We start from the raw sequence: 285,724 nt of genomic DNA, 5'->3' as shown, positions 1-285,724 counted from the left end.
TCAAAGCAAAGACATGAACACTACACAGGATGCCTGGGTGGCTCAGTGGTTGAGCGCCTGCCTTCAGCTCAGGGCGTGATCCCGGGGTCCTGGGATCAAGTCGCACATCCAGCTCCCTTCAGGGAGTCTGCTTCTCCCCTCTGCCTGTGTCTCCACCTTTCTCTCTGTGTTTCTCGTGAATAAATAAATAAAATCTTAAAAAAAAAAAAAAGAACATGGAACTCTACAGTACCCCTGTAGCACCTCATGCTGGTTCCACGCTCTCGCCTTTTCATTGTTGGGAAAACTGAGGCTCAGAGCTAACCTAGTAGAGTCAGAATGGACTGCTTAGTCAATGGGGAGAGATGACAGACAGGGAACATTTACTGAGATCCTATTGAGGGTCAGACTCTGGGATGAATGCTTGTCCAACCCTCAGCAGAGGGGGCTAAGCTGTTTCTCCTCACAAAACTCAAGGTAAGTGTTATCATCCCCATTTTACAGATGTGGAAACTGAGGCTTGGACAGGCCAAGCAACTTATCCAAGGATTCTCATTCTGCTAGACCACATTGCCTCCCCCGATGTTACGAGGCCAGATGGTGTCCCAACAGTCATCTTTAAATCATGGGAGCACTCTTGTTTAAAAACATCAAAGGGGGATCCCTGGGTGGTTCAGTGGTTTAGCACCTGCCTTTGGCCCAGGGTGCGATCCTGGAGTCCTGAGATCGAGTCCCACGTCGGGCTCCCAGCATGGGGCCTGCTTCTCCCTCTGCCTGTGTCTCTGCTTCTCTCTCTCTCTATGTCTATCATAAATAAAAATAAATAAATCTTTAAAAATATAAAAAATAAAAATAAAAACATCAAAGCAACAAGCCAGCCAGGAGGAGACCAATCTAACTTTGCCCCTCTGTCTCCCATTCCTCACTACCCTCTGCCTGTGCTAATCCTAGCCTCCCTCTTAAATTTCTCGGGCTGATGTCCTCGGGGTGTTACCAACAGGTCCATTCCCTGCTCTCTCTCCTGTTGTCACCCTCTCTTCTCAACAAAATCTTCTCCATCATAGCTCAGCTTAGATCCACATGACAACCTCTCTCCTCTCTGCCATGTACTCACCCTTTAAAGAGGCTCTCTCATGCCCAGGATAATATCTCCCTCTCCTATGATCTCACAGATCCTCATCCAAAGACTGGGCACAAAGCAAGTATTCCAAAACCTTAAAGAAAGCCCTGGGGCAAGATGAAATGGAATGGGGCAAAATGAGAATAAATCTCTCGGAATGGAGCAAGTGGAATGAACTGGAACAGAATGTCATAGAATAGAACCAAGAATAGTATGGCATGGATAGAAAGAAGTAGAAAGGGAGAAAAAAAAAACAGAATAGACTAGAACAACATGGAAGAGAATAAAAGAGGATGGAGACAAAACAGGTTGAATTAGACCAGGACAGGTTGGAAGAGAATTGACCAGGATGGAACGGATTGGAACAAGGTAGAAAAGACTAGACTAGAATAGGATAGAACAGGGTTTACCAGACTAAAGTGGAGTAGAACAGAGTCGAACGGGTCTGAAGAGAATAGAGCGCAGTAGGATAACAGGGCTGTAGCCCACTGCTACACAACTAGATGAAACAAAGTTCATTCCATTCATTCAACACCTATTTATCAAGAGCTAATCCATGCTAGGTAATAGCAAAGCAGACGTGGTACCTACCCTCACGTACTGTCTGGTGAAAAGGACAAAAAAAAAAAAAAAAGATGTAAGCAAACATTAATGACTACACAATTATAAATTATGAGCTTCCATGAAATACCAGATGAGAGACAGTGAACATTTTTTACATTTGCTTCAAGTCCATGGGTATTTCTGAAAAATGGACTGGTGGCCATGATGAAGAAGAACAGGATGAAAGTAATAATATTAATAAGAAGGAGGTCACGAAAACTGAGACCTGAAAATGAAGAGGAGCCAGGCACACTTGAAGAACCAGGGAAAAGCATTCTGGGCGGAGGGAACAGTATGTACAGAAGCCCGGAGGCAGGAAAGTGTTTGGCCCATTCTGGGAACTGAATGTTCAGGATGAACAGAGTTCAAGGTGCAAGGCCCAGGATGAGAGAAGAGCCAGGGCAGAGACAAGGAAGGGCTGATGTCGCAGGGCCTTGGTGGGGGGTGGGGGTGGGGAGTTTCATCCTAAGTACAATGAGAAGCCTCTCTGAAGGGAGTTCCATACTTCCTTCTGGGCTGGTGTCAAAGAATGACTTAGGGCAGGGAGGGGGACCATGTAGGCATCTCGTGAGGTCGTCCAGGTAGTGATGCTGGTGGCTCAGAGCAGAGGGACAGTGGACCAGGGTGGGAGAGACACAGGCAACTGGAGAAATAGTCTGAAGGTAAACCCGGATGCCAGGTTTGTGGATGTTTTGGACGTGGGGTAGGCAGGAAGGGGGATCTGAAGGAGCCACTGGGGGTTGGCTTCTATTGCGTGAGATGAAGCTAAGAAGAGATGTTCTGGGGAGGAAAATCAAGTTTCCTTTTGGGAATCCTGAGTTCAAATGCCTGGGTCATGTCCAAATAGAGATATCAAGTAGATTTGGACACACAGGGCCAGACTGAGGAGGGTCTGAGCTGGAAATATCAATTGAGGAGTTGTCAGCATATAAATACTGTGCTCCGCCTTGGGATCAGGTAAGATCATACGTGCGGTAGTACAATGCAGAACTTCGTCAAAGCACGTCCACGTAGTCCGTGGACTACCAGCATTGGAATCCCTCAGGATGCTTGTCGAACACACAAAGTTTTGGGCCCCCCGGGCCACTGAGATCTGTAGGGGTGCGGCTCGGGAGTCGGCCTGTTTAGCAGTCACCCCGGCGTGTTTGCCTGCTGTCTGATGTGTGGGAAACGCTGGCCTAGAACAGGACAGGGCCTCTATCACTGAGAAACGTGGACATCTGCACATCAAGATGGAGAAGCCAGCAAAGCGACAGAGAAGGAGCAGCCCTACAGGAACAGGAGGAAATCAGGAGAGGTTGGTGTCCCAGAGGCCAAGCGATGCAGGGGTATCAGGACCGGGTGGTCAACTGAGCCCGCCTCTGCTAAGCAGGATGACCCGGACAGGCCCACAAGAGGTGGCAAGATGCATGCCTCCAGGCCATGCTGGGGCCAGCCACCCAGGGAGAGGCGGGAACCGAGGGGGCCAGAGGAGGACACTTGGACACTGCTGGTGGTCAGGGGTTTCTCTCCAGGCTCCAGGATGGCTTCTTTTTCCCACTTCCTCCCAGTGGAGTCAGTATCCCTCTGCTATCCCTGAGAAACCACCCTGATGCCCCAACTCCCTCCCCTGGGCATGTCCCAGCTGGTGTCTCTCCCTGTCCTCCCAGAGCGGTTATCAGGCTGCAACCAACTGGTGTCCAGGTGCTAGAAGGCCCACTGCCACCTGTGCCCCCGGCCTCACCTCTAGGACTGAATTTATGGAGGCTGCAATTTCTTACACATACCTAGCAAGTGGGAAAGGCAGCGACTTCCTGGCATCTCACAGGTCATCCTGAGCACCCGCCAAGCAGCTGGCTGGTGGACCCAGAGCCCTGTTCTCAATAGGTGATGCAAGGGGCACCTTTTGAAAGACACATTCAACTTTCATATTCATCAAACAGAAACTGAAAACCTATTGCTTTCATAACGCAAACCTCAAAAAGCAAGCCAGCTACATTTCCTTGTTGGTGAGGCTCCTAAAAACAGAGATTTTCAACTGGGGGCAAACCGCTGGGGGATCTTTCAGAATCCAAATTGGTGTGATGGTTATGTTTTTCAAAAGGTCACATACCACGGGAAGGCAGGGCAGGGAGAGGAGTGCGGCCCACCCTTGGCTTCCCCCAGTCAGAATCTGATTCTGTTGCAAGCTGACTCCTTAGGCCCAAGCCTGTGAGGGGCCACACACCTCGGAAGACCAGAGGAGTCCCTGTCATCCATCTGGAGGCAAATTCCTGGCGAGGAGCAGCCGGGAGAGACTTCACAGAAGTCCCTGAACCTCTCAAGAAGAATCTGCGGCAGCAGAGGGATTTTCCCCAGGAGAGCAAATGACAACAGAGCGCCTGTTTGTTTTCGATGCAGGAAGGAGCTGGAACATCTGCTCCTAGAAGCCACTTGAAAGATAATCAGGCAGCAATGTTGGCAAAACAGCTGTGTGGCAGGCAGGGAACGGGCGGCCAGGAGTTGGGAGGGTGGGGGGTGCGGGAGGAGGGAAGCTAATCCCTGAGCTAGGGAGCAGCAGCTGGCCTGGAACCCTGCTGCTGGCTGGGAAAAACCCTGCGCCCCCCATCTCCCGCCCCCGCCCCGCCCACCAGAGCGAGGACCTTCCTCCTGGCCCAGAGCAGCTCACATGCTGAAAGCCCCATTGTCCTCCTGGAGAAATTCTGGGTTTGTACCAGGTTTCCTGCAGGATTCAAGTCAATTTCTAGGACCTGACTGACAATGTTGAATGTTTCCTACACCTGTGATCCTGGGAAGCAGCCAGGGTTAACCCCACCCTCACCCCTTTTTGTCCAGAAAAGGCCATTGCAGTTCACTATGGTCCTTTCCCAGGTGACTTAGATGGGACTCCTTCTGCCCTCTTGTTAACCTGTGACAGAACACACATGCAGATCCTCCAAATTCCCATCCTTTGTCTTACAAAGCTGTATTGTTTTGTCCCCACCAGTCAATGGAACACAACGTCTATCAACTAAACAATTTAAGCTTCTCTCCTTTGCCTAGGCCTGGGAGATTTGAAGCCCCTGCAGCCAGAATACAGGCCTTCCTTAACCACCCCTCTGGGGACTCAGGGAAAAGGGTTCTCATGTCTACAGTGCCCTTGAGTCAAGTCCCTCCTGACAGAAGTCCGCCTTTGCTCTTTGCTGACAGGACATGAAGATCCTCTGGATCTCCTCCACCTCGTCCAATGCCTGAAGCACCACCTCAAGTCACTCCTTGGGACTAAGAGCTAAGGTGAAACCTCAGAAGACTCAGAATTCCCGTCTGTCACTCACCTAGAGGACAAAGAAGCCGATCACTACTTCATAAGCTCATACTGGGAGTCGAGCTCTGCAGGGTTTGGTTTGACAACCACTATGCCCAGGGCCAGGGAGGGTGGAGTCCCCCAGCCCCCAGTGCTTGCTCACTTTTCTTCCCCCCAAAATGTCCAAGTAACCCACCGAAAGGCAATGAAAAGAGAACAAAGAAACAAAAGACAGAGCAAGAAAGAGAAAACAAAAACAAAATTACAAACTTAAACTTTGACAAGTCAATAATTAAATTAAGTGTAAATGGTCTAAATACATCAGCTAAAGGACAATGATTAGCAGAATGAACTAAAAAGCATCACCCGACTAAATGCTGCTACAACACATTCACTTCAAATGTGACATAGGCAGGTTGAAAGCAAAAGAAAGGAAAAAGATATATCATGCAAATGCTAATCAAAGGAAAGCTAGGGTGGCTATATTAATAATCAGCTAAAGTAGGCTTCAGAGTAAAGAAAATTATCAGAGATGGAGATGGACATTAAACAATGATGAAAAGATTAGTCCCCCAAGAAGATCTAGAAATCCTAAATGTGAATTCATCAAGCAACAATGATGCAAAATATGTGAAGCAAACACTGCCAGAACTAAAAGGAGAAATAGCCATCTCCACAATTATAATTAGCGACTTAAATACCCCTGTCTCAACAATTTATACACAACTGGACAGAAAATAAGCAAAGATGTAAAAAAACTCAGCACCATCAACCATCAGGTTCCCATCAACTTTTATAGACCATTCCACCCAACAAGAGTAAATTATACATAATTTTCAAGAGCCCACAGTACATACATCAAGACAGATGATATTCTAGGCTATAGAAAAATCCTCAAATCTAAAATAATTGAAATCATACAGAGTGTGTTCTCCAACCACAATAGAAATTAGCAACAGAAAGATAACAGAAAAATCTCCAAACACTCTAAACTAAAGAACACACTTTAAATAACCCACGGGTCAAAGTGGAAATCTCCAGGGAAACTTAGAAACACATTGGACTGAATGAAAATGAAAATATAACACATCGCAATTTGTGGAACACAGCTAAAGCCATGCTGAAGGGGAAATTTATAGCACTAAGTGCACACATTAGAAAAGAGGAAAAATCTCAACTCACTAATCTAAACTCCCATTTCAGAACATCAAAAAAAAAAGAGTAAAATAAACCCAAAGAAGCAGAATGAAGGAAGTAACAAAGATAGGAGTAAATCTGATGAAAATGAAAACAGAAAAATAGAGAAAAATGAATGAAACACAGACCTGGCTCTTTAAAAAGATCAGTAGAATTGACGAATTTCTAGAAAAATTTACAAAGAAGAGAATAAAACATAAATTAGCAATATCAGAAATGAAACAGGAGATATCACTACAGACCCTGAAGACATCAAAAGCACAGTAAGGAAACTACAAGTCTACACACATAAATTTGACAACTTAGATGGAATGGACTAACTCCTCTAAAAATACAAACTACCATAAATCACTAAATATCAAATAGATCATTTGTATAGTCCCATAATCTGTAATTATTTGAGAAAACTGAATTCATGATTTTAAAAAAAAGTCCCCAAAAAGAAATCTCCAGACCCAGATCTGTTTACGGGAGAATTTTACTAAATGTTTAAAGAAGAACTGACACAAATTCTACACAATTTCTTCCAGAAAAATGGAAGAAGAGGGCAAATCTTTTATGAAACTAGTGGTGCCCATTACCAAACTAGGCAAAGATACAATTATCCTTTATGAATATAGATGTAAAAATCCTAAATAAAATATTAGTAAATGAAATTCAGCAATATATAAAAGGAATTATACATCATTACCAAATGCAGTTTATTCCAGAGATGTACACTGGTTACATATTTGAAAATTAATCAATGTAATCAACCCTATTGACTGATTAATAAGAAAAATTTCATTATTGGGATGCCTGGGTGGCTCAGTGGTTGAGCATCTGCCTACGCCTCAAGGCATGATCCCAGAGTCCTAGAATTGAGTTCCACATCGGGTTCCCCACAGGGAGCCTGCTTCTCCCTCTGCCCATGTCTCTGCCTCTTTCTGCGTGTTTCCCATGAATAAATCAATAAATAAATCTTTAAAAAAAGAAAAAAAGAAAAATTTAATTATCATATAAGTTGGTGCGGTAAAAGCAGTTGATGAAATTCAACAAAAATGAAAAAAGAATAGAGCAGTAACTTCCTCAATCTGATGAAAACCCTCTACAAAAAACCTTCAGCTAACATACTTAATAGTGAAAGATTGAATCCTTTCCCTGTAACACTGAGAACTGACAAGGCTATCTGTGCTCACCACTCTTGGTAAGAATAGCTCTGGAAGTTGTGGCCAGTGCAATAAAGCAAGAAAAAGGAAATAAAAAGCAAGCAAATATAAGAAAAGTTGCCTCTATATGCAGATAGATGACTGTCTACATAGAAAATCCAAAGCAATCTATAAAATAAAAACTCCTATAACTGATCACAGGATACAAGATAAATGTATAAAATCTATTATATTTCTGTATCCTGGCAATGAACATATAAACACCAAAATTAGAAATACTATGCCACTTATAATTGCTCCCCCCAAAAAAGGGATATTTAGAGTGTAAACATAATAGGAGTTACATGCTGAAACTATACAATGTGGATGAAAGAAACCAAAGATCTAAATAAATAGAGAATCATGCTGTATTCACGGATAGGAAGACTCCCCATAGTACAGTTGTCAATTCTTCCCAAGTGATTACAGATTTAACACAACTTCTATTGAAATCATAGCAAGAGTTTTTTGTAGACAATACTATTCTAAAATTTATATGGGGATCCCTGGGTGGTGCAGCGGTTTAGCACCTGCCTTTGGCCCAGGGCGCGATCCTGGAGACCCGGGATCGAATCCCACATGGGGCTCCCGGTGCATGGAGCCTGCTTCTCTCTCTGCCTGTGTCTCTGCCTCTCTCTGTGTGTGACTATCATAAATAAATTTTTTAAAAAATTTAAAATAAATAAATAAATAAATAAAATTTATATGGAAAGATGAAAAATGAAAATTAGCTAAGACAATTTTTAAAAAGAAGATAAAATGGGAGGAATCAAATTTCAGCCTTAGATGGCCACTGTCATCAAGACTGAATAGTAATGGCAGAGGAATAACCAGCCAGATCAATAGAACAGGTCAGAGAACCCAGAAACAGAGCCGTGCCGGTATGCTCAATTGATTTTGAGGAAGGGGCAAAGCCTTAATGACCCATAGGCTGGCTGGGCCAGCTTCCAGACTCTCCTGTGTTTTTAGAGAATCCAAATAATGCATGAAGCAAAAAAGAATGTAAGAAATCCAAGGGGATTAAGTTGTTCCATGTAATTAAGGGGCTGAGGGAAGGAGCAGAGGAAACAGACACAAAAAAGTCTGGTATTGAAAGGAGTGTTGGTGGGACACCATGAAGTGTGTTTAAGTCCAGAGAGGTCATGGAGCAGCTACGGGGGTTGTAAGAGGATGGAAGGAGAGACAGTGGGATTTTAAGGAGGGTCATAAAGTAGATCTCCTTTAAGTGGATCTCCAAAAGATCCAGTGAAGATTGAAATGGGCTTTTTTTGTGTTTTCTAGATTATGTTTTAATGGGATGGCATGGTGAGACTGGGCACTGTGGGGCCCAACATCATATTAGAGATACTCATTCTTCACACCTCCTCCTCCTTCAGCTCTACAGGGAAGCCAAGCCGAGGAGCTATGGAAAGCATGGGTGCCCCCACTCCGGGCTGGACCTAGACCCGCAGACCCACTGACCTGCAAATCATGCTCCCATTCAGCTCTTCACAGTCTACAAGGGAGGTACGGAGACTTCCGATTGGCAGCGGGGAGCCCTTTCTTTGAAATGTTAAGGATTAAAAAGTGACAAGATTGAAGGAGGCTTTAGGGAGGACAATTGGGCCGTGATGTGCAGAACAGGTTGATGGGGGGAGAGTTGGAGCACTGGCACGAGCTGCCTCCCCCGCAGAGTGTCTGGCGCAGCCCATGTTCCTAGTAGGTATTTGATCGATGGCCGGCCCAAGAGTTGACTGATGTGGGCTAGAATTAAATCAACAGAAATGGGAAAGAACTGACAGAACTGAATGGGGGGCCCTTGGAGAGGGCACGACCATGAGATCTCAGGCACGAGAGCCTGGGGAGACCACGAAGGGAGGGAGACCGGGGTGGACAGATGACCACAGCGTGGGGTCCTCTGATGTGCGGTACTGTTGGGCTATCTGAATAAAGCTAGCTGGTGGGTAGGCGGACACGAGGTGCTGGGGTCTAAGATGCAGGATTGGGGATCCTTCCCGCCAAGGTGACTTCTAGAGCAATGGAGGCAGAATGAGAAAGGTCCTGGCAGGCCATGCAGCCCCCTTTACTCTCTGTGAAGGGAGCAGGAGAAGTTTCCACTCCTGGAACCCATGTCCTCCCAGCACCCATACTGCCTCCTTCCACCCCTCCAGTCCCCAGGGGAACGAGGCCTCCAAGAAGCCAAATACAAATGTTCCTCACAACAACATCCGGGCCCAACTGCAAAGCTGGCACCTCTGCACTACTTCCCAACCCTCCTGCTTCGCCTGGACACCCCACCCTTCCCCAATCCCTGCTCCCACCCTGTGTTCTCTCCCTCCTCCATTTCCTTATCTCCTCTCTGCAACCTGCACTCTCCTCCCCCCTGGCCATCTCTGCTCTCGCCTTTCTGCTTCTGCCCCCTTCTCTTCTGCTCTCTCTAGGCTCACACAAATTCCACAGGCACACGTGATTTTTTAAGAGACCAAGAACTAACTCAGGGAGCCTCCTGGAAAGGGCTCGAGCTGCCTGGTGCCCACAGGCCTCCTCGGCCACCTTCAGTGAGTGATGTATTAGGGGAATACATTAAGGGGCCGTCCCGCTGACAGCAAGCTAAGGTACTATGTCAAGGTACCAGCCCTGGGATGATGTACGGCCCCCATAGATCAGGACACCATCACTCTGATTACACTCCAGCACTGCGTGTCAGAGCGCCCGTGGGGGCGTGATGGACGGTGGGGATCCATCACCAGCCGACGGCCCATTCCCAGCACAACGCTCATATCCAGAGGTGATTTAGGGGCAGCGCCGGGATACCTCCCAAGATGCACACACAGCAAAAGTGGACTCTCTTTTCTCCTCAAAGAAGTTTAGGGAGAGAAACACCTGCAGAGTACAGCGTCAAGGTCAAGGGTTTAAGGGATTAGACAGCTATAGGTTCAAATCCTGGCTCCTCCACAATGTGACCCTGGGACACATTCTCCTTCCTCCCGGAGGTCATCGCCTTGCATATCCAATGGGAGTGGTAACACTGTGTTCTCAGGATTCCAGTGAAGCTCAAATAACATGATCTGAGCAAAACATGCAGCACAGAGCCAGTGTGAGGGCCCTGGGGCCAGCCCCACCGCAACCCTCAACCCAGGCTCCGCCAAGCTGCAGCCCCTGCACATACTCTTCACGGGCATCGCCTTTACCTTCTTCACCTCCCTCCTTCCTGCCCTGCTGGCTCCATGGCCACTGGGGGAGATCCCACGGACCCCGGTCCCAGGTCTGTCACCCACCCTGGCTTTCACGATTGCCCCTCAATGCTCTCCCCACTCACTCTCCACTCAGTCGGCAGGTGTTGGGCACCTACTAGGTGCCAGGTCTTGTTCTAGGCACTGAGGACACAGAAGTGAATGAAGCAAATAAAAACGCCTGCTATCACCTGTCAACAGCCTTGCATCCATCAGGCAATCTGTCCATCTGGGGGCAGTGGCTCTGCCCGAAGGCCCTGGGAGCCCAGACGTGACCCAGGCCGAACAGGAGGTGACAGTGACATTTAGCCGCGCAAGGAGAATGGCATCATGACAGCTTCCACGGGGACCATGGCTATGCCCTCATCTGATCCTGAGCTGCAAAGCCCAGAGGGGGATGGTGAGTTACCTAAGGGCACACAGGGACAGGAAGGTCATGTCAGGGTGGGACCTACCATCTCAGAACACTGACGCGTACCTGTAGGCCTTAACGCTCACATCCCCGGTCCTAGTCTTGCAGGTAAGGGAGACAGCGGGTGTCCAGCCTTGGGAAAATTCTGCCTCCCCGGAGAGAGGAGCTGCAGCTGCAAGAAGAATTAGAACTTGCAGGAGGTTTACAGGAGAGACGTCAGTCACCGTCACACAGCCAGCGGCGGGCGGGCATGATGAGCCCATTTTACAGCGGGGAGGACCGAGGCCAGGAAATCAAGTAACAAATCGGGTCCAAGTCTTCCCCTTCTCCACATTGCACACAGTGGAGGAGAAAACTGAGAGTTGCTGAGCGCGCGCACACAAACACACACATACGCACACGCGCACACACATGCACACACACATGCACACAGCTTCATTTTTAAAGTTTAACATTCCATGGTAAGCATATTCTCATATTATTGAATATTTTTTTAAAGATTTTATTTATAGGGGCGCCTGGCTGGCTCAGGGGTTGAGCATCTGCCTTCAGCTCAGGGCGTGATCCCGGGGTCCTGGGATCGAGTCCCGCATCGGGCTCCCTACATGGAGCCTGCTTCTCCCTCTGCCTGTGTCTCTGCCTCTCTCTGTGTGTGTGTCTCATAAATAAATAAATAAATAAAATCTCTTTAAAAAAAAGATTTCATTTATTTATTTGAGAGAAAGAGAACACGAGACGGGAGAGGCAGAGGGACAAGCAGACTCCCTGCTGGGATCCGGAGTCAAAGTCAGACTCAACCTCTTGAGCCACCCAGGCGCCCCTTAAGTATTTTTTGATACATGCTTTTAAAACTGTATCCTACAGGGACAACTGGGGGGTTGAGCATCTGCCTTTGGCCCAGGGCGTGATCCTGGGGTCCCAGGATCGAGTCCCACGTCGGGCTCCCTGCATGGAGCCTGCTTCTCCCTTTGCCTGTGTCTCTGCCTCTCTCTCTGTGTCTCTCATGAATAAATAGATAAATTCTTTAAAAAAAAAACCTGTATCCTACAACATAAATACACACTATTGTATCAACCCTTTCTTGTCCTATGTCTTATTGATTTCTAATATTCAGGTCTGATAAATAATGTTGTGATGAAGATGCTGATACTGTCACCAGGGTTTTCGTTCAATGGATTCCTAGAAGTAGAACTGTTTGATCAAAACTATGAAGAAAACTGTTGAAATTCTTCCGGAAAGATTGTGCCAATTTATGTTCCAGTTTCGTCACATGGTCACCAACATTTACGCAGTCAGTAGAAGCAGCAGCATCAATCACTACAATTGGACAGGTGAAAAGGGAATCTTGTTTCATGTTGCATTTCTTCGGCAAATAGTGAAACTAAACATTTTTTCATACATTAGCCATTTGTATGTCTTATTTTGTGAATATTCCTTGCCCATTTGTCGACCGAGATGTTAACACTTTTTTTAAAAAAAGCTTTGTAAAGCCTCTTGATTCATTAAGGCCACTAACCTTTAGCCATATCTGTTGCAAATATTTTTGTCGATTTGTCATTTCCTTTTTTATTTTTATTTTTGTAGTTTCTTTTCAAATACATATTTGGGGGTTTGGGGTGGGCGATTGCTTTTGTCATTTCTTCGATTGTTTTTAAGCCTAAATAGATGTTATCTACTGTGATTTAAATGTTCACTTGTGTTTCCTTCTATTGTTATGGGGTTTCTTTTGTTTCATGCTATAATTATCTGAAATTTCCTCTAGAAAAAGGTAAAGATCTAAAATGACTGTCTCCCAAGTAGTCAATTTTCTCAACACCAATCATTAACCCAAGCCTTTCCTGTTGATTTGTAATATTTTCTTTGATTTCATGTTGCTTTTGTGCCCATAGTAAAGTTGGTTTTACAGATAATCAGTTATGTCCTCTGGACGCCACCTGCTCCTGCAGCCAGTACCAGGCTGTACAGTTGCTGTACCTTTAAAATATAATTTAATATTGTTAAAGCAAGTCACGTCTCTTGTTCTTAAAAACTCTTGAGCTATTTTTAGTTTGTTATTCTTCCAGATTCATTTTAGAGTTGTCTTGTCAAATTACCCAAAGTTTCCATTGAGATTTTTATTGTATTTTTGCCAGATCGACATATTAATTCAGGAAAAACAAATGTCTTCTCATTGTTCCTTTCTCCCCAACCAAAAGCCCAGTTACGTTCTTCACTTATTCAAAAATTTTCTTACCCAAAACTAATAAAGTTTTTTGTGGCTTTCTTCATGAAAGTTCCACACAATTCTCGGGGACAATCATTCAGAGGCAGATTATGTTTTTTGTTTGCTTTTTATCTTCAGAGTGGTTATTGTGGATAGATAAGAATTATTGATTTTTGTATATTTTATCTGGAGGAGAATATATTTGTATATTATTGGGGAGGAGAATATACTCACCAGCAATGTTCCCAGTGATTAGTCACAGGAAACTGGGTGACGAGAGAAGAGCCGTGCTCCCCAGAGACTCAGCCCTTCCCTCACTGTGGGTAGAGGGACACCCAGCAGGAGCAGCGATTTCCAGTGCCCCGGCATACTCTGAAGTGCTGTGCACACACCTCGTTGTGCCTTTAGTCCAGTCTGAGGCCAAAGGAAGCTGTTGGTGGATCGGGCTGTGTCTATGTGTGAGTGGAGACTAGGGCCACGCTGCTAGCCAGGAGAGCCTAAATCCATGCTGGTGCCTCCTGTGTCTCCCCTGTGTCTCCCACCCTGGGGCCCTCGAACCACACGCATTAATCTAAGAACAAGGAGAAAAGCTCAAGGATCATGGTGAGTATGGGCTGCTCAGAGAATTGCTCCTGGGAGAGGCTTTTACTCCTGTGTACTGCCCACGGTGGAAATATTGGGGTGCCCACCTGGGCCTGGCCCTCCACTCCCGCCCACACCCCCTTTGGACTATGGAACTTTTGCATCTGTGTTTTGCCGACCCACAAATTTATATGCTTTCATGAAAGAGCATATCAGGCAGAGGAAATGGAAAACGTGGGGCCTGATTCACACTTGCCAATACTCAGAAAGTCCCCAAAACAGCCCCCATGATGGGGATCTACCCACCCACCCAGCTGCCCCAGCTGCCTCCTGATGGATGTCCCAATTTGCTGATGGTGGCCATGTGGAAGGCAGGGCCATACAGAGCCCTGTGGCAAGCCCCCACCCCTTACTGCGGCCATGAAGGCTCATATTTCAAGAGTCTTGGACTCCAGATGTCAGCTACACACAGGTTTGCAAGTGCTTTTTAAGCAATGGAAATCTTTTTTTTTTTATTAGAAGCCCTTATGAAACCATAGTCATTAGAACAGATACAAATGGAGCTGCCTTCAGTCGGATTGGGGTAAAAAGCCATGAATCCCCCTACACACACACGCACACACACATTTGGAGTCAAGTGTGCCTACTTGTGAAGGCACCTGAGACATTTCCCCAAATTGCCAGCCACAGTCCTCTTTTGAAGGGTAGGTAAACTGAGGCACAAAAGGATGACAACTCTAGGTTAAGAACAAGCAGCAACTTAATGGTGGTTATAGGGCCAGAATCCTGGCTCTGTCTGCCAGCCCAAGACCAGTACAGAGACAAAAGGGCCATTCTCATGGAATTTAACTTGGGAGTCCAGGAGTGATGAAGAAGCACCACTAAGGAAGAGGTTGTTGGGCAGTCCACCTGGACAACGCGATCTTGCCTCAAAACCTGCTCCTAATCACGACACTTGTAAGAGTGCATTCGAGTCCTGAGTTACTCATGGAATCAATTAATCCATGGCAGCTTGAGAGCCAGGGGTCGAGTTCCAGCTTCTGCCCTTTGTCTCACTCTGCCAGGGACCTTGGGCCAATGACTGTCTGGCTTGAGTTTGACTCATGATCTCCGGGATCCCTTCCAGCTTCTGTACTCCACCTCTAGGCAATGCACGAAGCTTTATTACTTACAGCTGATGCCAGAACTCCTCTAAGAAGCCAAAGGTCTCTATCTGGGGAGGGACCTCAAGGAGCAGAAGGGGAGGTCAGAAAGCCTGGGTGTGTGCCAGAGCCAAGGCCTCTAAGGCCCGGGGTGGGGGGGCGGGGGGGAGGGTCAAGGCCATCCTGCTCTGCAGGAAATGAGGAAAGAAACTGGGACTTGCTCAAAATGAGGAAAAGGAGAAAGAGAATCAGAGAAGGGGCGGTTGGGGAGCAGAAGAGGCTACAAAGCTGTAGCTACTTGGAGTAGCGGGCCAGCCAGAGGGGCATTTTAAGAATGGAAACACCCAATGTCCAACTCAAAGTTGTTTGCAATATGATGTCAATCCTTCCTTCATTGCCACCTCCGCCCCCCACCCTGGATCTTCAGATCAATCTACCTCACCCAGAAATGCTTCGTGCCTGAGAGTCTTTCCCTGGAAAATGAGAAGAGGCCACTGGCCGTTGGGGCCCATGCGGCTGAGATGAAGACAGTAGGTGTGAAGAGCCTGAGGCAGCAGGAGCCAGTAGGCTGTGTGTCCCCTAAAAAGTCTCAGAAAACTCAGGTCCCTGGGTCTCCACAGAGAAGGAAATTGGAGGGGGGGTCTAAGCCAATCTCACCTGGATTCAAGAGGCAGAGAAGCCCCCATGTAACATGTAACCTGATTTCAATCTTACAATATACTTATCCTGTATGTGTTACGTGTCCACCGTGAGCTCTGGGTTGTGGGAACTCCAAGAAGCAAGAGGAAGTGGTGGTGACATTTCACTGTGTCTGATCAGGGTCAGGATCTTGGGAGATTGCTAAAGATGGAGGTTCCTAGGTCTAGTGCCATACACTTTGATTCAGTAGGGCTTTGACAGACCCTGGGATGTGGTGGCGACAGGTCCCAGCCCTCGAGGAGCTTATAGTGTCACAGACAACTTTACAACAGGATTCTCTGCCAACACTAGCTCTCAGGAACGCTGTCCCTTCTAGATGGAAAAGCACAGACTTGAGCTCTAGAACCTGTAGTGCACACTTGGTCTCACATCCCCAGTGTCCCAGCCTATTTTCAGGATCTGACTATTTTCCTACCTGGGCCCATGATCACCTGTCCTTCTCTGCATCAGCTGGTCCCTCTGAAATACCCTCAGCTAGCTTGCTTTATGGCCCTTCTAGAACTTCCCAGTTTAGTTGCAGGCAATAAGACGGAGGGTTGGAAGATAGCAAGAAGGATTTCTTCAGCATAGCCAAGTGTAGCTGGGGATGCTAGAGCCAAAGAGGGATCAAAATGTCAAGAGGTATACCAGGAAGTCAGCACAATGAAAGGGAGAGGGTTCCATAGGCTGGGGTGGGGGTATGCTTCAGAGAAGGATGTGAAATGGAATCACAATGGAAAAAAAAATAAAAGTTTAATTTGTTCTTTTATTCATTCATTCATTTGTGCAACAGACATGTGCTGAGGCCCTTCTAGCTACGGATATGAGCCTAAGTGAGCTCCTTTTTCTTAAGGAGAGCACCAAGTAGGGGATGGGATTGGTCCTTGGAGGTTGACAAGACTCTGAGTATCAAAAGTTGGTAGAAAGGCATTTTGCTCAAGCTGTTCACCAAGCTTGAGCAAAAGCTTGAAAGCAAGGCTCAAGAGCCAGTGGGCTGGGCAACCTGGGTAGACTAGAAGTACATGGAAATCTGTTCTTTATTTTTTAAGATTTTTATTTATTTATTCATGAAAGACACAGAGAGAGAGAGGCAGAGACACAGGCAGAGGGAGAAGCAGGTCCCATGCAGGGACCCCAACGTGGGTCTCGATCCCGGGACTCCAGGATCACACCCTGGGCCAAAGGCAGGCACTAAACCGCTGAGCCACCCAGGGATCCCTGGAAATCTGTTCTAATCTGACAGCTCTCCAGAGGCAGATTTACATGGTGAAGCCTTCTCAAGTCAGGGCTGGGGAATCCTGGATGGTTTTATTTCTTTCTGGCTTTTTTTGCCTTCTCTTTTTTTGTTGTTGTTGTTGGGTGTTTTTGTTTTTGTTTTTGTTCTCACTGAGGTCTGAGAAATCAAGGGAGTTCTTGCTGGTGATGCTTTCTGCCAAGAAGGAAGCCAGGAACAGGCCAGCTTGTTGGTGGGCCCTGGAGTTTTGGAGGAAAATGCTCTCACCTGGCAGTCAGGAAGTCTGGCCCCAGCTGGGCTCCCACAAACTGTGTGACCTTGGACAAGTCCCTTCTCCCCCTCTCCGGGCCCACTTGTCAGTTCACCACTTTCTTCTCCATATGGGGCCAGGCTCCATAACTATAAGAATAAGAAGTTACTCCTTTTAAAGAAGCAGCAGTGGAGGGAGTGGGGTGAGAGCCGGGGCTGCAGGCAGAGGTATTTCCAGGAGCAGACTCTGCTCTTTTGCCAGTGTAAGCAGAGGCTGTTAGCAAATGGCCCGATGGCAGGAGGAAGTGCCAAGGGTGGTTCTGGAAACAAACCGTGTGGGGAGGTCTGTGTGCATTTCCTTTGGTCTGGGGGTAGGGCTGGCTTTCTACGGCCCACCAACATAGCCTGAGGCTGACGTACACCCTTTGTGTGAGCCGGGAGCCTCCGAAGAGCTCTGGGAGAGGCTGAAGGGAAAATCAGAGCAGGACCAGTACACACAGCTTGCCTTCAGTTTAGGGAGGGAAGAGAGAGGATCCCAGGACTTTTGCTCCACCTCTTTGCCAGTCTATGGCTTAAATAAAACTCCGGTGGGTGGGTGGGTGGATGGGTGGGTGGGGGAGCTCCCCAGGGTCGTTTACAGCTGGTAGAGCAGAGCCCTCCCCATAGGCTCACCTCGCCCTGCCCAACATTCAGGGCTCACTGACATTTACTGAGCCTGTCGAGCTGCCTTCTCAGCCCCAAACCCATCGTGTGAATTAGATTTTTCTGAAAATAAAAACGTTCCCAGAGTCTGGACAAAGGTCAGGAATGCTTGCTTTTGAAACCTCTTCCCATTGTTTCTCTCCATTGCCTTGTTTTATGTCCTTGCCACAGCCCGGAGCCTTGACCTCCTGCTCAGAGGGGGTCTGGGTGATGGCCAAGCCTGGTGGCGACCAACTGTTGAACCAGTGGGGCCAGCCTCCACAAGTGACTTATTGCAAGATCTCTTCCCTGCGATAAGTGTATATAGAGCTTGGGATTAGAGGTCCAGAGGTTGCAGGGAATCAGCTGGCTGTGAGCATGGAAGGTCTAGGGGAGAGAGGAGAGGGAGGGGAATGAAAGAGGAGAGGCAGATAGAAAGAGGCAGGGGGAGGGGGAGGAGAGGGAGAACCATTTACTTCCCAAGGGCTCAGTTTCTTCACCTATAAAATAGGAATACTCTCACCCTACATAAGGCTTGTGAGAGTTAGAGAGCATCACTTGGGTGAAAACCCCAATACAAAGCTAGTATTCCAGAATATCAAAGAAGGAGGGAACTGGTGGGGACCGGGGTCCACAGCTCATGACTGGCAGAGCCAAGATTGGAGCCCAGGGAAGTCTGAGTCCAGAGTCAGTACAGGCCACAAGAAACAGCTGCACCCCAACCTTCCTGGAGATAATGTCACTAAGTCTAAGACTTACTCATGGCCTTCCAGATAACTCGGTGACTTCCACCTCGGGTCTCCCCCACAGACCCCAAATAATAACCCAGGGAAAAACCAGCTCATGCTGGGATTCACCAGAGGAAATGACCTGGGGACAGACCAGAGGAAGAAGCCGGGAGACCCGTGAACCCCAGGTCTCTCTTTAGCATGATGTCACCTCATAACCTCAGGCCCTGGAGACTGCCTGGTCTTCCTCACCTGCCCCACCCCAGGTACACTTAGAGTCCTCACATGGTTTTCTTTCTTCTTGAAATCTCAGTGCCAGCGTGGGAGCTCCCAGGCCTCGCTGTTACTGGCAGCTGGTGGCTGGCAAGGGGACCCTACAGTGACCTGCTAGGCAGGGAGGCAGGGAGGCAGGGAGCCCAGGGCCCAGCTCTCAGGATGCTGGGAAGTAGAACCTGGCTTTAGTCTGTCCTTCTGCAGTTCTAGTTTCTCTGAATATATGCATGAGGTGACAAGAGATTTCCCAATCAAGGTAGAAATCTACATAATTTGTAGAACTCCCAAGACACAACTGGAGATGTGTTTAAAGTGTGCAGTCCAGAAGATAAGGGTCCCTTTCCCTTCACTAAAGAAAGAGATCAGAGTGGCCCAGAAGCTTCCTGGGGTGGGGCTGAGGGTATGTCTGCTGAAGCCATCCGTGTCCCAGGCACTGGGTCTTCGGACCCATTCAATCTCAAACCCCCCACAGCAGAGACAGGACTCGGTCTTTTGCCAGGGAGCAAACTGGAATTCCCAGAGCACAAATGACTTGCCCAAGGACACACCAGATTCCAGCTTAAGGTTGCTTACTTGGTAGAAAGCCAGGCATAGTCCTATTACTCTCTTTCTGGGTTTTCCCCCATGAAAAGAACCAACCTCTTTCGTCTCTGCCCAAGGTCATGGTGCTCCTAAAATCTTCCGGATCCAAAGTCCTTGGCCAGCTCTGCCCTTAATTAAACACAGAGATTGAACGCTCCTGGATTCGAGTTCAAAGGATCTCATTGAGGAACAAATGTTAAAAGCAATAACTAAAGGTGGAGACATTTTCAATGTATTTATTAAAGCTGATCAAAATTGAGGTGCCAGTTAGCAGCCACGCATCAGCCTGGGCCCATGTCAGGCCCCTGGCCTGGGTGTTTGGACAAGATATAGGAAATAGCAGAGCACAGTGTGTGACAGCTTCTTCTTCTTTTTTTTTTTTTTTAATTAAGATTTTTTTTGAATTTATTTACTCATGAGAGACACACAGAGAGAGAGAGGCAGAGACATAGGCAGAGGGAGAAGCAGGCTCCATGCAGGGAGCCCGACGTGGGACTCGATCCCGGTCTCCAGGATCAGGCCCTGGGCTGAAGGTGGCACTAAACCCCCAAGCCACGCGGGCTGCCCCGGCTTCTAATCAAGTATACAGCAACATGGCTCTACCGCTACCTGACAGCGGGCATGTGTTTTAATCTCTCTGGGGCTTCATTTCCTCATTTGCAAAATGGGAACAATAATGGTGCTTCTTACAGTTACAGTGAGAATTCCACGAGGCGATCACAATCAACTGTTGAGGGCAGTGCCCGCACGCAGCACAGGCTCTTAGCAAACACGACTTAGTATCACCGTTGTTGCAAGGGAGGCTGGGAACTGATATTTATCAAGCAGCTCCTGTGCATCGATGACCACTCCGGACAACTTTCAATCCCCAGCAGTTAGTCCTCTCTTACTATCCTCATTTTTCGGATGAGACAAGGTTTGGGAACTCAGCATACAATTATTCCCTGGCAAAGTGAAGATGTGGCGCTAGGTCTGTTTGATATTGGGACAGGTAAGAACCGGTCGGGTCAAACAGGTGCTTTCGTTAGCACTGTCGGGACCCCAAAATCTCTAGGATGTTCTGGGCCAGGTGGTACAATCAAACATTCTGTGATGATGGAAACGTTCTAACTTGCGCTGGTCTCAACACGGTAGGTGACCTGAAAGGTGGCTGCGGTGACCAAGGAACAGAATTTTTCATTTCGTTCAATTTTAGTTAACTTAGCTGCCCATGGCTAGTGGCTACCCTATCGGAAGCATAAGTCTACACTATAGCTCTGGCACCCTCTTTAACCTTGCATCTAAGCCCCCTCCCTGCCCATCCCAATATCCGTCTGATGGTGACTCGCTAGTTCAGGTCCCCCTGGCCCTGCATTCCTCAGTCATATCCCATGTCAATCCCTATCTCTGGTCCCTTGGTTTTGGTGACCCTCCCTGCCCCCCTACCCTAGCTCCTACTCCTGAGTGTGATGTCAGCTTCTCTCTGCTAACTCCTATGCTTATGTGTCTCCCGTTGCATTTGCTGAAAACTCCCCAAGCCAGCCCCAGGACCCTCAGAATCTTCACGCTTACCTTAATATTCACCTCGCCCCGCCCCCCTCCGCTAAAAAAAAAAAAAAAAATCTACCAATACCCTAGGTCCAAATCCAGGTGCCCTGGCCTGGGGCAGTGTGGGTGGGAGGAGAGCAAAAGGGACAGACTGTTCAAAACAGACACAACCAAGGAACCCCAGGATATTTGGTTGTTTCCATATGGGAAATACAAAGAGAATAAGTGAAGGCACCTGGTTCAGAGAGCTTACCCACCACGTCGGAGGACAGGATACACGGAAAAGACCAGAGAGAGGGCCATGTCCTGGTAGCACAATGCTAAGAACATTCCAGATTCTCAAGGTCAGCTGTGCTCCCGGGGCTCAAAGAGAGAGGCCCCTCTGGGCTGCACTCCCCACGGGGACTCCCAGACCAAGGTGCAGGGCTTCCCACCCTCTCCAAGACTGTAGCCCCTCCACCCAACTTGGAACTCGGAGCACTGCATGAAGGACATCTTTCCTCCAACTGCAGGTTGGGACTGGCCAAAGTGGGGCGGCAGGGGATGGACAGCAGGAGGAGAGAGCGGGGCCTCTGTGTTCCTCTGGCTCCGCCAATGCCAGGTGCAGGGTTAGCAGTGATCAGGGTTCTTGACTAAAGGCCATGGCTCCTGCCGGGCCGTCTACACTGGCAGCCGTGATTGCCTCGTGGTTCTCTCACCATTCTGGAGATGCCTCGCCAGGCCAAGCCCAGCCACTCCCTTAAACAGTCCCACCATCACCCATTCCAACGAACCACCCTCTGCTTCTTGCCAGGGCCCCGCTGATCCATGGTCCCTGCGGACTCTTACAGGATGAGCGGGATTGATGCAGGTGGAGAACAGAAGGACCCCAGGGCAGAGAAGCAGAACAGAAGCACCAAAGCCCTGCTCAGTACGGAGACACCAGTAGGCTGAAGAGGGGCTCTGGGTGGGTAGGTGGGGGTAGACAGGCCAGACTGCAGGTGCCTCCATCACCAGGAGCTGGGACTGTTCTCATGGGAAACCAAAGGACCCGTCAAACTGGGACGATGCGTAGTTTCAGGGGGGCCCTCGTGCACTGAACATTCCGATGGCACCGACTGTGGCTATCACATAAGCAATTGGTTTTTAAGAGTCTCATGAGCTAGGGGCACCCAGTTGGTTCAGTTGGTTAAGTGTCTGCCTTCAGCTCAAGTCATGATCTCAGGGTCCTGGGATAGAGCCCTGCATCCCTGAGCAGGGAGCCTGCTTCTCTCTCTCCCTCCGCCCCTCCCCCTGCTCATGTGCTCTCTCTCTCTCAAATAAATAAATAAAATCCTAAAAAAAAAAAAAAAAAAAAAAGAGTCTCACAAACTAGCTGGTGACCACACAACTGAGTTTTTTTTTAATTTTTATTTATGATAATCACACAGAGAGAGAGAGAGAGAGGCAGAGACACAGGCAGAGAGAGAAGCAGGCCCCATGCACCAGAAGCCCGACGTGGGATTCGATCCCAGGTCTCCAGGATCGCGCCCTGGGCCAAAGGCAGGTGCTAAACCGCTGCACCACCCAGGGATCCCCACACAACTGACTTTTAAGCACACATGACATTATTGGTGAATAAACAAAGCTGCCCTTGAATAGACTTCCACTCTGACTTTCATGACAATCAAGTGAGTAAAATTTCATTCATATTCAAGTATATCTATCCTGTACCCAATGACTAGGGAGTCATAAATACATATTTCTGTCCGTTAGACAGGAACATTTCAAATCCTACCTCTTCATATCTTATTGGCTAAGCAAACGCAAGGACATGGTACACGGTGTAGATATATCGCAGTGATCACTGCACTTGTCAATTTTCCCCTTCATAATTCAGATCTACTTTAGTTTGAGGGGGAAAATGTTTCTAATACATATTTTATGCCAGATGCCATTTGAACAGAGTATGGCATGCCTCAAATGCTATCTGCAATGAGACTGGGGCTATTCTTTGACAATACTTGGCAGCTCCTAGGAAAGTATGTTGACCTCTGCTGCCTTCAGAGCTGAGAGAATGTGGGCACCTTGCTGGCTCCTTTACAAAGATAGAGCTGTCAGAGAGGCTGTGGCTCCCTTAGCTGAAGGGTTACAGAATTCTTGAATGGAGCCATGTATTTAGAACTATGCTAATGCTTTAAAAGATGGGTGGAAAAATTCTGACTATATTTCCCATGAAAAGAAGGAAGGGAGGGAGGAAGGGAGGGAGGGAGGGAAGGAGGAAATACTTTGTCTGAAATTTGTCCAAGATGCCCCAATAACAAAAAGACCCTGGTATCATTTGCTCGCACTTGTGTATTTTCTGAGTGTCAGGACGACAGTAATTTGATCTTTGACAATCTTTTTTAGAAAAGGATTTTGTACCGTTTACCCTTTTTTCATAGGTCATTGATAAATAACATTAATTACCCAAATAGACCTGAAGTTTCAGGGTTAAGTGCCCTTGCTGACTTGTTTGCATTTTTCCCCACCATCCTTAATGAATTCTTGGGGATGGCAAGTCCACTGTCTAAGAACACACAGAAGGTTCCGGTGACCCATTAGAAGCATTACCAACTAAACTTCTGCTTTGTGAAAATCATCAACAAGTGACATTGAAAAAATTCAAAGTGTCCGTGTATTGGCACGGAATGGTATATGTCTGCAATGTTTTTCTGCAGCCCGTTGTTGTCTGTTGATTTTATTTTTGACCATTTCTGCCCCAGTATCTTAAGCAGAACCTTCTTCCTCCAAATTAAAACCAATTAAAAACTATTTAAGGAACACTCCGTGACAACAACGTTTAGCAGGATTAACACCACTCACTGCAGAAACAAAGGCAGCAAAAGTCCAAAAGCGGGTCGATGATTTCCCTAACGCCAGAGCACAATGGAGACACTGGAAGATTGCTCCTAATTTCCAAATTTGTCTGTGTTGACTGAGTATGTCTTGGCACTGACATGTTTTAGAGTATAAGTTTTGAAAGTGTATGGGGATCTCTGGGCGGCTCAGCGGTTTGGCGCCTGCCTTTGGCCCAGGGCGGGATCCTGGAGTCCCGGGATCAAGTCCCACGTGGGGCTCCCTGCATGGAGCCTGCTTCTCCCTCCTCCTGTGTCTCTGCCTCTCTCTTTCTCTATCATAAATAAATAAATAAATAAATAAATAAATAAATAAATAAATAAATATCTGAAAGTGTATTTATATAGTTTTTTATTATATCAGGAAAGAATGATATTTAGTAATTCATATAGTTTCTTCTAGTATTGTCTATTGGGAAGGCACCGCACTACATTTCCACCGTGAACCCATTTGTACAAATGACGCCATCGCATTGGAGGACAATCCAAACTGGTTACATCTGTGTGGCGCGCAGCAAAAACTCAACCATTACGGTTGCTCAGGAGGGTAAAAGGGAGAAATTGAGTGCTGCATCTGTTCTACGCACCGGACTATGGATTTTCTTACGTTATTAATTTTTATCTTCCTAACAACTTTGAAAGGCAAGAATGTTTACCATCCTCTTTTTATAAGTGAGGGGGCCTTCACTCGAGGAGGTGAAGTAACTTACTCAAGGTCATGTCATGTGGCCAGACTCCAGCCTGGGTCTGTCCAGCTCCAAAACACTCATAAGGTCAAAGAGGGCTCTTTCCCACGAAGCCAGCATCACGGGATGTTGCCTGCCTACCTAACAACCGTCTGAAATGGTGGAGCCAGAGATCACCGAGGCAGAACTTGGCCTTCTGATGTGATCCAAGGACACATCTGGCATCAGTCCAATCCCCTGGCCCAGCTCCAAGTGCTGCCCCATTTGAGTTGAGGGCACTCACAACATTAACTCTCCTGTGAGGCTTACGACTTAGGTGCGCAAAGGGCCAGGCTGGTGCAGGGGAGAGACTCGCCTTGGGTGTCCATCTCGCCTCTGCCATATACAGACCTGGGGCTGGGCACCAAAACCCACTGCCCTTGCAGAAAAACATTTTTTAAACTGGGTGGCAGGCGTTGGAAATAATCTATCGGCTGTCTAGAGGAATAAATTAAATGATCCGCGAAAAATCCTTGGAAAAAAAGCATATACACAGAAGGTGCTTGATGAATGGTGGTTGCCCTGCAATTAAGCCTAGAGTGAAGGGACACTGCCTGGGTTCAGAGTGCCGCCTGCGATCCTGGCCGTTCACAGTGTGGTTCATAGACCAACAGCATTGGCATCACCAGGGAGACCGTCAGAAGTACAGAATATGGGCTCTACCCCAGGCCTCCTGACTCAGAATTTTCCACAAAATTCCAAGTGTGCACATTCAAGTGTGTGAAGTTATCGCCTTAAGCGTCCCGGTCTGGCTTTCTAGGTCTCAACAGTCAGAGAAGGAAGTCGGCGTGACTCGCTTCTCCATTATTCCTTATCAAAAAAAATAGAATTGAAGGGCCTTTGAAGGTCATCCGATCCCAAAATGATCAATGTACCACACAGATGCAGCCGTTCTCTCCCCAGTGACCGGGACAGACGTCGATAATCAATCATAATCACCGATAATCACTCATAATCAATCAAGGAACCTCTCCACTGAGCTCAGGGGTAGCAGCCTTATGCTTCACAAGGCACTCCAGGAGTGCACTCTTTCTCTTAGGGTTCATATTGGATAGGAAGCCTACGTATCACCGGCACTGCTTGCCATGTGGTCTAACCCTTCTTTAAAAAATAAATTAATTAATTAATTAATTAATTAATTAAAAAAATTTTATTTATTTATTCATGAGAGACACAGAGAGAGAGACGCAGGCACACAGGCAGAGGGAGAAGCAAGCTCCATGCAGGGAGCTCGATGTGGGACTTGATCCCAGGACCCCAGGATCATGACCTGAGCCAAAGGCAGATGCTCAACCCCTGAGCCACCCAGGTGCCCCTCTCTTTTCATAAAGGGATCCTATGTCCAGTGTAAGCCTGTTTTCCCAACGTCCCATTCCATTTCATATTTTTTTATATTTTACTTAAATTCAATTTGTCAGCATATAGTATAACACCCAGTGCTCATCTCATCACATGCCCTCCTTAATGCCCATCACCCAGTTACCTCATCCCCCCACCCACCTCCCCTTCTGCAGCCTTTTGTTTGTTTCCCAGATTTAGGAGTCTCTATGGTTTGCCATCCCATTTCACATTATCCCCTACAAAAAGTGTTGAATAAGATCACACACGGCCACCCTGATAAACGGAAGCCGAATCCCATCAAGTTTAAATGACGTCCCCTAGAGTGGAGAATCCTATTCCTCTGGCTCAACTCTTCTTTCTGTCATGGTGGTCCCCCTCCATCCCACCACCATCAGTGTCATAGGCCAAGGAAGGAAAGACTTGAAGCCTCACAAAGAGCCCAGGACACTGCCCTGATGTGTTCCCAAGTCAAGGTAGAAAGACCTGAGGATGTTTTTACAAAGTTCTGAGACTTTAAATCACACCCCTGTGTGTCCCGGCCACCCCACCCTGTCTCCCAAAGGGAGCCGGAGCCAGCATCTTTGGAAAGGCTGGCGGGCCAGGGCCAGCCCTTCCTCCTGTGGCCATCACCCAGTTTGCCAGCTGCCTGCCTCAAATACAGCGCGCAAAGAGTTCCAAAATAGGAGTGATGTTCTGAACTCAATTTTTGTTCACATGTAATAGGAGACGGAGGCCCCCCTAAGCTCTTGTGCCAATTAGCCAGCGGGAAGCGGCCCATGTTTCTGGAAGGCAAATCATTAAGAACTGTAGTACAGTGTAGGCTCCTAGACCGGCTGGACCCAATTTTAAGTGAAAATTAATGGCAAATTCTTGTAACCACATTAAGGGCCATTGTCGTTCATTTGAAATCAGTTAAACATGAAAACAGTATGAAAACCATCTTGAGTTTATGACATATAAATATTTGTCCATACTTTTTGCCGGTGCCCCTGGAGAGGGACTTGGAGACTTTGGCAGATGTGGTGTTCTATAAACATGCTCACGAGGTGGGGGGGTGGGGGGCGGTGGGATAAGGAACCCGCTCTTGTTGGGTCAAGCTACTTGTCAACTTTTCCATTTCCTCAGTCAGAAGATAATTAAACAGTAAGCAGATGTCAGGATCTAATTGGTTCAAGGAACGATCGCTTGATGACTTATGGTGCTTGTGATTTTTATGTACTGTCTGCACACAGCCGTTGGGTCGGTACAAAAAGCAGAAAGTCACCCAGTTAGTTGCTCTCACGGAGAGACAGAGGTTCTCCCAGCAAATCCGTCTATTTTGCAGACACGCTCCATATCAAGAAGCAGGCAAGAAAGTTCCTGAAACCATGCTTTGAGACTCTCAGAGCAGAGAGAAGCTTTGGCTTTTTAGAAGAGAAGGGAAAAAGGAGAGAGAGAAAGACAGAGAAGAGAGGATGGGGAGTCAGGGGAGGAAGAAGGGCAGATGAAGATGAGGAAAGGTGAGCTGATGACGGGGAGAGAAAGGGGCACCTGGGTGACTCAGTGTTTGAGCACCTGCCTTCGGCTCAGGGCGTGATCCCAGAGTCCGGGCATCGAGTCCCGCATCGGGCTCCCCGCAGGGAGCCTGCTTCTCCCTCTGCCTGTGTCTCTGCCCCTCTCTGTGTCTCTCGTGAATAAATAAATAAAATCTTTTTAGAAAAGAAAAAGAAAGAAGGGGAGAGAAAGAAGCAAAGATTCAGAGGAAGGTGGTGTCCGGGCCGGTGGGGTGGAGCACCCAATATGCTGCAGCCCAAAGGGTGAAGCCTTCAGAGCCAGGCCCTATAGTTGCATCACTTTCTCCCTGTGGGACCCTGGAATTTGGGGACCTCCTTGAATTCATTCCCTTATTGACATTTGGATACCGTGGTCCTTGCCCTGGCTGTGTCACAGGCTTGTCGGGAGAGCCAGTGAGAAACGTGAAGGTCCCCGAATCATAAACCGCCGTACAACTGCTTTAACTTTTCACAAAGGAGCAGAGGGAAATGGAACCAGAGAGAGTGGAGACGAGTGAGGTCTGAGGTGGGGCGAGGGAGGACCCTTCTCTGGTTTTTTTTTTTGTGCCACCATCTGTTATGGGGGTCCCACCGCAGTGCCGTTGCAGTTTATTCAAGCACCTCTTTCAGATTCTACTATCGGACACCTCACAAAGAGCCCAGGACACTGCCCTGATGTGTTCCCAAGTCAAGGTAGAAAGACCTGAGGATGTTTTTACAAAGTTCTGAGTTCCGGTGTGCCCCGGCCACCCCTCCCGGTCTCCCAACGGGAGCCGGAGCCAGCATCTTTGGAAAGGCTGGCGGGCCTCCAAAGGCGCACATGCGTACACACACGTGTGCACACACATGCACACACACGTGCACACACATGCACTGCTTTCTGTGGGACTCCAGCAGGTGTCCAGGGAGCCAGGTGAAGAACAGGCTTGAAAAACTCACAGCACTGTGTCCCGAACTTCAGGTCTCTCACACCCGTGTAAATGCATGGGTAGCAACCTCGCCTTCAGGATGAATCTCTTTCCTGGAGGATTGTCAACCCCCCCCCTTGCAAACTGACCCCCATTAGGGGACAAGAGTGCCAGCACGGCCAGTACGCCCTAAACTCACCCTTCTTGGGTAATAATGTGTGAGGCAACCTGCTCCAGAGAACTCATTTACTGATGCGCTCTGGGCTCCACACTTCCCTGCTCTCCTGTCCTCCTATCGAGGCCTCCTTACTGTGTGGCCTCAGACCAGCATGCAGCCGCTCTGGGCTTTCGTCTTCTTATCTGTGAAATGAGGTTGAACCGCTTGATTCTAAGAATGTTCCTACTTGTGACTTTGGAAGTTCTCACTGTTTCCCCACTGGAAATCTAGGGTATGAGGTGTAAATCTCTCTCTCTTCCCTCCACCCTCCCTCACTCAGCTGCCCACCCTGGGGAGGGACTTGCAGGGAATGTGGCGAGGGCTCCTTTGCCCTGTGGCTTCTGCACAAGGTCAAGGTCAAGCCGCAGCCGCAGATCAGAAAGGGGAGGCTGAGGTCTGGGCATGTTCTCCTGACTCTTCCCTGGGAGCTCTCAGCACGCTGACCATGTCCCCTCCGGAAGGTCACGGCGCCTGGGTCTTCTCTCTGGACTCTCTCCTTGCAGGTCTCCTGACACTTCCCTCCACTCATTTCTTCAGGACCCGGGGTGGTAACAGCTCTCCTGAGACTAGGCTGGAAACCGTGTCATGTCTTGTGGTCCCCCCTCCCAGACAATACTTTAACAAGTGGTCCTTTGCACACAGACCCTCTTGGGAGCGGGGTCAGTCATGGGAGAGTGAACGGGTGGTCCAAGGGGGCTGGAGTGAATGAGTGGAAGGATCCAGAAGATCGGGGAAGAGGCAGGCCTTTGCAAGGTTGGGCTGAAGCCTGTCTGGAAGTGTAGAAGAAGTTTGGGTAGGCAACAAAGGAGCGGGAGAGGACGTTCTAGCCAAGAGCGTGGTGGGGAGGCCGCCAGGATGCCCGTGTGTCTGGAGGGCAGGACTCGGCAGAGAAGGAACGAGGGTCACGGTTGGAAAAGCCAACACAGCATCAGTCGCGGGGACTTGAAGGTGGCACTGAAGCCTGAGACCTTGTTCTAGAGGAAATGAGAGACTTTGGATGGTTCCAGAGCAGAGGGATGGCCCAGTCCACAGAGTCGTTTTAGGAATGTTAATCTAGCAGCGGGGAGCAGTGCCGCCAGCAGTGTAGCCCCGTGTGAAGGGCACAGAGGGCGATGCCAAGTGGGACTCCCCACCCCTCCTTCCCCTAGGAGGGGTGGGGGAGGGGCCGAGGCAGGGCAGGCGTCACCCCCAAAGCAATGGCTCACACCCATGCCAGCCTCAAAAGAGCAGAGAGTGAAGTACACCGCATCCTGAAGATGTAAGAGAAAACACATTCTTGGAAGAGATCTCCTCTCCAAGCCGTCCGCCCACAACCCCCAGAATAAGGGGTAGGCAATCTGCTTCTCCTGGCATCTGATTCAAAATGCTCCTGAGGCCAAGAGGACCTAAAAGAATACCTCTGCTCGTGTGTGCAAGAACAGCCCAACGGGGGACCATCTGTTTCAGGATGGGCCCAATGTGGGGGCAGAAACAGTAGCCCCCAAAGGGGTGCTATTTTGGTTTCCAGGAAAGCATCCTGTGAATATCCCCAGCCACCAACTGGAGATCTCTCTTTAGCTCCCTGCTTTGTTCTTTGCTAAACAGACGCCCCCCCCCCCCAGGGAGTGGGGGTCACTCTCTAAGCGGTTCTCTGTCACTGACATCTCAGTGTGCACATGTTTGGGGGTGAAAGAAGTCCGGGGGTTCTGATCACCTGAGACAGTGTGGACCTGTAAGCAACAGGAAGGTTTAAAGAGAGACAGATTCAAGAGACAGAAACCACTCAAACTACTAGCAAAACTTCTGCTCAGGATTGGGCCTATATCTCCCCCTTAGAAAAATAGCTTTGAGTCCCAGATGGGCCCAGAAAGGGACCCTCCTTCCCCGGGGGCCACAGAGCCTGCCCTAAGGTCCACTTCCCTGACAGCCTCCTGGTGATGTCAGGGTTATCACAGTCCTCAGAGGGAGGCACGGTGGTTGCATGGATGAAGAGAGGAGGGGGCTACATCCAAGCTCTGGAACATTCTAAGGTTTAGAGGTCCAATAAAAGAGACGGAGCCAGCAAAGGAGGAGGGATTTATGAGTTAGAAGGAAAACCAGAAAGTGAGTGTCACCAAAGTCGGGGCGGGGGGGGGGGGGGGAAGAAAGGCAGAGGAAGTGGGCAGATGCCTCAGATGCTCTTGGGCGGGGGAGGGAGTGGGGGGAGCGAGTATCAAAATGACAATCACGGAGGTCATCAATGATCTGGACAAGACTAGTTTCGGTGAGTGGTTTCGGCATCTCACCCACCTTCTGAGATAGATGTTTCTCTTTTGTAGATAAGGAAGCTGAAGCTGAGAGAGAGAATCTGACTCACCTGAAGCCTAATTACCTGCCAGACTGTTATCCTACTGCCTGTGATCATGGGGTTATGAAGGATGTTGGGGACGCGGCTGACGGTGACCCTGGCGGCGTTGACGATGATGTCAAAGGTGATGCTGGTGTGGATGCTGTTGGTAACGTAGATGATGTTGGGAGGGCGACAGTGGTGTTGTTGGCTGTTAAGATGAGGGAGTTGATAATGGCTGTGATGTAAAAATTGGTCTGTGGAATCCGACAGATCCAGATCTATATCCCAGCTGGTCGGCGACACATAAGCTTTTCGACCTTTGAGCTCGTGTCCCCAGCTGTAAAATGGAGCTAATACTGCCTAACTTCAGAGGGCAGTTCTAAGAATGACATGGATGGGGGGCATCTTGAAGCTCCAGCTCCTAATAGGCCCTCAGGAAACGCTGGTTTCATTCATTTGTCCTCTGGGCAAATTTAGGGAGTGCAGTGGACCTCGTGGCATGAGCTTAGCGTCTCTGGCTGGACTCTTCCGACCTAGTCTAACTGCGCTCCCCAACCAGAGTCAACTCTATTCTCAAGATGGGTCATGGTCGTCTTGGGGGCCTTGGTGCCTATGCCCTACTCTGAAAAGGCTGCCCTACCAGCAGCCTCACTCTCGTGTGTCTGCCCCCACCCCAACCCTGAGTAGATGAATGCCCAAGAGACTGTAAAAGGAAGAGGGTAGGAGACTATTACCTGCTCAGCTCTCTGGTCTCATTCAGCTGAGAAAGAGGGAGTGTAGGCTTCAGTCGGACTTTGGAATCAGTGGTGCCTGGAATGAAGCTCCTCCTTTCCTTGAAGTCTGCTCAGACAGCACCTTCTCCACAAGCCTACCCTGACCACCCATCTATACTGCACCCCTACGCATGAGACCATCACCCTTTCCTGCAATATTTTTTTCCATCCCCTTTCTAGCTGGCTACAGTTTTTCTGTGTATTAGGTTTGTCTGTTTTCCACTGAAATGTAACTTCCAAAGGGCAGGGACTTATGACCTCCTTTGTTCCCTGATGCATCCCCAATACCTGAAACAGTGCTGGAGGAGGCGCTCACTACACGTTTGCAGAATGAAGCACCAGCTCAACCCTTGGTACCACAGACAGCAGGAGGTGCCCATCAAAGATGGGGAAGCAGCTCGGTCTGGCTCCTAAACTGCCAGGCCCCTTGCAGACGACAAATTCAAATTTCATCCCGGGGTCCCAGCCCCTCACGACTCACCCTTACCCATCATCTCCAGGAAACTTCCATTTCAAAGTCTCCCTCTGCGATCAAATTCATGAAAGCATTACAGGGCTGGGCTGCTATTTGAGGGGGAGAGAATGTTTCCTGGACTCCAGACGGTGCCAGGCCCAGCTCCGGCACCTCGTCCGATGAAGAGGAGCACAGGCTGTGAGGGAAGGCAAGCAGAGAGGCTGGCCTGGCCCACTCCGGCCTAGACTGCTCCTCGGTCAACATCAGGTCCAAGGGGCAGAAGGCAGGTCTACCCCGTGTTTGCTCCGAGGGGTCCACCTACTGGGAAAACGCAGGTAAGTCAAACAAGGCTATTTGTTCTCCCAATTCAGCAAACAAAAAAACAGGATGAATCCTCCTCCAAGGCCTCCCCACTGGACCCGAGAGGCATAATTCAAGTAATGGGAAGACAAATATTTTCCTGGCGAGAATGATAAAACTTGAAGCAGGGAAAGCAAACAGCATCTTCAAAAGGGCAGCTGGGGAGTTGGTGCGGAGCTGCCCCAGGAGCAGTTAGGGAAGATTCCAGAAGTGGGAAGCACTTGGTCTGTGGGCTCCTGGTTTAGAGGGACGGGCTGAGGGAAGTGGGCACTTTGCTCAAAGCCATTGGCACATCAGGCTCAGAAATGCTGCTGCTCGCCGCCCCACCCCCTTAGGATTATGAAGGTAGATAGATTAGGTAGGTAGAAGGATTATCACTAGGAAGGTAGAGAGAATTCAGAAGACATGGTCCTGGCCAGGCCAGAGTGTGAGCTGAGAGCCAGACGTGTTTGGGCTTGAATTCTATTATTCATTCAGCCATTCATTCGTTTGGCCAGTCAGCCCTTTCACACACGGGTGCTGAGCACCTACTGTGCACCAGACCCTGGCTGGTGCTATGTGGTTTGAGTAAGCCCTTGATCCCATCAGAGCCTCCACGTTCTCATCTGTAAAATGGGCTAGTGTGGATTGCCGGGGAGGTAAAAATGATGCACGAAGCACTACACAGGGTCTAGCTCATGACTGACGTCCCCTTTCCCAAACCCCAGCCAGGCATCCTCTTTGTCCCGCCTGCCTATACCCCGTTCACTCTGGCCTCTTGGCTTTATCCGAGCTGTTCCCCCCAGTTCCCATGCCCTTCCCACCAAGCAATTTCCATGCAGTGGCATGCGCCAGCTGCTGACCAACCCTCTTCACCCCCTGACCCCCCAAGCCCAATCCTCTGTGAAAGCGACTCCACCCCAGTAGTGCTTTTGGAGAAGTCTGGGGTAGGGGGTGACCTCAAGGTCCTCTTTTCCGCTCACCCAGCTGGTCAGCTGTCTGCAAGGTCAAACCAGTCTCAGCTCAGCCCTGCTGCAAGAACCAGCTTACTCGGCTCATTCCAGACTCTAGCCAGGCATTCACTTCCCTCCTTCCCTTTCTGGCCTCATATAGTCTACTGAGACCTTAAAACTCCACCTCAGCACTTCTTCCTCCAGAAGTCCCCCCTCATCCCCTCAGGAGGGGTTACCCTCCTCCCTCTCTGCTCCTTCCCAGAGCACCTGGGCTTGACTTGGTCACACATGGTCCCATCTGGCCTGGACCTGCCTTCTCCTCATGGTGAGATCCCCCAGGCCCAGGAACATGGCACACTTCCCTCCGTCCTCGGATCTGGCCAAGGATTTGGCACTTGGAAAACTCAAGGAAGGCTGTGGTGGGTGGCTCAGGTCTAGGCCCAAGAGCTGAGACAAGAGGTGGAGGCTCTGACAACATGGGATAAGTGAACTCACCTCCATCAGTGGAGGTGAGGATGGAGAAGGGGGTGTCAAGGACAGTTGCCAAAAGGAGGAAATGTACAAGCCGAGATGGGAAGGAGAAAAAAATTAGCTAGACAGAAAAGGTGGAGAAAGTCTTCCCAAGCCAAGGAGAAAACATGTGCAAAGTCCCAGGGGGAGGTTTTGATGGGTCCTGAGGAATTGTGGACAAATGTAGCTAAGAGACATTTTCTGGGTCTTTTCTTACAGGGATGGACGGGCCCCAGGGAGTCCCAGGGAGTGGGCATGATCCCACTGTGTCAGAAAGACCCCGTGGAGTGCCATGTGGATGGACATGGGGGCCAGGAAATGCCACACTCTTGGTTAGATGGCTAAGGCCTTGGTCCACGGGAGAGATGCAGGAAGAGGTAGTAGCAATGAGAATGGGGAGAAGTAGAAGAAGGCTGAGGGCACTTGAGGTGGAGTCAACACGATTTGGTGGCAGATTGCATGTGGGGGCCAAGGGAGAGAGAGAGAGAGAGAGAGGTCAAGAACCGCCCTGTGAATGAGTGAATCCTTTCACCGAGGTCCAAGGGCTCCCAGCCAAGCCTCCCGTGGTGCTCTCAGTCCCCTGAACCGAGACAGGACTTCGACCCTACCCACTGACCAGCTAGGCTCTGTCTTCCTCTGCCAAGAGTGAACATTAATACCAGGGGTCCCAACTGCCAGAGAGTTGGAGTGACAGCCAATCTTCTGCTTTCACCCACTGGCCGTAGTCCTGCCCCAAAGCAGAGGAATTGCAGGAGGAGAAAGAGCAGGGGGGGAGGACGGGCACCTACTGAGCACCCCCCAACAGATGCGTGTGCCAGGCACGGTGAGGGGCACCGTACCTCTGAGCCTTCATTCTCTCTTGCCATCATCTGTGAAGTAACAGGGTTATCGTGCCCCACGGCTGAGGGCAGGACAGGCTGCGTGGTTTCCAACGCGCTCTCTAGACCCTGATCTAGTGATTCCGAGCTAATTACTTAACTATTCTGAGTTGCAGTTTTTTTTTCCACCTGAAAAATGATGGCTTCATTATCCTGAATGCACTGGGGTTGATAGTACGCCGCGTATGGTACAGGCTCAACACACACAACTATTTGTGTTGTTCTGTTTTACAGGTGAGGAAGCGGCGCGTGACCAGGGGCAGGGGTTGGGATTCAGACCCAGATCCCTTGGCACCAGACCCACATCCAAGGGCCAGCTCCACCACTTCCTGAGTCTGGGACTGCTGCCGGCTATGAACCCTCCCCAGCGACTCGGGAATAGGGGAGCGGATGTCAAAATCACACGAGTGCAGAGCTGGACACAGGGCGGTGCTCAGTCATGCTTACTCCTTCCTTCTCTAAGGCACTGAAGGTCTGCTCTGAAATGCAAGGGCATGACCCGGGGTGGGGGGGTAGGGAAAGTGGGGAGCCACAGGCACCCAGGAGCACAGAGTCCCCAGGAAATGGCCCACCGGGATTCAAGGATCCCAAAAGGAGGTTCTGCAGAAGGGACTCAGGAAACCTAGGGTCATCATATGAGAGCTAGAATGGACACTGCAAATGCAGAAGGGTGCACCAGGGGGACCCCGGGTATCACCGAGGACGATACCCCCTGCTCCGGTGCTCCTCTGAGGGCGCATCACTGCTCCCGCATGGCCCTTGGCTCCTCCTCATGGTTCCATCCAAACAGAAGCAGAGTGTGAACGAGGACATGGGTACATATAGTAAAACTAGGAGGTGATCCCAAGAAGTGAGGATGGGGCGGGGGCTGGCAGGAAGGCAGACAGGGAAGGGCGAAAAGATGTCCCAGTGCAGCTATTGAACAGGTCGCCACTGTGGGCAACTGAGATCCACCTGTCAGGGCCACCTCAGAGCTCCCCGAGGCTGGGAGCCCGGGGCACTGATCCTACAACTTGCATCCCCCACCAATGAGGGTTGGCCCCGGGGCTATTTCCAGGTTGTACCTGCCTGCAGCCCGGGTGAACTGGGGAAAGCTCTCAGGCAGGGAAGCAGAGACAAGAAGGGGCTGTCAGTTGTGTTCCGGGGACAGTCTGCGGGTGCAGGACAACTCAGGTGAACCCAGAGAGTGTGCAGCAGGAAGTCCACGAATTTGCTAGAGTCCCTGTTGACCCCACATTGCCAGTCAGTGGTCTCCTCCCTGTGGGCCTCTTTCAGCTTCTCATTGTGGGGTCAGACCTACAAACCAGAGTCTCTAGGAACGGAGCCCACGGATGCGCCTTTTAAGCAGCTCTGAGGATAGCGTGCGGACATAAAAACGTAGATGCCCAGAGGTACGCCGTATTTGGGACATACTAAAATACTACCAGTTTACCCCAGGGTGATTCTACTGTGCCATACCATTCAAGAATTTTTTTAAAAAATTTATTTGAGGAGGGGGAGGTTGGAGAGAGGGACAAGCAGACTCCGTGCTGAGTGAGGAGCCTGACACAGGGTTCGATCCCACGACCTGAGATCAGGACCTGAGCCAAAATCAAGAGTTGGCCGCTTCACCAACTGAGCCACCCGGGCGCCCCAAGAACATGTTTGTGTCCTCTCCCCGAGTTACCTTGTCCATGCCCCCAACTTTAATTACCAACTATACATTAGTGCCTCCGATTTCTTTCTCACCCAGACCTTTCCCCTGAGTCCCGGAAATGACGACCCCCTGGGCACATGTCAAATTTGATGTGTTTAAAATAGAGCCCACTGTTTGCCACTTTTTTCCACTCTGGTGCCCAGATCTGCTCTTCTTTCTCTATGTCAGTTGGCAGCCCCACCAACCCCTTGTTGCCCGGAGGGGTTATCTCAACACTCCATCCTCCCCGTCAGCCCTTAATCAGTCCCCAGATTGTGCCGGCTACATCTCCCGAAGCCCCTGGCATCCATGCGGTAGGCTGAATGATAGCCTTCCAGACGTGTTCACGTCCGAGTCCCTGGAACCGGTGAATGTTAACTTATAGGGTGAAGGGAATTTGCAAATATGATTAAATTAAGGGTTTTGAGATAGGAGAATATCCTGGGTTATCCCGGTGGACCTTGGACCTCCACAACTATCCCTCCGAGAGGGACGCAGCAGGTTCAGAGTGAGACAAAAGGAGCAGTAATGATGGAAGCAGAGACTGGAGTGATGCATATTAAAGACGAAGGAAGGGGGGCACCCAGGTGGCTCAGTCGATTGTGTCCGACTCTTGATTTCAGCTCAGATCATGACCTCAGAGGGGTGAGATCCAGCCCCACTTCACACTCCATGCTTAGCGTAGAGTCTGCTTATTATCCCTCTCGCTCCGCTCTTCCCACGCTCCCCCCGCCACCCCATAAAATAAATAAAATATTTTAAAAATAATTTTAAAAAATACAGATGAAGGAAGGGGCCTTAAGCCAAGGACCAGACGCAGCCTCTAGAATCTGGAAAGGGCAGCTTGGAAACAGATTCTCCCTGGAGCCTCCAGAAGGAACCAGCCCTGCCAACGCCTCGACTATCCCACAGTGAGGCTAATCTTGGACTTCTGGCCAACAGCACAGTAAGAAGATGAATGTGTGTTGCGTTAAGCCACGACATCTATAGCAATTTGTTACAGCAGCAAAAAGAAACTAATACAACCCATCAACTCTTCTCCTTTGGGGTTGCCCCGCCTCGCTTCTTTTCCCTATCCACTGCAGTCTCCTCATGAGGGTCTCCTGCTTTCAGCCTTGCACCCCCCACAGCACCACCAAAGTGGTCATTCCTCTGCTTGATCCCCTTAAATACCCACCCCCATCCCTGAGGAAGAGTCCAGACTCGTCATCTTCAGCTCAGCTTTTAGGGTTGACCCCCTTCCCACCTTACTCATCTCATCTCCCTCCACTCTATTCCCTCACACCACTGGTTTATGGTTTAATAAGTCCTTCTTCTTTCTAACAAGAATGCCTTTCCTGAACTTTTTTTTGGGGGCGGGGGGGGGCAAACTTCTATCCATGCAGCAAAACCCAATTCAGGGATAACTTCCTCCAGAAAGCCCTCCCTGGTTCTCTCCCCACCCCAAAAGAGTTAACCAGAGCCCACTCTAACCTCATACAACCGTTATTCATTGGCCAAGTTCTCATCATTGCTGTGGAGTGGGGACTGAGCCCCTGAAGACTGGAACAGTGTGCTTTTGAATCCCCAAGACCTAGGAGATCCCCCATACGTGTTTATTAACTTGGAGCAAATAAAGGTTTCTCCCCCAGTTCCAGCATTCTATGACTTTATGCTGCTGGTTCTTAGGGCTTTCTCCAAATCTGCTGTGCTCTACAAAGAAGCAGAAAGACAATTATTTTTCTTTTCCATTGCTCATTCCTGTTAATTCAGTCAAGATAAATAAAAATTAATAGGCACTCATTTGTCATGTGGATTTAATAATCCAAAATTACATTTGTCTTGGCCCCGACTGTTAATACATCTCATAATATTTGCAATTTACTGAGAAAAATTTAGGATCCAGTGGCGTCTCTCTCACTTGAACGAATACACACACCACACACACACACACACACACACACACACACAAATATTGGCCTGGGGAAGGAAGACTGAACAAAACTGTGGACTCTGAGACTCCCTAACGAAGCCTCCCTCAGACCAGGACCCTGCTCCTTGTCCACAGAGTGTCCCCCATCCTCCCGACCAAAGCTACTCGGGGAAAAGATGATGAGGCCCATAGAAAATTGTCTATGGGATGTAAAATTGAAGGGATGTAACTTTCTCTTTAGCTCCATTCCTAGATAGTAAACCTCAGGATCCCACTCCCTCCTAAGGAAGTCCGGTCATCGCCCTATGAAGCCCCCAACACGAGTGGAAGGAAAAAGATAAAGGTCCTTTGCTTAGCACGTCACTGTCACAATCCCGCACAGCCCTCCACATCACTGATGCTTGAAGGGATCTCTGTGCATCCTAGAGAGGGACGGGGGCAGGAAGGACAAATGTCCTTTACAAGGAAGTGTGACAGGAGTCAGCATGGTTTGGGAAACGGAGCAGAGGGTTGGAAAGTCTGCATATGTGAGCTCGGACCCCAGCTTTGCCCCGAAGCAGCCAGCTGGACTAGTCGTGGGTCCGCCCGACACCCCCACCTTGGCACCCCACCGACCTCTTCCACAGACCCCTCTAAGACCTGGGTTCCCAGGTCCCCCTTCTGCACGGGGTCCCAGGCTAGATTCTCCCAGGAGCCACCCCTGTGATATCTGGAAGGCTAAGGAGCAGAGACCACTCTCCGAAGGCAGCTGGAGGCAGCCCCGGGGGCAGGGGGGAGCTTTGCAGCCGCTGCCAGGCTGGCACCTGCCCTCACCTGCTCACAGCGGCGGGCTTCCTGGAGGTGCCGCTCCACTTCCAGGGGAGTTTGCGAGAACCATCCATTCTGGAATCTGCAGGCTGACCTTCAGCCGTGATTTCCTGACCCTCACTCACCCTCCACCCTTCCAGCAGCTACTAAGGTGCTAATTCCCTGAATTAACACCCTTTGTACTTGGAAAACACGGAATCCGGTTCTGACCAGCATAGCAGTTCTGCAACCTTAGGCCAACCACCTGACCTCCCAAAGACGAAAGGGGGCGATTACACCTGTCCCCTGGGGTCCTTGTGGGGGCTCAACAGGAGAACTCCTGGCAAGCGCCCGGCCCACCCCCCCTTTCTCTGCCCTCTCATATGCCACCCCCCACCTTCAATGGGCCATTTTATTTTATGGCCTATTCTTTGTAAGTCATCCTGCCAGTGAGACCTACCGGCATGAAGCTCAGCGAACTGTTAATATTACTCCTGGTAATAAAAGGGAAGACGTGGACCTGGAATGACGAGCAATACAGAAAAAAGAGGTGAACATGTGGGAGTGGGTCCCCGACGTCCCTCTGGTCCCCAGAGGCCAGGCTGCCTGCTGGCAAAGGGGCAAGGGAACCAGTGGCCGTGGCTACTGTAGGCGTGCGTGCATGTGGAGCAGGGGCCAGGTGTCCAAGGCAGGCATCCCCACCCAGGGGCTTCATTTTCCCCGCGGGGCAGGTGGCCCGACCTCACCCCTGGCCTTCCTCAGGAATGCTGGTGAGGACTGCTGTCTGTTTCCCAGGTGCAGCTGTGCACCTGTCTGGCTCGCTCAGCAGATAGAAGGTGCCCCAGGTGGTGGGTGCTGGGCAGCGGGGGAGCACTGAGGACACAGGGGAAGTTGAGATGGTTGTGGCGTGGATGGGAGACGAGGCTGCTAGCTCGCCAGAGGGGGACCCGGCATCCCCACCAGCTCCCGGGGGTGTGGGTTCCCTGCATGTGGCAGCAATGTCGGGGGGTAGCGGGGACCACCGGGTGGCAGGAGCGAAGAAGGCAGACCTCTGGTTTTATCAGAAGGGGCAGTTGGCAGCAAGCAGAGGCCAGGGATGAGGGTAGGGGCGTGAGCATCGAAGTGTGGCTCCTGCGTCTAGACTGAGACAGGAGGAAGCTGGTGGGCAGGAGGGAGACAGAGGCCTGGGACCTCCGTGACTTGATGAGGACACTCAGGGACAGTGAGGCAGGGGCCTGGAGGTGGCAGGCTGTGGCCCGGGGAGGCTACTGTCAGGCTGAATTCCAAAGAGAACCACAACAGAGGATGACAAGTTCCAGAGGTCCCCAACCTGGCCAACCACCAGGAAGCCAGACCCAGTTCTGGGCTCTCATTTCTAGAGCCTCTGGGACCTGGGAATCCGTGCTTGGAAGCTCTCCAGATGGCACTGATGGTCAGCCGGCTCGGGGAATCCTTAACATTTGGGATAAAAGTGAGGGTCGGAGTGCAGCATGGAGCAGCAGTGATGGCCGTTGGCTCTGAAAAGCCGTGGGACGCACACGAGGGGTGGGTGAGGATTGTATCACTCACGAGGATGCCGACGTCCCCCCGGGACATGCAGGCGTTTGGGAGAAGGAAGACTGCGATCGGGTGCCAAGGCCCTGGGTGGCTCCGGCAGTGTGATCTCATAGGGGTGGTGGCCATGAGGAGGTGTCCTGGCTGTCCGTCCTCGGGCGTCCCCGGGCAGCACGACTTGTGCAAAATGACGGGGCTGAGGAAAGAGCAAACACCAGGCTCCAGACCAGCCTCCAGAGCCTCCTCCGAGCTACCCACCGGCCCACCAGCACGCACAGGGTTTGGACCCTACGCCCGGCCCTGTGCCGGACGCCACGGGACTGGAAATCGGGGAGAACCGTGCCTGCTGCGTCAGGCCCCCAGCAGCTTGTGCAGAGGGGCTGGCATCTGTCCCCCACCCAGGCCTGGGACTGTTTTCTGCTCCAGTAAGAATCAGGGTTTGGCCAGAGGCCTTGAGGAGCTTTTAGCATAAGGCACTTGGTAGTACTTTGCACGGTGCGCTCGAGCAGCCTCGGGAGCGAAGGGCAGGGACAGGTGGGGAACAGGGCAGGACGGTCAGAACCGGACAGGCACTACACGGTGACTTGGCCCTCTGGGGGGACTCGCAGAAGTACCCGAGAAAACTTTGCCCGTGCTCCTGCCCGAGTAGCTGGAGAGAAGAGTGCGTGCATGCCGCGTGGTGCCCGCCCCCTCCACTTCACGCCGTCTGGTTCACACTAGGATCGCACACGCGGTCCACACGTCACCATCACCTGCCCACTTATCTGAAATGCAGATTCTTGGCCCCCCCCCCACCCAGACCAACTGTATCAGAAGCTCTGGGTAGTACTGCCAAGAAATTTGTGCTTTTTTTTTTTTTTTTTTTAAGTAGGCTCCACAGCCAGCATGGGCCTTGAACTCTGCACCCCTGAGATCAAGAGTCACATGCTCTACTGACTGAGCCAGCCAGGCAACCCAGAAATTTGCACTTTAAATTTCAAAGGGGGCCTGGTCACTATACCAACATTTCCCACCCACCACTGAATCTTGCCTTCCTGTCACCTCTGAAGAAAGTATCAGCAGGCCCATTATACAGACGAGGAAACCAAAACTCAGTGAGGTTAAGTCACTGGCCTGACGTCTTATGGTGGAATTCAAAGCCAGGTCTCTTGATTCCACCACCACTGATGTTCTTTCGATTACTCTCCTCCCTCCAAAAGGGACGATGTGATTGGCAGCTGGAGGAGGGGGGAGTCATCAGAGACTCCCTGGTGGGGGTGCTTTTAGGCTGGGCCGTGAGCCAGCCAGGACGGGGCAGGGGAGAGGTGAAGAGCCTTGAAGATGGCCATTTCTGGAGCATCTCTGACACCTGTGCAGAGCTGCTGCCACATGTCCAATCTGTGTCACTTAATCCCCATGACGGCCCTATGGGCTCAGTGCTACTCTTCTCCGGTTGCAGCCCGGACAACCAGAGCTCACGAAGGCTGGGCCATCTCAAGGGAATGTGGCCAGTAAGTGGGAAGGGGGGTGGACTTTGGACTAGAATTCCCTTGTCCCTGGCTTGAGAGTCAAATCCTTTTCCACTACAGCTGCAACTTGTCTTTTTTAAACAGCAAAAGCCTCTCTTCTAATGAAGTCTGACACAGACTCTCAAGAGGCAAGAGAGAGATGAGTGAGAGCCTCTGGCTGAAGCCAGTGCACGGGACCCAGAGCCACACACCACCCCCTGCCCTGACCCCACAGCTGCCCCCGAGGCTTCTCCATCACCAGCCACAGCCCCAGGTGAGGCCCACCTCCTCCCCACCCCCTGTGGGGAGCCGGGCAGGGGGCAGTCAGGAGAAGGCTGTGTCAGCAGCTCTGGGTGGAGGCTCTGACCGGGGTGAGCCATGCCCCAAGACCCCTCCCCAGGTTCTCCAAATTCAGATCCCATTTCCCCATCTGACTCCACATATGGGGTGGCTTCGTAAGGAACGTCTCCCACCTTTGGGCCGTTGAACCTCGGGTCGAATCATACAATGCAGCCTCCAGCCAAGTCTCCAAAGAAATCGGGCAGCAGGTCTGGAGAGCTTTGAAAGACTTCCATTGCTCTGTGTGACATTAGCAAGCAAGTGCCTTTGGGAAGGAGCACATATGGCAGGCCTCTCCAATACCTCCTTTCATCCCTGCCTAAGGGACAGAGGTGTGAGGGAGGAGAAAGGGGGTGGGGGAGAGGCCAAATGATGTGGGGCAGGGAGAAGTGTCTGTTACCTCTCGACAAAGAAAAACAAAAACAAAAACTTGGTGCCTTTCTGCAGCTGCTTAAACATACCCGAGCTGCCCACCTCCACCTGCCTGTGTGTCTGTGTGTCCCTCTTTCCTGACAATAAACACATTTCCTTCCTTCTCAGCATCTGAGCACACAGGGGCCTTCCCTCCTCCGAAGATGCTACCTCCTGGGGCCAAAGCCGATGGACCCCACATCATCACGGGGACGGCTCCGCTTCTGGTCCCATCACAGTAAAAAGGGATCAACATGCAGGAAGGGAGATGCACTTAAAGCCCATTTGTTCTCAGTGGCATCATTTTAATTGCTCAGCCACCCCAGCCAGGGCATCCTGAGAGCCCAGACTGGAGAGGAAGGCTCCAGGCCCCAGGATGTGGCCAGAACTGTTCCGTACGGGCTCTCTGGCCATCGTCCCGTCCCAGCTTTAGGCCCGGCAGTGCAGACACAGTTAGGACACGGAAAGCCCCTGCTACGAGCTGTGCCTGCCGCAGGCTTTAAGCACTTTCTCTCCAGCACTTCTGAGGGAGGACCCAAAGGGAGCCTGGATGTGACCCTGCCAAGCTGGGGGTGGCTCAGCCTGTCCCCAGAGAGGCCTCTGTGGCCGGCACACCCTGCCGTCCTCCCTGGAACATGCCCTCCCAGGGGGCCCAGCCTTGGCCGACTACAGGATTTGAGAGAGCACAAGACAAGCCTGGGTGACAAAGAGGAGGACGGAGAGCCAGGGACAGATTGTTATAAATAGGCATGTGTGACTGAGAAGGTCACCAGCCAGAGTGAAACATGCCAGAAATCCTACAAGAGAGGGACGGATGAAAATCATCTGAGCATCTCACAAACCTCTCTGTCTCGGGATGGAGAACAGGAGCGGGTTCCAAGACAAAGCAGGGGTGAGAAGGTGCCCACAGCACCCCGCGCCCGCCCGCCCCGGCCAGCAGCTGGAAAGGCTCTTCAATTAAAGAGGCACTTTTCCATCTTTCCATCGCAGTGATTTCTTCAAGGGGCTGGCTTTTCTTGACACTCCTGGACTGGCCGAGGGATCAGGAGAACAAGAGGGTCAGGAGGCACGAGGAGGCTCCTGGGACCCTTCACCCCTCTCACCCCTTCACACCCTCCTGCTCCCCGACCTGACCCAGAGCTGAGCTAGTGCGGGGCAGCCGAGGGAGGTAGGGAGATGCCCCCCCACCCCCACCCTCCCGTCCCCGGGGAATATCTGGCGATGGCGAGGGATGTCTTTGTTTATCAGGCCTGGCGAGGGGGTGCCGCTGGCATCTCGTGGGTGGAGGCCGGAGGATGCCGCTCATCACTCGGCCATGCACCGAACAGCTGGCCGCGACAAGACATCATCGGGCCCCGACTATTGATAGTGCCGAGGTGAGAAACCCTGGCCAGGCCCTTTCGCGTGTCCCCTCCACCTCCAGACACCACCTCCTTTCCCCTTCATTTCCAAGGGCCCTGTCGAGGCAGCCAGAGCACACAAGTACTCATAGCTACGCAAATAGCAACTCCTTATTTGCCGTGTTTGCTCAGCCAATATTGACTCTGCAGCCTAACACTGGTGCTATTGAGCCGGGGTTATTCTCAATATTGTTTGAGCAGCATTAGAACAGCCTGTGATAACCGGCAGCAGAGCAGGAAACTGCGCGTCCCTCGTAGGCACCCCCTGCCCCCTCGGCCGCACCCCCTCCGTGGGCCGCTCGGGGCGGGGGGAAGACACAGGAAGCCATGTGCCCATGGAGTCAAGCGGACCTAATGCCCGCTCCTCTGCTGAGCAAACATGCCCAGGTTAGAGAGGGAGCCTGCTCTCTAAGTCAACACTCCAGGGAAGCCGGAGTAACTGAAAAAGGTTACATAGGGAGGCCGTCCCCTGGGTGGGCCCAGTGAATAATGCTGGCGAGGCCGCCCCAGCCTATAAGCCAAACCCCCTGCACTGGGAGCTGCAGGGAAAGGCCTACAGGGACTAGGGTTCACTGGCTCTGGGTGACCGAGCAGTGAATCCATACCCGAGCACCCCGGAGGGGAGGGCCTAATATAGGCGCCAGAGGTTGCACCCTTCAGGACCAGAAGGTTGGGGTGGGAGGGCCTCTGTGGGCCAGCTCGTGGAGCCACCATGCTGTAATGATGAAGACCTAGAAAAACAGCCTCCATCTTGGGGCTGGGCCTTGCTGTAAGGGAGCACAGCCCACCCCCACCACCACCCCCCACCAACCCCGGGCACCAGTTCAGAACTAACAACCCGCTCCTCAGAAAAGCACTCTCCCTGCCAGCTGGGCTCAAGTCCCTTTCACGGAAGCCAACATTGAACATGCCACAGTGAAAGGCTTTCAAATGTAGTCCCGGAGAGGGACAGTGACCTCCATTCACGTCTAGGGCAAGCAGGGATGTCAGGTCCTTCCTGAGAGCCAGCCCGCAGGAGGGGCTGGAGGGAACGAGGGAGAGAAACCATGAGCCATGCCTGCACAGGCCATGGGGGTGATGGGAGAGGAAGGCCGTATCTCCGCATTCCGGAAGGGGGATCCCAGAGGCACAGAAACACACCGGTGAAGCCGGTGTGGATTGGAGGCTCCCGAGGGGCCCCGGTGAGGGTCGTGATGAGTGCGGTCTGCTCCCACGGCTGCGCACCACCTGCCCGACCCCGGCTGGCAGCTCCACCCTGAGACTAGACAAGCCACAGAGTGTTCAGAGGCCAGAGATCCGCACGGAGTACTTGGGCCAGCTTCTCCTTGCCCACAGTAAAGCAAATCCAGGCTTAGCTGTACATTTGGATCTGGGCCCATCCTCTGTCTCTAGGTCAACATTAAACAAGTTGCCAGAATCATCGAGGGGGCATTCTAAAAATTAGCTCTGGCCAGCCCTAGTGGCCTGGGAGCACCAAAATGGTCATTTGCTGAAATTGGTCATTAACATTTTCTACTAACTGCTCTCCCAAAGGCTGGAAAATGAGGGGAGAACTCCTCAGAAATCAGCAATTATGTAGACCCTCATGACCTGGACTCTAAGCTTCAGAAGCTGTTCATTTTTAAAAGTACATGGTGGGCATTTTCTACACGTGGTTGAATGCTTTTATTCAACGCCAAATCATTCCGGTCTTCCCCTACAGCAGACATGTTAGCCCACGTGCCTGCCCAGTCTGTGGCCCCCTCCCTGTGGAAGGTCTTCCCACCCATGGGAGGGGTCCTGGAGCTATGTTTATGCACCTGAATGCACCCTGTTGGAACAGAGATGGACACCTGACTGAGGAGAGGCACCCCCTTGGCTGCTCATTGGCCAATGAGACTCCCTCCTCTGGGAATTTAGCTTTAGATTCTTGGTTGTTGGGTCAATGACCTGAGAGATGACGTCTCCCTCCAGGTGAACATTTTTGGACCTGGAGAGGGCCAGTCTTCATGGAGAAGATGGAAACAGACCTACCGAGAGAGACTGAGATCTAAAAAAAAAAAAAAACAAAAAAAAAAAACAAAAAAACAAAAACATAACACACAAATAAGATCCCAGAGAAAGAGGGACACGGAGAGCCCAGGCAAGCAGCTGTCTGGGTCTCTGATAACTTTCCAGTAGTGTCACCTTGAGCCTCTCGTGGACATCCCTGCCATTGGAGTCAATGAGACTCCTCATAGCCATCCCATAAATTCATTATTATTATTATCAAGAGCTAAATTTATAGTTTATAGTTCTGTTTCTTGTACCAAACAGTCCTTGACCAAGACACCTATTAAGAAATCACCTGTTTTCTGGACTGGATATCTCACCTCTGCTTCCCCACCCTTAGATCGAACCTGACTCCTTCCTTCCCTGGTACTTCCATGTCTTCCAATTTCACTGCTTCCTTTTAGTGCTTCCCGTAATAACAGCTAGCAGGGTGGCTCGGCGATCAGCAGACGAGTGCCCTGTGTAGCCTAGACTCCACATTGTACCCAGTGGTTTGCTTGCTCAGCCTACTTCAATGGAGACTATTTGCCGATCAGTCAATAATTAGTCATTCGACTAACATCCATCAAGCTATGCCCCAACCCCAGCGAAGATATGTCAAAAAAAAAAAAAAAAAAAAAACTTCAAAAGACGACAGAGGAAAATGTAAGCACATTTTTCTAGGTTCCTGTCACAATAGAGGGACAATTCTTATGTGCCACCAGCCCTAATGCAGCTAGCAGCCACCGGTTACACCAACGACCCAGTCAGAAGAAGTGCTGAGACGTGTAAAGCTTTTACTTTGCTGACTGTGGAGGGGTAGTAACTAATTGCTGCTCATGAAGGGAAATAACCACCCCTAGTTGATCTCCAACAGAAATGGAAGCATAGGGGATCCCTGGGTGACTCAGCAGTTTAGTGCCTGCCTTCGGCCTGGGGCGTGACCCTGGAGTCCTGGGATCGAGACCCACATCAGGCTCCCTGCATGGAGCCTGCTTCTCCCTCTGCCTGTGTCTCTGCCTGTGTGTGTGTGTGTGTGTGTGTGTGTGTGATGAATAAATAAATAAAATCTTAAAAAAAATAAAAAGGAAAAAAGAAAAAAAAAAAGAAATGGAAGCATAGCTGGACCACCTATAGCATCAGAGCTTCCCTGAAGGGCTCGCAGCTGCCCTGACTGCAGGCACAGGAGACCTGGAGGGCATGCATCCCATCCTATTTTTTTTTTAAACTTATTATGCTGAGGATGCAGTTCTTGAATTTTCTTTTTTATTTATTTATGATAGAGAGAGAAGGAGAGGGGCAGAGACACAGGCAGAGGGAGAAGCAGGCTCCATGCACCGGGAGCCCGACGTGGGATTCGATCCCGGGTCTCCAGGATCGCACCCCGGGCCAAAGGCAGGCGCCAAACCGCTGCGCCACCCAGGGATCCCCCATCCTATTTTTATTGGGTGCCCTTCTACCATGCGATCAGGAATTTCAGGGAAACATCTGCCATCCCCATAGATTGTTGCCCTATTTCTCAATTTGATTATTGCTGTAATTATAATAATAACAATACAACCACTAACTTAGTAAGATTAACTTTGTAAAACCATCTAACAAATCCCTCTGCCTTACCATTAAAGCAATCAACAGTTCTCATATAGATATAGATATAGGTATCTATCCATCTTCACGGGTATTTTCTCATTTGCATTTTACCTTCCACGGGTAGTACTGTTACAGTGACGTGGCCCATGACCCTAGCGTACACACCAGGTTGTAATTTACCGTCTGAGCTTTATCTGCCACTTTTCCATGTGTAAGCAATGTCTCCCAGGCTTCCCCATGCATGACCTCTGACCCCACTCAAAGCTCTACCCAGTTCTTCTGGCACGGAATGCCCGCTTGCCCCTGCTCTTGGTGACCCTGCAGCAAAGGCCTCTGCCCTTGCAGAGGGGCCTTGCTGCTGCTCACAGGGCCCAGCAACTGCTAGGAACGACCTCCACCAGGTGTGGCCACCCCAACAGCACACTGCCACTCCCGCCAGGGTGCCCCCCACAGTCCATCACCCACTCTGCCTTCCTAGATATTGATGTTCCCCTTGTACGCTACAGGCTTTCCTGGGGCCATGGATCTCTTTTCCATCCTCGAATATCAGACCTAACCCAAAACAGAACACATGGCGGATGTTGAAAATATTGGGTGAAAGAATGAGCAAGGTAATGAACTAATGCTTTGTGATGAACAGGAGGGCCATAAGGTCTTCTTCCTTCTGCACCTGTTTCCCCTCCACCCATAGCTCTCCACCAAGGCCCTGCAACCTGCTCATGCAAGAAGGACCGGGCTGCAGGGATTTGGGGCTGGCTCAGTGAATGTTGCCTTGGCAGAGAAAACCAGCCCAGGACTTAACCCACAGTTTCCTGTTCCCTCCCACTCATTCCCATCCCAGCCCTGGCTTCCTTTCCCATCTTCTCCAGAATTCTTCCCACCACATTTGGGCATTTCCGTTCTCTTGTTCACTTAAAATGGTATTGGGAAAAAAAAAATGGTATTGGACACCCATCGTGACCCAGATGCAGAGATGAATCAGAGGGACGCCCTGCCCTCGAGGAGCTCAGAGTGTGGTGGGGCACAGAATGAATATATACACAATATCACAATCTGGAGCAGAGGCCAGGGACCCTCATTACAGAGCACCAGTTGTCCTTCTGGTGGGTCATTCCCATTAGTGACTAACGATATGCACTGTGTTCGCATCCCTTGGGAGCTGGAAACAGGATCTGATGTTCTGGTCCAGAGGTGTTCCTTCAGGTTAAGCATTGCCCTCTTCCTACATCTGCCTTCAAAGGTGAATCCTCAGCCCCACAAGAGACCACATACATGCAGGCCCTCAGGCTCTCCTCCCTTTCTGGTACAGTTAGGGTTACAATAAAGTATAAGCTTTCTGGGAGTTGAGGAATTAGTGTGCAGGCAAGGGAGACACAGAAAGGGGGTCTACAGGCTCCAAGGACTCACTTCCACAGGCAGGATCCCCTCCAGGGAGAGGGGCAGGGACCAAGGTACTGGCTGACATATCCAGGTCTCTGTGCTCCTCCCTGAGCTCATGACCTCCCGCCCCAAAGGATGTCCGAGGCCTCATTCCCAGCCATCAGCAGAACTTCCGATCTGTAAGGGCCTAGAGCCCCTCTACTCTGACCTGCTCGGTTTACAGCTAGAGAAACTGAGCCCAGAGAAAGTACAAGGACCGAGTCTCTCTTTCCTTTTAATTTTTCATTGACTCCTGTCTTGCAAAATGACATGGGGGTACATTGATCTTCTGTGATCAAATAACTCCATTTCTGAGAAGCTCCTCGAAGGAAATAACCCTTAGGACAGGAAGAGCTTTGGGGACAAAGGTCCTCATTACAGCATCACTCCAACTAAGAACACCAGAAAACAGGGCAGGCTAAGTAATTCCCCTCGTTGGAAAACAGGTGGCCGTATGTCCACTGAAAAACTGTAATTCCGTCCGGCCTTTAAGACGTGGGAAAATCCTATTATGATATTGGAGGGGAGGAAAGGACACAAATTTTTATATGAGCTTAACTATGTGAGAAAAGCAGCTGAATAAAACCAAGACCAAAAAGAAAATATTGGTTTGCTTGTATGCTTGGTTTTTGTTCCTGGTGTATTTTTTTAGTAGCTATAACAGGCGGTGAGATGTAGGGGAAGCTTCTCAAAGAGACTTTCAGATTGGAAAAAAAAATTAGGTTATACTTTTAAATGATGATATTGGGGAGCCAGTTTATAGGGAAAGGAAAAGTAGTTCCTTAGCAGCCTGGGCAGCTGAAGTTGCTTCTCATAATCATTATGAAGGCCATTGTCGGAGCCACCCTTTCCCTTAATGATCCTGTAAGACCCCTGCTGGACACCAGGTACTCATTGGGATGTATTCATTCATTCCAAAATATTTACTAATACAGGCACTGTACCGGTTGCTAAATATACACGAGCGAACAAGGCAGATGGGCTCCCTGCCTTCATCAAGCACACTGTTTTGTGAGGGAGGCATTAAAAGGGTCCGCATACAGCTAGCGCCAACTATGAAAAGAGCCACACACACACACACAAAAAAAAAAAAAAAAGAAAAGAAAAAGAAAAGAGCCACAAAGAAGGTTCTATCAACTGGGATTGAGTTTGCCTGCCAGGAGTAGAAATCCAACTACAGCAATGAAAACAAATGAGGGTTCTATCTCTTACCTAAAACAAGTCCAGATGTGGGCAGCCCAGCCTGGAGCAATGGCTCCCACAAGGCCTTCAGGGGCCCAGACTCTTGCTATGCTTCTGCTCTAAAAGCATCCTCGATATCCTGAACCGAAAGGTCTAACGCCGCTGCTGGGGTTCCAGCCATCACATCTGGGTTCCAGGTGAAATGAAGGAAAGGTGCAAAGAGAAAAAATAGTCACCTCCCAACTCAGTGTCTCAGAGGTTTTACTCAGCAGCTTGCTAGCTGTCAGGAAGGCTTAAGAGATACTCTTAACTGCACACGTTGCTTCCGTATTATATCAGGGTTTGATCAGAGAGGAAGGTAATCATGTATATCAGCAGGGACCCAGGGGTCTCTGCCCCAGATGATGTTACGAGAGCAGAACACAGAGGGATCCAACCAGGGCACAGGAGGGGCTCGAGGCCATAACATCTAAGCCGGGCCTCGAGGATACCAGAAGCCTGATAAGCAGGGGGGTTGGGGAAGAATCTGGAGGCTTCGGAGGAGCTCACATCCATGGACCCTGGGACACTCGGTTGCAGAGCTACAGGCCAAGGCCTCCACTTGGGTGCGATCCTTGATGGCGGGATGGGGAGAGTCACCACGTGCGTAGCATGCCAGGTGGGGCCAGCTTCACACGTGGCATCGGGGCGGTCCTCGCGACCACCCCATCGGACCCGTTACTCATTATTCCTACGTCGCAGATGAGAAAGCTCAGGCTCAGAGAGCTGATGCACCTTGTCCACGTGAGGATGTGCAGTGACTGTCACCGCCTGTCACCCGGCACTGAGAGTCCTCTGAAAATCCCCAGTCTCTGCTGGAGGCCGTGTGACATGGGTCAGCCACCCCCCACCCATCAGCACTCCCGCCCTGATGGGTGGCTCAGGTTCCTTATCTGCACAGTGAGGTCGGGTGGCCCTGCCACCATCAGCGCTCCCGCCCCCACGTCCTGTGTCCACCATGTCCAGGCGCCTCCCCGTGCTGACTTATGTCATCTCCGTGACAGCCCGGCCATGTGCCCCCTTAGCTCCAGGTTGGGGACAGGGCTTTGACCCAGGTCCCTCTCAGCCCCCGCCACCCCCGCTTCACCTTTGTCCTCGCTTGTGGAGCAGGGCGGGGAGTGGGGAGCCGGGCCACCAGCTGGTGGGCTGGCTGCGGGGAGACACCAGAGGAGGCCCTTCGCGTGATTGCTATGCAGGTCAAAACACCTCCCTGTGTTTAAACAATTACAATCCATAATTAGTTGCCATCACAGTGGAACAAACCCGCTGTGGTTTCAAAATCACAGTGACTGCTTTATTTAGCTAAAACGACCTCAGCTGGGACCACTGGATTCTTCGTCAGACAGCACATCTCAGCTCCGGTTTCCCAACGTTCTCCTAGCCCACCTCCCCCCCAGCCCTGCCTGCACCCACCCACCTCACCCACTGCCCCCAGGTCTCCACCCTGGCTCCCCGCACCCACCCCTGAACTCTTCTGTAGCTCATCCTTCCTCCCCTGGGCTTCTCCAAACCCTGCCCATCCTTCAAAGCCCCGCTGGGGCCACCTCCTCCAGGAAGGCTGCCCTGACTACTGCAGCCCCAGCAGCGACTCCCGCCTCTCCACTCCCGTTGCTTCTCCATGCGATTGGCTCCCTAGTCTCTCTGTGTGGGAGCTGAAAAGAGAGAAGGAAGGGAAAGGAGATTGTGGAATAGGAGGGAGAAAGAGGGGCCACAACACAGGCCCCGGTTTCTGCTCTTGCGCTCTAGAGAAAAGGGAGGATGAGGGGGAGGGAGAGGCAGATGGATGCAGGTCAGAGGGTCCTTCCTGCTTGGGTTCAGAGGGTCTCGGCAGGATGAACACTCTCTATTCCTAAGGACTGGGGAGGAGAGGCTGGAGGTGAACCCCGGAACACAGCGAGGTTCTCTCTTAGTGTGGGGACCTGAGACCGTGCTCTCCTATTGGCTCTGAAGGGCCGGGGCTCCCAGGGCAGGAGGGTCCCAAGGTGCTGAGACACATCCACTGGCCCCCTCACCAAATGCCAGAGGAAATGCTGCGGTTTTCTTAAAAAAGCACATCTCAGTGTCTTTCCACCCAATAGGCTTTTATTTTTTTTAAGATTTTATTTCTTTATTCATGAGAGGCACAGAGAGAGAGGCAGAGACACAGGCAGAGGGAGAAGCAGGCTCCACGCAGGGACCCCGACGTGGGACTCGATCCCGGGTCTCCAGGATCACGCCCTGGGCCGAAGGCAGGCCCTCAACTGCTGAGCCCCCCCAGGGATCCCCACGCAACAGGTTTTTTAAAGAAAAATTTAGTGATGAAGTTGGGCATTCGGGGGCCAGAATCCTTGTTCCTCCGGGCGGCCGGCAGCCTGACCTAGGGAGGCTGGGGACAGGTGGCCCATCAGAAAGGGGCCCGAGATGTCTCTCCCCTCTGTCTAGGAAGTAGTCTAGAGCTTCCCCTTACTTCCAGCCCAGGCTCCAACACAGACACACCCCTCAAATTCCGGGTGACTTCAGAAATCAAGAATGCTGACTTCTTGGCCCCCACAAAACCCCTCACAGCCTCCCTGGTGAGCAACAGTCCAGGGACAAGGGGCAGGCATCATGGGAGGTGTCCTCCCAGCTCTTGGGGTCAGTGCTGTCCCATGGTTGGCTGCTGTGTTCCCACCCCATGCCCACGGGGCCCGGTCTCAGCTGTTGGTCCGCTGACACCCCCACCCAAGTCTGGCACCTCCCCATGGCTTAAGGCAATGAGCGCCCAGCAATCTGGACCGAAGGCACGTGCCACTGACTGACGTGCGGCCTGCGGCCCGGGGCCTCCATCCACCCGCCTCCCCTCAGACAAAAGTCAGGTTGAACTAGCTTCCCCTCACCTCCATAAAGGTGGTTTCATAAAGCATTTTTAATATGGGGCTGGGCTGGGGGGGGACACAATTCCATACCTTGTCCATCTACTTTTCTATAGGCTTTGTTTTCTTATATTTTTAGGTCCAGTGACGTAGAGGTGGGAAGGAGGGGTTGGTGCCGAACTGGCTCACCACCCCCTGAAGAAGCTTCAGGCCAGGAAGGGTGCTAAAGGGGTGGGGTGCCCGTGAGAAACCAGAGGACTAGGGCTTGCCCACCCCAGCCAGCCCAGAGGGCTGCGAGGGCCCCAGCCCACCCCGTCCACTCGCCCTGGGCAAGCCTGAGAAAGAAGGCACTGGCAGGAGCTTGCCCAGGCTCGAGCGGTCCTCCCCCCGAGGGGCCAGGCTACCTCGGGGGCCCTGCCAGGACAAGGGGGCTTGCTCACCCAGGGTGCCCACTCCTGAGCCAGCACGTGGAGCCGGCTGAGGTCCTCCCAGGGTGCCAACAGCCGGCCAGGCCTCCTGCCAACCTTCATTGGCTTGGGCTGTAAATTCCACCTTTTCCATGCAGCCCCCCCACCTGCCCCCCTCCCCAGAGCCATTACTGTCCTCGGGGAGCCTGCACACCTGACGCTCTGGGTCACCCAGGCTGTCTCACCTCACGGGATGTTTGCCGACCGATGGACTCCAGCCCAGAGCAGAGGCAAATACCTGAATTGCCGACAGACCCAGGAGGAAAGCGAATCCGGCTCTACTGAGGAGCGCCAGGAGGAGTCAAGAAGCGAGGAGCCCAGCAGACATTCATGCTTCCCTACCTGCTGCCCCACTTGCATTCATTCATTCATCCCCTCAGTGTTTACCCAGCACCAGCTAGGTGCCAGGCACGGTGCAAAATGCTGCCCCGCAGCAGTGAACGCGACACAATCTCTGACTGCACAGTGTTTATAGACCAGTCAAAAGGGCAGGCATTGAACAAATAATTACACAATGAATTCATTAACTGCTATTATAGCCGATGCTGTGGAAAATTAATAAGCGCAGGTGTTAAGAGAGAACAATTTCCAGGAGGAGCTTACCTGTGGGAAAGTCACAGGAAGTTCACAGAAGTGATAATTCAGCTACGACCTAAAGATGGTCTGTAGTGGGAAGGTAGGAAAAGGCAAACGGCCTGTGCCAAGGTCCTGAGGCAGGAAGGCTCATAGAATGTTCCAGAACTCTAAAGAGTCAGGGTGGTCGGGGAGCTCAGAGCATCCAGAGAAGAGGCGACTTAAGGAGGCTGGAGCAGCAGGAGAACTTCCCAGGCCAGGAAAGAATCTAGCCTGGGCAGGTGGGGGAGCCCGTGAAAAACCTCAGCAAAGACAGAGCTCTGTGCTTTTTACCTTGACCGTGGCGATTTCTTTCCTGCCGTCTCTCTTCTAAAGGAGCGCAAACATTGGGACTTGCTTTTCCCATCCAGAATTCATGCCATATTAACATCCTCCATCTGCACAACCCCAAGAATGATCGCGGCATCCTCCCGCCCACTGTCTCTTTTCATACTCATGGCAGCCTCATCAGCTAGGTGTTTTTAGTCCTGCTTTGCAAAATGAAGTCATTAAGACTCCGGGAAATTAATTAACCTGCCCAGAGGTCACCTGCACAGTGTTCTGCTCGGGATACTACGGCAGCCTGATGAGAAGGTGAAGAAGAAGAAGAAGAAAAAGAAACATTAGCATTCACTAGGTGCAGGTATGCAAATAGGTGCAAGTATAAGTGAAGCCTCCTAAGAAGGAGAATCCAGCAAGAAAGAGTGTCACGCGTGCCAAAGCATATGAAAATATTTGGGATGAATCCGCTTTTTAAAACTGCCTACTGATGGATATAGGGATAGGTACAGGTGTAAGGCCAGAGTCAGATAACAGATACAGAAAAATAAGAGTTGGAATAACTGATTTTTTTCCCCCATAACTGCTAGTTTGGCGTAATTGGCAAATTTTACGGTCATATGCACCGGCGGCGAGATGGTTCTAATCTATAATTCAGATTCTACAATTTCATAAATAAGTAAGTAAAAGGTTAGTTCTTTCACTTACAAAAGCTATTTCCAGGTCTGTTACTACTCCAATTAAAAGGGTAAATAGCAATAACAAGGGCATGAATCTGAGATACCAAACTCAGGTTTGGAAAAAAATCTCACTTCCTTCCATTTCTCCAATAACCCCACTGGGGAGTCTGGAGCCTGCTGTGGAGGTGGGCGGGGGGGGGGGGGGGGGGACCGCAGCAGGGATCCACCCTCACTGCGCACACCTGGGGCAGACACGGGTTAAGCTTGCACCGACGGAGTAGACAAAAGCCTATGCAGGACGAGAAAGCCCACCTAGAAAGCAGAGCAGAGGTAGATTGGGGGGGGGGGGGTTTGACCAGGGGGGCTGGGCAAGCCTAGACTTTCCATATAAAATATTGAGCGCCAGAGTCAGGCTCCGCATTAGAAATCTGACACTCGGGCCCAGCTCTGCTGCCAGAACTGCAGTGCAAAGCCACAGGGAAAGCGAAATTTAAAAAACGAATCCTCCGTCCTACGGCAAATTAGTCATTCAGCGAATTGATCATTTGGCAAATTGGCTTTTAGCAAATTGATTCTGGGTGTCTAGGCCCGCTCCCAGAAGGCTGTCCAGCAGCCAGCGGGGTGTGTGGATGAGAACACAGCTCCCAGAGGGCAGGCCTCTCCCTCCGCCTCCCAGGAGAGCCCCGGGCACGGCGAAGGCCCAGCAAGGAGCTGCCCTGGGAGGGGATGCGGGGAAGGCGGACTTTGGGCAGCCTTAGGTCTGCGTCGGTGGGAGGCCCCTCTCACCCAAGCCAGCTGTGCATGAAGACCTTGGGGGGGGCGGGGCAGGGAAGGGAGCAAACGCATGCTCTGTTCCAGGGGCTGCAGTGAGAGACCCTCACCTCTGAGCCTACCAGCAGAGTGGCGCCCAAGACCCTCCAGACTCCGAAGGCCTCCTTGCCTCCCCAGCCTCACCTTGAACAAACTGCTACTGTTCCCATGAGGGTCTGGGGCTGGCACAAGGCTGGCTTCTCAGAGGGTGATCCACAGGATCCTTCGCAGAGGGTGATCCCAGATCCACAGGAGCTACCCTCGCATCCCAGGGTATGACATTATAAGGTCCCCGTCCAGATGGGGAAAGTGAGACCCAGGGAGTTGATGTGAGGTTTCCATAAGGTAACCCTCATCAGTTTCCAGAAAAACAAGGTCTCTCCTGGGATATCAATGCATAGGCTTTTTCTTTTTTTTTTTTTTTTTTTTTATGCATAGGCTTTTTAAAAAACTGACATAAAAAATAAAAATAAAAATAAAATAAATAAAATTAAAAACTGACATAAATGGATTCATACGGTCCTCCCCACGCCTGGCTTTTTTCACCTATTAAACTGTTCCTTCCTCCCGTTTTTTTTTCCTTCCTCCTTTTTTAACAACCTCACTACATCCCATTGCACGAAGGCCCCATAATAGATGTGGCCAGTCTCCTCCTGAGGGGTGCAGTGGCTGGCTCCCAGGTTCTGCTGCTGTGTCCAGCACTCCATACCATTCTCCAAGAATATATCCCAAGGGCTTTGTAAATCCCTCAGCTTGCTAATATTAGGACAGCGCCTAACGTTTCCCATAGGATAAAATAAAATAATAACTTGAAATGTTAAGTTACCTTAAGTTTCTATTTTCTGGCTCTAAATCCTCGCTTTCTTAAACCCCATGACCTCCTCCTCACCGCACCTCAGACCCTGGTAGGTGGCTTTCTTTGTCATCACTTCCCTGGTTCGAGAGTTTGATGACGGGTGGAGAACAGCCAATCCACACTGAGATGAGAGGCTGGGCGGTGGGCAGGACCGTCCCCAGACCAAATCTCTTTCTCTCCCACGAGCCTTGAGAGCCAACGATTCACATTCAGCCTCAGCCAACTGACGAATGGTGGCACGCAGTAGACCTCCAAGTCATTTATAGGCAGTTAAATCTCAAAGCTTAACCTGTAAAACCCAACAATCCCTTGCACCTTTGTAATCTGCCAAACTGCCCAAATCTGAACATCCACGGGGATGCCCGCTGAGGGATGAAGTGCACCTGCGTGGGTCCCTGCATGGAACCATACCCCCCCCCTTGGCCCTCCAGATTCATTATAGGGCAGGGGGCAGGCAGGGTTGCCAAAAAAGACACTCGTCCTTGAGGGGCATCACCCAATCAACTTCTTATCTGCCTATTTTTTTCAGCCAGAGCACACGCTCTCCAACGCTTCCTCCTACACTCATGCTTCGTGGTTCTGACGCCCAGAGTCCTTTGGGTTTGGGTTTGACCTCCATAAGTTGTAGCAGAAGAGAGTCATGACAAGAGATCGGCCAACCCTGATTAGCAAGCCAGACATTCAGCGGTCACGTGGATCCACAGAAGGGTGAGTTGGGGATCCACGTCTCTGGCTGTCACGCTCAGTAGACACGGCACAGAGGGGTCCATGAGAAGAATCGGGGAGCAAGAAGAAACCCAGAAAGGTGGTCTGATCATTTTGATGATGATCATTTTGATTGGTGTCTGGGGAAGAGGAGGAGAAGGAGGAGCTGGAGTCTTTACAGCATTTTAAAGTTCACTGCTACACTTCATCTCCACAAAGCACAGAGGGCAGGTGTCAAAAAAGCACCCACGTTGCAGGTGGGGAAATAGAGTCTCATTAAGATTAAACACCTCATCCAGGGGGATCCCTGGGTGGCTCAGCGGATGAGCGTCTGCCTTCGGCCCAGGGCGCAATCCTGGAGTCCCCCGGGATCGAGTCCCGCGTCGGGCTCTCTGCACGGAGCCTGCTTCTCCCTCTGCCTGTGTCTCTGCCTCTCTCTCTCTCTCCCTCTTCCTCTCTCTCTCTCTGTCTCTCATGAATGAATAAATAAAATCTTTAAAAAATAAACGCCTCATCCCAGTTCACTCGCCCGATTTGAACACCGATCTTGCATATCCAGGAGCCAGCTGGTGACCATGTGCTGCCCTGGGACTCTCTCCTGTGCACGTCTTTGCACCCTGTCAATGGCCACCAAATAACCAGTGAGGCAGCTTCTGGGGTCCCGAGGACAAAAACAAGCCTTGACCCTACTCAGTATAAACCTCCCCGCCAGAACAGAGAGAGGGGAATTCCCAGCAGCACCGAACCTGTGCTGCGAGTGCGAGTGCGTCGTCACGACTGGTGGCGGCCCTCCCAGCCTGGGCCCTGATGCCCACCGACTCATCGGGCCCACCCCTCCCTTTCCCTTGCAGGCAGTGCAGAGGCAGGGATCCGCAGGCTCAGAGGCAGGCTCTTCTCGCAACGTCTGCCCACTTGCCCTGCCCAGAGCGCTTCGTATTTGGTCATCACCACATCTGGGGAGTGCTTTGTCACTTTGTGCTGAATTAATTCAAGTATGCACGAATGAGTGAATGATTGAAGGAAACTCTAACGCATTCCTTTTCACGTCACCTCTGTATCCCCTATTCCATCGTATCCTTGGGATATCCCAGTGAAGGCAGTATTGGAACTCTTCCTTCACAGATGGAGAAACTGAGGCCCAGAGAGATGACTGCCCCACATGCAATAATGGCAGAGCTTAGACCCTAATCCTAGCCCCGGGCTCCTACTTGAGTGCTCCCGCTGGCCTGGGTAGGCTCTCCAGTAGCCCAGCCCTCCAAGGAGAGGCACTTGGCCCCCAGAGCCCAGCAAGTTGGAGGTTCCTTGATTGCCCAGCTCACCACCAGAGGTGCCAACAAGGCTGGCGCCCCAGGAAAGCCCCCGGGGGAAAGAGTTCTCACCCCTCAGGCAGGGAGCACTCATGACTTTCCAAAGGGGCCTCCACCTTTCTCCTGGGTTAGCTCATCATTTCCAGATCTGGATAAGGCCTGGAAACCCCCGTCCGGTACCTTTCTGACTGTGACTCACTCTGGGGGCAGGGAAGGGGGGAGAGGTAGAGGCACTCCAATCTCAAATCTCACCGGTCTTGACAAACAAGCGTCTCCTTCGACCCCACGATCATTCATCCGACAAACTTCCCCAACCACGTGTTACGCGGAGCACCCGGTACCCAGTGCCACACTCAGAGCCGTGCAGGCAGGACAGGACACAGCAGCCTGCCTCCCGTGGGTCAGCACTGCAGCCCATCACCTCCCCCCACGCTCCACCGTCATCCCTTGGGCCAAAGGTGCCAATGACCTTCCTGGGACGCCCAGCTCGAGGCCTGTGTGCCTCTTCTGGGCAGCCCTTGGAAATGTCAACCACTGGTTCTTCTCCGATGTGCCCTTGACGTCCACCAGACCTCTCCTACCCCGCTGTCCACTCCTTTCCCTGCCCCCTCCCCACCGACTCCTGAAATGTAGGGGTTCCTGGGCATTCTCTCTTTGGCCTTTTTCTCTGTCTTCGTCTAGTCACACCTTTTTAATTACCCCATCTACAACACAGGGGTGCAAATATTACCCAACTGTGGAGGATGCCCAGGTTACTTCTCCAACCTACCTGAATTGCTTATTGGACACCTTCTCCTGGAGTGGCCATGGGCCTCCGACACCCAGCATATCCACCCCTGACTCACCCTCACAGCACACACCTACCCTGCTCCTCCTCTCCCCCAGGGGTGAGCGGCTGTAAGCAGGCAGGACCCTGGGGGATCAGCCTCAACTCCTCCCTCTCCTTGCCTCCTCCCTCTCCTCATGTCTTCATCCAAATGGTCATCCAATGGATCGCTCCTACCTACTCTGGCCACCACCCACCTTAATCAGCCTCCTCCTCTTCGCTCTTGAACTGCAGCAATGACCTGTGGCTTGCACCCCAAGGCCCTCTGTGACCCTCTCCCCAGCCTCCTCTCTACTCACCTGCCATCTCTACTCCAGCAGCAGTGAATGCTTCCAGTCCCACAGGGGGCCCTGCACTCTCCCCTGGCAGCTTCTGTGTGTTTTTCTTCCCTAGAAAATTCTCTCCAGCCACTCTGCCCTGACCTAGGGAACTTTTACAGCCTCTCCTTCAACACCTAACTCAAACCTCACCTTCCCAGAGAGCCCATTCCCCTCTCACCTCCCCAAGCTGGGCCAGGCTCATGACCCACCCCCAGCTCCTCCAGAAACACCCACGAGGGCCACCGCAGGCCATTGTCACAGTGCTCACCACCCTGAATTACAACTATATTTATAAGTCTCGCATCCCACTAAACTCAGACTCTTCCGGGACTGTCTTCTGCTGCTCTACCTCTACATGTCCCACCCCTGGTGACATCCTGCCCCTGCCCGACCTTGATGAATGACTTAATGAAGGGATAGTGCAGGTTGGTGGGCTTGACAGGAGATGGGGGGGGGGTGGGTCCTGACAGTGCCAACAAGTCATGAGGAGGAGAAACAAAGCCCCTAAGGTGCTTACAACCAGCTCCAGAGAGACCGGACTCTCTAAACGTGTAACACACAGGAATGGGCTTACAGCGAGCTCTGCGGTGCCCTCATCTCCTCTGGAGCTCAGGGGGACGGGGGCAGTGGGTGGAGCCGAAGAAGGGTTCCCAAGTGGCCCGCCTCCTTGCTCCCACCCAACCTCCCAGGATCCGATGGATCCGAGCAGAAGGAAGGTCGAAGGGTTGAGAGCGACCCTGTTTCTCCAGTGAGACCCCACCTTCCTGAGCTCCTGGGCTCCTGCTGGGGAAAACTTGGTGCCACCTTTTTGTCAAGAAGCCTGGCTCACTGACGAGGGTGAGAGAAGGGGCGGCAAAGCATGCCAAGCAGAATGTGGACATCCCCACTCCACTGCCCCCAAGGCGACAGCTTGGAGTCCATCTGTTAGATGAACGTTCTGGAAGACTTTCTGCCTAGGGATCCAGACGCCAGGCCAGACCCCCCGCCCACATGGAAGGACCAGCACCCAGAGGCCAGGAGCAGCACCTAGAGGAGGCGGGGAAGGCGGGCGGGCGGGAGCCTCAGGCACCATTACCTCTTCTGTTTGACTCTGGGCCAACTGAGGTTATGCGGACAGTGTTGACCTGACCTTGGTCTTTATATGATCCAGAGAAGTGTAAATACTGCGGCGTATGCCAACGCTAGGGGAAAGCAAGCACATGCAGACAGTCCAGTCTCTCCTGGCAAAACTGCGCATCCAGTTCGTGACTCCCGGTGGCCCCTGCCCCGGGGCCAGACCGCCTCCCGGGTCCTGAGCAGTGAAACCTGCTCCCCAAAGCACAGACTCTGGAGGGGTCTCCGAGCTCAGCCCGCCCCGACTCCCCCTCGACAGAAGCTGAGGCTGAAGGGGATCACACAGCCGCCCCGACTCCAGACTCCCCACTCCCAGGACAGAGCTGAAGTGCTCAGACCCTCCCCCTGCACTGTCCTGTCAATCTAGGAAACCTGGCTGTTGGCCCCGCTCCCCCCAACCTGCACCTCACCCCCTCTCCCCGGCCCAAGAGAGAAACAAGGCTGCAAGCCTCAGATCCAGGAGGCCTGAGTGGCCAAAGTATAATGGCGGGACTTGAGGCCTCAGCAGCCAAAGGCTTGGGGAAGGCCTGAGATCCCACAGCTCTGGGCCTGGGGGCAGGGGGGGCAGGGGTGTAGCGGTGCCCAGGACATTCTGTGCTGGCCCTTGGCTGCTCCTCTCGGCCTTACTCAGGGTCTGACCCTGACACCTAACACGGAGCCAGGCCTAGAGGGAAAGTGCGAGAGGAAGGCCTGCTCTTTAGAGGCCCCCGTGGGGCCCTGGCTTAGGGCCCAGTCCCTCTGAAGCCCCCAGAGGGGTGCGTCTGCATCCTACAAACCCTTGCTCACAACCGCAGCGACTCCCCGAGGGGCAGGCCCTGAGCTCTCTCCCTGCTGCAGGCCCCAGGGCCCCTCTGGCCACGCCAGCGCCTCCAACTAGGACACCATGATGGGGAGAGAGGCGACAGGCCTCTGGTGCCCTCTGCTGTTCTGCACTCCTGTCCCGCAGCCTCGGGGATGGCACTGAGGCTGGTGGGAGAGACCCAAGCCGTGTCACCGGTGCCTGGGTCCGGGCCCCACGGTGTCAGAGCCTCCGGCTACTTTCCAGAAGGATCTAGAACAACCCTAGGAAAGGCAGTCAGAAAACACTAGGGCGTGTCGTGGTAACCAACAACCGCCAGAGTGAGATGGCTCAATCAGTGAAGGTTTATCCATCCGGGACTCGGGTGCTGCGTGTTCCCTCTCCCCAGGGTCCAGGCCTTGAATGTGGCTACGTCGAGGCAAGAGCCAGAAGGGCCTCAGACAGGCCGCCAGCACTCGCACTCACCGCTGCCTGTCCCCAGCACGAGGGCCCGGCCTGTGCCATCCTGCTGGGGCCCGGTGCTCAGGGCACGAGAACTAACTGGACAACAGCATTCAGGATCGCTGATGCTGTTTGCCCTTGGGGTCGCCGGATATGTGGCTCGGTCCCCCTCCTGCAAGCAAAGTTACACTCAGCCCCCCCCAAGGAGTACAGCCCCCGGGGCCCCCCACTCGGGGTCTCAGGCAGCGTGCTGGGCTCTCCATACCGGCAGCGAGGTCCAGGACACCTTCATCATGCACAGATGGGGCGCCTCTTGGTCCCAACACCTATAAGCTGGGGACGAAAGTTATCCCCCGCCACCCCGGTCATTCAGTATCTGACGCTCTGACAAGCACAAGACAACATCAGGGACACGCCGAGTCAGAAAGAGGAGGAAAGGGAGACGCGGCCCGGGGGGCACTGCTCCAAGGCCATCCTCACGTCCCCGAGGGAGGCGTGCTAAGGGGCTGCCCGGAGCGAGGCGTTGTCCCCGCAGGTGGACTAGAGCGCTCCTGGGCGCCCCTGCCCCTCGGTCCCCGGCTGGCCGGCTCCCTTACTCCGAACCCTGGAGTGTTTGCAGCCCTGTGCTGGGCCCCCCACTTCCCAGCTCCAGCATGACACCAACTGTGGCACCCCCTGGTCTCGGTTCAAATTCCAGAGACAGGGGCGCCTGGGCGGCTCAGCGGTTGAGCATCTGCTTTCGGGTCAGGGCGTGACCCCAGGGTCCTGGGATCGAGTCCCGCATCGGGCTCCCCGCAGGGAGCCTGCTTCTCCCTCTGCCTGTGTCTCTGCCTCTTTCTGTGTCATTCATTCATTCATTCATGATCATGATGAATGAATGAATGAATGAATGAATGAATGAATGAATGAATGAATAAACTCTTACAAAAACTGCAGAGACAGAGCGCAGGCGAGGAGAGAGCGGAGGACGAAGTGTCCCATCGACGACAGGGCCCTACCATCCAGGGCACACAAGTCATTGCTAGGGTCCAGCTCACCAACGGCCCACTGAGGAAGGGAGCCCGGGGGGGCCAGACGGGAAGGGAACAAAGGCGTGTTTTCTCTGAAACGAATTTCATGGGGTTGCTTCTGAACAACTCTGAAGAAGACACACAATTTGGGGCGAGAAAGTGAGGTTTGGCCAGCTCCTGCCACAGACGAATTGCTGTCTTTATTTGCCTAAGTCTGTTTCCTCATCTATAAAGTGCGGCTGATAATCGCGGCCCCTACGCCGTCTCTTTGACTCACCCCTTTTGATCCCTCAGGTCCCCCCGATGAAACCAATCCCCAGGATCTGAGTTACCTGAGCTGGATCCCAGTCCACACTCCAGGCTTACCTGTTGCCTCTCCCGGGCACTGTTGCATTTGTATGAAGAGCTCTCGGAGACAGAATAACCAAAGGAATAAATTTCTAATGGTAAAATGTAAGGCAGTAAGAGGGATCAAAGGGGGGAATATTTCACTGGAAGGAAGGAAAGAGGCTCAGGGCACTCGGGATCCACCTAGGTATGAATCCCGCTCTCTGTTGTTCACTTTTTCTTTCCTGCTTCATGAGAGGAATGACTCAAGGCCTATCTTGAATGACAACTCCGGTTACCAGAATCCCCAGATCATTTTTAGTGGTAAACTCGCTTTTGAGAGATGTGTGTGGGTGTGGTGCCCGCTTCGGTACGCACCCCGGTCCCCGTGCCCCGCGCTCTCTCACTTCTGCCCAAAAGTGACTCAGGCATAGTTTTGATGATGGCAAAACTAGTGCGGCCCACGTTTCTGGACCCGAGAGAATGAGAGTGCTGGGTTTTCCCTTGGAAAGCTCTGCCCTCCTCCCCATCCTGTGATCCTCTGAAGGTGACCTGGGCCGGGTGTGTGTTTCACCCCGTTTCTGAAACAGAAGTCACACGCCAGGAGGGACCTGCGCCATCCGTGTGTCCTTGCGCTGGCGGCCCCTGTGTAGGCTTTTGGCAAACAGAGCTGGCATTCGCCTCGAGTGACAGCACCGAGTCTGCAGCCCAGCACTGGAGCCCCTGTCCACCTGGCCTCCCTCCAACCTTGCTGCCCGCTGCCCCTAGCACCCTCCTCCTGGGACCCTCGTCTGTCCCATCAAGGTCCCGTACAACACCCCTTGTTCCCACCCGTCCTCACTGCCCAACCCTAATCCTGCCTCCTCACCCTCTGCGACTTGGGGCGGCCTGCTTGAACTCTCTGGACTGTGACCTCCCTGTAACATGAGGTCAGAGAAGGCTAAATTCCCCAATTCTAGATCCTTCCTTACCCCATCCATTAGGGCACATCAAAAATGACAGTAGCTGGGCACTGAGCCTGGGTGGCTCAGTCGGTTGAGTGCTTGACTCTTGACCCCGCTCAGCGCATGATCTCGGGCTTGTGAGATTGAGCCCCACATCAGGTTCGGTGCTGGGCATGGGGTCTGCTTAAGATTCTGCCTCTACCCCTCCTCCCACTCCTATGCACTCTCTCTTTTTCCCTCTCAAATAAATCAAATCTTATTTTAAAAAAAAAATAGCTAATTTAGGTACAGTGCTTTACAGTCTTTACAACATGGCTACAATTATTATTTCATTAAAAACCACTGATAGGGGCAGCCCCAGTGTCTCAGCAGTTTAGCTCCACCTTCAGTCCAGGGCGTGATCCTGGAGACCCGGGATCGAGTCCCACGTGGGGCTCCCTGCATGGAGCCTGCTTCTCCCTCTGCCTGTGTCTCTGCCTCTCTCTCTCTCTCTCTCTCTCATGAATAAATAAATAAAATCTTTAAAAAAAAACACTGATAGCCTCTTAGATAGCAGTTATTTTACAGAGGCAGAAACCAAGGCTCAGAGGGCTCAAGTGACTTGTCTAAGGTCACACAGCTAGTTTAAAAAGGGGAGGCATTAAAATCCAGGTATCCAGACCATGTGTTCCTTCCACTTCATCAAACAACATCTCTCTCTCTCTCTCTCTCTCTCTCTCTCTCCCTCTGGCCGATGGCTATAACCTTACTCCCCAGGCAGAGTGCTTTTCATGCCAGAGTCAACAAGAATAGACTGAGGGTACAAGTGTTTCCTGGGCAAGGGAAGAGGGAGGCACAGAGCATCAGCACAAAGTGGGCTGCCGAGGATCTGAGTGACCCATAAGAAAAAAAAAAATTATGATTTTAAAGCAGGTCCACATGCTCCCCTGGTCTGCAGGTCTGCTCTTTGGAGCAGCAGGGCTGGCTCCAATTTGCAAGGCCGGGCTAAGTGGGGCCTGTGCTTCCCCGGGGACAGGTGAGGGCTTCCCAGGGGGGCCAGCGCCTGCGAGTCTCCTCCAAGCGCTCCGTCTCAGGCTTGCCCCAGGTGGCACCTGGGATCCCAAGCCAGTGGCATCCCTTCTTCACCTCAGTTTCTCTTTCTGTAAAGTGGGAATGATCTCCATCACCCTGCCACCACTCTCGGCAGGGGGGGGTGGGGAGGACAAGAGGGCATGAGCCAGTCTCTTGACAGAGGTGATATCTGAATAAAGGGCACCTGGGTGGCTCAGTCGGGTAAGGATCTAACTCTTGGTTTCTGCTCAGGTCATGATCTCAGGGTCGTGGGATGGAGCCTGTGTCAGGCTCCGTGCTCAGCGGAGAGTTTGCTTCAGATTCTCCTCTCCTTCTGCCCTTCCCTTGGCTCTCTCTCTCTCTCTCATTCTCTCTCTCTCTCTCTCTCTCTCTCAAATAAAATAAATAACTCTTAAAAAAAAAAAAAAGATAAGAGTCAGAGTGGCCTCAATGCTACCTGACGTAAGGACTCCAGAGAAGAAGTCAATTCCCTGGCAATTCTGGAGAACTGAATTTTCTCGATCATTAGAATCCCCTTTGATTTCAAGTCTTGGGGCCACAGACCCACGTACTGTTCCTGAGAGAAAGCCTCACTGGGACCGAGTCTGGAGATGACTTGGCTGGTATGTGTCAGGTCAGGCTGCGAAGCCACACTGCCCGGGGCCTGAACCAGGGGTGACAGCCGCAGGCAGCGTCAGGTGGATCTGGAGCCCAGATGGGCTCAGAAATGGCATCTTCAAACAAATCCCTGAGAGTTTGCTTTCATTTCTTTGGTTCTTTCTCTAGGGATCAAGTATGTAAAAATCCCAGTTATGTAGATGCTGTAATTCATTTTATCACGACGTAGAAAGGTGCACTGAAATAAAGTGAATATGAATAACAGCTTGTGTGTTAGTGTGTGTGTGTGTGTGTGTGTGTATGGAGAGAGAGATTTTTTTTTTAATTTTTTTAAATTTGTTCATGACAGAGGCAGAGACACAGGCAGAGGGAGAAGCAGGCTCCCTGCAGGGAGCCCGATGCGGGACTTGATCCCGGGACCCCAGGATCACGACCTGACCCGAAGGCAGATGCTCAACCACTGAGCCACGTGGATGCCCTGAAAGAGAGAGAGATTTTTAAGGGATTGCTGGTGACTCCAAAATGTGTAGGATCCGCTAGCAGCCTGGAAATTTATTTAAGAGTTACTGTGGCCGTCTTAAGTTCAAACTCCACAGGGCAGCAGGATGGAAATTCAGGCAGCATCCTATGGGATAGTCCTGACGAGGATTCTTTTTTCTTTCGGAAACAATCTCTTGGGATCCCTGGGTGGCGCAGTGGTTTAGTGCCTGCCTTTGGCCCAGGGCGCGATCCTGGAGACCCGGGATCGAATCCCATGTAGGGCTCCCGGTGCATGGAGCCTGCTTCTCCCTCTGCCTGTGTCTCTGCCTCTCTCTCTCTGTGTGTGTGTGTGACTATCATAAATAAATAAAAATTAAAAAAAAAAAATAAGGAAACAATCTTTTGCTTTTACGGCCTTCACCTGATTGGATGAGGCCCACCGACATTATAAAGACTAATCTGCTCTCCTTAAAGTCTACAGATTTAAATGTTCATCACATCTGATAAATACTTTCACAGCAACATCTAGACCGGTGTCTGACCAGACCACTGGCCGTAGCCTGGCCAAGTTGACATATAAATTAACCATCGTGCCACACACGCGCACCTTTGTGTCCCCGCCTGGGTGGCCAATCCCCAGCAAATAAGCAAGGAGTCCTGCCTGTCACTTGATGTGACTTGATTTCTCTCTTCTTTTTCTTACCTTCCCTTTTTTACTAAGCCCCATCCTCTGGGCGAAGACTCAGCCTCATTCAGTACCACCCACACTCGCACCTCGACCACGTTTGGTGAGTGTTACAGAAAGAGGTGACAAGCCTGAGCTTGAGTCCTGGCTCCGCCACTCCCACCCGCTGGTCCAGGTGCCCTGGGGGAGGAGTTGAATTCCTTGGAGAGTGATTTCTGTCCGTGAAGGAGGAGCACATGGGCCACCCACCCCCCACCGATGTAGGGTTTTATCAGGCTGAATGAGACAACGCCCAGCTCAGTGTCTGCCATAAAAGAAGCACCCATCATCTTAGTAATGATTATTTTATTGCTTCTCTGCACACAATTAAAACTCACTAATTCAGACCTATCAGAGAGGGCAGTCAATGGCTGGAAAGTCCACATTAAAAAATAATTTAAAAATAATGTCGTTTTATTACTTTAAAATATATTACTCAATCCAGGCTAATAAAGTGTTGCACAGCGAGCCCCTGGGGGCCTTATGTTAATGAACAAATAAGAACAATTTGAGGTTAGTCTATCAATTATTGGTGTGGAAAAGGGAGTTTTCAAAAGTACTTGAAAATGCCTCCAAAGAGTGTATTATCCTCTGTAGATTAAGTGTTTCCCCTGCAATCATCTTAATGCATTTTATTAATTCAACAGCTTCTCGCCACCTTGAGAGTGCTCCAGGCAACGTGGGCGCAGCGCTGACCAGACGTCCTACAAATTCCGACGTGCTGGTAACTGAACGCAAGACATTCCACTGAGTTAGGACGAGGTTTTGATGAAATCTCTCTCTCTCTTAGGAGCCTGTTTCAGGGCGGCCGTCTCGGCCTGCAGCTCCCAGAGGAGGGACTATTTCTGTCAAATAGCAGAGGCTGGATTTAAGAGCTTGGGCTCTGAACTGAGACAGAACTGGGTTCAAATCCCACCCCTGATTCTTATAAGCCGCATGAGCAAGCTTGGGCAAGCCATTGACCTCCTCTGAGGCCCCAAAAAGATAAAGTGATCTTCATCACAAGGTAGCTGTGAGATTAAATTAGTAACACACCAAATATGTGACCAATCAGTGACAAAATATGTGACCTAGGTAGGACGCCTGGGTGGCTCAGGCACTGAGTGTCTGACTTTGGCTCAGATTGTGATCCCGGGGTCCTGGGTTCAAATCCCGCATCAAGCTCCCCGCAGGGAGCCTGCTTCTCCCTCTGCCTGTGTCTCTGCCTCTCTCACTGTGTCTCTCGTGAATAAATAAATCTTTAAAATATTTTTTAAAAAAATGTGACCTGGTACACCTGAGCACGTCCTTGTACAAGGTAATGAATCTAGAGATGAGTCAGGAGGTCACGGGCACAGTCCCAGAGAGGCTCCGGGGTAGGGAGTGCTGGAAGCATTATTCTGGGTACTGGGCCAGTCCTTGGGAGAGTGATGAAAGTTGCCTGCAGACAGATGATGATCTCAGGACGCAAGCCCAGGAATTGTCATTACTATTATTAGCAACAAAAATGACAATTTATATTTTACAAGAGCTCTCCAGCTTCTCTCAAAAGCTCCGCTGAGACAATTTATATTTGAAGGAGGCTGTGCAAGGGCACAGTATTTGTCTGTTCCTTCTAGGCCTTCCGAGTCTGGATTGGGTTCACTCACCACAATCCCATGTGCCAAATGAGCTCAGCCTCTGCTGACGGGACTTCCCTGAGTGTGGGTGCAAGTTAAACCTGAGATTCTGCTGTGATTTGGGTGGACAACCCCCGAGAAAGGAGGGGGGGTTTCACAGGAGCTCCATCTACCATCTATTAAGCACTTCGTGGGAGGGCCCAGAGCTTCTCAGTGGCCTAACTGCCTTCAGCGACATCTGCCGGTGAGGCTGGACTGTCGCCCCCATCCCAGTTTCTCAGAGGAGGGAGCCAAATCCCAGGAGGCCAGAAGGGAGAACTTGCTGGAAGTCTTAGAGCCAATGAGAGTTGGTGCTAGGATACGGTCACAGCATGCCAGCCTCTGAAGACGCCCTCTGTGAGCGCAGCTCAGATTCCACAGAGCTTCCTGCCACCCCAAGACACCTCTAGGGTAAATTTTGTCACCCTGCTTTGAACAACCCTGACAACTCCCCTCTGCCTCTTGGAGCTGCCTCCACCACACTCCCTTGAATTCCAGCCACAGGAGGCCCACACCGCTCCCCCAGAGGACAGACGCTGGGACTTATCGGATTCCGGTGACCCCATGGTGGCCGGCACAAGGCCCATCCCTAAAGAGTGCATTTAACACACAGCCGTGTTGATGGAATTAGTAAGAATTTCCCAGGGGGCTGCTGGAGAAACTTAGTACCTATCTCTCTGTTTTAGATGACCCCACTCTAAACACGGCTGCTTTAAAGTAGATGGAGGGGGCTGCTACCAGCTGGGGCAACCCCAGAAACTGGTGGCATTGCCCCAGGCTCCCTCCAGGCTTGGCGTCATGCTTCAGGAAAGGATGAGACGTGGCTGTGGGACAGGAGCCGAGCTGCCCAACATGGGGGACTTGAGGCAGCCCAAGTGGGCATCGGCTCCCAACAACAAAAGAGCCCAAATACAGGCCCCTCCCCAAGGGAGTGGGAGCTGGTTAAGAAAGAGGGTGTGATGGTAACTGACTTTGCCACACCTCTGCCCCTGACCACGACCCCCACCCCCGGACGGGGGCACCCAGCCCATGCCCCCAACCAGAGACAGCACATCAGTGGCATAAGGAGAGAGCCTGACACACATGAACTCAGCCCTCCTCCAAGCAACAAACTTATTTTCTGTACAAATCCTGAAATGCAATGCGTGGCAATATTACAGGTGCACTAGATATGCCAGTTGTCCTCTCTCCAGATTTCTCAGTCATTATCCATGATTTTGAAAGCATCACGTATTTTTAACATATGCAGACGTTGTTTCAGTTGCTGCCTCTCTTGCTCTTCTCCTGTTTCTTTGTCAAGTTCCACTGGATCCATGTCATTTCAGGTTGATACAGGTGCCCCACTTGGAAGTTCTTTAAAGTCTCAGAACAATTACGAACCAGTTGCCAGTTTCACAATACGACAAGACACTGCAAGTCACTCCAAGTTCCAACAATTATTTATACAATGGTGTTTATACATGCCCAGCAGCTTGAACTTTGATCCTTTGGTTACAGTCTGATATAATAATAATTTATGTAAATAATTATCCAGTAACTCACAAGAGGGTTTTACTAAGATTAAAATGTCAGCCAAAGATACCATTTATTGATAAAACCATTTTCTGGATTTTTTTTTCTTTTTAAAACCATTAAAAAAAATATGGGATGCCTCGGTGGCTCAATTGGTTAAGTGTCTGCCTTCGGCTCAGGTCGTGATCTCAGGGTCCTGGGATCGAGTCCCGCATCAGGCTCTCCACTCAGCAAGGAGTCTACTTCCCCCTCTCACTCTCTCTCCCCCTCTCTCAAATAAATAAATAAAATATTTTTTAATGTCAAAAATAAAACAATTAAAAAATAAGAAAATAAGTTTCCATTCAAAACACATCATTCAAATTCAGTCAACTATTTCAAGCATGAACTAAAATACGCACTCACTAAACAAAAACGTTACATCTCCCAGTTCATACTCTTTGGTCCTTTCAAATTTTATTTTTTTTTAAGATTTTATTTATTTATTCATGAGAGACACAGAGAGAGAGAGAGAGAGAGGCAAAGACATAAGCAGAGGGAGAAGCAGACTCCATGCAGGGAGTCTGATATGGGACTCGATCCCAGAACTCCAGGATCACGCCCTGGGCCAAAGGCAGGCGCTAAACCATTGAGCCACCCAGGGATCCCGGTCCTTTCAAATTTTATTTTTTTTATTTTTATTTATTTTTTTTTCCTTTCAAATTTTAAATAAATCTCAACTCCAGTGGTTGCTCAGCATGGCTGCACTCCAGAAGTCAGGTTACGTGTTGCATCTTTATAATCGCTACGCTATATGGCTATATGGTTGCTCGTGTCAAACCTCCTTCTTTAAGCTCAAGAATGTGTGCTACCACAGGGGGTGTGAGAACACAAACCATGCTCACAGGGAAAGTAAACAATCCTGCCGCCTGACAAAACAACTCTCAAAACGAATGCACATGGGTGGGTCCGCCTTTGGGGAGCCAAATCTGCAACTGGAAGTTCTCCAAATGAACATCGTTGTACAACAAAATGTGCATTGAAGGATAGGTCATAAATCTGTCCTCGTGGGAAGCCTATTCTCGCAGACTGGTTATGACTGTCATGAAGCCCCTCTTGCTTACACCTTAAGCCAAGGAAAGATTTTTCACGGAGGAGAATTTTATCACTGACATTGTTTATAATTGCCGGCGCACAGGGGCGATAAAAGCAGACCAAATTTCAGCCAAACAGGTTGTTTTCTTGAACTCCTCTGCACCTGCTTATTCCCTGGGCTAGAGGCCTGTGCCCATCAGCCCACCCTGCATACACAGGCCAAGATACCCTAGCCGTCCCCAGGGGTGTCTTTCAGAGCTGGCTCCCAGGACATGCTATCCGCTTCTCCTGCACGGACAGTGAGAAGCATGGGACTGTGATGCCCTCGTTGCTTTGGCACCCGGAGCCCCATTTATAGCTTACCATGCAAGACCTTGCAGCGTTTTGTTTTCCCCTTGGCGTCACTATAATTTTCAACTTATTGTATAAAAGTTCTCAAAACTTTTGAGAACTCCCTCCCTCACTGCCTAATGAACTGGCAGCAGCCTTCCGTTTCAATTTGGTCTTTGGATTCAGTGGGGTTAGGTAGGGCACGAGACCACCGGGTTACCACAGTCCCTACCACTCCCTATGCCTTGCCTCTGGGGCCTGTCTCCTTCATATCTACTTTCCACTTAGACTCTGAAAGCATCCGAGGTTTCAATCCATGTTTTCCCGTTAGCCAACTCAAGTCCAACTGAGAAGGAGCTCAGCCCCGCTCAGTCGGGAGAAGAGGTGCTAGGATCTGGGAAGAGGGTTGCTGTGTATCCAGCATCGTGCCAGGCCCTTTGGCATCCTCTCATTTTTTTTTAAGCTTGTATTTTTAAATAATCTCTATACCCAACATGGGGCTCACATTCACAAGATCAAGAGTCGTATGCTCTACCGACAGGGCTAGCCAAGCACCCTGGCATCCTCTCATGGAACCCCTCAATAACCTGATGAGAAAAGTAGCCCCACCATTTTATAACTGAGGAGCCAGCAGCTCTGAGGGGTTCAGTGCTCTATCCCACAACACAAGGACTCCAGGTAGCAGAGCCAGGGTAGAAACCCAGGCGGGTCTGGAGGCTGCTCTGATCTTGGAGTGAGCGGGGAAGCATACTGGAGTTCTCCCCAGGAGAAAGGGAGACGCCCTAGAAAAGAGATGGCTTCTCCTCCTCCTGTCCCCCCCCCCCCCCACTTCTCGACTCCATACACGACCCCTCACAAATGCTCACCGGAGGCCAAGTGATGGTCTCAGGATCACCTGCCTCAGGCCCACATCACTGAGAGCTGCTCAGCCTCTCCAACCCTGACCTCAGAGCAACACGTGCTGGGTGTCATGCTCAGCCATCACTGTCTTGAAATTCTTCATAATTTTTGAACGACAGGCCATCCCACCGCCACCTAGGCCAACAAGTGACAGTGGTAAGATGGCCCAACCACAACCCAGGCTCCCCTACGCACGGTACCATTGGTGTACAGAGAGGGCACCTTGCACCCAGCAAAGGCTTCTGGGAGTCGCCACCCAGAGACCCCAGCTCCTCCTTCTAGATACTCAGCGGCCTAGAGTCCTTTGGCTTCACTGATACCCTAATCTGCCCAAGCTTTGCTCTGGACAGTCACCACAGCAACCAGAGGCTGATCTCTGCAGCTGAGTGAATCAGCAAATATTTATCAAGCACTGTGCTAGGAACTTTGACAGAGAAGGAGTGGCTTTGCTGGATGGTCCAGTTTTTAAATATTTTTGGTAATAAATACCCTAAAAGAAGAGGGATGTAATATTTGCAAGAATCTGTTTCTCTCCCGTCCTGGCACTCATGAGGTCGACACAACAATGAGGCTGTACAAGCACAGACTCTGAAGCCAGAGGTTTTTGGGTTTGAATCCCAGCACCACCTCTCCCAGCTGTGCGACATCATGCAAACCACTCCCCTCTCTCGGCCTCAGTTTCTCCTTTGTGACACAAGAATACTTACCCTGCCCATCTCCTAGGGCTCTTTGAGGATGAAATGAGCTAATGTATAACAAAGAGCTTTGTTGACTGTGCAAATGTTAGATTGTTCTTTCAATAAACATTTATTAAGCATTTACTCTGAGCCAAAGCCTGAGTTAGGCATTAGAGTCTCTCAAATGTAAATGTCCTGGGCTCACTGGGATTCTTTTTTTTTTTTTTTTTTTCCAACTGAGGTGATATCCACATAACACAGAATTAACCATTTGAAAGAGAACAATTGAGTGGCACTTAGTGCATTCAGAATATTGTGAACCGACACCCCTACCACGTCCGAAACTATTAAAAGGCTGTAGCCACTAACATCAGCCTCCTTTTAGGGTATGTTTTCTCTTGTTATCATTTCGTCCTTCTTCAGAGCTGATTTCCTGGGTTTGATAATGACCCGATGGCCCTCCGATCACCGGTGATGCCAAGCCAAACCCAGGATCCGACCTCAAGCTTCTCCAAGTTGGGATCCACTTTCCTTTGCCAGCGCTGGGGAGACCAGAGCCCTGAGCCTGCCATGTCTAATGACGCCAGAGCTGGATGAGCAGGTAATCACTGTGTATTTCAGTAAATTACCTCTCATAAAGGAGCTATCATGTTTGTTCGTGCACCCTTCTTTCCTGGAATCAGCTCCCTGTTTGCCAGCATCGCCTCTTCCCAGCAGCCTGTGCGCTTGGCGAATGTCCACCTTGTCAAGCTGGGGGAGAGTCAGGTGCAGGGGGAGGGGGGCGGTGTTTGGGCAAATATTGGACTTGGCCACGCTCGCTGTCCATATCAGGAACCCGATTGGCGTTATTGATTGACAGATGTGGGGACCAACTGTTTGGAGAGCTGAGCCCCCTCGGATTGGGGTAGGTGTTTCGGCAAACAGCCCTAATACTGGGCAAACAGGCCTGTTGGAAGAAGTGCCTGGCATGTTAGCAGAGCAAACCAAGCGCTGAGCAAACAGCTTAAAAGAATGTGGCCACCTCCGTGTAACCTCAACCGAGGTATTGATCCCACCGGAGGCGGGAGAGGGGCTGAGCAGGGAACAGAGAGATACAGACCCCGGCAGAATGTAAATGTTATCTTTAAGCTGCGGCTGTCAGGGCCCTAATGGGCATCTGTTTGGAATTTGTCTTCTTGCAAATCTTTAAATCCAGGTCAGGGCCACGCACAGAATTCAATAACAACTTTTCAGAGAGATCGGGGCCTGGGACTGATTTCATTTTTCCTAAGTCCGATGGGGACTTTCTGTTCCTCCTGGAGGCAGCAGCCTCGGACGGAAACTTGCTTAGGTGCAAGGCCCAAGCTCGAAAGAGGCAACTCTTCTGCACGTGAGTCAGAAGGCTACAGAGAGGAGAAGAGAACCCGAAAATCAAGGTGCTTTCATCCATCCGGAGCCGTCTGCACGGGAGAGCTGGTCGGTGGAAAGAATCCCGGAACCGGGGCCAAGAAACCTGGTCCTGCTGCAGCTGCTAGCTCCACTTGGCTGGCCTTCCGTCCCTCACCTCCCCAGGCCTCGGCTCCTGCCTCTTCCAAGTGGAGCACACAGACCCCGCTGGGCATGTGCAAAGGCTCAGGCCAGCCAAGCTCACTCGGGACGGGAGCACGCTCTGCAGCCAGAAAACACGGCCCCCGGGTCAGCAGTTGGGCAGATTGCTGGGATGCCCCTCCTGGGCCCGAGCGCCTCCGACATCACCATGTGGCAGTAGAGGGCACCGCGGCCGGGGCTACCCCCTGCTGCTCCGGGCAGTGACCGGACGGAAGATGGAGAGGGCAGGGAATACGTGATGTTTGCAAATTCTTTGGAAAGTCTAAAGAGCATGCATGCTTGCCTTTCTGTAAAAGAACAGAGTGGACCGTACTTGCTCCTCAGCCTTCCAAATGAGGTAAGAGGGCTGTGATCCGATGTCACCCCCGGTCTGCAAACTCTCCCGGAGAAGAACCACAGGCAAACTAAGGCCTTCTCCCTCGCCCTCCTGCCCCCTTCCCCAGCCTGGCTGGGTCCCTGGTTGTGCGGAAGAGGCCCGGCACAGGAAGTGGGTAACTGGGCCAGGCACCCGCCCCCGAAACAAGAAGGAGGCGAACTCGTGCTGAGTGCTGCCCATTCGGAAGACGGTGTCCTGTCCTCACCAGAGGCCCTGGGCCGCGGGCATAACCCCAGCGATTACTTGGCGCTGCATCGCAGAAGGATAGAGAGAGCGTTAAACCATTTTGGTCATCTCTGACCTATGGTGTCTGGTTTCTCGGTGATAAGGAGAATCAAAGCAGGCCATGGCTCAGAGAAGGAGCGTCCCCAATTTTAACGGATCTTTAAACAGGCGCCGAATGGAAGGATGCAGGCGAGTGGCTGAGAGCGTGGGCTGTAGTCAAGTGTGGCTCTGCCCCTTGCTAGCTGTCTGGGCGTGGGTGAGCTCCCGGAGTCCTTTGAGCTTCAACAGCCCTCCCGGGAAAATGGAAATGGTAGTGCAAGGGACTGTCCTAAGGATTAAATGGGCTACTACTGCGTCTTGGCCCCTCGGTGCTGTCCTCACCCACCGTAAGGCCTCCTGTAAACAGTAAGGGCTCATCTCTATCTCTGTGACATGGGCTGTCATTGCCAGCATGAGGCTGTGGGAGAGGCGAGAGGCTTCCTTTCCCAGTGAGGAAGTCCACCAGCCTGGCCTAGAAAACCTACCCTCAGACTGGTGTCAGCTTGGAAGTTTTACCTCGAAGTAGAGAAATGCCCTACGTTTCAAAGAGCGTGGCCCCTGAGAGCTTCCCAGGCTGACCTCACAGACACTCCAAGGCTTTCTGCTCCCGCAGGCTCAACTCCGGGTCAATGAGATGGCTGTGAGGACAACGCTCCCCATCACAGAGATGGTCTTTTGCCCTCTGCACACAGTTCGGGCAAAGGAAGCCCCAGGAAAGGGAGGGACTGGCCCGAGGTTGCACGGTAGGTCAGAGAGGGAGCGAGCAAGCCACTTGTGAGCCTAAAGAAATGGGCAGAGGAGGCTGGGCCTTCCGAGGCAGAGCCACTGCCAGGCTATCAGGAACAAGTGAGAGCTGACCTTCAAAGAGAAGGGGTAGTGACCTACTTCATCCCCACTCCCCAGAAAGTTATTACTTCATTAGGGTTCCTCTGCTGCAATTAGAAACAAATATTTAGGGGCACCTGGCGGCTCAGGGGTTGAGCATCTCTCTTGGGCCCAGGGAGTGATCCCGGGGTCCTGGGATGGAGTCCTGCATAGGGCTCCCCGCGGGGAGCCTGCTTCTCCCTCTGCCTGTGTCTCTGTCTCTCTCGCTCTGTGTCTCATGAATAAATAAATAATCTTTTTTTTAAAAAAAAAAAAAAGGAAACAAATAGGTAGATCGAACGTGTTGACACGCTCGCTCTCAACCCCCTGATTAACATGCCCTCGATGAAATGGCTAGCTCAACAAAGGGCGTCTCAAACCCGTTTGCTCTGGGGACAGAAGAGAAACACAAGGACACACTGACATGGGGGCAATCTACGAGGGCGGTTAAGGAGCGAGAACTGTATTTCCCCAATCCGCGTGGCCTAACATCTGGACAAATACTGAATATGCATCCCTTAAGGAAGAGGCTCTTAGTCACGGTCATGCATTTGGCCTGAGTCCCCTGAGGCTGTCCTGGCTCCTGGGCTGGCCTCGGGTACCCCACAGAGCACAGAGCGCCCCCCAACCCCCGCTCTCCCCTCAGCAACAAAGGACAGTGACGCAGAGGCTCACTGTCATGAACCAAAAAGATTAAAAAGTGAAAAAGGAGGAAACTTGCTCAATAAAACCACTGCTGTTTTCAAGGGTCAGGAGAGGACACCATCCCTCACTGGCCTGAAGGCAAGAAAACAGGGCACGTGCGCACCACCACCGCCTTCCCTGGTCCACCACCGCCGCCTTCCCTGGTCGCTCTTGGGTTCCAGACCCGGCTCCCATGGCTTTCGGACAACACCCTCCTCTCCGGCAAGAGAAGATGGGGTCGCTCTGCAGACCTGGGGGAGAGCCAGTCTGGGGACAGGAGTGGGTGCTGCACCTGCTACTGAAACAGGCATCCCAGGTAGAAAGCATGGGAGGGAGGAGCCCAGTGAACATGAACTTGCTAAAGGGGTTTCTGGGGGCCTCAGCTCAGAGCGGCTTAGGGTGCACCGCTAACCCTTCCTTAATCTGCAGTGGGGCACAGGAGCCCAGAAACCCCTTATCAAAAGCACCTGCTTTGCCTTATCTGCTGAGACCACACACACACACACACACACACACACACACACACACTTGAAATCCCAAGTCACGAGGCAGTGAAAGGACTGGACCTCATCCTGCTGCTGTTACCTCTCCCCACACACCCCGCACTCCCGCGGCTGCTGGAAATGCAGGTCCTCAGAACAGGGGAAGCTGTTCCCCTCTTGGGTTCCCACTTTCTCACCCCATTGCTACACTCATAATCACCAACCACTTACAGGAAAGACAATTAGACTGAGTCCCCTGGTAGAAGAGTTAATTATTACAAGCCAGGGAAAGAGAGAGTTGTTGTATGCCGACCCCATCCACCTGGCCCCGTGGTAACAACACTGTTGTGGAAACACCCAGGTTAGAGTAGTGTGTTTACTGGAGAAGCACCAGCTAATTACAGTGAGAAGGTGAACAAAACAGCCTTGATGATGAATCACTGAAGATGCCGGGTGACACGAAGAAAGCTTCATACAGATCCACCCCCCAAAGGCTCCTCCTCGCGGGGCCCAGATGTGGCCCATTATGTGAAGATCACGGTCCTCTCCTAAAGTGCTGGGTCTTCCATACAGACTTTACACGTCTGCAGAACTTTGAACTTTGAAATGAGCAAAGGAGTAAACACAAATACACACCAGACCAGGACCGGCCTCATGGACAGTGTCTGAGGATCCAGCTCAGATGGGGTTTAATGCTCTGCCCACATGGTTTAACGCTCAGCTGTCACTCTCTTGACATAATTTCTAAACAGGGGCCCCCAGCATTTTCATTTTGTACAGGGACCTGAAATTATGTCACCAGTCTTGCACTGAACTCAAAGAAAAAACAAAAAAACAAAAAAACAAAAAAACAAAAACAAAAAACAAGACGATGCTAATAGAAAGTGAGACTTGGGAATCCATATGTCAACCCCCTTTGCCCTCAATTGAGTCAAAATGCCCCATTCTTTTAAAATTCTGAGGAAGAGAAAGTGTGAGCTGCAGAACTTTCTTTTTTTTTTTTTTTTTAAGGAAAGGATTTTATTACATAAGAAACCCCTTATGAGTAGGTCTGACCCTGACCTCGTCTCTCAACCAGCCCCTGCTGGAGAAGCACCTTTCTGACCTGCTGTGTCTGCAGTCCCAGGTTGGGGAGAGTCCCAGCTCAGCCCTGAGACAGCAGAAGGGTTGGAGCCCTTGCCCCATTTGGCTACTTCATAAAAGGAAATGGGATTGGGGAGGGATGAGGAGAGGAGGGGAGCTTTTCAAGCTTCTCAGTTGCTTGAAAACATTTGTCCAGAGAGGGTCTCTGTGGCAAAAACAAGTTTTAAAAACTCTGGATCCAGTAATATTCTGAACTGCAGGACTTATCAGAATCTTAACAACTGTCCAATCCTGCTCTGACAGTGCTTCCCAAGTGTTTTTGTGTGTGTGTGTGTGTGTATTTTTTTTATTTTTTTTTTTTTTTTTTTTTTTACTCCATTGATCTAACAACCCAGTCACTCAGGGGAATGTTCACTTTCAGGCCCATGGAACTGAAACTTGAGGGCCTCCCACCTGCCTAGGTCATTGCAAAACTCTGGAAATACCCTAACAAAATGTCCACCTGGTCCACTGATCCACCCCGCAACGCAACGTTTGCAAAACATTTGTGTAATGTTTGCAGAAGGTCCTGCCCTATACCCATATTCTTAAAGGCATCCCCTAAAACTCTATGACTTTTGGATCCCACAAAACGTGCGTCCTCCTCTGCACCCATCTGGAGGTCCCACCCCTACATCAGGCCAAACATCTTAAAATGCACTCGGATCCTTGTTTAGTATGATTTATAAAATAACTCTAGGAGCTGAGTCGGAGATGGCACAGTGTCATTTGTTTAGGAGACTTTTAATTAAACATTCTTTCGTGTTGGTTTTGCTCTGTTGCGAGGAATGTTAATCTTGGAGGCTACGTTTAAACTTCCCACGTCGTGATCACTTCCTTCGACCCTGGGGACGCTTGCGGTCCCCGAACACCGGGTCTAGACTGCATAATGCACAGAATGGTGCTGCCCTTGCCAGCCTCTACCGTTCCAGAAACGCTACACCAGGTTGTTTGCACGGTTGTCTCCTGACGTCTATCTGACGTCTGATTCAGACTAAAGAGAGATCGGTGTGGTGGGGAGAGACAGAGGCTGGGTTATGGAAATTGAACTTTTATTATTGTCGAGAAACAGCGGGTTTCCTTGAACTAGGTTAACAAGGTGTTATCTAACGAGACCTGAGGGGCTGCTTTAATTTAGGACAAGATTGTTGTGCAATTAGCTTATCAACTCTGTGTATGTAAATGAAGGCTTTTAAAGTCCTTGAAAACGGCTCCTGCTCTTAAGTAATTGAACTGTTTCCCTGGATGCTCTTCACTCTCTCCTGCTTGGACACCTCTTCTTTTAATTAAGCATTAGTGTGCAAAGCGCTGTGCCTAAGGGTTGAAATACCAGGAAGAGCCGGTCCCTGCCCTCCATCCGCCTGTTGTCTAATTAGGAGTCGGCCCCCTTTCCCTGCAAAGGGCCGGACAGTAAATATTCTCGGCTTTGCAGACCATTTCCGTTCCAAGAACCCAACTCTGCCCTTCTGGCACCAAAGGAGCCGGAGACCGTGTGCAAATGAATGGGTGCAGCCGTGTCCTAATAAACCTCACTTACGAGAACCACCTGAGCTATAGGGTACCGACCCCGGGTCTAATGAGAGAGACAAATGTATAATTTACTGTGCGAAGGCATAAACCTAGTTCTGTGCTGGCCAAGGGCTGTGGGGTGCGGAGGGAAGGAAGAAGCAATCGGTTGCCAAGGGGAAGACAGAGGCTTCCCGGATGAGGTGTCTGTGCCTATGAAGCCACTGCCTTCTGCTTTAGCCCATCACGCTTCCCCGGCTGCTTTGTTCTTACCTGATTTTCCTCCCCAGCAAGACTGGAGTTCCTGAGGCCTGGACTTTTCTTGTCTCATTCGCGGGGCTGAGCTAAAATGGGTGCCTAGGCCCTGCCTACAAACTCTGAGTCAGCATCCTTGGCAAATTAGGTTAAATGTTGTAAGAGTGAAACCCTGACACCAGGCTCCCTGTCGGCCCTCCCACCCCCACCCCTAGGCTTCACATAACCATTTCTTGTTTGGGAAACCACCTTGCCTTTGAGGGGAATTAAACAATGTAATCTCCTGCACACACCCGTACCCTCTGCTCTAACTCCTTTATTGTTCTTCCAGACACTTTCTCTTTGCATTTCCAATATCCAAATGCCGCGTTAGTTTATTGTGACTTGTTTGCTCAAGGCTGGGCAAATACAAGAACAAAGGAGGCTGCGAGCATCAGCAGGGCCTTTGCTATCACCTGCTCTCATCCTGAGCTTAGCAGCCTTCAGCGCCCCATCCCCTAAACAGGCTGTGGGCCAAGGTTACTTGAGATGCGGGGCTATAAAGATTGGACAGGAGACAAGGCTCTTTCTGAAAGGACTCCTGATAGCTTATCTCGAACTCCACCAGGAACTGGGTAATGATGACACGCTGGCAATTGCAGCAGGTAAATGAATTACTCACCCCGTAAAATGGATGGAGCTGATAAGAAGACCTAGGGATTTTCGAGTCAGAGGTCTCACCAAGAGATAGGTCTTGGGGGGGTGGTTAGCCCCTAGAGCATCTCCATCAGCCCCTCTCCAAAGCCTCTCCAAATTAACGTGTAATCTACCCGTGAGGGCATCATGCTGGCCGTGCCACTGGATCACTACCACCCCGAAGGCCCTGCTCTAGAGGACGCTCTGAATCCCCCACTGCCTGTTAATGCCTGGTATCTGCCCAGCAGGAGGCAATGCTCCTGAGTCCCATCCCACCCCTGCGGGACTCTCCAGGAAGCTAGAGGAAGTCAAACCAGAGAACGCTAGATCCAAAATGTAACTCCTCTCAGTATATCCACTGCAGCGAGCACCTGCAAGCACCCTGCTCCTCCTCTAACCAGTTAGAGACCCCAGCTGCAGTTTTCTCATCTGCAAATGAGAAACTATCTCTGGGCCGCCACCCCCCACCCCCACCTTCTCACCCAGCACAGCTCCCGACTGAAGGGGAGTCCCTCTGCGGGTCTAACCCTGGGGAGGGCAATCAGGACTCTGCAGAGAAGTCTCCCTGCCTGGTTCACCCTCCTGCTTCCTCTTCCCCTGCCCAGGGTTTACTCAGCCTTCAAGATCTGGCTCCAGGCTGCCTCTTCCAGGAAGCCTTCCCCCATCACCCGAGCTCTGCTAGCACCCCCTCTTAGAGCCTCCGCCCTGCTTTCAGGCAGGCTCACACAAAGTCAGACTTAATAACACCCTGTCCAATCTCACAGTCTCAGTACTCCACATGTGTTCATTATCTTCCCAGAGTGTGTAAGCTCGTCGGCTGGAAACCATGCCTTCACTTTTAACCCCCTACACTCATTGCACAAGGCTAGACAAACAGCAGGTGATATACAATGCTGTTGCTGATATAAATTCCAAGGATATAAACGGGTGCAAGCCCAGATGCCTCCTCTTTTAAAAGGAGACAGAAAAAAATAAAATTATAAAAATTAAAAAATTAAAAATTAAAAAATAAAAGGAGACATAGCCATAGTAGCAACCAATACCTGTGAGTCATTGCTTATCTGAAAAAGACTTGCCACATTCACCATCTCAATTAATTAGCAACCCAAGGTGGTGGGGGAGCTACTCTCACAAGGCATATATGGACCCCGAGGGCCAGTGAGAGTCTTTGATTTGCCTGAGAGCACAACCAGTAAGAGGCAAGTCGTGGTTGGAACCCAGCCCTTAGGACACCAAGGCCCCCCCACCCTCTTTTTTCCATCACATGGCCCATCTGCCTTAAAAGCCAAAAGTAGGTACAAGGGGTGGCTGGCAGTTTTGCTACAAAGAAAAACTGCAACCATCAGAAAATAGGTAACTTGTTTATACCGAGATGCAGGGACCAGAGGGAAGGGAAGTTTCTACCAGGCCTCAAAGAAGCCATGGAATTTGGACAAGAGAGGCAAGAGAAAAGGGGAGCATGGGAAGGGGAGCAAGGAAAAGGCACCCGAGGCGGATGGGGTGGGTGGGATAACCACGTGGAGGTGTAAGCAGAAGGCAGAGTCTGAGGAGTGTGATGTCAGGCCAAACTAGAAGGGAGTCCTGAGCCTCAAGTGGGAGATTATAAAGCCAGTGTAAGCAGAGATGGGGGGGGGGGGAGGTGAGACCCCCCCCCCCCCCTGCAGGACTCCAGGAGAGACCAGACGGGGATGGAGAACAAATAAGAATAAGTCAAGGTCGTTCCAAGCTCCAGAGCCACAGAGACTGCTAAAATGTAGGTGTCATTAATCGACGTGGGGGTGGCGGAAATTGCCACTGATTTAAACTGGGAAGGAAACAGACAGTATCACACAATGTCAAATTTAATAATATCCTGTCGCTGCGCACTATCTCATTATTCCACACATGTTCATTATCTCCCCAGATTGTGTGCTAGCTGGCTTTTGGAAACTATGTCTTCTTTTTTAGCCTCTGCAGCTCCTCACGCAGGGCTTGAGCAGAGAGCAGGGGACCCTGAAACACCAGTGGCTGTAAACATCGATGCCATAAACTGGGCCTGAACCCCAGGGTCAGGGCAGAGGCATTTCAGAGAGACAGACCTCAATGCAATATTTTCTTAAAAGTATTTTGCCGTAGCAGCTAGATGTGCCCAACGATGCCCAACAACAAAATGCTGCCCCTTGGAGCACCTGGGTGGCTCAGATGGTTGAGCATCTGCCTTTGGCTCAGGTCATGATCCCGGGGTCCCGGGATCGAGTCCTGCATCGGGCTCCCTGCTCAGCAGCGGAGCCTGCTTCTCCCTCTCTCTGCCTCCCTCTCAGCTCATGCACTCTCTCTCAAATAAATACAAATCTTACAAAACCCAAAAAACAAAAAAACTGCCTCTCGAGGTAGAGAGCCTCCTGTCACTCGAGGTATCCAAGCAGAAACCAGACACTCGTCAGAGGCTCCATGGAAGGAATCCCTGCACCGGGAGGGAAATGCAGACAGAACAGCTCATACCGCCCGGCTCCATCTCTCAGACGCGATGGTTCTAAAACGCTGTGAATTCGATCTCCCGTTTCCTTGGCATGTCCCATTCAGAAATAGCCAGACTGACAAAAAAAGAAATCTCCATGCCTCTTTCTATTTCTTTCAAACTCTTTAAATGTCAAGTTCCAGACCACTGTTCTGTCTTGCCGGGCGTTTGGATACCAAACCCATGAGTGCCGGGTTTAGAATAGCATGCCTGGCGTGGCCGGAGGAGGGGTCTGACTTCATGCATTCCTAATGCACGTCTATTTTTACAGCCATGAGACACATCGCCTCCCCTCGCTGTTCACATCAATATCACACAGGGACGCTGACACAGGGCCATCTGTCCCCGCAGACGTGTTCTTTTGGGAGGGAAGGCAGAGAGAACCGGGGAGAAATAGATATGCATTTTGGTTCTAAGTCTGAACATTGATTTGGGATATGAGAGCTCTCAGGCTTGAGCTGGCCAGAGATGCCTTTTGCCAATCCGTGTTGGGAATAGAGCATCTGATTTTTTTCGCCTCCTTCTGAAGTTTAGCACAGTCTGTCAGTCCACCCACACACTCATTCATTCATTCACTCCCTCATTCATTTGCCCAAGGCGTGCCAGTTCTGGGCCACACATCCTTCCACCATGCTTGACTCTTCTGGAAGCCACAGATGCAAGAGGGCACGGAGGTGGGGAGGAATCGTGACTGGGAGGGTAAGCAGGTGAGGCAGGATCCTTTCTGAGCTCCTCTACTACATCCAGGGCCATGCCCAACCTGGAGTCGGGCCAGGGGGAGCATCACCACCCCCCACACACACCCACCCCACCCACCCCGGAGCAAGAGTCCCTGCACTGAGGCAGAACGTGAGGCCAGATCTGGGAGCCAAAGAAGGAAAGATGTCTTGTGTGCTGGAGCAAAACCAAACTAGTCGCCAGTGAAGTAAGAGTTTGAGATCAGTGCGACTATAAACCCCAAAGCCTAGCCTGAGTCAGCTCTTCTGGAAGAGCCCCACACTCTAGGGGAGGAGGTACAGGAATTAATCCAAAGAGCCAGGGAACCTGGGTGGCTCCTTTGATTGAGCATCCCACACTTGATTCCAGCTCAGGTCAGGATCTTGGCCAGGGGTTGGGGATCGAACCCCATGTCAGGCTCTGCCCTCAGCAGGAGCTCTGGTGGAGATTCTCTCTCTCCCCCTCTCCCTCCCCCTCTTTATTTTTCTCTCTCTCTCAAATAAATTAATAAATCTTTAAAAAATATGTATATTTAAAAAATAAAAATAAAAATATGTATATTAAAGAGCCACACTGGAAGTCCACCCATCTGGGGCTGTTGTGGACTCTGGTTCCCAAAGTCTTTGAGGGCTCCTTGTGCTTTCCTACCTCCCTCCTCTGGTAACGCATCCACATTTCCTGCCCGCCCCCATTCCTGTCCATCCTGATGCTTGACCCGTCCGTCATGCACTCACCTTCCCCAGGCCCCGCCAGTCAGATCACCCCTCTGAAGCTCTGTGCAGTGATTTCTTTCCGGGAGGCACAAAGGATGCTGGCATGGCCAACAGGCGGTCCCGGGACCTTTCCGCCAGAGCCAATAAGGAAGATGACCTCTCTCAATTGCCATTGCCACTTGGAGGGAATAGGAGTCTGAAACCGCCAGTTGCCATTTGCCTGCTCCATGGAAAGGACCCACATCAAGGATAGAGCCAGTCGGAGACCACACAAGCCAAGAAGCAAAGAGAGACAGTCATGACACCTTCAGATGACCCCTGCTTCTACCATGCAGAAGCCAACCCCTGGGCTTCCCATGTATGAGAGCCAATAATTCCTTCTTTCCCCTCTTCCTCAAACTAATTTTGACTTGAACTTGGAACCAACCTTTTCCTCACTGATTCGCACTTACAACTTCCTTTGCCAAGTGGGGCTTAACTTTGTTTTAATTTTATTTATTGGAGAGAGAAAGAGCTTGAGTGGGAGAGGAAGTGGGAGGAGCAGAGGCAGAGGGAGCAGCTGACTCCCTGCTGAGTGGGGAGCCCAACATGGGACTTGATCCCAGGACCCCCAGGATCACGACCGGAACTGAAGGCAGACGCTCAACCACTGAGCCACCCAGGCACCCCTGCCAGGGGAGGGGCTTTAAAGAATGGGCCCACCTTCGTGGGATTGCTTGTGCTCACCCTCTGAGAATCTCCAAACCTGAACTAGAAAGTGTACTGGCACAGGAGGCAGCCCTCCTCCCCCCACCCCGGGCCCTGGTGGAGGCCCAGGAGGCCCATTTCAGACCTGGCGTGAGTTGCCTCCTCAGTGCTAGCAGCTACAGGAACATCTTTTGGGGCCCCCACCCAAACTTCAGCTGTCTCTGACTTGGAGAGAGCTGGTGCCAAACTACGGCACTCCAATTTCTAGACCAGTGAAGCACCTTCTGGCCTCAGGAGGCTGCCACTCTGTTCCAGCTCTGGGAACAGATGGGACTGGCCTCTTGTAAAGTCGGGGGAGTCCTGGACATTTGGCAGAAGGGTACCTGAGAGAGAGAGAGAGAGAGAGAGAGAGAGAGAGCTCAGGACTCCTGGAGAATTTGAGGATGTGAGGGCTTCCACCCTGCCCCTGGCCATTACTGGAAGGAGCACTGTTTGTGCTCAGACTATGAGCTAGTCACCCCAGCTATGTCTGCAATACTGCAATGAAGAGGCTCAGGCCCCAGGCTATTAGGTGAGCCCCTGCTCCTCCAACACAGGGCAAATTTGGGAGGTGGGGAGGTGATTCAAAGCCCCAAGACACACACAGATGAAGACAACATAAGATGGTCTTGCCCTGGAAGAGCCCCTGCCTCCATTAGGAGACCCCCACCTAAACAGAAAGCTACAATGCAGTGTGAACTGAGGCACATTTCTTATTTAAAAAATTTTTGTAGTAAACATAAAATGTACTATTTTAACCATTTTTAGGTGTACAATTAATTGGCATTCAGCACACTGTTGTGCTATCTATTTCCAGAAGTTTTTCCATCATGCCATACTGAAACTCTGTACCCATTAAGCAATAACTCCCCCTTCCTCTAGCCCCTGGTGACTACCATTTGGCTTTCTATCTCTGTGTGCGTGACTACTCTAAGTACTGCACACAAGTGGAATCATAAAAAGATTTGTCCTTTTATTGTCTGCTTTATTTCGCTTAGCATAATGTTTTCAGGGCTCATCCATGTTGTAGCATATGTCAGAATTTCCTTCCTTCTAAGGGATGAATAATATTCCGATGTGTGTATCTCCCACATTTTGTGTATCCATCCATTTGTTGATGACCGCTTGGATTGTTTTCACCTTTGGCTATTGTGAATGATGCTTATATGAACAACATTGGACCATTATCTGGACGAGTCCCTGCTTTCAGGGCCTTTGGATATATATCTAGAAGTGGCATTTTTAGATCACTTTATGTTTGACTTTTTGATGACATGCTGAAGCCTATCTGAGACACATGGATGACAGGGTGAGCAGAGGGCATAAGGGGAGGGAAGGAAGAGCAGAAACTTTAGGTTCAGAGAGACCTCAGCTGGAGTCCCCACTTGGCCGCTTCCTGTGGTTTTGGACCTACAATTACCCTTTTATTTCTTTTTTTTTAAAGATTTTTAAGAGAGACACAGAGAGAGAGAGGCAGAGGCATAGGCAGAGGGAGAAGCAGGCTCCCCCAGGGAGCCCAATGCAGGACTCGAAGCCAGGATCCTGAGATCAGGACCTGAGCCAAAGGCAGACGCCCAATCACTGAGCCACCCAGACGTCCCTGCCCTTCTATGTCTGTTCATTCATCTATAAAGTGAAGATAACACTTCCACCTCATGGGGTGTGGTGAGGATAAGGTAGAGGAAAGTCAGTGCCATCAGACTTTCAGCAGGTATCAGAATCTCACTTAGAGGAAAACCATTCTTGCTTTGAGGTAATACCTTAATAAGTTGCTTCTGATAGAAGCAGGGACATCACCTATGGCCATGTAGGTTATTCACTAGACGGGGCACCTGTCCAAAGTGGGGAAAGGACCTAAAATCTAGCCTGCTCCAAACTCACCACACCAGGTACCAGACAGACACCCGTATCATCCCTGATCTGTTCCCACTCAGTGGTAAAAGTGAGGTTTCTCAATTTGAATCTGATCTCCACTCCAGCATTCTGTGGCTCGCCATCAAACTAGGATGAAGTCCAAACTCTACCCAGGGGCTTACAAGGCCTGCAGATCCAAACCCTACCTGCCTCCTTAGCCCCCATTCTAGCCACCTGTTCCTTAAACCCAATCCTCCAGCTGTCCTGAATTTCTGGATTTTTTATGTGTCAATAAATTGGAAAACCCAAAAGAAATGGATAAATTCTTAGAAACATACAATCTTCTAACACGGAATCAGGAAGAAATGGATAATCCAAACAGGCCAATTACTAATAATAAAATTGAATCAGTAATTAAAACACTCCCAACATACAAAAGTCCAGGACCAGATGGCTGCACAGGTGAATTCCTCCAAACATTAAAGAGTTAATGCCTATCGTTCTCACAATATTCCAAAAAACTGAAGAAGAAGAAGAAATGCTTCCAAGTTCATTCCACAAGGCCAGCATTACCCTGATACCTAAACCAGACAAAGATACTACTTAAAAAGAAAAAATTATAAGCCAATATCCCTAATAAACATAGGTGCAAAAATCCTTAACAAGATATTAGCTAACCAAGTTCAAAAATACATGAAAAGGATATATACCATGATTAAGTGGAATTTATCCTAGGGATACAAGGATGGCTCAATATCTGTAAATAAACATGATACATCACATTAAAAAAATTAAGGATTAAAATCATATGATCATCTCAATAAGTGTAGAAAAAGCAATTGACAAAATTCATTATCCATGAAAGTAGGTATGGAGGGATGTACCTTAATACAATAAAGGCCATGTATAACAGACTCACAGCTAATTTCATCCTCAGTGATGAAAAGCTGAAAGCTTTTCCCCTCAGGTCAGGAACAAGACAAGAATGCCCACTCCTGCCATTTTATTCAACATAATACTGGAAGCCCAGCCATAGCAATCAGACAAGAAAAAGAAATAAAAGTCATCCAAATTGGAAAGAAAGAAGTAAAACTGCCACTATTCAAGATGACATGATACCCTATATAGAAAACCATAAAACCACCACCCAAAAACTATTAGAATTAATTAAATTAATTCAGTAAAGTTTTGGGATATAAAAATCAATATATAGAGAAATCTGCTGTGTTCTATACATTAATAACAAACTATCAAAAAGAGCAATTAAGAAAGCAATTCCATGGGGTTCCTGGGTGGCTCAGCCAGTTAAGCATCTGCCTTCAGATCAGGTAATGATCCCAGAACTGGGATCAAGTCCTGCATTGGGCTCCATGCTCAGTGGGGAGTCTGCTTCTCCCTCTGCCTGCTGCTGCTCCCCCTACTTGTGCTTTCTCTGTCAAATAAATAAAATCTTTAAATAAATCAATAAGAAAGCCATCCCATTAAGCAGCTGCATCAAAAAGAATAGAATATCTAGGAATAAATATAACCAAGAAAGTAAAAGACCTGTACCATGAAAACTATAAGACAGCGATGAAAGAAACTGAATTTGACACAAATGGAAAGCTATTCCATGCTCATGGATTGGAAAATTTTATATTGTCAAAATGTCCATACTACCTAGAGCAATCTGCAGATATAATACAATCCCTATGAAAATTCCCATAGCATTTTCCACAGAACTGGAAAATAGTTCTTATCCTAACATTTTTGTATGAAACCACAAAAGACCCAAATAGCCAAAGCAATATTGAGAAAGAAAAACAAAGCTGGAGGTATTGCATTCCCAGATTTCGAGCTATACTACAAAGCAATAGGAATGAAAACAGTATGGTACTGGCACAAAACAAGATACATAGATCCATGGAGCAGAAATAAATCCGCACTTACGTGGAACAAAGGAGGCAAGAATATACAACAGGGAAAAGACAGTCTCTTCAACAAACAGAGTTGAAACAACTGGACAGTTACTTGCAAAAGAATGAACCTGGACCACTTTCTTACACCATATACAATAACAAACTCAAAATAGATTAAAGGCTTAAATATAAGACCTGAAACTGTAAGCTCTTAGAAGAAAGCATGGACAGTAAGGTCTTTGACATCAGTCTTAGGGATAATTTTTGGGATCTGTCTTCTCGAGCAAGGACAACGAGAGCAAAAATAAATCAATGAGACTATATTTAAACTAAAAGAGCTTCTGCACAATGAAGGAAACCATCAACAAAACGAAAAACCAACCTAAGAAAGATATTTGCAAATGACATTATCTGATAAGGGGTTAACATCTAAGATATATAATGGATGCAAAAAATCAATATCAATAAAACAAACAGTTTGATTAAAAAATGGACAGAGGACCCAAAGAAGACATACAGATGGCCAGCAGGCACATTGGAATATTACTCGGCCATAAAGGAGAATGAGATCTTGCCACTTCCAACAATAGGGATGGACCTAGGGGGTATTGTGTGAAGTGAAATAAATCCAACAGAGAAAAACAAATACTGTCTGATTTCACTTATATGTGGAATCTAAAACAAAAACAAAACAAATGAAGAAACAAAACAGAACAGAAACAGACTCACAGATACAGAGAACAAACTGATGGTTGCCAGAGGGGAGGGAGGTGGGGACAAACAAAATAGGTGAAGGGGATTAAGAAGTACAAACTTTCAGTTACAAAATAAGTAACACATGGATATAACACACAGCATGAGGAGTATAACCAATAATATTGTAACAATTTTGCATAGTGACAGATGGTAACTAGACTCATGCAGTGACCATTTCATAATGTGTATACATATCAAATACACTATATTGTACACCTGAAACTAGCACAATATTGTATGTCAATTACTCCTCAATTGAAAATAAAAGAAAATACCATTAAAAAATAATTAAAAAAAAAAAAAAGGAAAAATCCTTGGCCAGAGCATTTCAATTTCCAGTGGTCCGGAACATCAAAGTGGCCCCCGTATCTGGGGATTGCTAAAGCACTCTGAATAAAACAGACATCCAGCTCCAGCAGTTCATTTTCTTAACAAAGATTGGAGCGAGCAGAGAAATGACACTGCAGAAATCTATTTTGCAGACAAAGATTGGAAAAATAAGAGAAAATGAATTTCTGTCACTGCAATCTACAAATTGAAGCTCTTCAGCGGCTTGGTTAAATGCAATTGCACTTCTGTCAGCAGATCATGCGGCCAGGGAAGGTTAGCAAACTCCCCTTGTAGATGGGGGATCAGCTCGTGCCAGGGCTCCCCAGGCTCTTGCCGGCCCCAGCCAGGGTCTCGGGTGCTTTGATTCACCATAGACAGTCCTCTGGGGGAAGGCCTTCGGATTTGTCTGGAAATGCTGGCTGCTGGTGCCTCAGCATTCGATAGCACCCAATGGAGGCTGACCCCATTCTGGGGCCTGTGACAGGGGAAGCCACTCACCTCTCCACTATCCAGACGGAGAAGTGGTCCGGCAAACAGTAGCCAAATCCACTGTAGATTTATAAACACTGACTCTAAACTATGCACAGGATCAAAACTTGTACAAGCACATTCTATGACCTGGGAACTTCCCTCTGGGGTTGTATTAGTTATCTATCACTGTGTGACAAATTGCTGCAAAACTTATTGGCTTAAAACAACAACTATCTGGGACACTTGGGTGCCCCAGGGGTTGAGCATCTGCCTTTGGCTCAGGGCGTGACCCCAGGGTCCTGGGATCGAGTCCTGCATCAGGTCCCCTGCAAGGAGCCTGCTTCTCCCTCTGCCTGGGTCTCTGCCTCTATCTCTCTTTGTCTCTCATGAATAAATAAATAATATTTTTTTAAATCCATCGGGTCCATTTCTGTGGGCCAGAAACTTAGGGGCAGCATCACTGCATGCTTCTGGCTGAAATGAGTTTTCTGTCAAGATGTCATTTGCGGGGAGTGGGGGGGCGGGGGCCAGCCTGGGTGGCTCAGAGGTTTAGCAACTGCCTTTGGCCCAGGGGGTGATCCTGGGGTCCCAGGATCAAGTCCCACATCGGGCTCCCTACATGGAGCCTGCTTCTCCCTCTGCCTGTGTCTCTGCCTCTCTCTGTGTGTGTCTTTCATGAATAAATAAATAAATAAATAAATAAATAAATAAACAAACAAACAAACAAACTTAAAAAAAAAAAAAAGGTGTCATTTGGGGCTCAGCCATCCAAATGCTTGACTGGGGCCAAAAGACCCACCTGCAAGGTAGCCCACTCACCCAGAGAGCGAGTCAGAGCCAGGCGCGGACAGGAAGCCCACTCCCCACCACATGGACCTGGAGCCCTAGGACGGCCTAGGTGTCCTCACAACGTGGCAGCTGTCCCCCCCCCCTCCCCCAGAGGGAGGGAGTAATCCAAGAACACTCTGGTTTCTAATTTCATCTACCGCCTGGCCTTTCTGCAGAATCCTCCCGGTTATGCAGGCCAGCCCTGTTCAGTGTGGGAGGGCGTGATTTTCAGGAGGCAGGAACCACTGGCCTATCCTGCAGGCTGACGGCTCCGCAGGGCCACATCCCACAGAAATTCCCACCGAGATCTGAGGCTGATGTGTGCAAGGATTTCCCCGCGGCGGCACGCAGGGAGGCGGGGGCTGGGAGCACTCGGAACAGGGGGCGTGATACGGAGGACACATCCCCCCTCTGGCGGAGTAGCGGACAGCAGATAAAAGAATGAAATGGACACATGGCAGGATGGATGCATCTTACAACATGGTACCATGTGCAAAAAAATGTGAACTACAGAATGAGTTCTATTGCACTCATGCCATGAGTACATCAGTTAACTGATGCCGATGACATCAGTTAAAGATCCGTGCTCATAAAACAACGAAGCACAATATGCAAGAACAACATATGAACAACAAGGTACATGTTAAACCTATTAGAATGGCTGCCTGTGGGGGTGGGATGGGAATGGAGAGGAGGAATGGGGATTACAGGGAATAAAAAAAGTAAACAAATGTATAGGGCCTTCTGGAGACCAGTCATACTGGAGTGCCAGGACCTGAGAAATGAATTAACCCAACCCCTCCGCACCTGACATCCAAAACACCCTTGCACAAGGAAATAGGCCCATCTCCCCCTACAGCTGGGTCTCCTGCAGGGACACAACCTCCCACACAGCTCCCTTCGGAGTAGTTGATTTGTTATTTCTTGTTGGTGGTGATGATGATGGGTGGTTGGTTGGTTTTATGTTGCAGCCAAACCCCTGTCTCCAACCCACCTTCTCTCTAGAATCCCAGACTCCCTTCCCCCCTACCCAGCATTGCACAAACCGAATTCATCGCCTATTCTCCAATTCATCAGCCCTCCTACACTTGCTCCCTCCAAAGAATCTCCACCATTCACTCAGCTGTCCCACCAGAAACCACATTTCATCCGTCCTCCTGCCCTTCCTCTCTGCCCCACATCTGTCGAGACACCCTGAGCTTAATACAGCAAGCCCTCCCGTCTGTAAAATGGGAGCATGAATGACACTTGCCTCTGTACCCGCTAAGCCACGTTGAGTGGTAAGCAACAAACCGCACAAAGTGGTTCAAGCAAAATGTAGCAAACACGTCCCCGGGTCCTGATATCTACCTTTAGGCTCAGCGCTCTCCTCTACCTTAGGAAGGCATCACCTATCCACACCTCCCAGACAGGCTCTCCTCCCAGGCTCACAAGCTGGAGGTAGAAACTCCTAGTCTTTTCTCTCTCTTTTTTTTTTTTAAGATTTTATTTTATTTATTCATGAGAGACACAGAGACAGAGAGAGAGGCAGAGACACAGGCAGAGGGAGAAGCAGGCTCCACACAGGGAGCCCGGTGTGGGATCCGATCCCGAGACTCCAGGATCAGGCCCTAGGCCGAAGGCAGGCACAAACTGCCGAGCCACCCAGGGATCCCCCGAAACTCCTGATCTTATATCCTGGCAGCTCCACATCCTTGAAGGAAAGGTAAGATCTTATCTCCGGGCATCACTGGCTCTTCTTGGTCCTGTGACCATCCCTGAACCAAACACCATGGCCAGGGACCTGTCCCACCTCTGCAAGGGAGGCAGAGTCACCCAGAGAAGCACAAGGATGAGGGCTGCCGGAGATGATGGGGGGGTTCCTCCGAGGGGATCAGGACACAGTGACCAGATGAAGGGCAAATGGAACTGCTTAGCTCTATAGCTGATGAGCACTAGCGTACGGGGTGTCATGAGCAGGCAGTAAGATTATGTGCCTGGCACGGAGAATATTCTCTGAAAATTGTTAACTTCTGGGGGAAGCACTCGAGTATACTGATATTTTTAAAAGCACAAAAATCCAAAAATTTAGCAGCACACGTCAAAATGTAAACCCGTAGAATCCGTAAGCGTTCTTAGCGACTTCCGATAATGGGCAGTGCCTACCACCCCTGATCTTATTAGGCTCCCGTAAATTGAAAAAGGCTACTAGGATGTGTCACATATTTCTAACGCGTCCATGCAGAGAGCGCCCCAGTCCTAAATGTAAAACACTCCGTTAAGGTTAATCAAAGTCTTTTGGGAGAGGAAATATTCCAGTTTAGCAGGATTTCCGCGCTTCATCCAGGCGGCTCCACAAACACAACCCCAGGTTTTTACCCAGGGTCCGATCTTATCCTTCAAATCTCTTTGATGTCAAAAATCTTCCCACCTCAACGAAATGTGAGCTCCTAGAGAGCCGAGAGCCGGTGCACACGTGCCCCCAAGTCCCCTCTAACAGCGCCTTCGGGTGAAGACTCTGAGCTGGCCGGCCACCTGACGCCCAGTGCGGCCTGGATCCCCGCTGGCAAAATGCCCATCTGTCTGCGCAGCCCACACACCCCAGCCCCGCTGCCAACCGGGGCTTAGGCCCCACCATTAGAGACTCCATTTGTGCCATTAACGGGAACGTCAGCAACAGCTGCCGGCAGCAGGTGCAAAGCCCAACAGAGCCCGGCTCTGGAGAGAAATCTTTTGCTCATTCAAGCCAGCTGTAGAGCCAGTGAAGACAAGTGGGAGGGGTTCAGTTCTTTCTGAAAGGCAGCACAGGACAGGGAAAGTTTGGTCTGGGCCGTTTTCACCATTGACTCCATCAGTCAGATGGGCCAGCTGGTTGGCCACCCGGTCACACAGAGCCAAATGCCCCCTCGTCGTGGGGACTGGGGTTGTCCCACCTGCTCCCCTCACTTCCAAGAGCCCTTGCCCTACCTCCAAACCCAGACTTCCCTCCTTCCTGGGGAGGGGAGGAGACAAGTGGGAGAGAAGAAAGGGGACCAGCATTTAGAGCCTCCAGCCATGCCTGGACGAGTAGAACCCCCCGCACCTGGAGCTTTCAGACATTCAGAAGCTCGGCCTCCACCCCAGACCTCCTGAGTCAGCATCTGCAGTTTAACAACCTCCCCAGGGGATCCACATGTACATTCTGAGAAGCTCTGGTTTGGAGACTCGGGCACTCATTTAATCATTCAAAATTCTTTTTACCAAGCATCCATGAGATACCAGGCACTGTTGTAGGCACAGGGGTAGGTGGGGGTGGGGGGGTTCCATCAGTGACAAGAGAGACTGTCCCAGCTCTTGTGCAGCTTGCTTCCTCCGGGAGAGAAACAGACAATAAATAAGATAAACACATAAAATAGTAATGCTAGTGGGTGACAACTTCTAAGGATAAAAACGGAGGAAGAGGATAGAGACTGTGAGGGTGGTGGGGGAGGTGCAGGTATAAAATAGAAGCTTCCCTGAGGAGTGGCCTTGGAGTGAGTACCCAGGAGGAAGTGAGGCTGAAGGGAGGGCCCGAGGGAAGAGGACCAACAGTCCCAGTGTGCCCAGGACAGAGGGAATTCCTGGGACATGGGACTTAGTCTAACACCCAAGACAATCCCCTATAGATAGGAACAGTCGGTTGCCCTGGAAGGGGGGCAAGGGTAGTAGGTGAGCCCAGAAGAGGGGACACCATCCTGGGGCCTCATCATTCATGGTGTGGTCCTCTGCCCAGCAGCATTGCATCACCTTTGGGGTGGGCGGGGGGTTGTTAGAAATGCAGAGTCTCAGGCCCCACCCTAGACTCTGCACTTTCCTCAGGTCCCCAGGGGATCCTGGTGCATATAAGCTCCTTCCAGACCTTTGCGAGGGCTTCCACACTTTGAGCAAGATGGGAGACCACCACAGATGGCACCATCTAACACTTAACAGGCTGCTGGGTTGAAAAGAGATGGAGAGCAGAGGGGACCCGATAAGGAGGACTTGCAATAATCCTGCCGCACAAGGAGAGGGGCTGGAGCTAGGACCGGCTCTGATGGAGGCCGTGAAAGGGGTCAGGTTTTCAAGGTCGTTCTAAAGGGGAGCAGGGGTGGAAACCGAGTCTTGGAGGAGGTAAGTCCATGAGATGCTTCCTACAATTGCTTTTTCTTAACCCCACCTTCTTGTATCTCCTGCATGAATCTCCTTCTTTCCACCAATATTTCTGGGGCCTGGTCTAAGGAAGTCCCCATGCTGAAGAAAAGAGACCCAATTGCAGAGACCAGCCATTGCAGCCCCATCTCCTGACCAAGGAAACCCCGGGTGCTCCAGGAGTCCAGGGTAAGAACCATTCAGTCTGGGCGGAGGTCGGGGTTCAGGGAAAGGTTCCCAGAAGGACACATCCTCATAGCAAAGCTAAATCTCAAGGAGCCTGAGGAGAAGAAAGTGGCAGATGCAGGGAGCAGCCCCTGCGAGCACCTGCGGGTGGGAGACACGGGAGCATTCCTGGATGTCAGGTCACTGCAGCCACTCTGTACCTGGTGGCTCCTGCCACCACTCTCCTGCTTTCACCCGCCAAGGCCTGCCACTGCCCACAGGAGCAAGTCCGGTCTCTGTACCCTGAAGTTCAATGCCATCTCCATTCAAGCCCATACAGTTCTTTTATTTCCCAGAGCCCCCATCTTCACCTGGGAACATTCGCTGCTGTACCGGCCCTAGAACTGGGCAAGCGGCCCTGGGGGGACTGGCTTCTGGCCACGCCCCTCTCCGCGGAGCAAGCATCTATGCAGCCCTGAAGAAGTGTCCACCTGGAGCCCACATACCCGCGCCAAACCTCAGGATCCGGGATTGCAGAATTCACTGCTCCAAATGGGCCAGCCCCCTGCCAGGGCCCGCACAGGCCTCTTCATCGCCCCAGGCCAGTCTCCCTAAAGGCCAACAGGGTCAGGACGCACACCCCAGGCCAGCTATTTATGCGGGCCACGTTCAGCACTTGGGTGTGTGTGTGCTAAGGTGTGGACTGGGCATGGGATGCGGTCAGGGGTCAGATGAGATGTTCCACCTCTTTCTGGTGCGAAATTCCAAGGATTCTGACAATTTTGAACGGGAACCTACCTTCGGGTCATTATGGAGATACATGCATCCAGATTAAACAGAGAAACCTATTTTATTTAACAGCTCATTAGTGTGAGTTATGACTTTTTAATACTCAGACACATGGTCTGTGGCCCCCATCTGTGCTCTTGCCCTGGGCCTCACAAACGTTCTGGCCTGGCCTGCGGCAGAGCTGTGACCCTGCAGGTCCCTTGGGAGGGTTCCTCCCCTCCCCTACCTTTTCTATCTGAACTGAAATGCATACAAGACCCATGTGGAGGTCATCTGTCTTTTTTTTTTTTTTTTTTTTGCCTGCTCTCTATCCTATCCCTTCAGCTGATGATACCTGAAGCCATGTCTTCTGGAAGAAACCGTTCTCTGTGGTTTAGGTGGGGCTGAGCTCCCAGGAGCTACTCTGTTGGAAAGATTGTCTCCTTATGATGGGAAGACAAGCTACCGGTGAGAAGAGAGCATAACCAGGGCATGGTGTGGGAGGGAGACAGAGACCAAGGAATCCTTGGTCAGCTCCTGGATCCAGCCATGCCTGAACCTAGCCCCACTTGACACTTTACAATTATCTAAGCCAATAAAGGCATCTTTTTTGATTAAGCTGGTTGGAGCTGGATTTCTTTCTGTTCCACTGAAAGAGCCTTTAGAGTAATTCGAATTCATAGACTCCTAGGTGTCAAGGCCTGCAGAGGCCTTAGAAACCATTTGATCAGCCTCCACTCTTTTACACGTGATGAATCTGACCCTCGGGAAGGTGAAATTGTTCATCCCATTCACACAGCGAATCAGGGCCCGAGCTGAGACTGGAGCACAGATCTCCTTGCTTCTAGGCTGTGACCCCATGTTTCCTCTTTAGATGTCACCTTCCTCAGCCCATGCAGACCGGACTTGCACCCCACCATCCCCTCAGTGTCCTCATGCACCTCTGGTTCTTGTCCGACTTTTGCATTATCACTCCAGTGGCCCCAGTGGGTGCTGACCCAAACTGAAAGAGTAAACCCTTTGAGGAAAGAAGGCCGGCCACCCCTCATCGTGAAGTCCCGCTGCGCAGAGCCCCACTCCTGCCACGTGGCAGCGGCTGAACCAGCCCTGCTAACTTATCAGCCGGAGGCCTTGGTGCCTGATTGGCTAAATCAAGCCCCTTTTTCCAGCCAATGCACCCTCTCAGAATGAATGTTCTTGCAGGCAAGGCATTTTTTTTACCCAGCAACCTATTTCCCGGGCCATTAGCAGGAGCTGCAACCAGAGGCGGGAAGGCTACGTTGCTTTTTTTTTTTTTTTTTTTTCTCCATTTCCCTTTGTTTTCAATTTTCTGCCCATGGAGGATTTTCCTCCCTCCCTTCTTTAACAGCCCAACTTGCTAAATTGCACATCGACAGCAACTCCTGTGAGTTTAGTCCTTAAGTGTTACATTTCTGTAACAGATACTCCACACGCGGCACTTATCTGCGGGAGGGGGCCGGAGAGGCACACTAAAATTACATTTCCATTTCGGTTCCTATGTTTTTAAGCTGTTATTTTAGCATTTCTGACTAGTTCACAGTTGACACCTACTGATGGAAAATTAAATGAAACTTGGCCAAGAACGAGCCTTCCCTCTCCTCCCCAGGCTGAGAACTAGCTCCTTTTTATAACGAGCCGCAGCTGTGGAGGGCAGAAAGCCGCCCAGATTTGGAAATGCGAGATCTGCTCGACAGCCCCAGCGCTGCAGCTCCCCAGCCCCAGGCTGGATCCCTGAGCTTCCCGGCCCTCGTTTGTCTCATCTGTAAAATGGGAATCATGCCTACAGAAGCCAGAGTTATTGTGATTTTTTTTTTATTTCAGATTTCATTTATTTATTTGAGAGAGAGAGAGAGAGTGAGCATGAGCGGGGTTGGTGGGGATTAGGAAGAGGGAGAAGCAGACTCCCCAGTGAGCAGGGAGCCCGATGCAGGGCAGGGAGCCCGATGCAGGGCTTGATTCCAGGGCACTGAGATCATGACCTAAGCCGAAGGCAGACGCCTAACTGACTGAGCCATCTAGGTGCCCCTAGGAGGTTTTATATTATGTAAAAAATACCTGGCCATCCACTGACAACGTGAAAACCATACCGTGAAAATTCTTGGCATGCAGTAGGTGCTGCGTAAATGTTAATTCTTGGTCCTTTGGACTGGTTTATAGTGGTTAGCTAAATGACTTAAAATGAGAATTACAGGTACCTCTCCTTTCCTGGTTAACAGATCAGACTATACCCCCATATAGAGGCTACACTAAGGTCATGGGATCAATCTTACTTGAGCCTTTCCAGCAGCACCCTATTGTTCTGGGGATCAGACCCAAACTCCACGACACCACATGTGGTGTGAAGCTACTCCCACTTTCCTCTTCCCCTCTGGCCACAGCCCCACCTGGAACCTTTGGTAATGCACTTGCATCTCCCCGATGGGCCCTTCTCCTGGCTAACTCCTCTTCAAACTGCCAGCCAGAGGTTCCTATATTCCTATATTCCTGCCTCTCAGCTCCCATCATGCCTTGTCCCTTCCCCTTTGGGCCACCATCAATGGTTTTGTCCCACTAGACCATGAGTCAGGATGGCACGGACTGTATCCTGTTCATCTTTTATTCTAGGTGTCAACAAAATGCTTGGCATAGAGCAGGAGCCCAGAAAATACTTCTTAAAAGTCTAAGAGGATTAATCAACACATAAAAGATAAATAAGAGGAAGATTCCATAGGTAAAGACAGAAATTCTCCTCCAGTTAATATATAAATTCAATGTAATTGCAAATCCATGTTCTAATAGGATTTTTATGAAACCTGAAATACTAATTCTGAAATTTGTCTAAAGAATAAATTCATGAGAATAAACAAGATAAGCTTCAGAGCCTGCTCTGAAAAATATCAAGATATATTATGAAGCTTTATCAATTAAAACAGTTGATTGTGGTAGAAGAATAGGCAAACAGACTGATGGGTCCGACTGAAGGGTCCAGATACATACCTGTGTATATATGAGAATTGGGGGCACGATAAACATGGCATTTTATAACCTCAGGAAGAGATGAGCCATTTAAAAAAAATGAAAAGTCAACAACCGGCTATCCCTTTGGGAAAAAAGCAAGTTAGATCCTTTCTGGAATCAGCCAGGATGGGCTATCCTGTGCTGTGGTGATAAACGCCCCCAAATCTCAGTGACTTCACACAGTAAATGCTGATTTCTGGCTCAGGGCTCCCTCACATCCATTGCACAGTGGTTGGGAGGCTCTGTTCATTGAAGTCATACAAGATTTGTGCATGACGGAGCAACCACCATCTCAAACCTATAGAAGGTCTGGACTCAGGCTGAAAAGTCTTGCATTAGCTATTACAGACTTGGTCCTAAAACGATCCCGTCACTTCTGCTCACAGCTCAGGCTCGAACTAGTCCCATGACCCCACCCAACCCCAAGCAGCACAGAGGGAGCAAAATCCTACCCTATGCTATGAAGAGAACCAAAAGGGCATTGTGGTAAAGGGAACAATGACTACACACTACGTTCCCCACTTAGTTCACGCCGCTACCCCCCGAAAAAGAAGAAAACCTAAGAGAAAATTTTTTTATGATCTTAAAAAGGAAGATGCCTTCCAATTCAAGGCATAAAATTCAGAAGCCATAATGGCAAAGAATTACAGATTTAATTGCGTACATAAAAACAAAAAACAATTTTGCATGGCAAAATAACTATAAATGAAGATAAAAGATTAAAGGCCAGAGGAAATATTTGTAGCATCATACATAACTGACAAAGGGTCGATATCCATAGTATGCAAAGAGCTCTTGGAAATCAATGAGAGGAATCAATATGTAGAATGAGAGCCATGTGATCAGCTAGCTTAGAGGGTTTGGGGAAATAGACATCCTCATATGTTTATTGTTAGAAGTATAAACTGATTTTTCTTTTTTCCTTTTTGAGAAGATTTTGAAAATACCTGTCAACGTGTTAAATGAACATGAACATTTCATGCAGCAATTCTTCTAGGCCTCATGCAAAATACCTGCAAATGTAGATGTACGATGTTATCTCATACGAAATATTATTCACAAGTGTGTAAGTGCCTTCCTGGTCATTACAGAATTATGAGTAATGATTTTTTAAAAAGTATTGCTTTTAAAAAGAAAAAGACTAAAAAAAAAAAACACGATGTCCATGATATATTTATTGTGTGAGGTTGGAGGTACTCATCGATCACTCCTGCTCTCTGATTTCTAACATATTCGTAATGAATCCTAAGAACCAACTAACATCAGTTTTATTGAAGTGGGATAAGAGGACTCAGTGGTGTGTCCAACCACGTCCCACAAACCCAGACTTGACTTTTCACAAGTTTTGAAAAAGCTTGTTTTGAAATTCTAGTTTTGAAAAAAAAAATCCTATAATTATAATACTAATTCTTCTGGAATCTTGAAGCATGGAAAGAACAGGGCCCCCGGTAGCCTCATAGGAAATCGTATGAGCAGCCTAGGGTCACCACCGGGCAGGTGGCAGAGTCGAGATTAAAAGTCTGATTTGACAGCAGGACCGGCGCCTTCCCCCTTCAAGCCTTTCCTCAGCCCCACAGATCAGATCCCTGCAGTAAGCCCCATCTCCAGGGAACCCCGCTCCTGGGACCAAGTCTTTGGGATGCCCTCGGCAAACTCATCCCTAACTTTAACATGACCCTTTGACCTTTCCCACTGTCACCTCGGCTCTTTCTCTAAAACACTGAAGCCAAAGCGGTCCCTCCAGCTCCTCTTCCCCGCTCGGGAAATGGCACCATGTCCTTGGAGCTGTCCTATCGCACCAGGCAGGCCCTGCCCTGGAGTCAGCCAGGACACTTATGACTCCGTCCCTTGCTCCCTCCCCCACCTGCCTCCTCTCTTAAGAAGCCCAGAATCTTGTTGTGTGTGTTTTTTTTTTTTTTAAGATTTTATCTATTTATTCATGAGAGACACAGAGAAAGAGAGAGAGGCAGAGACACAGGCAGAGGGAGAAGCAGGCTCCATGCAGGGAGCCTGATGGGGGGCTCGATCCCAGGACCCAAGGATCACGACCTGAGCTGAAGGCAGATGCTAACCACTGAGCCACCCAGGCGCCCCCAGAATCTTATTTTGCCTTCAGTTGCAGAACTTGCCCTCCATCAATGTCCTAGGCTTCCATTTTTCCATTCCTAACTACCTCATGACATTTTTGTTTTTCTCCTGCCCGGTGGGTTTCAATGCCCTGGTGCCTTGTGTTTCATGGTACCTCCTTAGAAACACAGGCAGCCTGGCCTGGACCCCCAGCTCCTTTAAGACCTGGGAAATCCAGTCTTTTGCCTCAATTTTCCAGTGTGTACAGTGGGAGTGGGTAGTCACAGTGTCTCTCCTGGGGAATTCATCCTGAAGATCAAATGAGATAATGCACCTCCCTGTACATTGAAAGCTCTCCCTAGAGGTTAAAATCACCATCTTAAAAAATAATAATAAATAAATAAATAAATAAATAAATAAATAAATAATAAATAAATAAATCACCACCTTATTGCAGAATGGTTGCGCATGGCAACTTCGGAGGGATCTACCTATAATGGGTTTCTTGACACAAGGCAGAAGGCTGTAAATAAATGTGAGGCACTTTCTCACCCCAACCTCATAGTTGGACAGCAGCACAGTTTTCTGTTTGAGAACTTTGTGGCCCTGACACCACTTGCAGTGCCCCGAGGGAGGTGGAAGGGGGCTGGGGGGTGGGCAGCCAGAGAGCAACTGAGATCCCCAGGGAAGGAGAGGAGTTTCTGGAAGGAGATTGGAAAAATGGCAAAGGAAAACTTTCTGGGCTCCGATATTGCCAAAACACACATCCCAAACCCTGCTCCTCCCTCTTTCCAAGCTGTCCCCCAAAGTCTCTCCAAACCCCGCCATGTGCCAAAAGGCAGTTTACCTGGCCAGTCAGCACTGCCCACCCAACTGATGGACACCCCACCCCCCACACCCCATCAGCCAGCTTTGCAAGAACTGGGATCTCAGGGCCCCGACAACCTGCCTGCCTCCCGTAAGTGGTGAGCTTCTGACTGCCTCTGTAGCCCCAGCAGGCTTAGCTTGGTGCCTGGGACAGAGCGAAGACTTGGAAAATGTTTGCTGAAATGAGAACTGACTGAGCTCCCAGCTTTCCTGGGGGGGGCGGTGGGGGGGGCGTTCCTAGCCTCCCTCGGAGAAGTGGGTTATTAATCGGGTTAAAGCTGCTCCATTCGGGAGGAAGAGGAGAGAAAGGTAGGACCAGGATCATGGGCAGCTCAGAAGGGCTGAGGAGCACTCCGGGTTGGGAAGGGGTTGCTTAGAATTCAGCTTGAAGCCTCAGGATCTAGCAAGCTCATGGCTTTGACTTAGATGGCATGTTTATTCGGGGTGGCTTGAAGGGCAATTGGCAGAGTCTCCAACCCTCCCCCCAGCCACCCAGGCTCACCCACCTGAAATACACCCCTTCCCACTAAGTGTAAAAACAACCTTCCTCTAGCGGGGACCCTCACCTTATCTCCGATAATGAGTGAGCATCAGCCCATGGTGGCAAACTGGGCCTGCTCTTGGCCCCCAGCCACGCAGGGTGACCTTGGCAAACCCACTTAACCCCCTGCGCTTCAATTTCCCCAGCCATAAATTGAGCTCAACCTCTGTGCCCCACCGCTCTGCATCTTGAGCAAAGCCGAAGAATCCTGCAGCCCACCTCCTTGGAGACATCCGCATGCAAGGGAGCAATTTAGAGCGGGAGCCCTGGTCTAAGGTACCAGGGCCCGGGGACCACAGTGTCCCCACGCACCGCACGGGCTGCAGCTGGGGATTACAGGGCCCACCTCCAGAGGCCGCCGCCGGTGGCACCGCCTGCCCGAAAGGCCCCACTCTTGTCGGAATATTAACACTCTGGATGCATTTGTGTGTTACTCATGATTGCGACCATGGTTCCAAAAGGATTATGCAGCATGCATATTTATGAGACAAGCCCAGACAAAGACTACCACATTTTAAAAGATGCAATTATCTCTAAAAAGTTCAGCTTTATTTTCATGCTAATGAATACAATATTTTTAAGCAAACCTAATTGGTTTGCCTGGGCTCCCATAAAAGCTCTCAACTCATTAGAGCTCCGAGGTCCCCTTCAAAAGGGGCTTTAGAGGGAGCTGGGGGGCTGAGGAGCTGGCGCTGAGGCAGCCCGTTTGCAGAACTAACTTTTCAGTTGTGTCTGCTGCTCGCCCCTGGCCCCCTCCTCTTCCCCGAGCCCCCAGGCCGGGGCCTGCTGAGGCCTTTCAGGAGGGGCCACCCCGAGAGTCTGGGCCCTGGGACTGTGGGAACCTCAGGGGAAACTGGGAGTCGAAGGCAACGTCTTTCCTTCTCTCTGCAGAGGAGGTGAAGCAGTGTCCCCCTCCGCTGCCTCCGAGGAGCACTCATACACCACTGTCACCAAACCTCTGGCTCCCTGGAGGATGCTGGAATGCTGCTACCCAGAAACAGGATCTTCCAGCAGGCCACCAGCCAGGGCTTGGGGAGGGGCTTCCCCATGCCCCCATCCCAGATGCCCCCTGGGCTCTGACACCTGCTCTTTTGCTTTGATTTCACCTTTTATGTGTGATGCACTTTCCCATCTATTTTTGCATCGCTTGCCTTTGTAAAGTACATTTTACATTTGAGAAGACTGAGGCTCAAAGCCACAAAGTGAATGTGTGCCCGCCTGCAGGCCCCAGATGTTCTCCGTGACAAGCCGGATACACAGCGTTCTGTGAAAAGGGGCTGTCCTCCTTCCTTCCTGAGTCTGGGTCCTGCTTCCCTCCTGTCTCAGCCACCTCCCTGCAATTTGAGCTGAGTCTTTTCCTTACGTGCCTAGACACCCCCCGCCATCCCCCTGATTCTCAGCCTCTGGCCACTGGGTACAGTTGTGTGGCCAGTGCACTGTGCAATGCCAGGGGGTGATATCGTCTACAAATGGTGCCCCCTGGAGTTGTGCCGCACTATGGCCCTACTCAGCATCCTTACCTCCCACTAGCTTCCTGCTGGGCCATTTGGAGAGCTTGGGCCTATAAGTTGCACAGGAAAGATTTGCAGTCCCCTTATGCCCCTCCAGGAGGCTGAAATTCAGGTGCCTGGTAAAGACAGTGGTGTTCAGGAAATGACCAACAGGCTCAGAGAGGGGCAAAGAAGCGTGTTGGAAAAGAACAAAAGCAGTAGAAAATGCGGCTGCGGCTAAGTTCCAGCCTGGAGGTGAGGAGAGGAGGAAACAGGGCCTCGCATAGCCACCAAGTGCATTTGTGCCTCCATTTTCCTGTCTGTAAATGGGGAGGTGCGGCCTGCTTACCTCTGAGGTCCCACCCAGTGCAGGCATCTTTTGATGCTACTGCAGATTTCCCCAGACAGTCAATGGAAGAAGTAGAAGCTAGAATCCAATTGAAAAGGCAGAAGGAGGGGCACTTGGGTAGGTCAGTTGGTTGAGCATCCATCCGACTCTTGATTTCTGCTCAGGTCATGATTTCAGGGTCACACTATGCACTCAGCAGGGAGCCTGCTTGAGATTCTCTCTCCCTCTTCCTCTACCTCTCCCCAGTTTGTGCTCACTCTCTATCAAAAAAAAAAAAGGAAGAGAGAAGAAAGAAGAAAGAAAGAAAGAAAGAAAGAAAGAAAGAAAGAAAGAAAGAAAGAAAGAAAGAAAGAAAGAAAGAAAGAAAGAAAGAAAGAAAGAAAGAGAAAGATCCTATAAGATTGCTACCTGGAGAATTATTCCATATACCCTTCCCCACTCCTGGCTGGGGACACTCTCAGTCAGGCTCAGAGGCCAGCAGAGCAAGCAGGAGAAGCATATGGAGGGAGGAGGTTATTGACTCAACCTTAAATCCGAAGCCAGCCTAACCAGAGAGAAAGGGAAAGGTATTCCAGAAAGGGCTGTGTAGCTCCAGCAACATATAGTCCCCAAAAGTAATGGGGAGCAGAACGGCCAGGCCAGGCAAGCAGGCAAGCAGTGCAGCCGCTGAGAAGGGGAGTGCAGAGGGGAGACCCCGGGGGAGGTGGTTTATAAAGCAGCATAGCACGATCCCTTGTCATCCTCACAGCCACATGGGGAGGAAATGTCTGTGTTTCTCCTTGTGTAGGGGAGTGCAGGAAGCCAGAAGAGAAGATGTCTGAAGGCATCCGGCATGGGCTGGGGCCTGAGCGGGCCCCAAGACCTCCATCCCCTGATGCTCAATCTGCTTTTCATTGTCACGGAATTATCACGAGGCCAGATTTGTAGGGCCTTGAATAATAAGAAAAAGACTTGGGATAGTAGCTTACGGGCCATAGGGAGCCCCCACACGTCTTTGGGCAGAAGAATAACCAGGAATGAGCATAGGAGGCTAGAGGGTGATGGGAGAAATGCAGGCCAGGCCTACTTGGGAAGAATATTTAAATTTAGTAAAAGGGTCCATTCAGGGCCCTAGGAGGGTTTGTCTTGGAGAAGCAGAGTTACAGGTTGTCCATTGGGCCTCCGGGGGGTCCCGGGGGCATGCCCCAAGGGCTGTGGGAACTGAACTCTGGCTCCAGAATGATGCTGCAGGGACCCAACCTAAGCTCACAGCCAAACCCCCACCCCCGAGGCTTTACTCCTGCCTAATTGGCTTAGATTTATCAAAGTAATTTTTAAGGGGGAATTTTATATGAAGGTAATTACGCTCAGCTGAACTAATTTTATTAAACAATGCTGCCTTAATGACAAACAAATCTGTTATTAATTTGTAACCAAGCAGCTATTCCATTCAATTTGCGGCATCAGTAATGAGCCCTGTGGCCGGAACAGCCCAGAAGCGCCCCTTTCCGAGGAAGGCAGCACGGCCCGGAGGCCAGAAGCCCAGCCCTGGGACCCTCTGTGCCGTGGACATGTGTGTGCCTCCCACCGCACCCTCCCTCTCCGGGCCGTGGCTCCCAGTGAAATAAGAGCTCGGGGAAGTGCCCAGAAGGCCTACCCTCTGAGCAGCTCCAGGGACAGAGAGTCTGGATAGACTTGCATGCTTTCCATGTTTTCCTCATCCGTAAAATGGGGACAAGGACAGTGCCTAGCTCCTGGGGTGACCGTGAGAGTTCATTAGCACACGCAGAGCCCTGCTCAGGCACGCAGGAGGCATGATACAAACACTTCTTATTTTTATTAATATTCCATGTTCCAGGAATGTGGGCTGGGGTAATGGGGAGCCCACCACCGTGGATAGAACGGGTGAGAGATCCTGCTTCCCCTAATCGCCATCACCCCTTGGTTCTGGGTTTCCTCGGACCCCCTTGTGGGAGGACATCACTCCAGCCAGTAGAGAGAATGAGATTCTAGCTCCAACCTTGCCCGCAGGTGACCCTCGGGACCACGTTGGCTTCTTGAGCTCACCAGCGCGGGCTGGCCACACTGTCCTGCCTAGTCGCCAGGCCATCCCTCCGGAACAGACAGGATCACCAGGTGGTTCTCAAATATCCAGCATGGACCAGGAAACCCTGGACAGCTTATGGTAAAATGCTGGTTCCTGGGACCTGCCCCCAAGAGACTTGCCACCACAGGTATTTCCTCAAATCCGTGCACTCCGGGCTCCCTCTTGAGAAACCCTGCACCTCCGATGTTACCTGCTGGCCCGCAGGCCACTCTACACCCACTGCCTTTGTGGTCACGCCAGCCGGTGTCCGGGTGAGGAAAACACAGTTTCTTGAAGTAACTTGCACTAGTACCAGTGAGCAGGAGGCAAGGCCCAACACCAGATTGCTCAGTCCCTTCTCCTGTAGGATGCTCTGGGTGGGGCTGGGACAGTGTGTGCAGCTTGCCATCACCTGGGGCCGTGTTGACGTGGTGCCTTCGAGTCCACCTGCTGTAGGGAACCACTGTCCTGGCTACACAGATCACATGAGCGTCAGCCTTCCAGCACGCGGCTACTCCCCTACTATCCATGCACCAGCACGTAGACAGTCGTCCTCCCACGGTCAAGAGCCCCCGAGCCCATCATAGTGCCCAATTGTCTGCAATTAGGGAGAGGGCTATTGTGTCTCTGGAAGGCCTGTCTTAAATCCCAGCGTATAAATGTACATGCACCATTCAGCACTTTAGTGAGGCCTGAATTTGGTCCAGAAGGTTTTTCCTGGGGTTGATTCCCCAATGCTAAGACCTGCAGAGTCAGCTCCTCACGGTCCCCTTGACCCATCCAGCAAAGGACAACAGGCTGAGGTACAGAGAACAACGGAGAAGCCCACCAGACCCTACCACATCTAAAAACAAGAAGCCAACCCTAAGGAGTCACCCTCGGGAAGAAGATTAAGAACTAGCACTGGCCAGCCCCCCAGAAGGCCTGGCAGGGAGGAGGGCAAACTTCCCTGCACACCCACACTCGTGCCACCATCACCTCTTTCCTGGGCCTGTTGCTCTAAAACGCCCTCTCCGCCTCTTCTCTCTGGAACCACAGTCTTGGTTTCTTCGATTCCACCCACCCTTCATGCCTACCTCAAGTCCCACCTCCTCCTCCTGGAAGCCTCCATGGGCTTCTCGGCACTTCCCCTCCCCTCTCTAGTTGGGCCTCTCCTGGCCAGGGGAACATGACTAAAGTGTCCGTATCTCTTCTAGGCAAAGGCAGTTAGAAACTGATGGGTTTCCTCCCCTCATAACAAGCAAGCAAATCCCTAACAGTGAATTAAGAGCTCCCACTACATCCTGAGTAACAAGAAATGTCAAAATAGGCAAGCCCTGCCATCTCGTGGTTCCAAAATGGCCTTATGACCACCATGGATTCCTCATCTATGGCCCCCAAACCGAGAGGCTTAAAACGATAATAAACCATTCCAATCTCACACCATTTATATTGATTAGAAATTCTGGAGCAGCCTGGTGGTGACGGGCTGGGGGAAGGGGTCCTGCCCTGAGGTCTCTCATGAGGGGGAGTCAACATGCTGGCCTGGGCTGCAGCCATCTAAAAAGGCTTGGCTGGAGCTCGAGAGTGAGTTTCCAGGGTAGCTCCGTCACACGCCTGGTGAGTCGGCGCTGGCTGTTGGCGGGAGGCCTCCGTTCCTCCCCACAGGGGTCCCTTGGGTGTCCTTGGGTGTCCTCATAGCATGGCAGCTGGCTTCCACCAGCACAAGCAACCCCCAAGAACAAAGCTGAAGCATCTGTGTCTCTTTCTGACCTATCACTGAAAGGCACTCACCTTCACTTCCATCACACTCTCCTCCTTAGAATCGGGCCCACGGTCAAGGAGAGAAGAATAGAAGCTCTACCTTTGGAAGGGAGGGAGGTCAAAGCACACGTGGACATATTTTTAAACAACAAAACATAAAGAGCATCCATACCAGCAGACACGGAAGGAAGGAAGCAAAAAAGGAAGGAAAAATCAGACCCTGAGCCAATGAATGAGTCACCCACAAATAGGAAGCCCGATCACTTTATGAAGTGCTTTTCATACCGTCAACCTGAAATGAATTGGGTTCCAGGGTCTGCCCGGAGAAAGGTGTTTGCTTGCTGGGACATGAGCTTTGTCCCTTGGGGATGGTGTGGCCCCAGTCAGGGACCTGACCCGGCGCCCCCCATCAGCCAGGTCTGCTGCACAGCCCTCCACCACGGGGCTTGCCTATGGCACCTGAGCAAGGTCAGCCGCCGTCTCCGGGCCTGCATGTCGGGCTCTGTGCAAAAAGAGGTTCCCCAGGCTAACTGAACACGCTCTATTTTTTTTTTAAGATTTTATTTATTTATTCATGAGAGACACAGAGAGAGAGGCAGAGACCCAAGCAGAGGGAGAAGCAGGCCCCACGCAGGGAGCCTGAGGTGGGACTCAATCCCGGGTCCCCAGGGTTACACCCTGGGCTGAAGGCAGACGCTCTACTGCTGAGCCACCCGGGCTACCCGAACACGCTCTATAATCTACTAAGTGCTGGGCATTCTGGTCACAGCATCTGCCCTGGGTCTCGGGTGAAGCCAGATGCCACCAGGGGCTTCTCATCCTCCCCGCCTGCCCGTCTAATTTCCAACACACGGCGCTCGGCACAGCGAGAAAACCCAGGCACCGAGGCCAGATCCCCAGCGTGGCAACCGTGGTGCCACCGTCAGTGCCACCAGCAACGGCACCCCACCCAGCCGGGGAAGCCTCGCTCCCAGCCTCGCTCCCAGCCCCACTCTGCGACGCACAGCCTGATTTAATATGAGCAGCTGATCTCATTGCTTCCATAGCAAGTTTAATTTGCTGGGCAAGCGAGTTGGTGAAGTTCTAATAATGCAGAGCCGCAAATAATACCAAAGAGAGTTTGCATTATGATAACTTTCCAATTAAAATGGATTAATGGAGGAGAAACAGCAGCAGTAGTGTCTAGACAACATATTACTAAATCCTCAGAGAGGGCGATGGAAGGGAGTTGGGGGGAACAAGAGGAAGCAGGAGAAACGGGGAACGTCAGCACCCTGGTGCGGTGTGTCGGGAGGCACCAGGCGTGGGCTCCTTACGGCTGGCACCCCCTCTGTGACAGAGTGCCCACCCTCCGTCATTTGGGAGAACCGGTCTTGTAGGACCCAAGGGCCTTTGGTCTCTGGGCCTCTTTTATGAAAATGCGAATAGCGCCGTCAGTTTCCCCGGCTGGGCTGGCCTGGATTGGCCCGCAGGGACCTGAGAGCACCAGGTGCAAGGAGGGAAGGCCCCGGCCCGGGAGTCAGGAGACCACAGCACAGATGGACGTGTCTGGGCTTCTCTGCAGCTGTGTCAGTGACCCTGACCCCTGACCCCTGCCGAGCCATCCAGGTGAGTCCATCTCTCGGTGGAATGGAGGGAAAGCCTACAAATTGCTGGTCTTGAGCACACTCCCCACCTTGCCCTTCAGAGCCAAGCTGGTCAAGTGTCTTGCCCCAGGATCCTTGTCCTTCCCCTTTGCTTTAGCTGACTAGTCATTATCTGTTGCCTGCAAACAAAAGAAGTTTAGCAAATATGTCACTTCTTAGCTGTGGGACCAAGGGAAAGTCCCTCTGAGCCTGTTTTCTCTAAGACGGGGACGCACACATACCTACCTTGTGAGGTCGGTTGCTGCCCACGTTGGTAAAATGATGTGTTAGGGGTAGATTTCCATTTAGATCTCTCTCAGGTCTGGAGTTGGGGGATTTTATAAGTGGGTCCCTGAGGGGTTGGGGAAGAGGCTGGCTGGACCCCAGGGGCAGGGAGACCAGGAAGCCCAAGGACCATGACTGCCTTGCATTACATAGTAATGCGCATCTCAACACCCCACTGAGGCTCCTTCCAGAAATTCCCAATGTTCCCCTTCTACCCCAAAGGCTCTGATTTCTTGCAAAGCCCATGAGGCCCTGAGCCAGGCCCTCATGAGCGAAGTGCTGGCCATGTGCTGCCCCCTGCAGGCCTTCACTTTTCATCAAATAGGCAAAGAACAAGCCCATGTGAGCGGATACAGCCCCAATGCGCAGTATTCAGCAAACACAGTCACCCTGTTTTATCTCATTCTTCCAGGTCCCTCGCTGTCTGCAGATGGGTAGGCAACTACCACTGAAAACAAATAATTCTGGGGATAAAGGAAAATATGAGACAAGAAATGACTGGGGAGGGGGGTGCGGAGGTAACCACTTCCTTCATATTCAACAACACAACAACACTACTTCATCCGACCTACACAGATACCCACACACACACACACACACACACACACACACTCTCTCTCAGAACTTTGTCCAGGGCAGTCTTGAGGGGAAGGGGGGGTCATATTCATTGCACACCTGCTGTGAATCATGCATCGTCTCTATTATCTCATCTTGTCAGGATCCTTCAGGCAGGAAATACCAATTCCCATTTTACAAATGATGAAACTGAGGGTCAGAGTAGTTACCTTGCCCAAGGCCAAGCAGTTCATAAGCATAAAATCTGAGTCCAAAGACTTCCCTCTTCACCAATGCTCTTCGACCTTTTTTTTGAAAGTAGAAACTGTGCCCCCAAAGGAAATTCCATGCCCAGTCTATAAGAGGAATACTAAGAGCAAAGCTCTCTGGTGGCGCTGGGTGGTGGCCCCATAGAAGGAGGGGGACAGCTTGTCCAGCACTGCCCACTCAGCCTTGTGATATGCCCTCCCCTGTCCTAGAGCAGCCCTCGGACACAGATGCTGAGAGTCTGTCCAGTTTAGGGTGAGAACTGCTGCCTCCCTCCAAGGCAGGTTTTGTTGGAGGCCCTAGATCAAACCAACAATGTTTTCCAATTAACTAAAAAGGAAGAGCTCCAGCTTTGGGGATCTAGGTTGAAATTCTGGTTCTGCCACTTAGCTGTGCAAGTTTCTCAGCTAATTGGAGCTCCCCCAGGATACTGCAGTCCAGTGCCACCCAGTAGAAACATAATGCAAGCCACACATATAATTTTATTTTTTTTTATTTTTTTTTTATTTTTAATTTTTATTTATTTATTTATGATAGTCACAGAGAGAGAGAGAGAGAGAGAGAGAGAGAGGCAGAGACACAGGCAGAGAGGGAGAAGCAGACTCCATGCACCGGGAGCCCGACGTGGGATTCGATCCCAGGTCTCCAGGATCGCGCCCTGAGCCAAAGGCAGGCGCCGAACCGTGCGCCACCCAGGGATCCCCACACATATAATTTTAAATTTTCTAGTAACCACATGAAAGAAAAGGTAGAAAGGTAAACCAGTATTACTCAATTTTTATTTACCCCATTCTATTCCAAACATGATTATGTCAACATGTAATCAATATAAAAAAAATTATTAACGAGCTATTTCACACCCTTTTCTGTACTGAGTCTTTAAAATTCCATGCATACTTTACACGTTCGGCGCATCTCAATTCAGACTTTAAATTTACATTGGAAATCCTTGATCTTTATTTAGATTTCATAAAATTTATAGTTGAAAAAGTAAATTCACATAGCCAAGTTGTTCCAAACATGCTTAAAAGTTTTCCAATAACTGGATTGACTAACAGTTTTTAAATAGAAATTAAAGTTAAATAAAATTGGTTTGGCTGGCAAGAAACAGAGACCCTCTCAAAATATCTTCCTATAATGGTCTGGAGTGGGAAGGCTTCAGAAAGCTGTCATAGGGACACAAGGATGGGAGCTAAAGTCCAGCCAAGCCTCAGAGGCCTCTGTCGAGCACGGTGGCATAGCCAGGCAGGCCCCGCTGAGCCTGGGTTCTGATGCCAGGGGAGCCACAGCTCCTCCCCTCTCCAGGAATCTCTAGGGCTTCCTTCCCATGGCTCAGTTTCCCCAGTAAGTACTGCTGTCATAGTAAACCTTCAAGTCCACAGTACCTGGAGGATATTTGTAGAAAAGCCTCCACTTCTAGAGAATGAAAAGTCTTGTCTTCTTCCCCGTTTTTCTTCAGCCTTTAAAAACCGTGATAAGATACACAGCATAAAATTTACCATTTTAACTATTTTCAAGAGTGCAGTTCTGCGGCAGTAAGTACATCCATGTTGTGCTACGATGCCCATCATCCCTCTCCAGGACTCTTCCAACTTCCCCAACTGAACTCTGTCCCCAGTAAACACAGAGTCCCCATCCCCACCCATCAGCCCCTGACAACCACCATCCTACTTCCTATTTCTGAAGTATCCCAGGTACCTCATCCAGATAGAATCCTATAACAGTTCCATGACTCTTTTTATTACTGATTTGTTTCACTTAATACCTTCGAGTTTCATCCATATCGTAGAATGTGTCTGAATTTCCTGCCTTTCAGAGGCTGAGTGATATTTCACTGTATTTATATCCTATGCTTTGTTTATCCATTTATCCATCAACGGACATGTGGGTTGCTTTCACCTTGGGCTCTGGCGAATAGCGCTCCTATAAACATGGATCTACATGTTCATAGGTATACATGGGTATACAATGGGTATACAAATATCTCTTTGAGAACCCGGCTTTCACTTTTTTTGGGGTACACACCCAGAGTGAAATTGCATATGGTAATTGTATGTTTAATTCTTTGAGGAATCACCACACCGTCTTCCAGAGCAGCTGCACCATTTTACATTCCCACCAGCAATGCAGGAGGGCTCCGACTTCCCCACATCCTTGCCAATGCTTGTCATTTTCTGGGTTGCTGGGGCTTTTTGTTTTGTTTTGTTTTTTTTATAATAGCCATCCTAATGAGTATGTAGTGGTATCTCATTGTAGTTTTGATTTGCATTTCCCTACTGATTAGTGATGTTGAATATCTTTTCATATGTTTATTAGACGTTTGTGTATCTCCTTTGAAGAAATGTCTATTCAAGTCCTGTGCCCATTTTTAAATCAGGGTGTTTTGCTGTTGTTGCTGAGTTGTCAAAGCTCTTTATATATTCTAGATATCGGTCCTAATCAGATATATATGATTTGCAGATACTTTCTCCCACTCCATGGGTTGCCTTTTCCCTCTGTTGATGGTGTCCTTTGATGCACAAGAGCTTTTAATTTTGATGACGCCCTCTTTATCTACTTTTTCTCTTCTTGCCTGTACTTTTGGTGTCGTACCCAAGAAATCTTTGCCAAATCCAACGTCTTGAAGCTTTCTTCTCTCTTTTCTTCCCAGAGTCTCATAGTTTTAGATTTTACATTTAGGTCTTTAATGCTTTTTAATTTTTGTCTAGAGCATAAAGTAAAGGTTCAACTTCATTTTTTTGTCAGTGTAGATAATCGGTTTTCCCAGTATGGTGTGTTGAAAAGACTGTGTCTTCCTCCATTGAAAGGTCTTGGCACCTGGGACACCTGGGTGGCTCAGTGGTTGAGCATCTGCCTTTGGCTCAGGTCATGATTCCAGAGTCCTGGGATCGAGTCCCATATCGGGGTCCCCGCAGGGAGCCTGCTTCTCCCTCTGCCTGTATCTCTGCCCCTTTCTCTGTATCTCTCATGAATGAATAAATAAAATATTTTTTTTTAAAAAGATCTTGGCACCCTTGTTGAAAACCTCTGAAGAGGCAAAGGGTGTCCTGAACAGTCGGTCACCTAGGTGGAAGGAGGTGGAAGCTCCATCACTGATGCTTGGGGTGCCATGCACACAGCATCTTTGTAGGCGATAGTTTCCTGCCCTGTGAGATAGGCAGGTAGGATTTGGTCATCTGTAGGTTCCTTTGAGGAAGTCAGAGGTCGGAGAGGCAAAGAGAACATAGCTGCGGCAGGAGTGAGGCTCTCAGCCTCCACTCACCCACGTCATGCTCTGCAGCATCCTGGCTCACAGAAGGAAATTCTCCATGATTTTCTGCAACTCATCACTTCTTTCCCCAACCCTTGTGGCTTTAAAGCAGTGATAAATTACTTGAACTGTAATTATTAGAGTAACAACCCCTTGTTCTGCAGTGTGTAAAGTACTGTCACGTTCATTGCTCAGTTTACAAATGAGGAAACCAAATCCCACAGAGGGGGTGTTACTTGCCCCTAGCTAGAGCTAATCAATAATATACCTGGTCTGGATTAATATGAATCCCAGTTCAGCTGCCTAAAATGTTGTGTGGCCACCCCTGGATAATGAGGCAGTTAGGAGAAAGGAAAAATAGGAGCAAGAAAGAAAAAAACCTAAGAAACTTGAATCATATATTGATTTAATACAGTTAATTTTCCACAAGGTCTAAAGGAAATGGAAACTCAAAAGGTAGACTCAGAATGTAATAAAGTAATGCACAAATATTTACAGTCATCCTGATCTGGTCCAAAGGGAAAGACCAGCGCTACCACCGACCCCCACTCCAGCCCTGAGCCCCTCTGCCTCTCTGTGCCAAAGCCCTTAGCTGGCAGGTAATGCCAGGCTCACCCCTTCTTTAGCATCTCTTCATGTGGCTGATTACTTTCCCCAGGCCATACCCAAATTCCACCATTTCCTTTCCAGGTAACATGCCGGAATCACAAGACAACAGGTAAGGTTGTGGATTTATAAATAAGTCTGCACAGTATGGGGAAAGCGGACACAGAGATTACATGAGAGAAACAGAAAGGTAAGGAAATAGGAAGAGACAATGACACAACACTTTATATTTTCAAACATCTTTTTTTTTATTTTTTAGTTAATTCAATTTAGTTAACATATAATGTATTAATGGTTTCAGGGGTAGAATTTAGTGGTTCATCAGTTGCATAGAACACCCAGTGCTCATCACATCACGTGCTCTCCTTCATGCCCATCACCTAGTTACCCCAACCCTCCACCGCTTTCCTATAGCTAAGAGTCTCTTAGGGTTTTTCAATAAGAGTGCCCAGACCATTCAATGGAGAAAAGAATAGTCTCTTCCACAAATGGCTCCAGGACAACTGGAAGCCACATGGAAAAGAGTGAGGGTGAACCCTTCCCTTTCCCTATACTCAAAACAATAAAAATGGATCGACAACCTAGATGCTAAAACTTTATAAAACTAGCAGAAGAACACAGAGAGGTACATCTTCATGACTTTGGATTTGCCAATGAATTCTTAGATGTGACATTAAAAGCCCAAACAACAGAAGAAAAACCAATAAATTGGGTTTGATAAACATTAAAATTTTTGTGCATCAGAGAATATTATTAAAACGTGAAAAGAGGGCAGCCCTGGTGGCTCAGTGGTTTAGTGCCTCCTTCGGCCCAGGGTGTGATCCTGGAGACCCGGGATCGAGTCCCACGTCAGGCTCCCTGTGTGGAGCCTGCATCTCCCTCTGCCTGTGTCTCTCGTGAATAAATAAATAAAATCTTTAAAAAAAATAAAATAAAAAATAAAATAAAATAAAACGTGAAAAGACAACTTACAGAATGGAAGAAAATATTTGCAAACCGTATGTCTGCTAAGTATCTACGGTCTATAAAGAACACTTACAACACAACAACAAAAAGACAAAGAGCCCAACTCACAAAAGGTCAAAGGATTCGAACAGACATTTCTCCAAAAATGATATACAAACATCCAACAAACACGTGAAAAAATGTTCAACATCATTGGTCGTGGAGGAAATGCAAACCAAAACCACAATGAGATGCCACTTTGCACCCACTAGGATGGCTGTAATCAAAACTATAACAAGTGTGGGGACTAAGGAGGGCCCTTGTCACGGTGAGCACCAAGTGGCATATGGGAGTGCTGGATCGCTATATTGTACACCCGAAACTAATAAAACTATATATATATATATATATATATATATATATATATATGGCAAATGCTAGTGAAGATGTAAGGAATAAGACCTCTCATAACATTACTGGGAGAAGGGTGTGTATAATGGTGCAGTTGCTATGGACAACAGTCCAGCGGCAACTCAGAAAATTCAACATAGAATTAATATACGATCTGGCAATTCAATTCCTAGCTGTGTACCCAAGAGAAGTGAAAACAGGAGCACCTGGATGGCTCAGTGGTTGAGCGTCTGCCTTCGGCTCAGGGTGTGATCTCAGGGTCCTGGGATTGAGTCTGGCATCAGGCTCCACGCAGGGATCCTGCTTCTCCCTCTGCCTGTGTCTCTGCCTCTCTCTCTCTCTCTCTCTCTGTGTGTGTGTGTGTGTCTCTCATGGATAAATAAATAAAATCTTTTAAAAAGAGAGAGAGAGAGAGAAATGAAAACAGAGTAACTTGTACACAAATGCTCATTGCAGCATTAATCATAATAGCCACAAGGTGGAAACAACCCAAGTGTCCCCTGGAAGACAGATTGATAAAGCAGTGGTGGTGTAGCCATACAATAGACTATTATTCAGCCATCGCGAGGAGTGAAGTACTGATTACAATTTGGATGAACCTCAGAAACATTATGGTAAGTAAAAGAAGCCAGACACAAAAGGGCACGTGTTGTTATATGATTCCTTTTTTATGAAATATCCAAAATAGGCAAATCCAAAGAGACAGAAAAAAAGACCAGTGATCACCAGGGGAGAGGGCTGGGAGATGGAGGAAGGAGCGGGGAGGGATGATGTAGTGGGAACTGGGTGTTCTGCTAGAGGAGGGAGGGCCTACAAAAAATTTGAAACTACAGGGAAATGGAAGTTGTGCAGCGTTGTGAATGCACAAAATGCCCCTGAATTGTACACGTTAAAACAGGTAAGTGTATGTGGGCTGTCACCTCAGTTTTTCAAAAAGCGACATAGAAATAGCTAGGCCAAGACAGCGACAGGGACCTGGAGAGAGGGATTGAGAGGGAAGAGATGGAGCAATCAGGGAAAGCTGCAGGCCATTACGAGAAATTTATTAGTTCTGTTCGGTCAGCGGGTTGCCGGCTAAATTTAATATGGATCTATATACAAAGAAAATGCCTTATTCTACATAATGAATATTTAATCATGCATGGGTCGGGCAATTTCACAGAAGTAATTAAAAGCAGTCTTTTGTTTATAGCTCAAAAATGATAGCGACCCGCTGACCGGAGCTACAGACACAGTGACATATTGAAAACGTTACCTACTGACATATGTTATTAAAGAGGAATTAAAGGTTGCTTTCTTCCTCTCCCCTTAGAAGCTAATCATTCCTAAGCCCTCCCGTCTGCTCACATGCAGAGCGCAGTACCAAGGGGAAGCCACCTCCCGGATGAGGCTAGAGAGCTAGACCAGCACCCCTTGCTCTACAACCTTCCCCCGCCCCAAATCCATAAATTGAAACAGATGAGCCGGCTATTGAGACCCCAGAAGGGAAATAGACCATGATGTGTATTCTCTTTGGAAAGTTCTCCCCACTGTCCTCTCACATCTGGCCAGCTGCAAATTCCAGTCAATTCTCTTTCGGAGACCCTACGCCTGGCACCCTGTCTACTCGGTCTGGCTCTCTACTCCCCTGCAGTCTTATTCTCCCCATTCCAATCCACTCATGATGATGGATCAAGGCTCCATGGATCTGTGCATCAAGGCACTGCTTCGCTCACGCACCTCCGGAGGCTACCACTATCTGCATATTAGGGTATTAAAGGCGCCCATTAACTGGCACCAGCCGACCATTCTGCATTAGGGCTCTTGCTTGCCCAGCAAAAGTGACCATGGCTAACTTAACCCAGAAAGAACCTGCTAGGAGGACACTGGGGATTGCACAGAATCGATGCAAAGGATGGGAAGGTTGGCCAGCGAAGGGCAGAGCTGGAGTCAAGCATGCAGGGGCGGTCCAGTGAGGATGCTGGTGCTGGCGCCTCCACCACCGGCCACTCACCACCATCCAACAGCTCTACATCCTCTATGCACGACCTCGAAATGTCCCCACCTCCTGGCATCAGCCTCCAGACTCCCAGTCCTGAGTGGGAGTGTCCAACAGACAGAGCCTGGTCTTCTTCTGCAGCCTCACCACCGTCCAAGGAGAAGGGAGTCTGGCCCTCTTTGCTTCCACAGGGAGAGGCAGGGCCCTCAGTTTCCAGACACACTGTCTCCCCCATGGCTAAACCAACATCTCCTCCATACCCATGCTCACGGGTGCTCTCCCATCACTCCAGCTCTGCTCTTGCCTTGCCCCCGCCCCCACACACACACAACCCAGAGGGCCTCACTGCACCTCCTCTAGCCAGTGGATCATCCTTCCAATTACCCAAATACCACCTTCTCTAGGAAGCCTGCCTTGATTGCTTCCACCACCCCCAATCTGGATATGATGCCTTCTGAGCCTCTCTTGTGCCAAGTATTAGAGCTTGTCGTGCTCCTGGGTGGCCCTCCCCTATGAGACCATGAATTTCTAGAAGGGCAGGATCCCTGGCTTCTCTTACCCCCAAAGTCAAGCACAGAGCGAGGCTGGTGTGTACACAGAAGCCTACGGAAGGAAGCTTGGGTCTGCGGAAGGAAGCTCCACCCTAGGCCGTGTGCCTGTGTCTGCCTTCTAGCCACAGCAGAGGTCAATCCAAAATAGTACTCAAACTAACCGGGTGTCTTCCATATACACCCTTACCCAGGATTTCTGGTTTCCTTGGCCCATGAGCATCCCTGAGGAGGCTCCTTAAATTCACATTCGTGGGTCCTACCTCCAGACATGCTGATGCAGAACTCTGGAGAGGGGTCCGGAATCTGCATTTTAACCAGGGTCCTTCCCCTAGAACTTAGATGCACATGGTCCACAGATCACATTTGAGAAACTCCACTGGATGATGTTTAGTCTCTATATTGTTCAGGACCCGCCACACACCCCTGGCTGGACAGTTGTTCCCCCTCTCTCTTCCACAAGGGCAAACACGGAGCTGGCTTCCACTGGCATGCAACCTGCAAAGTCACATAGAAGCTTGCACTTAAATGGCTCCGTGTTTGGGGACAGCTCTGTTGTCACCATCGCAAAATTCTTTAAAATTTTCAAAGAAGGGTCCTGCTTGTTGATTTTGCACTGGGCCCCACAAATTATGTAGCCAGTCTTGGGGTGGGGTGGACAGCATCCGATATACTTACACCTCCAAGAGGGCTTCCCATGCATTGCTGCTCCCATTACCAAGAGAAAACAGGAAAAAGGCAAGGCTTGATCTAAGTGGCCCCAGATTCCAGTGTGCAAAGGAATGGGGGATGAATCAGCTTCTGGTCACCCTAAAATCACAGCACATGGATGACCACCGAAGACTAAGGCTGGGCCTGACCACAGGGCTCTTCAATGTACAGCGGTATAAATCGCTTCTACTAATTAAAATCAAATTCATGACACCATCTGCACCTCTCCTGGCTCACGTAACAGCCGGTTCTCGATCAATCACCCAAGATTTGTGCTAAAACGATGACAATGACAACACAGAAGCCTATGTAGGGGAATTTGTACTTGACAATGAATTCTTTATGACAACCATTTTTTGCTGAAGTATAACTTACATGTAATAAAATGCATAGATTTTACATGTACAGTTTGATGAATTTTGACATCTGGATGAATTTTAATGTATATTCACTCGTATGACCACCACCCCAATCAAGATACAGAATATTCCACTCTTCTAGAAAGTTCTTTCCTGTCCTTCCTAGTCAGACTTCACTCCTACCACTGCCCACCCCCCAGCAAACACTGTTCTGATTTCTATCACTAAGTTATGTATGAGGTACTGTTGCATAAAATGCGATCATTCACTATATACTCTTTTGTGTTGGCTTTTTTTCACTCAGCAGAATTTCTGTGAGACTCATGCATGTTGTCGCATGTATCCGTTGCTTGTTCCTTTTTGTTTCTGGATGGTATTCCACTGCCTGCATGTGTTACCATTAGCTAACCCTTCCTCTGGGTGATGGAGGTGTGGGTTGTCCCCCCACTATGGGGGGGGGCACTATGAATAAAGCTGCTATGAATATTTCTGTACAGGCCTTTTTGTAAACAAATGTTTTCTTTTCTCCGAGGTAAATTCCTAGGGGACAAATGGCTGAGTCATGAGGTCTGTGTCTGTTTTACTTTATAAACTGTGCCAACCTGGTTTCCAAGATGGTTGCACCATTTTATTCTCTCACCAAAGCGAAGGATGAGAGTCCTGGTTCCCCCTTCATCCCCTGCAACACCAGTTGCCCATCTCTTCACCTTGCTTTCAATCATTTTAATTTGTGTTTCTCTGGATCACAATGATGCTGCACGCTTTTTCATATGCCTACTGGCCCTTCGTATATCTTCTGTTGTGAAGTATTTGTTCAGGTCCTTCACCTACTGTTTTTTAATAAGGCCATTTGTCATTTTATTATTGAGTTATAGGTGTTCTTTATATACTCTGGATACGAGTTCCTTGTCAGATACATGTAAGGAAGTAAATAATTTCTCCCTGTCTGTAGCTTGCCTTTCCATTTTCTTAATAATGTCTTTTAGAGAACAGAAGTGTGTTTTTTTAATTTTATTTATTTTTTTTAAGAGTGAGGTGCGGGGAGGAGCAGAGAAAGAGGGAGAGAATCCCAAGCAGGCTCCGCTGTCAGCATGGAGCCCAACACGGGCCTCTATCCCAGGACCCTGAGATTATGACCTGAGCCGAAATCAAGAATCGGACACTTAACCAACTAAGCCACCCAGGTACCCCACAAGTGTTTAATTTTGATGGAGTCCAAAATATCCATTTCTTTTCTTTTCTGGTTAGTACTTTTTATAGAGAGAGATTTTATTTTTAAGTAATCTCTACACCCAACGTGGGGCTTAACTCGCAGCTCTGAAATCAAGAGTCGTGTGCTTTACCAACTGAGCCAGCCAGGCACTTCTGGTTAGTACTTTTTTTTTTTTTTTTTTAATCCTACATAGTAGTCTTTATCCCAAGGTTGTGAAGATTTTTTCCCCGTATTTTCTTCTAGAAGCTTCATAGTTTTAGACTTTGCACTTGGGTCTATGATCCATCTCAAAATAATTTTTGTATGGGAGATGAGATGGGAGCTCAAGGTATATTTTTCCCCCCACAGATGTCCAGGTATCCCAGCATCATTTGCTGAAAAGACTATCTCTGACCTATTGAATTACTTCAGTGCCTATAAAAATCAATGCCCTATATATAAGCATGGACCTATTTCTGGACTCTCTGCTCTATTTGATTTGTTGATCCTTATACTAATGTTACACTGTTTCAGTTCCTATATCTTATTGATGACTTTTGAGTCCAGCTCTCTCTGACGCGCTCTTCCCCCTTCTCTCCCCACTAGCACACATTCTCCTGGCATATTGAATTCAAGAGGCATTTTCCAAGGAAAGCAAAAGTGGTAAAATCTACCAGCTGCCCCCCAACACCCAACTCCTCCTGTTTCTAGAGAAATAGAACCCCATGTTTTAGTGGCCATCTGGATTAGAGGCTAGAGTCCCCAGCCTCCCTTACACCTGGCTAGATGTGACTATGTGATATAAGTAGTACTTGCAGCTTCCAAAGTGTGTCCTTAACGGGAGAAGATGCAACTTTCTCCTTCTTTCTACTGACAGGAATGCAGAGATAATGACTGGAGCCCCTAGGTGGATTATAAAGCGATCTTGGAAATTAAGGCCATGAATACAGAACAGCAAAATACAAGGAGCTTGAATTTCTGGCACCATGGGGTACCAGCCCTGAACCACATACCTGCATCTTTTACATGGGAAAGAAATTAACTTCATTCCTGTATAAGCCACTGATATTTGGGGTTTAGTCCCTCATAGGAAAGCCTTTTTTTACAACAGACTTAGGAAACGATGGGAAGGATATGATCTTTATCAAGAATGTGTGCACTAGGCTATGTCCTAGTCACTATTTCACTCTAAGTCATATTACAGCTCCATGAGGCACCCATCTATCTCAAATAGATGAAGAAATGAAGGCTCAGAGAGGTTGAGTGACTTAACCACAGTCACACAGCTAGTAAGAAACAGAGTTGGAGGGCAGCCCTGGTGGCTCAGCGGTTTAGCGCTGCCTTCAGCCCAGGGCCTGATCCTGGAGATCCAGGATCGAGTCCCACGTCGGGCTCCCTGCATGGAGCCTGCTTCTCCCTCTGCCTGTGTCTCTGCCTCTCTCTGTGTGTCTCTCATGAATAAATAAATAAAATCTTTAAAAAAAAAAAGAAAAAGAAATAGAGTTGGAATTCAAAACCAGGACTGACCAATCAAACCCAGGCTCATTCCATGAGCCCCTCTTATGTACTCAAGACCCTAGACTATCTTTTCCTCTGCCCTAGCCAGCCTGCTCTCCTCCACCCCACTCAGCACTTCATCTACATTGTCCATTGCTCCATCCCGTTTCCTCCAGGACCCAGAACAGCAGCTCCCTGAGGCCAGGCCCCATCTTAGGAGGGTCCCTTACCCCAGCTGTAGCCACTAAGCATTTAATAAAGACTTGCTGCATGATTGATGATTTTAAAACCTGCGCTAAAACCCATAAAGATGAAAGAAGGCAGGGGCCAGGGCTGGCCTACAACGTGAGCACCCCGGGGCACGCTCACAAGGCTTTCATCTTGCCGGCCCTTAGACTTTCCTTTTTTTAGTGTGTCTCTTATTACATTGAGAAATGAAAAGAGAAACACACAATTGCCTTTTATCAACCAACATAAATGAGTACAGATTCCAAACTTCATTTCAAAGATCTTTATGGCAACATCACCTGCTGACCAATTAAATCTCACAAGATGCCTTGGAGCCGGAGTGGGTCAGGCAAGGGTGAAAGACCAGGAGTCTGAGGACACGGTCCTTTGCAAGAAGGTAGAGAGGAGGCATACCCTGCCTGGGCCCCCATGTTTCAGGTACAAATAGAAAAGCAGGAACAGGGCTCAGGCCCAAAAGGGAAGCTGGAAATGAAATGCCTCCACCAGAGGCCAAGCTCGCTGCGATCAGCAGAGGCATCAGTCTGGCCTTCTGGAGACAGCTTCTAGGGCAGTGAGGCTTAGTGGCCCCAGCTGCATAGGGAAAAGCAGGACCTGTCACTGACACCGGCCATCCACAGGTCAGGCAAGGACCAGCAGCCTCCAGATTTCTCCATGCACTTGAACTATGGTGGCCAATTTCCTCCTGTGCAAAGTCACCAGTGAACATAGAAGGTCGGATATAATATTATCAAAAAACAAAAACAAAAACAAAACATGTATTTGGTGTTAGCTCTGTGCTCCATTGTGTATCTAGCCCCAGGAAAATTGCTTTACATCTCTGTGCCTTAGTTTTTGTCCCTGTAAAATGGGGTAATAATACCAGGTTGCACAAGTATTTCAAGCATCAAAGGAAATTAGAGGCATAAAGTAGCTTCCTTCCCTGGGCTTTCTGGTTTTGTCAGTTCCCATCCCCCCTCTTTCTTTTTTTTTAAGATTGATTTATTCATTCATGAGAGTCACAACGAGAGAGGCAGAGACACAGGCAGAGGGAGAAGTAGGCTCCCTGCAGGGAGCCGGATGCAGGACTCGATCCCAGGACCCCAGGATCACGAACAGATGCTCAACCACTAAGCCACCCTGGTATCCCCATCCTACTCTTTTTGAAGAAAGTTTTGAGGGCCATTGTCCCTTATAATAAAAGAGTCTTAATAGCATAGAACCATGAAACTCTACAAATCCAGTGGTTTGTCCAGCCATGGCAAGTGGACCTTCTATTTTAGCTGTGTGACAATTAGCACTCACCCCCCCCCAAGCTTCAGGCCTGGGAGGCCAGGCTGGCCGTGTCAGGAGCGAGTCCGGGGCCACGAGCTCTCTTCGTGGGTTTGCTCCATCCCAGTAGCTCGAGCCCTGGGCCCTCGCAAGGCTCTCCCTCTGCAGCCCGGGCTCTGGGTGGGCCCGGGCCCTGTGATTCTGAGCGGATGGTGATACCCAACTACTGCAGGCTTTCCTGAACCAAACTCAGTTTCACACACTGGGGAGTGATCCTTTCCATGTTCTTCCCATTTCCTTCCAGATAATAGCACATCACTGGCCTCTGGGGCAAAGCAACACATTGGCAATGTGTACACATTTGATGATCAGCAAAGTGTGTGGTCACTCATGCCCTACCTCATAAACCCTCACAAACACCCTACCAACAGACCCTCAGGCATAATTAAACTCATTGTTCGCAGGTTGAAATTAGGGCCCAGGGAAGGTAAGCAGCTTGTCCAAAGCTGAACAACTGGAAATAGCAGATTTGTGGTTCTCATTCACACTTGCCCACACGCACAGAGGTGGCTTTGTTCCGGTACCTCATGGTGTCCTCCAGGAAACATCTCCAGTGAGCCCCAGATCTCCTCCTGGATGGTAACAGAAAGCTCAGCACTTGTGGTTTTAGAAGCATTCAGAAGATTTAGTCCCAGGTGGTTTGGGGTTTTTTAGAGGGGTTTTTTGGCAGGGGGAGAGTTCAGAGGTCAGGGCTGGGGATTCTGGTGTCAGACTGGCATTCGATTCTCAGCTCCTCAGTCAAGGTGTGGGAGACGAGAGTCCCCGGACTGCTATAAGGATTCACTAAAACAACTTGATGGGGCCCCTGGGTGGTTCAGTGGTTGAGCATCTACCTTTGGCTCAGAGCTTGATCCCAGGGTCCTGGGATCAAGTCCCACATTGGGCTCCTTGCATGGAGCCTGCTTCTCCCTCGGCCTGTGTCTCTGCCTCTCTCTGTCTGTCTCTCATGAATAAATAAATATTTTTTTTAAAAGAAGCCCCTTGATAATGGCATGCAGCCAGTGCCAGTAGATGGCCACCCCCTCCCCTACTCCCATTCTCACATTCCTTACCCACATGATCTGCCTGTCATTGCCCCAAATCCATTCATCACTAGGATCCAGTTCAAAGCCTTGCAAGAGGCTCCCTGCTTGCTCAGACGTCCAGTCCCCCTTGATCCCTTCTCTCCAGAACTGCCGTCACGATTCTGGCCTGCAGCAATGGGTTGGCTCCTCCTTATTTCCCAAGTGTGCTTGGGAGACTCTGGGTCCTGCCTCCAGACCAGGTTCCAAAGGGGACTCCAGGCCAAGCCCTAGCATCACGCCGCTCCCCGTGGCACCTGGAACTGCCTTTGAACCCAGCTGTGGACTCATCTAAGCATCAGGGAGCACAGCATGGCAGGCACCTGGGGCCCAGGTCGACTCCCCACCTTGGCTCACTCGGAGATGGAGCAGCAGGCCATCAGGGCAGCCCTTAGCCCAGGGCACCACAGACCTTTCCACTCGCTGCTCTTCCAAGCAGCCGGCTAAACATAATTGAGATCTGGGAACAAAGAAAGATGCCAGCTCCGTGAGACGGGAAGGGACTTTGATGTGTGACACCAGAGCGCTTGGGGCAGGGGACGGCTTACGCTCCTACAAAGCAGGGCTGCCCTAGCCCGGTTGTCCTCAGAGTGAATGCAAAGGGACCAATCAACTAGGTTCTCTCTTTCTGCCCTAATTTTCCCAAATTACGCTCCTGCACGCCCTGCCGGGGCCTTGCACGCTCCTGCTCCGTCCCCGCGGAGCCCATTAACATCGCAGACCATTAACCTCGGCCGTGCCCCGGCCCATCCCAGCTTCTGCTCTGCTGCGGAAACCCCACAACGGCCAGAAACCCGGAAAACCCATCAGGCCATGAAAGGGGGGGTACGGGAAAGGCTCTCTGCAACGTTGTACAATGATAAGGAGGCAGGTGGCTTGAGAACACAGGCCATGGCCTGCTGTCCCTCGCCGCTGAACCCCCAGCGCCAGCCACACATCTGACACGCTGCAGGTGCTCCATAAGATGTGCTGAGTGACTATGGGTGAACAGCAGTGACAGTCACTGCACCAAAAACGTGTGAGGCTGGGCTGGGGACAGGGAGAAGGACGTCTCAGGGCCCTTCCACTCAAACTTGAACACAGAGTTTGCTCTGTCCCCAAACCTCTTGATGAGCACCAAACCTGTCAATGTTCCAGCCCAGCTCCCTTGTACCCCACAGGCCCCCGGCCTCAGACACCCAGGGGTGTTGACCCAGCGCCCCAAATCAACCCAAAACAAGTGGAGAGATTTGCATTGTTGCACGCACTGCATATTTGCTCAACTGTCTGGGGCTAAATATAAAACAATGGAGATGAAAGGGGTGGGGTAGGAGACTTACTGAAAGGAGAAATCAAAGAGGAACCAGCCATCAGCTTATGTTTAGCAATAAGCAGGCTAATCACAAAGGAAATTAAAAGCGAGTTTCCTTGAAGACGAAGAGGAGGGGGAGAACCTATAATTGGTTCCCTCTGCTCTGAAGTCCCAGCACCTGCCCTCCATCTGCACCCAGAGGTCGGGGGAACTGCTCCACCAAAACTTCCAGGCAGTCTGGAAATGCAAACACACACACACACACACACACACACACACACACACACACACACACACAAGATCCATCCATGTGAGATTTAAAATGCACAAAGCCTCAATACTTAGAGGCCAACGCTAGGGCCCATCCCCCTATCTTCACCACATACTAAATCCTCAGTCACCTGGAAGGAGAGTTAGTAGGGGAGATGTAGTGGCCATCAGTAGGCAGTGACCAGCTGCGAGGTGCAGAGCCAACCGCTTGTTACTGACAATCGATGTCAATGGTCGTGAGTGGTTTGCTTAGTTGTACAAATTGGAGAGGGTCCCAGGTGATACTGATAGTGATGTCACCCCTTACCCCAAGCACTCCCTTCTGCTTTCTCATAGGACAAGCAAGGGAGGGGGGGGCACAGCCATGGCACCAAAAATGCACTTCCCTCCCAGAGGTGGGCAGCCCTCCTCGAGGGTCACAGCCATGGTTTGCAACAGGAAAATGTCGACAGCCTCTGGTCTAGAATGGGGACCCCAGAAGGCAGACAGAGCTGGATGACACATCTCTGAGATGCCATCTGGCCCATCAGCAACCAGCAGCATTTACCGATGGTGTGTACCTGTGGCCTTGCACTGCTGCGGTCAGATGGTCCAAACGTGAGAGAGAAAGAGAGTAGGTCAGAGGGAGAGAAGGAGACAGAGAGGGAGGGGAGGGAGGAGAGGGAGAGAGGGAACAGCAAAGCTGCTGCCAGGGATCCCCTGGGCATCAGGCCTCCATGAAGCCATCCTGTAACCCACCCCTCTGCTCTTCTGGTCAAGTCACTTTTTGCTTTAGCCAGTTGGAGTAGACTCTTGTTCTTTGCAAACAAAAGGGCCTGTGCCAAGTCCCATTCCTGGCTAACGAGCTGCAGGGGAAGGACAAGCGGGCTGGAGGAAACTTCCAGAGGCTGCATGGAGGCGGGGTGGGAGACACAGGGAGCCCCCTGGTCTGTACAGCAGCTTGTCGCCGTAAGGGTTCTGGAGAGGACCCCCTCAGCCAACCCATTTTCTCTTCCCGCTGAAGTCTGGTTCGAACAAAGCACCCAGGGCTTTCCTTCTTTGGAAACTCACTGGCACAGCACAGGGCACTGGCAGGGAGTGGAGCCCGGATGCCTCCTAGCTGCTCTGCTCCCTTGCTCATCCTGCTTGAAAGAACGGAGGGAAATCCCAGCTGCTTAGTCATTTCCTCTCAGTCAGGCGGGGAGTAATGTGTCCTCTGACCCCTGGGGATAATGTCCCCTGAAGAACCATCCGTGTCCTTCCCTGAGGCTAGATCACTGAGCCAAGCATCCAGACTCCAGTCCCTTCTGGCAAAGCCTTGCAGAGCACGTTCAGCTCCACTTCCCCCAGTGTCAGGAATCTGTGGTGTGATGCCTGAGCCTGGTCTAGGACTTGGCAGCCAGCCTGTCCCACAGTAGAAAGAACACTAGTGTCCAAAAGCTGTCTTGACTTGACTCCTCTACGCAGCCTCAGAGGTATCACGGAACTCCTGGTCCTCAGTCTCCTCATCCGTACAATGGGATAATGCAAACTGTCCAACCAGCTTCTCAGGCCGGGAGGGTTACATATGACGGAGTGTGGGACCAGGATGGCCACACGGGTGTCAGGGACAGCTGATGCTCCCACTCCCTCCAAGGAGCCCCCAGCCTCGCCGGCCTGATGAGGGTACCACACTGATCTCCTATGGAAAGCATGCAAAGCAGCTATTTTCTCTAGTACCTGGTTCGGATGTTCTACAACAGCATTCACAGCACCCTCCTCTTGTTTTCACAGGGGTCAGGGGAGCAGGGACCCTCTTAAGCAAGGCTTCCAAATGTGGGATCCCATGCTGCCAGGGACCCACAAAACATGGCCATGGTACCTGCAGACTGGTATCAAGATTTCAGAAGATGTGATGGAAGATATTCCAAAGGTCAATTTTCTTTGCTTTGGACTAGAATGTTCTTCAGCATATAGTAGTAACACCCATTCTCATGGCAGCCAGCAGCTACGCTTGGTAATAAGATATTTCTGGTTAATAGAACTATGTATCCTAAGTGTTATATGATAAATGAGATTTGCTTGATAGGAAGACCCTTCTTTCAAAAGTTGCAATCCCCAGTGATTTCACTTTAGGTATTTTTACTAAGAAATAATTATGAATACGTGCAATGATTAATGGACAATGTATCTATTAATACATGCACAAAAGTTCTTTAAAAGTTCAACAAGCAGTTAAAATTATGGGGTATTCAAACGATGGGATCATATGCAGTTACTAAAAATCCACCTTGTGGAAGAATCTTTTAAAACATTAAGGAATATATTATTTGTATATTGTTGAACAGGGAAAAAAGCTTGCAAAACAGTAATATGGCATGATTCCAATTTTGTGTGGGGAAAAGAAAAAGTGTTTTCTGCACTTTGCAAGTTTTCTGCAAATAGTATGGTGATTTTTACAGTTAGAGAGAAAGGTAATAAATGCCATTTGGGTAATTTTTGCAAGAATCAAGTTTCTAGGGACGTCTGGTTCAGCTCAGGGCCTGATCCCAGGGTTCTGGGATAGAGTTCTGTATCAGACTCCCCACAGGGAGCCTGCTTCTCCCTCTGCTTATGTCTCTCCCTCTCTCTGTGTCTCTCATGAATAAATAAATAAATTTTAAAAAAAATCAAGTCTCTAAAACGGTCTTGAAAGTTGAGAGTTCAAGGAGACCCCAAGAGCAGACACTAGTGGGCCCTCCTCCTTGACCTGTAACAACCTTCGGCTTGCAGAAGTCTCCTGCCTCCATTTGTCAAAATGTCAAATTGACACGCCCAGTGTTGGTGAGGATGTGGATTCGTGGTACCTCTTGCCCACTGCAGTGGGAGTGTAAGAGCTTTTGACTCTATCTCCCAAAGTCAAACATTCTTGTGCCTGAAACTAGCAGCCAACACGTGTCCATCGGTAGGCATTACAAAGATAACCTTAGCAGCCCCAGTCACTTTGGCAGAACCTGGAGAAACACCCTCCGCTGTTCCTCCAGAGGAGGAGGAAGAAATGCCCTGCGGGGTGCTCCCACACTGCACCGGAGTCAAATCAAATTAATTGGTGTTTCAGTTCAAGAAATGGGAAAAAGTTCTGGAGCTGGATAGAAGTGATGACAATATGGATGTACTTAGTGCCACTGGAGTGTGCCCTCAAAAAGGCTCCAAGTGCTGCATTTTACCACAATAAAGAAACACATTAACTACAGTGAACTCAGAAATGTGGATATAAATTCATGATGATAATATTAAGTAAAGAAAGAAGTTTCAAAGAAAGAAAGAAAGAAAGAAAGAAAGAAAGAAAGAAAGAAAGAAAGAAAGAAGTTTCCAAAGATGGCATACGACATGAATCCTCATGATAAAGTTAAAAAAACAAAGCTAAAAAATATACTTTTTGAGGAAATAAATACAATGTAATATATAAATAATATTATAATAAATAATGTAAATAAATACAAGTGTATAATAAAAAAAACAAGATACCTGGCTGACTCAGCCAGAGGAGCATGCAACTCGATCTCGGGGTTGTAGATTTGAGCCCCACATTCGGTGTAGAGATTATTTAAAAATGAAATCTTAAAAAAAAAAAAATAACAGGGGCACCTGGTGGCTCAGTCTGTTGAGCGTCTGACCTTCATAAGGTTGTGATCTCAGGGTCCTGGGACTGAGTCCTGCATGGGGCTCTACTTCTCCCTCTCCCTCTGCTGCTTCCCCGGCTTATGTTCTCTGTGTGTGTGTCAAATAAATAAATAAATCTTAAAAAAACAAAAAAAAAAAAGAGAATGATGAACATAGAATTCAGGATGATGTTTACTTGGACTAGGGAAGAGTCACCTCCTGGCTTGATATGTACTATGATTAAGGTCCTGTGTTTTGCTGGGTAAGGGAGTCACAGGTGTTTATTACGTTAAAAGAAAGAAAATGTAAGGAAGGAAGAAAGGAAGGAGAGGGGGAAGGGACGGGAAGGAAGGGGAGGAAGAGAGTTGGAAGGTGAGAGGGATGGATGGAGGAGATAAAGGGAGACAGGAGGAAGTCACGCAAGCACCTAAGATAAGAGTATGTCTTGAAACAAGGATTTCGGTTAACCCAATTCTGGTCACCTGGGGTCCTTTTAAAAGTGCTAAACTAAACAGTAATTTTTTAGCGATGGATCGACATGTCAAAAAACCATTTTTAAAAATAAAAAGATGACTAACACAGTATTTAGGATAGTGGCTGCCCTGGGGTGAGGAGGGGGGCGTGTTCAAACTTCCCTCCCTGATCCTGGCACTCCATCTCTTAAAATCAGTCCTGAATACACGATTGCTCACTTTATTATTATTCCTAAAGCATACACCTAGTTTATATGCACTCTTTTGTATGTGTGATTTACTTCACAATTAAAAAGTAGAGAAGAAAGGGAGCATAAATTAATGGAATAGAATGCAAAGAAACAATAGAATTTCGAGTTCTCTGAAAACGCCAGCGCATAATCAAAGCTCTGGCAAGACTGATCAAAAAAACAGGGAAGGCACATATATTCAGAATGCAAAAGAGGATACACCTAGAGAAATGGTAGAGATGTTTAAACTCTTAAGAGAACACTGTGACCAATCCTATGCCAATAAATTTTATTTGTTTTTTTTAAATATGCTATTTATTTATTCATAAGAGACACAGGGAGAGAGAGAGAGGTAGAGGGAGAAGCAGCCTCCCCAAGGGGAGCCCAATGAGGGACTGGATCCCCGGACCTGGGACCACAACCTGAGCTGAAGGCAGACACTCAACCACTGAGCCACCCAGGAGTCTCATGCCAATAAATTTTAAAATAGACAAAATAAGTAAAGTTCTAGAAAAATGTGTACCAGGATATGAAAATGGGACTTTCTCCATCTCGTCCTCAGCGAAAGCTCCAGAGACTGAGAGCAAAGCACAATTGCCAAACGCTTGCCAGTTCCTAAACAAGAAGCCAAACCACCTGGCCTCCACAGAGCAAGCTAGGGTTCTGTGAAACCAGTTCTGCTGGCACCGACGTCCACTCGGGTCTGGCTGCCGAAAGGGTACATACAGACTGGAGAGGCCTGGACGAGAGAAAGGTGCTTCTGGAGGTGAGTGGGCAGGCAGGTGCTTCCCCCTCACTTCAAATCAAGTAAGAGAGGCTTGAGGGGGACCCCCAGGGGGCCTGAGAGGTTTCCAGGCCTGCGGGGCCCTAAAGGTTTACCCCTACCGTGAAAAACACTAAAGGCAAGTTCACAGAGAGCTGCCTGGCGGCAGAGCAAGGGTAAGGAGAAAGATCTGTATTAGGGGCACTCTGCCGACAGTGGCCAAGGAAGCACGCATTTACCAAAGGCAACAGAGATGGGGATGAGGGGGAAAGGAGTCTGCCCTCCAGGGGGCCGGACCAGACAGAGGGTTGACAAGGAGGACCAGATGGCCAGCTGGAGTCAAGATGTCACCATGCTGCAAGCTTAGCAAACTGGAGGTCCCAGTGGAGTGGATGGGCCTTGGAGATATGCACAAAATTATAAGTAGAGAAAGAGCCAGCTTTAGACTTCCAGAAGTCTAGAGAACACCAATCTCCTCTTAATACACCTGTCTCCTAAGACTGTGTTCTGTCCCTTACAACCCCTGACCCAGGTAGCTCTGCAGATTAATATGATTATCTATCTATCTATCTATCTATCTATCTATCTATCTATCCATATCTATCCAGCCAGCCAGCCAGCCAGCCTGGCCACAAGCTGCTTATCCTAAAAATGCAAGGAAGGTTTAATTTCACAAAAAAGTGACTAATGTAATTCACTATTTTAATGGAAAAAAATGAAGAAAAATTATATGAAGAATTTTTTTACAAAATTCAAATCTATTTATATTTTAATTCAAAGCTTCATGTTAAAAATAAGCATCTCTCTCTTTCTCTCTCTCTCTAAAATAAATACATCTTTTTTAAATATCTAAAAAAAAAGAAGAAGAAGAAGAAGAAGGAGAGTGCCTAGGTGGCTCTAAATCTTGGTTTTGGCTCAGGTCATGGTCTCATGGGTGGTGGGACTAAGCCCCATGTCAGGCTCCATGCTCAGCATGGAATCTGCTTGAAGATTCTCTCTCTCTCTGCTCCTCCTCCTACTCACCCACACACTCTCACTGAAATTAAAAAAAAAAATCTTTTAAAATATATATCTAAAATAAACAAAAACTCTTAGAGATTAGGGATACTGGGACCTTAATTTAATAAAGGGTATTTTGGGGCACCTGAGCACCTCAATCAGTTAAGCAGCCAACTCTTGATTTCAGCTCAGGTCATGATCTCAGGGTGGTGAGATGGAACAAGGTGTGGAGCTCTGGGCTCTGCAGGAGTCTGCTTGAGATTCTCTCCCTCTCCCTCTGTCCCTCCCCCTGCCTGTGTGCTCTCTCTCTCTCTCTCTCTCTAAAATACATAAATCTTTTTAAAAAAATAAAGGATATTCTTATAAAGTATGCAGCAAATATGCTCAGAGATAAAACATTAGATAAGTTTTCTTTAAAATGACAAATCATGTTATCTAGAATTAAATCTAACAAAGATACTCAGACCTATAGGAGAAAAATGTAAAACTATACTGAAGCATAAAAGAAGACTTAAGTAATAGAGCGATATAGCATGTCCATAGAATGGATGTCTCTATATCATGAAAAACAGTGACTTCCCCCAAATTATGTCTATAAGTTCAATGCCATTCCAATTAAAATCTCAAAGGATTTTCTCATAGAATTTATAAGATGATCCTAAAATAATATGGGAGGAAAGAAGGCCAACAATAGCCAAGGCAATTTGGAAATAAGAGAGACAAACTTGCAGAATAAGGAATTATTATAAAGCTACCTATTGTAATTAAAACTGTGGTATTGCCCCAGGGATAAACAAGCCGTGCAATAGAATGTAGAGCCCAGAAATAAACCCATAAACATAACTAATATGTACCAGAGGTAGAATTACACATCAGCATAATGAATTCTATAAATAATGAAGATAAATAATGAATAAAAGAATGAATTATTCTGTAAATTGTACTGAAAAAATGGCTAATTGGGAAAAAAAAGTAAAATTAAGCCTTTTCCTCACATTGAACGCAAACACACAATCCAAGGTGATTAAAAATCTAAATGTGAAAAAAATCAACATTTTTAGAAAACACAGGAGAAAAATGCAAATGTATAACATCAATTTAGTTTAAAAAATGGTAAAGATATAGTAACTACAAACAAAGAAAAAATTTTAAATATTGGGATATATTAACATTTAAAACTTCTGTCTGAAAAAGACTTTTATAAATGAAATGGAAAAGACAAGTCACAGATTTAAAAGATTTTATTGTATTTATGCATACATATCCTTTTTTAAGTATGTGGAGTCCAACGAGGGCATGAACTCACGACCGTGAGATCAAGACCTGAGCTGACATCAGGAGTCGGATGCTTAACTGACTGAGAAACCCAGGTGCCCCCAAAAAAGATATTTTAAAGAACAAAGGATCAGTATCCAGGATATATAAAGAGCTTCAACAAATAGTGAGAGAAAGACAAACAACCCAACAGAATTGGGCAAGGCATATGAACAGAACAAAACAGCATGGTGAATAATAACTTAAAAATAAACTTAATCTCACTAGTAATCAGGGAAATGAATGGGAACAACAGGGATTCCATTCATCCTAATCAGATCGGCAAAATCTTGCAAGTCTGAGAACACTCGTAAGCAAAGGGAACTTTTATGCTTTTTGACAGGAGAGCGTGTTGCTACAATGACTTTGAAGAGGAATTTAAGAATATCAAGTAGATTTGAAGATGGTCAAATCTCCCAATACAGCAAAACCAGGTCTACGTAGCCACTCTGGAAAGAGTTTTGGGTGCACAGGGAGACGGGTACGAAAATGTCCATTGCATTCCCGTTTGTGAGAGTGAGAAAGTAGAAATGAAGATTATTGCAAGAATGAAGATCTACAGCTGTGGTTTATTTAGCCAGGAAAAAAATAAAAATCATTCAGCAGCAGTTCAAACGTACCAGATGCACGCCTAATACTTCTCACGTTGCTTCATGTAGGCCACCTCCATGGGGCATGTAGTATCTACTCCTTTCGATCTGCCCTGACAATTCTCTGCCATCTTTTGGCCCAGATAAGGCAGCAGACACTTCAAGGGCCTCCCTGCTCCCTACTGGCCCCCCCCGGGTGGGGGAGGGGGGCATCCAGCAGCCAAAGGCATCTTTCTAAGAGGCACGCCTGACATCGTCACTTGACTACTTAAAACCCTCTGATGACCACGGCCTACAAACAAAGCCCAAATGCCCTCGCTGAGCTCACCCAAACATCACTTATCATCCCACCGCCCTTTCCAAACCAGCCTCGCAGGATTGTTCATGGTTCACCAGACATGCCAGCTTCTCAGCCACCGTGCCTTGGTCATTGGATTTGCTCCGTCTTCCTTAAACGAGCTCTCCTTACTCGGGCCCTTCTCATCCACATGGATCCCCCTGGCAAAGTGCGTCAGTGTGCAAGTGTCTGTACTCAAAGCTTGGGTGCCGCCACACATCCACGGTCCCCGTTCCCTACTCTTTTGTTTTCTATACAGTTGAACCCAAAGATCCAGGAGCTCCAGCCTATTGGGTTCATCATGGGAGAATTATCATTTGCCAGTTGAACCCAAAGATCCAGGAGCTCCAGCCTGCTGGGTTCATCATGGGAGAACTGCAGTAGGAGAGAACCTCACCCGGCCCCACCCCAGGAAGAGCCCATTCCACAGATGCTCAAAGCCAAACTCCTCCACTTTCCTACATGGCCCAGAGAATCAGCCAAGAAGAAGGAGCCTGGATTGCAGAGGAAAGAGGACAACTGGGAGAGTAAAGTTGGACACAGCCAGGGAAGAAGACGCAGTATCAAATGCTACTGAATGTTCTCGTAGGCAGGTTTGTCCGAAAGACAGCACAGGGCTGTCTCGTGGACAATGACTCAGCCCTTGCCCAAGCAGTGTCAGGGCTGTCCCCTTGTAAAGCTTTTTAAAAATCTTTATGATGACACCTTCCCATGGAAGTTCGATCCTATAAAGTGGAAGTTCTCTCAGCCTGGAGTGCACCCGGACAGGTTTGGGCGTGAGCACTTGTGGGCTGAAGGAGCTGGGAGCTGCTATGCCCAATGGAAGGAAGAGCATTTAGACAACCCAGGGAGGGAGGGGAGAGGATCAGAAAGGGCAAGGAGAGAGAGAAACCACTAAGTGGGGGAAGGTGGGGCAGCCGGGGGCAAGGAGGCAAGTCAGAGTTTGAAAATAAGAAAGAGGGTGCCTGGGTGGCTCAGTGTTTGAGCATCTGCCTTAGACTCAGGTCATGATCCCGTGGTCCTGGGATCAAGTCCCACATTGGGCTCCTTGCAGGGAGCCACCTTCTCCCCCTGCCTGTGTCTCTGCCTCTCTCTGTGTGTCTCTTATAAATAAATAAATAAAATCTTTAAAAAAAAAAAAAAAAGAAAGAAAGAAGAAGAAAGACCACCAAGCGATTCTAAATCACCATCGAGTGATGCTCAGTGTGGCCCCTCCCTGGGTAGGATCATTCATCATTGGTCATCGATGCATATTCCTGGATTTTTGCGTGTGGGGCTCTCTCTTGGGAGTAGAGATGGAGCAATGGGCCATGTGGGGTAAAGATTGAGAGCATCCCTGGATCTGCACCTTCGGAACAGGGGGTCCCTCGGGGATAAGTGGAATTCTCTGAAGAGGTGGAGGGGCTGCAGGATGAGGATCTAAGATGCTCTGATCTAGACCTTAAGTGCCTTCAGCTGACATCTGGATCACTCTTGTTACCTGCACAGCCTCCAGTAAACTTCAAAAAAAGCTGTTCATCTTTTCAAAGTACACTCCAGCATAAATGGACAAGTGTGCGCACCGACCACGTCACGTGTGGTGTTTAATACTCCTTCCCTGCCCCTGGCCAGAGCCCATGGTCACTCAGTTATAGAGGCCACAGAGACGACCCAGATGAAAGTCCATTTATAGATGGGGCAGTGAAAACCCAGAGAGGGAAAGCAACTTTCTCAAGACCACACAGCTAATGGGTGCAGAGCTAAGGTTTACTTTTCCCACCCTCAGGTTTAGGCTTTTTCCTCAGGGTACAACAGCTGTTTGTGGGTTAGGCTGGAGCCAATTCGGGTTTGAGGGCAATTCATTAAAGTATGTCCCAGAAGTCAGAACAGGAGACAAGGAGGCCTTGTTTTCTAAGTGAATCTCCCAGGGCTAGGATCTCCAAGCAAACACATTCCTGAATGTTTGCCACCACATTTAAGACCCGAGTAGAAAAGTTATAAATGGGCTTTTTCTCTCTGCAGATAAGAAAACCACAGGATGTCAGGTCTGCGAGAGACAGACCAGTGAGATGTTTCCCTGCCCAGACTCTCTACAGCCTAGGAATCTGAATTCTCTACCAGGCACCCTTAGAGCTCCATAGGCGGGGAGGACGCACATGTTTTTATAACCTCTTCAACAAACACAGGATATATTTTTAAATTGTGCTTACTTCTTTCATCAGAGAAAAACAATAGGCATTCAATGAATCACATTAAATGTTTTGCAAAATTCTAATGTATTTCACTCATCAAGGATCCTTTTTTTTTTTTTTTAAGAATTATTTATTTGAGCAGGGAGGGGAGGAGGAAAAAAAGAACTCAAATAGAGTCCCTGCTGAGCATGGAACTGACATGGGGCTTGAACTCGAGATCCTGAGATCATGACCTGATCTGAAAATCAAGTCAGATGCTTAACGGACTGAGCCACCCAAGCACCCCAAGAATCCAATTATTCAAGAAATGACCAAATGCTAATAACCGTTGAAGTTAGGTTCTGGATACACAGGGGGTTCATTATACTATTTTCTCTATTTTTAATGTATGTTTTTCAAATTCCATAACAAAAAGTTAAAACTATATGCATATTTTTAGAAGTCTGCTTCTTAAATAAGTATCAAAAGGACTTCCATTGTGGGATGCCTGGGTGGCTCAGTTGGTTAAGCATCTGCTTTTGGTTCAGGTCATGATCCCAGAGTCATGGGATCAAGTCCCACCTGCCTGGCTCCCTGATTGGCAGGGAGTTTGCTTCTCCCTCTGCCCTTCCCCCACTCTTGCTCACTCTCAAAAAAAAAAAAAAAAAGTTGTTTTTTTTTAAAAAAAGACTTTCATTGTAAACATTTCATCTCTTGGTTAAATTTTTTTTAATGCCAAATTGCTATCAACAAGCTCCCGCCGAGAGCCCCATGCTTACATCAAAGCTCTCATTTATTAAAAAAATTGATAAATAAAAATGAAGCTCACAGATACAGAGAACAGATTGGTGGTTACCAGGGGCAGGGGGTAGGACATGGGGAGCTAAGTGGGTCAAGGGGGTCAAAGGTTCAAACTTTAAGCTATAAAACAGCACGTAATGTACAGCATGGCAACTACACTAATAACATCAGATGGCACGTTTGAAAGTTGATAAGAGAGTAAATCTTCAAAGTTCTCATCATAAGAAAAAGAAATCCTATAAACGTATGGTGAACTACTTATTGTGATCATTTTGCAACATATACAAATATTAAATCACGCTGTACACCTGAAACTAATATAATGTATGTCAATGGCAGCTCAATTAAAAAATAAAAAGCTGGGGCACCTGGGTGGCTCAGTGGTTGAACGTCTACCTTAGACTCAGGTCATGATCCCGGGGTCCTGGGATCGAGTCCCGCATCAGGCTCCCCATGGGGAGCCTGCTTTGCCCTCTGCCTGTGTCTCTGACTCTCTCTCTCTGTGTCTCTCATGAATAAATAAATAAAAAATTTTTAAAAAAAGCTCTCATTTGAAAGATGAATTAAAAGTGCTTCCTTTGAAGTGGAAATTGAGACTCAGTACAGTCGGGGGCACTGCATACCCCATGAATTGAGGCAACAAGTCCATCTTGTCACTCTTGGTCATGAGTACATCACACTGGTGCGTGTACACACAATCACAGTCACACAACACTGGCTGTGTGCCCCTGGGTCTCGTGTGGGTCACTGACCTTGCTGGGCTCTCTGCCTCCCCAGCATGAGCGGGTCCCCCACAGCATTGCAACCAACCCACTGGCCGCAGGATCTCAGAATCCCTCCCTTCCCCCCCAGTCTGTGTCCTCAGCTACCCTCAGGGCTCCTTGAAGGCAAGGATGAGGCCAGCCTGTCTCTGGGTCCTGGTGTGGCCCCTGCCCCACACGGTGAGAGTGGGCCCTCAATAAGCAAATATTAGGTGATTTCCAAGTAAACTCACATAACACTTTGGGGTTAGAGTCAAGAGTAGGAAGAAAGACAGGAGAGAAGTGACCTGGGAAGTGAAGCAAGACCCATGCTCTACATCTCAGCTGCAATGCTTGCTATCCGAGGAGCCTCTGTGTCTCTGTCAGCAAAATGGGAATAAGAAACTTAGCTTTGCAGGGTTCTGGAGAAAGAGAGAGATGATGGATGCGTAGTGCCTGGCACACAGTAGATGCTAAATAAAAGGCTGCTTGTGACCGAAACAATGACCCTGAGATGACGATGACGCCTGATGGTGAGCTTGGGCCAATGTCAGTGTTCCCAGCAGGGGCAACGAAGAATTACCAGACTGACATTAGCCAGAAGCTCAAGATCTTTTAATAAAAGCCAGGGTGGGGAGCAAATTCACAGGTGTTCAATGCTTTCATATGCCATAACTTTAATTAATCCTCATGTCAAGCTGGGAAGAGTTTCGCACCCAGGTCTACGGGAGGGAAGGAGGACACGTTGACACAGACAGGTACAGCTGCTCACCCAAGATCCCAAAGGTGGGAATAGGTGGAATTTCTGTGATCTGGGGCAGGAAGTATTTCTGGGCTCCCAGGACTCTCTTCTTTAAATCACAACGCATGCCCTTTGGGGCCCGGTTCCCCGTGCCTTTGTTTAACAGCAAACATGGTGCCATTCCAGGCTGACATGTCCGAGCTGCCGAGGGCAGGGCAATTGCTTGGCAGGTGCACTGAGCTTCTCTTTTCTCTCCCCAGAGCCTGGAACCTTGCTCCGCCTGGGTTCAGCTCTGAGGACTTGACACTTGGAGACCCCTCCCTCCTGAGGGGGCTCAGAGGTTGGAGACGGGCCTTGCCCAAAGGGACTGTGGAGCAGGAGAAAGGACAAACATAGGTGGGCATCCCAGCTGCCTCTTCACTGGCAATGTGATGCTTAGTCAGATGACCTTCAGCCTACTGTACCTCAGTTTCTTGCAAAATGGGGATAACAGTGTCCACCTCCATTCTCGAGGGTTGCTGAGAGTCCTTAAGATAACAATGTGTAGAAAGTGGCCAGTAGCAGGTGCTCAGTAAATGTTAGAGCAAGGGGCCTTTGTCATTTCTGTGCATCCTCAATATGAGTCTCCTATTTTTCTACATGATGATTCACTTTTAAAACTCCATCTCAAAAAATAATAAAATAAAATAAAAATAAAACTCCATCTCACACAAGTAGAAAGCCAGTGGCCCTGGGAAAGCTTTTATTTCTCTGTTTGGTCAATACTTACTGAGTTTTCATTGTGTACCAGGTACTGTTCTGCGTGCTGGGGATACAGCTGTGAATCAACACCCCCCTCAACGTCAGAGAGACTGCATTCCAGTGGGAAAAAACCGTGAACGAAGAGAGAGAAAGAATGTGACATCATTGACACAGTCAAGGAAAAGAAACCAAGGCACGAGGTAGACCAGAGAGACAGTATCTGTTTCATTTAGTGGGAAAGATAGAAATGGACTTACCCCAAGTTTATAATAAGTCTTAAGCTTCAAGGCTTTTTGCATAGTCAGGTCCATTCTTGTTCCCATTCTAAGTACCTCCCTACCAAATTGTGCATCCTCAACCACAGATTCTTTTCCCTAAAGAGCACTGTCCCAAAAATTAAATACGCTTCGGGCAGGCCCCACAAAATCTGGTTCTGGGCCTGGTGACCAGGAAAGCCCTCTCCAAGAAGGATGATACAGGAGCCTAGACCTGAATAAGTAGAAAAGAACCATTAAAGTGAGCAAAACAAAATTCTTGGCCCCGCAGAAGCCAGTGACTCTCAAAGGCTCCAATCTATCTGCTTCGCTGAGCTGAAAGGCTGTATTTGAAATCCCATCTCCAGCCAATCCCCTAACAAAGTGGAACCGGAGTGTTCCTGTCTCCCTGGACCCCCTCCCCGCAGGCTGTTGGCCTAAGCCAGGCCTGAGTGTGGGTCAGAGAGGGTGGGAGAGCGGGGAGGACAGGAGGCATGGGCCTGCCGTGGGCCCCGGGCAGTGGCAGGGACTAGAGGCCAGTAGGAGGAAGGAACCCCGGACAGACAGGATCAATGAGTCCACAGCGGGAGCACCTGGAGGCCCCATGCACTTCTGGTGGGAATGCAGAGCGGTCCAACCACTCCGGAAAACAGTGCGGCAGTTTCTTACAAAGTTAAACACATACTTAGCACATGACTCAGCAGTCACCCTCCCTGGTATTTACTCTGGAGAAATGAAGCCTGATGTTCAAACAAAAACCTGTACACGGATGTTCATAGGAGCTTTATTCATAATCGCCAAAAACTGGAAAAAAGCCAAAAACAGCCCACATGCCCAACAGCAGGTTGAGTGCAGGAACAAATTGTGTTCTATCCTTGCAGTGCAACACTCTTCAGCCTTACGAAGGCACAGACGACAGATACGCCCAACGGCCTGCGTGAATCTCACAGACATCACACTGACTTCTGGAAGAAACCAGACGCGACCGAGTTTATCTGTAGGATTCCATCATGTGACACTCTAGCTCTAGGAGCAGAGGGCAGATGACTGCCAAGGGGCGTGAGAGAACTTTCTAGGGAGATGGACGTGAATCGTGATTGTGATGTACATGTTGTCAAAATTCATTTCATTGTATATTAATAGCTCATGAGAATGGGCACAATTTTGTTATATATGTCACAGCTTAATTAGGTGACGGCCTGATGAAGTTGATATGAAAGTTACATTACCGTGTAGTCCAAGGGAAAGACCCTCCTTGAGCTCAGCTTCATACATCAGGAAACTGAGGCACACCTGGGTGGCTCAGTGGTTGAGCATCTCCCTTTGGCTCAGGGCGCGATCCCAGGGTCCTGGAATCGAGTCCCGTATCGGGCTCCCCGCAGGGAGCCTGCTTCTCCCTCTGCGTATGTCCCTGCCTCTCTCTCTCTGTGTCTCTCATGAATAAATAAACAAACAAAATCTTTAAAAAGAAAAAAAAAAAAAAGGAAACTGAGGTCCAGAGAGGGAAGTGACTTTCCCAAGGTCACACAGCGAGTTGGGACCATTAACGACCAGCAATGGAACAGCTACTTGAGGTTCATAGAGTGTTTTCCAAACCTGCTCTTACTTATACTTTGTGAGGCTGCAGCAGTGTCATCATGCCCAGGTTACAGAGGCGCACACTGAGGCCCAGAATGGTTGGAAGACTCACCAGAGGTCACAGAGCCAGGTTCATGATGACCTACCCTGTTGACGGAGCGGGAGTGCAACCCCAGCTGCTCTGCTCCCAAAACCCAGTCCTTGCCTCCTCGGCACACATCCTCTTCCCCCACAGAGCTGGTGTGAGCTGGAGACCCTTCCCGGAGCCCCAGGGCCCAGAGACTAAGGGGAAGGCACAGCACGGGCCCCCGTGAGCGCCCCATCGTTGGGCTGCTGTGGGCTGGGCTGGGGCTGGGTGCAGGCCCCGGGAGGCGCTCTCCTGCCTGGCGGGGCACACCCGGTGGGGCAAGGGGGTGGGAGGGGAGACGGCCCTGGCTTTGCTCGGGAAGATCCGGTTTCCCCTGGATACTTTTTCCAGCACAGCCTGCCAGGGGAGATTAAGATCACAGTGAGCAACATGATGCCGCTAGAGAAGGAGATTAGTGGGTTCCAGGGTATTTGTCTCTCTCAGAAAGGCGGTTTGTTTGGGATCTGACTCCAAGCCACGGGATGAAGCCATGCCAGGCCCTGCTGGAGCTGACTCCAGAAGAGAGACGGCCCCTTGGGCGGGAGAGGCAGGGAGGCCAGACTTACCAAGACAGGGCTTTCAGAATCTTTCAGAATCCCCGAAGGACCATGGAGGGGCCTCTGGGCTCCCCCATAAGCCTCCCTTTCAGCTGAGGCCTGGCTTCGGGGCAGACCAGCCCCTGGTTTGCTGAGAACCCACCTGGCTTTGACCCCTGCACAGCCAGCCTGGAATGGCTGTAACCGGGTTTGTTTACTCCGGAGTGGAAGGGCCTGGGCCCAGAGGGCAGAGGGTGGGAGGGGAGCCGCCAATAGCATGAAGGCTAGCAGAACTTATTAAAAAAATAAATAAAAATGTAAAATGCATAAGGTGACACCTCACTGAGGCTCTCACTGCCAGGAGCACGGTGAGATACCACCGGCTGTATCTTCAGGAAAGTTCCTGCTGCCCCAGCGACCTTGGAGTGGGAGACCAAACAGAAAGACCTCGCCTGAAGTTTGGGTCAGCTCCGGGGAACAGAGAAGGGAACAGCTGAGAGGAAAAGTAGATCACACGGAGGCAGGAGTCTGGAGCCTAAGCTGGGTGGGGGGACAACGTGCAGGAATTTGCATCTTAGAGGCTTCATGTTCCCTGGGGGCTGAAACGAGGGTTGCTTCTGTCTGGGTCTTTCAGGTTTCCCAGGCTCGGGGACTCCGGCTGCCTTGTGAGTCACCTGGGTTCATGCCAGATATGGCAGTGGGGATGGGAAAAGACACAGAATTGCATGTGGCGTGTCGCCTGCCCTCAAGGAGCACCCAGTGGAATTCAGCAGTGAAGACAAGCTGGCAGCAAGCTCTCGGGGCTGGGGACAGAGAGGGCATGATGGGAGGCAGGCCGGAGGTGGGGTGGGGGGTGAGCAGCAGCAGGGAAGAGGGAGGGAGACAGGGCGAGAGGGGGGCTTTTTTTTTTCCCCCAACCCGGAGACAGTAACGTAAGGAAGCCCTCTGAAGGAGATCACATCTTGGCCCAACGTGGCCAAGTCAGTAGGATATGGCCCTGGGGATATGTGGAGAGGGCCCCGCAGGGAAACTGGCCTGAGCACAGAGAGGCCAAGGCACAGAGCCCCGGGAAGGTAGGGCAATGCAAGCTTGGAAGGAGCAGCCCTGCAGGAACAGGTTGGCAAAAGCCCCGACCCTCGTCCTTGCGAGGCATGCCAGGATGCCTTGCTTGAAGATGACAGTCCGGGAAAGGAAACACCCGTGAAATAATCACACAAGTCAATACAATGTTTTAAATACCGATGGTGTTGCAAAGATACCATTCCAGTAAGGCTCCTTCCAAGCCAACCACAGAGGTGCCAGCTTAGGGCAGCGCCGTCTGGGATCAGAGCGGAAGGGTGAGCAGAACCAAGTGGCCGAGGAAGGCGGGGTGGGGAAGAGCACCCAAGCCGAAGGAACAGCCTCTGCACGGGCCTCGGGGCAGGACAGAACAAGGCTCCTTTCAGGAACTGAAGTGAGTTCCTCCTTACACCTCCCCCCTTGCACGGGCCTGAATTCACAGGCCCCCACGACTGTTAATTGGCTCCCACTCTCACCCTTTTCAGCAGCTTATACCCATCACCTCGGGGCACCACTTCAAGTCCCCTCTGCTGCATTTCTTACCCCAGCTGGCCCCGCGGTCACCAGTTGCACCCCAGCTCTGCTCAGTTTTGTGAAAGTGCACCTGCCTAAGTCCCATTTGGGTCCTCCCCTCTCTCCCCACCGCCAATCCCTGCCTGGGAGGCGAGATGCCCACAGGAAGCCCCTTGGTGTAACACAAATGCAGCATGACATGAACACCCCGCGGGCAACCCTGGATTGGAAGGGGCTAAGCACGTGGTACCCCTTCTTCACCAGCAGGCCATTCTGAGACCTACCTCAGGAGGCTTCGTGGAAGGCCCTGGGGGACAGAGCAGAGGCAATCCATCCTGCATCCAACAACATGTGCACAGACGGGCTTTGGGGACGCTGGGTCCCAAACCCCCAGCCTCTCTGCTCAGCTGCCACACCCCTGACTTGACCACGTTTGAACACCCAGTCTCATCCCCATGCCGGGTTCTGTAAATAGCCAATCGGCATGTTTCCCAAGAATGTGTTGACCTCTACTTTCCTTTTTTTTTTTTTTAAGATTTCATTTATTTATTTATTCATGAGAGACACACAGAGAGAGAGAGAGAGAGGCAGAGACACAGGCAGAGGGAGAAGCAGGCTCCATGCAAGGAGCCCGATGTGGGACTCGATCCTGGGTCTCCAGGATCACATCCTGGCTGCAGGCACTGCTAAACCGCTGCGCCACCAGGACTGCCCTGACCTCTACTTTCCAATGGCAGGGACAATGTGACCCATTAGTGACTTGTTGTTTGGAAGTTCCTTGCTCAAAGGCTAAGTGACCAAGCCACCAAACCTATCTGATGTCCTGTATCTTCACGGGCCGCTCCAATGCAGCCTGAGGACCCACGATAGGGCCCAGAACCACTGCCTGGGCGCTAGGAGCCTGGGCTCCCAACCAAGCTCTGCCTTGTGACCCTACACAAGTCCCGGGCCTCGTTGTCTCTTCCCTGTGAACTCAGGAAGGATGGACATTCTCCAAGGGCCTTCAGACTCCAGAGGATCGTGCTCCATCCAGGGCACAGAGGAAATCAGGTTCAGCTCTGCCAGACAGTTAACACTCTCCCCGGTTAGCGTTCTCCCTATAGGTCACTTCTTTAAAGCATCTTTATACCATGTATCTTTAATACCAGGCTTTTTGACTGGGATTTGTGGAAGGTGGGAGGTGGTGATATACGTGTATGTCTTCAAAATTCAATACAACATTTTTATTTATTTATTTAAAGCTTTCATTTATTTATTTGAGAGAGAGCAAGCATAAAGGCGGGGGGGGTTGGGGGTGAGGGGGGTGAGGAGCAAAGGGGGAGGGAGAAGCAGACTCCCGGCACAGCAGGGAGCCCAATGCAGTGGAATTCAATCTCAGAACTCTGAAATCATGACCTGAGCCGAAGGCAGCTGCTTAACCGACTGAGCCCCTGAGGTGCCCCTCAATTTGACATTTTTTTAACAAAATGGGGTTGGGAAAAGAATCAAGACGCTCCAGATACAATTCGTAGAAGGTCCAAATCGGGTTGTGTTTTGAAAAACATGAAAGGAGCAATGAAATGGGTGGTGCCTGCTGGCTGTCACTGTCACTAAGAGAGGCCAGATTCCTATGTTGGGGCGACTGATTGTTACTGTCCATATTAATTATAGGGTGACCAGGAAGCCAAGCTTGAAGCATCCTACAGCCTAACATGATTGTTTCTTACATATAGAAGCATTTTACTGAATTTGATAGTTAGATCTAGGATATTGGTTAGGATTGGAGTTGACAGGTAAAATTTTCCCCCTTTAAAAATAATAGAAACAAAAAAAATTAAAAAATTAAAATAATAGAAATAATAGAAACAACACAAACAGAAGGAAAGGAGAGGAAAAAGAAAGATGTTCCCAGAAGCATTTTCACAGAACAGCTCATTTTCAGAGATAAATTACTGACATTAAGCAGGAGATAGTGTGAGATCTTCCCAATTTGCATGGTAGTAGTATTCCAGGGAAACACAGTGCATATTACAGCCTCGCAAATATATTTGGTGTTTATTATGTAAATCAGAGTTTAGTTTTTAGCTCAGATAATCATCTACATCAATGTCTTGAGAGATGCTCTAAAGTCATATGGAATGCAACACAATTCTTCATCGTGAGATGCTCCCAGGCACTGCAAAATGTCTAGCATCCTGGCTCCTCACAGGCTCCCCAGTGCCAGCGGCACCCCTGTCGACACCGTGACCACCAGAATATCCTTCCAGCAACATTTTGAGTGTCCCCTAGATCTTTTCTACCTTCATGGTGAAATGACAGGAAAGAGCACAGTCGCCAAATGCACTAGGGTAGGTGAGGCTTGGGGACGGTTGGGAGGACCTCACCATTCTTTCCATGGGTATTTTTTAATTGGGATATTCACATACCATAAAATTCATCCTTTGAGGGGCACCTGGGTGGCTCAGTGGTTGAGCATCTGCCTTCGGCTCAGGTCATGGGATTGAGTCCCACATCAGGCTCCCCGCAGGGAGCCTGCTTCTCCCTCTGCCTATGTCTCTGCCCCTCTCTGTGTCTCTCGTGAATGAAAAAATAAAATCTTTAAAAAAAAAATCACCCTTTGAATGTGATTTTTAGTATATTCACAAAGTCGTGCAACCATCACCACTAATTCCAGAACAAGTTTATCACTCCAAAGAGAAGCCTTGTACCCCTTAGAGTCACTCCCATCCTCCCCCCCCCCCCAAGCCCTGGAAAGCACCCATATGTCTTCCAACTCTGTGGAGCTGCAGACTCTGGACATTCCATATAAATGGAATCACATACCATGTGGCCTTTTGTGTCTGGCTTTTGCTATTAAAACAATGTTTTCAAAGTTCACCCGTATTGTAGCAAGGATCGCTACCTCATTCCGTTGAATGGCTGAATAATATTTCATTATATGGATATACCACAATTCATCGGTTGGTTCATCAGTTGATGGGCAGCTGAATGAGGGCTAGTGCTGACTATTATATATAGTGCTACTGTGAACATTTGTGTATAATTTTTTGTGTGGACATACGTTTTCAATGTTCCTGGGTATATACCAAGTTGTTGCTGAGTCATATGGTAACTCTACACTTAAATTTTTGAGGAACTGCCTGATGGGTTTTGTTTTTTTTTGTTTTGTTTTGTTTTTTTGTTTTGAGTGATTACTTTCAAATCCCACCAGGAATGTATGAAGGTTCCAATTTCTCTACATCCTCACCAAGAATTGTTACTGACAGTCTTTTTGATAAGAGCCACTCTCGTAGGTGTGAGGTAATGTCCCATTGGGGTTTTTGCTTACATTTCCCCAATGACCAATGATGTAAGACATCTTTCTGGGTGCTTATTGGCTATTTGTGTATGTTCTTTGAGAAATGTCTGTTCAAGTCTTTTGCTCATTTCTTAACTGGGTCACTTGTCTTCTTGTTGAATTATAAGAGTTCTTTATATATTCCAGATACAAGTCCCTTATCAGATGTATAATTTCCTCATTTTTCTCTCATTCTGTGGATTGCCTTTGCATTTTCCTGATGGTGCCTTCTAAAACATTGAAGTTTTTTTATTTTTTTAAAAAGGTGTTATTTTTTCATAAGAGACAGAAAGAGAAAGGCAGAGACACAGAGGGAGAGGCAGGCTCCCCATGAGGAGCCCCATGCAGGACTCGACCCCAGGACCCCGGGGATTACCACCTGAGCCAAGGGCAGAAGCTCAACCATTGAGCCACCCAGGCACCCTTGAAGTTTTTAATTTTGATGAAATCCAATGTATCTATTTTTCTTCAGTTGCCGTACACCTATGGACCTTTGAACCAGTTGTCCCAGTAGCCCCACCTCACAGAGTAAGGCCAGGGAATGGAGACTACTGTGATTCGAATGGGGTGGGGGGCAACACCCTTTCCCCTTCAAAGCCTCTTGTCAGGATTCCATAAACAGGGTTAAAAAAATTTCTCTAGATTAAAAAAAAAAAAATCTGCCCCTGGCCAAGTAAAATATCCTCAGAATGGGCAGCACCAACCCTACCAGTCTTCAAACCTTAGAGGCCACTATACCCTACTGGCCCTTTCTCTAAGAGCAAACCAAGCTGGGGGGTGTAGGGACCTTGAGCCCTGAGTGGGCACCACATGGGTAAAGGGACACCAGAGGGGCAAGCCGGACAGTGAGGGAGGCCAAGGTCACCTCCTTGTGGAGGGAAGTCACCACAAGCTGTGTCCTCCATGGGCCTCAGCTGGGAGCCTACCCACTCCCCACCTCAAGCTACGCTTGGGTTTCACAGCAAAGGACTCTGCTAAAACATAAATTTGTCTGCAAGATGGGGACACAGTCCTGGATGGCTGATGCTAGACTGAAAAAAGGCCTTGCACTTCTCTCCTGCAGCCCCTCCAGCTGGAGAGATGGAGGCCCAGTGAGGGCGAGGCACTTACAGGGAGTCCACAGCAGGGCAGGACCACACTCTCCTCCTGCTCCCCGCTGCCCCCCAAGGAGCACATTGGCCTGAATGAGCTTCATAGGCCTCTGGCAACAGGTGAGCAGTTTGCTTGGGCAGAAGAGCGCAGATAGGTCAACGTCCCAGAAGCTGAGCCCACTGGAGGAGCGCCACAGGGGAGCCAGAGCAGCACAAGGACACCACACCTGGGAAGGCAGGGCCCTCGCATCTCTGGGACTACCCCGCGAACCAGGGGGTCTTAGGCAGTAAGAGCTGCCTTTCCTGGAGTGCTTCTGGAGTACCAGGAACCAGGCTGAGAAACGGACCTGCACCATTTCTCACTGCACCAGTGATCCTCCTGACAGCCCCATGAGACAGACAGTAAGTTTTTTCCATGCAGACACAGAGACTCCAAGAGGTTAAGTGACTTGCCCATGATCACAAACTCTAGGAGCTAAGCAGGCTTTCAAAGTCAAGCACCCCAACTCCAAAGTCAGTGCTCATCCTGTCCATATTTCCTGGTTTCTGGAGCCCCCTGGGGTTCTCAGCTATCTGGCTGAAGATCCTCGCCTGAGTGAGTGGTGGGGTGGGCTCCAACCCTTAGCCTGAGCTTGGCTCTGGAGCAGTGGGAACCCGAGTCTGCTCCCCCCAGGGGAAGCCTGGGCTCTCCTCCGGTGTCCCAGCGCCCTCTGCTGCTCACTCCCACTCTCCTCTGCAAGATCATTTACCGCCAAAGGGGCTGCGGGTTAAGAGACACACTGGGAGGGGTCCCCAGATGGGAGCCCCACTCTCTAACACCCGATCATCCTAACAGTCCTGCTGGGGCTTGGAGCAAAGCAGAGAGAAAATATGCATGTTTATTTCTGGGTGCTGAGGTCGGCCCAGGAGCCCCAAACCCCTCTAGCTTGCCACCCTCCCATCACAAAGCAGCCCCACACACTAGAGGTCAGCAACCTCACTCCAGCTCTTCATATTCCGGCAGACATGGGTAAACTGAGTCTCAGTTCCTTCATCAGCCAACGGGAGACAAAAGTGCCTACTTCCCCTGTTGGGGCGCAGCTAGGGCCCAGCCCCCCATATTGAGCCCGTCCCCTTCCTGAGTCTCAGCTTCCTCATCTCCTGGTGTTTCGTGGGCATCTGGCCTTCCCCTGCGTTCTCTCTCTCAATCATCACAGTAATACATGAGGTGGAAGTAAAGGAATCGAGGCTCAGAAGAGTGGAGCAAGTTGCCCAAAGTCACACAGCTGCCAATGTATGGAGCCAGGATTCCAACCCAAGCAGCCTGGCTCATAACCACCATGTCACAGTGCCTTGCAGTGGCAAGATGCCTCATACCCTATGAAAGGTGCAGGCTCTGCATGGGACCGAGAGATGCGGAGGAGGATGAAATTAGAAAAAAATAGTAATTAAAAGAATAATGCCACAGTGGGAAGACTCCTGGGCTTGCAACCATCTTGGCAGACTTCCTGGAGGAGGTGGGGCCTGAGCCAAATCTCACGGTGTCACAGGGTCCAGGGGTCTGGATGACTGGTGGGTAAGGGTCCGGCTGCCCTCCGTTTGCCCAATCTGGGAAGGGGGGTTCCCCAACTTCACAGGAACTTTGAGAGAACAAGCATGAAGGGACTGTCACATTAGTGAGCACATTTACTGGGTGTCCATATGGCCCAGGCACAGTCCTAAGTGCTTCATGTGCGTTATCTTTTTTAGCCCCTCAAGAGCCCCGTGGGGTAGGAACCATTAATGCGGCCTTGAAGAAACCTGGGCTTTCCGAGAGATTGAGTGGATTGAGTGGCTTTCCCAAGTCCTCACATTTATGAGGAGACGGGATTTGAACCCCAGTAGCCTGACCCCGGGCCCCGTGCTACACACCCAAGCCATAGAGCTGCACTTTCCCCTGGGAAAGCAAGCCCCTGGCGGCAATCCTCACTTTCGGGCCATCTCCATGTGGACAGCCTCGCTCCATGTTCCTGCTGGGGACTTTGCTCTCCGCTGAAGCAAGACAAGAAGAAGAGAAGCCTTCCCTTCTGCCTGCGTCCCCGCATCCAGAAGGTGTCAAATGGAGGATGCTCCCAGAATGAGCTGTTCCCGCTTGGGGAGGACAGATTAGCTATGTCTCTGGCGCCCCCTCTTGCCCCAATAGAGAACATCACCGCCCTCCCTCTCCCCCCCTCCCCCCAATTTGGGGAGCATCCCAGTGCAGGCAGGCAAAGGGGGGTCAGGAGCAGTGCTTCCCAAGCCATCTGTGAAGAAGGACCAGGTTGTCATTGTTCTTTAACTTCCAGTCTGTCGCAGACCAAGACTTTTTGTAAAACGAAATAAAACTGAATTAGGGGGAAAAAATGAAATGCTTGAGTACTAAGTGCAGCCAAGTCCAATTGCTATAAAGGTTTCTAAATGGGACTCTCAAGTTCTCAGGAAGAATTTCCTGTGCCTTCCCTGAGGTCGCAATAGTCTATGAGCCAGCACGGGCCCCCGGACCCCAGTTTGAGTGGCTCTGGGCCAAAGGGCCACGGGGCCAAAGGCTGCCCAAGATCAGCGGCTAGCTGAGAGCAAAAGGATTCCTGAGCCATGTGAGGCTCAGGGCTGCTGCTAAGTCGGGGAGCAGCTCTGCACCTCACTTGGAAAAAAGGGAGCAGCTTCAGCGGGAGGGAGCCCCGGGGACAGGGTCCCAAAGATGGGAGGGCCCTGCCTTCCCCGTCTGTAAGAGATGAGCAGGAGGGCGAGGCTGTCCAGCCAAGGAGGCCTCTGGAAACAGAAACAGTAAGATGCTGGGGGGCGGGGGGGGGGGGGGTCGGAACCTGATGTGAGAGCAGGGGCGGTGGGTGTCCTGGTTCCTAGTCCGCACTGGATGGCCACATCAGTCCCCACTCTGGGCTTCCTCTTCCACAAATACTAAGAATGAGGGGATCCGAGGTCCCTTCTCAATCTAACATGCTGTGCTTGTTCTGGAAGGTCTACTGCCTGCGCTCGGTGGGGGGGGGGGCAGGCAGGGAGGGGCGGGGCACAGCGGTGGAGGTGAGGCGGGGAGGGGCACAGCGGTAGGGGGAGGCAGGGGGCGGGGCACTGCCGTGTAGGGGGGCAGGGGGCGGGCACAGCGGTAGGGGGGAGGCAGGGGGCGGGGCACAGCGGTAGGGGGGAGGCAGGGGGCGGGGCACTGCCGTGTAGGGGGAGGCAGGGGGCAGGGCACAGCGGTAGGGGGGAGGCAGGGGGCGGGGCACTGCGGTAGGGGGGAGGCAGGGGGCGGGGCACAGCGGTAGGGGGGAGGCCTGGGGGCGGGGCACTGCCGTGTAGGGGGAGCAGGGGGCGGGGCACAGCGGTAGGGGGGAGGCAGGGGGCGGGGCACAGCGGTAGGGGGGAGGCAGGGGGCGGGGCACTGCCGTGTAGGGGGAGGCAGGGGGCAGGGCACAGCGGTAGGGGGGAGGCAGGGGGCGGGGCACTGCGGTAGGGGGGAGGCAGGGGGCGGGGCACAGCGGTAGGGGGGAGGCCTGGGGGCGGGGCACTGCCGTGTAGGGGGAGCAGGGGGCGGGGCACAGCGGTAGGGGGGAGGCAGGGGGCGGGGCACAGCGGTAGGGGGGAGGCAGGGGGCAGGGCACTGCGGTAGGGGGGAGGCAGGGGGCGGGGCACAGCGGTAGGGGGGAGGCCTGGGGGCGGGGCACTGCCGTGTAGGGGGAGCAGGGGGCGGGGCACAGCGGTAGGGGGGAGGCAGGGGGCGGGGCACAGCGGTAGGGGGGAGGCAGGGGGCAGGGCACTGCGGTAGGGGGGAGGCAGGGGGCGGGGCACAGCGGTAGGGGGGAGGCCTGGGGGCGGGGCACTGCCGTGTAGGGGGAGCAGGGGGCGGGGCACAGCGGTAGGGGGGAGGCAGGGGGCGGGGCACAGCGGTAGGGGGGAGGCAGGGGGCAGGGCACTGCGGTAGGGGGGAGGCAGGGGGCGGGGCACAGCGGTAGGGGGGAGGCCTGGGGGCGGGGCACTGCCGTGTAGGGGGAGCAGGGGGCGGGGCACAGCGGTAGGGGGGAGGCAGGGGGCGGGGCACAGCGGTAGGGGGGAGGCAGGGGGCGGGGCACTGCCGTGTAGGGGGAGCAGGGGGCGGGGCACAGCGGTAGGGGGGAGGCCTGGGGGCGGGGCACTGCCGTGTAGGGGGAGGCAGGGGGCGGGGCACAGCGGTAGGGGGGAGGCCTGGGGGCGGGGCACTGCCGTGTAGGGGGAGGCAGGGGGCAGGGCACAGCGGTGTGGGGAGCAGGGGGCGGGGCACTGCCGTGTAGAGGGGGCAGGGGAAGGGCACAGCGGTAGGGGGGAGGCGGGGGCGGGGGTGGGGGCGCCCAGCAAGGCTAAGGCCCGGCCCGGAGGAGAAACAGCGGAGTGGAAGCGCGTGGTTGCGCATTGCAGGCCGTCCCCAGGGCCTCGAGGACAGGGAGGATCCGGGGCCGAGGAGACCAGACCAGGATTCTGGGGGGCGCACAGGGGCACATAGAGGGCAGAGCTGTGGCGGATCCGCGGGCAGAGGCATTTGCAGGAGCCGAAGGAGCCTGAAGGACGGCCAAGCCGCTCTTTCCAGGTTAGCGGCCACACACAGCCGCAGTCCCCGGGTCCCCCGGCTCGGCCCCGCCCCCCTCGGCCCCGCCCCCTGACCCGGCCCCCGCCCCCGCCTCTAAGTCAAGCAAACCCAAGTGCTTGAAGGAGAGCAAACAGCTGCCGAGTAAGGAGCCAGCTTCCCACCCGCTCCCAGCCAAGGTGAACAGGCTGCGAGTTTGTTGACAGAGAAAAAAGTCATCAATTTTTCATTACCCAGTGAAGGCAACAGAATGTCTCGGGATGTCAACAGTTTCCAGGCAACAAAGACAAACCAAATACACAGTCCCCTCACCTAAAAAGATGTTTCCTTTACAACATCAGCTTGGATGGGGAGCCGGGGAAGACGAGAGGCAGGGGCAGGTGAGATCACTTGGCAGCCACAAAGCCCGATCCAGACGTTGGGGGTTTGTGGTTGTCTACAGTGACCCTGTTAGCAGATCTTGTCAGACTATGACTCAAGCTGAGCCTGCCTTTTGGAGGCATTCAGGCACAAGATGTCAGAGCAAGACCCAAGAGATCAGCTGGTGTAGCTTATTCATCCCGTAATTCAAAACAAACATTTTTGAGCCTTCTCAGGGCCTGTGTTCAGGCCTGGGGCCCAGTGTAGCTGCAGAGACGCGTATGTAGACCACTTCCCTTCACCTTACAGATAGAAAACTGAGAGCCAGAGAGAAGAAATGACTGTCCCAAGATCACGCAATCACCTAGAGGCCGAGCTGTACTTGAACCCACAATAAACGTGCTCTGCAGCCGTGCCATGGTCCCCAGCATGCTCAGGACTGTGCACTTGGCAGGAGGCCCACCGAGTGGCTGGCAGGAAACCGAGTCTCGTCCAGAATCAACACAGGAAGCTTTCTAGAGAACTTTAGCATAAAGTGTTCAGATACTGAACCTAAAAACTAAAAGATCATTAAAATCTCTTAGGGTGGGTATATTATTGTGATTTTTTTTTTTTTTTAACTCTCAAGGTGGTTCTAACCAAAACAGGAAGGATGGCCCTTTCCGGAGCACTTTGTCAGGCCTGCAGGCTCCCAGGATGTCTCCTTGTGTTTGCGTTGACATTTCCCAGTGAATGTCAATGAAGACTCAAGAATAAGTCAACACAGGTCCTCACAATAAATGCCAAAGCTTGTTAGCAGAGTAAACCGTGTGCTTAGCCTGTCTTAAAAGAATCTTTGCTGGGTAAACAAAAGGAAGGCTTTACTTGAGAGTAAGCAGAGCGAAGAGCTGGGCGCGCCCGGAGGGCTGGTAGGTGACTTCACTGGCACAGGCTGTAGAGACATCTTCACGGGGTCGGGAGGTCAGGGGCTTTATCTGATGTCACACAGGCCTCCCTCCCCAACAGCCAGCCTCTGATCTTGCAAGGAGCCACCTTGCTTGGGAAGGAGGCAGAAACTGCATCTGAAAAGAGAAGCTAGGGATGGATCTCCTTTGCTCAGAGGTGTCAAGGAACTAATGTCTTAACCTTCCCTGAACCGTTTTTGTATTTAGACACAATTACAGGGGCACCTGTAAAAAAAAAAAAAAAGTGGCTCAGTGGTTGAGCGTCTGCCTTTGGCTCAGGGCGTGATCCCGCAGCCCTGGGACGGAGTCCGGCGTCGGGCTCCCTGCAGGGAACCTGCTTCTTCCCCTGCCTATGTCTCTGCCTCTCTCTGTGTCTCTCATGAATAAATACACTCTTTTAAGAAAATAATAAAATATTCACAATTACAATGACACGAAGCCCTCCTAAAGGCATGTCAGACAGCAGTGGGGAAAAAAATGTTTTTGATCCAAAGAGGCTACCAGCTTTCCATCTCTAATTGTCAACACTGATTCAATATTATCCTTGGTGGTAGTGGATAAGGAAATGAACCTTAATAGCTGCTGATCTTTTGCCCACAAGTTACCACTTCCTTCATGGCCTTATTTACATGAGCTTCTCATTTTTCCAAGTAAAGACACATTACATTCTGAAAACTTTGACCCATAAATTTGTTAGTTTCAAAAACCCAAGTGCAACCGCTGACTTAAAATCATCTCAAATATCTTTTCAAAAAAAAAAAAAAACCTCAAATACTCCACTTCTCATTTAACTTATGGATTCCTTGCCTCCTTCTTCAAATAGGAGAGCGTAGATCAAAGTACAAATATGCAGCAAAATCATTAGAAGAGCCACAAAAAAAAATTTTTTTTAATTAGTGCCAAAAAAAACAAGGAGAAAACATTACCCATTTGGGGTCAATTTAACTGCTGAGATTAGGCATCCAGCCTGGCCCTGTTTCTCAAGTAGCTGAGGCCGAGAGGCAAGCCTGGTAAGTCATGGAGCTCTTATTATTATTATAAAAGAGGTATGGCTACCAATTCCTCAGAGGATACAAACTTTCTCTTGGCCCTAAATTTTAAAAGAATTTTCACATGAGACCTTGTAACAACAAAACAGCCTCCACCAGTTTTATGGCAAAAGCAGAAGTGGTTTTTCATGTGGTTGTTTCTTCCAACAACTTTGGAGGAAAGCCAAGGGCACGCCAGATAGCACAGCAGCTCAGTAAGCTGCTTCTTTGTTTTTTGATGAGAAATGAACTTGAGCATGCTAAGAGGAAAAGTCAAATGTTCAAAGTAAATTACACAGGAGGCATGACCATATTAAATAAAGCGCACTTGGTTTCCTCTTGGCTGAGTCACTGGTGGGCATACAAACAAGCCCTTCCTTTGTAAGGTGTGGACCGACTTGCTCACCCCTGGGCCCACCCACAGCCCACCACCCCAGCCTGCCTGACTCACACACACCACCCAGCCAGGTGAGCTCCGGTAAAAAAGGCCAGAGTAGCCGGTCTAAGTAGCCGGGCCTATGACCGGCCACTATGGGGCAGCATTGAGGAAGCATCCGGAAAACAAACTTCCAAAAATTCCCATTTGTAAGCAAAGCCATCCGGCATACACGCAATTCTACTGGTCTACTAAATCCATTAATCCTCAAAAGCCCATATTTAGTGGTTTCCATAAATATTTCAGGGTGTAAAAATAAAATCATCCCTCCAATAGTAGAAATGTTTCCTGTGATTCTCTTTTTAATCTTAACTGTCGATCCATCATGCAAAACTGCTAAAGAAATACTAACAAACACTTTTGAAGAGGACCTGTGCTGAGTGTTTCACATGTGCCATATCATGTATTTCTACAAGAACTCGATGAGGGAGGTGTCATCATTATCCCTATTGTGTAAATGAAGAAACTGAGGCACATAAGCATTTAGATGACCAGCCTCACATTACACAGCCCTGTTCAGTGGCAGGGTGGGATTCGAGTTAATCCAGGCAATGTGACAGCATTTAACCCGTCTCCTTAAAGACCTGTGGTATCTCAGAGCCGCAAGAGGCATCTAGTCCACACTCCTCCCAGAAGCAGACATTGCATTCCCCATCCCAGCCTCAGGCTGATGGCCTGCAAGGTTTTTCCTTACTTTCCTTATTTTGAGCTAAAACTGTCTCCCAACTGGTCAGAGTTCTTCCCTCCAGAGCTACATAAAATAAGTTCATTGTTTTCTTTTATATTGAAGCCCCTTCACTTTTTTAAAAATGATTTTATTTTTATTTTACTCACGAGAGACAGAGAGAGAGAAAGAGGGAGAAGCAGGATCCCCAAGGAGCAGGGAGTGAGCTGCAGGGCTTGATTCCAGGACCCTGGGATCACAACCTGAGCTGAAGGCAGATGCTTAACTGACGGAGGCACTCGGGTGTCCACCCCTTCACTTGTTTAAAAAATTAGTGTTAACTGTTGCTCCCCAACCGTCCCCCCCCCCTCAAAAAGCAAAACAAAACACAGCCCTGTGGCAGGAACAGGTCATTATTCCTAATTTACAAATGTGCCCCATCCCATTCCTCCTGGTTAACAGCAAGTGCTGCAATCTTCTGACCCAGAGGTGTGACAATAGATTAGTTGCCTTAATCGGCTAACCAGTGCTCAAGAAAGACCACAATGCCATTACTAAATCAGACTTAAAACCTATCAAAAGTATGGGCAGTCCTGGTGGCTCAGCAGTTTAGCGCCACCTCCAGCCCAGGTCATCTGATCCTGGAGACCCGGAATCGAGCCCTGCGTGGGCCTGCCTGCATGGAGCCTCCTTCTCCCTCTGCCTGTGTCTCTGCCTCTCTCCTTCTCTGTGTATCTCACGAATAAATAAATATTTTTTTTAAAAAAAGCTATTAAAAGTAATACATGGTTGTGGTTTTTAAAAATCCAAGCAATATGGAATGGATAAGCTGAAATGGAAAAATCTCACTCCCCTCCTTTCCAACTCTTCTCCTCAGAGGTAATCTTTTACCTTTTACCAGTTTTTTTTTTTCCTCGAATCCTTCCAGAAATCCCCTATACACGTACAAACATATGCATGTGAATCTCTTAGGGTCATATTATGTATACTGATCCTCAACTTGCTTCTCTTCACAAGCTATTCTAGGTATCTTTCGGTAGCAGCGCTCCTGTTAATAGCCACATGAAAGCCTCCTCTCCTGCAATTTTCTTCTCTTTTACAAAAATGCTTCATTGAGATTGTACGTGTATTTTTGCATGGGTTTCTACAAGTGAAATTCTTGGATGCAAGAATGGAGAGATGGAACCCAATCGCTCTCCTTAAGAAGTGGTAGTAATTTACACTTCAACCAGCAGTCCATGTTCCCAGTGTTGTCCCCGTGGTTTATTACCCAACTGTCAAACCCTCCTTCAATATTTGAAGGCGGTTACTAATTCAGTCATGCTTTCAGACCATGTTTATGATGCACCTTGTGCTTGTGTCAGGCACCGTGTGAGATGCTGGGTTTGCCCTAAACCAGGAGTTTCCAAAGCTGATCATCAGAGCCTCCTGGAGGGCTTGTGCAAATGCAGGTTCCCATCCCCCCCCACACACACAGAGGTTTCGGTTCCTCTGCCCTGTGCAGGGGCCCAGGAAACTGGGCCGTTTGTTGCTGTTTGCTTCTTTTGGGTGTTTTGCTTTTTTCCCAGGGGACTCAGCCGGATGATGAGCAGCCAAATGCAGAGCCAAGCTTCTCACTTCTTTCTCCGGACGAAAACGCTTTCTGGAAACGAAGGTGCTGGGAAGAGGCAGCACCCACGTCCCCAGAGTAAAACTGGGAACTAGCGGAGGTGATGCTAACCTGCAATATCCAACCAGCCCCTTCCTTCAGAAGCCAGCCCTGGGGCAGGAATGGGTCGTTATTCCCAGCTTGCAAACATGCACCATCCCATCCCGCTAGCTAGCGAGAGCGCTGGAGTCTCCCGGCGGAGACGGCTCACTACCCGGGGCCCGAGCCGCCGACCCTCCCCTGCACCGGACTCGGGAGCTATCGCTAGCGGGATGGATGGTGAGGAGCATGCGCAAACGGCTCCGCGCCCCCGCGCGCGCCCTAGTGGTCAACGGGCCTCGGTGCAATTGAGAAGTTCGGCTCCCCTCGGCCACGCTCGGCTTTTAGCCCCGCCTCTCGCCCCGCCCACCCCCCAGCGCGGACGTTGATTGGCCAGCGGCGAGCTATAAAAGTTCGAGCGCGGGGCTCTGTGTCCCCCCCCCGCCCCGGGCCGGTGGAGGACCTGCTCGCCTCCGCCACGTGAAGCCGAGGCGAGCAGAGGACCCTTCGGCCGCCTGCCCTCCGTCTCCGAGCTCGTGCACCTTCTCCGTCATCCCAGACGACGTGGACGTTGACAGGGAGGGTGACCGGTCACTGTGTCCTGAAGGCAGTTTGCAGGCTCCCGGGAGCCCCACCTTTGCTTCTGCTGCCCCACTGGCTGGGAGTTTCCAGGTCAGCGCTAAGGCCTGGCCCGGGCCTCCCCTGGGGAGCTCTCCGGACGGACCTGCCTTCCGTTCACGGAGCCGGGTCCCGCGGGTGCCCACTTCAGGGCCTGACCGCCCACGCCTGTACCTGGCTACCTAGAAGGTGCGTACTAAGTGGCAACGGAATGAATGAATGAATGAGTGAGTGAGTGAATGAATGAATGAAGCAAGCAAGCAAGCTTGCGGTGTCGGGCAGGCCTGGTTTTGTGCCCCTGTAGGACCTGCTACAATGATAACAGCATCTGCTGGTCCAGGGACCTGGGTTCCAGTTCTGCTGTCCCATTCACTGCTGCTGGGCAGTCCCTCCTCCCCTCTGGGCCCCCGGTTTCCTCCCGTGTAAAAGGAGAGGGCTGGACAATGTGAGGAATGCGCATTGAACACCAAGGAGGAGCCAGACATCGTGATAAGTATTGAGGATATAGGTGAGCGACACAGCCCCGAGCCCCAAGCTTACTGTATAAGGGAGGAAAATGCCGCACAATGACAAACGCCTAATTACACATCTCCTTTAAGAAGTGGTAAGACAGGGCCCTCTCGGTGGAGGATTTAAGACAGCCTGGGGTGGGCTTCCTAAGGCTTGAAGGAATGGCACTGACTGGGACAGGTAGTCGGTGGCCTGGCGAAGAGTGGGGAATAGCAAGTGCAAAGATAGGGAAGGTGAAATGCACTTTTTTTTCCCCCATTGTAACTGGATGTCCTAATAACCCTCAAAGTATAGGAACCAGAGGAGTGGACGCTCCAGTGGGTTAAATTGAGTAGAAATTGGAGGGCTCTTTGGAAGCCCGTAACTATTTGAGCACTCCTGTGAAAATTCACCATGGCCCCTGACCCCGTGCCCTGGTATAAGTGTTCCAGAAGATTGCTGCATCAGACCTGAACAGTTCGTGGTTCCCGATGCATGCTGTGTGCTGTCTGTGATCCGACTTTGAGGGCCACCTCGTGGCTGCTCCAGAAGGACTAAAAATACCAAAGCTCTCTTGAAAGTGGCCCATGTCTACCTCACGTTGAATTATCCCGTCTTGTTTGCAAAGATAAGAAGATGGAGACGTGGCTTTTATGGGGACAGAGGAAAAAGGCTCATCACTGTACCTTAAAGTGCATGTGGAGGGGACGCTGTGTGGTGGTAGAGCTACTGGAGACGACCGAGGTGGCAGGCCCAGCTTTGCCTTACGTTAGCTGCGCAAACCTGGCAGGCAGCCAAACTCTCCAAGCAAGTCTGGTGTACAAACAGGGTGAATTAAGTTCTCCTGACATGGTAAAGTTCAGAATGGGAAAACCATCAAGATCACTTCTAAACTATAAAGCACTATTCAACCAAGCCAATGAACACCTGGCTCCCGCTGTTCCCTCAGAACTTTACTGTATCTGTTCTTTCAAATTACGGGGAGGAAGGATTTGACATACTTTATTTGAATTTGTAGCAATATTCCAAGTTGTTTTGTTGCATAAATATTTTGAATTCTTTCACTTTAATTAGAGTATTTCTTTTCCAAAAGGTGGTTTTAGAATTTCATGTGTAGTTCTCTCATTTTTAGAAGAAAGAAGAAAAAAAAAGTGTAACAGTTGACAGGAGCTTTGGATTTTCTTTTTTTTTTTATCCCATTGTGCAACACATTCGGTGACAATATGGATTGTTTTAAAAATTGTTGTTCTTAGATGGTTTGTTAGTGAGCAAGTCTGTTCCTAAAATTCTCCCCTACACCTAATCCTGGCTCCTTGCTGATGCAAGATTATACTTAAAAAGGGAAGGGTGAGCCAGCCATGGACCTGGGTATGCCCTGAGTGGCCAAAAGAGAGTTGAACAGAGTCTTAGGAACAATGGAACTTTTTAAACAAAATAGCAAGTATGGGGCAGCCCCGGTGGCTCAGCAGTTTAGCGCCGCCTTCAGCCCAGGGCATGATCCCGGAGACCCAGGATCGAGTCTCACATCGGGCTCCCTGCATGGAGCCTGCTTCTCCCACTGCCTGTGTGTCTCTTGCCCCTCTGTGTCTCTCATGAATAAATAAAATCTTAAAAAAAAAAAAATAGCAAGTATGTTTGGTGAACAATCAGTAGTGTGAAAACCAGTCATGAGAAACCAAAGCTGCTGCCTGATTGCAAATGACTGGCAGGGAGGAGGTTTGAAGGGCAAAGGCTTAGGCTTGCTGGACCATGGGATTCTGAGAACCAGGGATACCAGCTGTGTTTTTTGTACCTTACACAGAAGGGAAATAACATCTGCATACCAGCAAACATTGATGGGCAAGTTCATCCCCCAGTATAAACTAGGTATTATTCCCATTTTGCAGAGGAAATTAAGAGTCAGGGAAACTAAAAGGGGAGTATAACTGGGCGGACTTATATATATATATATATATATATATAAAGATATAGAGGCAGAGACAGGCAGAGGGAGAAGCAGACTCCCTATGGGGAACCCGATGCGGGACTCGATCCCAGGACTCCGGGATCACCTCAGCCAACGGCAGATGCTCAACCACTAGGCCACCCAGGGTCTCCTGGGCAGACTTTATAATTCAAAATCAAATGAATGTTAGCATCTCTACACATGTAAGTGGATCTCCTTGTTTGAATATCATTCTTTAGAAAGGTATTTAGATTTTTACATTTAAAAGATTTCTTTTCGAAAGCTAGACCCACCCATGAGGCCATGTTACCACTTGAGTATTACAGAAAACATTTTCATTGTAGTTTGGATAACTGAACTTGATACTTATATCCCAATTTACCACTTAATTTTCAGCTGTTCTAGATACAGTTTTCCTTTATCTTCTTAAGTGTTCTTTAATCCGTTCAAAATATTTCCTTGGCTAAGTGTCCATATTCCCTTCTGACACTTCAGGGCTCACCAGGCACAATTCCTGTCATCTCAGATCTCTAGAACCCAGTGAGGCAGGTGTTGTCCTTAGACACAGGACAGGAGAAAGGAGCAGAGGCACCGGGAGAGGAGCAGTCGGAGCCTGTCTGAATCCTTCCACTCATTTACTAGCCTTTACCTCAAGTTAACCTCTGACCCATGACATGGTCTTACCATGGGATTGTTGTGCAGAGGACAGGACATGCTTGAGATCAGCACAGCACTATTAGCTGATGGAGGAAAATTAAGTACTTAAGCTCTTCACCCAACGTGGGGCTTAGAACTCTTAACCCCAAGATCAGAGCTGCATGCTCTACCTAACCATCTGGGAACCCCCACAATCACTTTATGACCCATTCCTCACATGCTCAAAGGATTCTAATACATGAAAACTCCAAAACTTGAATACCAGTAACATCTAAACCTTAAGAATTCTTCTATATCCATAGCTCACTTTCTCTGCTGATAATTTGGGATCACTGGTTTTCTGGTTGATGGATCTTTGAGGTTTTTGCTTTCAAACACTGCTTTTAACATTCCCAGAGATGCACCCAGATGTCCATACTTCCTCTTGGGTAATTATAGGAACAGAACTGCTGGATTAGGTGTTCAATTTTGTAAGGTACACCAGCTACTTACCCATGTGGTGGTGTAACTTAACACTAATGGTCTTATACATCTTTCACTGGAGGACAGTTGGGGCTACGAAGTCTTTTCATCAACTCCTGGTCTCTCTTAAAACTGGGAGACAGAGGAAAGGGTTAGATGTTCAGATGCCTGGCACTAATTGCTCTGAGGACTTTTTTATAAGTCCAAATAGGGGTTCCTCTGACATTTCAAAGTGAACCAGTCTCCACACCAGTGCTCAGCCACCCCCTTCCCTAAACCCTACTTAAGTCAAATACAGGTTTGAATTAGTTTTAGTCTCTGTAAATGGGGACTCAAACCTGAATTTCCACTACTCCTTCACAGTATTGCTGAATTATAAACCCAGGGATATATCAGTATTCCACTTCAGATGGTTCAGCATAGCTCAAAAATTTGTAGCCAGTAGCCAGAATTATACTTGGGATTTTTTTTTTTAAATTTTTATTTATTTATGATAGTCACAGAGAGAGAGAGAGGCAGAGACTCAGGCAGAGGGAGAAGCAGGCTCCATGCACTGGGAGCCCGATGTGGGATTCGATCCCGGGTCTCCAGGATCGCGCCCTGGGCCAAAGGCAGGCGCCAAACCGCTGCGCCACCCAGGGATCCCTACTTGGGATTTTTAAGATTTTATCTATTTATTCTGTAGACACACAGAGAGAGACAAGAGACACGGGTAGAGGGAGAAACGCTCCATGCAGGGAGCCTGGTGTGGGACTTGATCCCAGGACTCCAGGATCACACCCTGGGCCGAAGGCAGATCCTCAACCGCTGAGTCACCCAGGGATCCCCTATACTTGGGATTTAAGAGGCCTTGATTGTACCACCACTACCACTGACTCTTATTCCTGTCAAAAGGGACAGACCTGGTTATCATGAACTCAAGGTGACCCTGACAAGGCATCTGCCCTTCTCCTACCTCTCCATGCAGTTCTAGAGGCAGTATTAGGTACATTCTTGGTGCAGCACCTGGCTGGTGTACTATTCCTCACCATGAGGTGATGGCAGGGGGGTAAACTCAGCTGGCGTCATACCAATAAAGGCTAAAAACCAGTGTTGCAGAAATGAGATCACCCTTACACAGAACATCCTCAAACAACTGAAAAACCGACAGCAACCAGGACTTCAGCTTTTTATTGAGCAGCTTATAAAAGTTTAGTCAAAGAGACCAAAGCCCATGTCATCATCAGACTCCTCAGATTCTTCTTTCTTGGCTTCCACTTTTTTCTCCTCAGCTAAAAAACAAAAACAATAACACACCTTGTCAGTATTTTAAACTCCAACGAGCTCCAGGCCCTTCAATTTACATGGTCAAAAATACCCAAGACTTCCAACTATGTCCCTGGTTTTAGGATTTCTATCGTCTACTCTTTTAGCAAACTAAGTATTACAGACAGGATTGCTCTTAATCTCCACGCTCCTCCCTCCAATACCAAAAAAGTTTTCTACCTGGGGCAGCAGCGGTGGAAGGAGCAGGACCTCCTGCTGGCGCAGCGCCAGCTGCTGGGGCAGGTCCACCAGCTCCTACATTGCAGATGAGGCTCCCAATGTTCACGTTGGCCAGGGCCTGCAACACACGTGCAAACAGATTACACTCAGTTCTGGCCTTTTGTTGTTACAAACCTCCCACCTCTAAAGGGAGGTAACCTTTACCTCCCTTTTGAACTGACAGCAATCAATCCCCAACACTACATTGCCCTTCCTTCTCCTTTGCTGCAATCTGCCAGTGACATTTTGTCTGCTGAGATTTCCTAGGACTTAGGGACACAGAGCTATATTAAAAACTAATCACAAGAAAACCTACTCAAGCTTAAAATCTTAGAGTAACTGAATTCCTTCCTTTTATAGAGGAGAAAAACTGGCCGCAAAATGCTGGCTTCAGTTGTTGGCAAAAAAACTCAAGCTTCCTTAAATACTCAAACCAAGATTCTTTCCAGTTCCACATCTTAAGAGTGAATTCAATTTTTCAGACTGCGAAGTCCAGGGACTTTACTAAAGAGGAGTACCTTTATTGAAAGTACAATGTTTTCAATCATTCAAAGCTCTTTGGAGGACACAACCTGGAGAGACAAAGCTAATTGCCTCTTACCAGAGACTAAATAATATGTAATAGAAAATGATACCAAGTTCCTTGGGTAAGAATCTTGTCTTCATTGATCTTTTGATATATATCCCAACAGTCAATGTTCAAAATAAGGGCCACTACATCCAATTTCCATGAAACCCGGTTCTGAGATCTAAATGTTCATGAGGTTAAAGAGTTTGACAATTTTATAAGGGACAGCTCTGCCCCTGGTTCACACCAATTCATGACCATGTCTCTGTAGGGGCAGTTGGACACTCATCTCTGGGGCCTGTCACTGCTGTTTTTACCATTTCATTGTCGCACAAATTAGCTATGAACTAATGGGAGTCCTAGCTCTCATACAATATTCCTCTTCTTACATATAATACAGGACGCCGATCTCAATGGTTATCCTAATGCGAATGAAAAACGATTTAAAATCTTATTTCCAGGAGAAATCCTTGATTAAAAATTAACTTTGGACATTGAGAAGAATCAGCACTTAAGAATCATAATCTGTGCTTAAGGGCTAATTTAGCCCCAGTGGGGATGCAAGTTACACTGTACTTTTATTTTTTTCTGATGGATCAATAAAATTGTTATGTATTTAAAAAGAAGAATGGAAGGGCATAGGCAGTATTACCTCCTGGGTGACTCTTTTAAGGAGTCATCCGGTGGGTGTGTAACATTTATGTATACATGTACATATATATGTGTGTGTGTCATGATTTCAGAACAGAAGGAAAAAGAAACCAGACTGCAAACAAGGAAAAGACAGGGGGACGTGTGGGGTAGCTCAGCGGTTTAGCCCCTGCCTTCGGCCAAGGGCGTGGCCCTGGAGACCGGGGCCGAGTCTTGCATTGGGCTCCCTGCATGGAGCCTGCTTCTCCCTCTGCCTGTGTTTCTGCCTCTCTCTCTCTGCATCTCTCATAAATAAATCTTTAAAAAAAAAAAAAAAAAAAAAAGGAAGTTAAAGACAAATTTTAGACTCTAGATATGGAACTATGAGCCGTTCTCGTGTTACAAGTACACCTGACTTTGTAAATCCCTGATCTCCCCAAGTCTGCTTCTCCAAATCACTCTACTGCCATTTCCTTACCTTTGCAAACAAACCCGGCCAGAAAGGCTCAACATTCACACCCGCTGCTTTAATGAGGGCATTGATCTTATCCTCCTAAAAAAATAATTTAAAAAGTTAAAAAAAAAAAAAAAAAACCCGCATTCCACGAGCAAGCAAAGCGCAGTTTTCGGAAACGTCTCCAAACCACTACAACTGAAAGTAAATCACTCAAAACGTGTGTCCAGAAACCACGTTTAACCGCACCAAATACTGTGTCTGTATTTCGCGTACGTTTATTTAAAACGAAAAATTTCTCATGACCCTTAGATCACCGGAGACGCAGCGGCCCCCGCGTGCCGGGCACCTCGCAGGGCGGCAGGTGCAGCAAGCTGACGTGCGCTCCATCCGCATCCCGCAGCCTGGCCCGGGGAGGCCGTCCGGGCAAACGGGTCAGGATGTCTGCCCGCCCGCACGTGGGCCCGCCCGCCCCGCCAGCCAGCACGCACGTGGGCACGCACGCACGCGGGCCCGCCCGCACCGCCCGCCGGCACGCACGTGGGCCCACCCGCACCGCCCGCCGGCACGCACAGGGGCCCGCATGCACGTAAGCACGCACGTACGCACGCACGTGGGCCGCCCGCACCGCCGCCGGGACGCCGATGGCCGCGGCTTCGTCCGGAAGGGCCTAGCAGGGCGCCCCGCCAGCGCACGGAAAGCGGCCGGCCGCAGGCCGACGCCCGCCCGGGCCCGCACTCACCGTGACCGTCACCTCGTCGTCGTGCAGGATGAGGGCCGAGTAGATGCAGGCGAGCTCCGAGACGGAGGCCATGGCGAGGGCGCGTGCCGAGCGCGGTGCTAGTCGCCGGCTGAAGTGAGGGCCTCACCCCAACGCGGCCTTAGCTTCCTCGGAAGGACCGAGCACCTTAGCGGCAGCTGAGGAAAGGAGGTCCCGCGCCTGCGCGCAGCGTCTTATACGAATCCCACGGACCAATCGGCGCCCGCTCCTGGCGGAAGAGGCGGGGCGAGAACGCGCCTGCGCACACAGCGCGACACGCTGGTGAGCGGGGTCAAGAGGTTATCAGGCACCTGCGGCTGCGAATTCTCTTGGTTGGGGTAAAACTCGGGGCTCCTGAGACAGTAAAAATACTTTTAGGAAAAAGTGACCTGAGTAAATAGAGTTCACCCCAGGTAGTGTATCCGGGGTCACGCTATTTGGACGTTTGATGACGTCACCAGGCTGCGGCCCCCCCCCCCCCCCCCCCCCCCCCCCGCGCCCCGCGGGCTGTGAGCACCTGGAGCTCAGCAGCTGTCTGCGGGGAGGTCTCAGGTGCTTAGGACAACGTCCCAGAGAAAAAGCTGCAGGAGGAAAAGAGAAGCTTGCAGCAGCTGCAGCAGCAGCATCCGAGCGCCTACCGTGCCCCGGGCGCTGAGCCGCGGCCTGCCGGGACTCCCCGCATCCTTGCACAGCGCAGGGGGTGAGTACTGTTAGGGACCTACGTATTAGGGATCTACTGGGAAGGAAGGGGAGCTTTCCGTGACAGTTGCATTTGGTATAACGAAGGCACTCCGTGTTTGGGTGGAAATGCCTCGAACGTGCCCTTAAGATACCAAAGATGAGTTGAAGCAACCTCTCTCTGTGTAGGTGCTGCATTGCCACTTTGTATCTTTTGAAACTTAATAAAATCGGTGTTGGATTCGTATTGAGAGTTGTTGGGCTTTTTCTTTCTTTTTCTTTCTTTTTTTATTTTTTTTTTTTTGAGGTATGATTGACATGACATTTTTTATTTCCGGAGTATAGCATTATGATTCGCTATTTGTGTGTATTGCAAAAATGGTAAGTCTTGGTTAACATACATCACTATACATAAATAGCCATTTTTAAGGTCTGCTTTCTTGGCAGCCTTTAAATATGACACACAGTCCTATTAACTATCGTCACCATGTCGTACGTTACACCCACAGTGACTTTTAACTTCAGGTTTGTAATTTTTTACCCCCTTCGCCCATCCCATCCCTCCCTCTGGCAACCACCAATCTGTTCTCTCTTTTTTTAAAGATTTTATTTAGTTATTCATGAGGGACACACAGACAGAGGCAGAGACACAGGCAGAGGGAGAAGCAGGCTCCATGCAGGGAGCCCGACGTGGGACTCAATCCTGGGCCTCTAGGATCACACCCTGGGCCAAAGGCAGCGCTAAACTGCTGATCCACCCGGGCTGCCCTCTTACAGGTTTTTGATTTGCGATCACCACTGGATTCATGTATAACATTTTATATATATTGCAGTCTATATTAAGTTTGAACACATTCTAAAAGCTCTAAATTTTTACTCTCCCTTCACATTTTATGTATATGATGTCGTATTTCACATCTTTTTATTTTGCGAATGCTTTGGCTAATTTTGTAGATATAATTGATTTTACTACTTTTGTGTTTTAACTTCCATATGGGTTTTATAAGGGATAAACCTACTACCTTTATTGTATGTTTGTTTTTAGTTGTGAAATTTTTTCCTTTCATAATTTTCTTCTAGTTATGGCCTTTTTCCAATTAAAGAATCCCCCTTAACGTTTCTTATTAGGCCAGTTTAACTTTTGTTTGTCTGGGAAGCTTAATCTCTCCTTCATTTCTGAGCAATAACCTTGCTAAGTGAAGTATTCTTGTTTTTTTTTTTTCCTTTTAGCCCTTTGAATAATATATCATGCCACTTTCTTCTGGCCTGCATAGTTTCTTTTTTTTTTTTTTTAAGATTTTATTTATTTATTTATTCAGTGAGAGACTTAGGGAAAGAGAGAGGCAGAGACACAGGCAGAGGGAGAAGCAGGCTCCATGCAGGGAGCTTGACATGGGACTTGATCCCAGGTCTCCAGGATCCCACCCTGGGCTGAAGGCGGTGCTAAACCGCTGAGCCACCCGGGCTGCCCAGGCCTGCATAGTTTCTGTTGACAAATCAGCTCATAGCTTTATGGGATTTTCCGTCGTAACTTGTTTTGCTTCTCTGCTTTTAAAATTGTGTCTTTATCGGGATCCCTGGGTGGCTCAGCAGTTGAGCATCTGCCTTCAGCCCAGGGCGTGATCTTGGAGTCCTGGGATCGAGTCCCACGTGGAGCTCCCTGCATGGCTCCCTGCATGGAGCCTGCTTCTCCCTCTGCCTATGTCTCTGCCCCCCCCCCCCCCCCGTAGCTCTCATGAATAAATAAATAAAAATAAAAAAATAAAATTGTGTCTTTATCATCACTTTTTGCCATTTTAATTATGTGTTTCAGTGTGGACCTCCTGTGTTCACCTTGTTGGGGGCTCTCTTTCCTTTCTGAACCTGGGTGTTTGTTTCCTTCCCCTAAGTGGTGAAGTTTTCAGCTGTTTTTTCTTCAAATGAGTTTTCTATCTTTTCTCTCTCTCTCTGGCACTCCATGATGTGAATACTATTATACTTGATGATGTCACAGCCGTCTTTTCTCAGGTCCAGTGAGAATCTTTATGACCATTACTTTGCATTGTTTATCAAGAGTATTATCTGTTTCATTTAGCTCTTTTACTGTGATTTTGTCTTATTCTTTGATTTGGGACATATCCTTGTCTCCTCGTTGTGTCTGTGTTTTGTGTATTAGGTAAATCCGCTATATCTCCTGGTCTTGAAAATAGTGGCCTTGTGTAGAAAAGGTCTTGTGGTGCCCTGTAGTGCAGTCCCCCCACCCCCCACCATGGTAACCAGAACCAGGTGCTCAAGAGGTGTCCCCTTTGTGGGCTGTGTTGTGGCTGAGCTGCCATTGCCTTCAGCTCTGCTAGCTTCCCTTAGCTGCACCGCCTGCTGTGGCATCCTCAGAGTTTACTGCCCGCTGTTGAGAGGCCTCTGCAGCAGCAGTGGGTTTCATTAGTGGACAGGACTGACAGTCCAGCTGTCTACACTTAGCCTATATGCCTCAGCTGTGGGCACACCAACAGCCAAGGCTTGCTCCGTGCAGTCAGCTGAGAGGCTCAGCTGCAGGAACTGTAGGCATGTTGGTGCATGAGCTTATTTCCACCGTGCCTTAGGACAGGAGTCACTTTGGAGGGACACCTGGGGGCAGTTGGATTGGACAGGTCTGCAGGAGAACACCGGGGTGTCAGATGGAGAAGCAGACTCCCCCACGTGGGGCACGATCCCAGGACTCTGGGATCATGACCTGAGCCACCCAGGTACCCCTATCTTTCATTGTATTAATGTGATATATTTGTTGATTGGCATATATTGAACCATCCTTGCATCCCAGAGATAAATCCCACCTGATCATGGTGTATAATTCTTTTTGTGTCCTTGAATTCAGTTTGCTAATATTTCATAGAGAATTTTTCCATTTATATTCATTAGGGATACTTCTGTTTTTTTTGCTGTGTCCTGGTCTCACTTTGGTATCTGACCTTATATAATGAGTTTGGAAGTATCCCAGCCTCATCATTTCTTTGCAGGAGTTTGAGAAGGACTGCTGTTAATTGTTCTTTGAAGGTCTGGTGAAGCCATCTGGTGCTGGGGTTTTCTGTGTTGGGAGGGTTTTGATTACTGATTCAGTCTCTCTAGTCATTATTCATCCTTTCAGATATTTCATTTCTTCTTAGGCTTGGTGGATTGATGGTGTGTTTCTAGAAACGTACCCATTTCTTCTGGGTGTCTAATTTGTTGATATGCAATTTTTTCATAGTAGTATGTATGTATGTCTGTAGTATCAGTTGTAATGTGTCCTTTTTCATTTCTTCTTTGAGTTTTTTTATCTTAATCTGGTTAAAGATCTGTTGATTTTGCTTACCTTTTTAAAGAACTTTTAGTTTTGTTGATCCTTTCTATTTCTCTGGTCTCTATTCCATTTATTTTCGCTCTGATTTTTTTATAAGATTTTATTAATTTATTCATGAGAGATACACAGAGAGAGAAGCAGAGACGTAGAGGGAGAAGCAGGCTCCCCTCAAGGAGCCCAAGGTGGGACTTGATCCCGGATCCCAGGATCATGCCCTGAGCGGAAGGCAGATGCTTAACTGCTGAGCCACCAGGCGTCCGTCGCTCTGGTATTTATAATTTCCTTCCTTCCACTAACTTTGAGCTGGTTTCTCCTAGTTCTTTGAGGGGAAAGGTTATTTGTGATTTTTCTGATTCCTTAACATATGCATTTATTCCTATAAGCTTTTCTTTCAGAACTTTCACTGCATTCTATGATTTGATATGCTATATTTCCATTTTCATTTGTTTCAAGGTAATGTTTCCCTTTGATTTCTTGACACATTGGTTATTCAAAAGTATGTTGTGTCGTTTCCACATATTTTTAAATTTTCAATCTCCCTTTTGTTGTTGATTCCTAGTTTCATACCATTATGGTCAGAAAAGATAGTTGATTTGTTTTGTTTTCTTAAATTTGCTGAGATTTGTTTTGTGCCCTATCATATGATCTGGAAAATACTTCATGTGCACTGAAAAAGAATGTGTGTTATGCCCCTGTTGGTTAGAATGCTCTAATATTAAGTTCTTATGTTCTGTAGTTCAGTTTCTTTGTTGATTTTCTACCTGGATGATTTATTCATTGCTGACAGAGGGGCACCTAGGTCCCCAACTGTTATTGTATTGTCTGTTTCTCCTTTGGAATGTTAGTATTTGCTTAATAAATTTTGGTGATGCAATGTTGGGTGCATATATATTTATTACTGTTTTATCTTCCTGATGTATTTTCCCCTTTATCATTATACGATGACCTTATATTTTCTATTGTTTTTAGGCTTGACCTCTGTTTTGTCTGATAAAAGCATAGCTACCCCTGCTTTCATTTGCTTTCCACTTGCCTGGAATATCCTCTGCCATTCCTTCACTTTGAGCCGGTGTTGGTCTTAAAAGTTGAAATGAGCTTCCTGTAGGCAGCATATGGTTGGGTCTTGTTTTGCTCTTTTTTTTTTTTTTTTTTTTATATATACCACATTTTTTTTTATTGGTGTTCAATTTACTAACATACAGAATAATCCCCAGTGCCCGTCACCCATTCACTCCCACCCCCCGCCCTCCTCCCCCTCCAACACCCGTAGTTCGTTTCCCAGAGTTAGCTCTTATCCACCAAGCTACTCTGTACCTTTTGATGGATGAATTCAGTCCATTTATATTGAATGATTATTGATCTTAAGGACTTACTACTGCCATCTCATATTTAGCCTTCTGGTAGTTTCTTTTTCCCCATGTTTCTGATTGTCTTTCTTAGTGTGATGGTTTTCCACGATGATTTGCTCAGTCTCCCTTTTTTAATGTTTTGGTACTTTTCTCTAGATTTTTGCTTTGTGATTGCCATGTGGCTTATATAAAACATCTAGGTCCTTTTTGTGCTGATAACACTATCTTCATATACAGTTTCCATCCTTTTAATTCTCCCCGTTTTATACTTTTGGTGTCAGTTTACCTTTTTTTTTGCTGTGAATTCATTGAATTATAGTGGCTATCGTTTGTTATTGTTCCTCTTTTTTAAGCTTTTATAAGTAGTTAGCACATCATTCTAAGACAAGTTTTCTAATTCTGTTTTTCACCTTTGTCTAGAGTATAGGTCATTTCATATGCTTTTATGTCACTAATTAGCATCTTTCCATTTCAGCTCGGAGAACTCCTTTCAGTATTTCTTGCAAAGCAGGTCTAATGGCGAACTACATATAGGGAAACCCCTTATTTATCCTTCATATCTGAAGTATATCTTTGCCAGATAAAGTGTTCTGGACTAGCAGTTTTTATTTTTCAACATTTTGAATGAGTCATTCTACTCTCTACTGGTCTATAGAATTTGAGAAACCCACCAATAAGCTAATGGAGGTTCCTTTGTAGGTTACTTTGTTGCCTGGGTGCCCCTGCCTTTTTTTAACAGATTCATTATAATGTGTCTTGGAGATGATATTTTCACATTGAGATAATAGCATTCTGTTAACTTCTTGGACTTCTCTAGTTCCTTCCCCAGGTTTGTGAAGTTCTGTTACTGTTTCTCTAAATACTCTCTGCTCCCCTTGCCCTTTCTTCCCCTTCTGGTAGACTGTTACGTTTTTCTCATCCTATATGATAGCTTTTGTAGGGTTTTTTTGTTTTGTTTTGCTTTAAATCTTAGCTCTCCTCTCCTGAGTCATTTCTAAATTCCTGTCCTCTAAGTCACTAATTCCTTCTTCAATCTGATCTGCCCTACTTGCTAAGCTCTCTAATGCATTTCCTCATCTCATTCACTTGTCAGCTCCAGAATTTGTATGGTTCTTTTAAAAAATTTAAAACTCCTTGGTAAAAAAACACCTCCTGTTCAATAATTTTGTTCCAAAACTGTATCACGTTTTCTTATAAGCTCACTTAATCTCTTTGATAGCTGTGAATTATTTGTCAGTTAAATCAGAATATTTTGCACCTTTGGGTTCAGTTGCTAGAGAATTTATTTTGTGATACCTCATTACCGAGATTTTTTCAAAGTGTTTGATTATGTGTACCTCTGCCATTGCATTTGAAATAGCACTCTTCCTTAGTTGTTTCCTTTGTTACAGTTCAACAGCTTGGCAATTGCAGACTTTTGTTTCCCAGAAGGTGGTACAATAGCTCAAGTTTTTGGCTTCTCACCTGAGCTGGTTCTGGGGCTGCACTCAGGACTGCATAAAAATTTCTCAAAAAAGCCAATTCAGAAGCTGGCAACAGAGGTAGTGGGTGACAGGAAGTTAAGTGTGGCACTGGGTTTTGTGGTTACCTGCAGGCTGGTAGGGGGATCCTAGAATGGGAGTACTTGTTTGAAATCCCAAAGCAGACAGCAGGGAACATCCCTTTAGTGTCCTTTGATGTTTTGTCTCTGTGTCTTTCCTCTCCCTCTCCCCAGTCAAGGTCCTCCTCCCTGCTCAAAGCTGTACTGCTGGGGGATCCCTGGGTGGCTAGGCGGTTTAGCACCTGCCTTCAGCCCAGGGCATGATCCTGGAGACCCAAAATCGAGTCCCACATTGGGCTTCCTGCATGGAGCCTGCTTCTCCCTCTGCCTGTGTCTCTCATGGATAAATGAATAAAATCTTTAAACAAAACAAAACAAAAACTGTGCTGCTGAGGAGAAATGGGTCCCTGGGCAGAAGAAATACCCCATTTTGAAGCTGTTCCTTTCTATGCTTTAAAACAGGTAGTGGGCAGCCCGGTGGCCCAGCGGTTTAGTGCTGTCTTCAGCCCAGGGTGTGATCCTGGAGACCCGGGATGGAGTCCCCATGTCAGGCTCCCTGCATGGAGCCTGCTTCTCCCTCTGCCTGTGTGTCTGCCTCTCTTCTCCCTCTGTGTCTCTCATGAATAAATTAAAAAAAAATCTTTAAATAAATAAATAAAACAGGTAGCTCCAACATGAGAGAAACCTCTAGTTCTTTCTTCTAAATCATTCCATAAATGAGTATCAGTTCAATGTGAGGTATGTGTTAATGACTGTCACACAACATATTTCTTAGTGTTTATTTTAATTCTTTTGGTATATCTAAAAGGTCAGAAAGTGTATATATACATACAGAATTCAAAACAACTTCCTAAAATGGTTTTAGTATTGGCGAGTCACTGTGACATTCTTATTTTGAAAGTTCGAATTGTCAAATATGTCTAAAGTGCATTCTTGCAAGCTAATCTATAGCAGCATTTGTTTTGTTTATAAAACCCTAAGTATTCAGACAAGAGCTGGAAAAGTCACAATAAAAAAGTGTGGTCTATATATATATTTCTTTAATCACCCAAGACAAAACAAAACACTTGTGCGAATTAGTTATTAAGTACACAAGAAATATACAAAACAATAGCATTATAAAAGTTCATATAGCAAGGCATAGAATATAAAAAGTGTGCTGAATCCTAGGTATCTTTGGAACCATTGATCTGCACCAGTGTATAATATATCTGAGGTCTGTGATATTCAACAAAGCTGCAGTTCTGCAAGATGATTCAGAAGACTCCTGGGATGGCTTTGGAGAAATCACCAACACAAATGAAAAGATGGTCGGGTCATGGTTTCTTGCGCCTAAAGTGTGAAAACCAGCATTTAGTATTGACATTCATGTACTCTGATGTCCTAGGAATGCTGTCTTTACAAGGTCTCCTGTTTTATCGTGGGAAAGTTCAAATCTTGAGAAAGCAATTAATGGTTGCTGCATATCCAGTATTAAATTTAAAAAGCAGGATTCTTGCCTTCATCCTATTGCAGTGATTTTCCAACTTGCCTAAGGAATGTGTGTTAAAAATGGACTCACAGACTGAAAAGGTAGATATCTGAAAAGGGGTTTTACTAATGTGGAAAAAGAATGGACCAGACTCTTGGGTGTGCACTTAATAGAAAGAAAAGTGTGATTCCTTCCCCTACCATAAATTCCACCACTCAGTTTTATTTTAGCGAACATTTACCACTATAACGAGACAAGGAGGTATGTTCAGAGACTGAATTACACGAAGCTGACTAAAGCCTCCAGCTTCCCTCCTTACAGGGTGATCTCAGTCTAGCCTTGGAGAGCTTTATGAGCATTAGCAAAGTATGAATAAGCATGGGTATCTTCTTCACCTGTCACCACTCTTACCAAGCCTTCTGAGGTTCTCAGCCCTGCTACTGCAGTCTGCTAGAGGGCCCAGATAGTCTAGGGGGTAAACGGAAACCACGTATGTCCCCTTACAGTGGTGGTAGGGAGAAAGCGTGATAGTAGAAATACCGTAGGAGGGAGGACACACACAGAAAGGCCTAATTAGTCAGGACTTACTTGGGTTGTGCATGATGCTGGTAGCCAGGTCCCAGCTGAGATCCTGCTCTCATTTCCACAGCCACCGAACACTGAGAGGAAAATCACAGGAGAGGAAAAGATCAGTTCCTCTCTGCAGTCTTTAAAACTCAGTTCTGCTCAGATGGGTTCAACCAAGGTGGAATCCCACATTGCTTTCTGGTGCAGCGCAGCCACCAATGTTAAACTACCCGATACCTGCAGTTTATTCGACACGGGCCACAAAGATGGTGAGCTGCAAGGGTCTCTAGAGATCATGAAGGTAATTTCCTTGAGGATGTTAGTGGCCAGGGCCACCCACCCTTCCCATGCTCTTTCCAGAGGAGCTTCTCATCAAGATTAACAGTTCCACAAGGAAGCTGTGCTTCTGTGAAGGTTCCCACCATCATACTAGAGTGATACACTCTGACTTGACTCTCGGGCCCTAACCCACTATACAGAAGACAGGGACCTTGAAGCAGAGAGCTCCAGGAGGAGCAGATCTGAACACAAATGAGTCTCTTGGCAGGTTTGCTGGGAACATGTGAGATCAGACCTCAGCTGCCTCTGAGAGCAGGAAAAGCTGGAGCCAAGGGGTTAAGATAGGTTGCCTCTAATTTTTATGAAGCAGATGAATATTTCACTTTTACCCCTACCCTTGTTTCTACATCAGTCCATTCAGACTCTGTACCATCTGGTGGGGCAGGTGCTGCTGTGGGAGATCTTCGTTTTCGGCTGTGGAGAAAAGGGAAACATGATGCAACAATTAGTTTTGTATCAAAGAACAGGAAAAATATTAGGAATAGGGTAATATCACTACACTCCTTCAGATAATTAATGATACATCTTACAGGATATTATGTTCTACAAGAATGAGCAGCTAAGTAAACTACAGCCCTCTAAAGAGATACATCTGATGATCACTCACCCAGTTGGCGATTCTTGTTTTAAAGTCTCAATATCCGTAAACTGAACAGATTGTCCACCACCTCTTGTCTTGAAAACATCACCCTGAAACCAAGAGAAAAGGTCACCATTACACTTTGATATACCCAAATGATAAACATATATTTCATACTTGATCTTAGCCAAAGAGAAGTGATTAATAAACATATATTTCAAACTGAGCTTAAGATTCTACATGAAACAGTAAAGCCCTAATCACAAACCGAGATGGTGCTTCAGACTGCTGGGTATTTACTATTAAAATACTTTAGAAATTCTCTCTCACTAAACAAAAGTCCAATGCAATATAATCAGGAACATTCTTAAATCGCAAAAACCAATATTCCTTTTTGTTCAATCTATAATTTAAAAACTATACCGAGGAACAAGAAATCTACCAGAAATTTCTAAACATTCTAAGGTATACTTTCTTCTGGGTATAACCACTCCCCTCATATTACAGTCTTATTTGTAACTCTCATAATTAAGAACCATCCTCTAAATTAAATCTGAAATGAAAAGCGCTTTTTTTCCCATTTACCTTTTACTTCCCTGATTATTCATTGACTCTTTGATCAGAGGAAAATTTTTCTACAGGCAGGGAAGGGAAAGGGCTCTGGGTAGCTCAGTAATAAGAAATTTTGAGAGGTCACATTTGAATGTGGCCTTTTTATCTGGAGCTGACAAATGGTAGTTCTTTGGGTTTACTCTTAAAGTAGTGGTTAAAACTAACACTACAAGTACATAGATCTGGAGTTCCTCCAACATAGAATCCTGAGAATCTGAGCCTCATTTGGTAGAGAGCAGGTGATTTAGTTTAGCAGATTTACGGCCTGACCAGTTCCTTTAGTTTTCTAACGAACAAACAAAAAGGTTGCATCAACACCCATTTATCTTCGTTGACACTGCCTGTGTGTCATCAAAGGAACAGAAGAGTAAGTGGTTTTTTTGCGATGTTGACTTTCTGTATGTTTTTTTGTCCTGTGTCAATTTGTTTTTACCTTGATTAGTTTAGTTTCAATCTCCCCATCGGAGGCTAGTTCTTGGTGGGTCAGCATGTACTTCTCACACTTAGCTAGTGCCTTTTCATTTGCAACAGATACTGTGATGGCATGAGGGACATGTGGCTGCATGACTGTTTCAGTTTGCACGTTAGAGGCAGGCTTATGATCTACCCATCTGTCTCCTGCAGAGCGAGATCGTCTGTGGCGGAGACGAATTGGTGGTGCGTTCTGATCAGGTTGAAAGAGGAATCAAGAAACAAGCATAACCCAGAATTAATTGAAGGGTATTATTAGAAGTGCAGCAGGTTTGGCTATGTTAGTTGATGACATTATCAAAACAAGTGCAGAGACCTTTTCAAAAGCTACATATATTATTCAGATAATTTAAGTGTTCTCTTTGTATTTAACCACAGAACCAACAAACATCTTTTAATACCAGCTTGTATATTATACATTCTACCAAGGAGCTTCCCCTCTCAACAAAATAATGGAAAAGTTCTGGTTATGCCACCAGGCTTTCCTAGTAGGTGGTATTCAAGAGACTTCTATATTATATTCTCTATCAAAGCCATTATTTGTGCCTGCTATTGTAAAATCATCTCTTAAGTCAACAACTATGTTAAAAGCTTCAAATAAGGTCAGTAAGAGAGTGAAACATGTCACAGGCCTCTAAACTAAAGAGAAAACACTCCATATTCAAAGACAGTCAATTGATCAATGCTAATGGACTGTATGGTACAATATGCTAAAGAACATTAGGTATAATAAGATGTATAAAGAGAATATAAATGAAGTACTTCTGACTACTTGAGATCTTAAAATCTCAAATAGAACTTCAAACACAATAATGGCTAAAACATACCAATTTTTTTTCCCTCAAACATTTCATAAAGATTCCAAGAATGAAACTAAAAATGTAGTATCAAATCAGCCTCTATCAATCATACAATAAAAAACTAGTTGCTTCCAGTCAACTGTCATATGAATCTGGGAAAGTTAAATTTAGCACATTCAGTCTAAGGCAAAGTATTTCACATACAGGACATAGTTCCAAAGATAACTCATTGCTTCAAACATCTCCTGTTTGTATAACGAAAGCAAATGAAACAGTCTGTCACAGGCCAAGATCCTCCAAACTGGTCACGTATGAAGATCCCAACTTTAACATGCCTGTCTGGAGAACTGAAGCATTTCCCCTATAGAATCAGAATCAACAGACGAAACGCTAATATAAGTCATGCTACTACAGAACCTGGAAAATAGAGTTTGCCACAAAAGATGCCCAAGTCTCCAGCAACCAGGAAACTTCCTGTTCTTAAAGTGGCCTAACTGGGGAGCCTTGGTGGCTCTGTCACCTAAGTTTCTGCCTTGGGCTCAGGTCACGATCTCAGAGTCCTGGGATGGAGCCCTACACCAGACTCCCTGCTCAGCGGGGAATCTGCTGCTTCCTCTCCCTCCGCCTCTCCCCGCCCACTCATGTTCTCTCTCACTCTGCTCTTTCATATAAACAAATAATCTTAAAATAACTAAAATGGCCTGATGTTGAACAAGAAAGTCATGCTCTTGTGACCTACCAGTAGCAAAGTTGATAGTTTTCCTGAATACATTTAGCAATACATACATTATGAAGCAAGCTTCAGAAAGAGGATAGTTATTAAAATCTACTGTCATTCATGGAATCAAAGATATAGTTTCTTCCTCACTGAAGTATAAATTCAGTATACCGGACATAATTTTTGGCCAACAAACCTTGATGTGTAGATACTAGCCTAAACTTTGCTGCACTTCTAAAGAGATTTGATTTCAAGTGAGAAGTTAAAGGACCTCTAGTAAATCCTCTTAAATATTTGAGAGCCGAATTAGGTACACCACATTAATGTTAATCAGGCATAAGCAGGCCTTGAATAGTGTTTGGCCTGTAAACTTTCATGAAAAGTCAAGGGGATTTATTAGAGTTGATCAGAAAGACCGGTCACCATAATTTGCTCCCTAAAAAGGTTTCAAGCAAAATCTGCAAAGTAAAGAACTTAGAACTCAGGATCATCTGTTGTCTTCGTAAATACCCTGCAGTTCATCGCTATCTCTTAATAATCAGGAGTGCAGGCCATTGAAATGAAGCTTACCTGTACCCTAAATTACAAGAAAACCTAAAGCAATATAGTATTAATTTGTTAAAAGACAAATTCTAAAAGAGCTATAGTAAGATTTTACTAAATATAGATTCATAATATTAACTTGGTCCATGCGTTCAAAGGAAAAACTTTATCTTAATCCTTAAGAAGAAAATTTAAACATGAATTTCTTTAAACACCCTTGACTGAGGCTGAGCCCTTTTGAGATAAAGGTCTTAACATTAAAAGCAATTTACTAGACATGCAAACCTTCAGTAGTTATAAAACAACAGGCCTGGACTATTCAGAAACAGTCAATGTTAGGAACATCAAAAAAAGTGTGTGGCGGGAATGAGGGACTATTTTATATTAAAAGAGATGGAAGACACATAACCACCTGTAAGGCATTCACTTTGTTGGGATTCTGGATTTAAAGTAGAGGATATTTATTCAATTAGTGTTAACTTTCTTAGGTTTGATAAAGACTGTGTTTATATAGGACAGTGTCCTTGTTAGGGAGGAAGTGTCACAAAGTGTAGGATTCCTTCAAAAGTTCAAGAAAAAAAATAATAACTATATAATTGACAATTGGTACATGTAGTTAAGGGGAAAGGAGGATACTGTACCATTCTTTCAACTTTTTGAGTTTGAAATTTTTCAAAATAAGTTTGAAAAAGCAATTTTAAAAATAAAAGTCCAAAAGCAGCAAAACATTTGAGGAACAAAAAAAAAAAGTGCTCTGAGATACTCATTCACAGATCTTGTGGCTGCTCATTAGTTTATGCAAATGAAAAGCACGGATTACTGTGGGACTCGCCCAATTGACCTGTGTTCTCTGGTGGTCCTGCTGTAGCCAGATGTGTTATAGCTTTTTCAGATGAAAAGCTAGACCTCAATTTCAGGCTGATTTTTCAAAGTAAATAAAAGAAAAATTAGACTTTCTTTATACTCTAGTCACCCATCTTTCCATTGAACTCTCTGAATCGAGTCACACACAAAACCCCCCCAAAACAAAACAACCAAACCCCAAGATTAGAATCTATGACTACAGTGCTTTAAGAGAACGCTGGCACTAACCCTGCAGCAATGGTCCTCTTCTAGCTCTACCTCATTTCTGAATGTGGGGACCACCTCCCTGCCTTCCGTCCAGTACATTCCTCGCCTTCTGTCTGACACGACACAAGTTTTACTTTGTCCTGGCTCCTGCTGCCTACGCCTTGCAATAGAGGTGACATTGACAGGTGTGTTGTACGGAGGAATTTTCTGCTCCCATTCCGAAATACAGGAAGCTACAGAAATGCTGCTGCAAGAGTTAGAGCGCCTATGGAGCTGCGGCTGGCTCAGGAGCTGCTGGCCGGTGGGAATCTGAGCAATATAGTTACTAGAAAGCTAAAAAAATGGAAGAGAAATTAGTGAGCAAGAACGAAACACTGAGAGAAACAATTCACTGTTTTTCCTATCATTTTAGTACATGTTAGAATTATTTTACTGAGTCAGTATATATTTTATTCTGAATTTGCATTAAATTTGTGTTTATGCTAAACTTAGGAAAAGTTACATAGATAAGTTGGAGAAATGCACTAAGTAACATAAAACAACAAAGGAGGCATCCTAGAAAGTTACCTAATCTAAATAAATTTCCTCTAGTGCAAGTGACTGCCCAGCCACAAAGTACTTACAGGTACTGGTGACGGAGAGACAGCTCTTTGAGTGACTTTTTCCCGGTCCCGCTCCCGAGAGGGTCTCTCCGGCTTTTCGGCTTTGGGTTCAGTAACAATGGCCTTCAGTTGTTTCAGTTTCTCATCTTTGACCCAGAGTTTATTTTGCATCTCCAGCTGCTTGGCTGCCACCCGGCGCTCCTAGGTTAGCCACAGGGACACACGTCTAATTCAGTCACACCAAACAAGCGAGGGCACCAAACCACCCAGTGGCTTTATTTCCTAAGTACATCCGTCCTCCTGGAGTCAGGCAAGCCTCACTGTACCCGCTCACTTGTCATGTGTTTTAAGGGCAGAGAAAGGAAAAGGAATGGACCAAACGGTTCCTGCCACCGCTGCCACCAAAACCCCAGCCCAGGAGCACAGATTCTGAACACAGAGTAGGAATAAAGCATTGTCCCGAAGGTCAGTGCCGCAGCAGCCCCACTCACACATTCTTTCTCCCACTTCATGGTCGTTTCCGTCACCATGCCCTGCAGCCTGGCTTCCAGTCTGCGTTTGTCAGAAAACTGCCGCTGAAGTTTCTGGTTCTGAGTCTCGAGTTCCTGTTGCAGAGTGCGCTTATCTTCTTCATAGATCGTAGTTGTCTTTTCTAAAATCTCAATCTGGGAAGGCAGACCATTCTGTTGAGGATCTGGCTCGTAAACACCGCATGTAGCTGTGAAATAATCTCTTTCTAGTTTGCTTATGGCAGCAGGCATAGTTGTGGAAAGAAAAATCATGGAAAAAGCAATTCCCTTTTATAATTTCATCTGAATTCCTACCTCCATCCCTAGAAGTGAGAACTTCTAAACAAGTTCCTCATGAAAAGATGGAACTTTGACTTCATGTGAAAATGATTTTCCCCCTAAAATTAGACCTGAATTTTGTATTTTAGGCTGTTTTCAGAATAGAGAACACTGCAGTAGTTGAGATGAGCTTCTGTCTAGAATAAATGGGTAACCCCTAAATGATACTCCATAAATAAGAGAGAACAAAACTATCGTCATAAGTCAAAAAGCAGGCTATAACCAGAGCTAAATTCCAGAAAGCCCTCTAGAAACTCACTTGTTTGGTCCAAGAACATTCTCTCCAATTGCTAAAGTCTAACTCAGGAAACTAAGAGTATATTACTCCTCTAATGCTTTTCAGTCACATTTTCTCTCTTCTGGGATGAGGTGGAGATTAGTAAAGGGATTAGTAAAGAGGTAGAGATTAGATTACTGGTGAGAGGCTGAGAAGGTGAACAGCTAAATCAGAGAACAGTGCTAACAGCCACCAGCCAGTGCTACACATCCACTAAACAATGCCAAAACAAACCTTATACTCTAAAGTTTTGTTTTTCTTCTCCAGTCGTTCTATTTCCAATTTCTGTCCTGTGATCACCTTTTCTTTTTCATTTAGTTTTCCTTGAATGTAGTTTTCTTTATTTAAAACAGTACTGTCGAATTCTTGTAACAACGCTTTAAACGTAATAGCTGAAACAAAACATGCAAGCCAAGTTTACTCCAATTCCAAAATAACAAGTGAAATCAACTTTTATTAACCGGTACTTTGTAAAATTGTAGCGATTCGGCAAATCATGAGGGTTGGTCTGTAGCAGAAAACAAGAAGGAAATCCAGCGTTTATCAGATCTACTTGAGATCTTCCTAGAAGCTGCTTTTTACTGAAAAACACAATCTTTAATTTTGCATTATGGCATTGCCTTGTCACCCCTTACAGGTAAGTAGTCTGCTTCAAAACAAATGCAAAAACAATAGTAGATTTAGGATCATTTGGATCCGAATTGAAATCCCTGATACACCAGTTACTTGTTATGTGACCTGGGCAAGTTACTTAATTTTTCTGAACACATTTCCTCCTTTCAAAATGGGTATGTAGATATCACTTATCTCACACCTTTCCTATGAAAATGCAAATGGAACGATAAAAATTATAGATCTACTCACATGCACAAGCCTATTCATTGCTCTACATGATTCTCACACATTATCTCATCCCCGCCACACCCTCTGAGGTAGGAAGAGTTAAAATGCCCATTTGGCAGATAGGGAGACCAAGAAATGAAAGATGAAGTCATTTATTGGCCCAAAGGCAGTTACTAAAAGTAATTAATATTTATGAAGTGCCTTGCAAAAAAGTAACTAATAAGAACTAAAAGCGAAGTATCTACTAATCCTTGGTAGATTTAAAAAAATCTACCCATCACTGTAGATTTAAAAAAAGGAGAGAGAAAAAAAAAAAAAAAAGAGAGAATACACACCTTACCTGTATCTTCCATTTTACAAGATATGGGAAGGTTCCTTGTCAGTGTAATTGAACAAAGCCTTGAGCACTATCAAGTGCAGAAACAAATAACCCTTTAAGGATCTGCCCCACCCAAGAACTCATTGCAAATTTCTGGAGTTGAAATGATCAAAGACCGCTTTCGGCTCTTACATTGTTTGTGAAACTCCTCAATCATCATCTGCCGTAAATAGTGTCGTTTCTCTAATGCTTCGATCAGCCTGGGAAGAGTCTGCTCGTCGTTGATGTCCAGAAGTTCACAGGAAGGCAGAGGTGGAAAACTCTGTAAAACCACCTCTGTAACCAGTGGTTCTGTGTTGAATTATAAAGATTACAAGAAGTTACACAGGAGAGAAAGCTTATTTAAACAAGTTTAATACTTGTGATTAGAACCCCAGTTCAATCAGCCAGGTACTTTGAGTTGTCACAATCATACTTCCTTAAAAGTAAGTTATAAAAAAGGAAAAGAGGGGGAAAAGAATTCATTTAGACTTTGGTTCAATATTTTTTTGTTTTGGGCAGCCCAGGTGGCTCAGCGGTTTAGCACTGCCTTCAGCCCAGGGCGTGATTCTGGAGACCCAGGATCGAGTCCCATGTCGGGCTCCCTGCATGGAGCCTGCTTCTCCCTCGCCTCGGCCTGTGTCTCTGTCTCTCTGTTGCTCATGAATGAATAAATATTTTAAAATATATATATTTTTGTTTTGTTTTGCGCTTGTTTCTTGAGTGCAAGGGAAGTAAATAGTTCCCTTATGTGAAATCGACCTTAAGGAGAGAGGCTGACAAATGTCAGGTGCACATGATGTAACACCATATCATACCATCTCCAACTGGACCTCCTCGAGCCTGGTTTCTGTATCTTCTTCCAGGTGTTAAACCACATATTGCCTTGTCTACTGGTCTCGCTACTTCAACTTCTTGGGTCACTTCTGCGAATCTCATGACTTGCTAAGATACAAAACACATGGTAGGGTTTTTTTGTTTGTTTGTTTGTTTTTACAAATCGGCATATTTAAGTCTCCTTCAGAAATTCCTAATGAAACAATAGGTTGGTCATTAGTTCCCTTCTGTAACTAATGGTTCTGTGTGAGTTTTAAAAATATTTAAAATGTCATTCTTCACATCCAAATAGTTGTTTTCTCCTTAGAAACTCTGAGAATTTAAAGGATAAATATATCAAAATTACCAAGCTTTCTTCATAATCTTCAGCCTTTGGGTTCACACACACGATCATACGTACTTTACCTTCCCCATCGAAGTAGTTCTTGAACAGATGGGTTAACTTTGAATCTCGGTACGGAACCATCTGTAAATACATCCAAACCCAAATATGTAAGACAAAACAATGCACACAAACAAGGCTATACAAAGAACGAAAGGCTGTTGCTTACTTTGTTAGTTCCGTACATTTGGTTCTCTCTCAGGACTTCCATACATGTTCTTAGCGTCATTAATGACTGATTGATGTTTCCTAACAGAAAAATATAGACAGAAGATACTTGAAAACAATAAGAGTAGCTAAAATGTAGTCCATCTGCCTATAAAATCCCCACTTCATAGAAATAGTATATAGAAATTACAAATGACAGGTTTTAATGGCTCAATATGAGAAGCTGTCCTCGCATGACCTGGCAGTATTCAGAAGTATTTTATTTTATTTATTTATTTATTTTTAAAGATTTTATTTATTTATTTGAGAGAGTGACAGAGCAAGCATGAACAAGGTGGTGGGGGGATGGGCAGAGGGAGAGGGAGAAGCGGACTCCCCTCTGAGCAGGCAGCCTGATGCGGGGCTTTATCCCAGGACCCTGGGATCATGACCTGAGCTGAAGGCAGATGCTTAACCACCTGAGCCACCCAGGCGCCCCTCAGAAGTATTTTAATAGCTGTGTTTCAGGAGAAGTTGAGCACCATTCTTCACAGATTCTATCAAAAGGACTGCCCATGGCATGCAACATTATATACTTCATGGCCCATAAAGTTTCTTCCAAACCTTAAATTCTATGAAGAGTATATTAGATGCAGATGTTCATTAGCTTCATTATTAAAATATTATCTCTAAAGCATGACCATTTCAGGCTACAGTTGGCTTCATCAGCACTGAAGTCCCCCCAGCACCTGGAGGGGCTCCTGTTTCTAATAGTCATGTGTCTCCGGATCCAGCTAACTCTGTCCCTTCTAACATCCAAACAAGAATTCCTTTTTTTTTTTTTTTTTTTAAGATTTTATTATTTCTAAGTAATCTCTACACCCAGTGTAGGGCTTGAACTCACAACCCCCAGGTCAAGAGTCACACACTTCAAGTATCTGCCTTCAGCTTGGGTCATGGTCTCGGGGTCCTGGGTTCAAACTCCACATCCCTGCTAAGTAAGGAATCTGCTTCTCCCTCTCCCTCTGCTCATTACTCAAGTAAATAAAATTTTAAGAATATATACTTTTAAAAACCCATTTCAACCTAATTGGTTTCCTTTATAATCCTATGGTTGTATGTTATTCATTCAGAAATACTCTGTGAAGTGTCTATGGGCTTTACCCTGCAGCCATGGTACAAAGCCCTGCAAGGTTACCCTTTAGCTACCAGAAGGACAGTGGTCCCCCCTGCAGCCTAAGTGAAAGTTACTTGTTTTCTAAAGTTTTTAAGGATGGTGAGCAGAGGAGGCCAGCAGCATTTTCCTAGTCCCCAGCCTGCTACCCTTCCATGTTCCCCTGCAGGCCTGCTCCTGCATCATTTTGGTATCTATGAGGACTACTGTAACAGGTCACCAGAGGGCCCCAACTCCCATAACTCCGGTCAGTGTCTCTCACTTCACCATGGGAGCCACACAGCTATGCCCACACCCCACACCCTTACCACTCAGAACCGCACCACCTCTAGAAACCTGCACCCCAGCCACACTCTCCTCTCCTCCTCCTCATGCTTACACCTTAGTTTTTGTTCCACCTGTTCCACATCCATATTACCACTGCCAGTTCTTTCTGGTTTTACTCCAAAGCATCAGAACCCTCAAGTTTCTACTTTCTTCCACTGAGATAAACCTCTTCCCATCAAGGTGAATCCTTCCTCTTGTGACCTGGGTTCTAGATGCTCTGTCTTATATACAGATACATAATGTTGAGGGTTTTTTGTCATCTCACCTGGCTATCACCTTCTCTTCTCCTTGCCAGGTTCTTTAAATCCATCACCTCAAGCATCTGTTCCTCAAGGCTCTGCCCTCAGCCTGTTCCCATCTATCCCTCCATGAATAATTTCATCTCCTCTGTTGCTTCCATCATAGTGGCAAAACCTCAAGTCAAATCTCTCTCCTTCCACATGTGTGTACATCCAGTGACTAGGCACTCGCACTGCAATATGCTGAACATATCTAACACAAACTCTCTAACTGACTACACCTGTACCTCATACTGCTTTCTCCTCAACCAAGATCTTGGATCTTCCCCCTCCCCTCCTGCTTCCTCTCCACATCCAAGTGGACTTACTTCCTCACTATCTCTCCCTTTTCTCCCACCCTTGCCTCCAGGGGACATGACTGCTTATCTGAATTACTGCAAAAGGTTCCCAATTCTTTTCATATCTCTAGACCTGCCTTGGTACATTAATTCTCTACACGGGAAAACAATCTTTCTAAAAGACTCATTCTTTATTGGCTTTAGGGGGAGGCTGTATAACAGTAGAAAGACACAAGCTTTGAGAATCCAACCAAACTGGGTTTAAACCCAGGCTCCAGTCTTGGGAAAATTAGGTAACCTCTTCCAACCCATTTCCTCATCTGAAAAATGGGTATGAAACAGCTCTAAAAGGTCAGAATCCAGAAATTAAGCCCATGCCTAGTAAATACTATGATACACACTAGTTCCTTAATAATTGGCAACCACCATTATTCCTTTGGGGCAAAGTTCAGGCTTTTTAATATGACAGAGAAGGCCTTGCCTTGCTCTGGCACCTCAGTTGTCATGGGTCACCAGCCCACACCCTCCCACTTCAGTGACCTTGACTCTGCCATAGTCTAGTTTACAAGTGGCTGCCTCCTCTGTCAAGAATGACTTTAACCCTGTCCTTTGTATCCCACTCAATTTAAGTGGGATTAGAATTAAGCTTCACAGATTTCCTCCCTAAACTTCTCCTCACACACATCCCCAGACTGGATGAGTGTTCAAATACTGGCACACAGTAAGTACTCCATAAATGCTATTACGTAAAACATAACATGAATGGTTACACTAATGAAAGATTAAAACAAAAAAACAAAAACAAAAACAAAAACCCACATTTCCTTCCGAGTTGCTTTCTGTTCAAAGATTTTTTCCTACCTCCAGAAGCCAGTTTTCACTAGTATGAATGTTGGAATAACTGTTAAATCACTTAACTTTAAGGATCCAGTACTTTACTGGTAACACATACAATATAACTTGCTTTGTATTTATTTTAATCACTTATTCTCATTCCTCAAGAAGTCATTGTAATATACTGATACCAAACCAGCATAACTCAAGAAAGCACTGACCACTACACCTAGCCTCTAAATTATCAAAATTGAAGACCATTTTGCTTAACCATCTATCAATCAGCAGATGACTGGCATTACAAGTCTTTGAAAGTAGCAATAGATAAGTGCTTTGCTCACCAGCTTCACGTAATCTGTTCCCTTCTGCTTTTGTTCGGTTAGTTCTTTCACTTCCAGCAAGATCTACCAGGGACAACTGGCTTATAGTGATTTGTTCCTTTTCCTGAAGGGAAGATCGTAATGCAAATGTGAAGTATTACTGGTTTACAAAGTTCTTTAAACAAATTATTGAGTCTTAAGTATCACATTTGCACAATACAAAACAGTAGGGCCAAAGGATACAAGTTTTGGGGGGAGAGTTTGCTAAAAGCATATGCTCAACATACACATGGTAGTGACGGTGACTCGCCCATTGTCTAGTCTTCCACAATGTACTCTAAGCTCCATGAAAGCAGAGACTGCCTCTCAACCAGTGTTCTTATCTCTAGCACAGTACCTTGCACTCAGGATCTGAATCTGTGCATGCTAAGTAGTGTGTCTAGAACAGGCCTATCCTAAATTTTTCCATAACCAGATAGGTAACAATTGTATAATCGAACAATTTCAAAATACTCTGTTTAATAACAAATGAAAAGCAAGAGGTACTGATTTGTTATATTAAATGTGTTTAAAGGACAGCAAGTGTATGTGGAGGTGTGACTTAGTATTTTCTAGCTAAATTTGTGAGTGCTGACTATATAAGCCAGACACTGGCCTCATAAGAACTGTACATTCATTGCCTGCTTTAATCCTCACATTATAAAGAGTTTATCACAGGTCAGACAGCTAGCAAATTAATAGGACTAAGAATTCAAGTCCTGCTGGTCTTCAGTACCCTGCCATACCATGTCCTCAGGCCATGTGGAAACCTTCATGATAAGGGTCAAATGGGATTATACTTTAATAGCTTAAAGCTTTTAAATGATTCCTATTCAGGATCAAATGCTTTTACTAATTGATGTAAGCCTTAGAGTGTGACAGGCCCAGCAGTAAAGGATGATCAGCAAATGGGAGGCCTACTGGCCTATCAGCCAAGGGAAGAACAATTTAGAATTGTTATCTCCTAAACTGTACCTACCCTGGAAAGTTAACCGCTGACATTTTAAAACCATTAAATGAATTCCCACATACAAAATGAGTCTTCAGAGATAAAATAATGACTCATACATACTTATTTTATCTCCTCTATTCAAGAGATTATAAAGATTTGTAAACCTTTTTCACAGGTTCTCAGATTCAATAGCCAGTTTCCCAAAACCACACTCTATAATGGAATAGTTTTTAAATGTGATGAAGTCATCACCCACATATAATAATTCTAAAACAGTCTTCATTGCAGTCAAACTTCCCTGATTTACTCTAGTTCCAAATACTAATAAGGTTCAGTTAAAACAAGAAAAACACCACACACTACTAATTTACCTGTAAGACATTGTCTCCATCTGCATCCAGGGGAGCCTGAACTAATTTAATGTTGAACACGCTATGGGAACGGCTGGACTCACGATTCAAATGTGTGTTAGCAATACGTCTCTTTTTCTGGCCTGTGATGACAGAGACATCATTGATCACACCTGAACTCAGTCATTACAGTATACATGCTTTCTACTAAAAAGTACTGCCATCAGATTATAGTAGCAACTCTCAGGATTATATTTCAGATTTTCCTAATTTTAGCTCAGTTTCTAACCTCTCCAGAAAACTTCAAAAGCCTCCTCAGTGGATTTCACTTCTACTTCTGTACATCCTGCAACGTACATGTTATGGTTCTTGTCTTCACGAAGCAATTTAGATTGTGGTGGTCTGTGAGAAAGAAAAAGACAGCAGTCTAAATAATGAGATCCTAATTATCTCTGTTTAAGACTACGACTAAAATGCCAGGCCACATGATATCAATTTGTACAGTGGGAATAAGCCTAGCCAAAAGCTCCAAAAAACAGTAAACATGGGTAAGTAAGTAGAAGAGTATATAGTCAGGATTAGTTACACAACAGGGTCACAGGAACCTATGTTGTTTTAGAAGCTTTGCTCTAATTTGTTCTAATAAAGCACACAACACTTACTAAACACAGAGATCAAAACATTATAGCAACATCACATGCACAGGTTAAACATCAAAATCTAGCATTTCCCTAATTTTAAGGGATCAACAGAGAGAGCTGGTTCTGACATCAGAGTCAGCTGGTTCTGACATCAGAGTCAGCAAAAGAGAAATTCAGGAAGAGTTTGGTATATACCAGGAATGGCAATCTTTTTAAAGTGGCTGGTCAAGTTCTGATCTGCACAGTAGGGTAAGGATGGAAAGGGTGCCGCCTGTTCGGCCTCCGCGTCATGAACGGTGGGAGAAGAAATGTGTACCAGCCACCATCCCTCAGTATATGCCCAGGCGGCAGGGAGGGAGGGGCCTAGAGGAAGCAGCCAGCCCAGGGCCAATGAAAAACCACGTACATGCAAACATGCCACAGATGCCAACCACTAGTATAACTGCACCCTTCTCCTTAAGAAAAAAGTCAACATCCTCACATACACAAAATCTGTGTTCCTCATGGGCGTGCTGCAACTGTTCCACCTACCAAAGGAATAAGGGGTAAGTTACTGTTTCTACAGCAGCCAGGCTCAGTCCAGAGTAGTGAGAGTCACAGTGAGTCCGCTCTTTAAAAACCCTCTACTTGTAATATTTCTTCATCATATTTAAAAATACTTTGAAGTTAACCCAGCTCAAAAAAGCAGGTTAAACACCGCCCTAACCAATTAAATCTGAATTCAGTGCCAAACATGCACCCAGTGAGTTCATTCAAGGAGTTATCAGAAAGGTTACAAAGGCATGCAGGGCATGTTTGTCAGTCTTCTTTTTGTAAACGAAAACCAAGATAGGCTTCTATGAAAATAATCTAAAATAATTTAGAACAAACCAAACAGAAATGTAGCGCATGAACAAAAAATGAAACAGATTGGCAACAATGAATGACATCACAAAAGTTGAAGAAGCTGGTTATACAGAACTGATACCCTGAAACAGATGGGAAAGTAAGGAATCTATCAAATGCTTAATGTAATTTATTAAACCACTTCTCAGTCTAATGGTTTTCTAAATATCCAGCTGTTTCACCAATAATGTTGAGTTAGTTTTCATATTATTATGTTCTGAGGGGCCCTAACAAAGCACTGAAGATAACCATTTCACTTAGCAACAAAACCATCAACTCAAGAACAAGACAGTAATGTGAAATGAGACTCCAGAGTCTGCTCTGGCACAAATGTGGATTGTGATGCCAAGCTGTAATTGCTTGCTCTTCAGTCTGAACCAGCCAAGACCCAAGGAGATCTAAGGAGTTGTCTTTGAACTCTGGCAGAATGAGGATACAGATGTCACTTCATATTAATCAGTGATGAAAAGGTCTGTATTAGTTGTACAGACAACAGCTTTGGGCTCTGTTCTGTAGAGATCTCCAACTGCAGATGGTTAATGTGGCTACCAGCTCCCAACACTAAGCGTAAGGTTCTTGAAAGGTAACCCACACGCATAGCCCCAAGGCCAAGAGTTCTCAAGGGTAATGTCGAAAATGAATATTCAGGTCTCTCTGCTCCTTAGATGCCTCAACCCACTAGTTCCCGAATATAGCTGCATACCTGGTTAAGAATAAAATTATGCGTTGAACACGAAATGCATGATATACAAGTTATATTTCACTATGCAAACAAAAGTAAGCATTATCACCATTTATTACTGAGAAAGCTAAGGCTCCCTGAGGTAACGTGGCTTCCCCCACGGTTAAAAAGCTAAGATGGGACTCTCTTCACTACTTACTTAGGCTTTATGGGATCAAATGGCACCTCTTCCAATAGATCATATATGTAATTATTATATATTTCAATATAAGAGACAAATACACCATAGACACTGTCTTCATCAACCTCTTCTGCTTTGCAAAATTCTTGTACATTTATCATATCTGCAAACTCTGGGTCTATTTGTCGTCTGAAAAAAGAAAAAAGCCAAAAAGTATGCTCTTATACGTTGAGTCAGTATCAAAAGTTAACTGATCCCAAAGGGAAACTAAAAGATAGAAATTAAATGGCCTGTCAGTGCACAAAGCCATCTGTTTGTACTCATGGTCAGCCAACAGTACCCTCCCATGTCCTCCAGATACACAGCACTGGCTTTTATATCCTCTCCACCCAGACTGACACCTTCTCTGAATAGTAATTCAAGGATTGTGTGCTCAAAACCAAAGAGAACATCTGAGCAAATAAACTTAGGAACATTCTTGGGACACCTGGGTGGCTCAGCAGTTGAGCGCTCATGGTGTGATCCCTGCATCGGGCTCCTTGCAGGGAGCCTGCTTCTCCCTCTGCCTGTTTTTCTGCCTCTATCTCTATGTCTCTCATGAATAAATAAATAAAATCTTAAAAAAAAAAAAAAAAAATCCTTCAATTTTGATCTCACTAAAGTCAACTGTCAGACCAACTCTCCTTCATGTTCATCATTCCCTATGCCTGAAGACACCACCACACAGGGCTCCCCTTGGGCCAGTGTCACATACAGATGTGAATACTCACTTGCTAGAGGGGGTCTTTGGATTGGGCATGGCTTCTCTTTTCTGCCGTTCTAACAAGGCATCAACTTCACACTGTATATCCATGCTATTCCTGTCATTAGACTTAAAAACCTGAAGTGGGGGTAAAAATCAGACCAAGATTTTTGTAGAATTTGACTTAAATAGCAAGAAACACATTTAAGAAATGAGAAACATTTAATATTTCAGGTTTCAAAATGTATCCAGTTTATTGCTTTCCTTTAACACTACTGTATTTACAGGTATCTTGGTCCCTTTGTCCTCGAGATAAATAGTCACAACACAAAAAAATTATACTTACATATCGTTTAGCTTGAAATGACCCTATACTGTTAAAGATCATGTCCAAACAGCGAGGAAGCAGACCTCCTTCCCCTGGAGAACCAGTCATGGTATGAGTTTTTCCACTTCCTGTCACACCATAGGTAAAAAGGAGACCTACAATGGAGCAAGACACATGGAATATATATTAAAAGTCACGCTTGGTTATACCTTAAAAGTCCTCCACTTTTAATATTTACTCATTGAATTAAAAAAACTCTTAAAATTAACCACCTCAAAAAAGCAGACTTTAGGGGCACCTGGGTGGGTCAGTTGGTTAAGCATCTGACTCTTTATCTCAGGGTAGTGAGTTCAAGCCCCGAATTGAACTCCATACCCAAGGTGAAGCCTACTTAAAAATTTAAAATTTTAAAAAGCAGGTTTTATACCACCCTAACAAATTAAACCTGAATTCAAGACCAAACATAACCAAATATATAAGTATCAAAAAAGCTTTATCAGAGGGGGATAAAAAAGAAAATGTAACAAAAACTCCAATAAATCATACCATTTTTGCCATGAATGAGGTCATCTACCAAGGGATTAGCCACAACATCAAAAAGCTCCTTCTGGGTGGTATGAATCCCAAATACTTGTTTAAATGAATACTGAGTCTGTGAAGAAGGAAAAAATAAAAAGCATATGAATGGGCTTTCCCTCTATCCAAGCTAGAAATATATCTGTTTAAATGTATTCAGATGTTTCTTCATGAACATTTAAAATCTAGACACACAGAAAACATAAAGTCTTTGAACTTGGAACCCTTAAAAAAGTCATGACATGACTCAGTTATATCCCTTATAAAGAGAATGTGGGGGCAGCCCAGGTGGCTCAGTGGTTTAGCGTCGCCTTCAGCCCAGGGCGTGATCCTGGAGACCCAGGATCAAGTCCCACATCGGGCTCCCTGCATGGAGCCTGCTTCACCTTCTCTCTCTCTTTCATGAATAAATAAATAAAATCTTAAATTAAAAAAAAAAAAAAAGAAATGAACTATAATCTCATTTGAATTCTTCTATGAAAGAAATGTTAATTGTGACCTTTAAAAAAAACCAATACTTCAATTATCAAATTTCTATCAAAATATGAGTATTATAAAGTTATAACCATATTACCTAAAATATTACCAAACTCCTACTTGGAAAATTAGTTTGGGGGCTGGGGTATATAAATATATTTTCATGTAAATTGAATTGTCCTAATTGTACAGGGGCTGGAGTTCTGTTATTTCTGTTTTTGTTCTTTTTCTGTTTTCTTGTATTGGAGAAATACTGCAAGTGTTTCTGTGATCTTCCTGAATTTCACAGTTTTTACTTCACAAATGTCAGTGGTGAGCATTCACTAGAATCTATTACGGACTATAGCCTTTGTCAAGCAGCACCCCTCTTTCCTATGTTAAATACACTTGTCCTTAAATTCAGCCTGTACAGATAGGACTATCATGACCCTTATGTTTTTAAAATTAGCAGTCTCCAAAAGGAAACAAGTATAGATCAGTACTCAAATACACAATACAACAGGTGACTCTCAGCATGGAGCATGTGCCAAGCACTGCCTTAGCTTGGCAGTGAATCATTTAACTCTGACCTGTGATTAGATACTGCTAATTACCATGCTCATTTTAAAACTTGTTAAAGATCACACACCTACTTCAGCTAGGCTAACTCTCATTTCTTGGAAGGTTTTGTTGCAATCCTGTAAAAATAGCAGTAGAGTTCACAAGAATAAGGAATCTTAGGATGGAAAGGATACACAAAAAATAGTGCTGACAGCTCAGCCAGATGACCTCCAAGTCCTTGTGAACAAAGCCCTCCTTTCCAGTAAAGAAAACTGAGCCCAAGGGGAGGCACTTGCCCAAGCCTGCAGTGCTGACTGGTGTCACAGCCACTTCCAGTGCAGCTCTGCCTCCTGTCACAAGGCAGTGAGAAAGAACTGTTAATCCCCACCAAGCTTTCTGTCTACTTTACATACTTGAAATTAATCTAACAGAGAAGTGAAGTTCTTCACAGCAAGTCAGTTCTCAGTTATTTGACATCTTTGAAGGCCCACTCCTCATGAAGCTGTCCCAGAATGTTCATCCTTCGTCCACTGAATATTCACTGAACGGGGAACAGGACAGAGAAGGCACACATCCCCCTGAAGCTTACACTATAGCAGGGGAGAGAGAAAATAAAACTCTTGATGTGCTAAGTGCTATCAAGGAAGCACATAAAGGGCAGACTGGGACAGAAGCGGGGAAGGGTGCCACTTCTGATAAGGTGGTCTGGACATTCTCTCTGAGGAGGAGATGTTTAAGCTGAAATCCACAAATGAGGAGCCATTCATGCTAAGAGCCAAAAGAAAGAAAAAGTCCATGCCAAGAGGACCGCACTGAAACAGGATTTGGGCTTATCCAAGGAACTCAGGACTGGATGACTAGGACGAGTTGACAGTAGAGAAATAGAGCAAATTAAGCAGGATTTTGCTCACTTAACGACTATGCCTTGAAAATTTTAAACAGGAAAAGGGTCAGATCAGATTTATACTTTATTTATTTATTTATTAAGATTTATTTCTTTATTTATTCAGAGACAGAGAGAGAGAGGCAGAGACACAGGCAGAGGGAGAAGCAGGCTCCATGCAGGGAGCCTGATGTGGGACTCGATCCCAGGTCTCCAGGATCACAGCCCAGGCTGCAGGCAGCGCTAAACCGCTATGCCACCGGGGCTGCCCAGATTTATACTTTAAAAGCTCTCTTTGGTGGCTTTGTGGAAAATGGATTGGAGAATAAGATTCAGAGTGGAAACAGGCAGTCCAGTTATATTTCAAAGTATGGTCAGCAAATCAGTGCCCCTCTGAGAACTGGTTTGTTTCCTGTCTAGGAGGAGAGAATTAAAGAAATTGAAGTTTAGAAACTTTTCTAGCCATTTGACATGGCTGCAACATCCCAGCATGTGATCAACAGGCTCGTCTCATTGAACAGATTACAAAATCACTTCTCCATGGTCTAATTCAGATGGCAAAGCTGCACAAAAGTATCCAATCACAATGCACTGAAAAATTTAAAAAGCTGTTCCTCCACCACAGATCATTTGAGAAGCACTAGTCTTGGTGATTAACAGCAGGGCTAAGACAGGGACAAGGGCTGTGAAGATAGAAACAGAAGGACAGTTTCACATTGGAGCAGAACTTACAGAATGTACTGGTCAATGGGATACAAGCAGGAGACGCACGGTACTACCATTTATTGAGAGGAAATGAGGAAATGATTTAGAGGGGGAAAAAAATCAAGAGTTCTTGTGGACACATAAAATTTGAGATGCTTACATGACATGCAAACAGTGGATGTTCCAGCTTAGAGCAGACATAAGGTTTAGGCTGGAGATTAAAATTTAAAAAAAAAAACAAAACAAAAAAAAAAAAAAACCTCCAGAACTATAAGCAACATTTAAAGCCATGGGAAAGGGTAGAGAAAAGAGCCCTAGGTGTAGCCAACCCCAGCACTGAGAGGTTAGAAAAGGAAGAAGAACCTGAAGAGGGTGGCCAGTTACAGCTGAGAACATAGAGACCTGGATGGGGAGACGGAAGAGGGCTTCAGGAAGGATGGTCCTGCTGACAAATGGATTATGACAAGAGGTGTCCATCCAATGTGAGCAATCCAGAGGCCACTGTGGGCTTCTGACAGTCTCACAGGAGCAGGGTGCATGAGGGTGAAAGGCAGCTCAACAGAGAGACAACAGCCTGAATCCATGCTTCCTTCTGCACTCCCATAGTCCAGCTCTTTCAGCACACTGATTTATTTTATCTATATAAAGGTTACCCTTTCTATCTGGTGCCCCCAACTCAGCTGAAAGCCCCATAAAGGCAAGGATTGTGTCCTACTCGTTTTTGAAAATCTCCTTCTGCCCTGCAGCTTTAGTGCAATGTTTGAACTGAACTAAACTCACTTTGCTCAAGATTTTATTAAACAACACTTCAAAGGAGGTCAAAACAAATACAAAACGCCTATTGCTATTTTAATCTGCACATGAAATTGTGTGTGTGTCTGTATGTATAGCGACCTAGCACAATCATTCAAGATCCCAAACCTATGCTCTAAAAAACAATAAATATCCAGTACAAGAAACTGCCTCATATAAGCAATCCCCTAACTCAAAGAATACCAAACATAAGCCTATCCACACTTTATATATAGAGGTTAGAGGGAAGTAAACAAATTTTTCAAAAAAAAGTAGAAATGTGAATTGTGTTAAATGTTAAAAAAAAAATGGAAAAGCCATTTCAGGAGAGAACATCTCAAGTAAAAACAGCTTGGTTCCAATGGGAATTACCTCCTTATAATCTCCATTTCGGTTGAGCCTGTAACCCTCAGGAGTATGAAGCTGAACGGTTGTATTATTGATCACTTCTATGCAGCACTCTTGATCAGGAAGGCTCAGTGGGCGCACCCTACAGTACACCTGAAATTACAGGAATGTGCTTCCAGAATGAAGGTTGACTACTTTGCATTTAAGCTTCTCATTCACTCATCCAACATTTGGTCTCTCAGCATAAGAGATTTATATGAACTTAGAGCTATGAAAACCAAAACTTGCTACCAGACATTGTCAGCTATAAACAGATCTATCAGGTATGAGGAGCTTTAAATACACTTACAATGAAAATAAATTTGGATGACAAAAGCATCAAATCACTATTATACTGGCACAAATTGAGTAAATTTATATTACCACTAATATAAAAATCTCTAAAATTGATAACATATCACACAATGAGAATTATCTGAAAAGCTGTTAGAATTTGTTGATATTGGATATCAAATAAAACTTGACAGCTTAACACTATATACCAACAAATGTAACATATATACAAATAAGTATAATATACAAATGAGTAAGCACATCATCTGAAACACATCTTCTTAATCAGTGATAGGGTCGAGGAAGAACTATTCAGCTGAAAATGCAAAGCATCAGTTTCCCCCCACCTAGAACAAGAGACACATTCTGGTGCCAGTGAAGGAGAGAGAAAAATATCCCAGGGCAAAACAACCTTCTTTTATTTGCCATTTGTCTTTAAAAGAAAGTCCCAAAGCCTGAAACTCATGAAGTACATGCAGTTATGATGAGTTACTAGACTGAATTAAGCTGTTCTACACCAGTGTCTTTACGGAGCATACCATCAGTCACTATTTAAAAGCCCCAAAGATGGGAGAGGATGCTCATCCAAGCAGAAATTTCCCTGCCTTCCAAGAGAGTAGAAGAATTCTCCGGGACAGCTGAAGAATATCTTTCATTATCTAACTTTTCAAGTTATAGTTAGTTATAGGAGTTATGCAACTGACATACCCAAACACTTCATTTTACTAATGAATCCTATATAGAAACAAAACTTTAAAGCTGGGACCAGACTTACCCATTTAACTAATGTTCTCTGACTCTGCTTCCACAGCTCCATCCCTTCCAAGCATACACAGAAGACAGAAGAGGACAGAAGAAAACACACACACACACACACACAAATTCACAGGGAGACCTTACCCCCACTGGGTCTTTAAGACTTGTTTGGGATCCTTTCTTCACTAGAAGTTTCCTGGGCGTCTTAGTCCTCCTGGTCACAGGTTAAAAAAAAAAAAAAAATCAGTTCAAAATAACATACAAAAACCTCACCTATAATTCAGAGACAGTCTTCCTTGGGTTTATAAAGTTATCCCTGAGCAGTTCTAAAACATGACACCCCAAATAACGTTAAAAATAAGCTGCATTAGAAGAATGTTTGTGGGGGAAAAAAAAAAGAATGTATGTGGCTCACCTAATGCAAAAGTATGGCAAATTGGGTTCAGGAGACGTCTTCGGTACTAGATAATTTTCTATATTTAAACTAGCTTGCATATTTTCTTGGACGACAATTTTACAGAAGCACTACAGATTCGAAAAATCCATAGATAACTGAGACCTGGTTTATCCTCAAGACCTACAGGCACACCAGCGCACACACTGCCCCAACATCCATCGCTAAGGCAGGCTGACAGGTGATCAACTTCACGAAATGATTAAAAAAAAAAAAAGAAATCCATTCTTTCAGCAAGATGTACATCTACACATTCAAGGAACAAATTATCGGAGTTCTCTAAGCCATCATCCTTTGTCCTCGAACACAACTGGGTCTTCCCACTGCCATTTCTTGCCCTCTTACAATCAGAAGCTATTTTGGGGCTTCATCAATCAGGCTGTCGGCTTTCCTCCACACCGCCAGCCCCGACCGGTTAAGAAATCAATAGTGCAGATGAACATTTAACAGTAAAATTAAGCGCCGCAGAGACTGCATAGAAAATCAAGTATTTTCACGACACGTTTCGAGACCAAACAAGCAAGCCAATTAGCGTTTCCAATACAAAATATTATAGTGGGTCTCCTAAACTCAATATATATATACATATGCACATACACATATATATGTATATATACATATCCCATATATACATATTTACATATATATGCATATACATATCCCATATATACATATATGTATTATACATAAGCTCGATATATATAAACTCAATATATATACACATACACATATATATGTATATATACATACATATCCCCTATATATACACATATACATATATATGCATATACATATCCCATATATGCATATACAATACATATATATACTCTATATAAACTCAATATATATACACATACATACATGTACATATATTATACATATGTAAACTCAATATATATGTACACATACACATACATGTATATATACATACATATCCCATATATACATATGTGTATATATACATATTATACATAAACTCAATATATATAAACTCAGTATGTATATATACACATACACATATATAGACACATACATATCCCATATATATACATATACACATATATGCATATATATATCCCATATATACATATACATATATACATAAATAATACATATATACTCTATATAAACTCAATATATATACACATACATATATACATGTATATTATACATAAACTCAATATATATACATACACATATATATGTATATATACATATCCCATATATATACATATATACATGTATACATATACGTGTGTGTATATATATGTGTGTGTGTATATATATAATATATATATATGTGTGTATATATATATATTTTTTTTAAGCTAGAAGGTCTTTACTCGGGCCCCTAGGATAACCAGCTGCTCTGCCGCAGCGGGCGCTGCTTCCCGGGCGGTGGGGCCGCGGCCTGCGGGCCTGCGGGGCCTGCGGGGCGGGGCTGTCACGCGGCCCGGCGCCCGGCGCGCTCCCGGGGCTCGGCCTGCCTCGACCTGGAGGGCGCCAGGGCCCCCCGCGCCCCCGCCCCCGCCCCCGCGCCCGCACCTCCGCGGCGCCCCCGTCGCGGGGCCCCACCCGGCACAGAGCCCCCGGGGAGGGGCCGCCGCGGCCCGGGCGCCGCGCCCACGCGGGGGGCTCCCCCTCCGGGGCCGGCGGCCGGTGCAGACCGAGGGGACGCGGCCGGTACTCACGCTGGCTTCATGGCGGCGGGCGCCGGGCTCTGCGGGGCGGCGGGGGCGGCGGCGGCGGGGGCGGCGGGGGCGGCGGGGGCGGCGGACCGCGGGAAGCGGGACCCGGCGGCCCAGGCGCGGCGCTCCGGGAGCCCAGGTGAGCTCGCGCGCGGCGCATTTCAAACGGGCCAATCAGCGCCCGCCCGCGGGGAAAGGGGCGTGGCCTCGGAGGAAAGGGGCGTGGCCTCGGAGGACGTGCCGGCTCTGCCGGAAGCGGGGCTGGTCTCCTAGGCGACCGCCGGGCGCGGGCGGGAGGTGCTGCTGCGGGGCGGACCTCGGAGGCGCTGAGACCCCGCCCCCCCTCCCACGTTCCCCGCCGGGCGGCTGCGGGGTTTTTCCCTGCGGCACAGGAAGCCGGCTGGAAGGGCAGGGCCTCGGGGGACCCCCCAGCCCGCAGCGTTCCCGCCCGGGAGCCGAGCCCTGCACCGCGGGCCCCCTACCTGGCCTCCACCCCGCCCCGCACGCGGGCTCGCCCTGTGCCTCCACCCTCCCCGGATCTCCCTCGCCGCTGCCCCCGGCCCTTCCGCAGACACGCGCTGTTCCATCCAATGCCTGATCCCCGGCGCTGTGATAAAGGAAACCCCACGCCCAAGATGGAGCCCCAGCCCCCCCTCCCCCAGAAGCGTGGTCAGAACGGGTCAGCCAGGGCACCCATGAGGGCACCTGTCACGGGGACCCCTCCTCTCCCCGCCCGCACCAAAGGAAGAGGAAGAGGAGATGATGCCCAGAGTAGGACCCCCCCCCCACCACCGCCTTCCACCCCAGGTCCTTTCTCTTGTGTCACTGACCCCTCCCTGGCCCCACCCTCCCTCCTATGAAGACCCTTCCACTTAGGGTCCTGGGAGCACCTCTCTGCTTGCTGGATGGGATGCCCCCCGATTCGCGAGTCAAGCCAAGTTGATCTTTTCAATGACCCCGCTGAATTTTTGTGTGGCCACATACAGAGATGAACGGATGGAGTTTGGGCCTTGCCCTTGAAGAGCAATGGCCAGAGCAGCTCTTTCCTAAAATGGACAGATTCTACCCCACTTTGGCCCATCGCTCTCAAATCTGTGTCTACATCTGTGTTCTCACGGGGCTCTAGGCCCATCTCCTCGCTGGACACCGGTGAAATGGACATAATTTAATATCCCTGGCCCATATTGTTACACACAAGGATGGTCTTTCCTGATGCTTTTATGGTTTTTTTGCGTGTGTTTGTTTGTTCGTTTGTTTTTTTTTTTTTATGTATAGGCCTTTGAACCATCAGAAGTTTGTTGTTAAATGGCAGGTTGGGATTTGTGTTATTTAGGAACTGGGTGTAGCTGCTGGCTACTTACCTCTTTTACCCTGCAGGTAGCCTTGGTCTCTCCTTTGGAACTCTTCTCACCAAGACCATCACCCCCCACCCTACCTTACTTGACCTCTCAACAGCACAAAAAATACTGATTCCTCTTTTCCTATGCCTTCAGCTTTTTTTCCTCCTAAGCTCCCTAAGCCCCTCTTTCTCAGAACTCATTTGTGAGGTTTTTTTTTTTTTTTTTTTTTTTTTTTTGCGGGGGGGGGGGTTGTGTGTGTGTGTGTTGTTTTGTATTTTGTCCCTTAAATGTTGTAGCTTAGGGTTTTGACCTGGTCACTAGCTGAGGCCTCTCCTCAGGCACCCCCAGTCACTCTCCTCGCTTCACATACCATTCAAATTTGTCCTTGTCCACTTCAGACCTATATGTCCAATTGCCTTCTGGATTCTCCGTGTGGGTGTCCCACAGGCACCTCATACCTACCGCACCCTAATTGCTTCCCCTGAACCTGCTACCCCACAGTGGATGGTATCACCATCTACCCAAGCCACCCAAGCCTAGGGTCCCAGGTACCATCTTGGACTTTTGCCTCTCTTTCTTTTCCAACCATCCACTCACCACATCTTGAAAGTTCTACCTATTAAATAGCCTTCAAACCTCTCAATCCATTTCTCTCCATCCCCTTGGCTACTCAGCATCTTGCAGTATGGATGACTGCAATAGGAATCCAACAGGCTTCCCTGCTGCTACCCTCCGAACCTACTCATAAACCACAGATCTGGTCATGTCACTCCCCTGCTTCTAACACTGCAGTAGCTCCCCATGGCTAGACGCCCTCCACAGGGCTCTGAGGCTCTTCCTCTCCAAGCCCATCACTTGTCATGGCCCCCAGCACCCCTCCAACCACATTACCTCTCCGTGCCCCAGGCTCATGGAGCAGTCCCTCTGCTGGCAAGCTCTCCTCCCTGCCTTCCTCTGACAATGCCTCCTTACTCTCAGTTCTCAGCAGATCTGTCAATGACCTGGCACTGGATGCTGGGCCCCTACTCTATACCACCCTCCCCACCCCACCCCCCATCCACCCCGGTCCCCTGCACCTTCCCAGCACCTGTTGCTTTGTTCAGATTGGTCACCACTGTTCCTTTCTGTGCCCGCTACCAGCTCATCTCCACAGCCTCACTAGGTGGTGCTGTTGCACCCTGGCACCCAGCAACGGAGGCTCTTGTTTGGAAGGAATCGATGCATCCAATCCAGCTGAGGATCCAGTTACATGGAGCCCCCAGCTCTTCTGGCCAGTTTTTTCTTCCTCGCTTCTAATCATACTAAAGCTCTCTGGCTTATTCTCTTTATTTTATTTTTATTTTTATTTATTTGAGAGCGAGAGAGCACGTGCAAGCAGGGGGAGCGGCAGGCAGAGGGAGAGGGAGAAGCAGGCTCCCCTGCCAAGCAAGGACCCTGATGTGGGGCTCCATCTCAAGACCCCAGGATCATGACCTGAAGCAAAGACTGACTGAGGCAGCTAGGCGCCCCTCTGGCATATTCTCTTAAAAAATAAAATTAAAAAATAGTAATAATAAAAAATAAAATAAAAAAGGGAAAAGAAAAGAAACAGGCATTTCATACCTAACACATTATCTCTTCCCCCAAAGGGTTCCCCAAAGCCAGTAAAAGATTTGCACTTTCAGGGATCCCTGGGTGGCTCAGCAGTTTGGTGCCTGCCTTTGGCCCAGGGCCTGATCCTGGAGTCCCGGGATCGATCGAGTCCCACATCAGGCTCCCTGCATGGAGCCTGCTTCTCCCTCTGCCTGTGTGTCTCTGCCCCAATCTCTCTCTCTCTGTGTGTGTGTGTGTGTCTCTCATGAATAAATAAAATCTTAAAAAAAAAAAAAAAAAAGATTTGCACTTTCCCCTAGAATTAGATATCCAGACCACGGATAATGGTAGGAGACAGGAAGGTAGTATAACTGAGAGGCTTCTATTAAAGTCAGGCTATGGAGGTATAATTTATGTCCAGTAAAATCCACCCTTTTCGGTTGTACCGTGTTAGTATTCGACAAACACAGCGGCCTGTAACCACTGCCACTATAGGATGTATAATCCTCCCACCACTCCAAAGCTTTCTCTGTGCTGCCCCTTTGGGGTCTATCACTTTCCTCTACCCCCAGCCTGTGGCAACCACTTTTCTGACTTCCTTAGAGTTTTAACTTTTCCAGAAGGTCTCTTCTTTCACTGAGCAAGATACTTTTGATATTTAAGTGTGTGTTGCACATATCAGTAACATGGTCCCTTCTTACTGCTGAGTGGTAATCCTTTGTATAATGCATGACAGTTTATCCACACTAGCTGATGGACATTTAAGTTGTTTCCACCTTTTGGCAATTATGGTATACTTTTTAAAAAAGATTTTATTTATTTATTCATGGGAGACACAGAGAGAGGCAGAGACATAGGCAGAGGGAGATGCAGGACTGGATCCCAGGACCCTGGGATCACTACCTGAGCCAAAGGCAGAGCTCAACCACTGAACCACCCAGGTACCCCAATTATAATTCTTTGCATAAAGGTCTTTAAGTGGATAGGGATTTTCATTTCTCTTGGGTGGGATTGCTGGTCTTTATTATAAGTATGAATTTGACTTTATAAGAAACTGCCAAACTGGACTGGGAGGGTCCTATGCAAATCACAGGGGAGAGGCTGACACATCAGGGGATGCAAACCATAATTAACTCAGAACACTCAGCTATGCAAGTCCAGCTGTGGGACTCATAACCACGAGTGACCAGAAAGCTGCCAAAGCCCAGAGCATTTGAGGGAAGGTGGTAAAATGAAGACAGGATGCCTGTGGCACTTCAAACACACTCAACACTCACCACTCTGGGAGCTCTGTCCCTGGCCCTGCTGTTCACTTGCTGGCAGTGGTAGCACTGTCTCACATCTACAGGCCATGTGACCCTCCCCAGGCCATTTGAAAATGAATGACTGTATGTTAATGTTTTACATACTCAAAAAACAATAAAATAGCAAGCTTGGGAAGGGGGGGGAGAGGCTGTAAAATTGATACAAAAAGAAACAAATGCTCTGAACCATATTTCAAATGAATAACCCACATAAAAGGGCCATAACTAACCCAAGTAATTTAGACTATTGAGACCATATGCCCTCAAGGCTCAAGACAAAAAGAACTTGAAACATTTATTGAATTCTAATTAGTAAGCCTTTTTGCAGACATGGGTTGGTAATTCTGAAATGACATTCTGTACATTCTAAGATTGAGCGAATAATACATTGTGGATAATGGGAGCCACCTTTCTCACTGCTGGAGAAGAGTTATGTAAACATCAAAAGGGGGAAGGATGAAAAGTGCTCCAGCCAGACACCCCAGTACCTGGGAATACTTCATACTATTTAGCAACATTTTCCCAAATATGAAAAAAAAAAATGGTTGGACTAGACTCATGTTTCTTAAACTCCATTAAAAATCACTTGGGACTTTTGATGAAAATTTAAAACTCCAGGACCTTCTCCTCCCAAGGTATGCCGCATCTGTCCATTTGGGTCTGACAATGTACATTTTGCATCATCAAACACATTTTTGAAAGGCTGGATTAAATTCCTTGTTCCATGCTCTGAAGGAGGCAAGAATTAAGCCAATTTTAGAAATCTGTTGCCCCGAGTGAAGATAAGGGCTGTGGCAATTCTCTCTTTGTCTGAAATACATATATTACATGTACCCATACAAGTACCACGAGGTCAGAGGAAAGACAGCCCCTGCACAATCTCCCAGAAAGCACTCTCGGGAGAAATTCCAGAATTCTCAAAAGTCAAGTGATCCATACATTTTCTAGAGTTATATACATTTCAGGAATTAGTGGCTTGATTTCCATCCTTCCAACAGGACAACTGCCTACTGGTCATGGGGCCTTTGCACATATGCCACCTCAACCTGAAACACCTGCCCAGCAACATGCTCGCCAAGCAGGCCCTTTTTTGCCTATCAAGGCTCTCCTCAAATGTCAGCTTCTCAGAGTGGCTGTCCAATCTCACCTGCCGTGTCCTTCCCATTTCCATTTCTCCACTAGGCCTGTTTCCTTTATAGGACTCACTACTATCTGAATTGATCTGTCTTTTCCTACTGACAATCAGCACATTGGCTCCACGCAGGAGGACAGGGTGGGTTTTCCTCACTTCTCTTATCCCCAGTTCCTAAAACGGTGTTCATTCTATACATATCGGGTACAAAATAAATATTCACAGAATGATTTAGCAACACACTCGTGTACAGGAATCTATTTCTTATGATAATGAACATGTCTGCAGTGTGATAGGGGGAAACATGACCAAATCAAGTGGGAAACAGGCCTTTATTATAATAAATTTTATTTTTTTTTCTCCCACACAGTTTAAGAAAACTAGACATTAGTTAGATTGGAAGAACATCTGAGTTTGGAAATGGGTCTTTGCTTTTTCGTCCATGATGGATTGTTGGCTAGAAAATCAGAGACTGGCATTATCAACTAGTATGTTATAAAGTGCTGTCATACTGGGTTAACAGGTGTTTCATATAGAGCCGTGGCCAAAACACATCTGGGACACAACAGAGCCAAATGAAGCGTCTCGCCAACACTTGTGACCACACCGGTCTCCTCCACCTCACCTTACCTCTCAGGTAAGCTGGGTTCCACATCAAGCACTCCAAGAAAGACTGCTGCAGACCAGCTATTTAGATCACTTTGTACTCAGGTGGTTTCTAAAGCCTCCCACCTCTCATTCTAATCCACAGGGACAAATTCGTTTCTCTCTAAAAACTGACCAGTGGAAACCGAAATTCTAAGATGAGCAGAGGACGAGGAAGTGGACCACACGGCCTCATCCAGACCCATTCAAGTGTCACCACAACTGTGGCGTCTGGGAAATCTTGGAGCAGTGCTTCTCAAGCAAGGAGAGGAAGAAGAGGGACATCCCATGGGGAGTTTGTGGCCTCCCCGCCCCCCACAATCCCTTCTGAGGCAGTGCCATGGTGAGCAGTTGCTACTAATGGGAGTATGACACATCTCCAGGTTGTATTGAGACACTCAAAAAACGCTGAGAGCTGCTACATGAAAAGACATCTTCCTGGTGAGGTCTTCAGCTCACCCACTGCCAGCCTTTTTGACTTTCTGGGATGGCTTAACCAAAACTATACCCATATTACACTTAATACCTAATGGTGATTAATATATTTGAACCCATTCTCAGTCAAACATCTAGAAGCTTCCAACCTGTACACTGGAAACTGTTATCAAATTTTAACTTGTAACACTGCCCAAAAAGTATACAATGGGACTAAATTTGCCAAACATATAAAAACAGTATGAAACTCCGGTCCTACTTTGTTACCATTTCTTTTCCATCATTAAGTATGATGAAAAAGCCACATAACCAAAAATTAAATAATCTAAAGGTCCTTCAAGTTAATCACCTATTATCTTTCAACTATTTCTGAGCCAAAGAACATTAATGCACTCTCTCTAAATAAGAGATATTTAAAAGCTTCGTGTCTTTGGCATTACTGGAAGAGGGTATTTAAACTTTGTACTTTTCAGCATAAAACTGCAGTTACAGCAAGATGAAATGGAAGCCCACAGACCCTGCTGGGGTAAAATTCCACTAACAATGTCAGATTGTTGCCAAAAACTAAATTTTGTCATGCAGCTGGCAATTAATGTACCAAAAATTTACCAGGCCATATAATTTTATCAGTCTACCTTCCCCAGAGGAAATAAACAGATAATAAAACTAATGAAATCATATTTCTTGACCACTCTCATCCAATATAAATTTTTACTTATCCTCAGAGGATTGGACGATGAGCTGTTCACAGGCCATTCAAGTTTCTGGGCCAGTTAACTATAGAGGCGGCATTCTAAGATATGGGGGTGTTCCTGAGTCAGCAAAGAAGATCCTGCTTTGTGATGGACAACCCCTTAAGTCATTAGCAAATGCAGATCAGGGGTTAATGGGCCTCTGTTAAAAACTGTTTTGCATCAGCATTTCTGGACTCTCCGAAGAAAACACCACGAAACACTAAACTTTAACTCCCAATGCAACAGATGAGAAAACGTTCAGTTTTGTGCAGAGTAGAAAGCAGGGGATACATCCTTAGGTTGATAAGGTGTGGAAAATTAGGTCAATCACAGCAAAGCCCATAAGCCCAGTGCCTCATGGAATTCATCACAAAGCATTTCTTCAAGTTTGGTCTGGGGCCCTTCTGCATTAGAATAACCTGGGGACTTGCTCAGATTTAGGGCAAATCTCTAAAGACCTACATTTTTAAACTACGAATGCAGAATCTCCAGATTTGGCCTGGAAATCTGCTTTTGTCACAAACCCACCAAGTTCTTCTGATTCACAGTAAAGCTTGAGAATCACTACAGTTGACCAAACCGTTAGGAAGGCTTTTAGCACACTCTGCACATGAACACTAAAATTTGCAGCATATTTGAAATGCTGAAGCAACATCAAATGTATAACAGCCCCAAATATGGTAATGTCATTGATTTAGAAGGTGACAGATAAACATGGCTGACTGGGATTAACTCCGCCAGTTCCCACACATAACATATTTGACCTGCACTACACAATACTGTGCAGCATCAAACTAGCAACAAGAAAACAGAACAAAACAGAACATGGACACCCAGCCATGTGGACTTTTAAGAAGATCCAAATCCATATGACAGGGGAATTGGCACTTTGAGGCAGAACGGATTTGTGGGAAAGAGGACTTTCACTTTCACTTCACTTTCATTCCCTTCACTAGGTGGAGAAAGGAAGAAGACTCCTCCCCAAATCAGGTCTCTTCATTCTGGGTGCCTCCCCAGTCTCTAGGGTTCCCGTAGACCCAACTTCCTCCTATTCATGTTCTCTCTGCTGATCTTTCTGGCTTATTCCCCTCCCACTGTGGACCTCTTGGGCAGAGGTTGTGCTGTGTGGAACTCATCAAATGAAGAAAGTTCCATTTTCAAAGGGTAATACTACAAGGGTAGTAAAGCTTCATTCAACTGTTTAATAGCAAAGCCACAAGGGTGGTAGGCTTAATCCAACTGTTTAAAGAGAACTGCAAAACCCATTTTAAATAAATTTAAAACTTAATGAAATGTGAAGGATTTGCCCAAAAAGGACTTAATTGAACCCATCTTCCCATTTTAAAATCATAATACAGAATCAATGCACATCCAGAGAAATTTCCCCAGTTAAATACCTTATTGACATGAACCTACTCAAAAATTCCAAGACACCCACCATTGTGAATATTTTAGACCTTGGCAAACTGGTACCATGCCACTGGCTTATAGTGGTTGGGATGTTGTAGCTTAATGTTGACATCTGGCATGAAAAGCTTATGGTCTGAATCATGTTTCTTTTTTATGTAATTCTGGCTCGGGAATCCGATACACAGCAGCTGAGAAATAAATTATGTTGCTGAGGCTGAAGATGAGGCACAGAAGTATGGCTCCAGCTATCTGAGGGAAAGACAGGGGCCGGGAGTTGACCAGGAGCCAATCCTTCCTCAGAGTCTTGTCCAGAAGTATGGCTTCCATCTGCATGTAAGTGGCCAGGATCACACACACATGGAATAGCTGGTGACTGTGACCTAGGCAAACACAGAAAAGGCCACCAAGGTCAGCAATACAGAAATGGACTGTTGATACTCTACTATGGCATGTAGGCTACACACATCATGCTGGATGCAAGAAGCCAAGCACAAGAGACCACTTGTCAGATTGATGTCAGATTCCATCTATATCAAGTATCCAGAAAAGACGAATTCTCAGACACAAGGTAGATTAGAGGTTGCTACACACAGGGGGTAGGAATCGGGATTAACAGTACTTGGGCACGAGAGGTCTTCTGAGTGATGATAATGTTCTAGAACTCATTTATGGTGATGGCTGTCCAACTTGCTCAGTTTACTAAAAATATCACTGACTTGAATACTCAGAATTAGGGAATTATTTGGTATGTAAAGTAGGCCTCAATAAATTAAAATGCATTGTGAGAAAACTTAAAAGCCCAGCCGAGATAGCCAAGTCCATGTTTCAGACAACTTCTCTGTCAGTCCCATTTTTCAGGTGAAGAGGTCTGACATCATGTCCTGCTACACAGTTCACCTCTTCAGAGCCGGGGACTCATCAATTCCCATCCTGACTTCAATGCCAAAGGAGTCGCCAGCCAGACCTTCTGATGGCCACTTAGGAGGCAGTCCTCTCCCTCCTGCTGGTTAATCCCAGACATGACCAGGAGCTCTTCCTCCCCATGACCAGGACTCTGGTTGGGCAGCCTTTGGTACACAGAGGGGAGGAGCCAGCAGAGGGGGTGGGAGTGGGCAGGCAGGGATGTGCAGAGTTGGTAGTGGTGAGAAAAGGAGTCCATTGCTCAGGGCCAAGGACTATTTGCGGAACAACCCTCAGAAACCAGAAGATGAGCATGTGTAAGGGCTGAATTGTTCTCCCTCTCCTTGGTTCCCAAGGTCGAAGTCCCAACATCCCCCACACCCCGTCCCCACTGTACTTCAGAATGTGACCATATTTGGAGATAGGATCTTTTAAAAAGACAATTAAGTTAAAAGGAGGTCACTAGACCCGCTATGACCGGTGCCCTTGTAAGAAGAGGAGGTTAGAGCCTGGGCAGGCACATCCACAGAGGAAAGACCCTAGGAGGAGAGACAGAGAAGACGGCCGTCTGCAAGCCAGGGAGAGAGGCCTCAGGAAAGCCCAACGCCACCTGCACCTGCCGGCTGCCAAAATAATAAGAAAATACATTTCTTATTTAAGCAACAACCCCCGGCCCCCTTCCAGTCTATGAGTCTTTGTTATGACAGTTCCAGCAAGGAATACAACACAAGAGTTAAAGAGGATTCTTGAAGTAAGAGAGAGATAGAGAGAGAGAGAGAGAGAGAGAAAGTCAGCGTCGTACCCCCAGGGACTTATCCCAGAGTAAGTGTTCAAAAGTGTCCCGGGAAAGGACCAGCCTGACCACCTGCACTCCTGAGCAGATACAGAGTTGGGAATGGGAGTGTGAGAGAGAGAGTCCTCTTGGGTGGGTGGCCAGTGAGCTCCCTACAGCAGGGAGCTGCCTGCACCCCAGGCCGCATCCCCAGGGAAGAAGGTGTGCCTGGACATGCCGCCCCTGCCTCACTCAGGCCAGACTCGGGGCCTGTGTAGGATTGCCACATCCACTTGTGATGCAGCCAAGTGGCTTCTTATCCAGCAGAGAGCCCTGGTCTCCGAGGGCACATATCCAAGCAGAGAGAGGTGACTAGCCGAGCTCCCCGAGGCTCAAACCTGTCTCCATTAGGGCAGGAGATAAAGACAGAAAGTGCCAGGAGCATGAGATGTATCTGCAATGTGGCTACAGCAAGAAGAGTGATTTCAGCACTGTGGCTCGATAGGAATGTGGAGGAGCTTCCTGTGGGTCAACGCTCACCAGTCAGCATGTGGGCTGGAGGCGCGGGGAGAGGTAGGCCCATGTCTGGCAGACTCCATTACTGTAGGGCGGAGAAGTTTCCTAACCCCTTGTTGATGATCTGTCATTAACAACGTCTGGCGAACATTCCCCCATACAGGTGTCTTTCTACTCTGGGACCCCCAGGCCCAAGAGGATGGGACTAAAGGTGAATGAATGAGACACTATTAAGAAACCAGCGGGGAGCACCCTGGGTGGCTCAGTCTCGTAAGCCTCTGCCTTCAGCTCAGATCATGATCCCCGGGTCCTGGGATCGAGCCTGGCATTGGCATCGGACACCCTGTCCCAGCAGGGAGCCCACTTCTCCCTCTGCTCCTACTCCCTCTTGTACTCTCTCTCACTCTCTCAAATAAATAAATAAAGCCTTTAAAAAAAGAAAGAGGGATGCCTGGGTGGCTCACCCGGTTGAGCGCCTGCCTTCCGCCTAGGGCAGGATCCTGGAATCTCAGGAACGAGTCCCACCTCAGGCTGCCTGTATGGAGCCTGCTTCTCCCTCTGCCTGTGTCTCTGCCTCTCTCTCTCTCTCTGTCTCTCATGAATAAATAAATAAAATCTTTTTTAAAAGATTAGGAAAGGAAGGGAGGGAGGGAGAGAGAAAGACCAGGGAGTTGGCAAAACAAGGCCCAAGCTACCTTTCCCGCAGCCCCAGCCTTTGTCTACAATCACCTCTAGCTCATCCGGGCGGGGCCAGGGAGGTGGGTGTGGTTCCTGTAGGTAGGCAGCTTCCAGTTCCTCCGCCCTGTCTCCCTCCCTGTTTTGGAAACTGCCCTATAAGCATGTTGGTCTTTGTAATCTCTTCTGGTAAGAGAGAGTAAGTGAAGGAGATGCAGCTCTTATTAGAGCCAAGAAAGCAAGTCTGGCCACCTCTTAGATGGGAGGAGATGGAAAATCACTGGGCCAAATGGGCTTGGGGAGAACCAAGGTCCCTGCCCACCACACAGGCACAAGGACTGACCCCTGGATGCCCAGGATAGCTTATCTAGGGCCCACTCGTCCCCAGGACCCATCAGGCTCACCCAAAGTGGCCCAGGGCTACCTCCTCCAGCCAATGCCCACCCCACTTCCCTAGTGGGGGTGGGAATGGATCTCTCCCAGCAGGTGGAAGTCCCTGGGTTCTGATGGCCCCTCCCCGCCACATCACTTCTCTACCTGCAGTGGGGCTCAGCTTCCCCTGGAGCCTCACACAGCCTGGGTAAGGCTGGGCCCCATGCCCCAAGCTTCTGCTTTGGGATGTCTGGGGTGGGGCCTGAGAATCTGCATGTTCCCAGATGATGCTGAAACTGGCAGTCTTGGGGCCACACCTGAGAACCATCGCTCTCCTAAGACTCTGGCCCCATTGCACCCACCTGAACAAGGCAAGACACTCTCCCCCCCTCCTTAGCATGGCCCTGCCATCTGGTAGCCTCAGAGCCAATTGTACTTTGTCTATCCCGTTCCCTCCAGGGCTGCCTTCAATGTCCATTTAATAATGGGATTTCATGTTCTGGCTAACAATGGGGTCCCCAGTCCCTGTAACCCACAGGAATGCTTAGAATCCTAGATGCACCTGCTCTCCATCCTCCCCCCCCATCCTCCACTGCCATTTGCTGGCTACAGACATCCTGCCTCCACTTGCACTGCGCCCCAACAGGGTCCTGTGGAAGAGCTCCTCTCCTTGCCCCTGCATCCCCTTCACACCGCACACACTGGTGTCAGCGACGGGGTCGGGGGTGGGCCTCTCTGGGTTGGAGGACGACAGGGTACAGGGCCACCACGCACTCACCGATGTAGTCAAAGCGTCCAGGGGCCAGGCGCTCTGGCAGGTGCGCAGAGTAGAGGAAAGAGGCCAGGAGGGTCATGGCCGTGTGCTTCTGGTGGTACAAGACAGCTTCGTTCTGTGCGCTCTCCCCGGGCACCAGGAACAGCTGCAGGCATTTAGAGAAACATCGGGTCTTGAGGGGAGGCCCTGTCCCCTCCTATCACCAGGAGACATCTCTGAGCACGTGTATGGATACCACAGGCCAAGGCCCTCACCTCCTCGGGTTTGTGGCTTAGAAAGGGAGCTTTCGGGGACGGTGTGAGCAGAATTCCCATTCTGACTGCGATCATTTGAGACCCAAGGCAACTGTATTTTAATCCTCCAAATGCTCATAAAGCCTTTTGGGCTATTTAGTTACCAAAACAAAGGAAGGAAAAGAAAAACCCTATTAGATCTACTGGTGCTCTATTGTCTAGGGGTAAAATAGAAGTATAGTAAGAAGTGGTCTATTCACCCTTGAAGTCACTGCTGACCAGAGCATCACCGAGTCTCAGGTTCCTAATTAGGGCTTTAAGGCCTAGAAATCCCTGGAAGGCCTTCTGAGTCATCAAAATGTATTAATTACGGCCATTATGCTGTTTGTGAGTTAAGTATGGTTTTTGTATTGTTGTTATGAATAGCAACAGCCGGTGCCACTTACCTAGGGCACTGGGCCAGCCCCTACCCTTGCGTGATTTCATCAGAGCCTCAACAATTACCTGGGGCAGACTCTAGTTCCCCGTTTTGCAGATGAGGAAGCCGGGCCAGAGGGTGATGTGCAAACCACTAATGAGCAGCGAAGTTAGGATCTGGGTCCAGGCAGGCTGATTCCAGAACCTGGGTGCTCATCAGCATGGCCCTTCAGGATTAGACCGCCCCTCCCCACCGCCCACCGTCCGCTGCAGTGAGTGCCAGGAGCTCACCGCGTTTGTGAGAACCCAGACCTCTGCTCTGCGATCTGGTGGCGCGTGGGACGGGCTCTGCTCTCTGCTCTGGTGTCCTCTGTGTGTTCTGTGTCCTCGAGGAAGGAGTCCAGGGACTCTCCCCAGGCCCACACAGGTGGAGCCAGCTCTGGCCCTCCTCTTCCATTCCTGCCTCGTGCATCAAACCTCAGGCTGGGAGGGCAACTCTACTCAGTGGGTGCAGGCTCTATGCCAGGCATTGCTGAGACTTCAGATCTGCGGGTTTGATGAGCATCCCCCGGTGCAGGAGGGGATGTCAGCCTCATTTACAGATGAGGAAACTGAGGCTCAGAGAGGTTATGTGCATTGTCTAAGGTCACACAGCCAGTGAGCAGTGGGACTGGGATTTAAACTCAGGTCCATCTGATTTGAGAGTGCCTGGACTCACCCCCTTCTTGTGTCCCTCCTATACCCTCTTCTTTTGTGTTCTCTAATCCCCATCTATCCTTAAGACCTTCATTGATACTTTTTTCTTTGCTACTAGTATGTTAATTAATGAGAACACATAACAATGCATTTACTGGACACTTACCAGCAGCTGGCATTTTCTATGTTCCCCTCATGTAATCCTCCCCACAACCTGACAGAGGGAGGCTTTGTTACTGTGCCCATTGTACAGATGAGGGAAAACAAGGCACAGAGATTGTACCTAACTTGGCCAAAGTCCTGCTGTGAGTACGTATTAGAGATCTGCCTCCAGAGCCTACTCTCCTGGCGCCTCCACTAAACCCCAGGCTGCCTCCTCTGCCCAGCCCTCCAAGATTCCTTCTGAGCCCCCAGTCGGTGCTGGCCATTGAGGCATCTCCTATGGTTTGTCAGGGCTTCTGTGTTCCTACTGTCTCCTAACTACTCTGCACATGCTATTAAGGGAGCCCCCAGGTCTCAACTCCGTGACTTGCAGTGATCTAAAGAAAAACAACTTTTTCAAAACAAAAAAGCAATGAGTGACCTTATTTTACATTTATGCAAATAGCTTTAATGTATGGCTTAGTGGAAACTAGTTTGTAATATCTGCTTTCTACATTCAGTCTGTTTTAATACATTAATACATTATTTTGGTGCTCTGACCCCCAGCAGCTCAGGACACAACAGATTCCCTGGTGTTGCCAGCAGGCAGAGGAAAGCCAGAGCCGGGCCCTTACCCTGTAGAAGATGGGGAGGGAGTCCCACGTGTAGGGATAAGCAAAGGCGAGGACGCGAAGCACCTTACAGAGCCCGGGTTTCTGGATTTCAAGAAACCTAAATCAGGAAGGGCAAGGGGAGAAGAAGTGGGAATGGAGACAGTGTCAGTAAATTACATACATGCACGGACGTTACGAAGAGCAGAGGGCAGGTCAACGGAAGGCAAGTGTTTTGTGCAACCTCCTCCTGAGGCCGGTGGCTTGTCCACCGGCCTGTGCATCACTCCCACCCCGACAGCAGCAGGCGGAAAGGTCTCGGGGGTGGCCATCTCCTGGGGCCGCAGCACAAGAAGTAGTGGTGTCCAACGAAGCCAAGGAGGACCGGGCTGGAAAAGCCCTTCAAGAAGCAAGTTCTGAACTGGCAAAGAGCCTTTCAAAGTCCAGTAAAAACAAGATGGGGAGACGCCTCCCCCCCGCCCCCCACGTAGGCTCCTGGGCCCAGCACGTCTGTGAAGGACGAGATGTCTAACTAGTTGGAGCTGCCCAGGTGATTGCTGTGCAGAAGCCCTTGCTTCCAGTAAGCGTTAAACTACTTGGAGAGCTTTCTGGAATCCTTGGGACCACACACAGGGACACCGGCCTGGGGAAACCTAGTAAATGTGGCCTTTCTCCCCCTCTTCCTCCTCAACACCCTGACCTGCCTCTGGTCCAAAGACGGAGCCAACATTAAACTGAGTGGTGCCGGGGATCCCTGGGTGGCTCAGCGGTTTGACGCCTGCCTTTGGCCCAGGGTGCGATCTTGGAGTCCCGGGATCGAGTCCCACGTAGGGCTCCCGGCATGGAGCCTGCCTCTCCCTCTGCCTGTGACTCTGCCTCTCTCTCTAGGTCTATCATAAATAAATAAAATCTTTAAAATATAAAAAAAATAAATAAAATAAAATAAAATAAAATAAAATAAAATAAAATAAAATAAAATAAAATGAAATAAACTGAGTGGTGCCGACTGTGGCAGAGACAGTAGGGCCTCCCGGACGAAGCGCGATGGGCCTCGGCTGGCTGGGGCCTCCAGCCGGGGTGGGCCTGGCAGCCTGGGGTGTGGGCAGCACAGATGGCACAGGCGGGGTACCAGGAGGACGTGAGAGGTCAGAGAGAGTCTCCACAGTCCCTGAGCCAGGTTCAGTGGCGGAGGCTCAGGACCCCAGAGGCCATCCAGGCAGAGGGGCAGGGCAGGCCCCACTCCACTACCAGGGGGTACTGTGGGAGGGCCAGGTCCTCCCTTGGTGCCCACAGGGCTGCAGCGCGAGGCCAGAGGCCCCCACAAGGGTGGATGAGCAGAGTCGGGGCGCCAAGGCTGGTGGGGGGGCCATTCTGGGGCAGGCAGCGGAGGCACCTGGGCCCTCTTGGCCCTGATGGTCCCCCACCCCTCAGCTCGCTCTCCCACGGGGATGGGTCTGGGTCCCACCACTGCTCCAACCCCAACCCAGTTGCCCAGACTCCCTGTCCCAGCCCACAGCCCACCCTTTCCTCCACCAACCACCACCCGTGGCTCCACAGCCCAGGCCCTTTGCCCTTGGCCGCATCACTCCTGTCCCCACAGCCGGGGCAGTCACCTGACTACCAAGCCCTCTGCTCCACGTACCCTTTGGTGTGGAACATGGCAGACGTTCCCACATCGGCCCCTAAGCAGTCAGGGGACCCCAAGACCCCCTAGCCTGGTGTGTCGTGCCCAGCCCTCAGCACAGCCAAGTGGAGGGTCCCTGCTCCAGAGTAAGAGGCACCCGCTGTGGGCCCTGAGAAGCCCCCCTCAGCCTCCAGCGATAAGCTTACTTCTCTCAAGGCCCATGTCCGCATGTGTCTCCTTTCCTGACCCTTTCCTAAGTCAGACAAGCACATGGCAGGCACTGGGTAGAGAAGGAAGAGAAGCTCAAGGAAAAGGAGGAAGAGAAATAAGGGACCTCAATGTATCATCCCCCTGAATGAGACCCCCCCCCCCTCCCCGGCCTGGGAGTAAACCACCAACCCTGGGAGAGGTGAGGCGGCACCGCGCCACGATGCCCACGCCGTGTCTGGCCTGGACAGCCTGGGTCTGAATCCTGCCTCCACCCTCGTGAACGTGTGGCCCCCACAGGTTATATAACCCCTGTGCACCTCCAAGGCCTCATGTGGGACACCAGGATGATGGCTGTACCCCCTCACGGGCCTGGTGCAAGGATCTGATGAAACAAGACTTGCCAGGAGCTCACTCACATCACAGAGGCACACTCGCTACGTGGCAGCTTTTAGTAAAATGTGTGCAGCGGGATTTGTTCTGTCCCCTTCCCCACCTTACAGCTATGCTGTGCCGGAAAACAGGAATAGGAGGGAACGGACAGGTTCTGGGTGACTTGCCCCAAGTCCGATGAGCCGAGAAGAGGCAAAGCTAGGATTTACACTCAGGGCCGTCCGGCTTCCAAGTTTCAGACCCCGACCCCTTCGGCAGGCTGAGCAGGCCTCGGACCACTACCCAGCCTTCATCCTTGCCCGTACCCCCTCTGCCCCGGGGCGCAAATGGGACACACTCCCGCTGCCCCCACAGCCAGAGCCTGTCTCAACACCTCCACAGCCTACCCTGGCCAACCCAGTCCAACCACAAGCCCGCTCCCTCCTTCCCCATGCACTGCCGCCGCCTATCCTTCCTGGGTTAGGAGAGGCTCTCCATGAAAACACGCTCTTTCTGTGACCACTTACACAGGAAGAAAGCTGGCTCTGGCTGGCGAGGGCCATCCCCCAAACCATGGATTTCCTGTGACTTGAGACAACATTTCGCCCGGCCTGATAAAGTGCTTCCCCAGGGGCAAACGAACCAGCCTCTCCATCTGCAAAGCCGAGTCTACAGGGAAAAAAAGGAGAAACAGCAGAACAGAAGAGAGACAGCAACAGAGAAATAAAAGGCAGAAGGAGCAGCAGCCACAGAGAGGGGCCTCCCCCTACCGAGGTGCAATTCCACGGGTAGCCACAGGATGTCGCCCCAGCCAGAGAGTCCGGGAAGGGGTGGGGGGGTAGGAGCCCCGGAATCCTCCAAAGCACGGATGCCCCCGAGTCTCCAAAGCCCCACCTGGTAAGACAGTCCCTGCACCGCAGAGCGGAGAGACCAGTTTACAGGGGGTCAAGCCTCGTCTGCCTAGAACCAGGTTGGCAGGAAACAGTGGATTTGGGCAGAAGCCTCCACCAGGAGAGGGTCGATGCGGTACCAGTCTGTTCAAAAACCTGATAAATCGTGTTGCAACAAAGCCGGCAGGATTTGCAAGCAAATTCTGGAACCAGTGCTTGAAACTAGTGAGCCTTTGGAAACATTCTACTGCAGAGAGGCGTGTGCGTGTGCGTGTGTGGTGTGCAGAGAGGTGTGGGTGTGGTGTGCGTGTGTGGTTATGGCTGTTTTATTGTGTGGGTGACACTGCAGGAATGTGGGCATTTCCACATGCTGGTCCCTGGCCCTACCCAGTAGCACCGTCAGGTGGCTGAGCCCTGCAGCCCCTAGAAGTGTCAGGGCCACTGCGAGCCTCCAGCTGTGTCCAGCTCTGACCTCCAAACCCTGTCCCGGGGCCTGGTCCTGCCACTCTGAATTGCCACAGCACCCCTGCCACAGCATGGCTCTCCCGGTGCAGCTCGCTTTCCACCTAGGATGGAAATCACCTCTCTCCCTCACAGCACTGACCACAGGGCATTTCACTGAGCAAGTATTTGTCAAAAAAAAGAACAAAAAACAATAACAACGACAACAAAACAACCAAAAAACAAAAATCCCTCTGTAAAACAAAAAACAACTGTTGGCCGCCTTGCATGGGTGAATAAAGAGCCTACGTGACTTGCGATGTACAGGAAACTCTGAGTGACTAATGTCCCTAAGGGATTGAGGACCCCTTTGTAGGTTCTGGGCGGCCAGCAGGAGGAGCAGGCCAGGTCTCCGTCATCCCACCTTGCTCCGGGAGCCACAGAAAGGTCATGCATTCTCTCATCTCCCTTCTCAAATGTTACACAAGGAGAAAGCAGTTTTCTGGAACATTCATTTGAACTAGATTCTACAGTAATAAGGACCAAAGAAACAGTCAAGGGAGACCATGGTTCTCTATGTAGAGCTTCACCTTAAGGACACGTACAGTAATGGAATGAATGCCACTTAGATCATGGGGTTTGTGGGCTGCTTCTTGCTCTGGGCAGGAGGTGGCGGTTCTCTGTCGCTCCCAGCCACGCCATGGACTGATGGAGCAGGAGGCAGGGGCAGGGGGAGGCTTGGGGGAGGAGGAAGGCAAGGAGAGAAATCTTGGGAAAGATTCTGAAGCCCTGGCATCATAGAACAACCAAACCAGAGACAACCCAGACATCTCTTCTCAGATGCCCTAAGATGTGGACACTGAAGCCAGAGGCCACACAGCAAGCCCCTGAAATCCGGGACTCCGGGGGGCCTGGCCCTCCCCTCCACCTGCTTCTCCTGCAGTGAATCGAGGCCAAATCCCTCGCTGTGCAGGAACCATCTTTCCCGCTCTTCAGACACTGAAGATGAAGAAGGGAATGAAAACATGAAGGGGAAGAGGACCAGGCGAGATGGGAACCCGGAGAGCCCTCAGATGGGACACCCTACTCCGCCACCTCTGGCCCTGTTCCTCCAGCCCCCGCGCCAGCAGCCGTTAACACACCTGGAAGCCCCTCAGCTCGGAAGAGGAGCCCATGGAATGTCCTCCCACAGAGACCACTGGCCTTCAGGAGCCAGTGGGGACAGGTCCGCAGTAGGACACACGAGCACTTGCTGGAGATCCTCTCTCTTCCTCCCGCAGTGCAGGCTCTGAAGCCCCTTGCTGCCTCCCAGGGCCATCTGCTCCAGCTCCCTCACCCTGTCCAGGCTGTTTGCTCTGTCCAAAAGGCCCTTCCCTCTTCCCAGCTAAAATACTCAGTCCTAGCACCACTTTGCAGAACTCTGTGTATCCAAGCGGGTGTCATTTTACATTATCATTATTTGTATAAGTTACATTCTCTAATGCTATACTCTAAATGCCATCTCCTCTGGCCTTGAGAGGAAACGATGACTCCACCTGGGCTTTTACGAGGTCTGCCGGCTGCTTCGACTACTGCCCTGGGTGCTCTCTTGGGGCAAGGGCTGTGCCTCTCTCCTCCTCGTATTCCCAGATCTTAACATGACGCCTGGAGTATGATGGGCATTTAAGGAATGCTGAGTGATTGGTTGGTTGGGTTGGTTGGATGAATGGATGAGTGAGTGGGTGAGTACCTAAATGGATGGGTAGGCAGATGTGTGGGAGGATGGATGGGTGGGTGGATGGGTGAATGAGTGGTTGGGTAGGTAGATAGGTGAATGGGTAGGTAGATGGATAGATGGGTAGGGGGATGGTGGATGGATGGATGGATGGATGGATGGATGGATGAATGAGTAGATGGGTGAATGGTTGGGTAGGTAGATGGGTGAATGGGTAGGTAGATGGATAGATGGGTAGGGGGATGGTGGATGGATGGATGGGTGGATGGGTGAATGAGTAGATGGGTGAATGGTTGGGTAGGTAGATGGGTGAATGGGTAGGTAAATGGATAGATGGGTAGGGGGATGGTGGATGGATAGATGGATGAGTAGATGGGTGAATGGTTGGGTAGGTAGATGGGTGAATGGGTAGATAGATGGATAGATGGGTAGAGGGGATGGTGGATGGATGGATGGATGGATGGATGGATGGATGGATGGATAGGTGGTGGGTGGGCAGGGGCATGGTGAATAAGGAGGTAGATGGATGAGTGGTTGGATAGATGGAAGGATGTGCCCTAGAAGTAAACAGAAATAATCCATTTCACTGAGAAGGGAGTAGCCTCCAAACTCAGGCATCAAGAGATTCCTGACCAGCCTCCTCTGCCAAGCAAGTCTGTCCAAAGGTAACAGGCATGCCACATCCAGAAGACCTATTGATTATTAACCAAGGATAGATTTCTAGCCAGAAGAAAACAGTCTACCCTGGTAGCTTATAGGTGACTCAGGAAGTTCTAAGAAAAAAAAAGAAAAGACAGCATATTTGCATTGAGGGTTCCTAGGAAAACAGTCCTGGATCATGAACCGAGGCCGTTTCTTCAACCCTGAGGGAGCCTTCAATGCCGCCTCAGCCCACAGTGCTCACCTCCCTCCAATCCTAAATTCCAAACAGCACAGCTACACAGCCCAGCAGGAGCTAAGCAACAGGATCATGACTCATGCAGGGGCCAGGGCTAGGTGTGTCCACACAGCTGGGCCCCGTGCCTCTGGGGCATGCCTCATCTCTCCTGGGCTGTTGCTGGCATCCTGACTACTTTTCTGTGTGTGTTACACCTTGTCTCACCCCCTCCTCTCCTTCACCCGTGCAGCCCTTGAAGCTCCAGAAAGAGTTTCCAATCGACGGAGTCCTTGAGGAAGCAGGGAGGAGACGAGAATAAGCCTGTGACATCTGATTCTATCCGAACAGGCAGATCCTATGTTTTTTGGGGGGCTTTTGGAGGACTCTGCATTTCCACGGAGAGGGAAGAGAGTTCACCCTCCACTCCCACCCCCAGGCTTGTTTTCGTGGGATGAACAAGCCCTAGTGTTGACACTGAGCCTAGAAATGAGACTCTCTCCCACGCAAAGCATCTCCACGCTTCCAACCTGTCTCAAGACAGGCAAGTGGAAGACGAGTTGGGGCAAATATCCTTGATGCTCTTTAAGAATCTATCCTTCCATTTTTTCTAAAGAGAACCTGGTTTGTCAAGTTTGTGAAACTTGCCTATATTCGGTCCCACGGAACCCAAGCGTCACCCTAGGGAAAGGTGGAGCCACGGTCACCTCAGAGAAGTTACAGAAGCTCCCCTCCCACTCCCTTTCTTCCCAGGGAGGGGACAGTGGACAGCTGCCAGGAATAGTAATTCTCTGAGTTCAATGGGGTTCAGTGGGGAGATTCCAACTGGCTCCCTGGGATGGAGACGGGGGCACAGGATTGGGTGCAACCTGCCAGCCTCCCCATGGGCCCTTTCCTAAGCCACCCCGAGAGCTCCCAGCCCCAGGGAGCACCCAGCACCCAGGCACCAACCAGACGGGGGTGTCACCCCAATACCTCCATTTGAGAGGTTTCCTAAATCATTTAGGGAAGCAGAAACGTGGGCGGTTTGTTTTTACAAAGAGCTGAGTCAACTAGAGTCATTAGCCCCAAAACAATGTCTCTTGTGTTAACACTCCAATGAGGCTTTCTTGAGTGAAAGGGGGACACCAGAGTGACTCAGAGCTGGTGACGTGGGTGAGACTCACAGCCATGGAGGCTCCCCGGGGGACGCGGCAGCCACCCGAATATCATCCACCAGTGAGAGCTCGAGTGCCTAAGAGGCAGGCCCACGCAGTCACTGTTAGCAGGTTGCCCGTTGACCGCCTCTGGGCCAGGTGTTCCAGGCATGTTACCTGCAACCCTTGCCTCCCTCTCTCAAGGCAGGTAGATGTGTTGGCCCCATTTCACAGATGAGCAAACTGAGGTTCAAGAAGGATGAATAAGCGACCTGCCCAGCTGCATCATTTGTAGGACCCAGTACAGAACGAAATCATGGGCCACCCCCCCCCCCTTGTTCCAAACTCAGTAAGAACTTCAAGACAGTGACAGCAGAGTGTTAAGGCAAGTGTGAAGTCCCCTCAAACGCCCAGGACTGGTCCCATGAAGCGGGTCTGGGCCTGAGCCCCAGGCCCCCGAGCACCCCTTCCACGGAGCGTCCTCTCCCACCCCGCTGAGGCACAGTGGCCAGGTACCTGGAGTAGCAGGAGAGGCCGGTGCTGACGATGGTGTTCAGCACGGCCAGGGTCACGTAGTAGTCGTGGAAGGTGGTGTCCACCATCACGTCCGGGATCGAATAGGCCGAGTAGGCGATGGCTGAGCCTGCGGAGGCAAAACCAGCTTTGGGCCAGAAGGCAGGACACAGCAGAGCCCGGACCTCCGGGGAGGACCCCAGCAGCAGCCTCACGGCCCAAGAGCATCCTTGCTGGTGCCACGGCCTCTCCCAGAACGTGCGCCCTTTCTTCTCCACTACCCTGATCCTACCCCGAGAATTCAGTTTGAGCCCGGCCCTGCTCCCAGAGCTTTACACACTCACATAATCTTAAGAATCACCCTCTAACATAAACCCGCGCACTTCTCCTCCTTTATAGATGATGACAAAGAGGCACAGAGAGGTTTAGCAACCCACCTGGTGGGCACACAGCTAGAAAGCGGCGAAGCCAAGCTTCCGCCCAAGGCAGTTCAGAGACAGTCCCCCACCTTTTAACCCCAAGCTCTGGTCCATGATGACACCTCAGGGTGTTCACATTTTCTGAGCGTGCACATGTCACCTGCCGCTGACACGGGGTGCCCCTTGGGGAAAGACGGACACGGCAGGGAGGGAGGGCCCTTGCCAAGGCCAGGAGGTGGATGGTTATTGGGGGGCTCGATGGACTGGCCAGTTGAGAGTCAGGTGTAAGAGGCTAGCCTTGGTGTTTCACTGTGTCAGGTCTGGGAGTTTGTGACAGGAGGGCCACCTAAGGGCCCCTGGGAGACCCGTCTGCTGCAGCTTTTATATGAAAGAATAGGGGAGATCCCGGTCCTTTTCAAAGTGGCCAGGTGTGTCCAGGGGCCTGGACCAGAAGGCCTCTCCAGCTACCCTCACCAGGTCTCCTCTGGGAGAGGCAGCCACAGGCCTGTCAACCCAAGGCCTCAGGGGTCAGCCCTACGGTCACCTGTTTCCTAAAACATAAAGAAAGCTGGAATCCTAGCTCAAGGCTGAGGCAGGCCTTGGCCTCGCAAGTTCAAGCTCTGCCTCTGACCTCACTTGACAGATGGAGCCTGGTGCAGCCAAGTGGCATTCCCAAGGTCACACAGGCAGAAAGAGCCAAAGGTCAGCAGGCTGCCTGTGGGATTTCAGCTGGGAAATCCCCCCCTCCTGGGGGACCTACTCTTCCTCAGCCTGGTAGGAGTGGGAGGTTCTCAGTCTGGACCAGGATGCGCTCTCTCTGTGTATGCTGGCTGCAGCCAAGGTGCATACCCCACTCGGCGGGCCATGCAAGAGCAGAGGGAGCCTCAGACCCTGCCCGAAACTGCAGTGGGAAGCGAAATGACTTCTAGTAAGAAATACACACTTGGTCTTCTGCACTGTTTCTGGCACAGAGCTCCTAAAACCCCTGGAATTTCCTAAGCCTGAGAGCCAGGAAGGTGTCTTTTGTTGCATTAACAAGGTGACTTTGGGAAGCACTTAAGGATGGGGGCCTGGTTGTCAGGAGAACCAGGGGGTTGCTAAAGGGTTGGGACTTTTTTCTTTCTTTTTTTTTTTTTTAAGATTTTATTTATTTATTCATGAGAGAGACAGTCTCCCTGCGGGGAGCCCCATGCAGGACTCGATCCCAGGACCCCGGGATCATGACTCGCCCAAGGCAGACACTCAACCACTGAGCCACTCAGGTGCCCCAAGAGTTGAAACTTTCAATCCCACACCCCTGACCTCTGGGAGGGGAGAGGGCCAGAGGCTGAATCAACTGCCAATAGCCAATGACTTCATCAATCACCACTAATGAAGTCTCCATAAAAACCCAAAAAGAGAGGTTCAGAGAGCTTCTGGGTTGGAGGCCACATGGTGTTTTGGGGAGGGCATGGTCTTGTGGGACTGAGCCCTTAACCTGTGGGAAGTGATGCCATCCCCAGGTGGACGGTGTCAGAAATGAGTGGAACTGTAGGACACCCAGCTGGTGCCGGGGAACTGCTCGGTGGTGTGGGGAACCGTCCCCCATCCACACACATGTCGTAATTGGTGCTCAGACCCCTGTAGAGGGCTTTCCAGTGAGCAGGAATAGAGGCAGCTTTGGATTCCAGGCTAGGGAAAGCTAACAGCCTCTTTGAGGCAATAGGGAGCCATGGAAGGTTTTTGAGTGAATGATGAAGACGGCCAAAACCTAGTGAAAATGCACAGGATGGCCCGGGGGGCACAGCTGGCAACGAGGAAGTGGGAGCTGATGCCACCTGCAGGGAACCGCGGGTTTCCACAGGGTACAAGTGAGAACAGGAAGGAGGGGTGGCTGCAGACGGAGGGGTGGGGGGTCTGGGCTGGAAGCCCTGAACACCCCCATGCCAGGCACTAGGCCACCAGCCGTCCTCAGGAAGCCATTCTGAGCAAGGAGCAGAAATGAAGGGATGATGGGCAAGCCTGGGGCCCAAAGCTTCGTGGAGGGGGTCCCGGTCTGGGGGCCCCACCCGTGGGAGGGAAAAAGGAAGTTCCCAGGTAAGGGCATGTGGGAGGGTACCAGACACTGAGGAGCTCTGACAAAGGCGGAGAGCCAGGGATGGGAAAGGACACAGTCCAGGGCGGCAGCTGACCCGGGGGCTTTGGTTCGAACCCCGGCTCTGCCGTTTACAAGCTGCGAGGCCTGGGTAGCTTACCTTCATGCTGCCTCATTATTCCCACCTGCAGTGCAGGGATAACGACTGCCCCCATCCCAGGGGCTGATGTCAGGGTTGAGGACGCGATCGTGGTCAAGAGCTACCCTCTGAGGCTTACCGAGTGCCGGGCACTGGGCTGCGTGCTCCACACGCAAAACTCACTCCAACTTCACGTCCTCCTATGAGGAGGCTATGATGCCGATTTTGTGGATGAGAGGACTGGGGCTTAGGGAGGTTAAGGAACTTGCCCAAGGTTCAGGTGGTCTCGGCAGCTGACGAGCACTGCATTATGCCGCCCCTCGTGATGTGCATCAGGTGCTGTCGGGTGGTGACTCCCAAATGCCTCCTCTTACCATGAGTCCGGGCAAGTGATGTAAGAGCTGAGGAAGCCTCTAGACTAAGGAGTTCAAGCTTCACCTGGGGTAACTGGGAATCCCAAAAGGTCTTATGTGGTAGGGGAGCCATGGTTAGAAGATGCTGGAGAAGCCTCCCCAGGGAGTAGGGGGGGGGAGTGGGAGGGGCAGGAGGTGGAGAGGAGGCTGTTGTAATGGTGCAGGGGAGTGGCAGGAGGGTCTGAGTGAAGCCCACGAAGGGGAGCGATCTGAAGAATACAGGGAAGAGAGCCACCCGAATGCGTGGACAGGACGGTAGGGGCATGAGAGGGAGGGGAACCCGAGGGCTACTTCTAGATTCTGACTTGAGGGACCAGGTAGGGGTGGCACACTAGCCGGGGAGACACTGCAGGAGGCGGAGTGGATGTGCGCGGTGGGGGTGGGAGGATGGGATGTGGACTGTCTTGGTCCCAGGGCTGGACGCAGCGTGGACCTCAGGCTAGAGGTAAGCTAGAGACGGGTCTGGGAGTGCCTGGTCCAGGGGTGTCAGGGGATGGTGTGGGATCACCCCGAGGCCGGACCACACAAGAGCTTGCCGGCTGCCAGGAGAGCAGACGAGGGGAGCCAGCAGGAGAGAATGAGAACCCGGACAGGCAGGGGGGGAACCGGGAGTGATGTGACAGGGACCAGAGAAAGGGAGGAGGTCTGGGGAGCACTGAGGGACCCCTGCATCAGAGGCTGGCCAGAGCACCCAGAAGAGAAGCCCTTGTGGCTGCACGGGTCGCGCAGGCTGGGCCCCAACAGCCACGCTGTAGTCAGTGGTGAGGACTGGACAGCAGAGCACTGAGCAGTGGGAGGTGACACGGTAACACCTGTGTGTGTGTGTGTGTGTGTGTGTGTGTGTGTGTGGCCTGCAAAGGGAGGGAGGGGAGGAAATGAGGGAGGCAGGCTCCGCACGGACACACTCTTGGACCAGGGGAGACAGGGCCTCCGCTTCCATACCCGCAGCAGGAGCGGGAGGCAGAGGAGGCCAGAGCCGGGATACTCGCGGACAAACAGATGCCCACGAGGACGGGGCCACAAGGAGGGGGCCCCGTAGTTGGAGGGAAAACCCCGAGGAGGCTCAGGTGTCAACCCTCAGCCTCGCCCGCTTTGGGCTCACCCCTCTGTTCCATGGCACTTGGAGCAAACGAACTCTAAGCCTCTCGACAAGCGGGGTTCGGGGCCCCCTTCTCTGCCAGGCAGGACAGAGACCAGCACTGATGTGCAGGGCTGGCTCAGCCCGGACTGTGACGGCAGATTACGTTCTCCGAGATCTCGCAGGCAGATCGCAGGGGTCTCGGTCCCCATCCAGGGGCGGCGGCGTCCCCCTGGTGGCTGGCACCTGGTCGTGGTGGCAGCCTACACGCCGCACGGGCCGGCCCAGCCCACAGATCAGGGCCTTTGTCCCCCCTCCCACCGCTCCCCAGAATCTGTTAACATCTGCCAGCACCCCGGGGGACAGGTTGGTCACAAAACGCTCATCAGGAGCCTGGACGGGGCGCAGGCAGTGACTCTTCTAAGCCCATCAAAGCGTCCCGGGGGACAGGGGCAGACGCAGGGCCCCACGTACCCAGGCTGAAGAGGTTGACGGCCCCGTAGTCCAGGAAGTAGCAGATGTGCCGGGCGTTCCTGGACATGGAGCTGAAGGTGTGTGCACAGCTGGACGCAAGGGGGTACACGCAGCTGGTGCCCATGTACACGAACAGCGGCCAGGAGTAGCTGTCGTTCTGGATGTCTGTCACGTACAAGGCGGTCACAAACCTCCACACGAAGAACCTGGAACACAACGCGGCCCGCTCGACCTCCGTGGCTGGGGGCTCCTCTTGTACACCTCCCGGGACCATCTGCTGCCTTCCACTCCCCTGGGATGACTGACCCCGTGTGTTCTCACTTTGCTGAAATGCTACGAGCGAGGGAGGGTGACGGGGATCCCTTCTCGGTTGGAAATGGGCAGAAGGAGAAGAGGAGAGCCTTTGGACTTAGCCAGTGCCGTCCGCTCCCCACCTTGCAACGACAGGATCTCCCTCACAGCCTCTTGCCTAAGGGATCCTCCAGGCTCAGCTTGCATGAGTCCCGGGATGGGGAGCTCACCACCCCTCAAGGCAGCTCTGCATGTGGAAAGTTCTTCACTGAGCTGATACCTGGTCTCCGGGGGACATATCTCCGTGTGATGGGCTCCAGCTCTCCTTGACAGGACCATAGGAAACTAGCCCATCAAATACCTAAGGCAGTCTTCATAACCCCTCCCACCTCTTTGAACCTTACACCAAATAACGCCATTGCATTCAACCACTCCCCAGAACATCCATATGTGGCCTGGTCACCATCCCTGTGGTTCGTCTATGTCCCCTTGCAGGAAGGTTCCTCAAACAGATGCAACCTTCCAGGGCCGGGGCCGGGGTGCCTGAGGGTGGGTGCCTGAGAGTCTAGAAGACAACAGGATGTTTTCTCTCTCCTCTCCATGCTATTCCTCCCCTGACGTTGCAATCGCCTTTCTGATTGGCCTGGTCCCAGGCTGCATCTCCACCGAGCCTTGGTCTCTGGGTCCACCCCCACGCAGAGCCACAGGACCATTCTGCACCACATCTGCCTCACCCATGACCCAGGCAAGGTGGGCCTGGCTGCAGAGCTGCTCACTCCCACAAACCAACTGCTCCTAGAAACCCAGCCCCTCCGTCCACGGGCTTTCCCGGGGAAGGAGACTGCAAAGCTTTTCCCACAAGAACCCAAGGAGCATCCCTCCATCTTCTGGCTACACTTACGATCTTTTTCCTCCTGTCTCAGCAAAAACAGAGCTGAAGCTATTTGCTCTTCTTAAAACCTAGCATCTCCAGATGATTCCCTGGCCCCACTTCCTCAGGGCATCTTACTCCAGGCTCCCCCTAGCCCTCCTCACTCAGTGTTGCTCGGCGGTGACCGTCTCTCAGGGCCTGGCAGGGTCAGGGGGTTTATGCAGCAGTGTGCCTCAGCCGGAGTGGCTCAGCTTCAGGACAGCTAAGAAGTCACCCCACAGGGGTCTGTGCACAGGAGCTCAAGACCCATAAACAAGCATGGTCAGGCCAGCGTGCTCCTGGCAACAGCACAAACTTTAGAACCGTTGGAATCACCTGCGGCTCATCCATAAAATGGAACACCACCTGAGAGGCTTGTGGGTCAGGGAAGAGCAGCAGGAAGAGAGAACAAGGGGCCAGGGGTGTGCACACCACAGGTGCTCACGTCTCCAGAGGAGCTCTAGGAAGACCAGCAAGAAGCAGGTGATCCGGCAGCTCCGGGGAGAACGGGGGCCAGGGGAAGACACTGACTCTAGCCCCATCTGCAAGTTACACTTCGTAAGCATGTAGACTTTTTACTTAGGTTTACTTAATTTAAAATCACACACACACACACGATGACAAATGACCTCCTGGAGCAGGGTCTTGAGGCCAGCCTGAGCGGTCTGCAAGCCGAGAGCTTCCTTACAATCACCCTATTGCACCCAGGCCTGCTCTCTCGTCTCTGGGGAGGCGTCTGGCACCAGCCTTCCCCTGCAGTTTGGCCCTGGATCTGTCTTCTGACTTCTGATCACGCACTGCCTTCCTTGAGCCCTCTCTGTGTGCGGCTCTCTGGCTATTCTCTTGGCTTCTGGACTGGGGACAGGGCTTCCCATGCGATGTAAGCAAGCCACCCCCTTCCCCGGGCCACAATGATGTCGGCCAACAGTGGTCTTAGCGGGCCTCTGAGCTCAAAGCTGCTCCATTAAAGTGCTGCCTGACCAAGTGCCTCCAGCCACTGTGGCCCTAGAATGATCCCAGGGCTCCCACAGCTCCATGCCCAATGCCCTTTCCAATGCTTTCCCCCATAATCCTCATGGCAACCCTCAAGACAATCACTCTGCTTTACAGATGGGAAAATGTGAAGCTCAGAGAGGTTAGGTGACTTGCTCCAGCTCGTGACACTTTAACCATGGTTTCTGAGAGACTCAGAAAGCCTCCAAACTGAAGGTGATAAGATCAAATCAAGTCCCAGAGCAGGGAAAGATCGGGGAACCACCAAGAACTCCTTCAATTCTACTAGAATCTATATGCTAAAGCTCACCCCAGCTGCAGGCCCCAACATCCCCCAGTTCCACGCTCATGCACCATGAGGGAATCCCAAAAATCCCACCATGGAATCTCAGCCTTCTCAACCCCCCTGGGTTTTAAAGAAGCCCCAGTCCCCAGGGCTCCTGAATGGCATGGCCGGTCAAAAGGGCTGGAAGGTACCAGAAGGGCAGCAGGTGAGTCCAGATGTTGAGGGTCTCATTGGTCATTTGGAAAAGGCTGAGGACACAGGCAGTGGCGGAGCTCTGTGGATGTCGGTAGCCGAAGAGGATGCCCTGCTCATGGAACACCTGCAGGGGGAAGAGGAAGGAGAACCAGCATGAGGCCAGAGGGGGTGAGAAGGTCTCATGAGGAGCAGCTCTGGTGGTGCTGAGTGTTCTCCTAAGCTGTGCGCTTGAACACTTGACCCCAAGTCCCTGAGCTGTCCAACTGCCTCCCTCCCTTCCTTCTCTCGTCCTGCCCGTAAGTTCTACAACCCCATGTGCTTCAAGAAGCCTGTAGCTGGAGGAGGGAGCTGGAGTCCCCGGCTCCCTTTGGGAATCCGGCCAATCTTCGCATCTGCAGACATACTTACTCTTGTCATGAATAGTGCCTAAGAATCTGGTGTGGCGCCCTCTGCCTGGGGCCTACAGCCCGGTCATTGGGGGTCTTCACGGTTGGATGACATATACCGTATCTGGCCCTGCCAACATGCTCCAGATGTCAGGAGCTGGTGGGCAGATCTCTGAAGAAGATGCCCCCCCCGCCCCCCCCCGCAGTGCCAGGATATATTCACCAGGGTGCTTCATAAAGGCCTTTTGATGATGAAGACAGTGATGGTTGGCCTGGGATGCAGGCGGAGCAGGCGCTGCCACGGCCGCGCCCGCACAAGCCACCCCCTCCTCCACGCAGCCCACCCGGTGCATCCCTTGGTCACCACCCCCGAGAAGAAGGGTGGACTGGTGAGCTGACCTCTGGGTGTCAACCCCCCCGGAGGACTCCATTAGAACCCCCCCGAACACATAATTGTGAAAATGAGGCCGGAGGGACAAAGCTCAGCGTGCTCGACGAAGTGAAAACGAGTAGAATGTAAATTGTATTCCTGCCACCATTACAAGGATCATGGAAGTTTAAGGACACAGGCTGGGCAGAGGCTGTGAGGAACACAGCAAAGTGGAGACTTTGACTCGTTGAGACTTTCCTTCCCGTTCTGTGTTGATTTGAGCCAGGGTTTCTCAATCTTGACACCGTGGACATCTCTGGGCAGGTAATTTTGTGTTGTGGGGGAGGGGGTGGCTGTCCTAGGCAACAGGTGAGCAGCACCCACGGCCTCTCCCTAATGATACCAGCAGCACATGCCCTCCCAAGCTATGACAACAAAAAATGTCTCCAGATAGCGCCAATGTCCCCTGGGGGCCAAGTGACCTCAGTTAAGGACCACTGACTTAGGGGAGGTGGGTGGGGGGAGGGGTAACTGGGTGACGGGCAGTAAGGAGGGCACGTGATGTGATGAGCACCAAGTTTTAGACTCTATATTGGCAAACTGAATTTAAATTTTTTCTTAAAAAAAGAACCACTGATTTAGAGGAATGCTGTCATAACGCTTTGAAAGGTAAATTAAAAATAAGTAGATTAATTGAGCAATATGATGACAATGATCACACTAGTAATCATAATAAAAATCGAGTCACAAGTACATTTTACGGTTTTCTCTGTGGTTTTCTGGGGCTGAGGGAGAAAGGGAAGACGGAGAATACCAACCTAGGCACCTGGCTCTCATCTGGATTATCCATTCAAAAGTACACAAGAGGGGGCGCCCCGGGGTGGCACAGTCTGCTAAGCACCGGACTCTTGGTTTCGACTCAGGTCGCGATCTCAGAGTCATGAGATCGAGCCCTCTGTTGGGCTCTGCCCTGGGGGTGGAGTCTGTTCGAGATTCTCTACCCCTCTAATCTCCCCTCCCCTCTTTCTCAAATAAATAAATCTTAAAAAAAAAAAAAAAAAAAAGTACACTATAGGTAACATGTACTATGTCTTGAGGTTCTGAGTCAAGTGGGGAGAGTGAGGGGTTACCAGGGTAAAGAGTCAAATCTGGGCCACTGAGGTACCATGTGGCCTTGAGCAGCCACGACTCTCAGGGCCTGTGTCCTCACCTATAAAACCATGAGTATGTTCCCTTCTTAGTTCAGTTCTGGGTTCAACTGGTCAACCAGGGGGAGGGGGACCCATGAAGCTGGTTCACGGTCCAGTGAAAAAATACTATTTGAATTAGGTTTGGGTCTTAGTTGATTAAAGCGATTTGTTCCAGTTTTTGATTCACAGTTCAATCCTGCTGACATCCCCACTTTACAGTGGACGGGCTCCTGTCTCAGGCAGCAGGAATCCTGGCTTGCAGCTGCCCACCCCACCAGGGATGCTGACAGGCCCATGGCCTTCAGCCTTCAATCCATGTGAGGGGGGTGGGTTGTGCTCGGTGGGCAAGCAAAGGCTCTGTGGCCGAAACTGGGGATCATGCCATCTCATATTTCTGTCTTCCCTTTATTAAAAAAATTTTGTTTTTTTAAGGCATTGGCCTCTTATTAAAACACAAAGGCTCCAGAAAGGAGCCACTGTTACTGATGATTCACGCCCTCACATGAAAGTTTAGCAAATCCTGTGTAGGAGGAGATCTCATGATAAGAGGCCTGCAGAGTGCTGGACACATGGGGGGTGACGGCACACAGGGCGGGGCTGTGGGACAGCTTAGACATGGGGCTCACAGAGGGGCAGTGGGTGGACGGGAGCTGGAGGGGGATACTGTCTACATTTTGCCCAGGGTGATGCAGGGTATGACTACTGTTCTCTTTGGATCCTGAATTTTGGGAAGCAAGAGAAGATGCCAACACAGTCGAGAACCAGAGGAAAATAGAAGGGCTGGGAAATTCGCAAACTGGACAACTTGACCACACTTAGGAATCTTGCCCTAGACCTGGGGAGGACAGCTGACAACCAACATCAGGACTAGGCCTATATTAAAAGAATCTCCTCTGATCTGCTATCCTGCACCCAGACCTGGATGGGAAGCCCACTAGCCATGCCATAGATGCAGGATTTCAAGCAGCTCCTCCAAAAAATAAAAATAAAAAAGGACAGATAAAGAATGGATAAAAGAAATGTGTCTTGGGGCACCTGGGTGGCTCAGCAGTTGAGGGTCTGCCTTTGGCTCAGGTCATGATCCCAGGGTCCTGGGATCAAATTCCGCAATGGGCTCCCTGCATGGAGCCTGCTTCTCTCTCTGCCTATGTCTCTGCCTCTCTCTGTGTGTCTCTCATGGGTAAATAAATAAAATCAAAGAAAGAAGAAAAGAAAAGAAAAGAAAAGAAAAGACAAATAAAAAGAAACAGGAACGGAAGGAAAGGAATAGTTAAAGGAAAGGAGAAGTGAAAGGAAAGGAAGGAAAGGACGAAGGAAAGGACAGAATAACGGAAATCATGAATCCTTCCTCCCTGCCCGCCCTACCTACATCACCTCCGACCTCCCTACCTCACCGCACGACGCCTACCTCCTCCCTCCGCCCGGCCGTCTCCCAACTCCCTCCCTCCCTCAGCCCCCCGCCCGCCCCCTCCCTCCCGCACTCCCTCCCGCCCTACCCCCTCCTCCCTCCCTCCCTCCACCCTCCCTCCCTCCCTCGCTTCCCTCCTTTCCTCTTCCGTCTCTCTTTCTTGCTTTCTTTCTTTCTTTCTCTTTCTTTCTTCTTTCGCCCTTACCGGACGTTTCGTTAGACCTGTAGTCCTTTAGTCCCAGAAGAGCAATGTTCTGACTTTCCCCTACCCTCTCCAACTTGAACCTCAGTTTATTAAGCCAAAATGCTAGATGGACTCTTGCTCTAATCCCCTCCGAGCACGGGAAAGGAGTGGCATTCTCTCCATCTTCCTCTCTGACCTTGCCAAAGCGCTCTGCATAGGGTCGATCTTAAAAGAAGATATCTCCATAAATCTAAACAAATGAAACACTGAAAACAATTTTGCATTCACACCCAGTCCAGCCCCAAAAGGCAAATAGCAATCACTGCCTCAGTGCTCCATAGCTGGGTCTCATTCCTAAGCACCCCCAGGTTAGCAGGTGCTGGCTAATTTGCGCAGTGGAATTGATTTGTAGGATTCCACCTCGCATCCCTGGTTGCAGGCTAGGCAGTTTAATGTGAAATGAAATCAAATTATGTGCAGCCTATTATTCAGAAGTGAGAACCCCCAGGTACCTGGAGTGGAGGGGTATAGCAGTGGGTTTTCCTTTTAGTGCCTGCCAAGGCTTGGCTTCCAGGAAAGATGCTGCGCATCTGCCAGCTGACGCCTGAAATTCCACCTGTGCCCATTTTCAAACCTTGGTTTCTAGCTATTATGCTGCAAATCACCTGGGGAAAATCATGGAGCATTCTGGCTAGCAATAAAGAGCAGATTCTGACAGCAGGCAGAGTGGGGGGTCAGGTGGCAATCTGCACTTGCCATCCAGATCTCAAGCCGTCCTCATGACCTGGTGAGGGACATGTCCCCATTTCACAGAGAAGGAAACTAAGGTCCAGGAAGGTTAAGACATTTTTCCAAGCTCCCGGGAGGAGGAGCAGCCAATGTGAAAGCCTGCATGTATACAAACCTCAGTCTTAGTTTGCACAGTCTCTTGATACTATCATGCTGCCTCTCGGAAGGGCTCTTAGCCTACAGTGTGATTGTGGACTGTCAGGGATTCCTCTGAGCTTCCGTTTCTTCTTCAAAATGTGTCACAGGGCAGCCTGGGTGGCTCAGTGGTTTAGTGCCGCCTTCAGCCCAGGGCTTGATCCTGGGGGTCAGGGATCGAGTCCTGCATCAGGCTCCCTGCATGGAGCCTGCTTCTCCCTCTGCCTGTGCCTGTGCCTCTCTCTCTCTCTCTCTGTCTCTCATGAATAAATAAATAAAATCTTTAAAAAAAAAAAAAGTGTGTCACAGGCTGAATCATGCCCCCACAAAACTCATATGTTGAGGCCTGAACCCCCAGTACCGTCAGAATGTGACTCTATTTGGAGACAGGGTCCTTAAAGAGGAGACTGTGTTAAAATGAGGCTGTTAGACTGGGTTCTGGTCTTATGTGACTGGCATCCCTCAGAAGCAGAGAAGACCCAAGGGGTGTGCGGGCACAGGGGAAGGACCATGAGAGGGGGCTTCATGGAGGCCGCATCCACAAGCTAATGGGAGAGGCCTCGAGAGAACCAACCCCACCAGCACTTCGATCTTGGACTTCCAGCCTCTGGAACTGTGAGAAGTCAAAAGTAATATTGCTCAATTCCCAGGCTGTGGCACGCCGTGATGGCCACCCGAGCTGGCTAAGACACGCGGGGGGGTGTGTGATGATGTCTCTACATAGGCGTCTCTCAAACATGCTTCCACAGGCATGGGCAGATCACCTGGGAATCTTGCTGCTATTTGTTGGGACTTAGGATCTCAGTTAAAATACTGTAAAACCACTTGTGCACAACTCACACGCAATGACTAGAACTACACAGATAGGTTGATGTAACAGCCAACCACTGCAGCCAACCACTGTCGGTATTCAGCAATGACAGGTGAATGTCATTTAGAACACCAGTGTCCTGTTTTTAAAAAAATAAGTGTCCGACGTTCAGTCAAGCATGAGGATGGCTTTTTGTGCATGTGCCACAACATTTATAGAAAATGAAGCTAAATTTCTTCTAGCTGAACATAAAAGATGGATAAGAATTAGCTAGCCAAATTACATCTCCCTACCCAGGATGGAGGATCCAAAGGATATTAGTAATTTAACAGACAATATAGTGAGGGGAAAAAAGACACATAGAATGTCTTTAAAAAATTAATATTGCTCAATTCAGGTAGGGTGTGTCAGGGTGAAAAGTCCCGTTGAATGACAAGCACTATACCCAGCACAGACCTACAGATGAAGCAAGGAAGTTGAAACAATGGCGCGTTCCCTTGGTTTTACATCTGTTGTAAAAATGCAGTCTTTGATTTAAGAACTAGGAAAGCAATTTTCAATTTTAGGCCCTGATTTAAAAATCTGCCATGAGGGATCCCTGGGTAGCGCAAGCGGTTTGACGCCTGCCTTTGGCCCAGGGCGCGATCCCGGAGACCCGGGATCGAATCCCACATCGGGCTCCCGGTGCATGGAGCCTGCTTCTCCCTCTGCCTGTGTCTCTGCCTCTCTCTCTCTCTCTGTGACTATCATAAATAAATTTTAAAAAAATTTTTTTTAATAAAATAAAATAAAAATAAAACAATAAAAATCTGCCATGAGTTAGGTTGTGGTTAACAGTATAACATGATCAGAAAGTCCATGGCAGGATGAATAATGGCCTCCCCCCCACCCAAAGATGTCCATGCCCTAATCCCAGAAACCATGAACATGCAAAGTTAATATGGCAAAGGGGAACTAAGGTCGGAGATGCAATTAAAGCTGCTCATCAACTAGCCTTAAAACAGGAGAGATGATCCAGATTATCAGGTGAGCCTGGTGTAATCTCGGGGTCCTTTAAAAGTAGGAGGAGGCAGAAAAAGAGGGGGCAGAGGGAGATGTAGCCATAGAAAAAGGGTCAGAGAGCAGAAACTGTGTCTTATTCATGAGAGACACAGAGAGAGAGGCAGAGGGAGAAGCAGGCTCCATGCAGGGAGCCCGATGTGGGACTCGATCCCAGGACCCCAGGACCACACCCTGAGCCAAAGGCAAATGCTCAACCCCTGAGCCACCCAGGCATCCCTAAGAATATTTTTTGATAATTCCACTTGCCTCGCCTTAACAGAACTGAGCGGAATCTCAGAAGTTTCTCCCAAATGAAATTAATTTTAAAACAAAACAAAACTACGATTCAGTGACTTAAGAATAGTGGTCTAATTTTGAGTCACTGTTAATAGAACACAAATTATGTGATAATGTTGATTACAGCAATGTAACCCATAATTTTGCTGAAATAAAGACAAAAAATAAATTTAATGAAACATATACTAATTTATAAATTATGCACGTTTTTTATTACTCATCCAAACACCACTAATCCATCAACATAACATCCAGATCTGTACAACAATTGGTAAATGTAGTTGTCTCTGACATTTGCTTTTGCTATATAAAAATTAGAGCTTTACATATACTCTTTTGTGGTTATGAAGGGAAATTTGTCAAGGGAGAATAGAACCATTCTATATAACTGTTTCTAGCTCCGTATGTAACTTTTACACATTCAGACATACAGTCTGTGGTCTCCATGGTTCTCCTGATTCAGAGCCAGGGCATGTTAGGAGCAGACCCTCTCTCATCAGATCATTGTGAGAGGACTGCAGGATCAAGATTGCCAACCCCATTTTACAGATAAGGAAACTGAAGTTCAATGGGAGAAGTTTCCAAGGTCATAATTAATAGCAGAACCAAGATGCAACCACTAGTCCATTGGCTTGCAAAAGCCCATCACATCCACTGCACCTATGCTAGTGAAACAAGCGATTGCTATAGTTGACAAAAATGCTAAGTGTTAAGCAGAGTTCTCAGAAGGGAGAGATCACTGGACCCAGAATGATGGAAGAAGAACCAGGAAGAATGGCTGGGGGCCTTCTGGCTTGGGAAAGAATGATGGTCAATTAGATGTCACAAAGGATCCTTCTGACTAAAATAATTAAAATGCTGGATGAATTCTGCACCGTATGCTGGATAAATGTATCAGCAAGATGGCATAAAAGCGAGGAAGTCACCAGGTTCCCCAATAAAAAGGTAACCAGGAGCCCCATGTGGGAAGCTGCCTTCAGCATCAGAATTTCTGCTGCCAGGCTCTGCAAATAAGAGATGAACCCCAAGGCCCATCAAAGACAGGCCTTGCCGGGGTCCTGGGGTAGCTCAGCTGGTTAAGCATCTGCCTTTGGCTCAGGTCACGATCCTGGGGTCCTGGAATCGAGTCCCACATCGGGCTCCCTGCTCAGCTGTGACCCTGCTTTTTCCTCTGCCCTTGCTTGTGCTCTCTCTCTCTCTCTCTTTCTCTGTCTCAAATAAGTAAAAAAGTCTTAAACACACACACACACACACACACACACAACGGCAGATCTTGCCAATGAGGCTAGGACTCTAAAGATGAGAGAATGTGAAATAAATCCCACCAGGCAGAAGGAGAATAAGGAAAGCTGTCTTTCTGAAACAATCTCTACCCAGCATTCAGAACCGTCAGCTAGATTTCATATGGGTTTCTGATCCAAACCCACATTACCTCTACGGTCCAAGAAATCTCAAGTGGTAAAATTAAAGTGGCTACAAACAGATAAAGGTCAAAGTTTTGTGGCTCCCTCCGGTAACAAAAGCAAATGCAAATCCTTTCTGGAGGTTGTTTTTTTTTTTTAAGATTTCTTTCTTTATTTATTCATGACAGAGAGAGAGAGAGAGAGGCAGAGACACAGGCAGAGGGACAAGCGGGCTCCAGGCAGAGAGCCCGATGTGGGACTTGATCCCGTGTCTCCAGGATCACACCCTGGGCTGAAGGCGGCGCTAAACCGCTGGGCCACCGGGGCTGCCCAGGATTTCTGTTTTAATGCAAGCAGGCACACACCTGTAAACAAGGCCAGGCATCAGAAATGGCAAAAACCATAGAATGGCAGAAAGAGAGATTGAGGAACAGGTACTGAAATATAAAGTCAGTATGTTCAGTATGTTTTAAAAAATAGCTTAAAAATAAGAATAAAAAGTAAACAGACTGGGGCACCTGGGTGATTCAGTCAGTTAAGTGTCTGCCTTTGGCTCAGGTCATGATCCCAGGGTCCTGGGATTGAGCCCTGCTTAGGGCTCCTTGCTCACTGGGGAGCCTGCTTCTCCCTCTCCTTCTGTGTGTGTGTGTGTGTGTGTCTCTCTCTCTCTCAAATAAATAAACTCTTTAAAGGTAAAACAAAGAAAGAAAGGCAAACAAACTTATGAAGAACCTAATATAACTTGGAAGTTAAGAAACATTGAAATAAAAAATCATTGAAGGGATAAATAGCAGACCGGATCTAATTGAACAGAAAATCAGTGAACTGAAAGCAGATTCAAAGAAAGCAGTCCAGAGAGATTAAGAGGTAGATCTGAAAAATCAAATAAGAGACAGGGAATATTTCTCCAGAAAGAGAAAAATATAATGCTTTTGTTGGGATATTTGAAAACAAACTGATAAGCTTCTAGGATTTGAAAGTTGCTGGTCTGCAGATCCAGTAAGTTAGGTGTGGCAGGAACAACTGGTGCTCACCACATATTCCATTTACTTTCCTACATTTCTCAGACTTTTTGCAGTTGGTTTGGGGCCATCTGACTATTTCTGGTTAATGTCACATCTCAGCCACAGCAGTTCAAAGCAGGGTATCTTCTTGTAGTAGATACCACGATGCACTTAGGAGGGAACCCTTCCCTCCAGAACTGGGTCACCCATTCCTCTCTGGGAACTGCCACTACATTGACCATGTTATACTCCCTGCCCAGAGGCGGCAGACATATCCATTGATGATGGATATGAAGTCCTGACTTCCTCTTCTCTTTTGGGACAAGTATGAAGGACAAACCCCATTCCAGAACATTCTGTGTGATCAGCTGGGGCCTCACATTCCTGCCTAATACAATTTTTCTTGCTATAATAGCTGGAGCAATCACTAAACCAATAAATACAGAGCATATTCCTAGATATTAACTATAAAACAAGTGGAGGAGAAAATCAAATGTTAAAAGGAAAAAAGAAATAAGGATGTAAAACTCAATCCAAAGAAAGCAAGAAAAAAAAAAAACAAAGAAAGCAAGAAAGGAAAGGACAGAGAAAATAACAAATAGAAACCACATAAGATGATCAAAATAAATGTAAATATATCAATAATCTTTATCAATATAAACAGACTAAACTATTCAGTTAAATGACAAATATTGTCAAACTAGATAAAACCCAATTGTGTGCCATTTACACAAGATACAGTTAAAATATAAGGACAAGGAGGAGGGGTTAAAAGTCAAAGGAAGGAAAAAAATAAACTAGACAAATAACAAAAACAAAAAAGTTGGACTCACTATATGACTGCAAGACAGATTCTAAGATGAAAGCATTACTAGATAGCAAGAAAATCACTCCAAATAATAAGAAATTTACTGCACTGGGAAGATATTACATAAATCTGGATGTACCTAAAATATACAGGTTCAAAATACATAAAGCAAAAATTGACTTATATACAAGGAGCAATCCACAAATCTGCCATCAGGGTGGAAGATTTTAACATATCTCAATGATGGATACATCAAGCAGAATACAATTAGTAATAATATAAAAAAAATATTTGGTCTGGGATGCCTGGGTGGCTCAGTGGTTGAACATCTGCCTTTGGCTCAAGGCACGATCCTGGGGTGCTGGAATCGAGTCATGCATCAGGCTCCCCACCCTGCTTCTCCCTCTGCCTATGTCTCTGCCTCTCTCTTTCTCTCTCTCTGTATCTCTCATGAATAAATGAATAAAATCTTTTTAAAAAAAACAATTTTACAGGACCCATATGCAATACTGCCCCCACAACTGAAGATTATATATTATTTTCAGGCACACTTAGAAGATTTATGCACATTGATCATGTGCTAAACCATAAAGCTAGTCTAAACAAATTTCCATGATGGGAATGATACAGAGGACACTGTCAGGCTGCAATCAATTACGTTAAATCAATAACAAAAACTCCAGACTTTTGGGAAATAAAAAAAATTCACACACACTTCTGAGCAATCGTAAGTTACATAAGAAATCAAAATGGAAATTAGAAATGAATTCAAACAGCACATGTAGTCTGCAGTTAAAGCAATACTTGAGGGAAATATATGAACTCAGTTGCTTACATTAGAAGGCAAAGTGATTAACTTAAGAAGTTAGAGCAGGAATAGCAAAAGGAACCCAAAGCAGAAAGAAAATAATAAAAAAAATAACAGACATTGGAGATATAAAATACATAACAGAAAGGCTCCACTGAGCCACAAATCCACCTCTTTTCAAATATTAAAAAAAAAAAAAAAGGCAAGCTGGCGAGATTAAGAGGAGAAAAAAACAAAACCACATGATTATGTCAATAGACACAGAAAAAGCATTTCATCTTTTTAAACTTCTTCAACCAGTAAAAGCCACAGCTAACACTCTAGTGGTAGAAAATAGAATGCTTTCCCCCTAAGATCAGGAACAACACAAGGATGTCTGCTCTCACCACTTCTATGCTTTATCGTGGCAGAAGTTCCAGCTAGGTCAACTGGATAAGGAAAAGAAACAAAAGGCATCTAGATAGGAAATGAAGATGCAAAACTGTATTTGCAAGTGATACAGCCTTACATACAGGAAATCCTAAGGATCTAAGAAACCAAGAACTAAGAAACTTTTAGAACTAATAAATAAGTTCAGCAAGGTTGCAGAAAGTAAGATCGATCCACAAAACTTAGTTTTCTTTTTATATGCTAGCAATGAACAATATGAAAGTGAATTTAAGGGAATAATTCCATGTACAGCAATATCAAAACCAATAAAATGCTTAGGAATAAATTCAACAAATTCTTTTCATGGTGTCAACCCGTGCACTGAAAACTACAAAATATCACTGAAAGAAATTCAGGATCTAAATAAATGCAAAGACATCCCATGTTCATGGATTAAAAGACTTAATATTGTTAAGATGGTAACGGTCCCCAAGTTGATCAACAGATTCAATGCGATCCCTAAAATAAATCCCAGCTGCCTTTTGGTTTGTTTTGCAGCAATTGACAAGCTGATCCTTAAATTCATACGGAAATGGGACAGCCCCGTGGCTCAGCGGTTAAGTGGTTTAATGCCACCTTTAGCCCTGGTTGTGATCCTGGAGACCGGGGATTGAGTCCCACGTCAGACTCCCTGCATGGAGCCTGCTTCTTCCTCTGCCTGTGTCTCTGCCTCTCTCTCTCTCTCTCTCTCTCTCTCTGTGTCTCTCATGAGTAAATAAATAAAATATTTTTAAAAATAAAAAAATAAATTCATATGGAAATGCAAGAGACCTTAAACAGTCAAAACAATCTGGAAAAGAAAAAAACAAAGTTGAAAGATTCACATTTCTCAAGTCTTACTATAACACTACAGTAATGAAGACAGTGTGGTACTGGCACAAAAACAAATCAACAGAATAGAAGTTAGAGTCCAGAAGTAAACCCTCACATTTATACTCAACTGATTTTCAGTAAAGGAGCTAAGGCAATTTACTGAAGAAGGAATAGTCTTACCAAGAAATGATGTTGGAACTACTTGATACCAACATATATATACAGAAAAAAAAAAGAAAGCTGGACTCCTGTCTCACACCACATGCAATAATTAGCTCAAAAATGGATCACATATCTATATGTAAGAGATAAGATTCTTAGAAGAAAATATAGGAGCAAATCTTCAAGACCTTGAATTAACCAAGGATTCTTAAATATGACACCAAAATCACAAGCAAGAAAATGATTTAAAAAATAGATTAATAGCAAAATTTAAGATGTGCTTCAATACTTGCAAATGACATATCAGATAAAGGGCTAGTATCCAAGATCTATAAAGAACTTACTAAACTCAACAGCAAAGAAACAATCCAATTATGAAATGGGCAAAAGACATGAACAGAAATCTCACAGAGGAAGACATAGACATGGCCAACACACACATGAGAAAATGCTCCTCATCACTGGCCATCAGGGAAATACAAATCAAAACCACAATGAGATCCCACCTCACACTAGTGAGAAATGTGAAAATTAACAAGACAGGAAAACAACAAATGTTGGCGAGGATGTGGCGAAAGGGGAACCCTCTTGTACTGTTGGTGGGAATGTGAACTGGTGCAGCCACTTGGGAAAACTGTGTGGAGGTTCCTCAAAGAGTTAAAAATAGATCTGCCCTACGACCCAGCAGTTGCACTGCTGGGGATTTACCCCAAAGATACAGATGCAGTGAAGAGCCAAGACACCTGCACCCCGATGTTTCTAGCAGCAATGTCCACAATAGCCAAACTGTGGAAGGAGCCTCAGCGTCCATCGACAAATGAATGGATAAAGAAGCTGTGGTCTATGTACATAATGGAATATTCCTCAGCCATCAGAAACGACAAATACCCACCATTTGCTTCAACATGGATGGAACTGGAGGGTATGATGCTGAGTGAAGTCAATCGGAGAAGGACAAACATTATATGGTTTCACTCATACAGGGAATATAAAAAAGAGTGAAAGGGAATAAAGGGGAAAGGAGAGAAAATTAGTGGGAAAAATCAATGAGGATGACAGCACATGAGAGACACCTAACTCTGGGAAACGAACAAGGGGAAGTGGAAAGAGAGGTGGGCGGGGGTGGGGGTGACTGGGTGATGGGCACTGAGGTGGGCACTTGACGGGATGAGCACTGGGTGTTATGCTATATGTTGGCAAATCGAACTCCAATAAAAAAAAATACACACACACACACACACACACACAAAAAAAAAGACTTGTGCTTCAAAGGATACCATCAATAAAGTGAAAAGTGACACCTTGCACATCATCGCAGGCTGTCAAGAAAAATGTCGTGACTGAACGATCAAAGGATCAGCCCATGCTCTCACTAGTTGCCGCCACTAGTGCTCTGTGGGTAGAAGCCAGCAGAGAAAATCGCAGCAGGCGACACAGCCCTGGGAGCACATGCGGGGCTTCCTGCGAGGCCAGCCTCGTTTCTGTCTGTCACCTGCCGTGTCCATTGTCGCTTCCCACCAGACAGCTCTGGCTGGTGTCCAACCGTCCCCTCGGAGCCACCTAGCTGCAGCCACCCAGCCACACACTGGCCACCTGCCCGCTCTTGAACTCTGCGCACAGGGCTGAGGGCGCCCAGGACTAGTGTTCCCGAGTGGAGAGGTCCCCCTTCATCTGGTCTCCTCCAGATCAAACATCCCACTGTGAAATAACACTTGTTCATCTTCCGTGAAAGAGGAAGGGACTCTGACAGTGGCAACAATGGTGTGGAGGAAATGATGCCTTCTCTGCCGGGGACAGGTGCGCCGGCCAGCTGGGGCTCACCAGCAGCCTGGCCTCACCGCAGACCCATTACCAATGCGGGTGGCCGATGCGTACAGGGGTCTCAGGGTGGCTGCATGGGAGCTCCGGGGCCCGGCAGTCCACGAGGGGGCCCGGGCCCAGGCCCGCGAGACCACCCTCCTCCTCGCCCCCAGCTGCACCTGGCCTGAGCCTCCTGCAAATGATAAGGACAAGGGCGGAGCCACACCCAAGGTGCTTCACCCCTGGCCTGCTTCCCAGCACCCAAGGGAGGGTCCCAAAGAAAACTCCGACCCAGCTGGGAGCTGCTGGCTACATCCCTTTGGCTAGAGCGTGGAATCTCCATGAAGACTTCGCTTTGGGATAAAATACAGATGTCACAGGGAAGGGTTACAACATCAGCAGTTTCGGGATCGTTCCCATTTCCAGGTTCAGCGTCGGCGGGGGGCGCAGGAGATTGTCCTTCCCTGGGGTGGGGTGTCTATACAGAGCAGGCTGGCTGGAGCAAAGCCAGGAACTGCACCTCCACCCCACCCCCTCCCTGGTGCAGAGACTGCACCCGTGTCACCACCCCGAACTTAACCACTGGACGACCCCACATACCTGGGGTATCTGATCGATGCTGAACAGCCGGGGGAGCTTGAGGCTCAGCATCTCGAAGCTAGGTCAGGAAGGCCACTGGCTGACAGCTGCTCCCCGTCACCCACTCAAAAGTTCTGACATGGCCTGGGGTGCCTGCGGCCCGCCGGTGCCTGAGCTGCTTCCCTAAAAGAGGACGGCAAGAAGAAGTGCAGTCAGCCTCAGCCCAATCCAGCCGGATCAAGGCTGTCAGGTTGTTTGACCAGGGAACAAACACTTGCTTGTGATGGCAAAATAATCAGGCTTCCTTAAAAACAGCAGCAAAACTATCAGACTGCTGAGTCATATATTCCAAGAGTGCGGGCGGGAGGTCATTAAATCATAATATGGGTAATCATGAAAGTGTGGGGCTGGAAGGGCAGCAGAGGCCACCTGGTCCCCTCCCGTCGCATACCAGGGCCAGAGGGGTGAAGGAGGTCTCTGAGGTCGCACGGCTAGGGGAGGGCTGGAGCTGCTGGCTCTCCGCTGTGTCGTGTGCTGCCCCTGGGCAGACTGTGTGATCCCGGGTGTGTGGCCACTCAGTGGGCAGAGGAGGACGAGGGCCATGCCCCAGATCACCCAAAGAAAAGCAGCTCTTCCAGAAGGCCGACGGGAGCATGGCTGCCCTGAGACCCACTCAAGAACCAGACAGGCAGAGCCGAGGCACTAGCTGGAGACACAGCAACTTCAAGTAACCAGGCTGTTTAAATGCAGGATTAGGACTGCTTAACAGCTGTGAGTAATGTGAGCTAGAGGACCCCAACCCCTCAGGACGGGCCTAGGAAACAAAAACATCCAAGCTCCGGTCTAGCAAAGAAAGAGCAGCGCTAGGAATTTACCCTGGTTCACACCTGTACCCCTCGTGTCACACCGACCACACCTGCCTGCAAGCAAAGCTACCTGCCCAGGTGCCTGGAGAGGACCCCTCCTGCTGGGATGGCTAGAAACTCAAGAGTGTACGCCTGGCTCCTCCCAGGCCTTTGGCAAATACTAGTTTAACACCATTCATGAAAGCAATGATGCTCGTCCTCTGAACTTGAAGTGTGTTTCGGTTTTTGTGGTTTGTTTAGACTTTTTGATGCTTATTAGAGTTCTTTATGCTCTATGTGTTATTATCTGGAAGTCTGTAGCAAAATACAATGTATTTGTGTTTCGCCGCTATAAATTTGCTTCTTTCTCAAAACCACTGATGTATTATTCACAACAGTCAAAAGAGGGAAACAATCCAAATGTCTGCCAGCAGATGAACGGATGAATAAAATAATAAAATATGGTCCAGGGACACAATGGAATATTACACAGTCTCAAACAGGAATGCCACGGTGATCGATGCTTCAACATCAGTGAAACCTGGAAACATCCACTAAAGGAAATAAGCCAGTCACAGAAAGGACAAATGTAGGATGCCTGCGTGGCTCAGTGGTTGAGCATCTGCCTTCGGTCCAGGGTGTGATCCTGGGGTCCTGTGATCAAGTTCTGCACTGAGCTCCCCGCAGGGAACCTGCTTCTCCCTCTATGTCTCTGCCTCTCTCTGTGTCTCTCGTGAATAAATAAAAAAAATCTTAAAAAAAAAAAAAAATGGGGACAAATGTTGCATGATTCCACGATTACAAGGCACCTAGGGCAGGCAAATTGACAGACAAAAAAATAGATCAGAACCTGGGCTGGGGGAAGAAAGGGGTGTTGCTATTTAATGGCGCTGGGTTTCTGTTTGGAATGATAAAAAGTTCTGGAAACAGCTGGTGGTGATGGTTGTGCAGCATTCTGAATGTGATATTGCTGAACTATACACTTAAAAATGGTTAAAACTGTCGATTTTATGTTGCGCATATTCCACCACAATGAAAGCTTGTGAAATATTTCCAAACTACGGAATAATAAAGAAAAGACTTTTTCTAGAAAATAATTTTTTTTTAAAGCACAGGTACGTTTCACCCAGGTTGAAGAAAATAAAAGTTAATACTGTGCAAACAAGCAGCGATGTGAGTGGGCCCCGGCACACCTCGGTTCTCTCGGTTTTGCAGACCTAATCACCAAGACCCCCATACTCTCAGAAGCACCGTGAATCCACCTGGTGGCAGAACACGAGGCGAATGAAGGTCCCGTACTGTGGGGAACTCAGGCACACCAGGAAATCCTCAAACAATAATGGGACCAAGTCTGGTCTCCACAGTCCTGTCCACCTTGGTCCTCTTGTTCTCCCCCGAGTAGCCTCAATGTCACAGGCAGGACAAAGACAAGAAATGGTCGCCTACTCTCCCAGCACACGTCATCCAGACAGGATGACCACCAAACGCAAACATAAGGGGTGATGAGAGTAGCCTATGAATCACTTGTGTCTTCCTTCAGCCACTGAAGGCAAGTAAGTGAAAGGCTAAATGCGTAGTTGAGGATTCTCTGCAGCTTGAAAGACAAGGCACGAATTTAACAGATCTAAAAATGGTATGGGTTTGGGGCACCTGGGGTGGCTCAGTCGGTTAAGCGGCCCACTCTCGGTTTCAGCTCAGGTCCTGATGTCAGGGTGGTGGGATCAGGCTCTGCACTCAGCAGGGAGTCTGCTCAAGGATTCTCTCTCCCCCTCTCCCTCTGCTCCTCTCCCTGCTCCTGCACACTCTGACACTCTCTCTCTAAAATAAATAAATCTTTCAAAAAATTGCATAGGTTTGTGACACATAGAATAGAGGGAAGAAGGCATCTGCTATACCATTCTCGTCTTTCACTGCATAGGAAAAAAAAAAAAAAGATGAGTAAGACAGGCACTATCTCCAAGAAATGTATAAAGAAACAGATGCAGCACCCAACCAGATAGCACAAGTTACCCTAAGAAAAAGGCCAACTCACCCACTCTGACAAGCCTGTGCTGGTCACCTTGCCCCTCTGGACCATCTCATTCACCCCCACCATGGCCATCTCAGGAGACAAGGCAGGGCAGTTAAGGACCTGGGTGCTAGATTCAAGCCACTTGCATTCAGAGACTGGTTCATCATTTCCCGTGCAACCCTGGGGCAAGGAACATAACGCCTGTGCCTCAGTTCCCCTATTGGTAAAATAGAAATAACCATAATACTTTTTCATGGGGGTATCGTTATGATTAAAAGACAGAACTCATGTCAAGGGCCTGCCATAGAGTAAGGGTCCAACACACTTGCTATTATTATTAATTTTCAGATAGGAAAATTCATTTTCTATTTTACAGGCAGGAAAATGGAAGCTGTGGGACTTGGCCAAGACCCCACAGCTAGTGGACAGTAGGACTAGGATCTGATTTCTGGTTTCAGAAGAGAATGAACTTTGAATAAAGGGTCATGAAGTTCTTAGTACTAGGTCTTAATTTCCCTTTGCTCCTGAGACATGATGGACAATGCAGAGTGTTTACAATGATGTTTATAACCCAGCGGCTAAAGGACGGCCTTCCTTGTCTGATAATCAGATTGAGACAAACTCTCAGCTAAGACTTGACCTTGGCTCTTTCAAAAGCCAGAGATTTCTTAAGTCACGTCCTTCTGCTAAGGAAGTAGGAACTCTCCCATTAAACCATCATCAGGTTGCATCTGAAACAGAAACCTTTCTGTCTGTCAAAATTGTGAAACACCCCTGGATGATCATGGAAATTCAGAAAGTGTGACTGATGATTCATAGGTTGTGTTGTTAATTACGGCCAATATAATTGAACATAAAATGAACTCGCTGGTCTTTCTAGTTCCCATCACACACCAGGCTCTGAATAGTCACCAACACTATAAGCACCAGAGTATAATCTCCAGTATTTCCAACAGCCACTTGGTTTGCTGTTTCTTTCTACAGAGGCCTAGAAACAAGAGCGAATAAAACAAAAAGGCTTCAGACAGTTCCCAAGTCAAAGCACAATGTGAAGCTTTGCCAAGATTTCAACAGCATATTGGTGTTCCATGTGAGATTTCATTTAAATGGGGGTTCCACAGCTTAAACATGTTTTAAAACAGCTAAAAGAGGGGAAAGGGGCTATAAACACACTCTCAAAGACCTGCCAAGTTCTCCTGAAATAGCCGTAAAAAAAAAAAAAAAAGAAAAGAAAAGAAAAGAAAAAGAAAAAGAAAACCCTAAAAAAAAGGGGGGGGGGTCCAAATCATAGCAACAAAATCACCATCAAGGTGAAATTTGCACCTGACTACCTCCTCCCTCTTTGCCTGGTGCTCCATTCCTATTCCTGGAGGTCCTTCCCACCCCCCAAACTTCATCCTACATACTCTGAATCTCAGGCCTTGTGGACTTGGCAGATAAACCTTGTAACCTCCCAAATATGTCTACATATAAGGTGACTGAATGAATATAAGTTGATGGGCTATTTTCCCAATGAGAGGGTCCAAAATATGTATAATTTCTAGGGATGCAAATGAACTAGTACACAGTCTCTAACATTAACTTACCAATGTGGTTAGGCATATTAGAATCCCTTACTATATCAAACCTATTACTTTTAAAATGTTGCTTTTCCCACTCACGTCGCACAGAAATAAGTGTATTCAAAATCTTCATATGCATCTTCGGTAACAGTTATCTTCATAACTACACAGCCAGGTTTTGGAATTACTAATATAGTTTAAGTGAAAAATATTCTCATTTTCCTATAAAATTATTTGAAGTCTGTACTTTTTTTTTTTTAAGAGGACAGAGAAAGCAGGGTGGAGGGGCAAGGGGGGAGGGGCAGAGAGATTGGGAGAGAGAGAATCTTAAGGTTCCAAGCCCAGTGGCTGAGCCCAGCACTGAGGCCTCCGTGGAGCTCAATCTCACAACACTGAGATCATGACCCTGAGATCATGACCAGGGCTGAAATGAAGAGTTGGAATCCTTAACCCACCCAGGCGCCTCTGTGTTTAATGCTGCTGCTACAAAATGTATCTTAGGACAGAAGTATTCATTTACTATTATTATACTGACCGTGATTTGCTTGCAAACACCTCACACAGATAGTGTGATAAGAAATTGCTAGTTTTAACCCACACCCTGCGGTGGTGGCTAATTAGCATTTGAAAGATTAACCATAAACTCAAACTCCAGAGGCCACACACCTCTGGTTCAGCTGGGGTTATTTCAGATCCACACCTGAGGGCCTTTACGAATTAGTGCAGTGTATGCTGCTTCACTGGAGGACTGAGTCCGACGAAGACATGGGAGTTGAGGAGAAGGATCGCCAGGTACCCTTCCCCTTGCATGAGCGAGGCTGGCGACAGGATGCCCCAGAGTGGCTCCTCTCTGAATGAGCCCAGGTGGGAGGATTTAGGAGCCTACAAGGAGGGAGAAGTCCAACTGATGCAAATCTATCAATCTCACAGGCGCTTTCAGAAAAGTGCCTAAGGGTCCCTAAAAGGGCAGAGGGCTGGGACTTCACCTGCTTTTGCCCTTTCGGAAAAACATGTGGATGGCGGGGGGAACTCAGCCTGAGACTCTCCATGTGCAGTGCCCCGAGCCACCCAGCTGTGAGGGTGTGGGGTCCCCCCTCCACACCATTCGCAGGTACCTCTAAACACGGACAGCGCCCAAGAGTGTATCTCAATGCACTCTCAGACACTCTCAGCTGGAGCTCACACCACTGTTTTGTGTGCCAGTAGGATGGGGAAAAAATGCTGTCAACCATAATCAGGAGATGACATCACTGATTGGAAATGAATCCTGATTTCAGAGCTTGTAAAACAACAACATGCAGGAATTGATGAAATACAGAAATTGTAAATGAGCGACTGGCTTGGGTTAATTTGCAACAGCTACTCTTTTCATCTTCCTACTCTGCTCTTTAAAGGGATCACTGAAGTCTCCTTTATAACAAAACCAGTTCTTGCAATGGGAGACCATATACCTGGGAATAAGTCTCAACCTGTGTTACACTTTTGCGCCTAAATTTCAATCTGTATTACATTTTCTATCTCTTTGATTGTGTGTGTCAGGTGCCTTCTGGATGGATCCCAAACAAGCATGAATGGGGACAGTTTCAGGTTATAGGGTCTCCCCCCCAAACCGCCCATACAGCCAGCTAATTGTTAAAAAATAAAGGAATGCAGTGGCCCCAAATATGAAAAACTCTAGATGGACCCAATCATTATGCCACTTCCTCTTTTCTGAAAAAAATTATGCTGGAAAACAAAAAACTCATAGTTGGGCATATGTAGCAAAAACAAAGAAGGCTGTTTGGTATGAAATTTTTCCCATGCTTGCTTTAGAAAACTAGAAACACGAGATCAGGAAACTCCTGAGAGGTCTCTAATCCAAGTTACCACTGGATGCATGAATTTCATCAATGGCATTTCAGACAAGACTTCATACATTTGACCCGAAGAAGCAACGTTAATATAGGGAGCTTAGGTTTCATGAGAAGACAGTGGGGAAAGCTGGAGAGTGGACAGGAGCCACATTTCTGCCCATACTGGTGTGTTCTGAATGCTGATGGCCAGGTCCCAGCTTTCTGGGCATGTCAGGAGGCTGCTGGCTACAGAGCAGCTGCTGGAGAGACTTGCTCTGAGCCAGCTGAGAAGCAAAGACAGGACGGGGACTGGCATCTGGGGCCCACCTCTGGTTCCCTTCTTCCTCCTGCGGCTCTTGTCTAGGTCTCCTTCGTGTTAACCGGAAAACAGCACAGAGCCCAGGAGGTGACCCATTCCACCACTCTGCCAGGAGGCCCCTCCCAGAGAACCACCAAATGGTCCTCGCCAGCACAGAGAGTTGAACTTGCACTAGGGAAGGTGAGGAATGGGGTGGGCAGAGTCTAAGAGCAGCCTCAAGCTGCCTTCAGACTTCTGCTTTACCTTCAAAAATGCATATGAAGGGATCCCTGGGTGGCGCAGCGGTTTGGCGCCTGCCTTTGGCCCAGGGCGCGATCCTGGAGATCCGGGATCAAATCCCACGTCAGGCTCCCGGTGCATGGAGTCTGCTTCTCCCTCTGCCTGTGTCTCTGCCTCTCTCTCTCTCACTGTGTGCCTATCTTGAATAAATAAAAATTTAAAAAAATGCATATGAAAATTAAAATTTTCTGTGCATCAAAAGGTATTATCAAGAGACTGGAAAACAAAATGGGAGAAAATACTGCAAACCATATATATGGTGAGACTTATATCCAGAATATATAAAGAACTCTTACAACTCAACAAGAAGTCAATTCAAAAATGGGCAAAGGACTGGAATGGACATTTCTCCAAAGGACACATACACATGGCCAATAAGCACATGAATACATGTCAGCATCAGGGGTACCTGGGTGGCTCAGTGGTTGAGTATCTGCCTTTGGCTCAGGTCGTGATCCCGGGGTCCTGGGATCGAGTACCGCATCGGGCTTCCCACAGGGAGCCTGCTTCTCCTTCTGCCTGTGTCTCTGCCTCTCTGTGTGTCTCTCATGAATAAATAAATAAAATCTTTTTTTAAAAAAAGAAAAGAAAAACAAATGCGAGCCAACATCAAAAAAAAAAAAGAAAGAAAGAAAAACCCGGACTCCAGTTTCTCTTGACAAATCTGAAGGTCAAGTTCACATACAGCGACAACTTGCTGTTCCTTCTCTCCGAGTAAGTGGGGTAGGTGCAGTCGGATTCTCAGCAAACCCCCCACTCCTGCCGGGCTCAGCCCAGAGCTCTGCATTTTGGGCTCTGCTGATCAACGTCAGGTGTCTGATCACAGGGCGCCAGGGTCTCAAGGTGCCCATGTCCCACGGGCTGGGAAATGATGACACCCAGGAAGGGAGTAGGATCAAGGAGATTCCGGTCGAGTTGAGTTTGATTTGCACAAATTTGCAGTTTAAAAATATGTGACCACATCTTGAAGCACAGATCAAGGGTACAGATGGATTTAGGAAGTGGAGAGAGGTGACTTTCAAGAGTGCTCCAGAGGGAGAAGAGCAGATGAAGATCCAACGGATGAGAAAAAGTCAGGTTCATGGCACTGATGGAGCAAAACTGACAGACTGGAGGGGGAGCAGCAGGAGCAGTGATTGAAAGGATTCGCCCGGTACCTCAGTTTCCCTGGCAGGGCAAGGGTAAGAACCGTGAGAGAAAGGGGTTAGCCGGTCTGGAGGATGGTGGCCGGTATTGAGGGGCAATGTTGGGGAACCAGCCAGGACGAGAGGTGGGGAAGTTGGGCGCAGCTGCTGGTAGACAGGGTGCTCCTCCAATACACCTGGGTTAAAGTCACCCATCCCCCTGCTCCCCCTGGGGAGAGCTGCCCGGGGCAGGGAGCAGAAATGGAGAGCCAACAGGAACATGCTTGGCCACCTACTTATTCATTCAGCACCCATTTACACAACACCCACTATGTGTCCAAGAGACCACGTAGGCAATGGGGACGGACCCTTCCATCCTGTAAGAGCTCACATTCTAGTGCAGATGATCAGCGTTGACAAGTGACACAAAACACATCTGATGGTTAGAACCATGAGATGCTTCTGGGGCGGGGGTGTGGGGGGGGGTGGGGACACAGAGGCGGGGCGTCACATCAGAGAGTCAGGAAAGACTTCTTGAGACATGAAGCTTGAGCTAAGTGTTGCAGAATAAGCAGGAGTGCAGCTGCCATGGAGGACAGAGACCGCCCTAAGCTGAGGGTGCGGCAGGGGCCAAGGCGCCGAGGAGGGAGGCACAGCACACATTCGGGGAGCTGTCCACCGTTCAGCATGGAGGTGGCGCAGGGGATGGAGTGACAGGTGCCCAGCACGGAGCCAGGAGAAGAGCCCAGATGAAGGCTCAGGGTGCACCATCTGAAGGCCTTGAGAATGAATGCACCGGGGCTGGGGAGTCGCGACTGGAGGTCTCAGGATGGTGACGGGGGAGAGGCTGGCACCTAAGGCACAGTAAGGAGAAATCTGAGTGGCGGACGCAAGACGATTTCAAATCCCAGCTCCATCATTTCACGCGTGCCCTTGGACCCATCACCTAATCACTTCAACTTGAATTTTCTTATCAGTTAAATGAGGATAATGAAAGTATCAATGACTCTTGTGAGGCTGAAAAACCATAATATCTACTAGATAACAAGCACTCAATAAAAAGTGGCTATTAATGCCACCGCAACCTAAGCCACCTCCGTTCTGCATTAGCACTCACTCCCTCATGCTCCTTCTGCCCTGGGTTTTGTCATTTTGCTTGAAAACCGACTGTTTCCTCTCGGGGGCCCTGACCCACCTCCCCGGCTGGAGGTGTAGCTAATGGGCGCTCCACGTGCGGGGAGGGGTTGCCATGGTGACCTCCCAGGGTGGCTTTAGGACTCAGTGAGAGAACCAAGCCCTTCCTTTGTTCCAGCTAGCCCAGCTATCCTGGATACTTACTGCTAGGCGATTATTGCACATCTGAAAAAGCTGAATGATATTCTTTAGCACATTGTGAGAGGTTGGAGACAATCCAAATTTCTGGCAATAGAGAGCTGGCCGGCTAAGTTATGGTACAGCCATGCAAAATTGCACTGCTCGGCTATTAAAAAATGTTACAGATCTGTGGCTACTGACAGGAAACGGTGTCATGACATGTTGTTAAATGAAAAAAAGCAGGTTATGGAGCAGCATAAATCTCGTAACACCATCCATATAAAACTGTGTTACACTTAACTGCTTGTATTTATGGACAGAAAAGCGTTTGGGAGGATGCCCCCTACGTGTTCACAGTGGCTCCTTCTAGATGGTAGTGGTTAGCCCTAGGGATTTGCTTTACTCTTTTCCTCCTTTTCTATGACACCAGAGTTTGCCCACTATGAGCATGTGCATTTTTTTTTCCCCCACCAAAGCAAGATTGCTATTAAAAAGAAATAAGTGAATGAGTCCCCTCCAACCCTTGGAAAGTCTTGGAGAAATTAGTATTGTGAGCCAATCCACAATGCAATGACGAGCTTTTCGTCTTGTATCTGAGCCTCCCTCCATGTGCCCCAACCTGACTGCTGCCCCAGGGGCAACCCTGGCCTTGCAGTCCCCATTCATAATAAGTGGGGCACAGGTCCATAAAACCAAATAGCTCCTCCATTTAGGAAAAGCCACCACATACCCCGAGCTGCAGCTTAAGGGGGCTCCCTCTGTTATGACCATGGTGAAGGTGGAGGTGGGCGAGGGTGTCCTGCATCGGGAGCACTAGGAGGTCATCAGTCAATGGACGCATAGTGAGCACTTTGTCTGTGCCAACCCTGGAGATCCATGGAGTTGAAGACAGACCTAGGCCTGCCCCCCACGTGCAGGACTCCTGGTCTAGTGGAAGGCTCTAGGAAGGGCTTGCAAATCCAAATGACTCCTCATGGTTCCTACAAGGCTCTGCTCTCCTGACTCATGGTCTGAACTTTATGTTCCTACAACAAAGTCATGGGATCTCCACTGGGGGGTTCTAGAAGACCCCGCTCCTTAGCATATCCTCAAATCCTCTGCCCACCCAGCCTCAGCATCACCTCCCATCAGTCTCACCACATGCCCCACACCTCATCACATCCCATCACTCCTCCCTGTCCTTGAACGTTCCATACTTTTGCACTTGCTGTTTACTAAGAGAGGAACACCGCTTCCTCCACTTTCTCTTCTTGAGGTTGTACCCATTCTTCAAGGCTAAACTCAAGTACCACTTGCAAGTCTCTATCATCCCATCTGCACACTTCACAGTGAAATGCCAGTGCGCTGGCCGCCCCACAGTCAAGACTGGGTGAGTCGGCCTGGTTCCTGCCATGTCCATGGTGCCCAGCCAGGGCAGTATCACTGTTGACTGAATGCATGCTTGCTGAACAACTCATGACTTCTGCTGTCTATCACACTCTGAACCCCAAAGGCAGGATCTGGCCCATTTGCCTAGAACCTTCGGCCCAGTAGTTGCCAGGCTCTACTGGTAAATCCTGTACCTCAGTGCCAAAACAGTGTCTTTTCGCTTGGTCCAAAATGTACACTTCAGAATTTTTAAGATCTGAAATCTCATACCAACTGTAAAAAAAAAAAAAAAAATGTATGAGACAACTGGGGAAATCTGAATGCTGGATATTTTATGACAGTGAGAAATGATCAATTCTTAAGGTGTAATAATAGAACTGCAGCTGTGTTTTTTAAAGAGCCTTTTTCATTGAGAGATGTATAGGGAAGGAATTACAGATGAAATGATGTCTTAGATCAGCTTCAAGAGAATCCAGCTGGGAGCAGGGGTGGTGGGTGAGGGTAGAGAGGAAGGAAGATTGGCCATGCGTCGCTCAATGTTGGGGTCAGGTATGGAATTTTTTTATATGTCTCACTTTTTGTGTATGTTTTTAAATGGAGACACTCACAATGTCCAAAAAACAACCCACCCTGAAATGTGAAATACGTCTTGAGTCCTTCTCAGGATTGCATGGCAGTAAACCAAGCAAAACTCTGTTGCAAGAATAATTACTACCCTGTTTGCTGAATTTCCTAACATGTGGAATACCAACACGACAGTTCTGAAACTGATACAGGAAATGCTGCATCAGACTATTCATCTGGACAAGATAAAACCAAAGAACTTTTTTTTTTTTTTTTTAAACCAAAGAACTTGAGGGCAAACCGGAAATGCTTCAGGAACAAGAACTATGGCTCCTTATAAATAAAAGACAGCAGTCCCTGAAAAAAAGCCAAAAGGCCTTGTCAGCGGAAAATATTTGAAGATATCTCACAAATCTATCTTCTCACCATTCCCCAGCTAGGGTAGAGCCAGGAAAAGTTTTTTCTAGAAAGTTTTGTAGGGGGAAAAAAAAAAAAAACCATACTTGAGACATAGTGATATTACTAATATACTTTTTTAAGATTCTGGTTTAGGGCAGCCCGGGTGGCTCGGCGGTTTAGCGCCACCTTCAGCCCAGGACGTGATCCTGGAGACCCGGGATCGAGTCCCACGTCGGGCTCCCTGCATGGGGCCTGCTTCTCCCTCTGCCTGTGTGTCTGCCTCTCTCTCTCTCTGTGTGTCTGTCATGAATAAACAAAATCTTAAAAAAAAAAAAAAAAGATTCTGCTTTAAAAAGGGATTAAACAGGGGCACCATGGTAGCTCAGTGGGTTAGGCATCTGCCTTTGGCTCAGGTCATGATCCCTGGGTCCTGGGATCGAGTCCTGCATTGGGCTCCCTGCTCAGTCTGCTTCTCCCTCTCCTGCTCCTCCTGCTTGTGCTTTCTCTCTGTCAAATAAATACAATCTTAAAGAAATCAATAAAAATTAAAAGCGATCAAATAATATTTCATCTTCAATTTTTCTTGATTGGATTTGGTGTTTTTGAAGTGTGTAAGCTTTCAATGTTTTCATTACTTCATTTTTGTTTATCTGTGAATTCAGGCTAGAACTATAATGTCTATTTTTATGAATTTTACATTCATCTTAAGGCATTATACATTTATATATTACACATTTACATATTTTTAATTATTAAATATTTGGTTTTACTGACTTAAAAATATTTTTAAAGACTTACTTATTTGAGAGAGAGCGAACGCGTAAGTGGCGGGGGATGGGGGCGGGGGGCAGAGGGAGAGGATCTCAAGCAGACTCCATGCCCAGCAAGGAGCCCTCCACGGGGCTCCATCCCAGAACCCATGGGATCATGACCTGAACTGAAACCAAGAGTCAGACACTCAACCAACTGAGCTACTAAAGGGGTGTGCCCATCTTAAATTTTTAAATACCTGCTTGTAAAATGTATAAAATACATGTAATGTAAAATAACATTTCAGTATTACAGGATACACAGAGTAAGAGGGCTCTGGCTCTTTCACTCCAGTGTAACTATCTCCACACATAGTCAAAGCTGGACTGATGGGGTCCGGGCATGTAGTATAGGGTTCCTCAACTCAAGATGCACCTTAGAACCACCTGGAAAGCTGTAAAACACACTCCTTCCCTGGGCCCACCATAGCTCAATTAAGGTAAGTTCTCCTAAGGTCAGCGAGGGAAGGTGAAGCCCAGTGACCACAAGCACAGCCCGAGTTGAGACTGCTGAGATTTCAGTCCATGATGAGAGCAGAGCCCACCCAGAGCTGGTCTGCCCTGAGCTCTGCAGGGTGAAGACCAGGGTGTCCGCACCTCAAAACTCATTGGCCTCCAAAATGGGTGCATAGACGGGTTCCTCCCCCACCCCCTTGGGAAAACCTAAGTCCCTGCGAGGTCAATGGAAGGTGAATGCAGGCCCTAACTGTCGGGGTCAAATGTCAGGCTGCTGGAGGATGCACGATCCCATCTTCACACTCTTCCCAAGCCTCTAATCTGATCAGAAACTTAAAGTCTGAGATAAGGCTGTCAGCCTGCAAGAGAGCCCAGACCACAGGAGGAAGGAAAGGGGAGGGACCCGGTGAGGATGAGGCACCCAGCACCTTCCCACATCCTGGGAAAGCAGGTCTGGAACCCCAGAGGAGGCCTTGCAGCCCCTGAGGTCAGAACTAAGACCCCCAGAGGGGTCCTTCGGGAGGCGGGCTTCAGCTCACACCACAGATGCAGTGCCGCCCGCCCCCCCAAGGGGAGGAAGGCCTTCTCCACGGACAGTGACTCCCCACCTGGAAATGTCCACGTGGGGCCCGGGGCACCTACCATGGGGAAGAGGGTGAAGCCAGAGATCGAGACAGGGGCCTGCAAACCTTCTTTCATATTAAGTCCCAAACCCAACTGTGCATCCAAAGAACCCAGAGCTTAAGGCTAAAAACATAGAACAGACCAGGTGAGCCCACCTGAGGCTTCCGGAGTCGGGACCCTCAGGGGGGGCCCCCTGGAAACCAGCCTGGTTATCAGGCTCCCACGCTGACTCCCAGGCAAGGCCCAGTCCTGGGATGACTGTCCTGAGCCTCTGGGACTGTCCACCTCCACGCAGCCTAGGTCCACATGGGTGACAAGGCACTCCAAGCCCAAAGTGAGCAGAAGCATGGGGAGCTGGGGACCAGAGGCGGCAGGGAAAGGTGGCAAGTGTGTGCCCAGAGGAGAGAGGCCAAGTGGGAGAGGGTTCAGCGATGGGCACCAAGGGAGGTGAGTTTTGGATTCAATTCCCCATTTCCTCGGGGTGTAGGTGCCCACAACTCGGTCCTTGCTGAGCAGGTTTAAGAATCCACGGCTGCCCTCAAGGAGATCCCTGCTTTCTGTGGAGACAGACACAGTGATAAAGTGTGAGGGCAAGAAAGGAGACCGACTTCTCGGCGGGGCCACCGGCCTCCGGGACACGCTCAACTCGGTGACTCACAGGTGCCTCGACGGCCACACGTCCACCCCTGAATCATTACCTGTCCACCCAGTCATCCCTCCGGATGCACTGCTCGCTCCCCTGCCAGACGTTGTCCATCTGCAAGGTCCCTGATGCCTCCCAGGAACCTCCCCGCAGTGCCCGACACGCTGGGGAGAGCTCAGGGGAGAATGTGCTCCACGGTGCAGGGTTGTTCAGAGAAGGGGCCCCCCCGGGTAGTCAGGGAGGGCTCCCCGAGGGAGGAAGCGGAGCTTGGGAGGGCAAGGGCCAGCTTGGGCAGAGGAGAGAAGGTGCCCCCCAGAGAGAGGGAGTGTAAAGCAGAGAGGCCAGGGCAGGAAAGCAGGCAGGGGCAAAGCGGTGGTGCTGAATCCAGAGAGAGAAGAGTGGGGGAGCAGGAAGGGGTGGGGTGGGGGGGCACGGGGAGCTGCCAGGTGAGCTTGGAGCCGCCTCCCTCCCCAAATTCCTTTTCACATGATTCGAGTTCAGGAGCCACTTTCCTCAGCAATCATTAACCCTGTACTTCCCACCCGGGGCCTGGGGGGGCTGTCAGCTGATCAAACTGGGGGAGAACCAGCGGGTGGAACCAGCGCCCAAAGGGCACAGCCTGCAGGTGCCAGCGCAGTGGTGGGTGGCAGCGAGGAGCCAGGAAAGGGTGAATGGGCAGGAGGAAGAGGTCTGCGTGGGGTGGGGGGGGAGGGGAGGGGTCCTGGCATGCGCCCCACACCCTCAGCTGACCAGAGGACACTGAAGGTCAGAGAAGGACAGAGGGCCCAGACGGGAAAGGGTGTGACTCCTAAGTGGCCCCACAGCCAACAGGAGCTCAGCTCGGCAGGGCTCTCCAGCACACAGGACACACACCATGGTTCCCACTGGTGACAGGGGAGTCGGGGCTCTGGAGTCAGGTCAACCCGGCTTTGAGTCCCAGGGCCTCTTTCGGCCTCAACTTTTCTCCTCTGTGAAATGGGTACAACGGTGATTTGAAGCCCCATTTATTGAGCACTTGGTCTATTCCAAGCCCTTCCGGGTATTGTACTGTCCACGGAATTTTCACAGTATATGGCCCTGGGGGGTGGGGGGGCACTTTTATAATCCCCCAGAGTGACTACCTCTCTGGTCTGTTTTGGGCACGACCAGGAGCCAGTGCGTAAGCATGCGGCATGCGGGGGTGTGCAGGGGTCCTGTGCCATCGCCATGTGCTGACGGAGGCCGTCCCCTGTCGGGCGGCCACAGCTGCAGGGCAGCTGGCAAAGCTGACCCTTCTCCTCGCCGGAATGGCATTTTTCCTGCTAACCCAATGTCAGAGGCCATACATCTCTGCTATCTGAATGCAGAGGTGGATTAAGAGCCCCAGTGGCTGACATGTGACACAGGTCATTATTCTAGCATCATGAGGCACAGGCTTCTTTCAAGGACCGAGGCAAAATGCATTATTCAAAAACCTCTGAAAAAACGGGAAGAACAGGTCCTTCCAGATCAAGCCCCCAGACCCCCCGCAGAGCTCGGGAGGGCAAACACCTGCTGCCCCCCAGATTGCCTCCGGGGCTCCAGCTGGCCTGGGCTCCTGCCCTGGGATCCACCCAGAACCCACCAGAACCCGCAGCATGGAGCTGGCAAGCAGGTGGCCGTGGGAAGGGGGGGTCTGACCTGGCCCTGAGCTCTGGGCCTCCCTTCCCGGCCCCGACAGCCCCTGGCTGGTGTGCAAACGGATTCCCTTTGCCCTGCGAGGGACACCAAGCCCCTACATGAAAAGTGAGAAGGAAAAAAAAAAAAGATCATTTTCATGCTTAAACCCCCTCTCCCGACCCGCGTCCCCACGGCGTCCCACAGGGCACTGCCGAGGTGGAAACACGCTTGGAATAAGGGTCTCTGGCGCCTTGGCCCCGGGCCACCACCTGCTTCGGCGTCTGTGTGAGGAGGTAGGAGCGTGACCCCCTGAACACTGTGAACTTCACCATTACAGATTCATTTGTTTGGGTCTCAGGAGGGAGGGCCTGAGGTACATTCTGGAACACTGGGGCCAGGGGAGGTGTCACGGGGATCAGCTGAAATTATTCGAGGCAATTCTTTTCCTCTTACTTTTTGTACCGAGGCCCACATCTTCCTCCCTGAGCCAAGTGAAGGGACCTCCACAACCACTGGCAGCCACGGCGCTCCAGGGGGTAAATCGGAGCGGGGACCCCAGCCTCGATGGGCCCGTCACGCCCAGCCAGTGGGAAGGAGCCCCAAGACCCGGCTCACGTCGGACCGAGCTGTCCCTGGGAGGCCCGGGGGACTCGGAAGCAGCCGTGTGACCTGCCCGGGCCTCCGTTTCCTACGGCAGCGTGAGCATGTGAGAGGTGACACGCCTGCCCGCAGCAGCAGGCACTGGGGAGTGGTGCCCAGGGCAGGCCTGGCCACCACCAGGTCACCCACAGAGGCCCCGGCCCCGCGTCCTCACGCCGGGGCCCCAACAAGGCTGGCTTTAATGGAACGAGGCCCACCTTATCAGGTGAGGGCCTTTCCTTTGAAAGGCAAACCTGGGGCCCTGAGACAACGCAGGGTGGGTGTCCCCACGCCCTGCTCCCTCCCATCTGGCCCGGGCTGGGCCCAACAGGCCCCTTCGCCCCAGGAATTCCCTTCCTCAGACCCCTCGTCTGCTCTTTTCAGACCCTCAAGGAAATCGTAAGGAGGTAAGTAAAGGCACCTCAAAGGCAAAACTTCTCTTCTCCAAGGAGAGACGCCAGGTGTGAGACCCAGACCAGGACGTCCAGCCGCAAGCAGGTGGCCGTGGGATTACACAGCAAGCTGGTCCCAGGAGAATCCAGAAGCCCCCAGTCTTGTTAAGCAACATTTCAACATTGAAGCGTCTGTTGGACTTGGAGGAACGGTTCAGGACATGAAAGATTAAGCCAAACCGGACTGGGGGGGGGGGGGGGAGGAAGGATGGAGGAGGAAGGGGGACGAAGGAGGGCAGAGCTGTCACTTTCTCCCTCCCACATCCTCTCTCCAGCCTCGCCGTTGAGCCAAGCATTTCATCCCCCTTCACACAATTTCCTTTTTTTTGGTCACTTACATTTTTCTTTCTTTTGGAGCCATCAGTCAGGTTCTAGAGAGGATATGTACCCCAAACGTCCAAGAACTGAATTACTGACATCCCACATTTCAGACACCGATGCCCTCGCCCCCGCCAGCACCCTCACTTTCTCCCAGCTGCAGCTCCCCACCTCTGCTTTCGGAAGGATGCCTGCCCCCCCCACCCCCCAGAAGCTTCACAGAGCCCAGATCTGGGGAAACACTGGTTTCCTGCCCTGGGGGCAAGCGAAGGGTACTGGGGAGGCAACAGACCCACAGTGGATGTTTCAAGGCCTCCCAGAAGGGCAGGGTCAGAGTCCATGCCCAGTCCACTGAGCTTGAGGGTCCCCAGAGCTCCCCTGCAAGCAGAGACGGTGCACCATGCACAGCACCCCCGCCCCCCCCCCCACACACACACACGCTGACGGAGTCCCTGGGGCTCCGCTGCCTCCTGTCCTTCCCATCCCAGCTCACCTGTCGACCCCAGGGTAGCCATCACCATCCTCCTGCCCTCCCAGAGGACTGACCCTCAACCTCCCCGCACTGACGGCTGCCAGAAACGTGGGGCCTCCTCGCCAGACCTCCTGTCCCCTCCTTTCCCCTCTGCCACCTTTTCCACACCCACTGTCTGCTTGAGCTCTTCCTCTTTCTAGAAGTCTGTTCTGCCCACCACAGCCCAGCTGGCTTCCCTTTATTCTGTGCACTCACAGCTGGGCCTACATAACACGTTGGTGAATCATTACACGGTGTCTTTCCTGGGGGGGCAAAGCAAATACAACACGATTCTAAGCCCCACGGTACACGGCCCAGTTCAGAGTTCATCAGAACCGGATAGGCGCCTGCCGAATATGAGATTATTGCCCCACAAATTCCACCCTCAAAAAGGTAAATAACTCTCCAGGCAACAATAAAGAAACCACAAGGTAGCAGGAGTAATTGCCAATTGTGTGCACGGGTTTATGAACTCCCTTTGGACTCGGTGTCTTGGGGCACAAAGGACCAGGATCCAGGCCAACATTATTAGAAGAGGCAATTTCTGGGGATCCCTGGGTGGCTCAGCGGTTTAGCACCTGCCTTCAGCCCAGGACATGATCCTGGAGTCCTGGGATCGAGTCCCACATCGGGCTCCCTGCATGGAGCCTGCTTCTCCCTCTGCCTGTGTCTCTGCCTCTCTCTCTCTCTCTCTCTCTCTCTCTCTCATGAATAAATAAATAAAATCTTTAAAAAAAAAAAAAGAGGCAATTTCTGCCCCTGATCCCCAAAAACAGATTCTGGGTGACCTGCGGCCGTGTGGGCCGGGCCCCCAGCAAACAACAGGGCAGTGCCACCGCCAGCCAGTCCACATTTGCTGCTCTGCTGGCCGTGTTTCGAAGGCTGTTTGGTCCTCAAGGATTCTCTCCTCACTTCAAATGCCACTTGAAACTCAGAACCAGCTGGCGGGTGTGGCATCTGACCCTGAGGGAGAGAAGAGAAGCTCTGGAAGACAGGAGGGGGTGTTCGTGGAGGAGGATGGGGGGGGCACCCGGCCGCCTTGCCACCAGCAGAAAGGTGGGAGCAGGATGCTGGTGGCGGCCCGGGAAGGGAGTGAAGGCAAAGAGCTGAGTTCACCAGGGACGGGCGGTGTTAGTGGACATCCAAGGGGAAGGGGCGGGCGGGTCTGCTGTCCTAGCAACAGTGGGGCTGGACCACCTGGCACCGTTGAGACCCTTTATCAGCAGCAGCCCCGCCCTGAACACCCAGAGGGAGTTAACACAGAGTCAAATCATTTCTGAGAATTAAGAAACTGCAAACAGTACCCCCAGGCCCCGCCCTGCATCATGGACCCTATTGCTTCTCCCTGCACCCCCCCGCCCCCCAATGCTCATCCCTGCCTCCTCTCCTATCTTTCTCTCCAGCCTCAGTTCTCACCACTGCCCACGCTGAGGGGCACACACTCCTCCAGAGACACTCCCCTGTGCCTCCTAATGTGCACCTGCCATCCCCACCTTGAGGCCTCTCTTCGTCTCCAGGCCACCTCCTCCAGGAAGCCCGCCCTGAGAGCCTGCTTATTTAACCACCCACCCATAAGCCTGCAGTCTGTGGACCCTCGTACTCTGTCCCTGCCCTAGGGCACTGCTGTCTCACCTGTACACACGGGATTTTAGTTTATGGAGGTGACCAAGTGACACACAGAGAGGCTAATGCCATTGAAAGAAGATTTTCCTTACTTCCATTTCCTGAGGGGGTGTGTGTTACACCACACGGGGCCACATGGAGAGGCACCAGCGCTGCTCAGGAGGCAGAGAGGAAAGAGGGGAATCACAGGCCACGGCCTTTATTAGGGGCTCCGTGGGGGAAGGCGAGGCAGGGCAGGGTGATTAGCTTAGGGCTGGCTAATTTGCGCGGTTCGGGTGGGCTTCGGGGCAGAGGGGTTGTTCCTAGTGGTCTGGTCTTTGGGCCCGGGTGGCTCAGGGCAGGAGACGTTGGTGTGGTGTCAGAGCAAGATAAAGAAAACTCCAGATCACAGGCAAGATCTAAGCAACTGCCGCCGTTAGGCTGGCCCCGGGACAACAGACAGACACAGAGCCCGGGAAAGCACCCCGCACCATCACCCGCTGCCCCCCCTCTAGCTGTTTCCAGGGCTTGCTAAGCCAATTGCTCTCCCCTAATACCACCATTCTCCTGCCCCTCTAACTTTCTGACACCTCGTCACACAACCCCATCCCTGGAGGCACTCAGCCGTCTACCCGGCAGCTTCCTCCCTCCCCATCAGCAGAGAGGAGTTTCCCAATCTGGAACCCACCCCAAGGCTTCCTCAGGGACCTCCACGCCGGGGACCGGCCACTCGTGTGACTCACTCCGTCAGCATCTGTAATTCTTTTTTTAAAAGATTTTATCTATTTATTCACAAGAGACAGAGAGAGAGAGAGAGGCAGAGACAGAGGCAGAGGGAGAAGCAGGCTCCAGGGGGAGCCCGATGTGGGACTCGATCCCGGGACCTGGAGATCATCCCCTGAGCCAAAGGCAGACGCTCAACTGCTGAGCCATCCAGGCGTCCCAGCATCCCCGATTCTCAAGAAAATAGCAACAACAGCAAAAAACTTGATCGACTGCAGGGGAAACACTTGTAATTGACATTCTAGACAAAAATACTAGTTTCCTTAATATGTAAAGATCACCTGCGATTCAATAAGGTGAAGACCAACAACCTGACAGAAAGTAGGCAAAGCAGGGGCACCTGGGTGGTGCACTCAGCTGGGCATCTGGCTCTTGGCTTTGGCTCAGGTCATGACCTCAGAGTCATGGGATCGAGCCCCACATTGGGCTCTACACTCAGCGCAGAGCCTGCCTGAGATTCTCTCTCCTCCCCCTGTTCTTTTCCCCACCTACCCCCTGCCCTGCCTCAAAAATAAATAAATAAATCTTTAAAAAAAAAAAGAAGAAGAAAAGAAAGAAACCAGGCAAAACAAATGAAGGCACAGTTCCCAGAAAACACAAGTGGCTCTCACGTGTGTTTGAACATGAAAACACGTTCAACTTCATTCACAGCCAAAGAAATGCAAATTAAAACTCTACTGAGAGACTATTTTGTCTTCCAGATTGGCAAATATCAACAAGTTTGGTGACACTTCATGTCCAAGGGCGTGGGAAACGAGCAGCCTCGTACATTGCTGCAGGGAGGGTATCTTTCTAAAAATTCGATGGAAAAAATAAATAAATAAATAAATAAATAAATAAATAAATAAATAAATAAATAAATAAATAAATAAAAAAATTCGATGGAGGGCAGCCCCAGGTGGCCCTGCGGTTTAGCGCCGCCTTCAGCCCAGGGCCTGATCCTGGAGACCCGGGATCGAGTCCCACGTCGGGCTCCCTGCATGGAGCCTGCTTCTCCCTCTGCCTGTGTCTCTGCCTCTCTCTCTCTCTCTCTCTCTCTCTCTCTCTATGCCTCTCATGAATAAATAAATAAAATCTTTAAAACTAATTAAATAAATAATAAAATAAAATAAAAATTCGATGGAGAGCACTTTGCTGATTGTTTTTTTTTTTTTTTTTTTTTGCTGATGTCTTTCAAAACACAAATGCACACACCTCTGGCCTTTTCATTCTGCTTCGGAGACTTTATCCCACGTGGAGCCACCTACGCTGCAAAATGACTAGAGCACAAGGTGACTCAGTGGGACACTGGGCGTGAAGTCCAAAAGACAGGAGATTTGTTAAATAAATGCTGTGGCATCCATACGCTGGAATATTCTATAGCCCGAAACATGAAGCAGCACTGTACGTACCCTTCTAGAAGCACACCAAGACCGCTACGTGGGAAAAGAACACAAGGGGGGCTGCGGAGGGCGTATACCGTGCTACCTACCACTCGGGGAGAGCGAATCTATACACCTACGTTCTGACTGACGCAGGGAACATCCCTGGAAGAGCATGCACGCAACAGGTCGAGTTGCTTCCAGGAAGCGAGAGCTCCAGGAGGCCAAGGGAGATGGGGGATGGAGACTTCGCACAGCCAAACCGTTGCGATTTTTGAAATTCTGAGCCGTGCACATTTATTTTCTGAGAAAGAAAGGTGGGAGGTGGCAACAAGCAGGCTAAATCAACAAAACAAAACCTCCCCCCCCTCCTCCCAAACCCACTTCCCTTTCTGGCTCCCACATTCTCCTCTCACCTCTCCAGACGGGCTTTTGGTGAAGCTGCCAGCGGCTTCCCTCCGGCCCTACTCCCCAAGAGCCTGGGCCTGACCTGCTGGGCCCGCCCCGGCCTCCTGGATCACTGGCCTCCTGACTCCAGGGGGGCCACCTGGCATTTCAGGCTCGAAATGCCCCCACCCACTTTGCAGCAGCTACACCCCCAAAACCCGCCTCCCTGGGTTTCCATAGACCACCCAATGCTTCTGTGCCCCTCTGGGAAGTCCTCCCCAGTCTCTCTAAATGGTGGGGCTCACTCCTAGGTCCTCCTCTCTGCTCCTCTCCTCTTGGCCCATATGGTCCCCGTCTGCTACCTCGTCCACCCCAAGGGTTCGCGCATCACCGGTATACACGTTACTCCCAAATGCATATCTCCAGCCAGGCCTGTCTTCTGAGCTCAGGGCCCCACATGGGTCCCCGGGGATCTCCAACCCAATATGCTCAAATGTCACTCACCAGCTTCCAGCCAGTTCCATCCTCCAAGTCAGAAAGGCTTCCTCGCCTTTGTTCCCTTCCCAGTATCTCTAGAATCCAGCCACCCTCTTCACCTCCACCATGGCTCCTCTCCCCAACTACCCCCCACGCTCTCTCCCACCCTCAGGGGCCTTTGCACATATTGTCACCAGTGCCCTGAACACTCTCCCTTCTGCTCCCCACACCTGCTCCAGACTTATCTTAATTAATTCTTCATATCTTCTAGAACTTGGATGAATATTCCTTTCGGCAGCCTTTCCTAGCCTCCGGACCAACGGATGTCAACTAAAGATAATTTCTGTCCCCCCTGGGGGAAATGTCTAGAAGACATTTTTGGTTGCCACAAATGGGTTGAGGGCATATGCGGCTACTGGCATCTAACGGGTAGAGGCCAGGGAGGCGGCTAAACATCCTACAACGTACAAGACAGCGCCCACGACCAAGAATGATCTCGTCTGAAACGTCAGTAGTGCTAAGGGGAGAAACCCTGCCCTAGACCCAATCATGTCCCCATGACACACTTTCAAAACACTCCACTTGTCCTGCCGATCACCTATCTCCAATGTCGTTAAATGTTGAACTGTGCCAAGGTACTGGCCAAGTTCCATTTTCTAAGCTTTACAGCATGAATAAATGAATTCAAGTCACTGGCTCCTGTTTATCTTGAGATCTCCACTCCCAGGGCCTCGCCTCCAGCGCAGAGATTGATTGTCTGGATTGATACGTAGTAGACAGGGCCGGACCTGTTTCAGGTAGAGGCCGCTCCATGTCCGGGGTCCCCTGTGACATCCCATGGCAGTCCTTTCCCTGGCCCCTCAGCCAGCTTCCCTCCTTGTACCACAGCTCTGCCCACACCCCCCACAAACACACACACACACACACACACACACAGACCTTCGTCCCACCCGTCCTAAGGGAGCTTTGAGGCCAACTGGCCCTTGCTTACCCTTTCAGCATCTTGCCAAACTGGCCACCCCCGCCCCCGTAAGCTGACCCAGGCAGTGGCACCACCATTCACCCAGCCACCGAAGCACAAACCCAGGCACTGCTGTGCAGCACATCCCCCCGCAGACCCGCTCCCTCCACGTACCCCAGTGCGGGTCAACCAGACTGGGTGACCAGTTTTGTCCCGCTGGGTTCCTGCTGAAGTCTCTTTCCCTCCTGGCACACCTGTGACACCACTCCCTGCGACAATCATCTAAGACACCACTGGCCTGTGTCACCTCCCGATTAAAAACCCCTTCCAAAGGGGCACCTGGGTCGCTCAGTCCGCTAAGCATCCGGCTCTTGATTTTGGCTCAGGTCATGATCTCGCGGTGGTGGGATCGAGCCCCCGGATGGACTCTGCTCAGTGCACAGTCTGCTGCAGATTCTCCTTCCCTCTCCCTCTCGCTCTCGAGTGCGCTCTCTCTCCCTCTCCCTCTCAAATAAATAAATAAATCTTTATTTTTTATTTTTATTTTTTTATTTTTTTTTAAATAAATAAATCTTTAAAACAAAACCAAACCAAAAACCCTTCCATGCATCTCACAGCCCATAGGTCGGAGCCCAAGCCCCCCAGCCCGGTCTGAGACCCTTGGTGCTCTTACCCTCTCCAGGGCCTCCTCGCCAGCCGCACCCTGCTTCAGCCCCGAGCACACACACCACACTGTGCTTTGTGGCACCAGTTAGGCTTTCACCTCCCTTCCCCTCCCCTCCCCTCCTCTTTGGTCCCTTCCCCTCCCTGCCCTCCCCTGCCCTCCCCACCCTTCCTCTTCCCTCCTCTCCTCTCCCTAGATGCTTGGATATCTCGTGTCCGTCCTTCAAATCTAGCTCTTCTACAACAGCACAGTGATTCCTCAGAAAGTCAAACACAATTTCCATATGATCCAGCAATTCTACTTCTGGGAATATCCACAGAAGAACTGAAAGCAGGGACTCAAACGCATACCTGCACACCCATGCTCCTACGCAGCACTGCTGACAACAGCCACAGGTAGAGGCCACCCAGAGGTCGGGTGGAGGGATAAAGGTGAATGGATAAAAATATGGGATATTCACACAGTGGAATGTTACCCATCTTCAAAAGGAAAGAAAATCTGGGGCGCCTGGGGGGCTTGGTCGGTTAAGCATCTGACTCTTGGTTTTGGCTCAGGTTGTGATGTCACGGAGGTGAGATCGAGCCCATGGTGGGATCTGCCTTCAGCGGGGCGTCTGCTTGAGATTCTCTCTCTCTCTCTCTCTCTCACCCACTCTTCCTCTGCTCCTCCCCCCATGTGCTTGCTCTCTCGCTCTCATTCTCTCTCTCTAAAATAAATAGGGACGCCTCGGGGCTCAGCGGTTGAGCATCCGCCTTTGGCTTGGGTCATGATCCTGGGATCCTGGGATCAGGTTCTGCATCGGGCTCCCTGTAGGAAGCCTGCTTCTCCCTTTGCCTGTGTCTCTGGCTCTCTCTGTGTCTCTCATGAACCAATAAATAAAATGTTAAAAAAAAAAAAATAGGGCAGCCTGGGTGGCTCAGCGGTTTAGCACTGCCTTCATCCCAGGGCCTAATCCTGGAGACCAGGGATCGAGTCCCACACCGGGCTCCCTGCATGGGGCCTGCTTCTCCCTCTGCCTGTGTCTCTGCCTCTCTCTGTCTCTCATGCATAAATAAAATCTTAAAAAAAAAAAAACTAAGCTAAGTGAAATGAGCTGGACACACGAGTTCATGGGGTACCTAGGATAGTCAGATTTTCAGAGACAAAAGCATGAATGGTAGTTACCAGGGGCTGGGGGATGGACGAGATGGGGAGTTAGTGTTTAACGGCTATAGAGTTTTAGTTAGTGTTCAATGGATGCAGGGTACCAGGGTATAGTTGTAGCTGCAATTACAGGCTGAATCTTTGTCCTCCCTGACAGAAGGCTTCTGTAGACCGGGACTGCCTTTAATTCATTCACTGCCCCAGCCCACCGCTCAGAGCCACCTACAGGCCATCAGTGAGGACGGTAAGAAAAGGGGGTCAAGAGGTTTACACTTTGGGGGCCCCAGGGTGGCTCAGTGGTTGAACCCTGCCTTCTGCTCAGGGCGTGATCCCGGAGTCCTGGGATTGAGTCTCACATCAGGCCCCCTGCCTGGAGCCTCCTTCTCCCTCTGCCTGTGTCTCTGCCTCTCTCTGTGTCTCTCATGAATAAATAAATAAAATCTTTAAAAAAAAAAAAAAAGAGGCACACACTTTGCAAACACAAAAGAAAGAAGTCATGGGGACATAACATACAGCATGGTGACTACAGTCAATAATATCGTTGTGTGTACTGGAAGGCTGTCAAGAGTAGATGCTTTTTTTTTTTTTTAAGCTTTTATTTATTTATTCATGAGAGACACAGAGAGAGAGGCAGAGACACAGGCAGAGGGAGAAGCAGGTTCCCTGCAGGGAGCCCGATGGGGGACTCGATCGATCGCGGATCCTGGGACATGACCCGAGCTGAAGACAGACGCTCAACCGCTGAGCCATGCAGGCGTCCCTCGAGAGTAGATCGAGAGTAGATCGTAAAAGTCAACTTGGAATGGGGACAGATGGCAACCAGATTTACCGTGGTGACCCCCTTGCAGCGCCCACAGACACCAAATCATGACCGCGTACACCTAAAACCACTACGATGTTACGGACCAATATACTCAATCAAAAAAATTTAAAGGAAAAAGAAGTAACAACCCAGTCATTTGGGTTAACAGTATCCCAAACCTCACAGCCTGTTGCTGACAAAGATTTACCTCCAGGATTCATTAACAACCCCCTCCCGCTCCTGGAGAAGAAACATCTTTCCCCTCCAGTCAAGCAATGAGGTCACAGAAGGGGCCTCTGTGGACAAAGTTAATAAACAGCTAAGTCAGGAGAACAAACAAAACCAAATCAGGGCCGGGGGTGGGGGGTGGGGGGGTGGGGGGGTGGGGGGGCAGGCTGCATAGCCCTGGAGTCTAACACCACTGGGCTCCGCCTCTCCCCATCTGCCCAGCGGGTGGGCTGATTCACTTCCTATGTCGTGTCCAGGGGCAGGAGGCGGGAGAGGGGACAGGGGCCTGCGGAGGAGGAGGAGGACGGGCTGGGTCCTGAGGGCGCACACAAACCATTAGTCACTGGCCGGAAGGCTGCTGACCTTAATGGTGTGCTGACCACAGGCCTGTCCCCCCCCCACCCCCCCGCCCCACCTTCTTATGTAACCCAAGGTCTGGAAGGCAAAGTGGACTTGGCCTTGGTGCTCAGCAAGACGCAGCAGCCCAGAGCCTCCCTTCCTCTCATAGCTCACGTCTCGCCCTACAAGCCCCTGGAACCCTACCCCCAGGCTCCTGGTGCATGCACAGCCCATACTTCTAAAACAGGGGCTAGCAAAAGGAAATGTGTGTCCCCCCCACTCTGCCGCCCTGAGGGTAATCTCATGGGGGTCTTGAGGGATCATCCAACCCAGGGGTTCTCAGCCAGAGATGATTTTGCCTCCGGGGGACATTCAGCAACATCTGGCGACATCTTTGGCTGTCAAGATGGAAGAGAGAGAGGTGGTGCATCTGGGGTCCCGTGGGTAGGAGCCAAGGATGCTGCTGAGCATCCCATCACGCACAGGACAGCCCCCATGACATAGAACCCTCTAGAAGAACTATCCCAGACATCAGCCGTGCTGAGGCGAGGAACCCTGATCTAGGCTGAGCTGTCCCTCACAGATGAGGAAACTGAGGCCCAGGAATCGACTGGGCCCAAGTTGCACTGTGACAAGATAGTACCAGAACCAGAACCCAGTTCTCTGGAACTCCCGGGTGGCTCAGTGGTTGAGCGTCTGCCTCTAGCTCAGGGCGTGATCCCGGGGTCCTGGGATCAAGTCCCACATCGGGCTCCCCGCAGGGAGCCTGCTTCTCCCTCTGCCTGTGTCTCTGCCTCTCGCTGTGTGTCTCATGAATAGATAAATAAAATCTTAAAAAAAAAAAAAAAAAAAAAAAAGAATCCAGTTCCCGCCAGCCACACCAGCCTTCAGCTACCAGGAGTGCAGTGGCCAACCCAGAGGCTGGCAGCAAGCTGGTCGAGGGGCCGAATGTGGGAGCGAGAGATCGAGAAGCCCGTGATGGCTGGGCTCTGTGCCTCCAACGGGTTCCCAATCATCCCACCAAGGCCAGCGTGGCCACAGGGTTCCCGTATAATCAAAGGGGAAGAATGTCTCACGGGCTGTGGCGTGCCCAGGCATCATGCCCGTCTGACACCTAAGCGGCATCCACTAGCCCCATGTCCACAGAGCACGCTGGGGGTGGCCCTGGCCTGCTTCAAGGCCAGGAGCGAGGACAGCTCTGTCAAATAAACCCTGCCTCCGAGGACACAGCGCCGCTGTGCAGGCATTACACCTTGGATCACTGCTTGGGGGGACCCCACCTCTTCTCCTAGATCCTACAAACGATTATGTCGCACCTGTTGGCTTCTCACTGCCGCCTACGTAATTCCAATATAATGTCTAGAGTCACCCCCGTCCTCTCCCCCAAGGAACCAGCACCGTGTCCCCACCCGTGAGCCAGGCACCAGGCGTCAGAGCTGAGAGGGCAACCCCATCATTGAAGAAGGACTGACTCACATTATGTCACAACAGTAGTACTTTTCCACCCCTGTTGCTGAAAGCCACCAGACTTGTGGCGATGGCAGTGATAAGAGAAGGCCAGGGGTCAGAAATGCATGAACTCCGTCTCAGGTCTGGGCCTCCTCCACTCCAGGGCGATGGAGCCCACAGGGAGCAGCTGGGGAGCAAGGCCGGGGGGAGCTACAGTGGCTGGGGACACAGGAGTCACCACTACACATTCATGGCTTCCGACAAGTGTTACACGTGTTCCCTCTGCCTCCCTGTCCCTCCCTCCCCAATTTTTCCAAGCAGCCGGTAAACACCTATACATCCTTGGAGGCACAATTTCTGGGTGTCTCCCCCCAACACCAAGGCCCAGGGGCATTCCCACTCTTAACTTGGCAAACCGCAAAGACAACGGGCAAGGATTTGGGGGTCAGGAGAGGGGGAAGTAGCCAAAGCTCCCCACGAATCCACTGCGTGGGCCTGTACAAGGGGAGCTTCCTCTGTGAGTGGCCAGTGGCCCGCCATCCTGGCCTCGGGACTCTCCGTCCGTCCGTCTGTGGCCTGCTGGGTGGTCGTGCCTGGCAACCAGCTAACGGTTATGGAGCGCTCATCCTCGGTATTACAAACGTAACCATCCCCCTCCGAGCAATCAGGAAAGAGGGCAGCAGCTACATTTCCCCCCCGAGTGTGAGGAAATGTCCCACCTCCCCCCTACACCCTTACCAGCTGCCTTGGAGAGTCTTCATGCCACACCTCTTCTCCAGATGACCCCATAGGGTCCCAGGCTTTTGCCTTAAAACACAGATAAAATTCCTTTGCTGAAAAGACAGCAGCTGGATGAAAGATGGGGGGGGGCGAGGGGGGCTGAAGCCGCTTGGTGCATGCCTCGGCGTGTCCCATATTTTTGATCGCATGGAAAGTTCCAGCTTCTACGGCAGACCATCCCCTGGACCTCTACTCTACCCCCACCGTCGAGAGTTTCTCCACCCTGCGTATCCCTACACCTGTGGGTCCTGCAAGGAAACCACTCTTATCAGATTCCTAAGTGAGGCCTCAGAGCCCCAAGCTTCCGCCAGGACCTTGGGCAGAATAGTGTCCTCACTCTTCCGGGCCCACACAGCTGGTCACACCTTCTCAGCCTGGTTTGTTATCCCTGGCCCAGTGATCTGGAGCTCCGTCCTTTCCCCCAGGGCTGCCAGGGGGCCCGGCGTTGGTTCCCCAGTGTCCTGGGAAAGGGGCACCGTGTTCACCACTAACCGAGGAACTGCCCACCTCTGGAGAGCAGCACTGCGAGTTCTCTTTTAGCGATGGGGTCTAATGGGGAGCACTCCTCCTTGGCTCTCTCAGATCATCCTATGTTGGTGGCCGTCTGCTCAGCCGAGGAGCTGCCCTTCTATGTGTCCTGAACATTCCTCCCAAGGCAGCTCTTAAGCACCTCGAACAGCCAGGCGTAGGAGACAGAAACCAGGCTAAAACAGCCAGGATATTAGACGGCGATAAATAGTATGGAGAATAGAAGGACACGACCTCTAGTGCTCTTCCAGCTCAGATGTTCTGAGTCTAAAGCTCTTCCTCTACTGGGTTCTTGTGAAGACTCGGGAACTGGCAGTAGGAAGCTGGGCAGGGACGTACTACGTATGTGCAGGGACAGCTGGTGGTAGGACTACCTACGCTCTCACCGGCCTCTGCCAGGGAACAGAACTGACCAACTCTGAGGGCCCTGGTCTGTCCTGAGGCCAAAGCAGCCACCTGGGTCTGCTGAGGAGTTCAGGGGTACGGGGTTCCAGGCAGGGCCTCAAAAGGCTTCAGGGCGCTGCCATGGAAAGTCCTATACCCCTTGCTGGGCTTCCCCCACTAGACCGTGGCCTTGAATGAGCCAGACACTAACCATCTCCACCTCAAGGGACTCTCAGACCCCTCTGGTCTCCCCCTCCTGGAGCCTTCCCCATATGATAGAAGGATTATAAACGCCCATTTTCCACCAATTTTAGCGATTTCTCTTCCTGTAGAGACTGTTTTTGATCACTGAACACTTCCTGCGAACCTACTGTATGCTCAGGAGAGGGCCAGCTCTCTGAGGGAGACCAAGATGCGTGCATGGTCACTTCCCGGGCTGAAGGCACAGCCCACGTAGGGAGGTCAGGTCAACACACATGCACAGAAGCCTACAGAGGGCCCTATGGATCACTCACTCATGAAATCACGCAGACTCTCTCGTGCCTATGCTACAGATGAGGAAACTGAGGCCCAGAAAAGCAAGTTCTCTGCTCTCAATCCATGGTTGCCCCCATGAACGGGTAAGGAGAGGGACGAGCGAAGCAGAGTCACGGTTCCAATAAGATTTCCTGGAGAGCTGGGTAGGATGCTGGTGCACATGGGACAGGGCCCTCTGGCTCCCCGGACAGGGCCACGCTGGGCACGTGACCATCTCCCTCTGCTTCTCCTTGGCCTGATGGGAAGCGGGTCTGGGGTAAAGGGAAAGCCTACCTGTCTGGAAAAGCACATGGGATTATGGATGTGCTCGCTGATTTAGAAAGCATCGAACTGCCGCAAGTGGGTAAGGATGTCAAGACCCCTCGGTGGTGGTGGGCACCTTTCCAGTCCAACCGTTCAGAGTACTTTCTTTCACTGCCAAGGGCACAGATGTGTCGACTGGAAAAGAATCCCTGTCGTTGAAGGTGAACTCATTCAGTTCTGTTGCGCACCTCCCGCGAGCCAGGTGAGCCAGGTGAGCCAGGTAAGCCAGGTCCCGGGGCTAGAGGGGTGAGGCCCCTAAATGGGCGCCTGCCTGGTCCTCCTGCGGCCTACAGCTCGCCAGGGAGGAGCGCGCTGAGCACTTGTACTTCTCCGCGGAGGTGCTCTCTCCTGAACCACCTCTTCCAGGAGAAGAACCTCAAGGGGAGAAGACATGAACCCCAGCAGAAAAATGGAGAACCAACCATCCGGCTCTCGGAGACTGCAGTTCAGATCTACCACTTTTTCCCCAGCATATTACCTAACCTCTTTGAGCTCCCCCACCCCCTTTTTTTTTTTTTTAATTTGCAGATGGAACAAGACCCAACTGCCTCACTGGTTTATTGTGGGGAGGAGATGAAATCAGGGAGGCGTCCCCTGGGCGGGGGCATCCTTCGCCCCCAGGCGCGCGCGGAGCAGGGCCCTCCCGGCAACCAAGGCTGCGGGCTGCGCGCTCGGCTCACCCTGGCCGCGGGGCGGGGGCTGCGGGGCTCTGGGGGTCCAGGGGGGTCCAGGCCCGCCGTCCCTCCCGCGCTCCTCTGCCTGCGGCTCGGGGGCCTCGAGGGGAGCCCCCGCGGGGGGCGGGCGGACGTGCCGGGGTGTCCCCGCGGCTGGGCACCCACGCCAGCACCCGGGAGACCCACCCCGCGCGCGGAGGCCGCCCCGGCACGCGCACCCCTCCCGGCGCCGCGGGTCCCCAGTCTCCTCGGGCCGCCCCGGGGGCGCGAAGGTCAAGGTCCCCATCGCGGGTCTCCGCGCAGGGCCTGCGGGAGGGCGAGACGCGCATCCCCCGGAGTCCGCGGCCCCCGCGCGCCGCCCCGTCTGCGCACCTGCGCTCCTGCGCGCCCCGGGCCCCGGCGCCCGCTCCCCGACGGCGGCCCCCGGGAGTCCCGCGCTCGGTTACCTGGGCTCCGGGGGTCGCCCGCGGCCGGGACAGTCCTCCGGGGCCGCCGGGGCCCCCAGCCACGCGGGCGCTGCACCTGGCCCGGCCGGTCCGCGCGCCTCCCCGCGGGTCCCGCCCCCGGGGCCCTCCGGCGCAGGGCGGGGCGGGGCGCGCCGGGCCTGGGGGGCGGGGCCGAGGGCAGGGGGCACCCCCACACCCCACACCCACACCCCACACCCCCGCGCCCGCCCGCGTGCCCCCGACTCCCGCCCCGCGCCCCGCCCGCCGCCCGAGGCGCCGCAGCATCCGCGGCAGGTGCAGTCGCGAGGGGCGCACGGGCCCTCCGGCCCCTGGACCCCTGGGCGCGCCCCACGGCCCCCACCCCCGCTCCGGGTCCGAGGGCGGGCAGCCTGCCCTTCGGAAGAATGCGCGGGGTGGAGCCCAGGGAAGGGAAAGAAACAACAGGGTACCCGCAGCCCCACCCCGCCCCGCCTCCCGCGCCCGCCGGCTCTCTCCGGAATGCCCCTGCCCTGCCCAGCTCTGCCAACCTCAGCCTTGCCCAGGGCTCCGCTTGCTTCCCGGCGCTGGAAGGCGCTGGGCCTGGCTGTCTGCCACTCAGTGGACACGGCGAAAGAGTTGAAGGGACACAGGGGACAAAAAAAAAAAAAAGCAACAGCCACGCAGCCTGTGTGGTGGCTACTCCCAGGTGCTGAAGGGACAGGTTGCAGCTACTTCCTGCCTGCCCACCCCCCCCCCCCCCACACACACACACGGGAATTCTGGAAAATGCACCCTTTGGATAAAACTTCCAGACTGAAATGGGGGTTGTCCTTCCTCCCCCTCGCCCAGGCTTCCTGAGTCCTCTCTGCTTCCCGCCTTGGGGGACACAGTGGAAGGGGCACGGGCCTGGGAGCCCAGAGGCCTCCACTTAGCTCTGTGACCTTGGACCGGTCTCTATCCCTTTCTGAGCCTCAGTGTCCCCATTTGCTGCAGTGGATTATCTCTAAGGCCCTTTTTATGGATACCGAATTGTGCTATTGGCATCTTGTGTAGGTTTTCCTGTAGCTTCGCCTCATAAAGGAGTGAGTGTATGTGCACGGGTCTCTGTCTAGACTGTCCTTTCAGGTGTAAGTTCTCGAAGGGAAGGGACGAGGCCAGGCAATCAGGCAGCCAGCCTGTGCAAAGCGGAGCTTGACAAGACTGATCAGCGTAGGGAGAGCGGATCCCAGCCCCAGCTTTGGCTGAACGCGGAGTGGCCTCGGACAAGTCCCTCGTTAATAACCCAAGGGTTTGGGGGACTAAATGACATAGGAGATGTGAAGCCCTTTGAAGGGGAAGGCAAGGCAAGGGGCTGTGTGCTTTCTGATGTCATCTCTTGATGCCTGTGACAGTGATGGGCTCCAGAGGCAGAACAGGGTGTGAGGTGTTCTGTGTTCCCCACCCTGCAGAAGCTGCGCATGCAGGGAACAGAGACAGCCTCTGCACCCCCCTCCCCCCGCCCCCCGCAGGCTCCTGCCTGCTGCAGGGCTCTCAGGGACTGAAGAGGGAAGATTAAGAGTCTCCCAAAACCTGAAGGAGGGTGGTTTGTGGATTGCTCCTTAATTCAGCAGCATGTCTTGGCCAAACACCTGGTTGGCAGGTGCCGCAGCCCGACACGTCTGCTGCAGGGAGAGGAGAGCCTAGCCGAATGGCAGAACAGGACCCCCTGGAGAAGGATGTGGAGCGAAGAGGGCTGCTGTGGAGGCATACAGGGAGGGCTTTCGACCACGTGGAGAAGAATTTAGGGAGTATTGGGCTCAACACCCCTCCAGAGGGGAGGAGTGATGTGCCCAAGATCACACGGTCAGCAAAGGTTGCGGAGCTAGGACTTGAACCAGGAACGTCAGGACTCTGTACAGGGTTGGGGACCCAACCTGTGCGGCTCGAAAGAACTGGAAGCATGGGAAGGACTGGGAATGTTCCAGTGACTGAGAAGAATATTCTAGCCCAGGAGGAGGAGCTGAGCCAAGGTACAAAGATGGGGAGAGAGAGGAGGGTGCCAGAGTCCCAGGGAGGTTGTGCAAAGCCAGGCTGGGAACTGCAGACCTTAGAGGATTTTGAGGCCACACCAGTTGGGAAGGTAGAGGCACAGGACATTTCCTGGAGAGACACCGACCCCAAATTACCCCATGAGGCAGCAGATGCCACGTCAGGAAGGCAGTGAGGTGACATGGAAAGAGCACCAGTTTTTCTTACCTGTAGGGTGGGGGTGGGGGGGTCAGAATCTTGTCCCCTGCAGGGTTATTGTGGTGACCACAGATTGCATTTGGAAGTGCGCTGTGCGCTACAGAGTGCTGAGCGAATTAAAGGTTTTGTTGTTTTCTCTTCAAGGACCTCAGTGAACATTTGTGGAACTGACCCACGCTGGGCTGGGCGCTGCCTCTCTTCTTGGCAAGGAGAAGATGGGCCACAAAACGGGGTGCGTCTGCAAGTGATCAGAGGGACCGTGGGAGGGGAAAGACAAGGGCTTGTCATTCAAGTGTCAGTTCTCCCTGGGACACTTTCACAACACGATGCAAATACCCTTTTGGGGAAGACGGTTCTTCTCCATCCATATGCCTTGGAGTCTCTCACAGCTCCCCTTGCCCTCCCTGGCACCTGGGTGTGCAGGATGCCCAGCGTCAGAAGTCCTTCTCCCAGCCAGGAGCCTACTCCGCAGGGGGCTGGCCAGCTCCTCCTGGAGGGGCCCAGATCCTCTGTCCTCTTTGTCCCAAAGGCCTCATCAGACAGCAGGAACCGTGCACCTGCCCTTCACATCAGGACTCAGGCGCCTCGTGCATTCTCCCTCCTCTCACAGCCGACCCTCACTCAGCTCCCAGGTTCTGTCCCTCCCCTCGGGTCCCCTGAGATGGAATCTTCAGGCCAGGCTTATGGCTCCACTTTGCAGATGAGAAAACTGAGGCCACAGTCAGGGAGAGGGGCCAGCACTGCCCAACAGCACCTCTGGTAAAGCTCTTTCCTTGCCTCGTCGGGACTGGAAGTATTAGGCTCGTCCCATGGGAGAAGAAGTGGTCCTCAGGGGCGCTGCGTGATCGAGGACTCCAAGAGCTCCCCTTTGGGCCACTGAGATCTGCACCTTGGCCTCCTAAGGTGGTCTGAACAGATCACCACAGATGCAGTGGCCTAAAGTCGCAGAAATGTACTCTCCCGCTATCCTGGGGGCTACAAGTCTCAAATCCAGGTGTCAGCAGGGCCACACACTCTTCGAAATTTCCATAGGACACTGAGTCTCTTCCAGTTTCTCGGGGCTCCAGGAGGTTCCGGGCTTGTGATGGCACGACTCCAGTCACACAGCCTTCTCCCCTGTGTCTCTGTGTCCTCTCTTATTTGTATAAGGGCTCACCACTGCCTTCAGGGGGAGCTCATCTCAAGATCCTTAACTACATCCGCAAAGACACTTTTCCCCAAATAAATTCAGTCACAGGGACTGGAAGTTAGGACACGGTGTTGTCTTTTTAGGGGATGCCGTTCAGCCCAATACGATGTCTTTCCTCCTACTGGGGACCTTGCACGGTCCCTCAATTTCTCACCACCTCTCAGCTGCCTGGCAGAGGGACTCCTACGGCATGTTGCCCCACTAGGTTGTTTAGGGAGGAGATAGGAGGCTATAGCCACGTGGGGACCTTGCTGTGGGGGTGAGTTGGGGGACTCACCTCCTTTGGATTCCTGTCCCAGCACCTCCCAGTCTGCCTATTGCTGTTTCAACAGCACCCTTTGTGCCTCTTTCTCTAACGCCTCTCCACTATGGGGTACCTATGGGAGAGATGCCCTCTAGGAGGACGTGCTCACTGCGCCCTATGCCCCAGCCTCTCTGCTAATGCCCGGCCCGACAGCCACCAAGCTGTGAGGAGTGACAAAGCTTTGTATTCCTTACAGAGATCTCAGCCGCCCAGGCGACCCCTCCCCAGGTGTGGATGCGGTCCTCAGAGCAGGATCGAGGGAGCTGGTGCGTGTGGAGGGGAAGATGCTGAGAGGGGAGGAGGGTGACCGCCCCCTTCCCTCGCCCGGGCCAGGGCCAGGCCACAGGACCATGCTTAGGGCCCGCACTCCTGCCTCCCCAGGGGAAGACCACAAGGGCTGTCATCTCGGGTACCTGGAGGAAGCCCCAGGCTGCCCCGCCGGGTGGGGTTCTCAGGGCCAGGATCCATCAAGAACCAGAGAGTCGGGACCCCTGGGTGGCGCAGCGGTTTGGCGCCTGCCTTTGGCCCAGGGCGCGATCCTGGAGACCCGGGATCGAATCCCACATCGGGCTCCCGGTGCATGGAGCCTGCTTCTCCCTCTGCCTATGTCTCTGCCTCTCTCTCTCTCTCTCTCTGTGACTATCATAAATGAATAAAAATTAAAAAAAAAAAAAAAAAAGAACCAGAGAGTCTGGAAGGGCCTTCTGGGTCATTTGACCTAAGGAGTAAAGATGCTCAGGGAGAAGCAGCAGAGACGCCGTGGGGGAGCCCCACAGACCACTGGTGTCTCACACACGAGCGTCCTAGGCCAGACCAGATCTGTGCGGCCGCCGGGGGCCCGCAATCCTCTATACAAGGGGCTTGGGCCACCCCGGTTTGCAAGGGGAGGGCGACAGGACTGCAGCAGCAGAGAAGTGCACGGATCTGTTAGGGTGGAGGGTGTCTTTGGGTGGCTGGGCGGGGGGCACACATGGAGATGATAAAGGGGATTAGCCCCTGCCCCCCAAACACCATCATAACCCACAGTAACCTCTGTCTTCTCCTCGTGGCCTCAGAGGGCCTCTGTCCCCGCATCCAAAAATGCCCTACCAAGAAAATGTAAGATCTAATCCAGTGGTTCTCAGTCCTGCCAGATGTCAGCACGAGCCCCCAGTTGAATCCAAATCTCTGGAGGCGAGGCCTGGGGCTTCTTGAAGGTTCCCCAGGTGGTTCTGAGGAGCAGCCAGTGTGGAGAAATGTTAGTCCACCCCCTGAGGGCTGCCTGACACGCGGTGCGCCTACAGTGTGTCCTCAGCAACCTGCCCGCAGTGCCCTGGGTTGGGCCCAGTGCGTGGCAAATACCCACCCAGATATGGGGGGGGCCTGCCTGCCGGCTCCAGCGCGCAGCATGCTGGTGTGCTTGCCCCAGCAGAGACTGAGCTGCACTTCCTACCTGAGTGGGGGGCCACCTGTGCACATGGCCAGCGCTTCCCTGGGTTTCTCCTTCTGCTGTCCCCCTGAGCTCCATGCACCAGGTGTGGACGCAGCACCTGCTGGAGGTGAGTCAAGCTCTCCAGGAGGAGTGCAGGGGGATGGGGGGCCTCCTCCACTCAGCCCGGGGTTATCTGCTCTCAGTCCGAGGCTGCAGCCTCTCCTCCAGGACTAACTGCCTTTAAGGACTGCCCTCCCCACCCCAGCAAAGGCCCACTGCCCCGCTGAACCCGGAGACCCCTCCTCCCCGACCCCCAGCTCTTTCTCAGCCCCCAGGTCCCAGTTGTCTGCAAGCTCCAGGCAAAACCTGGACTCTCTTTCCAGAGCCACATGCCAACGCACCACCTTTGACACAGCAGTGCCCCACCTGAGAGTCTACCCTAAGGGAATAACCCTCAAAAACTGAAAAAGCTGGGCGGCCCCGGTGGCTCAGTGGTTTAAGTGCCACCTTCAGCCTGGGGTATGATCCTGGAGACCCGGGATCGAGTCCCGAGTCCCGCGTCAGGCTCCCTGCATGGAGCCTGCTTCTCCCTCTGCCTGTGTCTCTGCTTCTCTCTCTCTGTTTCTCATGAATAAATAAATAAAATCTTAAAACAAAAACTGAAAAAGCTCTTGGAACAAAGTATTTCTGAAAGCAGGGAACTGGAAGCAGCTGGGGAGCAGCAGCACGCCCATTGTAAAAGCTAATTGTGAGCACGATTGCAACACCGGGAATCGCTAAAGATACAGCGTTGAGTGCAAAATTGCATTGGGCGGGAGTTCAGCGGTGGAAAAGTTGTATATTTGCCCCTACAAGGGCCAGACGGGGAAAAAAAAAAAAGAGAAAAAAAAAAAAGAAAAGAAAACCAGTATGCCCTTTATTTTAAAAGGTTTGTGATTGGGAGTGATTTCTTTTTCTGATTTCTGAACTTGTAATATTGTTTGTGCAATAAATATTTGAATGAATATTTAATAATAGTGATTTTATTAGTGCCTTGTTCAGGGAAGGCTGTTGAAGACGCCCATTCAAGCTCAGGTGTAAATGAGCACAGGTCCCCGTGTGGGCTGCCTCTGTGGACTATTTGCATTTGAAAGAAGCTAAAGTTTCAGACAAACAGTAGCAATCGGGGCCTCCACAGACCTCCTGGTTTAGGGTCGCCACTTTGTGGGGCAGCCCAAGAAGGGACAGCTTACAGGTAACAGCCTCTGAGCCTCCCCTGCCCTGCACATTATGTTGTACAATAATAAGGACACCTGTGGGGTCACACGGGGACACTGAGCTGCGGGAAAGGTGTCACGGGTCCGCAGCTAGGAAAGGGCAGGGCTGGGATCTGAACCCAGGTAGGGTTTAGCTAAGGGCAAGAGCCTCCTCCCCCCTCTGAGATGGAGAGGTGGCAGGTGCTCTCTGGAGCCTTCTCAGAGGCAGCCTGGATGGACAAGGACACTTGTTACCGGTCCGACAGGGACGAGGTGTTGCCTCCAGGGAGGAGGGGGGCTGAGCCTGAGGCTTTCTTAAAATCTGAGAGTGGACCTTTTGAAGTTGTGCTCTCAGGAAAGGCAGCAGGAAACCTGCTGTGTTCTCTCTCCCCACCCAGCTCCGGAGCTGTTGGGGGGGGGGGGGTGCGGAAGGGCCCCCCTGCTGGCCTCCTGGGGCCCGGCTACAGCCGCTGAGCCCTATAGGATACACACCCAGCCAGCGTGGGCGTGGCAGGACAGACTCACACAAACCCTTCTTGGGAAGGAAAGCTTCACTTGGACAAGGAGATTGAAAGTGACAATCACGGCCCCGTGTTCACCAAGTTCTCACGACAGGCGGGGTCTGTAAGCTCGAGGGACACCAGACCCACTTAATGCCTGCTGAGCCCCACGTCATTGTCCCTGTTCCAGAGACTGGAAAGTTGAGGCAGTGACTTAAAATGAGGTCACCCGGCAGGGACCCAGCTCAGGACCGGTGCAAAGTTTTGCTCTCAAGGGCTTGGCTTCCTTAATAGTCAGAGGCTACATTTCGATTTCCAAAACTTAAACACATACGTGGGTTTTCCTGGAACGTGTCTGCTCTGAAGTTCACCACAATGTCTATCCTACAGGTCATGTCCAAAATATGACTCCTGGGATGCCCGGGGGCTCAGCGGTTGGGCATCTGCCTTCGGTTCAGGGTGTGATCCTGGGGTCCCGGGATCGAGTCCCACATTGGGGTCCCTGCATGGAGCCTGCTGCTCCCTCTGCCTGTGTCTCTGCCTCTCTCTTCTCTGTGTCTCTCATGAATAAATAAATAACCTCTTTAAAAAACCAAAATGTGACTCCCGTTCGCATGAACCGGCCCATCTCAAGGCTTTCCCAGGATCAAGCCTTTGAGGAACAGTCCACATTAGAATCCAAGGACTTGAGGGATTTTTTAGCCATCCTAGGAGCAGGGAGGGACTTAAAGGGCAAATGGCCTGAGTGGCTCCAGGGAGTCAAGGCCGAATTTGTAGTAGATTGCCACCTGCCTGCTGGGATTTCTTCCTCCTCAAAAATTGTTGTGCAACTCTCTCCAGTATGGTTTCTGACCTATATTCTAGAAAGTCCCTTTGGCTCCAGGCTGTGTCATACCTAGCCTACATGGTTTATTTTGTTTGCCTTTTAAAGATCCAAGTGCAATGTCTTTCGTCCAAGATGCAGATCTGGCCGAGCCAAGTGGAGTCTCCTGGCCTCCGATGAAAGCGCCCAGCGCTGGGAATGGGCTGAAGCCTGTGGTCACGTCCTCCTCACTATCAGATGACTCTGAACCACAGTTGGGTTTGAGAATATACTCTTGAAATCCCTGCTAAATATTTTAGCGCGGGGAGGGAGCTGCTAAAGAGAGGGAGAAGATCATCGAGGGCTGTGTAAATATTTAATTTAGCTCCAAGCTGGTATCCTCCATTACAGCACGCTAATGTCTTCATCGGAATATTCCTGAATCTAACTGAGGACAAACAGCCCTCTCTCAGGCACAATTCAAACCCCGGGGGCTGAAGACGCCAAGCAGAGCCTCTTGCTATCACTCCCCAAATCCGTGTTCCCCTCCGCCTCCCTGGCAGGTCCCGGCCCTCGAGGGCCAAGGAGGAGTGGGGACAGATTGCATTGTCCCTTCTTACAGAGGGGGACACTGAGACTTACAGATGCTTCCCCGAGGAAGCTGGTGAGGGGATTGCTCAGACTGCCCGTGCCCAGGTCTTGAGCATTTCCT

The 285,724-nt window shown here is 49.3% G+C and overlaps 3 protein-coding genes and 6 long non-coding RNA genes across 27 annotated transcripts; 4 read left to right on the top strand and 5 right to left on the bottom strand.

Annotated features, from left to right (window-relative positions):
- Nucleotides 1–37,746: 37,746 nt before the first annotated feature.
- LOC119866931 lies at nt 37,747–81,026 on the bottom strand. The gene is made up of 4 exons (XR_005381822.1): nt 80,936–81,026; nt 40,587–40,767; nt 39,478–39,537; nt 37,747–38,011 (listed from the first exon to the last, which is right to left on the bottom strand). It is a non-coding gene; the product is annotated as an uncharacterized LOC119866931 (long non-coding RNA).
- On the bottom strand, nt 52,635–55,131 carry LOC119866930. The gene is made up of 3 exons (XR_005381821.1): nt 53,932–55,131; nt 53,373–53,502; nt 52,635–52,804 (listed from the first exon to the last, which is right to left on the bottom strand). It is a non-coding gene; the product is annotated as an uncharacterized LOC119866930 (long non-coding RNA).
- A 79,054-nt stretch (nt 81,027–160,080) lies between the features above and the next one.
- On the top strand, nt 160,081–161,808 carry LOC111093322. 2 transcript variants are annotated; one of them, XR_005381819.1, is made up of 2 exons: nt 160,081–160,438; nt 160,554–161,808. It is a non-coding gene; the product is annotated as an uncharacterized LOC111093322 (long non-coding RNA). The 2 variants fall into 2 exon arrangements; XR_005381820.1 differs by having other exon boundaries at nt 160,532–161,808.
- Nucleotides 161,809–164,953: 3,145 nt separating this feature from the next.
- Nucleotides 164,954–167,928, bottom strand: RPLP1 (ribosomal protein lateral stalk subunit P1). Its single transcript, XM_038580846.1, has 4 exons — nt 167,721–167,928; nt 167,003–167,077; nt 165,288–165,405; nt 164,954–165,073 (listed from the first exon to the last, which is right to left on the bottom strand). Exons 1-4 carry the CDS (start codon nt 167,790–167,792, stop codon nt 164,994–164,996), a joined length of 345 nt encoding a protein of 114 aa, XP_038436774.1. The 5' UTR covers nt 167,793–167,928; the 3' UTR covers nt 164,954–164,993.
- Nucleotides 167,929–175,639: 7,711 nt separating this feature from the next.
- KIF23 (kinesin family member 23) lies at nt 175,640–201,727 on the bottom strand. 8 transcript variants are annotated; one of them, XM_038580838.1, is made up of 24 exons: nt 201,675–201,727; nt 199,674–199,743; nt 198,465–198,593; nt 194,666–194,771; nt 194,138–194,274; nt 193,820–193,929; nt 193,068–193,238; nt 191,787–191,828; nt 190,950–191,062; nt 190,682–190,803; nt 189,341–189,443; nt 186,110–186,189; nt 185,905–186,024; nt 185,540–185,666; nt 184,875–185,033; nt 183,755–183,912; nt 182,887–183,060; nt 182,417–182,596; nt 181,815–182,126; nt 178,624–178,854; nt 177,606–177,688; nt 177,328–177,412; nt 176,681–176,751; nt 175,640–175,953 (listed from the first exon to the last, which is right to left on the bottom strand). In XM_038580838.1, exons 1-24 carry the CDS (start codon nt 201,683–201,685, stop codon nt 175,938–175,940), a joined length of 2,910 nt encoding a protein of 969 aa, XP_038436766.1. In that variant the 5' UTR covers nt 201,686–201,727; the 3' UTR covers nt 175,640–175,937. The 8 variants fall into 8 exon arrangements, with proteins under 8 accessions (XP_038436766.1, XP_038436767.1, XP_038436768.1 ...); XM_038580839.1 differs by having other exon boundaries at nt 177,334–177,412; XM_038580840.1 differs by having other exon boundaries at nt 177,369–177,412.
- Nucleotides 201,728–201,751: 24 nt separating this feature from the next.
- Nucleotides 201,752–212,759, top strand: LOC119866929. The gene is made up of 5 exons (XR_005381816.1): nt 201,752–201,810; nt 207,390–207,656; nt 207,771–208,007; nt 210,429–212,488; nt 212,595–212,759. It is a non-coding gene; the product is annotated as an uncharacterized LOC119866929 (long non-coding RNA).
- On the top strand, nt 202,109–202,890 carry LOC119877749. 2 transcript variants are annotated; one of them, XR_005381818.1, is made up of 2 exons: nt 202,109–202,442; nt 202,548–202,890. It is a non-coding gene; the product is annotated as an uncharacterized LOC119877749 (long non-coding RNA). The 2 variants fall into 2 exon arrangements; XR_005381817.1 differs by having other exon boundaries at nt 202,130–202,442; nt 202,658–202,890.
- Nucleotides 207,338–277,457, bottom strand: PAQR5 (progestin and adipoQ receptor family member 5). Of its 8 annotated transcripts, XM_038580830.1 has the most exons (10): nt 277,367–277,448; nt 276,217–276,381; nt 274,453–274,521; nt 245,833–245,994; nt 231,391–231,518; nt 228,720–228,925; nt 224,126–224,252; nt 216,376–216,472; nt 214,257–214,398; nt 207,338–210,623 (listed from the first exon to the last, which is right to left on the bottom strand). In XM_038580830.1, the coding sequence occupies exons 4-10, from the start codon at nt 245,881–245,883 to the stop codon at nt 210,382–210,384; spliced, it is 993 nt and encodes a 330-aa protein (XP_038436758.1). In that variant the 5' UTR covers nt 245,884–245,994; nt 274,453–274,521; nt 276,217–276,381; nt 277,367–277,448; the 3' UTR covers nt 207,338–210,381. The 8 variants fall into 8 exon arrangements, with proteins under 8 accessions (XP_038436758.1, XP_038436760.1, XP_038436759.1 ...); XM_038580832.1 differs by lacking the exon at nt 274,453–274,521; XM_038580831.1 differs by lacking the exons at nt 274,453–274,521; nt 276,217–276,381 and having other exon boundaries at nt 277,367–277,457.
- A 665-nt stretch (nt 277,458–278,122) lies between these two features.
- On the top strand, nt 278,123–283,024 carry LOC111093273. 3 transcript variants are annotated; one of them, XR_005381382.1, is made up of 5 exons: nt 278,123–279,354; nt 279,716–279,803; nt 281,261–281,330; nt 282,476–282,602; nt 282,859–283,024. It is a non-coding gene; the product is annotated as an uncharacterized LOC111093273 (long non-coding RNA). The 3 variants fall into 3 exon arrangements; XR_005381381.1 differs by having other exon boundaries at nt 282,804–283,024; XR_005381380.1 differs by lacking the exons at nt 282,476–282,602; nt 282,859–283,024 and adding an exon at nt 281,446–281,672.
- Nucleotides 283,025–285,724: the final 2,700 nt, after the last annotated feature.

Source organism: Canis lupus, chromosome 30 (assembly GCF_011100685.1).
Source record: "Canis lupus familiaris isolate Mischka breed German Shepherd chromosome 30, alternate assembly UU_Cfam_GSD_1.0, whole genome shotgun sequence".
Classification (NCBI taxonomy): Eukaryota; Metazoa; Chordata; class Mammalia; order Carnivora; family Canidae; genus Canis; species Canis lupus.
This window is presented reverse-complemented; position numbering and strand designations above follow the sequence as displayed.

Coding starts and splice junctions, on each gene's coding strand:
- RPLP1 (XM_038580846.1), bottom strand. CDS start 167,792: ATGGCCTCCGTCTCGGAGCTCGCCTGCATCTACTCGGCCCTCATCCTG. Junction 165,406..167,002: donor GGCCGGGTTTGTTTGCAAAG/GTAAGGAAATGG, acceptor CGTGTGTTGCAG/GCCCTGGCCAACGTGAACAT. Junction 165,074..165,287: donor TTCCACCGCTGCTGCCCCAG/GTAGAAAACTTT, acceptor TTTGTTTTTTAG/CTGAGGAGAAAAAAGTGGAA.
- PAQR5 (XM_038580831.1), bottom strand. CDS start 245,883: ATGCTGAGCCTCAAGCTCCCCCGGCTGTTCAGCATCGATCAGATACCC. Junction 231,519..245,832: donor GCATCGATCAGATACCCCAG/GTATGTGGGGTC, acceptor TTCCCCCTGCAG/GTGTTCCATGAGCAGGGCAT. Junction 224,253..228,719: donor CGTCAACCTCTTCAGCCTGG/GTACGTGGGGCC, acceptor TTGCCTCCGCAG/GCTCAGCCATCGCCTACTCG.
- KIF23 (XM_038580838.1), bottom strand. Junction 193,930..194,137: donor CATTTCAAGCTAAACGATAT/GTAAGTATAATT, acceptor CCCCCACTTCAG/GTTTTTAAGTCTAATGACAG. Junction 183,913..184,874: donor TGAGGAGTTTCACAAACAAT/GTAAGAGCCGAA, acceptor GTTTTGTTTCAG/CTATTACGTTTAAAGCGTTG.